Source organism: Myxocyprinus asiaticus, chromosome 13 (assembly GCF_019703515.2).
Source record: "Myxocyprinus asiaticus isolate MX2 ecotype Aquarium Trade chromosome 13, UBuf_Myxa_2, whole genome shotgun sequence".
In the NCBI taxonomy this organism is placed as follows: Eukaryota; Metazoa; Chordata; class Actinopteri; order Cypriniformes; family Catostomidae; genus Myxocyprinus; species Myxocyprinus asiaticus.
This window is the reverse complement of record NC_059356.1, coordinates 40,347,512-40,635,869: the sequence shown is the minus strand read 5'-3', so window position 1 is coordinate 40,635,869 and position 288,358 is coordinate 40,347,512. Positions and strand designations below refer to the sequence as shown.

At 37.7% G+C, this 288,358-nt stretch overlaps 12 protein-coding genes across 24 annotated transcripts; 7 read left to right on the top strand and 5 right to left on the bottom strand.

The window, feature by feature from the left end:
- Nucleotides 1-2,874: 2,874 nt before the first annotated feature.
- Nucleotides 2,875-8,169, bottom strand: LOC127450765 (homeobox protein Hox-B9a-like). Its single transcript, XM_051715104.1, has 2 exons — nt 7,362-8,169; nt 2,875-4,848 (listed from the first exon to the last, which is right to left on the bottom strand). Exons 1-2 carry the CDS (start codon nt 7,870-7,872, stop codon nt 4,613-4,615), a joined length of 747 nt encoding a protein of 248 aa, XP_051571064.1. The 5' UTR covers nt 7,873-8,169; the 3' UTR covers nt 2,875-4,612.
- Nucleotides 8,170-12,773: 4,604 nt separating this feature from the next.
- hoxb10a (homeobox B10a) lies at nt 12,774-16,116 on the bottom strand. The gene is given in 3 exon segments (XM_051715103.1): nt 12,774-13,894; nt 15,559-15,933; nt 15,936-16,116. Coding segments are annotated over 3 exon segments (828 nt in total). The 3' UTR covers nt 12,774-13,622.
- A 13,069-nt stretch (nt 16,117-29,185) lies between these two features.
- hoxb13a (homeobox B13a) lies at nt 29,186-30,496 on the bottom strand. Its single transcript, XM_051714844.1, has 2 exons — nt 29,833-30,496; nt 29,186-29,433 (listed from the first exon to the last, which is right to left on the bottom strand). Exons 1-2 carry the CDS (start codon nt 30,494-30,496, stop codon nt 29,186-29,188), a joined length of 912 nt encoding a protein of 303 aa, XP_051570804.1.
- Nucleotides 30,497-44,100: 13,604 nt separating this feature from the next.
- On the top strand, nt 44,101-45,202 carry eve1 (even-skipped-like1). Its single transcript, XM_051715467.1, is given in 3 exon segments — nt 44,101-44,364; nt 44,769-45,149; nt 45,152-45,202. Coding segments are annotated over 3 exon segments (696 nt in total).
- A 45,172-nt stretch (nt 45,203-90,374) lies between these two features.
- Nucleotides 90,375-96,004, top strand: LOC127450132 (ATP synthase F(0) complex subunit C3, mitochondrial-like). The gene is made up of 5 exons (XM_051713937.1): nt 90,375-90,483; nt 92,641-92,688; nt 94,848-94,925; nt 95,042-95,226; nt 95,690-96,004. Exons 2-5 carry the CDS (start codon nt 92,650-92,652, stop codon nt 95,802-95,804), a joined length of 417 nt encoding a protein of 138 aa, XP_051569897.1. The 5' UTR covers nt 90,375-90,483; nt 92,641-92,649; the 3' UTR covers nt 95,805-96,004.
- A 4,538-nt stretch (nt 96,005-100,542) lies between these two features.
- On the top strand, nt 100,543-116,432 carry ube2z (ubiquitin-conjugating enzyme E2Z). Its single transcript, XM_051713934.1, has 7 exons — nt 100,543-101,229; nt 101,834-101,906; nt 103,772-103,959; nt 104,232-104,343; nt 104,533-104,645; nt 105,057-105,147; nt 114,000-116,432. The coding sequence occupies exons 1-7, from the start codon at nt 100,835-100,837 to the stop codon at nt 114,174-114,176; spliced, it is 1,149 nt and encodes a 382-aa protein (XP_051569894.1). The 5' UTR covers nt 100,543-100,834; the 3' UTR covers nt 114,177-116,432.
- Nucleotides 116,433-134,273: 17,841 nt separating this feature from the next.
- Nucleotides 134,274-191,381, top strand: igf2bp1 (insulin-like growth factor 2 mRNA binding protein 1). The gene is made up of 15 exons (XM_051713932.1): nt 134,274-134,901; nt 136,046-136,106; nt 165,787-165,835; nt 167,740-167,791; nt 168,671-168,734; nt 169,536-169,826; nt 170,087-170,221; nt 174,220-174,342; nt 174,507-174,642; nt 175,640-175,762; nt 175,928-176,044; nt 179,214-179,288; nt 179,475-179,606; nt 183,109-183,222; nt 183,467-191,381. The coding sequence occupies exons 1-15, from the start codon at nt 134,727-134,729 to the stop codon at nt 183,611-183,613; spliced, it is 1,794 nt and encodes a 597-aa protein (XP_051569892.1). The 5' UTR covers nt 134,274-134,726; the 3' UTR covers nt 183,614-191,381.
- Nucleotides 191,382-192,711: 1,330 nt separating this feature from the next.
- Nucleotides 192,712-205,316, top strand: si:dkey-225f5.4 (ZW10 interactor). 2 transcript variants are annotated; one of them, XM_051713935.1, is made up of 10 exons: nt 192,712-192,897; nt 194,393-194,489; nt 194,606-194,729; nt 194,830-194,987; nt 196,766-196,822; nt 197,112-197,254; nt 198,451-198,613; nt 200,321-200,460; nt 204,093-204,255; nt 204,524-205,316. In XM_051713935.1, the coding sequence occupies exons 1-10, from the start codon at nt 192,875-192,877 to the stop codon at nt 204,587-204,589; spliced, it is 1,134 nt and encodes a 377-aa protein (XP_051569895.1). In that variant the 5' UTR covers nt 192,712-192,874; the 3' UTR covers nt 204,590-205,316. The 2 variants fall into 2 exon arrangements, with proteins under 2 accessions (XP_051569895.1, XP_051569896.1); XM_051713936.1 differs by having other exon boundaries at nt 192,715-192,856.
- A 3,252-nt stretch (nt 205,317-208,568) lies between these two features.
- nr1d1 (nuclear receptor subfamily 1, group d, member 1) lies at nt 208,569-217,213 on the bottom strand. The gene is given in 9 exon segments (XM_051713931.1): nt 208,569-209,790; nt 210,172-210,382; nt 210,512-210,697; nt 210,855-211,361; nt 211,364-211,587; nt 211,710-211,854; nt 212,450-212,538; nt 212,635-212,943; nt 216,712-217,213. Coding segments are annotated over 9 exon segments (1,920 nt in total). The 5' UTR covers nt 216,764-217,213; the 3' UTR covers nt 208,569-209,593.
- Nucleotides 217,214-226,310: 9,097 nt separating this feature from the next.
- LOC127450594 (uncharacterized) lies at nt 226,311-237,325 on the bottom strand. 9 transcript variants are annotated; one of them, XR_007899008.1, is made up of 8 exons: nt 237,112-237,325; nt 236,462-236,553; nt 232,692-232,856; nt 231,741-231,980; nt 228,276-228,672; nt 227,413-227,501; nt 227,068-227,283; nt 226,311-226,986 (listed from the first exon to the last, which is right to left on the bottom strand). XR_007899008.1 is itself a non-coding variant. In XM_051714828.1 (7 exons), the coding sequence occupies exons 3-6, from the start codon at nt 232,801-232,803 to the stop codon at nt 227,414-227,416; spliced, it is 837 nt and encodes a 278-aa protein (XP_051570788.1). In that variant the 5' UTR covers nt 232,804-233,960; nt 236,462-236,553; nt 237,112-237,325; the 3' UTR covers nt 226,311-227,283; nt 227,413. The 9 variants fall into 9 exon arrangements, 8 of the variants coding, with proteins under 8 accessions (XP_051570788.1, XP_051570794.1, XP_051570789.1 ...); XM_051714828.1 differs by having other exon boundaries at nt 226,311-227,283; nt 232,692-233,960; XM_051714834.1 differs by having other exon boundaries at nt 226,311-227,283; nt 231,691-231,980.
- Nucleotides 237,326-237,370: 45 nt separating this feature from the next.
- On the top strand, nt 237,371-244,983 carry msl1a (MSL complex subunit 1a). 2 transcript variants are annotated; one of them, XM_051715120.1, is made up of 9 exons: nt 237,371-237,462; nt 239,277-240,035; nt 240,350-240,549; nt 240,662-240,903; nt 242,669-242,733; nt 242,827-242,894; nt 243,794-243,921; nt 244,062-244,134; nt 244,286-244,983. In XM_051715120.1, exons 2-9 carry the CDS (start codon nt 239,388-239,390, stop codon nt 244,374-244,376), a joined length of 1,515 nt encoding a protein of 504 aa, XP_051571080.1. In that variant the 5' UTR covers nt 237,371-237,462; nt 239,277-239,387; the 3' UTR covers nt 244,377-244,983. The 2 variants fall into 2 exon arrangements, with proteins under 2 accessions (XP_051571080.1, XP_051571078.1); XM_051715118.1 differs by lacking the exon at nt 237,371-237,462 and adding an exon at nt 237,485-237,793.
- A 3,405-nt stretch (nt 244,984-248,388) lies between these two features.
- Nucleotides 248,389-278,012, top strand: casc3 (casc3 exon junction complex subunit). 3 transcript variants are annotated; one of them, XM_051714868.1, is made up of 13 exons: nt 248,389-248,584; nt 254,044-254,068; nt 254,208-254,263; nt 257,953-258,144; nt 261,273-261,421; nt 262,105-262,281; nt 265,266-266,098; nt 267,931-267,992; nt 270,399-270,507; nt 270,705-270,821; nt 271,153-271,358; nt 273,069-273,191; nt 276,196-278,012. In XM_051714868.1, exons 1-13 carry the CDS (start codon nt 248,399-248,401, stop codon nt 276,232-276,234), a joined length of 2,274 nt encoding a protein of 757 aa, XP_051570828.1. In that variant the 5' UTR covers nt 248,389-248,398; the 3' UTR covers nt 276,235-278,012. The 3 variants fall into 3 exon arrangements, with proteins under 3 accessions (XP_051570828.1, XP_051570829.1, XP_051570827.1); XM_051714869.1 differs by lacking the exon at nt 276,196-278,012 and adding an exon at nt 274,998-276,187; XM_051714867.1 differs by lacking the exon at nt 276,196-278,012 and adding an exon at nt 274,458-274,985.
- Nucleotides 278,013-288,358: the final 10,346 nt, after the last annotated feature.

The following is a 288,358-nucleotide window of genomic DNA, read 5'->3' as shown; positions in this document are numbered from 1 at the left end:
CAAATTCAGCTGTTATGAGACGGAAGTTCAAAAGCTAATGGTTCTATAAACAACAGACATAAAAGCAGAATGAGCGAATTAATCGCTCAGTAAGTGCAAATTCAATGTTGCAAAGAACTTATTTTAATTATCTATAACAAGCAATCAATTTAAACTGATCCTTATAGGATCTGGTCTTGAGTAGATTTTCGAATTATTTTTCCTTCTTTCTCTTGAAAGTCTTCCTTTAATATTCCATTCACAAACTGCATTATTTCAATATCTGAGATACAGCTAATGTATTCTGTCCGCGCATGAATCGTTACTTTATTGGGTTGCACTCTTTTAATTCCTTTTATGAACAACTACTAATATTACTATTAAATATCTACAATTATTACTATTAGACACCACTAAAATACTACTACTACTACTACTACTACTACTACTACTAGGCCTACTAGTCCTACTTTCCTTTGTAAAGTGACCTTGAGGTCTTGAAAGGCGCGATAGAAATACAATTTATTATTATTATTATTATTATTATTATTATTATTATTATTACAAAGAAAGAAAGAAATGTAATGCTCGTGCGGTTTAAAATTGAAAGTTATTTAATTTCTAATTGGTTACAAATGTTAAGTTGTTAAATGTTTATCTTTGTTTTGTCATTTTACTTTTATAAATGTGTAATTTAGATTTCTGTTTGTCATTTCGAAAGCTTTTTATTATTATTATTATTATTATTATTATTATTATTATTATTATTATTATTAATGCAAGTATTAGCAGCAGACCTGTGCGTTTCCACACATCATGATATTACAATTTTTTTATGTTGATACTTGAACGACTCGGATCTACAGTTCAGCAACTATAACTATGTATTTTCTGTGTTGACATTTAAAACTGAACACCTCGCTGTGTTTTTAGGGAATGCGGTAGGAGAAAGACCCTTTCTAATGGAAAGAACCGGTATTTTGTGGAATGAAATATTGTTCTTTAGCAACCGGCCATTGTATTAGATATCACCAAAACACAATCGGATGTGTGCCCACAGAATGCAAAAACTGAGCCTGGTCCCAAAGGTTGTAAACAAGTTAAATCAGAAATCCTTTTTTGTGGCATTTTATGGCCTGCTATAAGGGCTGTAGTGCGTTCGGAAATGGAACAAAGGGTGGGTGTCGAAAGAATTGGACTCAGGGCTCACATGTGTGGTTGTCCAGATCTCACCAATCTCGACCCCCTACTCTGCAAGGAATCTGGACGACTAAAGAGCAAACGTTGCGCACAATAAAACGACAAACGTAAGAAAAGGGGGCGAAAAAAACATGCTAATGTGATTTACCTGATGCCAGCACAGTGTATATGCCTAAGCAAAATTCTCTGCCTTACTGGTATTAGATTGAAACTAATTTAAACGTTTTTACTTTCTCTTTTCGTAGTGTTTGCTTTACAGCCATTTAGTTCTTAACCTTCAGAAATGTATACCATATAGTTTTATTACAGTCATATTATTTTATTGCGGCACACCACATTGAATTTCTTTCACTTTTTTTATGACAGTCGACTTCCCATTTCCTCTGAACATAGAGCGTACATCCTTTCTGCAGTTTGTTTCCTTTCAAAACACCCAAATAAAGGGCGTTAATGAGTGATGTGGCTAGACTCAAAAAATCTCCTCAACCTTAGAATTACCAGACATAGTTATGCTGAATTAATAAGTATAGATAGTCATTCGTGAACACATCTGTGAGCCAGGACAACTGGCAGTGTCTTCAAAAAATTTTAATCGTAACAGCCTGTTGTATGCAGATCTTATAAAGCTGTCTCCACTGATCTTTCAATGACTGCAAAAAATGCACAATAGCTTGGATCTTAGCTGCCTAACTCTTACGGGAAAATCTTTTTATTTGCCTTTATGGGCAAAAATGAGCATATAGGCTTACAATTTTACAACAAAATTATCGAAGAAGTTGACGCTAGTTTGAAACAAGAACGCAAATCCCAATATGACTATATTTAGCCTACCATCACATTTTTGAATATCTGTTCTTGACTCTTTTCACAGATTTTAGCCTGCAAGAGTTATTGAGGATGTTCGGTGCAAACAGTAGGCTTCGGGTTTTAAATCTTCTTTGAAAGTCTAAAACTTAAACCCACAGACTGAAACACAGACCTTCCCTTATCCCTTTTAGTTTGCATAATTTATCATGCATGGCCTCTGAAGGCTATATAACTTTCTTGGCTATTTGATAAACAGTTTGCATCTGGAGAATGCGGTAGAGCCAGATATAACATAGATATAACTAATATCACGGGGTAATATAAAAAAAAAAATGCGATAAAGCAGCGACTCAAAGCAAATATGAGTCATTGTTATTACAGTAATGCTTTTATCCACATATATCGGCACGTTCTTTATTTCTGATTCAATATGAATGCTGGAGCGCACGATAGCATATTTACAACACATGACTTTCTTAATCAAATGTAGCTAATAAACATGGAACTAGAGTACTGCAGCGTAAAAACAAAGCAAAAGTGCATTAAGAGGACGAGATAAAGATTATAACAGAAACATTCAGGGCATCTGTTGACGAGGATGCGATTTGGCCTTTCTTGTCAACATTTGTAATATCTTTGAAACACCAAACTTTATAAGAAACACAAGAACACAGATAAGAAATCCAGAACATCTTCAAGACAATTTAGCATTGACCTTCATTTCAGCAGAATACATGTGTGTCTTATATGTATCTTGCTAATAGTAATAATAATAATAACAATAATAGCATATTCAAAGATAACACTGCACATAAAACGGGCTGTGCACTAATTTCGAAAGATGACAGAAGCTGTTTATTTGTATTGTGTTAGTGTATCGTTCACCAACCTGCCTTGGAATTGTGTGTCCATAGAAATGACAAGACCCGAGTGTGTGGTCTGTGTAAACTTTTAATTTCAGTCCAGCATCAGCCGTGCAATAGCACAGGTTAACAACAACAAACTAGTGCCCAAAACTATTTAGATGTTGTGTTGACTCGAGTTAAAACAGCTGCATGATCTTCATAATCTTGCGATGCTATTTTGTGACTTACATGAAATGTACAGAGACAATAAGACAATAAAGCGTTGTGTTTTGTGTGCGTGCGTGCGCGTCTTAGAGTGAGAGAGAGAGAGAGAGAGAGAGAGAGAGAGAGAGAGAGAGAGAGGAAGGCAGGGGTAGGATATGTCAAAGGTGGGAAAGAGTTAGGTTAATAGCCACTTACAATTAAGAGTGTTTGCAATTTTAAGATCAACGCGCTCGACATCAGAGTCAAGTCAAACCACAGCGTTACAATTTCTCTGAACAAACCAATCAATATGGAGGAACGAGACAATTAAAAAAGAAAACATCATTGACAATACCAAACAACATAATGAATTCTGGACATACATGGAAAGTGAAAACAAAATGCGAACTTTAAAAGATTACTTCGATCTCCTCTTTCAAGTATATGAAAAAAATGTTTGACACAAAACACATTACGTTTAAAGAAACAAAGCTATTAAAGTATTTACAATAAATTAAAATTACAATCCTAATACCACACATAAAACAGCTTTGAATTAATACTATCTTTTTTCAAAAACACGTTCATAAGAAAACTACACTATAACGAGGCATGCGCAAATTTATGTAAACAACTGAATTCATAATTGCTGCCGAATCTGAATTAAAGGTTGTTATACATTTAATTCTATGGTTACTGGCACATTACAAATATAGTAGGCTACATTCCGAACCAGAAGTCTAATACAAGTTGTTGCTTTTCCTTATGTATTAGTCAGAGAAACAGTTTTTTAAACCATATTTTAAGCAAGCATTATTTCGAGATATTTACCATGAACGCAGAAATGCTCAGGCAATACAACATAGTTCAGCGTTTAAATAATTCATTATTTAAAAGCAGAAGAGCAGAAAATAGAGCAGACTTTGCTTTAAAAAAACAAAAAAAAAACAAAAACAAAACGACAATCGCACAAAGTAAATGTCAAATACATCAAATTGTTTTACTTGTCTCTTACAATAAAAATAATAATCATTATAATTTTGTAAACAGACCTCAGGTTGATACATTTCCACGTGAACGATTGTAGGCCTACAGATAAGCAAATTATTTTATTTTAATTTTTGTTAAAGATGTTTGTTAAATACATTTTCTATAAGCGTTTATAAAAGGAATGATAAACAAGGAATGCAAAACCAGAGAGACCATCTTTACAAAGCATAATATATTCAGTTCCTAGTAACCTTGTTGAACCAGTTCCTTATCACCAGTTTTTATCCCGGTGAAGTGTTTGTTTCTTTCACAAGTCATAAAAAGTAGCTTTCAAGGGAGATATGGCAAGACGTTTTCGCCTCAGTGACGTTTTCGCCTCACCTCTTCCTTACAGTCTGTTAAATGCTGTCAGTTCATACGCATAGTGGTGTATGTGTTTGTGTGTGTGTGTGTGTGTGTGTGAGTGTGTGTGTGAGAGTGTGTGTGTATGTGTTTCTTATTGATGCAGTAAAAACACTATTGCATCAGCTTCCAGGTTTAACAGACACCTTGTAAAAGGCTTGAAATCCAGGCACGAGTCTGCGTTATCATTCTTTCGGCTGGTCCTTATTCATTTTCTTCATTTTCATCCTTCTGTTTTGGAACCAAATTTTTACTTGTCGCTCTGTCAAGTTCAGCAGGCGAGCTACTTCGTGTCTCCGGTCCCGGGTGAGGTACATATTGAACAAAAATTCCTTCTCAAGCTCCAGGGTCTGATATTTAGTGTATGGACATCGTTTTTTCCGGGATGATCGAGCGTGTAACCAGTTGGCCGATGGGTCGTCTGCAAATAAAGTAAAAAACAAGCAATATAAATCATAACGTTAATACAGATTGTAGATTTTAACATGAAACACGTGTTCACAATGCACTCAAAGTCCCAGCCTTATGAATGCCACAAAAATGAAAGAAACGGGCCTAAATGTGCACTCACTTCTAAATGACAGAATACAACACATAGTGAAAATACACAGAAAGCAATGTAATTTCAAAGCATTATTTTAAGATAAGTAATAATATTAATTTAAACTATTATGCTGTTCCACGACCCTTCCGGTTAATAGTGACTTCCTGTAGTAGCATTTGTTTGATTCTATATTTCTCTTTCAATTAAATTAGCAAAGGACTGGTAGAAGAAGAAAAAAGATTGCATTTTCCAACTGAAAGAAGAGTTTAACCATACTGCAACCCAATGTAAAATGTGGTCACGTGAAATATGATTATCTCCTTTTAAGGGATAAATGCGGAGTGAATTATGGAGGAAGAGCATCTCTAACGAGGCGTCTTCTCCCTTTGGTGGTTTGGTCGGGAATGCAGATGGGAATCTAAACATTTTCATTGTGCTACTTTGGGATTATGCACATTGAGAAGTTGAATTTTAAAGCAGCTCGAGATGCATGGTGTATCATGAGGAAATTGATGCCACATGTGAATACCTCCATACCTGTGTCGTGTTTGAAGGTGAAGCATTTCCTTTAAGGATTTCTAAATATCTAAAATATTTTTAATTATTTGTAAATTTCACGTCCCATGCGTAGACACTCTTGCTTCATGCTCCAGACATATACTTGAGTTGCACATCAACTAAGATAGGCTACTCCAAATCTTTTGACGCAACTCAGTTTTAATCAAGATGGAGTGACACGCATCTACAATGATAAATAAGCGCGTCATATCAACTATAGGCCTCGCAGAAACGTCTGGAAGGAATGTATACACTGTGAGACAGGACAGAGACATGATCCCTAACGATGAAACACTAAGAGGATCAGGCTATATGATGAAAATAAGAAAGTGACGTGTGCTTCCATAAGGAAAAATTAATTTAAAAAATGCCCAAATTACACAGAATTTGTACAGTCTAATTTATGGAAATTAATGTGGCCAGGTAATATGAAAGAAATGTTTTCTAAAAATGTGCCTCTCACACTAGGAATGTTAAGATGTCCCAATGAGCTCACATGTGATTAATGGGGATTTTGGTTCCTCTGACAACTTAATAAACTTGGGAGCTGTAACTTTTTTCTTTTCATGGGCAGCAATGAGCACAAAGCGGGACGTGTAACTCCCAACATGCAGTGCCTTTGCCTACAGTTTATTCTGGAATGCCGCCCGGGGTACTACACTGGGTATTTCTATTGCGCACAATTCCATTAGTTCCCATTGCTTCAGTCTACTTCGAGGATTAAAATCAATTTTCGTTTCCAATTCATTCCGGCAGGGTCGAAAACGATGGTTTGTATAAGAACGAACCCCGGGCGTTTAAGATTTTAACTGAACTTGAGGCAATACACAAGCTGTCTTTCTCTGCATCGTTGGAGAAGTACTGGCTCTGGACAGCCTGATGAATCATCCATGGCTCATACTATGGGTCTCCGTTGGTTGTGAGCTAAAATGATTTGATATCATAATATATATTCTATGCACCGACACAAACCTACTCTCTCGCGGCAGTGTTGGAAGTGCTGAGAGAGATCGAAGGCCAGGGAACATAAAGCAAACTCCCAACCAGCCATTTGTCCATTTTCTACACCTATGCATAACTAAGATTTATTTTGTAGTAGTTTAAGTTTTACCCGGCCTTAGCGGTCATATTATGTCATTAGAACACATCTTTATTTCCGAATCTGTAGATAATAAAACAATAGGCTAATAAAATAGGCTTTTAATAGGCTAATAAAACAATTCGCCTATTAAAAACAAATTATTAACGAAAAATTCGTCTATAAAAATGATCATCTGAAAACCGATGAAACGTTAAAATACTACACCTAGCCAAAAGAACTCATGTTAAACATTAGAAGAATATTTTACCCAAAGTGTAATTAAAGGACACTTTGGGGAGCTATTGGGAAAAAAAACTATTTACTGCCGACCTAAAACTGGCGAGTGCACTAAAGTGCAATCATGCACACATAACCGACTCTTTAACGGAGATAGAAAGGGGGGAAAAGACTAAACCAAAAGTGACTTCACCTCAAGAACAAAATAAAGAAGTAACATTGAAGGAAGAGCCTATTCGATAAAGTATATGAAACATATGCATGGCTCGGTAACTATAGGCAAAGCATAATATAAAAAGAGAATGGCTACAAGATCAAAGGATTACCAATATATGGGGGGAAATCGGATTCCATGGCAACATAAAGAAAAACCTACATTTTTGCGAACATTTCGGAATGCAACAAGATCATACTTGGCTTCGTGAGGTGCTTGTGGCTCTCCGTTGCTTTGTTTCAGTTTTATGACAGTATTAAACGCTTTACAGAGTGTTCACTTCCTAGTTTTATAACTTACTTTGATCCGGTCCCTCTTTGTCCTCGCTATCGCACATGTCCTTATTGTCTTCGAATCCGGCGCTGTGACCAGAATTCATCTCCCGTGCTGTAGAGGATTCCAAGATGTATTCATGCTGCCCACCGAGTTTCGGTGGTTCTCCAAGATGTCCCAGGAGCGGCTCCATCTTGACCTGTCCTTGCCCAGGCAGTGGCTCTGCTCTCGGGGCACAGTCGAGCCATGTGCGGAGGTATCGGGTATCCGTGGAAGGCACGGGCTGCGTCGGTATGTAGGGATGGTAGACCGCTGGTAAGCCATTGGACGCGTGGGAACTGAATGGACTCCATGAAGAACTAAACACAGGAGGCTTGGGCTGGAAGCTACAAGAGGGAAACTCGGGATGCTCGACGGATCCCGGCTGTCTAGCGCTGGAGTACTGTACATTGGAGAAGCGAGATGCGTTCGGGTCTTCTCCTTCATGACTTATGATAGAATCGACATAATAGTTGCTTAGAGTTCCAGAAATGGACATTCTCGGACATTATATAACGTACTGTTCATTGAACGAAAAACATGTACCATAAAAATGTGTTTTACTTCCCTCTTCACGGTACTTCTTTCTACTCGCTCGCCAACAAAGTAGAGCCGGGCTGCTATGGTGTGCGCTCCGAGCGAAGTGATTGGTCAGACTTTTTTCGCGAGCCTGATAAAGAGTCAATGGGGTGTAAATCAATCCGCCAACAGGCTGTACGGACCTCTCCTCCTCTTGTGCTCTCTGTATTTCCCCTAGTCTAAATAAATGGTCTTGTTTATGCAATATGCAAAATGGGAGTGTGTCCATATATCTTCAGATATCTACAAGCAGTCGGGAAAATGGCAACTTTAATTATGAAACGTTTTGGCATGTATTAAAATGCATATGCGGGGCAATGAGCTACAAATAAATGAGAGAACATTTTTCTGTGAATGTATGCATTATTCCGTGTTATACAGCGTAAGTGCTGAAGGGGAGCTTGATCATATTTACTTGATAAAACAATTATTGTCAAACATATGACAACTATTATTATATTATCATATGGACGCTTTATCGAGATATTTAACAAGACTACAAATAACTTCACAAATGAAGACAGTGACATGCGCTTGCAAAGTTCACCAAACCATAATTTGTTTATTTTTATTTATTTATTTATTTATTTATTTTCTAAATTATTTTATACTCTCATGTGTTTAAACTTCCAAATCTCCAAGCAGGCAAACCTCTTCCTTCATGGAGTAAGAGGAGTATGTTGAGATAATGAACAGCTTTATTGGAAAATTAACAGTATTTATTTTTTTTCTTAACGAGGGTATTAAACACCACCGTGCGGCAATCCCCTTGTATTTATGGAAGAAACTACTTGAACTTTTTTGGTCCTTTAATACTATAATAAAATACTACATCAGGCAGCTTTGATTTTTATTGGCCTGATATACTGCCTCTGGCGAGGACCGTGAACGACTCCGCTGTAATATTCCAACCAGGCGCTTACTTCACACTCACACACACACATAAAATAAACAAGATTAGTTCTTTTTCACTCTGTTGCTTTATTAAAGTACACAATAGTCCATTCTACGTGCAGCTCATTGCGCTAGAAATTTTAAATTACGATTGGAATAAGGTATCATCTCAGCATTCACTGTCCATCTTGGTCAAACTCAATAAATATTTGACCCCTTCAGAATTTGAATTGAATCAGGGTTATGGTGCCGTTGTGCTTCAGCAACAGGGCCGATAACAACATATATAAACACACAACACATAACAGTGTTCTTGTCACCATTATATTTTTCTGCAATTCATTTGGGGGAATTTTTTTTTAATTTTTATTTTTTTTTATTTTTTTGCGAACCACTCCTACTACTATGCATAAACAGAGCTACATTTGTGCAATAAATTGTACTATAGAGGGAGATAGCTCAGGAAAACCACAAAAAATAATCAGGACATCAAGACAATTACATCAGGAAAAAGCTACAGTTAATTCAACCCTCAACCTAATTTAACAATAAACTGAATTTAAGTTAAAACGTCGGCAGCGCAATGCTACACGTTATGAATATATATATATATATATATATATATATATATATATATATATATATATATATATATGTAATGTGAGAGAGACTGAAAAAATATCTCTGAAAATGTGCATTGAATGCTACATTGTAATTCATTTGGGGGAATGTTTTATCACATAACATGGGCCTATATTCTATGCTGAATAACATACTACGAAAGATATGCCACATACTATCAATAGCTAGTGAAAGTGTATGACGTGACGTACAACAATGCGTATATTGCCTTTATATATAAGCAGTTTCATTAATTTACAGGCGTGTTGTTTGGCATCTGTGGCCACACCTGACCTCAGCAAAGAAATTTTTCATCTATTCCAGTTTAAAGTGAAACATCAACTCGCTATGATTATTTTAGGGCCGGTCACTAAAATACGTCTCAGCACATTAAAACGGTTCTCCCTCATATTTGGCAAACACCAGACTTGTCCTCTGTTGAGCAGGCTCAGTACCATCCTTGTCCACACTCTCTGTGTTTACCTTTTTTTTTTTTTTTTTTTTCTTCCTTGAATGTCTGCAGTTTCTCAACATATCAGCAACAAGGAGATTATCATATCTTTTAACTTTCAGATGTATTGTTAATCACCACGGACGTGATAACTACTAAAGGCCATATGATCACTTAAAGTTCATCAAAAGTGGCCCTTTCGGGAGCCATAATTAATACACAGGTATAGAGACAGTGCACAGTGTCATTCACTCAAACACAAAACACTGCAGTGTAACAAAAGTAGCACTAAAATACTGCAATAAATATTACCTAAACTATATAAAATATTACACAGAACGCCCCAATGTAATTACTGATCTTACAAAATAAGAAGAAACATAACTATCCCTATAAAATACTTATGGGAACGCCCGATTATTGTTTTTCACCATAATTTTCCACAATAGTTTACTGTCAAAAAAGCACATGTATTCACTTGTTAAACATAATATACATTTTTACGTTATGCAGTAACATCATACTTTTTACATAATTTTTTTTAATTTATTTTTTTACAATATTTTACAGTATGCGCCATGTATTGTTAAATATATTATCTTTAAGGTATATGTGGTAACTACCCCTTAACCAGTTAACCAATGTTTTACTGTAGCATTTTTACATTCTTTTACCGTAAAAATTACGGATTTTTTTTTAACTTGTAGCTAAGATTTTATTGACTGGCATTAATGAGATATTGACTGTAGTTAATTGTCGTTGCTCACCATTTTGATCAGCCACAAGCATGCAGGCTGCAAATATTACCAAGCAACATTTGATTTAAATCAACATCAAATGCAACTTCCTTAAGTACTGCACATCAAAACACATTGAAAAGGCCTATGTTTGTAGGACGTTGCTCCAATCAGTTATTCTACAAGGTTAATGCATACTTTTGACCGTGCTGTTTTGTACATTACACTTCTTCTTATATGAAAATGTCTATGATAGAAAATTCTAGTCATTAATAGTGAACGTCTTAACACCACAGGTCCGGGAACGACTGCTTTTTCTCAAATTATCGATCTGTCATTATGTGTATTATGTTTAACAAGAAAATCTAAACGTTACCTTTATAAATACATCGTCCGTTCCTAAATATTAGGAGGTTTGTTTTCATAGGTCGACCTAGGTTGTGATGTTAATTTAGCCTATTATTAATTTAATAAAAATTTCGTCCCTGTGCATTGAAGAGGTAGATTTAAAAAATAATGCTTGGATTGTTGACGACATGTTGAAAATTTCACAATGCAGATTACAGTGATGTATGTTAAAGCCTTAATTAAACTATGGAAATACATAGTATAGACTGTACTGCACACGAGCAATGGTTTTTCCACCCTGTGTTAACTGATGAACTTGTCAGGTAAACATATTTCAATTATCATTAAATGGACAAGAAGAATCGCTTATATGGCCAAGCGTTCATTAAAAATATCTGATATGAAGGGAATACATATATGCTAGCTATGAAGTTAGAAAGCAGTATGTTAAGCTGTAACAGGATGCCAAAAAGACATTTAAAACAAACAGTATTGACTAAAGTAATAAACTAAAACATTGTCTGTACAGAATCGATGATTTTACAGGTTATCAATACTGTGAATGAAGTCGCCACTGTATCCTCAGTGCTTTTTACTGGAGCAATTCAGGCAGTTTCAGGTTCCTGTGATATTTAACCTCCAGCCCAACAACTTGAAACTACCTAAATCACACACCAGCTTGGCCGTATCCGTGTTCAAAGACAAGATCCTGAATGGCTGCCAGTAGTCGAGCGTCCAAGAGTACTGAACCGGATGAACACTCATATTTCAGTGCTGTGTCCTTTCAGATAGGAACCTTATCAGGGTCAATCTAGTGTATAGTGCTGAAATCTCAAGAAATCAAGTGGATCATTTTTGACCCATTGTGGGGGAAAATATATTGAAATACCAAGAATTGCTGGGCATTGTTTAAAGTAATTTAAGTTCACAAGTATATCCGCTTCTCTCCAGCCTGACGGCAATAAAAGGCGAGTCTATTGCCCCCGTCATAAGGCCTAACCAGTGACGTTGGGGATTATCCGATCTCAACATGGCGGCTCACCAAAGCAAAGACTCGCCTCAGACAAAAGAGCAACCGTGTCAAGTAAGCGTGGAAAGCTCTCAGACAGTGTGTAAAAAAGTATAAAAAATAAAATAAAAATGCATTTTAATATCACTGAAATGAAACCTAAATTACAGCACATCTCAGACTCATAATGTAGGCCTAATCTAAATTTCATAATATAAACCTATTACAGTGCAGATGAGCATACTTTCCCATACTTTTGTATGGTTCACATTTTCACAGGCACATGCTCACGTATTTAAGAACGCTCTTACAAATTATGTTTATTTTTACTTCTGTCCAAATATAACGTGGAATAGTAATAATAATAAACAATAATTTAAGTATCACACGAATATAAATCTGTGCAGCTGAATGCAAAATACAAAATCCAGATACGGAAATTTGATTGTAGCATAATTTTTACATTTCGAATAATTTTACATTTACAAGAATTTAATCACAGAGACCATATAATTTGCATCCTTTATGCACTTCCGTTGTTATTCCTGTTATTTACAGGCTAATCATAAATGACTAAATATCATATCATAATCATTTATGGCTATGTGTCTTCTTTTCATTTGACAGAGTTTAATTTATTGTTATTCAGTTCAGACAACCACAGTCGTATTGTTTTGTAGTTAAAATTGTATTTCAAATTCCAAGTTAATAGTTTACTTCATAAACAAATCTACATCCAAGTATTTGTATGTATTGAACAATATTTAGAAGATAAGTAGGTCTAATGATCCAATGCAAACCTCAAATGCTCACAACGTCCTTTTATACTAAAAAACGTTTCTCATACAACCAAAACATTGCAGATCTAAGCCATAATTATAGTAATTCAGGTAGTTCTGACAGATTTTCAAGGTCGTAATGCTCTTATTATACCGAATAAACTTGAAATTATTACGTAAAGCAATCTTTTATTTAAAATGCACACATTTTCAAACACAGTAATTAGTCAGAGAAAGTCTGTTAGTATATTAAACCATGCATCATCAGAAAATCTGTGCCTCTTCGCCAATATCAAGACCAGACAAAAAACACAACCGCCTTATTTCATATGTAAAATTCGTTCCTCTGATAATGGATTCACTTAAAGATATTTTATTTACTTGGGATGTTAGACTGTCAGACAAAATTATATGTTACTTAAAATATAAAATTAGGCACTATGTGATAAACCCAAACCATAGTAACACTCATATGCTGTAAACAATCATCCTCAAAAATCTGGGTCAGATATCGAAAATTAAAAAAATGTTAAGTCTTTAAAAAAGGTTCGCCAGAACTTAAATAAAGTGCTCCTGGACTTGTAGCTTACACTGAGCGACCAAACAGGCTTATCTTCTTATGACGTTATTCTGTTCTTCATGCGATGTACTGGCTAATTTATCTCCGTTACATTAGCCTTATAAAGCACAGATTGTGAACCGTCGTAGTCAAATTTGACTGAATGTTTCTTCCTGTTAATCCAACAGAGGCATTATTCCACTTGCAACTGATGATGGCTGCAATGATTTGTGCGCATAGTTCGATCTTCTTTCTCCGTCTTACAGAACTGACTAGAGAGTGAAATTGTTGCCAGGGTCCCTTGTGCTATGCTCTCTCGTCATTTTTTTCAGTTTCATCCTGCGATTCTGAAACCAGATTTTAACCTGGCGGTCGGTGAGATTTAGGCTCCGGTATATCTCCAGGCGGCGCTCGCGAGTCAGGTACATGTTGAATAGGAATTCTTTTTCCAGCTCTAAGATTTGGTGTTTGCTGTAAGGACATCGCTTCTTCCTTCCAACTTTCGTCGACAGCCAGCCACTTGCAGCGTCTTCTAAAGTTACGTCTTCAGACAAAAAAAAAGACAAAGAGAGACAAGGCTTTTACAGTCGCCCTTCATGGTGAGCACATAACCACTGAGCCAGGCGCACGCGGCCATTACCTGGTTGTGTCCGACATTTTATGACAGGAAATAATGTCATCACAGACAACCCTATGCAGTGTGTCTGTGTTTGTGAGAAGAAAAAAAAGTCTATATTGGTGGGTGAGAGAAAAAAACGAAGAAAAACAAATGAGAAAGAAAATGATTAACTGAACACGATTTTAGAACACTAAAAAAAGTATTGACTGCTACTTTCCAGTGAGTGAAGCTCACAATTTGATAAATGAAAAGCATTTACTTTTTACGCTAACATTTCCACTTTGTGATGTTACTTTCAATCTTACGTTTAAATGTGTTGGGTTTGGCCTACCAAAAAAGAAAAGGGTTTTCTCACCGGCAGGTTAAACAAATCGAATAAGGCAGTAATTCAAGATGAGTTTGCTTAAATTTGGGAGATTACGAAAGAAAACAACTGTCAAACGAATGTAGGCCTAAGACACTCAGAAACTATACGGAGAAACACACTTTGGCTTGGCCTATCTTTCATAGACCTTTCAGAACTCTGCAACATTTACTAGAATCCTTAAAATCATTAAAGCGTAAGTAAATGACTAGCCTACTCCCAATCTTCAAAGGTCTCTCTCATTTCCCTCGTTATTTGTAAGATTCACATTATTGACACTACACTTGGTATCCTCAGTCACTGTATAGGCCTACTAAACCACCAGAAAAGAATCCAAAATTTGTCCTTTAGACGTGAGTTTCTTCGTTTCTCAACTATAAAATCATGTCTTAAACTACACACTCTCACGGCGAAATCGTAAGGATTCATATGGCTTTGGCTAAATTTGGTATGAATTTGTATGACTTTCACTGCAGCCAATGAGGTCGCTGGACATCGTTTCCATCTAATAATTACTTGCTTCTGTCACACACAACAGCTTCCTATCATGTTTACACACTCTACTGATCTGTTAGGTTTAGATAAGGGGTTTGGGAAAGGGCATAATATTAATAAGCATGTCCTTAACACCTTGTGCGCCAAAATCGTACTTACTTCCGCATTAGCCAGCCGGGCATTTGCACGTGATGAAATCGTACAAATTTATACCAACGAACTCGTACGAAATCATACGAAATAGCCAACTGGTAAAATATGTACTAATTTTAACGAGACTGGGTTGTCTTAAAGCCATGGGCGTAGATTCCAGGGGGGATTGGGGGGGGAGGTAACCCCCCAATAATCAAAACAAGTACAACCCCCTCAATATTTATACAAAGATCAATGGAAACATGTAAATTCATCACACTGTAAACCCCCCAATGTTCAAGCCAAATCTATGCCCTTTCTTAAAGCAATACCACACCAGGCTCATTCTATGGCTTCAAGATGACAATGGAGCCTTCCGCTGTTTTTTGATGTTCTGAGAAACAACATGCAATTTAGTCTAGGTTAATTTCGTGCAATAAATTAATTTTCAGCCTTGGTTCCCTTTGAGTTTTCGTGGCTACGGCCTTCAATGGCCTTGGGTAAGAAAAAATAAAATCTTGTCTTGGTCTTCGAAGAGCTTGCTTTTGTCCACTTTTATCTCATTAAAAAAAAAAAAAAAAAAAACTTTTTATTAAACTTTTATCTTTTGTCACTTGTCTACCCACTTTCTGAGAGTTTTACCGCTACCGGTAAAGTCTCCGAGAATTATTTGGCTCTGTGTCATCTCTGTTTTTCTGACTGATGCTCAGTGTGGTAATGAGGCTTCTGTCGGTGCTGCTTTCACTCCACTGGCTTGGGCATTTACTGCTGTCAAGAGCCAAGTAATGGGTGAGATGCTTATTGTCAGATTCTGAGCAGGAGGGTGCGGATAAAGACAAACTGTGCAAATGTTGCGAGTATGAGTGGGAAGATTGCAGAGGACTGTCAGGATTGCCGTCCGTGTCAGGGGTTTGAACACTGGTTTTCTGTATTTGGACCTGTGCCTTTCAGAGAGCCCATATATGAGTCTGAGGGCTGAGATTTCGAGAGATTGCCTGACTTGCCCTGTCGAGTCCAACGTAAAATAGGATGGATCCTCTTTTCCACCTGAAGCGTTGAAGGGGCACACGCTGACCTGAGGAACCTGGAAGGATCTCAAGTGTGCTCCATCCAAGTTCACAGCTCCATGGAGAAACTGGTAACGCAATAGAGCCATAGCTTCTTGGAGCGGAGATGTCTGAATCTGGTTTACTGACTGGAACGTGGCCTAATCTGCTGTGGTGGTCCTGCTATTTTGGACTTGATAGTCCAGGACAATACCTGAGCCTCTGTATGCCCCATGCAGACCTTGGCTATCAAATAAGTTTACCGCAGACAATTTGAAAATGGATCTCTCAAAGAATGACATTACTGTAGCATATTTTGGGCCAAGGCAATAGTTTCCTTACAATTGGCTTTTGGCTTTTGAACCAGAAAGACGAACATACGTTTCTTTCCGTTTCGAACTCAACTGCTTAATTCCTCGTTCCATTCCAAATCGTGTTTTTAATCAATACTGAATGAGATAATGGGACATTTAAGGGGGGGGGGCTAGATACAATCTTATTGAAAAACGAAATATTATAGTAAAGCCGAACACCTTCTCAAATGTTCTCGCTGTCATTTCAAGTTATATCCTACTCAAATGTTAAGCTGATGCAATCTAGTTTGCATGATGCATTTGACAGAGAATTTCAAGTTAATAAATATTTGCAAAAAATAAGAGCATATTGCTGTGCCAAAATTAAAAATAAAATGGCACACACTTGTATGTATGGACATAATATGTTATTGTTACAGGAAACCAAAGTGAATTTCATTATTAGTTGAAGCTATATCAGAAAGAGGGAAAATTTGTTAACACACTCAAAACCTTATTGTTAGTAATGCCATAAATAAACATTATGTCGTGTAAGATATATATTAATATGACTATAGGCTACTAGACATGTAACTTTATAATTATCATCAGCTATTTATATTGTTATTAATATTATATTGTTAATATTAATATTATTACTATAGATCGTCTTAATTTAAATGTTTATTAATTCCTGTAACATCGGCAAAGAATTACGTTTAGTTATTGTTCGTGTCTAAATTAATAAAAAGAGAAATAACTTTGTCATATTGTCACATTTTTTGAATTAGCAAACATGTTGGTAACGTTTCAATGTGTTCAAGTACTTTCTCAAAAAACATTTAAACATATTGTCTTGTTATTGCATCTTGTTGAATATCTTTATAATAAAGGGACAGGAAACGCCGGTGTTCAATTGTCTTCAACAACAACAAACAATTATCAAAAAGTCTGATTCTGTCCCAATGAACACATTTTAGATTGTTTAGATAAATTATGATTCACTTGTAAAGGACTACTAGTACAGTAGTAGTAATAAAGTGTTTGTTGAATATCGAATTAAGGCATCAATTAAATTAAATGAAAATTAATGGTAAGCCACACAGTTTCTTCCATTTACCAAAAAATAAATAAAATTAACTTCACACTTTTAAATTGCAATCAAAATCTGTATCCTAACCTCTAAGGACTCGATCTTCCTTAGTTTTTGTTCAGAGCTCTCATTGCACGTTTCATAACAGCTTTTATCAAGAGCACGTGGCATGTGGACCTCAGGCCCAAATTACGTACTACATAAATTGCATGATTGGATTTTGAGACAAAATAAGCCGTTTGCTTATGGAAAAAAAATTTACAATAGTCCTTATATGGCAAAATAAACATTCTACAATATTTTTGGTGTGATGCAAACCATTGGATAATCGGTGTACTGCAGCTCGCTCAGTATTCAGTTTATGCGTATTATGACTTGTTATTCTCTTAAATATAAATCTCTAAAGTAGACATTATGTTTGCCAATATGCTCACTTATAGCTTTGTGGAAAAAAATGTCGTAGGCCTGTAGTCTAACATTGATTCTCCAAAAAACATTGCGAAGCAGACTAATCTTAAGGTATATTGGCCAACTTTTGATATGACTCTCAAGTTGTCTAATTTATCTGGATTTAACCACAGTTTAGAACAAATCTAGGTGAGCATTCGTATTTTAGAGTAGTTGTTTAAAAAAGTTGACGAAGAAAAGGGGAAGCTATTATAATAAACATTTATCTCAGTGTCTAAAGTTGCTAATTTTGTACATACTTTTTCGTGCATTTTAGTTATTCATTTACATTTCACTTGTAATGTAATATACACTTACTTTGTTCTCCAGTAAATCCCACAGTCCCAAGTGAAAAACATCTAATGAAAAAGGCAATACGTCTGTTTCTCTAAATCCCAATAGATTCGACGGCTCCAGGCCTTTGGCCTTCGATATCCAACAAGCCTTGCAATAGAGGTTTGACGTTGACATCACCTGTCTCAGGCAGTTGTTTACTTTATGTCTGGCGTACAGCACTAAACCCATTAAGCATTTACTGACAGTCATGCCTAACGCTTTTGAGAACATCCCGGGTTCCGGGAACCGCCTTCCCGCCTTGATTTCTTTTTCTAATTATAAAAAGCGAGTAAGATGTTGAATTCGTATATTCTTCACATTCCAGTATTATTTTCACAAACTAAATCGCTGGCCCCTTCCAAATGGTGAGAGTATCTTCGGTCAAACTCGTATAACTGTAGCCATGACAACTGAGCCTCCCCATTTGCTGTAAAGTTTTACTGCCAAGCTGCCCCTAAATAGCATGTGCCTGTGCAGAGGAAAGGGGAGTGAGCCGATTCTACTTTTTCTTTTAAAACTTCAAGACTCAAGACTGTGATTGAATAACTATCATTAAGTGTCTTTCCATAGGTTACATCTTGACCTGATGTCATTTATAAAAATTGTTTAAAGTATGGAAAGAATTGGGAAGATCCACAAATCTGAAAAACTTATTTTTTTAACAAATTAATATGCTTTGTGTGCCGAGACAGAGATGTTGAACATGCATCAGGCTATACGTTTTGTGCCTTTATAGATATATAAATAGCCTCTATTGATGCAAGTAAGTGCAAGATTAGTGCTTTACAACGAATTTTCTAGCTGAGGTGTAGTAATGTAGTGTCGGCCACTGCCTCAACGATATATATTTTAAAAAATCAATAAAATAATAATAATAATAATAATAATAATAATAATAATAATAATTTTTAAATAAATTAAATTTGTTTTAACAATAATTGAGAATGTATGAGGATTTGATTAGATAAAACCTACCAACAGCTGTCGTATTTATCTAGGGTAAATACTGAGACAAAAGGTCATCCACCTTCTTTTATGCCACAGATGAATTGGCTAAATGAGGAAGGATATCTGTTTATGTGAAACACACATCATTTCTCTCTACCATCTGTGCAGACTCTGCAGACAAACCGTTCACCATTCACGCTTTGCATGTAATCCCTAAAAGATGCATGGCGAATATCTTGGCGATGAGACAAACTAAAAACTGTGCGAGGCTCAAATGGCAGTTCTGCAAACAATTAGAAGTTCAAATGCATTAGGCTACATTGCTGATTAGAGCAGCATGTATTCAGCTATGAAGGTCAGATGTGCGTTTTAGTGTCTCCAGTCAAGTTTGAAAATATCTAAACTGTGAGCTTCATTGGGTTATCAACTGTAATACAATGTGTGGGAATTTTTTAATATAATTTGCTCATTCTTGAATTTGAGGCACTGGATATAAATTATAGCACAAAAAATACACTGAGTCACGTAGGGTTGCAACGAAGCACACTAATACAAACATGTATAAATCTATTAAAAGAATAGATTAATGTCATGGATGTATTTAACATGACAAGGTCCAGTCCCATACTGAAGAAAATACTTAAAACCTTTCTAAAAGACCAGCATTTCAGAGACTCAACTGAATATATGTGCTTTATAAATGCAAGATTGCGTTGAAAAAACAAAAACAAAAAAAAAAAAACAGAACATATATGGCGCTAATTATAATCAAATGGTGCTGCTGTTGATTAGTGTTCGTATATGCACTGTGGGATTATGATTTTTCCAATAACATTGGGGATATTGTAATACAGTTCTGTGATTTAAGCATTGTTCTTTTAATTCAAAATTATCACAACACTGCAGAACTTATATGTGTGTCTCTTATACATCTTACTCCTTTCATCTGCCAATCTTTTTGACCTTTGGAATAAGTCATCTTACAGTTCGAGTTTACAATACCACGCTCCAAAGCCGCCCTACTTTATTGCACTTTATCTCGCCTGTAGGAGGCAGTGTAGAACCGACAAGATTGTGCTCAAGAGTAAATATGAATGCTTAATAATCAAGCACAGACCTCGTTCATGTGTACGCTGTGATATGTAAAGATAATCTTAAACTAACACTTTAAATGTCTTAAGTAAACAGAATAAAGACAGTCATTACAGTGTGATATGGACATTTGCACCACTCCGCTGCTGAGATTACGAATGGTAGGCTACTAAAAGAGTTTTGGTAAACGCACGTTAAGACAGTCAAGATTGTCAGTTGACACATATGGGGGGAAATGCACGAGTAGATTGCCTCTGCTAGGTCCACATGACAAAAATCTAAACACTGCTCCATATTAACACCACATGTGACCAATGCAGATATATCTCAGCCATCACTCATGTGCTGAGCTCCTGGCCAGATAACACCTCTCCTTTGGCTTTTTTTTTTCTTTTTCTTTTATTTTTTCTTAAAAGTGGGAATGATGATTCTTCAGAACAAGCTCACAGATCCTTTCTGTCTAAATGCAATGCTCCAGTTTAACTAAAACTAATTGTCTTATCCATAACTGCTATGTCTTTGTGCTCTTGTCAAAGATCAACATACGCAAGTTTTGCACTTACCACAAATATGTTTGGCACCCTGATTTGGATATGAGGGGGTGGTTCTATGACTACACAAGGAATATTAGATTAAATCTTCAAGTCAAGTCATTTTTATTTGCATAGCACTTTTTGTAATACACATAGTTTCAAAGCAGCTTTACAGAAAAATTATGCTTATTATGTCTTTAAGTCTGACTTAAAATGTTCCGAAATATAATTGCCCTGTATTCACACAAACAGTCACCAAATGTACTTAAATACATTATAAACTGAGTGTTTGATGGTAAATGCGTGTACTTTGCTTAATTATTTGTAAAGTTGCAATTATTGGGCAAGCTACTGACATTCATATTCAAAGCTTTTAACATTTATACTTTAGGAATGGTAAAGCCATTCATATTTGAGATGTTTCAAGCAATACATATAAAAACAATTAATACTGGGTTTAGATGGGGTCCTTGGATGCAGTTTACATGCAACCATTTCAACTTATTTGACAAATGCGTTGCTTAACCATGTGTAGAAGTTTCAAAACAGACATACCGAAAAGACAAACAATGCGTCTATGATAATAATGACTCTCATCACTATCCAGAAAAAAGTAATGTCGATCCATATGACCACAAGGTGGAGATATTGCACTGCTCAAGCTTTGGGTCTTTATGACGTTTTAACCATCCCAATATCTCATAAGGATCGATTAATTATTGAATTTAGAACTATCGAAGATGATGGTGTGTGTGTGTGTGTGTGTGTGTGTGTGTGTGTGTGTGTGTGTGTGTGTGTGTGTGTGTGTGTGTCAACACTATCGTCTGAACTGTTGAGTTAAAAAGAAAAATTTAAAATGCTGTTCAAATACAAATTTGAATTTAAGATTTCATTTCAATGGAAACTGCAAAGACAATGTCTATCACTGGACATAGGTGAAGTCTTTTATAGCTGTGTATTTCAGTGACGCTTTATAGCCACCAACAGACAATTAATTAAGTCAAAGAACACACGTCCAATGTCCTGGATGCCTATCAGTGCGAGAACAATTCAATAAAGAGTCTTCCTGTAAATCCCGCAGTGGGTGTCGTCACCGAGAGACTGGCCGCCTTTTTTCAGAATCGTTAAAAATCCAAGTCGTGTTCAAATAAGAGCCTCCACAATGAAATCTGCTGTGACCTTGCTTGACTGTGAAAGACTTACCACTTGTTGTAGAAGTGCCTTTCTCTCTTATTCCCTGGCACATGCCTCTTGCTAGACAAGAGTTACTTTCAAAAGTAACTAATGAACTATCATAGCATTCCACATATTATATCAAAAGCAAAGCTAGTTCATCTCGCAACGTCATCTCGTCCTTGGAGCTGTACAAGTTGCAGTAAACGCCTATCGCCAGTAGATGTCAGGAACAGACAAACAGACCCGTCAATAATGCCCTCCTGTAGTAGCTAATACCAAAGGTTCTCGTAATAAATTAAAATAGCTTATATCAACCTCCGCACCTGTATCATTGGAGAAAGCTTAGTGGTCGACCTTAATCACGTGAGTCTTGTAAGCCAATCAAATAATGGCCCTGACGTCAAGGACCTTCTTTCAGAGTTTTACGACAGTAAAGCACTGTTTGCGGATGGCGTAGAAATGGATGGGGAGTACAACTGTATTTTCGAATACAGTGTTGCTTTTTTGACGTTATTCTCGTACCTTAAATTAAGTAGTGAAACGACATACACACCACATACACACCACATATCCTTTTTATTTATTTATTTATTTTTTTACAACAAACACGTCACCTTAATCATAATCAATTAATACATTACTATTATTATTAATAATTATTATTACCATTATTACCATTATTATTAGTAGTAGTAGTAGTAGGCTAGTAGTAGGCCTAAGAGTGGTAATTTTTTCACATAGACCGACCAGATTTACGGAGATTCGGCTGGAGACTCCATATTTTCAGCATATCATTGGAAAGCATTTTCATCGCATCACGCATAATTTTGCTCTATATAACGGACACATATTTTAATGTAACTGCTCTTACACTTCTCTTCTGCAAATCTCGATCCTTAATTCTAAATACCTTAGTAATATTCATCTGAGCATCATCTTTTATTTGGATTCGGCGTACTCTGTTTAATTTCAACAATTCATAATATTTGTTGTCTTATTTTACCATTTGTTAAATTTTCACGGTATTTTAGAATTGGCTTCCACTACACGAAGCATCGCCATTTATGTAACATTTGCTGCATAGTGCATGTGACACAACACCCACATTTTGCCAACACCCTTCTATCCTAATAATAGGTTGGACTGGGTATAGTGGTCTCCGAATTTCAGGACAAAAAAAAGTCCAATCGAGGTCAGTTGGGCATTCAGTTTCAGAGGCCACTTCTACCTAAAAGCATGCGGATTGTCACATCTGGATCGCATCCTCGGAGTGCCAGTGGGCTCATAGCTGCTGTTTAACTACATTTGCAGCGCCCACAAAGCTCCGCACAATCCATCCAGATGTTCAAAAGTTTGAAGCCCGAGCTGAGAACAGTTATATATAAGGTATGTGTATATGTGTGGAATTAGCGTGATGAATGTACTGGATCCCAGGTCCCCAGGCCTCACAACCATATAGTTGGAATAAAATTACTAAAAGGGACGTTTTTAAGTTGATTACACAATCAATTATGAACGAACGAAAGTTCACCAAAGCTCTCAAAGCAATTGTTCGACATAAGCGTGTAAATGAGAGTATCAAAGAAACACAGTTCCTTTCAAATCACTTGAATTTATAAGGTTAGTATAATTGTAGTGCCTAGTAAAATTTCACACATGAGTTGCATGTTGCATGGCAATACATTTAGTTATTTTATTGACATACAGTTATGTTAATGTCTGTTTAGGCGGGTTGACATTCCTCTCCACCTAAAGAGGAGCTACAATGAAATTCTACCGCGTGAGTGTGGCGAATTATCATTAGCGCGTCTCAGAGTTTGTTACCAACAATCTCTTTTACCACTTAAAATCCCTTTCTAACCTTAACATGGAGAAGACAATCCTGAATGTTTAAATAAGCTAATTCAGTGTAATGAATAGTTATCTTTCTATGTCTGAAGAATGACTGATGAACGTTGAAGAGGTTTAAAAACAATGCAAACGCATCAAGGTTCACCTGATTATTAATCAGTGTGTTTTAGAGTGAGATTAAAACTAAATGTATACATAGAAAATAAATCTAACATTTAAGACATAGGGAGATGTATTTACATTATTAGGGCATCGCCTGCATCAGCTTCCTAGAGCGAACATACAAATATGTCTTGATAGGATTACCTGTCCACCTTTTTCTCCCGATAGAAGCAAGGTCAACGCAGGGCCGATAGGACAGGACAAGATAGGATAGGATAGGATAGGAGAAATCCTTGAATGGATACATCCTTGGGTAGGAGCACTGTGCTCAGAATTTTCGGATTAGTAAATATTAATTTTAACAACTGTAAAACGAGAGAAGTATTTAGATATTAGATGTTATTTTCGAGAACAATAATTTTTCTTTCATTTCGTTGGGAATGAATGTCAAAGAACAGTTTCTACACCAAACTTGAAATTATGAGATTTATCGGAGTTGATTATAGTGAAAGAGCATTTCTTGGCAATATTTAATGCTCTAGCCTTAATTGGCTGAATGTACATCCAGCTGCACAGATGACGAATGAATGGAAAATGAGGCTTGTAAATGGCTCTGTTGTTGACATCACTTCAAGACTGAGAGAATTATGTCACATATTAAATGGGAAAGTTGGCAATATTTAAGAGTGCACAATAAAGCAACCACATATCCAATAGATTTCTCTTAGTTTTGACCGATGGATCAATTCAAGCCTTACATTATGGAAATAAAGCATATCTGGGGACTTTAATTTGCACAGCATAATGAAATTTTTCTATAATAGTGCAGTATAAAGGAGCATCAGTGGAATGGCTGCAATAGATGTCGAACATGAAGATTTACATTTACCCATGTTCGTCTGTTACTTACTATGATTTCATCAACTTAATTTGTACAGGTAATTTGAAAATCTGGCATACACACCTCGTTGTCTGTTTCTAAATCATTCATCCAAATGTTTAACCACGGCAAATAATAATCAAACCATTCATTATCATTGAAAATCGTTCATATACGAATTCCGTTTACGGGCTTATCTCGTATATTCTCCTCAATAGTAAATAAAAAAATGTGAACATTAAATACAATTAAATACATTTCATTAGAACGTTATTTACAGAAAAGCAAAATATAGGTTCCTCACATTGCACTATAAAAAAAAAAAAAATAGGCTAACATGCAGTTGTTGCCCTGAGGATCTATTTCTACCTGATCTTACCTAAAACATTGGTTGGTGTAACCAAATGTATTCAGGTTTATTCAGTCATATTAAATTAAAAACATATTAAACATACTAAATTATAAGGAACAAACATTGCAGTGAATTTTGTGTGTGTTTGTGTTTGTGTTTGTGTTTGTGTGTGTGTGTGTGTGTGTGTGTGTGTGTGTGTGTGTGTGATATATATATATAGTATTTTATTTCAGTTTAATTTTCATTTGAAAAAAAAAACGTTATAAGTGATATCGTTTGAGACAAAAAAAAATAAAAAATAGGTATATGCTAAAATATCTTTAATAACTATTAATGTGCCAGATTGGACAGCAATTCCTTTTATTTAAATCCATTTTTGTTCTGTTACATTGAAAATATAATATCCTATTCATTCATCAACAAGGTCTCCTTGTTGGTAAAGGATATCAATTTCCTTTCACAATTTACGACCATTTTTGAACGTTAGATTATTAGGAAAACCTTTCAATACGTTACGTTTTTAAATTGCATTAAAATAGTCAAACATTTATTTGGCTGAGTGCTGCCCAACTATCATGACAACACAATACATGAATCATTTTCCAGAATGTCAACTTGGACTGTGATGTTTCTCCATCGTTGGGGGCCTTTCGTGTTAAGTCGTTTCCTCTCCCCTGTGCGGGGGCCTCAAGTTCCTCTACAAGTCTATTGACAACCTCTGTCCAGACAAGGGCCAGACTACTTATTGTTTACAAGATGTCTCAAGTTCAACTGTGAAGTCTGTGCTGTTAAACAAAAGGGGTGGGGGGTGTTTCAGGGCTGGGGGCCATAGATTACGTGGGGGATGGGAGCTGGACGTGAACTTGAAAATGCAGCTGATCAGGTTATCCTGATCGTGCGATACAGATAAGAAAAATAGTCGATATATATATATATATATATATAAATTGAGAGAACTGTCTTGCTATTGAGTTGAAAATGGTAGAGCGAATTAATAAAGTGCGGAAATCACCAAACATGTACTTTTTCAGTGTGGTTTTAGGTTGCTGGAGTATTGGGCACTCTTGCATCTGAAGTCCAAATTTGGTTTCAAAAAGGGTCAAAAAGAACATTCTCTAGGAAACCATCAGTCTGTGGTTCTGTTGAGATGAAGGCTAAACCATGTATATGTGTGCAGACTGCAGTAATGCTTTGAAACCAAAGGAAGAAATCAAACTGGATCTAACCAGGACAGAGAGAGAAGTGGACAGCCCAGATGCACAAGAACAAGAGGGCAAAAACACTAGACAGTTTGAGAAACAGACCCTCAGTGGTGCTCAAGTGGCAGCTTCAAAATGTTTCATCTGCAAACCTGCAAATCTGAAACTAAACAAATATAAATTTGAAAAAAAGAACTTAAAGATTGGATGGAACACAATTATAAAAGAGTATTATAGGTGGATGAATCTATGTTTGAGGTGTTGAGCTGTTGGTGAGTGAGAAGTGCCCGACAAGCCAAACTATTTTGTGCAGCTAAAGAAAGCATGGGATGAAATTTCACCTGAATATCTTAAAAACTGACTGGAATGCCTAAACGGCTGGAGGATTCTTTTTAACTGTAAAATATAATGTGTTACAGGACAAAACTACCACATCTTAATGTTTATAAAGACATGTGTGTTAAGCTGTGTTCTGTTATTTCTTTACTTTTCTCAGATAATAATACAATGACTCTTTGTCAGTCATTACCTCTCAGGAAAGGTCCAGCAATTTAACTTGTTTTGCTCAATCTTTACATTTTCATCGACCCTAGAGAGCACAAAGCTTATTTAGACCAAAGACAAGACCCAAGGAATTTTAGTTCTAAACAAATGTGGCACTTTTATTGTGAAGTGTTGAAACTGGGCAAACTCAGGGTCTGATCTGCGCATTGTGTATTTTCAAAAGAGAGAAAAGAGCCGCCATTAAATCACAATGTAAACTCAAAGCAGACGCACCGTTTGTTTGAATGCTTTTGTCAAGTTCAATGTTAACTAGACGTGGAAGGAAGAACCAGGACATTTTATTACCCCCTGTGTTGTCTGGGTCAGGTAAAAGTTACATCGAGGCTTACAATTTTGTGTGAAGAATAATGTTAGAATTGCTATAGCGCTTTCTTCCTTTTGCAAGATCATAATTAGCCGCTAGATCAGGAACTGATTATTTTAGATATACACAAAAATTATGATGCACAATTTATAACTGGATGAGATACGGAGATTATAAACATTGTGGCCGATTTCAATTTTGCGTCGTGAGTCGTGAACATAGGCGCTCACCAATGCGAAACGTAGGCTACTTTACCAATCTTCCATTCCAGAATTTACATTGGATGAACATCCAGTATTACGTGCAAATCACTTATACAATCTTTCAATTCTTAAAAGAGCATGCACTGAATAAAATAAAAAAAGAGAAGGAAAAGCATAACTTGAAAGTGAAGTGTAGCCAACCGAAGGTAGCAACGTGAAGATGCATGAGTAACGATGAACCTTTAACACTCTCACTAATCTAGAACGATATTAAGTGCAGGTTGCAAAGACAGTAGGGCTGTGGATCTGTTCACTGTCCGACAGTTAAACTGCTCGGACTTGGACAGAAACGTAAATTATGCCTACTGGAGACTATAAACGAAATCATCGTGCGTAAATCTGCTTAAGCCAAGGGTTACTTTAAGGAAATAGATGACTTTATATATCCGCGCTCAAGATTTAACCTAACCTATTGAGAGACGCTGTAACACAAGACGGAACCGAGACTATATTTTCATTCTTCTTCAGAAACCTGCAGGCAAGACAAAATTATTAGCGTTTAATTTGGTATAATTGAAATTGCTGTCAAACAAGAAGAGCACTCCGACTGGGAGAACAAGCAGTGTTGCATTTTGAATCGCAGTATGCTTGATTATTCACAGTTCCGCTAAGACCAAAGTCATTTCTTATCTTTAAGCTTGTGACTTTCAAGGTCAAGGTTAAGGGCTGATACAGTGGATCCTCTGCAAGTCGAGCGCCCCCTCCCTCACAACCAACATCAAAACACTCCCGACTCTTGCTTTATCTGCATGAGGAGATTTAAGCATACGTGGGTATAGAAAAAGATTAGGATAGAAATATCGATTGTTAATAGCACAAGTCTGTTATCAAAATTATCTTTCTTTTTTTAGAACTAAAATGACCTATTTCTAAGACGCAACAAAGCTAATACTTCTAAGAGTGTGTTAGGTTTTTTGACGCCACGCATTGAAAACAATTAAGGCCTTAACTTACCAAAAAGTCCAAAAGGAAGCGCAAATCTTTGCTGAATCATTAAATCATACATCTTACGTTAATTATAAGGAATCTATGCGATTATATATTGACCCAAAGTAGTGCAAAGCCTATGACTACAACGTTTTCGAAATAAAACAAAGTATAAACAGCAGCCTATTTAAGAATTATAGCTTGAAACCTTTTAAAAATAAGACACTATGAACTGTATCAACAATTATCTTGATTTCTTTCACACTGTCATGTGACAGGAAATTTTGTTTTTGGTAACAAGAGTAAAAAAAAAAAAAAAAAAGATGATCTCAGTACGCGACGCTCGATGGAAGTAATGCAAAAAACTCTTGATTCAGAGCTTAAAACCTCTAAGCTATGTATGTAGTCAGAAAACACTGAATAGAGTTAATACATTTATTAAGTTTTGTAATATGCGCTATATATATAGATTTACAAGCGATAATAAACAGAGTATATAAGTACGTACTGACATGTATTGAGTAATGAGCGGTACGAACAAGGCTGACATACTTAACATTTAAATGCACTTTTTTAATACGACTAAAACACCTGAAACGAACACAATTACATATAGGCAGGCACGTGCGATATTTACAAGCTATGTTGTCCTTTCCTGTTTTCTCTTTTATTCAGATTATCCTTTTTAAAGTTCATCCATTTATTCTTTTTTATGTAAATAAGCAGGCAAAGGGAGCACATTCAGACCCAGTCCAAGAAAAGTCCTCGCGACGACTTGCTGTTTTCCTTAATTTGAAGTCATCAGCGTTCAAGACTGCACTATGGCGCGCTGTTCTTAACTTTGGCAATGAATTTCTTTTCCTTTACCCTTCTGTTTTGAAACCAAATAGTGATCTGCCGCTCGGATAGGTTGGTTACTGCTGAAATCTTTCTCCTCTTGTCTTTTGTGATGAATTTGTTGGCTGCATATTCTTTCTCCAGTTCCTTTAGTTGCACTTTTGTGTACGGTATCCGCTTCTTCCTACCTCGACGGAATGAGCCCCCGTCATGTTGGTGGGCCACAACATCTGGAATGAATAACAAACAGGTTTATTACTGAAGGTCTCATTAATTGTCTTCCTAATGAACATTTCAACAAAGTTTCCTTTCGCTCAGCACTCGTTGACTTTCGGATCTTTCGGATTTTAAGTAAACGTGTGGTGTTTTTGTACTGCATAAAATAAAATCCCACTGTTTCTCTTGCTTCTGAAATAATACTAATTTATAATCATTTCAAATATTACTTTTTAAAATTTCAATAAAAGAAGATATCTGAGGAGAAAAGCTAAATGTATAACTGTTTCTTTGGTAATTTGTGGTACAGACAGACAAGTGCAACTTACATCTTTTACGCTTTTTTCGAAGATGGTGCCGTTTTATTTTGTGCATTCTCGTTTTATTTGAGTTGCGGACAGCTTAAAACTAACCTGCTAGTGCAGACTTCCAGAGATGGCCTGCCTGGCTCTGGTCCTTGGAGCAATACATTTGACTTCCCCATCCGTTAGCCAGAGCCCAAGGCTGGTAGCTGTCCATTTGCAGGAGACTCTCGTGCCGCGGCTCTCCTGTTCCAAGCGTCTGCACCACTGACACGTCCAAATAACTGGCCATGGACTGATAGGGACTGGGGTAGCCGTGGTAAAAGGCAAACTCTTTGGCCCTGCTGGGATATTCTTCAGATGTGACTGGAGTGTCCATGTATTTATCTGCGGAGTAGCTGAGTGCACTCGGCTGTGTGCAGGACTTGAGGGAACCCCGCCCCATTCTACAAGGATAATAGCTGTTGCCAAAGTAGCCATACGGTATAGGACCGGTGGACGAGGCCTGGGGAACCGTTTGGCAAGGAGTGCATTGTTTGCCCGACTCTGCAGAACTCGAAGTCGATACGTCCACAGTGGAATAGCTGGAGCCGTGAACGAGGCTAGAAGGGTGACCACTCAAAGCCGAGTGGGCCATTAGATTCCTGCACTGGTTGGCCGCAAAATTGCTGCTTCCAACCAGACCCTCCATGTTCTTCAGCTCATCCAAGTTGTTTTCATACACAAACATAACCGTATCCGCCCAGCGAGGATTCAGGACCAGGGAGGTGGTCATAGCACGCTCACCATTCGGACGGAGAATTATGTTGCAAAGACTCAAGACAGAAGCAGGACACTCATTACATTCGCACAGCTGCATTGACGTAATGGACCAGTACGCATTGCCGTGCCTTCATTGGATAAGAGGTGTACCACGTGACGCATAAACTAAACAGTGACAAGAGAATGTCAAAGTTTTTTTTTTTTTTTTTTTTTTTTTTGGTAAATCCCCAGATAAATGCGCTTCAAATGCTGCCTTGTTGGTGCATTGCGTTTATGCATTAACAGGGCTAATATAAGCCATGATTTTCTGTAAAGCTGTTTTAAAACACTATGAATTCTGAAAGGCGCAATACAAATAAATTTGATGTGGCATATGACACCTTCATTCTTTTAGTGCATAATTCATCATGTAATCTTTTGCGTCTTTATTTTTTTTTTAATTTATTTTTTTTTTTTAGTAAAAACTAAAAGGACAGATCTTATTGGCCTTCCTCTATTTGCTAGTTTAGTGGTAATTTACTGCAATAATATATACGTCTTGCTTAAGGTTTGGTTTGCCAAACCGTTAAAAGAATTTGTTAAAAAATAGAAAGTGTAAAATTTTTATCAATATATGTAATATCAGTCAATATGCATATACGTTATGTTGTTTTTTTATTATTATTATTATTATTTCTTATTAATGTTCTTATGTCAAGCTAAATGTGTCGAGCCGCGTATTTCCTATAGCAACACGAATGAATAATTATAACTCAGCTCCCTTGCTGATCATCAAATGCTCTAACATTTCCTCCCAACATCTCATTGCAAGTAGCAATATAAATGTTTTAATATGTAATTTTCATTTATGATTTTATTATATACATTGGCCATGAACACGTTGGAAGGCATTTAAATCGTTACAGTTTAAAGGCCTATAATCAGCAGCGCCAAATGTATAAATTATTTATCATTGCCATTAAAAAAAATAAAAATCATAACTCGTTTCATACATATATTTGAACATCGCCTAGTAGCCTTTCATAAATCGTCCTACTAAAACAATATGTTAATATAAAGAGGGCGAAATAATTTTAAAATGGTTTTAAAATTATTTTAAATGTTTCCTATAAAATCTCAGCTTTAGTGTTTGTTCAAAAACGTGGACTGGAAATTTCAGCTGTATAAATAGCAAATTATGAACATTATTATTAATAATATTATTATTAAAAAAGAGAGAGATATCAACGGTTTATGCGACAAATTTAGAGTCAGTGTTTCAGTGTTTCACTAAAACAGTTTAAAATGGCAGTGAAATGACCACAACCCTCAAGATTTCTTTTCAAACAAGAAATGTGCGATCAGTATTTAATTATTTGTTGATGTGATCCAGAGAACAAGATCTAACAACATTACTAAAACACTATTAAGACCAAATACTTCCAGAAGAGCAAGAAAGGAAGTATGCTTTGAGAGAATTTGAGAGGTTTAAGATATTTATTCTAAATGTACTTGGAAATTCAAAAAAAAGTATATGTAAATAAATACACGTAAATGCATTTTAAACGTGTAAACTGTTTTTCTCAGAAATACTGTTAGAGACGTTCACCCAGTTTAATTACGTTAATAAATGTGGTGATACTTTAAATTTTTTTTCAAGGAAACACCTTAAAGGACAGGTCCCTGTTCTTTGTTTTGAAAAAGATATTGAAAATGTTTAGAGGGAATAGCAAGAGGCTTCCCATTTATTTGTCCGTCCTACACACACCTCCCCAGACAGTCGTCTTTGTATAAAGGTCAGGCAAGGCCTTCAAGGTCAAGGCCATGTTTAAAGGGACTATAGTACAGCCCTCCCTGAAGGGCTTGTTTAGGAGATAGTGATAGACGCAGTCCCTCCTTAGGTAAACTATCCAAGTTCAAGGTCTCTGAATTGAGCTTGGTATCAAAAGCGCACACATGTAAAGGATAAAAGCGTCCTACAGTCAAACAAAACTACCCTTTAAGAGAAATGTCTCAAGCTGACAAGTTGCGGAAGAATTAAGTCACTTTCAACAGAAATTCAAAGTCCTGAATTAAGACAAAAACTAGTGTCGGATTTTCAGGCTCTTTAAATACTATGGACCATCAATAGTGATGTGAATGAATGTATACCCATGCTGCCATGCGCCATTCTATGCCTGGTCAGTGCTGAGCAGCAGCCTCACAACACGTTATGCTTGCGTGAGGCAGCAATTGTAAATGCATGCCTTAATGCTTTAATTGTCAAAGGTCCTGTCCACATGTAAGAAACCACAATGGATCTTATAACAGCTGTGTGGTCAGTCTTTTCAGAATAATTTATCTTCAGACACATCAAAGTTAATATACAAGTATGGCGCTACACAAGTTTACCTTGTACTGATGTAGGAGTTCATAATCTCAAAATCTATTTCTTGAAAGGAAAACGGAAGGTACAAAGTGAAATGTCAAAGTTTTTAAACCCAACTATTTAAGTTTACACAAAGGAAAACGTGCGCAGACTAAATTAGCTCTTTGTCCATGCACAAGAACAACAAGAACGTTCGGTGTCGTTTACCAAATGCATTGGCAAGTATTACACAGTTTGTTTTCTTTCTTTCTAGTAAATCGTTGTGTTTACAGTGTTCACAAAGCCCGGTTTGAGACGTTTCTCATACTATAATAAATGGTTTGGAATAAACATTATTATTGGCGATGATATTTATGCCATATAAATTTTAGATTTAGTAGATAATCTTATTTAATATTTTTCTTTCTTTCTTTTTTTTTTTTTTTTTTTTAACTGATGTGTAGCCAGGTTTAATATTGCGACATTACAGCGTGATCTCATGAATAGACCTGTAAAGCTGGGTGCAATTTGACGTCATGCATTTGGTGAGTTTAATCTTATTTTAAAAGGGAACAGACAGACAACAATTAGCTACTCTCATGATAGGTTCGTGTTTTTTAATTTTTTAATTTTAATTTTTATTATTTATTTATGGTTTCTTTTTTTAAATGCTAATGGTGAGAGGGGTTTAACATAATGAAACGGGATGGGTTTCCCGACGTTAGTAATAGTAACACCTAACTTGTACTTCATCCGTACCGCAAAACAATTAAAAAATTAGTAAAAATGAGTGTCAGACTCGGACCACTCGTCTACTGTGTGTGACTTAAATTAATCTTTCTCATTACTTTAACAGTTCATCAGGGACACAAAATAAACTGTAACGCACTTTGATTAGCACATGCCAGTGTACACCTTATCTGGGGAAAAAAAAAAAAAGTGTTGGTACCGTTTTAAACTATAGTCCGCAGTATTCATGCCACATGAACGCATTTACATTACAGAAAATAAATAAACTTTAAGGCCTACTTTGATGACATAGCGTAACTAAATTGAAGCATAAATATGATACATTGTTAAAAATGATGTTCATTTCACAAAAAATAGGTGATCCCGCATTATATACAGCTCTGGAAAAAATTAAGAGACCACTGCAAAATTATCAGTTTCTCTGGATTTACTATTTATAGGTATGTATTTGAGTAAAATGAACATTTTTGTTTTATTCTATAAAGTACTGACAACATTTCTCCCAAATTCCAAATAAAAATATTGTCATTTAGAGCATTTATTTGATTAAATGACAACTGGTCAAAATAACAAAAAAAGATGCAGTGTTTTCAGACCTCAAATAATGCAAAGAAAACAAGTTCATATTCAGTTTTAAACAACACAATGCTAATGTTTTAACTTAGGAAGAGTTCTGTGTGGCATGGAGCATTGTCCTGCTGGAAAAACCAATCCTCAGAGTTGGGGAACATTGTCAGAGCAGAAGGAAGCAAGTTTTCTTCCAGGATAACCTTGTATGTGGCTTGATTCATGCGTCCTTCACAAAGATGAACCTGCCCGATTCCAGCCTTGCTGAAGCACCCCCAGATCATCACTGATCCTCCACCTGGTCTAACCTAATGTTAGACGGAGACCTGGAGAGGCCTTCAAGCCACAGTGTCTCGCACCCATTGCGAAATTTGGTGGAGGATCGGTGATGATCTGGGGGTGCTTCAGCAAGGCTGGAATTGGGCAGATTCGTCTTTGTGAAGGACGCATGAATCAAGCCAATTACAAGATTATCCTGGAAGAAAACTGGCTTCCTTCTGCTCTGAAAATGTTCCCCAACTCTGAGGATTGGTTTTTCCAGCAGGACAATGCTCCATGCCACACAACCAGGTCAATCAAGGTGTGGATGGAGGACCACAGGATCAAGACCCTGTCATGGCCAGCCCAATCTCCAGACCTGAACCACATTGAAAACCTCTAGAATGTGATCAAGAGGAAGATGGATGGCCACAAGCCATCAAACAAACCCGAGCTGCTTGAATGTCTGCGCCAGGAGTGGCATAAAGTCACCCAACAACAATGTGAAAGACTGGTGGAGAGCATACCAAGACGCATGAAAGCTGTGAGGGTTATTCCACCAAATATTGATTTCTGAACTCTTCCTAAGTTAAAACATTAGTATTGTGTTGTTTAAAAATGAATATGAACTTGTTTTCTTTGTCTGAAAACACTGCATCTTTTTTGTTTTTTGACCAGTTGTCATTTTCTGCAAAACAATGCTCTAAATGACAATATTTTTATTTGGAATTTGGGAGAAATGTTGTCAGTACTTTATAGAATAAAACAAAAAAAATCATTTTACTCAAACACACTATAAATAGTAAATCTATAGAAACTGATAATTATGCAGTGGTCTCATAATTTATTCCAGAGCTGTACACACACACACACACACACACACACACACACTTATGCATGCATACCCTCTGTCCCCAAGCAACCTCATTTAGGGCTACTAGTTACTGTTCATGTATGCAATATCATCAGAGGCAATGGCATTACTATAACCTACCTATTGCAGTTCTACAGTCGTTTGTTCTTTATAGGCCAGCAGATGATTGATCAGGCCATTGAATCACTAATAAAATAACAAAATTAAAAATGTGTAATATTAATTGAGTGCGGAAGTTGACCCACACGTAGAACAAATTAGGTCTCACACAGAATTCCAACCATGTAAAATCATCTTCCTACACACCTTGAATGTTTTCCGAAGCGACCTTGTACTTAATGAGTGACTTCAGGGTCTGTCCTCGTGAGGGTGCGTAAGGAGAAAAGATGAAAAAGCTACAAATAAAGGTACAAACATCCCTCTTTTTCTTATGTGAAAGTTTGATTTATAAAGCGATGGCTAACGTGTGCCGTTTGAAAATATTTACACGTATACATTGCACAGGGGTGGTTTAATGGACGTCAGATTACTGTATAGCAAGGGGAAAATGAGACTGATTCTAAGGTGAGTATAGGCCTTGGACTCTGGTGGAGAATGCATATGTGTCCATACACATGCTGTGCCCCTCATCTCCCATAGAGAAGAGCACGGATTTTCAATGGTCTTGGCAACGTCAACGACATTGAATACTCACGGAGTAATTTATTACAGTAACTGATTTCAGAGTTGGAAGTACTATAAGAGCGCACGATAGGGAGATGGAAGCTGCGCATATAGGGGACATTTGCCAATTAAGCGGAGGAGTGCCCAAGCACACTTGAAATCGCACAAGGATAATAGCCCAATGTCAGCTTGGATAAACCCCACCAAGCTCAAACCTGGCTGAAGGATTTGTGAAGTCCTGCCATGAGAAAATGGCAACCAGTTGGACAGAACCACCAAGCAGAAATAAAAAGGAAAAAAAGGAAAATAACAAACATTGTGCAAAAGGTATAAAATGCCTAGAAACATCTGGGTAAGTGCAAAATATAAACCCCTTTTATTTGTAATATTATTTAACCATTTTATTCCCTGCTATTCCAGATATTTTATTTTAATTCAAATTGTGTGTATGTGTATGCATGTGTTTGTATGTATACATATGCTTGGCAATGTAAAACTGTTTTATGGCAATAAATCAACTTGAATCGGAATCTGGTGTGCAGCTCTTTGTTCCTCTAAAGTGCTGTGCAATTGAAACGGTGACAGTAATGCTGTATAACATTGCGGCTGGACCAAGAACGCCCATGGGTGCCAGAGAGGGAGAGGATGTGATTTGAGAGGGAGGAGAAAGATGGTGACATGGTGATGTGATGAGGGCATGAGCAATATAAGGCCGGTTTTAAGGCTATGCCAGCATATTATTTGTTATAGGCTACAACTTCTTTCTTTCTTTTGTATTCCTTAAAAATAATTTTTCCACTAAGAATATTATTTGTGCAGTTATCTGCAGAAATCATATCACCACTTCGTAGATATCAACTACGTAGTCGTCCCCAAAAATCTTGTCTTTTTACTTATTTACTTTTTTTTTTTTTTTTTTTTTTTACTTATCTATTTTGTTTAATTTATGAATTCATTTAAAGTAATAAGAATGCAAAATACATTTTAACATTCAGAAAAATTCTGATCAGACTTCATACTATCAATACATGTTCTCTTTAGGAAAACCCAGAAGACTAAAGTTTTGCAGATTAAAGCAGGCTGTCTGTTTTGACTTGCATCTCTTGGACACGTTTGCCTACTTTATTTATTACATTAGGGGAAACAAATAAACCAGTTTACCAAGTACAATTCGTATTTCTGACGCTCTGGGTTCAAGAGAGAAGAGATGCGTAATGCATAGATGAGTTAAACGCTTAAAACATAAACATATATAATACAGCATAAACAGTATTAACTAGATTAAATTATGTGTTACAGTCTCAGGCAAGAAAGTTTCTCAAATGTCTCAATGAGCTGGAACAATTATGATCATCGCATTTAAATCGTGAATAGCCTAAAACAAAGGTCGTGTTCATATACTGATAGGAAATGTAATAATGACATACTGGCAAAAAGACAATTCCGACTGGCATTTATTTCTTGTTTTGTAACAATGGAAAACGTGCAATTAATATTTTTTAATCCAATATACTGGCAAAAATATTTCCAAGAACTTGCGTTCAAATGTCAGTGTTCAAAACGTTACAGGTATCGCAGACCTATAGCCTAATATTAACGAAACGAGACTCATTTCAATGTATCGCTGTTTGTTATAGGTAAAATATTGGCTTGCATGTTTTATACCAAGTTTTATAACCTTCGAATATTTTATATTCGTCATATTTTATAACTGTCATTAGTTATCCCTAATTTAATGCTATGACATATGCTACATATAAAAGGTTTTCTTGCAACTGCTGTAGACTTCTCACTGGATTTTAGAGTAATTCTGGAGTACTTTACAATGTAATTCCACAAACTATGTGCTCCTTGAGATCCACATTCCCATAGAGTTCAGTTTCTTTAATCAAGCGAAAACTTCTAATCAAACACACCCTAAAGACACCAGCTCTAACACACACACATACCCGAATTACTTAAGAAATTATAGCCGGGTGTACTGGAGCAGGGTTGGAACTAAACTCTGAGGATTGAGGAATATCCCCAGAGTATCACTGAGTAGGTTACCAATGTAATCGAATTTCCACGTGAGCGTTAATGTTGTAATGTGTAAGGCTGTCTGCGTTCTGCCGGCAATGAGCATTAAAGGATACAGTACCCCTCTAAAGCAGGCAGGTGAAGCTTATAAGCCCTGTTTTTAATACCAGGTAGAACGTACCGTTCTTCTAAAAGCATCGTTGCCAGAGTGAAACGTTAAACATTAGATTAGAACCATTTCTAAGATCGTCAGGCACGAGGAAAATGTTCTCTGTCTTTTGGGTAAGTTATTCATCTGCAGAAAAGGTTATGAAAAACGTATGCGCTACAACATTGGTGTTGCAGGCTTCCGCAACGCTCATAATGTTTTTTAACTGAGCATATTCAAGGGAGGTGAATATTGACCGAGTATCAGGCAAGACTGTAGTCTATCTGTCAAAATAATGGCTAATGACGGCCACATCCACACTGGACACTTCATTTCAGGTGCATTTATAACTCATTTGGATGACTGAGTCTGCCCCATTTAGAAGCCTATTATGCAGTATTCCAGTCTGTGTAATTGGAAAATAGTGAATATATTATCTGGGGGGGGGGGGGGGGTATTTGTTATTGGGGCATTTGTGGACACAGTCATGTATTTAGATTAGTGGAGAGAAAATGTTTGTTTTTATTTTGAAGTGAAAAGGTAAAGTTACACCCTTGGTGTAAGATAACCCTATTTTCTATCATTAATGGTGTAATTGTAAAATAATTCCACGAATTAGATGTACATTTCAAACATCTTCACTATTCATTATACCTATAGGCTAAATGAGTGGAAATCAATCTCAGTTTATTGTATTGCTATTAGGACGTCCCTTCAATTAAATTATTTTTTATTTTTTTTATGTATATATTCATAGGTCTGTACTGTTTATAATTCATAGAATAAAGTTACTTTTCAGATGGATATCTTTGACTGTTACAGTTAACTCAATTATTGTGGAAACACAATTACATAGAATATTTTATTTAATATTTTACAATGAAATGACAAATAAATCATTAAAAATTATGTCAGATGTACTGTAAAAAAAAATAATCGTTGAGCAAACTTAAAAATTCAACACAACATGATGCAGTAAGTTTTTTGTATTCTCTCAACGATGTTTGAATAATGGTCCTCAGTAACATTACTTTGTTTAGTCAATGTGCATTTGTTTGTTCAAAAATTCTTGTTGAGAGAACTATTCATTTCTAGTTCAGCCAACTGACAATTCACAATGTGAGAACTTTCATTTTGTCATCATTTAAAGTACTTTTATATGAAGTTACCAGCAATCTTTGCCTCTGAAGAGAGAGGTATGTCTTGTGAGGCAAGGCTTTATGAATAATTGTTTGAGGTAAACACATAATAAACCTCAGTCCTTAACACACAAACCTCAATAACGGTGACAATCAACAAACCTCATTAAGTTAAAAGATGAGCTCCTAACATCACCACACAACTATTAACTAACAGTGCCAACAGTGCCAAAAAAGAAACAAAACAACAACAACAACAAAAAGCATAAATAAAGTCAGCAAACAGCAAGAAACATGCTTAAAACACTAACCACATAATTTATTCATGTTGCAATGCACGCTTGAAACTCAAACATCAGCAAAACTGTTCAACATGAAATTGTTCATTCAGACAACTCTGTTTGACTAGTTGGGACAACATTTGGGGTACTATTGTAAATCTAACATGTGTTTTTATATAGATGCAAAGTAATTTACATTTTTAGTTTCTATGACTCAAAAAACCCCATAAGCTGGATAAAATGCAGTTTAATTTTTTACAGTGTGGGACAAGTTAACACTGGGGGCTTCTTGTCCCAGGTAGGTGGTCATCTCACCCCAGTAAAAATTATGGGGTATACTTTAAAATGTTGTGCTTTGACAACCTTCTTAGCAAATGTTTCTATTTATTTCCAATGAAAATATATTGGATGATGCATCATCATCCTATTAAGACTAAACTTATATCTAAATATGATACAATTTAAAAAGTAAATGCACATTGTTCTTAAGAGGAGTATTTCCACATATCTTCCCCTGCTAACTGCATTGCTGTGCAAGGAACAGGGCGAGGAGGAAGTAAAGCATAAGGATGCACACAAGGCATGTAAATTTAAGCACAAACATAACATTCCAACAGAATTCAACACTATTTTATTGGAGTGAATATGTGTATTACCCATTGGCAAGAGTGGGAAAGTTAAAGCTTGATCCCCAATTGATATGTATATTTCCATAGATAGTTAAAAATCATTACTAAACTAATCTTTGGGAAGTTATCATTTAACATTTTGAGGTATTAAGTTGATGATACATCGGTATGTGTGGCAGAGCTCATTTCAGGACCACCGGTGGGAAATAATTAAAAGAGCAAGGAAAAGTACAATTTCCAAAAGTGCCCCACATTGCCCATATTCACACTACCTGTATTAACTGAGCTTCAGCTCTGTGTGCTTCTCATCTGTCACTACATGTTGATATCAGGCACAAGAAGTTCCTTGGTCTTTTGCAAATAAATAGCCTATACACTGTCCGATTGGACAGTTATTTCCTTTTAAAACTGTGCAGTTTAAAACTGTTGATTTAGCTCACTAGTAGATTGACAGGCTTTTGTGTGGTCAAATGCATTTTTGCCCCATCTGCACCTGGTGTAAGATCGGTTTTGTGGGACCAGCTAAAATTTAGGTGTAAATGGGATCCAAAACTATATTTGTCAACTTCAACCACATTCGGAGGGGATCGAAAACGCACATCAGGCTTGTAGTCTACACACTCTCACGGAGAAATGTAAGAAGTCATACGACTTTTCTAAATTTGGCTAATTCGTATGATATTGTATGACTGCACTGTGTGAATTTGTACGGCTTTCACTACAACCAGTGACATCGCTGGACATCATTTCCATCTAATATGCAACAATTACTTGCTTCTGTCACACACAACAGCTTCCTATCATGTTTACACACTTTATTGATCGGTTAGGTTAAGATAAGGGGTTTGGGTAAGGGTATAATATTAAGAAGCATGTCCTTAAAGCCTTGTGCTGGAAACTTGCGCTTACTTTCGCATTAGACATCCGGGCATTTGCACGTGATGAAATCGTACAAATTTGTACAAATTTTCATGCATTTGTTTGAATGCAGTTGAACAGCAGCGAAGCACCACCTAACCACTTATCAATCAACTGCTGAGCTAAAACAAGACTGTACCGGTAATGTGCAGTTTGGGAAGGAAATAAACCTCCAATCTGAAAGCACATATACACAAAAACTTCACAGTACTTTTTCAGTATGACCGATATCAACATGCAGCGACATAGATGAGAAGCACGCACAGCTCAGTTAATAATCCACTAACATAACTGAGAATTCTGTTAAAAACACCATATTTGTTATAGATTAAATGTAAGTGTAACTGGATTAACCAGTGCACCGATTTCCGAGAATTTCTTTCATGCCTTTTCTTTAACTTTTTTGCCATTAGCAGTAGCAGTAACAGGGTGATTGATGTATGCCATCATTAAATCAGGGACCCTCCCCTCCAAATCTCAACACACCTGGTTGCATATTACAACCAGGTGTAAATGGTGATGATGTGTCCAGCCTGATCTCATGAACATTATGTGACCATGATGACAACATTTGGGGGAGGGGCGCGCCAAACGCGAGTGAAATGGAGTAGTAATCACAGGAGATGTTTAAATTTAATATTAGAGGTTTTAATGAGTAAAATGTACCTCCTAACCTAAACCAACTAATAGTGTCCTAAAAGCAAATGAGAGGTGAGCAAAACAGACACATGCTACCCTTAACAAACACATAAACCTAATACTCTCTTGTTGCATCTATGACAGTGTCGGTTTCCGTGTCAGCTTGCGTGGATGGCTGGGCTCCAGTCATGGTCTACCGATTCTGAAATCCAACACTCTCTCAGGCATGGAAGCATTGGAATAAGTGTGTACAGTAAATGTAGGTGCGTTAAAACGTAGGCTACAGTTTTTCAAATACCTTATAGTAAAATTGCTTCAATACCATAGTGCCAAAAAAATAAGTGTTTATAAAGTCATAATCAGCCAATGTTGTCGTGGTTTGTGTGGAATAAAATCCTAAAACGCATGACTAACTATCAAATCAGATAATGTGAGGTTTAGTAAAATCATCATATACCCTCAAATTCACAGAGCAGACAAAAAAAGTTTCCCGTAGTTTTTAACAGTGCCTTACAGGCGACAGAATTTGGTCTGTACATAAAAGTGCAATTTCTGTCACCTATATGCGATAAATGCGCCAGGCTACAGGTATAGCTTACAGCCTTGGCGGAGCCTTTCCCCAACAGACAAATGATCAAAGCAGTGATGTATAACAATACAACCATCGGTCAGTTTGATATTTGGAGAGCCAGGGATGGAAGCATTTATTCTGGGATAGGCTATGCCACAGCCTCTTTTTTTTAAATCTATGCTGGCAGCTGTTATAGGTGACAGTCCATGGTGATATGTATTGGAAATAGAGAGCGAATGAGGTGCAGACTTACATATGTGGTCAAGTAAGTTTAAACACCTCTTATTTATAAAGTATGAAAGTTTACATTTAAAATGTTGTGTAGTTGAATAGTTTGTTTTAATGCTAGTTCATCTCACTGTTCTGCAGTGACTTGGAAAGCATAACACTGTCAAACTAACCTTGAATGTTACTTTCCATTTCATTTGATTCGAGGTACATATAATTTAATATTTATGGGGAAAATAAAAGGCTGAAAAACGAATCTAGGAATTATCTTCCTATATTGCGGTCAGGCAATCAAACCGATTCCTCAAACAGCGAAATTTTTTTCTCCTTTGCTATATTAAATGGAAGGTGAAACCACAAGTATAGCTACAATAAGTCGCAAGCTTTTATTAATATGCTTTGATCCGTTTCACTCGTTAGTGATCTCTATAGATTATACATGTGTTCAAAACTGATTACTGACGGATCGATTTATACAAGTTGTATCTGCAGTGAATTGGAACATTTGACATGCTAATTTAATTGCACAGTTTGTTTTGCCCATATCCCAGACAGAAGTTAAAAGACAAATTTGATTGTTTGTGTAAGAAAGTGCAAGCAATGCCAGCATTCTGTCTGGAAACGGGATTACTTCTATAATAAATGTTCGATTGCTCAGGGAATTTTTTTTTACATTTTTAAAACTTAATCTCACGTGCCAACGTCATAGGTGACATAAGCCTTTGTACTGCTTCTGAAAAGCTTTCATCTCTTTTATAAAATGTGGACCTCTGCAATTTAAAGACATTAGGATTCTAATGATTGACTTCCAAAAATACAAACATCAAACGCCACGGAACAATCAGGGTTGGCCTATCTCAACAGGGAAGCCACTGTGACAGTACGCAAAGGGAGGTCGATCTTAATACTCCATAACAAAAGTACAAAGGCCAGTCGGAGACCAAAGACAATTTGACACCTCCCTTTGTACGCGCGCCCAGGCGGCGCCTCTGCGGATAGAGCGCGTCTCTCATTAGTACAAGATGGGACGACCTGAAAGATGCAGACCGGGGGAGGGGGGTGGACAGCGACTACAAAAACAAGTCATCTTTCCCCTCATAAACGAACTTGGCTCGGAAGACAGGCGGTATAAAGAGATAATTCTTTCCTTTTTGGGGGGCCTGGTCCTGGACCATTTCGTGGATAATGAGAAGCCTGTGAAAATCCACTTGGGAAATATTTGGATTACTATCGGTGGATATCAACGGTAAAATGTGTGAGTACAAGATCCATATTTTAACAGCAGTTTGTGGAGAGTAAAGTCGATCGAAAACGCGGCCTTCATGCCACCATCTGTCGTGTCACACCGACACCCATTTAAGTAATATTTGTCTTGGTATGGCTCACTATATAGCCTAGACAATATCAACCTACCAATGTTATCAGTGTAACATATGATTTTTGATGAATTTAAGGTTTTGTGTCATCTATTAGTTTGGGAAACGCCTGCAAAATGTATGACTCTGACAATCTTATTGAACTTTTACGATTTAAAACTGCTTAACTCGGGAGACCCTGAAATATCGTTCACATTTTAAATGGTATAGACATCTGTGCAAAGTCAACGAATGCCTAATGTTCACTTTTCAGTAGCAGAGGGCAGGGAGTCGCCAGTGTCTACTGTTGCTCATGCTGACAGTGACCAAGGAGAAGAAGAATGTGCTCGTGTTTCACTACTGAACGGGATAGACCAGAGTCGTCGGCACAGGACTGCTTTCACACGGGAGCAGCTGAGCCGTCTTGAGCAAGAATACTGCAAAGAAAGTTACGTGTCTCGACCTAGACGATGTGAACTGGCGGCAGCGCTCAAGTTGCCCGAGACCACTATAAAGGTAGGCTAATTCATGATGTAGACCTTTTTATCACGTGTAGAATTGGCCTAACAAAAGTTTCTCAAGACCATCAAGCAACATTTTAAGTGCATTTAAATATGCGTTTTCCTGTAAAAGTGGCAATAAAATAATTAATATCTTAAAGACTGACTACTACTATTAAGAGTTTCTACTATTTATGAAAGACAGCACTATATTTATATACAGTATATATTTGTGAGGGTTGGTTGTTTTATGTGTTTTGTGTGAGGGTTACAGACAAAAAAAAAAGTAGACCTACTCAACTCACTGGGTCTAAAAATCAGAGACCTGATCTCTGTCCCTGCTGAAATGGAAAACTTCTACACACCTAAGCCCACCAACATGCATTGTCCGTCACTGAACTCCTTACCATTACATTGTAGGTCTGGTTCCAGAACCGAAGGATGAAGGACAAGCGGCAGCGTCACAGTCTGCACTGGCCTAATTCACTGGATCCAAACCTATGTGCCTTCATGGTGAGTCAGGCGGCGGCGGGACTGCCCTACCCCATGCTACCTCACATACCTCTTCATCTTTACTCTCATCTGGGCATGGGCAGAATCTCCAGTTTCTCAAGCCCTTACAATGCTACCACAAGGCCAATGGACACTTTGCCGCTCCCTCCCTCGTCCTGGCTAGGTGGACTTCCACAGCCGGCTCTCTACTCCCCTGTCCAGACAATGCACCATGCTGCAGGATGCCCCTGTCCCCACTGCTTTCACTGGAGACCAGATCAACTGTTTAAAGCTAGAGGGGGATCCAGCCTGGGGCTAGGACAGGCACGCAGCCCAAAACCTTTGGCAGTGCTTCAGGATAATAGGGAAAAGGTGACTTTGTCTCAGTGAAGAGGATGACATGTTAAAGTCTAAATTAAATAAAAAAGGACTTTCTTAAAGCACGTCCCTGGGCTCATTGCGAATGGTTCATTGGTGCATGTTATTCCAAAGAAAAATATGTATGTCTTCATGATCTTCTGATCAAAATGTAATAACTTGTTCTTCCTCTGAAACAACCTCCCTTTTCTGCTGACAACCTTGCAGGTTATTGGATAATGTTAACCAATAGCCAAATAACTACTGAATTGTTTCAGCATCCTAGTAATGTAATGCCCACTTTTCACATTCCAATCAATCCTGACAGATAAAATAAAACCCTAAATTTTTTATATTCTAGTATATCCTGTTTCACTCAGAAATGCATTACATTGCAAAAGTAAAATAGGCTGCAAATGGCATTTTTTATTGACTTTATGGCAACTGTAATAGTGCATCTGTATTTGTACAGTAGGAATTCAGAATCTAGATAGTCAGTTGAGAGGTGTAGGTTACCTACAATTCTTTCTGTGGTTTTGATATTTTTCGTACTGTAATATTTAATGGTTTTGCTTATTTCCTTAAAATATATATATGACAAATCTATTAAAATATTTATGGAAACATTAAATTTTTAAAAAATATTATTTGACAGATAAACTAAAAATTAACAATGGGGCAATGTGGAAGGACTGAAAACAATAAAAAAATGTCCTGCCTATTACTGGCCTCAAGCCTTGACAGTCTCCCATTAATTTAAACCAAGACTTTTGTTATCCATTTAAAACAACCTGTTGACCAACCAGCACTGTAATCTAAAAGACCACTTATTAAATTACAGACACAAAGCTCCTGTCATTATACTCAATCCTAGACACAACCTGCTGAATTATGATCTTGAAAATCTAAAAACAAATAGCCTGTGACCAGACAAAACATCAACAGGTGGATGGAGCATTGTCTAAGACTCCAAAGCTTCACAGACCTTGATCAAACTCTATGGGGCTCACAAAGAATGTCTAAAATTTTGTATGTGAAATTTAAAAAACATAGGCAGAGAAATACATAGCATGGCCTATGTTGTACAGTATGTTGTCTTAATTAACTTGCCTCCCCTGTGTATATACAAAAAGGCTAATGAGTTATAGCTTCTGTTTTCCATGACATGAAGACTCATTGCACTAGAAATTAATAGCTGTTGAGAAGGTGAACTTGGTAAAGGCACTGGTTATGTGAATATGGGCACCTGCTGAGTATGCAGGTGTGGTGGCTTATCTCACCTCCACCTGCTACAGGTAATTTTAATAATTAAAAGTTGAAAGACTGCTGAATCTGTATCTCAACATAAATCAACATGTCCTGTGTTGTCATGATAACCTTGACATTAAAAAGAGCAGAATGAATGTTTTCTTATTGTCATGTCATATCGTCACTGTCTGATAAAAACACGTATCTCCAAAAAACAAATCTTTCAAGAGCATGGAAAAACTCTCTCATAAACAATCTTACTAGATACTTGTTAAACAGACAGCTTGATTAAACATCTTTTCATTGGTCATTTCGATGCACAATTCAAACAGTAGGAAAGGTCATTCAGCACATTCTGTCTATGGTAAAAAGTCAAAATGACCAAAAGTGGAGATACATGTTTTTAATTGGACAACGACAATATATTGTATTTTAAAAGTTTTGCTCTAAATTCTGATTTATGTGGGTCCCGAAACTATTTCTGTGGTGTAAAAACTACCATCCAAAGGAGAAAAGGGTTGCTGTTTTATAAGGACAGATTAAATAAATAATTCAAATTTTTTCTAGTATTTGTAAGCAATGTCATAGCAGTACTTTAAACATAATGATTAATTAATATGGGTGCATGTAAAGTTATCGCATATCTCTATGTTCAGAGGTGTAAAATACTCCTACACCTCTGATGCTTAGATCATTTAACAGTCAGAATCCTTGTCTGTTTTTGACAATAACTCAATGGGTGATGTCTGGGCAATAGGTGGGAAATGACAGTAAAAATAACAACATATCCTGTGAATTGTGAGTGATGTGGTGAACTGGGACAGACTGTAAAGGTGACTGTGGGAACACAGAGTGAGCACACAGTAGTGGATCCTCTTTTGTCTGGAGAGCACTACCGTGTGATTTTTACAATTTCCTGCTCTTAAGCCTGCCTTGGCCCTGAGGAAGTGGACAGGTTGTCATTAAGTTCTCTATGAATTCCCCTCGTCCAGCCACAATCTGCAGAGATAATATGAACATGTTTTATATATATACACACACACTGATCAGCCACAACATTAAACCACCTGCCTAATATTGTGTAGGTCCCCCTTGTGCCACCAAAACAGTGCGGAATCTCAGCATCTCAGAATAGCATTAATAAAAAAGAACTTGCATTATATGACAAAGGTGTAAATTATTTTTTTTAGGACATAGATGACCCAGACCCCTAATGACACATTCCAGAGTTCTGCAGATGTATGTTTATGAAATCCAAAAACTAGATTATTGCAATAAATGCAGAGCCACATGTGTGGCATCAACATTTAGTTTCGATACTTGAAAAGTAAAATTGAATTTTCAAATGGAGCCACATTGAAAAGCACGATTTAACCATATAGGGCCTTAAAAATTCAGATGAAAAAAGGAAAGTTTGAGCTGAACCAGAATCTAAAAGGATATTAAGATATTTGTAATCATTCTAGAGTTATAGGTACAGAAACTTTGGAAAAACAACACAAAAAACATCTTTCTAATGTTGTCAAAAAGTGAGAATTTATATTTACAGGACAATTTTATACCTCTCAAATCCTTAGAAATGAACAGGCCATTTTTTGCTACTCTACCTTCAAGCTCCTGTGAAAACACCCTTTTCGCATGTTTCTGTTTTGTCATCATAGACATCATCAATCCCAAATTAAAGCCATAGTAACCACAGTATGTTTACCTTAAGAGTCCCAGTGCAACAAGGAAGGGAATAAAGAGATTTTTTAGAGAATATTTTGTTACCTTCTTTACATCCAACACTAGAGCCTGTAAGTCACCTCCACACACTTCAGCACTAAAGAGAGTAACATGGTAGGGAAATAAAAACACAGAAATGAAGGCTAAAAAGTTGAAGTATTAGTTATCAGAGGCATGAGGAAATCCACAGATGTACAGGTGCATCTCAATAAATTAGAATGTCGTGGAAAAGTTCATTTATTTCAGTAATTCAACTCAAATTGTGAAACTCGTGTATTAAATAAATTCAATGCACACAGACTGAAGTAGTTTAAGTCTTTGGTTCTTTTAATTGTGATGATTTTGGCTCACATTTAACAAAAACCCACCAATTCACTCTCTCAAAAAATTAGAACATGGTGACATGCCAATCAGCTAATCAACTCAAAACACCTGCAAAGGTTTCCTGAGCCTTCAAAATGGTCAAAATGGAGCCTTCAAAATGGATTGTGTTTTTTGAAAACCAAAGTCACTGCACCCGTTTACCAAGAAATTTTGGAGCACTTCATGCTTCCTTCTGCTGACCAGCTTTTTAAAGATGCTGATTTCATTTTCCAGCAGGATTTGGCACCTGCCCACACTGCCAAAAGCACCAAAAGTTGGTTAAATGACCATGGCGTTGGTGTGCTTGACTGGCCAGCAAACTCACCAGACTATTGTCAAGAGGAAAATGAGAAACAAGAGACCAAAAAATGCAGATGAGCTGAAGGCCACTGTCAAAGAAACCTGGGCTTCCATACCACCTCAGCAGTGCCACAAACTGATCACCTCCATGCCACGCCGAATTGAGGCAGTAATTAAAGCAAAAGGAGCCCCTACCAAGTATTGAGTACATATACAGTAAATGAACATACTTTCCAGAAGGCCAACAATTCACTAAAAATGTTTTTTTTTTTATTGGTCTTATGATGTATTCTAATTTTTTGAGATAGTGAATTGGTGGGTTTTTGTTAAATGTGAGCCAAAATCATCACAATTAAAAGAACCAAAGACTTAAACTACTTCAGTCTATGTGCATTGAATTTATTTAATACACGAGTTTCACAATTTGAGTTGAATTACTGAAATAAATGAACTTTTCCACGACATTCTAATTTATTGAGATGCACCTGTATTTGTGGCAGTGGGGGCGTGGTCAAGCATCTCTCCGGAGAGAGAGAAAGCGGTAAGGGCGCTTACACCTGAGCTAAATTATGTCTAACACCTGTCTCTAATTTCAGTGAACATGGGGAGAGCGGCATAAATAGAGACACACTTCAAATAGAAGAGAGAGAGCCTGAGCTCCACAGACGCAAACAAGAAGCAAAGAGTTTTTATTACAAAGGATGAGAGTTTATTTTATGAAACGGTGTGTGGTTGTAGATTAACTTGGTGCATAATGCAAAGACTGTGAGACTGTAATTTGTGCTGCAGAGAGAGAGAAAATAAATCCTTACCTGAACCAGGAAAGCTGCTTCTCGTCTCCTTACAGTATTGTTCACAATTTTAATATACAGAAAAAAATATAACTGCACAACTCAAAATGCAACTTACTGTATTTATTCAATTATATAAGCTTGCATTTTGAGTTGAGCGGTTATATATATATATATTATGTATATATTTATGTCGTAACATGCACCTGAAAGGTGTACGTTTACTTTAGTGTCTTTTCAAAACAATTGTAAGAGCCAAAATATTTTGTATGTGTTTCATTTCCATAACTCTCAAACAATAAGCTTACGCACTGAGCTTCACATATACAGTACGCTACAGTTGAAAGTAAAATTAGTAATTAACAATAGGTTCAGAGAGTTTTGTCTGGTTCATGAAGCAGCAGCAGGCCTATATGTCTGAGAGCCTAAAGTCATGACAATCGCTTTTAATTAACAAAATTGTACAATATTTATACATTTTTACTGTAAAGCTGACAACAGCAACTTACTGCACACTCACAGGGACAGACATTCTGAATGAACCAAAATGACTCTCAAAATATAGTGAGAATTCATGGAGAATGACACTTATGGGGTTTGAACCATCAACCTTCCAGTTACCAGAACAAATCCTTAAAGAAACATTTTGGGTTAAATTCAGGTAAAGGTCAATTGACAGCATTTGTGGCATAATGCTGATTACCACAAAAATTTATTTCAACTCGTCCCTCCTTTAAAAAAAAAAAAAAAGAAGAAAAAGAAGAGAAAATCTAGGTTACACGTAGGCACTCACAATGGAAGTGAATGGGGCCAATTTTTGGAGGTTTTAAAGGCAGATATGTGAAGCATTCAATTTGATAAAAGCACTTACATAAATTTTTCTGTTGAAACATGGGTAATATTTGAGCTGTAAACTAGCTTGAATCTACATTTTTAGGTTGTTTTTAGGGTTTACGGCATTACGTCATCATGGCAAAGAAGCTAAAAAACTGGACATAACTTTAAACAGAAAAGGTTAGAAAGTGATTTTATGCCACTAAAATCATGTTAACATGCATGTTGCTTATGTCTTGTGGCTATATTTTTTAAATAGTCAGCATTTTGATGTTTAAAGATTGGCCCCATTCACTTCCCTTGTAATTCCCATCACAATCTTCATTTGTAAGATTTTGATTCTTAAATCCCAAGATCTATGCGACAACCATCTACAATGCTAGTAAATCACTCCCATATGCAACAAAATTTCACACTATGTGAATAGAAATGTCTGTGATTAGCCAACTGGCTCGTAAATGTTCAAATTTCACTCACCACTGATTGAGTAGTATAGTGGTGAAGAAGTTCAGAATGGAGACCTTTTCATTGCGTGTTGAGAGTAAAAGTTTAGTTTGACTCCTGTGTAATGTGTCCAAAGATGAGATTCAAGCAACCCATTTTACCAAATTCATTTTAATCTCACACAGCACAGATGCAGTAAAGAAGCCATTCAACATTCTCCTTAATAAGCGCTCAACCAATACATGTCCAGACTGCTGCTATTCTTAAAGAGACAGTTACGTTTTAGCACCTGTTCAACAAATCAATGTAAATATTTGTAAACAGTACAAATTGTGCATGTAAACAATAAACATGTAGCAAAATACAGTGTATATATTAAATATAATGAAAAGTTAAAATATGACCAAACCAATGAAAAAGTAATAAAATACAATTTGTAAAATTTCTATTTTTGTAATGTACTTAGTGTATATTTGGCATACTTGTATAATTAACCGCATTAGCAGAGAGACAATTTCTTTCATATTCAAAATGGAATCGAATGAAGAGCTTGCGAATCGGTATCAAATCAAATCAAGAAATCTGTATCAATACCCAGCCCTCCTTTTTTTAGCACTTTGCTTGTGCTAAAAAAAAGCACAAGCAAAGTGCCCCAATGATCCTGGAACTCTGGGTAGGGCATCAATTTGGCCAGCGAGGCCCTGGGTCAACTGAGTCATTTCTCAAAAACCTTAGAGGCAGTTGTCCCTCTAAAATCTCTATGGGTACTGTAGTGTATATGCATCATCACTGAATCCCGATCAATCACTATTGCTCCCTTCACTGAATACCCTATTAAGTTGACTTAACTGATTGAGTAAACTCTTTCCCACAACTGAATTGAGTAACGGAGTCTCCAAAACTTGTGTGGTTAAGTTCACTTAACTTGGTGTTCATATAGATGAACTTAACTGTGTAAGGTACGGTTGAAGTCAGAAGTACATACACCTTAGCCGAATACATTTAAACTCAGTTTTTCACAATTCTTAATCGTAGAAAACATTCCCTGTCTTAGGTCAGTTAGGATCTCTACTTTATTTTAAGAATGTGAAATGTTGGGGGCCTGGGTAGCTCAGCGAGTAAAGAAGCTGACTACCACCCCTGGAGTCACGAGTTTGAATCCAGGGCATGCTGAGTGACTCCAGCCAGGTTTCCTAAGAAACCAAATTGGCCCTGTTGCTAGGGAGGGTCGAGTCACATGTGGCAACCTCCTCGTGGTCACTATAATGTGGTTCTCGCTCTCGGTGGGGCGCGTGGTGAGTTGTGCATGGATTTCCACGGAGAATAGCATGAAGCCTCCACATGCGCTATGTCTCCGCGGTAACACGCTCAACAAGCCATGTGATAAGATGCACAGATTGACTGTCGCGGAGGCAGACAGCAGAGATTCGTCCTCCGCCACCCAGATTGAAGCGAGTCACTATGCCACCACAAGGACTTAGAGCGCTTTGGGAATTGGGCATAAAAGGGGAGGAAAAAAAAAAGAATGTGAAATGTCAGAATAATAGTAGAGAGAATTATTATTTCAGCTTTTATTTCTTTCATCACATTCCCAGTGGGTCAGAAGTTTACATACACTTTGTTAGTATTTGGTAGCATTGCCTTGAAACTTGGGTCAAACGTTTTGGGTAGCCTTCCACAAGCTTCTCACAATAAGTTGCTGGAATTCTGGCCCATTCCTCCAGACAGAACTGGTGTAACTGAGTCAGGTTTGTAGGACTCCTTGCTCGTACACGCTTTTTCAGTTCTACCCACAAATTTTCTTTCGGACTGAGGTCAAGACTTTGTTTTTTGATTTCGTTGTTCTTAAGCCATTTTGCCACAACTTTGGAGGTATGCTTGGGGTCATTGTCCATTTGGAAGACCCATTTGAGACCGAGCTTTAACTTCCTGGCTGATGTCTTGAAATGTTGCTTCTATATATCCACATAATTTTCCTTCCTCGTGATGCCATCTATTTAGTGCACCAGTCCCTCCTGCAACAAAGCACCCCCACAACATGATGCTGCCACCCCCATGCTTCACGGCTGGGATGCTGTTCTTCGGCTTGCAAGCCTCACCCTTTTTTCTCCAAACATAACAATGGTCATTATGGCCAAACAGTTCAATTTTTGTTTCATTTGACCAGAGGACATTTCTTCAGAAAGTAAGATCTTTGTTGTTCTGGGTTTGATTTTTCACTTTTCGCACCAAATTACATGAATCTCTAGGAGACAGAATGTGTCTCCTTCCTGAGCGGTATGATGGCTGTGTGGTCCCATGGTGTTTATACTTGCATACTATTGTTTGTACAGATGAACGTGGTACCTTCAGGCATTTGGAAATTGCTCCCAAGGATGAACCAGACTTGTAGAGGTCCTCAATTTTTTTTTTTTTTTTCTGAGGTCTTGGCTGATTTCTTTTGATTTTCCCATGATGTCAAGCAAAGAGGCTCTGAGTTTGAAGGTAGGCCTTAAAATACATCCACAGGTACACCTGCTATCATAAGATAATTGGCTAGTTGTCTAAAGGCTTGACATTTTCTAAGTTGCTTAAAGGCAAAGTTAACTTAGTGCATCACACTTCTGATCCATTGGAATTGTGATATAGTCAATTAAAAGTTGAACAATCTGTCTGTAAACAATTGTTGGAAAAATTACTCATGTCATGCACAAAGTAAATGTCCTAAATGACTTGCAAAAACTATAGTTTGCTAATATTAAATCTGTGGAGTGATCCAAAAATTAGTTTTAATGACTTCAACCTAAGTGTATATAAACTTCTGATTTCAACTGTAACTACATGCAAGTAGACTTAAAGGTGCTGTAAGCTATTTTAACCTTCTGAAGCTTTCACGTGACTGAGCCGTTGAATTGGCCACACCCCCTCTTTCCAAAAACCCTTGAAAAAGGAGTTACATTTTGGTCTTTTCTCACCCAAATCTACAGCTGTCACAAAGACTAGTGAGATATCTCAGGCCACTTAATTCACTAATATCTTTAAGGAAGTAGGAACATTTTGCATACTTTTCCATGAAAAAAATCACGAATTACTTTTTTATCTCAGATTTGCTATTTAGATACATAAGACTCCAATCAATGTCTTCCGAAGTGATCCAATAGTTTTTGGATGAGAACAGACCAAAATGTAACTCCTATTTCAATGTACAACTTGACATTACAGTCTCTAAGCATGATCATGATTTCAATCTCGATTACACTTCCTAGTGCTTGACACATGCCCAGAGCGCAAGATGGCGCTATAGGAAGTGTAATTGAGCTTGAAATCATGCCTAGAGACTGCAATGTCAAGATGTACAGTGAAAAAGGAGTTCCATTTTGGTCTGTTTTCACCCAAAACCAACTGGATCAGTTCAGAAGACATTGATTTAAACACTGGAGTTTGATGGATTATGTTTATGCTGACTTGATCTGCTTTTTGGAGCTTCAAAGTTCTGGCCACTGTTCACTTGCATTGTATGACCCTACAGAGCTAAGATATTCTTCTAAAAATCATAATTTGTGTTCTGCAGAAGAAAGAAAGTCATACAGATCTGGGATGACATGTGGATGAGTAATTGATGAGAATCTTCATTTTTGGGTGAACTAACCCTTTAACGACAACTATTTAAATGCTACCATTAGTTCCCTTTGACTAAGGAAACATTATTAAATAATTCAAGGGCAAGGTATTATGGGTATTCCCCATAGCTTCAATTTTGTACTCAATCATTTGAGTTATTAACACATAAAATCTTACGCCTATAGGTTTTTAAGATAAATAAGTTCAAGGAACATAGATATTTGAGTTATGAACTTGACATTTCAAGTAATGTTTAATTAAGGCAACTTGATTTTTCCAGTAATGACAATATTAGGGTTTACAGTGCTGAACAAATAAAAATCTGTCCATCTCTCTATTCATGTAATACTTCACAATAACCTCACATTATGATCACATTTTTGTAATCTCTAACAAAGTTTGTTAACAATATAATTAGTCATGCACATGCAGACAAAAAGAGCAAGGGCGAGAGAGAGTTATGAGTACGTATGATGTACAGTATCTATATTGTTGCTAGGACAGCGCTTTATGGCAGCAGTAAAATCTACAGGCTTGGCCTGTGTCAGCTGAAGCTATTTAAATACTGTAAAACTCAGATATAGAGACAGAGTGATGAAATCTGATTCATCTGAGTCTGTTCAGAGTGAGTAAAGTTAAATTGTTATGACTTAGACCATTTATGTCTCCTTGGAGATTTGGACAGAAGCCCTATTGCATCTTACTAAAGACTAATGCCTTGCGGTAAATTAAAAGACAAAAACTGAAGCCTGTATGGTTTTGAGAGAACAAAATTGATCAAAAGACACTGTATTTGATGTAAGACATCCCATTTATACTGTAATTGTGATTCAAATTACAGCAGCAAATATAATCAGACAACTTATCAGCATTAAATGCATTGTGTCTATTTCTGCTATGATCAATAACGCAAGCAGAATTCTAAATTAAAATCTTGTCAGAGGGGAATTTAAAAGTGCAAAGGGTAAATAAGTAAAAAGACTAAAACCTCAGAGAAGGAACAAGGATATCATGTGGTAAAAGGAAACAACAAAGTCTCAAAACCATTTTAGCCTTAAATGAAAACTTTAGCCCCACTAAATATCTGTGATAAACTCAGTTGTCAGCACCCTTAAAATCTGATTATGGGATCTCTTTTCACGTTTGCAGAAAACACTGGCTGCAGTACAATATTTTAGATCTTGTGAAAGTCTAAAAGTCTAAAAAGACTATGTGACACCATGCAAGGAGCAGACGTGTGAGTGACGAGCTCTGCGCACTTTGCTGAATTTTCGATTATTCTCATGTTATAGTCTGGTGAAATATGATACACCCAGTTACACATTTGCCCTTTGTTGCAAAACATGGCAAAGAAGTCAAAATCCTCGGGCTCTGGAGACATTAAAAGACACTTACGTGTTCAGGATGAAAGCCCCGACAGGCCTACAGACCGGGGACTCGATTTGGATGGCGCGGCGGGAGAGGAGATCCAGCGTCAGTTGTCCAACATGTCGGTGATGTTGACGAAGATTCTTGCTGACTTGGAGGATCTCGCTGTAATACGTCGATCGATTACGCCAATGGAAACAAAATTCTCTGAGTTAGCTACAAGAGTGACTGATGTTGAAAAACAAATCGATTTTCTGGAATCTTCAGAGAGGGAATTAACCGCTAATCCGCCCGCGACCAAAGTTGATTTGGACCATCTCCTTGAAAAGCTTGAGAATAGAAGCCGCAGAATAACCTTTGAATTGTTGGAATTCCTGAGCATGAGGAGGGCAGAGACATGGTGAAATTCCTAGACGAGTTTTTCCCGAGTCTGCTCGACATAACAGGCCACAAGCTGGAAATCGAGCAAGCTCACAGAGTCCCAGCTCACAGATCTGCTGAGGGAGATAGGCCCCGATCGATTCTGGCCAGATTTCTGAGATCATCCGATAAAGATCTTGTGTTGTGCCAGGCGAGGAGCAAAGGGGAGCTTTCTTGGAAGAACCATAATATTTACTTGTTCCCAGACTTTGCGAGTTCGACAAGAGAGAAACGTGATCGGTTCAAGGAATGCAAGAAACTCTTACATCAGAAAAAGATCTCGTTTGCTCTAATGTTTCCTGCCAAACTGAGAATAGAAACGAAGGTCAGTCGCAAAGTATTCACATGTCCAAATCAGGCAATATCTTTTATAGAATCTATGTCTGAGTAAACCATTTGATGTTTCTCATGTGAGTGGGCCTGACTCGCTGCACTTACTCTTGAGGAAGCTGGGCCACATTTTACGTTTTTTGCGTTGGCTCCGCCGTGCGGCTGGAGCTTGTTTTGTGAATAACACTTTCCTTAAAGAAACTTTTGCATTTAAGTTCCCGGACAGATTGAGAGTGGACACTATGGATGACCGCAAAATATCTACATGCTCACACAAAGGATGTCTTTTATAAAGCTGACGGAATTGTGTAAGTCATGGTATATACTTTTATGCAGCCTCTGAGTGAATTGACTCGATCATCCGGGGAACCGGGATGCCGGTTTTGTTTCTTTTTGTATTGGTTCCGCCTAGCGGCTGGAGCTTGTTCTGTTGAATAACACTCCTTTGGAACAGCTATTGATTAATCTGTTCGTTCTTCGTGCTTACTCCTCCTGCTGGCTGTGGTTTGTAATGTTGAGTTTTTTTTTTTTTGTTTTTGTTTTTTACGAGACATTGGAATGATTACGTCATTCGTTGAACTCAGAACAGCCAACTCACTGAACATTCGTTTGTCTGTCAGAGGATTCTGAACAGTTTTATATCAGCTGGAATTTGTTTTGTGGAAGATCACATCTTTGAGATAGTTCTGTAAATGAATCTACAAATTCTTTGTGTTCATTCTTCCTATTGACTGGGTTTATTTCACAAAGTATTTTCTGTTATGTAATTTTGCCTCACAAATTTGTGAGGCAAAATTGAGCAATCCGATGGCAAAGTTGTCGTGGGGGCTCGTTGGCGTTCATGGACCTTTTGAGTTTAGAGGGATTGTCGCCGGTTGGCGCTGTCATGCGCGGGGTTAATGCGCACAATTTTCTTTTTTCTGTTTGTTTTGTTCGGGGGGATGTTCGGGGGTTGATTGTTTCACTAATGGGGAACGTGGTCTTCATAATTTTGTTTTTGGCACACAATTTATTTTTTCTATTATATCAGTACCTCAGTTGTTAATATAAGTGTACTATCTCTCTCCACATTGAATGTGAATGGGTTGGGGCAACCCATAAAAAGAAAAAAGGTTATTTCTTTTCTTAAACATAACAAATATGATATAGTATTTCTTCAAGAAAAACATCTCTCCCCGCAGGAAGCTGAAAAATTTGGGAAGATATGGGGTGGACATGTTTTCTTTAGTTCTGGCACAAGGGAGTCATTATATTGGTAAATAAACATCTACAATTCAAATGTCTCAAACAGATTAAAGATAAATTAGGAAGAGCAATTATTGTTTTAGCTGAAATTCAAGGGCAAAGGTTGATTTTGGCTAATATTTACGCACCTAATGCTGATGATCAGGGCTTTTTTATAGATCTTGAAGGGATGTTGCAAACCGCTGGCACCCCTCTTGATATAATTTTGGGAGGAGACTTCAGTCTTTTAATGGATTCAGTCCTTGATCATAGTGAAGCAAAAGTGTGCAAGCCCCCTAGAGCAACACTGACGCTTCACAGGATGTGTAAAAATCTTGGTCTTTTGGATATTTGAACCCATCCGGTAGGGACTAAACATTTTTTTCATCAGTCCATAAGATTTATTCTAGAATAGATTTTTTTCTTGATATCCAAATCCCTAATTTCATCTGTTGTTGATTGCTCAATTGGAAACATTTTAGTCTCAGATCACGCCCTGGTGAGTTTAGAGGTGATTCCACATATAGAGAAAAAGAAATCATATAGTTGGCACCTTAATGTATCCCTTCTGCAAAATCCTGATTTCCAACAAATGTTAAAGACTGAAATCAATGTTTATATGGAGACCAGCTGGTCCTCAGTATGGGAGGCACTTAAAGCGGTTCTTAGGGGTCGGATCATACAGTATGCCTCATTCATCAAAAAATCCAAAGCACGAGAACTTGTGGAGTTGGAAGGAAATATTAAAAGTGTAGAGGCAGAGCTGAAGCACCGTATGTCAGCTGATGGCCTCAGAGAATTGACCCGATTGAAATATAGATATAATACTATTTTGTCACATAAAGTGGAGTTTTGGTTATTCAGGGCAAGACAGTCATACTTTGAGTCGGGTGTCAAAGCAGGGAAGCTTTTGGCTAGATATATAAAGCAGAGAGAGTCTTTTTCTACCATTCCCTCAGTGAAATCTGCTGGTGGTGAAATATTTACCTCAGCCATTGATAATAATAATGATTTTAAAGAATTCTATCTTGATCTCTATAGTTCCACGTCTTCGTCTACTGATGAAGATATTAGAAACTTTGTGGAACCATTAGAACTCCCTAAACTGACGATTGAGCAAAAAAACTCTCTTGATTCTGAGATAACCTTGGAGGAGCTTGACGAGATAATTAAGTCCCTACCTACTAGCAAGGTTCCGGGGCCAGATGGTTTTGCCGCAGAATTTTTTAGATCCTATGCTACAGAACTGGCTCCACTTTTGTTAGAAGTTTATACTGAATCATTAAAGAACGGAAAACTTCCTCCAACCATGACACAAGCCCGGATCAGTCTGATTCTTAAAAAGGACAAAGATCCAAGCGAGTGTAAAAGTTACCATCCAGTTTCCCTGATCCAACTAGATGTAAAATATTGTCAAAAATTTTGGCTAATCAATTAAGTAAAGTTATGACATCACTTATACATATAGATCAGGTGGGGTTTATTTGGGGCCGCAGCTCTTCTGATAACATCAGGCGTCTCATTACATATCATGTGGTCAGTAGCGAATGATCAATCTCCAATCGCTGCCATCTCACTTGATTCCGAAAAGGCGTTTGATATGGTAGAATGGGATTATCTTTTTAAGATTTTGGAAATGTACAGGTTCGGGAGTACATTTATTGGTTGGATTAAGTTACTTTATAGACACCCTGTAGCAGCGGTACAAACAAATGGATTAATCTCAGATTATTTTACTTTGAATAGGGGCACTCGGCAGGGTTGCCCTCTTTCCCCATTATTGTTCTGTCTTGCCCTGGAACCATTAGCAGCTGTGATAAGAAAGGAGGATGATTTTCCAGGGGTGGTGGTGGGAGGTGTGCTGCATAAGCTTCTGTTTTACGCAGATGATATTTTATTATTTGTCTCTGAACCTACTAGATCTTTGCCTTGCCTCCACAGAATTATTAATTCCTTTTCCAAGTTCTCAGGATACAAAGTCAATTGGGCTAAATCCGAAGCTTTGGCTTTGACAGCGTACTGCCCAGTAACGGCTTTTCAGCCGGGCACCTTCCAGTGGCCCAAACAGGGCATTAAGTATTTGGGGATTTTATTCCCGGCAAATTTGTCTGATTTAGTTAGTGTTAATTTTGACCCTTTAATAAAAAGGTTTTTGAGTGATGTGGGCAGATGGGCTTCATTACATTTATCGATGATTGGGAAGGTTAATGTTATTAAAATGAATTGTATTCCAAAATTTAACTACCTGCTACAATCTCTCCCTGTAGATGTCCCCCTCTCTTATTTCAAGGAATTTGATAGCATAGCGAAGTCCTTCATTTGGAACGGTAAACGTCCCAGATTGCATTTTAATAAGTTACATAGGCCGATAGACAAAGGAGGGCTAGGCCTACCCAAGATTTTGTTTTATTACTATGCGTTCAGTCTCAGACATTTGGCTCATTGGTCACTTCCACCTGAGAGAGCCCCTCCCTGGTTTGTTATTGAACAGGCAGTTCTTGCCCCTATTTCGCCATTACAAAGCATCTCTATCAAACTAATCGGAAAAGTTAAGTTACATCCCGTTATTTCGCATTTACACTCGGTATGGACAAAAGTGTCCAGATTGTTTAAATTGGACACTTATTTAAATGCTGCCTCGAGCATATGGCAGAACCCAAAACTGTGTATTGGCAAGTCTCCTTTCTGCTGGCCGGAGTGCATTGTGAGGGGGGTTGCTACACTAGGTGACCTGTATGAAAGCGTTGTGTTGAGATCGTTTGAAAACTTGGTCCAACATTTTGGGATTCCTAGACCTCAGTTTTATAGGTATTTACAACTGCGCCACCTGCTTTGCACTATTTTTGGGAGTAGCACACATCCCCCTAAGGAGGCAGATGCTTTGGGAGAGGTGATTGCGGCTTTTGGAAAAGGTCATGAGGCATCATTGTACTACTCCCTGTTAATTCAGAGTATGGGGGACGGAGCCTTAACTTCTCTCAAGAGAGTATGGGAGAAAGATTTCAACTTGGCATTGGAGGAAGGAGTGTGGGCTAAGATTCTTAAAAACATTAAGTCTGCATCTAGTGATGCAAGGGTGCATCTTAAACAATTCAAAATTTTGCATAGATTTTATTGGACCCCCACTAGACTGTATAGGCTTGGTCTTAAAGACACACCCACCTGCTGGAGATGCCAATCGGAGGATGGAGACATGGCCCATATTTTTTGGTGGTGTGTCGAGATCCAGAAATTCTGGTCGAAGGTTCAGAATTTTGTGTGCGACGTGGTGGGCACTCAGGTTTCATTTTGCCCCAGACTTTGTGTTCTGGGCAATGGGGCGGTCATCGATGTGGGGGATGGCCATATAGGGAACTGGGTTCTGACATGTGTGATGATTGCCAGGCAGGTTATTTTGAGGGGTTGGAGGTCAGCTGGTGTGCCCCCATATCCGGAGTGGTGCACAGAGGTGGGGAGGGTGGCAGCTTATGAGGAGGTGTCATCTGGAAGACGGGGTGGCTTGGATAAGTTTGTTCGGAAATGGGGCAGGTATTTGGAGTTTTTGGAGGGCTCTTGGGTGGGGTGTGGAGAGAGTAGTGTATTATAGTTTGTATGATTATTATGTGTGTGTATGTATGTATATATATATATATATATATATATATATATATATATATATATATATATATATGTATATGTATTTATGTTTGTATATGTATGTATGTATATTGACCACAGGGTTGTTTTTTTGGGGGGGTGGGGTCGGGGAGGGGGGGCTTTGGGGTTTAAATGTTGATTTTATATATATATATATAAATATAAACATTTACATTTCATTGTAAAAAATTTTAAATAAAAAAAATAAATAAAATAAAAATTAAAAAAAGTCTAAAAAGACTTTCAGTTTTTAAATACATTAGGAATTAGTCATCCCACTAGACACCGGACCGATCATTGGCAACATAGGCTGCCCTGCACATGCCTGTCATCATGATGCGTGATGCATCTATTTCTCTCTCATCTAAACCATATATATATATATATCTGTATATATATATATATGCACTTTTGATATACAGTGCATTCAGAAAGTATTCAGACCCTTTCATATTTTTCACATTTTGTTATGTTATGCCTTGTGCTAAAATGCTTTAAATTATTATTTTCTTCACATCAATCTACACTCCATACCCCATAATGACAATGCAAAAAACAGATTTTTTGCAAATGTATTAAAAATAAAAAACTTAAATTACATAGACATAAGTATTCAGTCCCTTTGCTATGACACGTGAAATTTTGCTAAGGTGCATCCCATTTCTCTGTATCATTTTTTAAATGTTTCTATACTTTGACTGGAGTCTACCTGTGGCAAATTAAACTGATTGGACATGATTTGGAAAGGCACACACCTGTCTATATAAGGTCTCGCAGCTGAAAATGCATATCAGAGCAAAAACCAAGCCATGTGGTCAAAGGAACTGCCTGCAGAGCTCAGAGACAGGATTTTCTCAAGGCACAGATCTGGGGAAGGCTACAAATTTTTTTTTCGGCTGCATTGAAAGTTCCCAAGTGCGCAGTGGCCTCCATAATTCTTAAATGGAAGAAGTTTGGAACAACGAGTACTCTTCCTAGAGCTGGCCGCCTGGCCTAACTGAGCAATCGGGTGAGAAGGGCCTTGGTAGGAGAGGTGACCAAGAATCCGATGGTCACCCTAGTTGAGCTCCAGAGATCATGTGTGGAGATGGGAGAAACTTGCAGAAGGACAACCATCATTGCAACACTCCACCGATCTGGGCTTTATGGCAGAGTGGCCAGACAGAAGCCTCTCCTCAGTGCAAAACACAAAAAAACACCTAAAGTACTCTCAGACTGTCAGAAACAAGATTCTCTGGTCTGTTGAAATGAAAATTGAACTGTTTGGCCTCAATTCCAAGCATCATGTCTGGAGGAAACCAGGCACCGCTCATCACCTGCACAATACCATTCCAATGGTGAAGCATGGTGGTGGTAGCATTATGCTGTGGGGGTGTTTTTTTAGCAGCAGGGACTGGGGGACTGGTCAGGGTTGAAGGAAAGCTGAACACAGCAAAATACAGAGATATCCTTAATGAAAACCTGGTCCAGAGCACTCAGGCCTCAGACTGGGCTGAAGGTTCACCTTCCAACAGGACAATGACAACGCAAGAGTGGCTTAGGGACAACTCTGTGAATGTCCTTGAGTGGCCCAGCCAGAGCCCGGACTTGAACCCAATCAAACATCTCTGGAGAGACCTGAAAATGGCTGTCCACAGACGGTCCCCATCTAACCTGACAGAGCTTGAGAGCATCTGCAGAGAAGAATGGCAGAAAATCCCCAAATCCAGGTGTGCAAAGCTTGTCGCATCATACCCAAAAAGACTTGAGGCTGTAATCGCTGCCAAAGGTGCTTCAACTAAGTACTAAGTTAAGGGTCTGAATATTATGTCAATGTTAATGTTGTCAAAAGTACTGGTACTTCATTACCAAGTCAATACTAAAATAAAAAAGATGTAACAATACCCGTGTTTCTGCAATACTGAGCACTGACTCTATCCGTTACCATCGCGCAGTATGATTGACACACGTCAGCTTTAAAATGCTCACAGACTTATTTTGAACGTGTGCTCTGTTACTGCTTATACACTGAAATTGACAATTAATCAAATTAAAATAGTGACATGTTCTAGTGTGATTTATTAAACCGCTAAAGGCTGCAATCTTAGTGTGGAAGAGCTTTGTACTGTGAATGAATGTATACATCCGACTGCTCATACACTGGAAACTCCACAGACATTATTAAAATAATTATTAAATAACTAAAATAACTAAACTGGTGTGTTCAATAGCACATTATGATATTAGAATATTTTTGCTGTGGTATCGAAATTGGTATTGAGAACCGTGAAATTTCACTTGTATCGGTACCGTCTACTGAAATTTTGGTACCGTGACAACACTAGTCAATGTGATATTTCAGTTTTTTCTTTTTAATAAATTTGCAAAGTTGTCAAAAATCTGGTTTTTGCTTTGTCATTATGGGGTATGGAGTGTAGATTGATGTGAAAAATAAATTAATAATTTAAAGCATTTTAGCATAAGGCTGCAACATAAAATGTGAAAATAATTAAGGGGTCTGAATACTTTCTGAATGCACTGTATATTCAGTTGATAAAGTCAAGCTATCGCTGTCAATTGGCTGTGGGTTTTGCACTGCAACTCACCCTGATGATCATGTGTGGGCCTGAAGGAATGTCTTCACTTGGACTTGTAAGGAAAAACTTGACTTTCCTGCCAGTTTGTTTCGTTTTTGCAGATTTAAGTTTTACATTTCTTGACTCTGATTGATGTAGACCTTAAAGTTCTGTAAAAACAGTTCAAGAGTTTTGCACACTTAAGCCAGCACCACACTAGCTGATTTTTTCAGTGATTTTCAGATGTGAGCTTCATTAACATAATCACCAGTAAGACGGAGGGAGATGAAGCGTGCATTAGCATCTGTCAGCGGGAGGTCTTTAATCACTTGACCATCGGGACACCCTGTTGAGTTAATGGCTTCAAAAACTGAAAAAGAACATCAGGTTTGCTTGAAAAAAAATTCTGGTGCAGGCTTTTTGTGTTGTCTTCAAGTGACCAATGAGCTTTTCTTTTACTGAAGAACTGACAAGACATCAAGCTGATTTGAACATTTTCATCGCACTCAGCTGCATATCATCACAAACGCTGATTGTAATCCAGAGTGATTCTGTCACCAAGCGTTTTTCTTGTATCTTTTTACTGCACTAAAATTACATCAGAAAGCAGAGCCACACCAGTCTGTTTTTATTGAACGTAATTTCTTTAATCACTGAAAGCTGATTATGGACATACATGTTCTATGGCATGCCTGGAGGGGATAATTACAAAATCATGCACTTTCACAAGGTAAATTTACTCCATGAATAGCATCCTATGAGCGTTTTCACACCTGGCTCGTTTGGTGCATTTGTTTCGGAACCTGGTGCATTTTCTCCCTTGATTCGGCTCGTATGAGAATATATGAACACGGCAATCGCACCCGAATCCGCCACAAAAACAATCAGTCCGAAACCACCTGGATGGAGAAGACCTCTGTAGGTCAGCTCGTCACAGTAATTCATCATCAAAATGCGGATATAGCCTTTTGGTGGCTATATTATATAATGTAGGTCAATTATCATGATCGCTTCTCTCTTTTGGATAGCGGCAGAACAGCCAAAGGTAGGACGGCATCAGCAACTTTATGTCAGAAATAAACCTGGCTTCACTCCTTCTGTGTGTATGTGTGCGTGCAAGTGTGTGTGTCTGTGTTCAGGTGCGCGAGAGAGAGAGCTCCCTGAACCTGAGAACAGGTACTTTTAATGACTTCAACCTGAGTGTATGTAAACTTCTGACTTCAACTGTGACACACTTGCGGATACAAAATTGTGGAGTGGGGTCAAACATACCAACTCACCGCAACTCTCTCTCGCCACGTGGAGCTCGCCGAAATAACAACAGGAGTACTGTGTGAGCATAAACAATTGTAATAGAGTGATTTAGGGCATTTTCAGACCTGTAGCTTGCATGATTTGTTCCGAAACAGGGGCTAAAATAGTTACAATGATGCATTTTCATCATTTAGAAGATTTTGCTCATATACCGATACACCAGATAAAATGATGTACTTGAAAAAATGTGTCAATGGGTACAAATATTATAGTATTGATTATGTCACGGTTACGCAAAATGTCTCCGCATAGTACAGAATGTGCATTCGAGTCAGAGGTTGCACTGCAAATAAACATTATCCGACACAGGGATGGGTACGAGTTGTGAAATTTGTGTTGTGGTTATTTTTGTGTCATTAGTGAATACTAAAGTTTTGGCAAGTCATTTAGAGCATTTTTGCATGACACAAATAATTTTTCCAACAATTGTTTACAGATTTTCACTTTTAATTGACTATATCACAATTTCAGTGGGTCAGAAGTTTTCATGCACTAAGTTAACTGTGCCTTCAAGCAGCTTGGAAAATTCCAGAAAACGATGTCACCCTTTAGACAATTAGCCAATTAGCTTCTGATAGGAGGTGTACCTGTGGATGTATTTTAAGGCCTACCTTCAAACTCAGTGCCTCTTTGCTTGACATCATGGGAAAATCAAAAGAAATCAGCCAAGACCTCAGAAAAAAAAATGTGTGGACCTCCACAAGTCTGGTTCATCCTTGGAAGCAATTTCCAAATGCATTAAGGTACCACATTCATTTGTACAAACAACAGTATGCAAGAATAAACACCATGGGACCATGCAGCCATCATACCGCTCAGTAAGGAGATGCATTCTGTCTCCTAGAAATGAACATAGTTTGGTGCGAAAAGGACCTTGTGAAGATGCTGGAGGAAACAGGTAGACAAGTATCTATATCCACAGTAAAACGAGTCCTATATCACCATAACCTGAAAGGTTTCTCAGCAAGGAAGAAGCCACTGCTCCAAAACCACCATAAAAAAGCGAAACTACAGTTTGCAAGTGCACATGGGATAAAGATCTTACTTTCTGGAGAAATGTCCTCTGGTCTAATGAAACAAAATGTGAACTGTTTGGCCAAAATGACCATCGTTATGTTTGGAGGAAAAAGGGTGAGGCTTGCAAGGCAAAGAACACCACGTGTGGGTGGCAGCATCATGTTGTAGGGGTGCTTTGTGGCAGGAGGGACTGGTGCACTTCACAAAATAGATGGCATCATGAAGAAGGAAAATTATGTGGATATATTGAAGCAAAATCTCAAGACATCAGCCAGGAAGTTAAAGCTTGGTCACAAATTGGTTCTCCAAATGGACAATGACCCCGAGCATACCTCCAAAGTTGTGGCAAAATGGCTTAAGGACAGCAAAGTCAAGGTATTGGAGTGGCCATCACAAAGCCCTGACCTCAGTCCGACAGAAAATTTGTGGACAGAACTGAAATGCATGTGCAAGCGAGGAGGTCTACAAACCTGACTTAGTTACACCAGTTCTGTCTAGAGGAATGGGCAAAAATTCCAGCAACTTATTGTGAGAAGCTTGTGGAAGGCTATCCAAAACATTTGACTCAAGTTAAACAATTTCAAGGCAATGCTACCAAATACTAGCAAAGTGTATGTAAACATCTGACCCACTGGGATGTGATGAAAGAAATAAAAGCTGAAATAAATCATTCTCTCTTCTATTATTCTGACATTTCACATACTTAAAATAAATTTAGTGATCCTAACTGACCTAAGACAGGGAATGTTTTCTACGATTAAATTTCAGCAATTGTGAAAAACTGAGTTTAAATGTAGTTGGCTAAGGTGTATGTAAACTTCTGAGTTCAGCTGTACCTCTTTCTCATTAGAGTGAGATCTCAGGAAAACAGTCTGCATGTGTGACTACCTTGTCCAAAATTTTTTTGAGTGCCAGTGTGCTGCCGGGTTACCTGCAACACAACTAAAACTGCTGAATCAAACCTCAAATTACTTGCATATCTGGTTTGAAGTGGATTCTGCTGACAAGGAATGACCAGTAACATGTTTACAGAGATAAACATTAACTAAATGAAACTCATAACATAGTGAACTTTGGTAATGGCTACAAATAGTTTTACATTGGGAAAAATCTCCTCATTAAACAAGGCCAGAAGAGGTAGAAAAGCATGTGGTGGGTATAAACAATAAGCTTACATAATACTACACTCATAGATCACTCACTCTGGGTGATACCAAGTCTTGGGGAAGACATTATATTCTTTAGGGAAATTTTGCAACAAAAAAAATATATATATATATTTTCATTTAAAGGGCCAGCATTTATGTGCAATGGATCATTCCAGGGAAATGCTTTAAATTCTCTTGGTGTAGACACAACATTAAAGGGATAGTTCACCCAGAAATGATAATTCTCTCATCATTTACCCACCCTCATGCCATCCCAAATGTGTATGACTTTCTTTGTTTTTCAGAACACAAATGAAGATTTTTAGAAGAATATTTCTGCTCTGTAGGCCACACAATGCAAGTGAATAGTGACCAGAACTCAGAAGGTCCAAAAAGAACATAAAGGCAGCATAAAGGTAACCCATAAGACTCCAGTGGTTAAATCCATGTCTTTAGAAGCAATATAATAGTTGTGGGTGAGAAACAGATCAATATTTAAGTTTTTTTTACTATAAATCTAAACTTTCACTCTCACATTTAGCCACCTTCTGGTCGGGGCTGGCCAAAGATGGACATTTTTAGTAAAAAAGTACTTAAATATTGTTTCTCACCCACACCTATCATCTAGCTTCTGAAGACATGGATTTAACCACTGGGGTGGTATTGATTACTTTTATGCTGCCTTTATGAGATTTCTGGTCTGAGCTCTGGTCACCATTCACTTGCATTGTATAGACCAAAAGAGCTGAGATATTCTTCCAAATCTTTGTTTGTGTTCAGCAGAAGAAAGAAAGTCATGTACATCTGGGATGGCATGCGGATGAGTAAATGATGAGAGAATTCTCATTTTTGGGTGAACTATCCCTTCAATAAACATCTGCCACTAGTTTAATTTCTGCTGGAAACTAGAACCACTTGTAACAATTCCACATGTTGGAGGAAGGGAAGGTTTGTTCAGCTTTCAGGGTAATAGAAAAACTGAAGAACAAACATGTAAACAGTCACATAAAAATCTGTAAAAAAAAAAAAAAAAGCAGAGCTGTATTACACAGCTTAGGGAAATGTACTGTGTCTAAAACTGGCACAGTAGAGGATCCGTTGACTAACCTGATACATCTATGCTAAATTGGTTTTCTAGGAAGAGGACAGGTTGGTCCAGAATCCTTAACTGGTCCAGTTATTTCCTTTTAGTGCCCCCTTCATGCCATATCTCTTTGGCACACGGTTAACAAAAGGCATTCCTTTAAAGTTGAATGTTGTCAATGTTGTCAGGTTCATGTGCTCATGCATGAGAAGTAGGGATAATAATAATAATAATAATAATAATAATAATACATTTTATTTATAATGCGCTTTTCTAGTACCCAAAGTGCTACAAACAGATGCAAATAAGACAAATAAAATACAAAAGTTCTGTAATACAGTACAAAACAATAAATCATTCTAAACAATACAATAGAACTAATCAATACAATAAAATACTAGTGATCTCAATCTATTTAAGCAATTTTAAAAAGATGGGTTTTAACAACTTCTTAAAACTGTCTAATGTGGGAGCATCTCTAACAGCAAGAGGAAGTGCATTCCATAATCTAGGTGCAGCAACTGAAAAAGCTCTCTCACCCATAGATTTTAGTCTACAAAGAGGCTGCTGAAGAGTAAAAGAATCAGCAGAACGAAGAGAACGAGAGGGCATGTAAAGGGTAACTAAGTCACAGATATAAGAAGGGGCCGTTCCATGCACAGCATTGTAAGTTGGGTTGGGACTAGAGTCCTGTTTTTCTGGGCAGGACCTGATAATTACATGAGCTAAAAGTCTTCTGCATTGAAATAAAACTGCTTTGAATCATGTGAAATAATACTTGCATGAAAATCGTAGCTTGGTCATTGTTTTGAAAACTGTCAATCTACCAATTCATCCATTAATACATTTACTTTACAAGTAAAACTGAATCTGCAATATGAACCATCAATTTTGCATTAATCAATCAGGTTTAGTCATAGTGACTCTGTAATGTAGGAAGTAAATAATTAGCAACATAGAGTCCCAAATTGTGTGTTCATGTGTGTCTATAATTTAACAGTTGGTAAACCGTTAAATGGCCATTTTAATGTAGCTGCTTGCACATTGATTTTTTTATTTTATTTATTTTTTATAATAAATCTGTGGGTTAATGTGCATACAGAGTTGTAGTTATGTCTTGTGGTTGATAGCATATGCCTCACAGCCATGTATGACCTTAGTGTTTCAGCCTGACTAGAACCAGTTAAGTCCTGCCACAACCTTATCCATGTCTGTTAAACTTTCAATGGTTGCTTATAAATGGTAACAGGCATGTCTGTGGTATTTGTTTTTTATTTTTTTATTCTTTATTTTGCAGTCTGAAATGTTGCAGAAACACACAAACAAACCAGTAACTAAGCTTCCTGCTTGTGCCTGCCAATGACATATGCCACGATTAAACATGGGTCCTTGCATCTGAAACTTTCGCCATGCATACTCTCTTCTCTCTGCTCTAACACTTATCTTTTTAAAATAAATGCTACAATAAGAAAACACCATTCTATCAAAACAACATCTTGATAAACCTTGTCAGCCTTCTTTTTTTTAATCATTGGATGTTGAAAATATGCAACTCTGTCTTTAGGTTAAGCATAAGATGAATGTGGAAACAAATTCATGATCATGCTTTATTTAATGATCTTCTACGATCTGTTTTTAATAGTATTATTTTTTGTCATAAAGGGAACCTGACATTAGCCTCATAGCCTATTTGAGTGACATTTAAACAATAAAACAATTATGAAACAGATTGTTATTCAAATAAATAAATAAATAGCTTAAAATACAACATAAAACGTTTGACAACCTGCCGCAACTTGACATTTATGAAAAATACCCTTGTCCTGAGAACACCATTATGTAGATGAAGTAGGTGTTTGAACCTAACATACGAAACTAGAGAAAACGAGCAATTATGTAATATATTATTTGGATTCTGTTAAAGCCGTATTACTTAGATACAGCCCTTGTGACAACTCCTCCAAAAACTAGCCCAAGTCTGTTGACATTATTCAGAATTATTTTTCTTTGGGGTATTTAAGATATTTTTCTGAATAATGTATTGAAAGTAGTTTCTGCAATTAAATATATATATATATATATATATATATATATATATATATATATATATATATATATATATATATATTTTTTTTTTTTTTTTTTTTTTTAAATTTTTTTTTAATTTTTTTTTTTTTAAATGCTGAAGTTTTGCAATTTTCTTACTTTAAGAATTCACATGAGGCCCGCAGCTTGTATTACCCAGTGTGACTGATTAGGGAGAGTCGATTCATTTGGGCCACGTTTTGTACATTGGTTTGTACACCTAAAATAGGATAAACTAGTACAAGTTTATAACAAAATATTCAAACATATGCAAATCAAGCCAAGTAAATCGAGCGAGAGTGTAGGCCTGCTGATTCGCAATGCGTTATGGGACAAGTCGTTTTTCGTCTCAAAAAGATGTCAAGCGCACAGTCTTTCACCTTTATTTTTTTTCCGATTTCCAAATACTTTTTTAAATTTATTATTTATTTATTTATTTATTTATTTATTTATTTATTTATTTATTTCAAATGTTGCAATGCTGTGATTAATATTGAGCTCGTTAGCTTGGTTCAGTGCATAAAACTCTTTATCAGTTTGTTTTATTTATTTATTTTTTTGTCGATTTTTATTTTTTATTTTTTTAATTCCCGTTTCTTTTGCAGCGACTTCTTTTCTTATTGGTAAATCTCTAATTTATTATACATTTAAATTTAATTTGATCAGGCTATTTGTATTTAATTAGTTATATGCATTTACATTTCATAACAAAATTATATCATATTGAACTGAATAATCTTTAACAAAATAAGTTTAATTAATTACGTTTTATTGAAACCCGCACAATTCAACTTTATTGAATTGTGTTACAAAAACTGATTTGCGTAAATCTTAAAAATGGGATAAAATATTTGTTTGATTGTAGTTTGATTATGGAAGTTAGATATGTTTTTTTATGAATCTGAATCATTATTATGATTATTATTATTATCGTTTAATTACCTTGAACTCGTGATAGGTATGTCTTGAAAGGTTTGGTTATCGCAAAAAAGTAATTCCTCCATGCAGATTTTAAATGGATTTATTTATTTCACTTTTTTTACTTGAAGAAAACTACTGTTGCGCTATTGATCTTTTAGTTATGCGAGAGCAAGCCAACACACATTTATATGCGGGGCTGTGTGAAGCTGATACATTTTGATTTGTATTAGACTATTATTATCAGCCTGATTTTGTTAATTTTAGAGTCTGTCGGTCTGTAAACCCAAAAGAGTTAAAATAAGATGTAAACACAATGGTCACTGTTGGCAAAAACTTAGAAATAGAGTTCCACTCCGGTCTTGACTCTATGGCACATCTGGTGTGTTAGTCTGTGTAATATAAACAGTAACATGTAAACATATAGACATATAGAGTACAGCAAAAAAATAAATAATAATAATAATCAAACTAAAAAAATAAGTTGAGTTAGAGGCCTACTCGGCTATGCAAAGCTTTTGTTTTTCAGCTGCATCCCAGTATTGAAATCACATTTTATGGTGCTGTATACCTGCTTAAAGATCCTGGGAAAGTCAGAAGTCCATGCACTGTCTCTCATGCCACCTACTGGTCAGCAACACACAGCCCAAGACCTTTCTTCTGCACTGCTGAATTTTTAACCATGACACGAATTCAGCTCACAAGAAAAAACACTATATTCTGAAGCTCTGAAAATCCAGCCACCTTTTATTTAAGAGAAATAAAAAAATTAATTAAAAAAAAAGGATTAATTAATGAGGAAACAGAAGCAATGCCTAATTGGGATAGTTCACCCAAAAATGAAAATTCTGGCGTCATTTACTCTTCCTCGTGTTGTTCGAAACCCATATGAATTTATTTCTTGCATGGAGCACAAAATGAGATGTTAGGCAGAATGTGTTAGCCTCTGTCACCATTCACATTCATTGCATCTTTTCCCTACAATGAAAGTGAATTGTTACTGAAGCTCACATTTTTATCATCCCATTTTGTGTCATCCCATAGTTTAGGATTAACTAAATGCTGATTTTTAGTACTGGAAGAATATATACACAATGACAAATATTATCTAACTGAAGTGTCCTACTTTACCAGCTGTCCCACTTTGCCTGCATGTATTCACCCTAATTACTAAAAACAGCATTGTTTTCAGGTATTTAGTATTTTTGTTTAGCATAGGCTATAGTTAGGGACTGATTAATTGTGTGTATTGAATTGTTAACAGACTTGTTATGTGGAATTGGAACCGAAAGCACAATGTTTAAATTCCCATCCCTAGTACTGAGTGAGCAATAACTGGTTTAAACATAAACTGATCCAGTGATGATTATGATTTTCTAAAGGTCAAACTGACACTGACAGAATGATTGTATTAATAAATTCAAAACAAAGTAATCAAATTAATAAATATCCCAGGTATGCTGTCCTAAAACAGGAAGAATTAAAACCGTGAAGTGAACTGAATTGTGACTGGCCTCCCTGTAAAAACAATACAACCTGACAGTAATTAAGCAAGGGGGCAATCTGACTTTCTGCGGTTGGGGAAGAGTCTTAAAAAGTCTCAGCTCTTGTAAACAGCATCAGAGGGAGCTCATTCAGGCGGACCTGCATCATTCACATGCCACTTATTACTCATTCCCCAACCGTTAAGCCTTCTCTCTGCCCTGTAAAAAAGGAGAAAAAAAGGTGTGCACCAGCGTGCAGTAAAGAAATCTGCAATAAACCGCCTTCACTAGAACTGTACACAAGCCAGAGGTTTAACTCCACTTTCCCGGAGTCCTTCAGCAGCCTCTTGAATGTCAAAGGGAATGTGAGATATTTTAATGGCACGAGAGGTAGTGCTGTCGGTGCAAAGGGATGATCTTAACCCTTAGCCATCAAACCACTGTTATCACAGAGCACAGCTTTGTCGGTGTTAAAGAACTGTTTATGCACCAGTTGTTGTTAGTATGACAGCTGATACATAGAATTTGGATTACCAGGAGTCCAGAATCATTTCTGAAATTAAGACTGTATATCCATAATTGAGCTACTGTCCAAACATTGCATATCAAATACATTAAAACAGAAAAAAATGGTAAAGACTGCTTTGCTTATGTACCGCTGAGCGATATGTTCAAAATACTCTTCTGTGAGCTGAAGTTTCTCTGTGCAAACTTCCATGCCAACCCTGTCTCATGAAAATTTGTACATATCCAACACACTATTTGGGTGAGTGCACCCTTAAGCAGGCACAGACATCAAACAAGAGCTCATAAACAGGCTGAGTTTGTGGGGACTGCAACCCAAGACATGGCTTTCATCGTTGATGCTATTCGGGAATAACCCTGGGGGGTCTGGAAGGAGAAGGATGCTGGACACGGGAGTGGTTTTTATGGACAGTTACTGTAACCAGAGAGCAGTGCTCCAGCCTGGTTAAGCGTCGCCTACTTTCTTTACAGACAAACAGCTGGCAATAACCAGTATCTGCCTCCAGGCATCAGGTCCCACCACCTTCTGCTCTCAACCTCCATTGTGGGCACATGCACTGTCCCTCAGACTGGGAAAGGCTGGAATATCAGGAGATGTATTTAGGGTGATTTTAGCCAAAAGACCGATACACAGTTTATGCATTTGAGTGTGTTTTACAGCATTTCTTCAACACAAACACTGGGAATGCACACCATCTAGTGAGTTATCAGAGGCACACTGACAATACAAATAACAAATGACCTCTCAGTCCTTAAAGGGGTCATGACATGCCTTTTTTATTATTTTAATGTTACATGAGACTCACTTTTAATATTAGTAAAGTTTTTCACACAAAAAACAGTCATATATTTGTAAAACATAATCATTTTCCAACCTTATTCTGACCATCTGTCAGAAACACTCTGTTTTGGTGTCACTTCTCCTTTAAGACTTGACAGTAAACACCCACTTTTTAAAATTTGCTCTCTGCTCTTGACTGACCTGTTCTCTCCTTGCCATCTCACTGCTCACTGCCACTGGGTGGGGCTATGGAAGTGATAAGGTAAAGCAGGCCTTGATGTGTTGTTGTGGAGGCAGTCAGATGCAAATGTCCAACACAGTGTGTCATCACAATGTGGAGGAAGTAGAGAAAAAGTCCTTTTGGCAGCTTGGTTTCAACAAATGCTCTTTTTGCTGTGAGGAGAAAGTTTTGAGTTCTGAAAATTACAGTATGTTTTTATAGTACAATGACCTTTTATATGTCAAAAGATCAATAAAATTTCAACACTTTCACGGCAAAATCGTCAGGATTCAAACAACTTTTCTAAATTTGGCTAATTCATATGATATTGTGTGACTACACTTGTTTAATTCTCACAACTTTCACTATGGCCAATGACGTCGCTGGACATCATTTACATCTAATACGTGACAGTTACTTGCTTCTGTCACACACAACAGCTTCCTATCATGTTTACACACTCTACTGATTGGATAAGTTTAGATAAGGGGTTTGGGTAAGGGCATAATATTAATAAGCATGTCCTTAACGCTTCGTGCGCGAAATTTGCATGTGATCAAATCGTACGAGTTTATGTGAACACCTCGAGGCCACCTCGTAAATTGTGTACTACCTTTCATGAGATCAGGTTAGAAAAGTCATGACCCCTTTAAGGTTTTCAATTCAGCTTAAGACAATGTGACACAAAACAATTACCTTGCCTTACCTTCATTTCATGTCTTTTATCTTAGATTTTGTTAGAACAATGTGGCTTGTGTTCAACATAACCCTCAGACATGCTTACTTCTCAGCTCTGAGTCAGCTGAAACCCGTGAGGATGAGACCTCACCTGAGACATCTCCAGCAGAAATACAGCAGAACTGTCATTTGCAGTATGTAAGTCTAGAACAATATTTCACACTGTACATCCTACATTTAAAAAACAGTCATGCATCACTCTTGGATAATCTGTGTATTCCTAAAAGTTGTTTAATGTTGGTTTATTTTGGGAGGCAATGCTGCCTGCTTGTTCAAGAGGCCTCTAATTTAAAAAAACTCAGGAATGTAAGGAAGCAACGCAACAAAAACTATATCCGTACAACATCTACATCTGTATATCTATAAAAAGCTATCTGTCTGATGTTTGTTGATTTTCATGACTGTGTGGTAATGGAGCGTTCTTATCTCCAAAGTAACAAGATAACAACAGATCCTATTTTGTGTTCAACTTAGTGAACAGACATTAGACACATTTAGTAACAAAAGCTGGTGCCACTGTAGTTTACTCTTTAACCTGCCTCATCACTTTGTCTGTGAGTAGTGTGCTAAAGATGGCAATAAAGATTCACTCATGTTTACTATATAGAGTGGAAGTAACTGTTATCAGCAGATCAAGACCTTTATGCATGTGAACCTAAACAAGAGGGAAGTGTTTTCTGAAAGAACAATACAAAACAGTGTATTATCAGTTGACATTTATCTGTTCCCTATTTGGCTGATTTAATTTTGGTCGAATAATTTGAATATTTAATTCAGATTGACTGATGTCTGAATTTTCTTTAAAAAAAACAACAACAAAACAACACGTTTTTAAACAAACTTCTTTGACATAGGGATCATCTTGTACAGGTCAGAATCAGAATCAGAATCAGAATGAGCTTTATTGCCAAGTGTTCTCACGTACACAAGGATTTATGTTTTATTTTTTGGTGACAGGAGAAACAAGTGCAGACAGAACATTACAGTAAGACACATAATATAAAACAAGGTAAGAGTATAAATAGACATAAAAATAATAGGAAATATAACAGAATGGCAAATGTACTTATGCAAGTAGTAATGTATGAGCAAGGTAGGGGTACGTACAGTTATTTAATTAAATATGTGTATTTATGTACATGAGATATGTATTTACATTATTGCACTATGGGGGAGTCCTGAGGGAGTTTAATTGTTCATATAGACAATGGCCTGAGGTAAGTCATGAAGCTATATTTGATTCTAAAAGGGATGGTTCTCCCAAAAATGAAAATTCTCTCATCATTTACTCGCCCTAATGCCATCCCAGATGTGTATGACTTTCTTTCTTCTGCAGAACACAAACGAAGATTTTTAGAAGAATATCTCAGCTCTGTAGGTTCATACAATTGCAAGTGAATGGTTATCAGGACTTTGAAGCTCCAAATAGCAGATCAAGTCAGCATAAACATAATCCATCACACTCCAGTGGTTAAATCAATGTCTTCTGAAGTGATCCAGATGGTTTTGGGTGAGAACTGTCTAAAATATAATTCCTTTTTCACTGTTCATCTTGTCAGCAGTCTCCTTGGCGATCGTGATTTCAAATTGCGATTGTGCCTATAGAGACTGCAATGGCAAGATGTACAGTGAAAAAGGAGTTACATTTAGGTCTGTTCTCACCCAAAACCAACCAACTGCAGATGAAGGAAAGTCATACACATCTGGGATGGTATGAGGGTGAGTAAATGATGAGAGAACTTTCATTTTTGAGTGAATTATCCCTTTAAGGGAAAAAGACAATTTTACTCTCTCCATTTGTCTACTTTAGGACTTAGGCCTATTTTACTAAAAAAGAAGGGGGAAAAAAACTTTTTGCCTGGTCTTTATTAAAGAAAAAAAATGATACAAAAAGCACAGCCAATTTTATCAAATTCTGTATAGTGGTTTTACAGAATTAATGTTAGATAATTCAGATATTATTGAGGTTAAATAGCTTCACTGTTATCATGTCTGAATGTTGCAGTGGGACTTTAACTGTATGTTCGTTTTAAGCACAGATTGCCACAATAAATAATGCTCAATATTTGAAGAAAATTTTTAAAATGAATTCCTGCTGCTAACACTGAAGTGCTTTCTTGAAATTAGAAAATACATATTTTTAAGAATCAAAGGAAATTTGGAGAATAATAATAAAAAGGCTGTCTAAACTGTCAAAGCTAGTCACACATTCATTCCAGCACATTTTTAAGTCCATGACAGGTAACAGGCACACAAACTGGTCAACGTTATTTATTGAGTGGTTAAATCATTGAATCATTTTCAGTGTAAGACTCACCTCACAAATCCTCTAAGGTGCAGAGACAACCACTTGAGACTTGAAAGAGTTGTTACACAAGTTCCTTGCTTACAAAACTATGGGGTGTACTGTATCAGTTATGCATGCAATTAGATTTATCCTCTTTTTTAAAAAAGTGTCATAGTTTTGAGTCCTAAGATAAATGTTCATATGTGGCCTGAATTTTATTTAGTAATCCTTGTTTGCCTATTTTAGGAATGCCAATAATGCTGCTTTGATCCAGCTTGATCCCACAGGTTTAATTCCTATCCCAAAGCAAGATATTTCATAGCATACATGGAGCATTTATGTTTGTGTTTTAGGTCCTTTGTTCTTTAAATATGTAATCCTTTGTTTGCTAGATATAATCTGAAATTGCATATTTTTTTTTCTAAAAACTGCCAAGCATATACAGTTGCAATCAAAATTATTCAGCCCCCCTGACCAGCAATACATTCTCGTTATGTGAATTAAAACACATCAACTAAAACCTCAGTAAACAGTCAAAGTGAGTTTTTAATACACATTTGAGTGATTTTGAGAACAAAGAGTTCAGTTTACCCAAATTTTAAAATAAAAAATAACTAATTCTCTCCACAAATGTCATGTCAAAAATATTCAACCCCTAAAGTCAATCATTTGTGGAGCATCCTTTAGCCTTAATAACAGCAAATAAATGTTTCAGGTTAGTGTTCTCAGGCTTCGGACACCTCTCTATTAGAATTTGTACACATTTCTCATGAGCAAAAGCTTCCAGCTCATTGACATTCTTTGGTTTCTGTGCTGCCACTGCTTCCTTGAAATCCCAACAAAGGTTTGCAGTGAGATTTTAATGATGGACTGAAAGGGCCATTTAAGGACATTCCACAACCTATCCCTGAACCAGATTTTGGACAACTTGGATGTATCCTTGGTGTTATAAGTCCAGTGATCACCGAGCTTCAATTTACACACTGAAGGCATCAAATTTTTCATGCCAAAATGGCCTGATGCCTGAAAGAATCCATGGTGTCAGTCACATAGTCAGGATAGCCGTTTCCTGCAGCTGCAAAACACCCCCATAACAGGACTGACCCACCTCCATGCTTGAATGTGGAGATGGTGTCATTCTTGTCATCACCTTGTGATCTTACTCCAGATGTACTGCTGTCCCATGGGTCTAAAACTCATTTTCAGTTTAGTGTCATAAGTCTATAAAACCTTCTTCCAGGACTCCACAGGTCTTTCCTAATTACATCTTGAATATTCAGTCAACTGGAGTCAACATTTCCCTTGGTGAAGTTTTGCTTTCTTCCACACCCCAAGAAGGTTGCTGTTGTACCATATTTAAAAAATGTATGAATGGTTCTGCCAACTTTTACTTAATTTTGTTTTAAAACAACTTGTGTAGCCTTACATATTTAAGAAACAGCTACATGCAATAGGGGTTGAATAATTATGATATGGCTGTATTTTAAAAAGATCCTGCTATTTAGAAATATTAGGTTATATTTCATATTATGACTTTGAATGTGTCACTCAACTGATATAGATGTAAAGTTTAAAAATTCTGGGTCATCAGAAAAGCTTACCTTTGTAAATCCTTACTGTCTTGGGGGTTGAATAATTTTGATTGCAACTATATATATATATATATATATATATATATATATATATATATATATATATATATATATATATATATATATATACACACACACACACACACACAAATGAGAGATATAAGCAATTCACCATACAAAAGCCAAGAATATCTGCATTATTGCACTGCCAAGTTCCAATATCAGTAAAGCTAGACCAGAAGAATATTATAAAGAATATTATAAAATGCAAACAGAGATGGTGAGATGAGGTATTATGGACAGAAGCCCATGTCACTCTTTGTCTTCGCGTTCCTGGTATACTTAAAAGCTCAGTCAATGTAGTATTGAATGACTAAATGTTTTTTTTCTTTTTTTTTTTTTTTTTTATTCAGTAAGCTACCTTGTGTTTTCAGAAAGTACATCTTTGAATAAATCCACAATATAGGTAGCCTAAATATGCAATATAAAGTATAACATTGGTCAGTTGCACTGTTTGAAAACAAAGTGTAAACTTTGTGAATGCAAACACAATGCAAATGCGACTGCAATGAAGGGAACTATAAACGGAGGACGACGATGAGACATTGTGAACAGTGAAAGAGTAAATGAGGTGTTTTATGAAAGGTATTTGAATAGAACATCCTTATATATTTCCTCTCCAAGCAATCATGATTTGGACATATTTTTGTCCCCACTGACTCTGCCTTGACTGTACCCAGTGGCCATGGATGGCTTTTACTTGTCCATATTATCAATGCTTAGCCAATATGTATGTTTGAGTGGCAACCAGCTTGAAGCCATGTCTCCAACAGTGAGGAGGCTATTTTCTCTTCTTCTTCTGAGTGAGGCCTATAAATCAATATGCTTCCCCACTATCCCTCCCTCTTCGCTGTGCTTTCAATTAATCCAAATGATTTCTACAGGAAATCCGATGGGCCAATCAATTCACCTGCACATTTCAATACTCCGCCCAATCAGTCCATGGCTTGCACACGCCTCCATTGCTCTTGTAAAAACATTATTAATTGCTGCTCTAGCAAGCCATCCATCTTCCATGACCTCAGCAAAGGGGGCCGAGCAGGCAATGTGCAGCCCAGGAATGTAATAATACTTTGAATGACTGCTCAAGCTCCTCACATCACTCTCAGCCCATTAAAAAAACAGCAGCTCCTCTGGAAAGCACTTGCTCACTACGCCGACAGGGAGTTGATGTCTGTAAGAAAGGGGTTGTGGGGGATGGTTGTGAAGAAAAGGAGAGGCCTTTATTCAATTGATTGTGTGGTTTTTGTGTGTTGTTACTGTGCTATTATGGAGTGGCTGAATATTTCCTCGAAGCTGTGGGTGGGTGGTTTTAAGCTTCAGCATCCCCAGCAAACCTGTCACAAGTCGTGTATCTAATGTTCATGTGTCTAAAGTGTGTGTGTGTGTGTGTGTGTGTGTGTGTGTGTGTGTGTGTGTGTGTGCGTGTCAACATCAAAAGGATGGCATGAGCCTATATTTACAGGAAGCTGTAAACAAGTCTTTCCCTCCCCCATCTCTTTTTCTCTCCCTGTCTGCCCAGAATGAGCAGCTGGTCAGTGGACTCAAAGGTTTTCTTTTCCAGAGTAAAAAAAAAACAGACAGACAGACACACACACAGACACACACACACACACACTATGCCCTCCCACTACATCACCCCCTGTACAGAGCTGGTTATTGTCTGGCTGCACTGTTATCTATCAGGAGAGGAGGTGAGTACAACAACAGAACAACAGATATCAAAAATCTGATGTATTAAGTCAAACCTGTGTGTTTGAAAAATGAAAATTCTCTCATAATTTACTCACCCTCATGCCATCCCAGATGTGTATGACTTTCTTTCTTTTGCAGAATACAAACAAAGACTTTTAGAAGAATATCTCAGCTCTTTAGTTTTATACAGTTCAGGTGAATGGTGACCAGAACTCAGAAGGTCCAAAAAAATGACAAAGTAGGCATAAAAGTAATCCATATGAATCCATAGGTTAAATCCATGTCTTCTGAAGAAATGTGATAGGAGTGGGTGAAAAACAGATCAATATTTAAGTCCTTTTTTACTATCAGTCTCCACCTATGACCAGCCCCAACCAGTAGGTGACTGAATGTGGAAGTGAAAGTGTAGATTTACAATTAAAAAGAACTTAAAAATTGATCTGTTTCTTGCCTATCATATTGCTTAAGAACATATGGATTTAACTATTGGAGTCTTATGGATTACTTTTATACTGCCATTTTGACCTTCAAAGTTCTGGTCAATATTCACTTGCATTGTGAGGACCAACAGAGCTGAAATTTTCTTTTAAAAATCTTCATTTGCATTCTGCAGAAGAAAGAAAGTCATACACATCTGGGATGGCATGAGTGTGAGTAAATTATGAGAGAATTTTAATTTTTCTGCGTGAACTATCCCTTTAAGTAACTTACCCGATACTGCTGTTTTTATAAAAAGTAAATTGATTGTACTGTATATACAGAGTGCAGAACTGAAACATGTTCTATTTAATTTACTTGTAATGCCAGCTCTGGGTGTAAATAACTCTTAATAATGTCTTAATATGACAATTTCTAAACAAAACATTTGTAACTCCACATAGATCCCATACACTCAGTTACAGTTTGTCACATGGCATGGTTGCATTGCAGTGGATTCATGCAATGAGCAGAGACTTGTGCTTGAATTAGCTTCTGTATTCTCCTTCGCCATCAATTCTGTCATAATGATCTCCCCCATATACTCTCTTGAGTATCGACAGTTTGCCCCATGAAGATGATTCATGGGTAGACCTATGATTCTATGTGCTAAGAGCTGGATCAATACAGCAGATGTAGTGATCAACATGCTCACGGTCCGTGTTAAAGAACGGTTTGCGTATAGTACCACAGAGAGAACATCATGAAGGCTGTGGTGATCAATTAGCACACAGCCTCGTTTGTCAAGGTTGAGGCAGGGAAATAAGCCTTGCTGGCCTGTTAAGAGCCCTATCGATTTTACACTTGCTACAGTTAGAATATATTGTGCATAGTGCAAGAACAGGTGAAAGAGGCAGAATATAGGGTCGGCTGCAGACCGGACAGAGTTCTGTGTTCTATTGCGCATGCGTAACTTGGAACTTGCTATTTTCTGACTGAAGAATCACTACTTTGCCATAGTAAATACAACATGATAGATTAGGTAAATAAATGTTTTATAAGAGATGATGCGACGTTAGCAGACTAAAAATCATATTCTCGAAACTCATATATTAAATGTATATATAAAATACAGCATAACAGTTCTGTGCAAAAGCGCTATATTTTTTCCCCACAGAAACATTTGTCTTAAAATGGTTATTTTATATATTCTGCTTTTAGTGTATCAGTAGGAAATATCGATTTTAGATTTCAATATTCCCTTTGCAAATGAAATAGAAGTAGAACAAGGAGTCCTGCAACAGATGGTATGGTCCCCATATAGCCCGGATTTCAACATCATTGAGTCAGACTGGGATTACATGAAGAGACAGAGGCAATAGAGACAGCCTAAATACATAGAAGAAATGTGGCACATTCTCCAAGAAGCTCGGAACATCCTGTCTGCCAACAACCAAGAAATGACATTAATTAATTATTTAATTAATAATGATTTTATGATTTATGAATTTTATTTTAAATTTCATGGCATGGCAACTTGTGCACAGTACTGTATATATTTCTCAGTGCCCGAGTCATTTTTATGTTTCTTGATTAAGTTGTAGAGCAGAACAAAGAACACATGTTTGCAGAAGTGTGGACCAATACACTATACAAATCTTAAAAGAGTCCAGTGTGCGATTAAATATTTCCGGTGTAGACCTGATTCAGATTGGCACCAAATTAGTTTTTGTCTGGAATGAAATTGAGGCTGTAAAGCATAGACAGTGCTGGTTAGTAATGGATTACATGTAATCTGGATTACATAATCAGATTACTAAATTTACTACATGTAATTATATTCAATTAAATACTCATAATCAGATAACAGTTTTTTTTCATAATTTACTGAGCCCACTAATTCTTCTTAAATGTTTTACATTTTTAATTCTAAATCAGCCTACCTATGATATGCATTAGAGTCTAGACCATGCCTTCTCATGACGATTATTTATGCCAGTTACAAAACACTGCTGATGAAATATCTATGCCTGCATCATTTTCAGTGAACTTTACAAATACACACAAATCATATCAGTTATCATATTTTGATCATGAATTATACATTTAAGCAATATTATGTCCAAATAGATTTGATTATCCTATACTCAAATGCATGTGACATCAAATAAACAAGAGTTAGGTTAGACGTAATCCAAAACTAATCCCAAAATAATCAGATTAGGTTACCTAAACAATGTAATCCAAGAGATTATGTTACTGATTACAATTTTAGTCATATAATTTGTAATCAGTACCGGATTGCATTTCAGAGATAATATGCCCAGCACTACGGATAGATTTACACTCTTTAATGGCATGCTGCATGCATAAAGCTTCTAAATCACACCTAATTTTGCCTATATTTTATTTTTATTTTTATTTTTTTAAAGGTGTCTTTCTAATGTTTCGCTAGCTGTATGTATTTGAAGAGACTGTCGGCCTACTTTTATTACTCACAGCCTCGTTTTCATTCCAGTCCAAATTTAATATGGTGCTTCTCTGAATAAAGTCCATTGTTGTACAGCTGCACAGGACTTTTAGAAAACACAAAGTGGAAGCTTTGAGTGGAAATTGGCCCTCTCATTTTTCTCAATAATATGGATACTAGTATGGAGTGAGTTGTTTTCTCACTAACAACTCACGTAGCCTAAAGTGGCTACCACACCACTTGCTGCAATAATTCATCTGTAACCATTATTTAATCCAGGCCACCTGGGAGTTTTCTTCTTGTGTGTTTTCAATAGGCCTACAGATGATGACGTTGACATGAATTGTTTGAAGAACACATTTCAGTTCACCCAATGTACCACTATTTAACCCAGTACTGTATTTTCTCTGTTTGATAAATAAATATCCTTTTCATATATAGGCTTAATGATAGACTACTTTATATATACGATATTGTTTTGTTTTGTTTTTTTATGTCAGACATTCAATCATTAAAAGGCACTTATTTCAAAGGAATAAAGGGAGAGAATTACAAACTGATACTAAATGGGTGATTAGTTCTTGCATTATTGTGATGCATGGGCTCATTTTATATTACATAGTCTAATATAATAATATTACAAAAATAAGAAAGCCCTTTAAAATCTTATTGCAAAGAACCACACACTGTCAATGCACTTTACAGATGTATGCTGTCTGGTATGTATCTCATGCTGCTCAGCTTGTGTGCTGCTCCAGTTGCTTTTCAGTAAAGGTGTTCAGCAAGGGCCTCATTAGCTCAGTAGTTCCACATGAGTCACTGTCAGGGTGGGCTGAAGGGAACTTGACACCAGTTAACAAAGCTGGCACACCTTTTCCCCTCTTGGTTTATCAGAATGTCCAGCTAGTGTCAGCTGTCATTCATTTCAGATCCACAAGAACACACACATATTTAAACTCATTAATATTAGCATGCCTTAGTGTGCACTGTATAACGAGTAGGCTAATACAGTGCTTGATTAATGCAACCAATAATCTTATAAAATGAGCACCAAACCTGATGGGAAATGTTCCTCATCATTTAGATGACACTTTTTCATCCAAAGTGATTTAGAGTCTTATAAATCCAGGAAAAAGCAGACAGGGGGATTGGGTACCTTCCTCAAGGACACAATGGTGATAGACACTTTGATCTCAGTAACTCCCCATTCTCAGATCAGTCCTGCAATATTTGTGTTAGCAGATCATATACTGCAAAACTAGGCTTTTTCCATCCACATAATTCTAATAATCCACATGTGCATCCTAATATCTGCTGCATCCTAAATGTTTTCTGAGCATATACTGTAACAATCATGGAGTATCATGAAGGCGCCCCTTACTGGCAGAAATAGGGAATTGATCTCGTAATACATTTTATTATCAGCACCTGTTTCTCACAAAATTAGACCAAATACTAATATCACTATACTGATACATATAATCAGTACATGATAATATTTTGTTGATTTAGAATGTGTGTGTGTGCATTTGTGGGCATTCACATGTTCCTAAAGCAAACCAACACTGACCTATATATATATATACTATAGTGGGTCATTTTTAATCTCTGAAGAGTTGTTTAACATGTGTACAATATATGTAAAAGCATTGTATGTTTGTTGCTGGAGCTCTTGAAGTGTGAAGCGTGTAATTGCAATCACTATGGATGTCATTCTGAATATGCCCAGTGGCAGATCATGAACATAACTCCACGCCTGTGCCTCAGTTGCAGCTCTTCATGGAAAATCTTGCCAGCTTTAGCTTGTAAAGTGCTTATAATTTATTGCCCCTGTCATCTGTAAAACTTATCAAATCTACCTCCTGCTGAGAGAGAGAGAGAGAGAGAGAGAGAGAGAGAGAGTCTCTCTCTGAGTGTCTAAACTCTTAGAAAGGCCTGTTTCTGTAGAAGTGTGGTATGAGGTGTAGGCCTATTTCTACTTTTTTATTACTTATTTGATCAAATAATCAATTTAAGCTCTTTAAAGACTAACTCTAGAGATGTTTCCCTGTTATCCTCTATGGCTTACATAGTTTTTTCAAATTCATTGATTCCACAAGCTCTCAGCATACTACCACAATCTATATATACTGCATATACAGTTTATGCATAAATACACTGTAAACATTTCTGTAATTTTAACAGTAAAAGACTGTAAAAATTATACAGTAAAAAAAAAAAACGTAAATTGGTTAATGAGTAGTTACTGTAAAATATACGTAAATTGTTTACATATATTTAAAAAGGCAGTACATGTAGTTTTACGGTAAAATGTTGTAAAAATGACATTTTTAGATGTAAAAAGTATGATTTTCCCATATAATTAACAGTTAAAATTTATATTATGTTTAACAAGAGAGTACATGTACTTTTTATAGTAAATTATTGTTAAAATTACAGTATAAAACAGTAATCTGGCGTTCCCAGATTTTCCTGTGTGACCCATCACATTTCATTATATTTTATGAGAATAGTTATGTTTCTTCTTATTTTTAATATGTTATGTACTTTGGGGTGTTCTGTGTTATATCTGATGTAGTTTAGTTAATGTTTATTGCATTATTTTAATTTCACATGTGTTATGGTGTTTAGTGTTTGTGTGAGTGACACTGAGCACTGTCTCTACATGTTTATTGGTCATTGCTCATGGAAGAGCCACTATTGGTGAACTTCATGTCATCGCGTGCTCTTCTGTATTACTATGGTGATTACCATACATTATAAAGTGAAAAGCAGATTTCTATAGAAGGTTAATATATTAAATGTATCATTTAATAATATATTCTGTAAAAACAACAGATTTAAACTGTACAATGTTCATTACAATTTTATTGTATTTTTAACATAATTATTCTGGCAACCACAGCTGCCAGTTTTTTTTTAAACAAGAGGATTTTTTTTTCAGTGTATATATTGTAAATATATGTATATATAAAATCATTGCTCAGTTACTACGATAACAGAGGATACATTTTTGTGTTTATACTATGAGCACTGCAGTGCATTAAGGCTTTTATGAAAAAAAAAAATGAAATGTGTCCTGTTTGAATGCTCAGAGGAAATCCTTCTAGAATCATTTTTTATCTCAAGCTACATTTGATGAATTGTGAACTGTATCTAATGTCTTCAAAGCATACTAAAAAGTTTTGGAAGCTTTAGATGAATTATAGTGTGCAACGCAACACATTTAATTTAAATAAATGCTTAATCAATCACACAAGGGCTATACATGTTGTGATTCTAAGACTATTTCACTTTTTAAAATATATACAATTTTCACAAAAACACACAAGCTCATAATGGAACAAGAATGGTAAAGAAAATGCACTCTAATGTGATATGAACTTATCACCAGAGCTGAAATTAATGAGAGCCGTGATGATAACAATTATATATTTAGATATTCATTATCAGTCATTCATTTATCATCATAAAACAGCTCTATATCATGTTATTGTGTGCTATAAACATATTTCTGATGGCAGGTTTCCAAGGAAACACAATTTAGCCTTTGGTGGTGTTCCATACTGTGGGTACATAGGCACCAGACATTTTTTGTTTTCTTTTCCAGCTTTGAGATGGGATTTAGGAGCTGAGAGGAAAGATTTGAATTTGATTTATCATGCTCATAATCCATAAAGGGTCTTGCTCAGACAGGCAGTTAAAATGATATAGACACACCGATAGAGAGTAAAAGAAACTTATAGAGAGAAAGGTGAAGTTCACACCAGCCAAAGCGGGGCAATTCTTAACCACAAAAAGTAGCTTTTAGATATACTGCACATCAAATGAATAGAGAAAGACTCACACACATGGCACATTCAGGGGGCATGACCAGGTCATATTCATATACAGGTAGTGAATATGTGTCTATAAATTTTAGATTTCTTCAAAAAAAAAATAAATAAATAAATAAATAAAATAACCCTAAGTAGTTATTTTAGCTAACATCATGATAAATGATTGCACTGGCTTATAACCAATAGCCTACTCTATCATTATGCATCAATGTCCTGCTTAAAAAGTAATTATATTCGGCTCTTGCAAGTTATTAACTAGGTGTTGATTGATTGTATATTGGGGGGGGTCTTGTGCCCCATCATGCAGAAACTGCAGAAATATTCACAGTGTTACAACTGTACTCGGTCTACCCTACAAAATGCTTGCCTCAAAAATGAAATGATAAGGATAAAGTAATGAATGACTACATCATTTAAAGTAAACTAAATTAAGGTATATTTGTACTGTCTGTATAAAGTATCACCACCTCAGGTGCAAGCTAGGGCTCTTTGGGAAAGAGAGCCCATGTCGCCCTCTAGAGATATAAAACAGCTATCGCAATTCAGTGGCATTTTAGATGTCTTCCATTGAAGTTAATTCACGGGAATAAAGTTATATTTATTTATATTTTATATTATTTTATTTATAGATATTTTACAATTATTATTTTTTAGATTTGTGCTATTAATATAGTTAATGTTTTGCTATTTTAAAAATTATTAATTGTGTAATATAACACAATGTACGGTGATAAAAACAAATCTATATTAAAGTTGCACTCAGTAACTTTTTGTTTGTATCACCTTGGACTTACAGTGACACCTAGTGGTGTGGATGCAGCATTATTCAAAATCAATAGTTTTCAGTTACAGATGCCATTGTAGAAATTCACTATTCAGAATCAGCCATGATTAATTTAATCCAAGAGTGAGTGTCCAATAACAAGATGATTACTGAGATTAAGCGAGTAGTATTCAGCTGGTCATGTGATTCTAAAATGGCAGCCCCCATGAGGGCGCCCCTGCCCCATGCAGAATAAAACAGCTTTTATAAGGTTACTGATATGAATAGAGTCCTCATCTCATGTGAGTGGTCATGATTTTATACATACGATTCTAAATTACTATTCATTTCTTTAGGGGTAAAACATTTTTAATAGGGAAAAAATACTGAGTGCACCTTTAAATAATGTACAAGTCAAGTCATTTTTATTTGTATAGTGCTTTTCCCAACACTCATCGTTTCAAAGCAGCTTTACAGAAAATTAAGACGTAACAAAAATGATTCTGCACTGTCTGTAACGTCTTACAGGGATACTTCACCCAAAAATTACATTATTTACTCACCGTCGTGCCATCTCAGCTTTGTAGGTCCTCACAATGTAAGTGAATGGTGACCAAAATATTGAAGCTCCAAAATGCACATAAAGGGAGCTTAAAAGTAATCCATACGACTCCAGTGGTTAAACATATATATATATATATATATATATATATATATATATATATATATATATATATATATATATATATACAGAAGTTAATGACAAGTGTGGGTGAGAAACAGATCAATATTTAAGTTATTTTTTTACTATAAATTCTCCTTTCTGCAGTAGGTGGCAAAATGCACAAAGAATGTGAACAAAAGAAGAAGAATATAAAAGTGAATGTGAGGATTGATAGTTAAAAAGGACTTAAATATTGATCTGTTTCACACCCACACCTATCATATTGCTTCTGAAGATATGGATTAAAGTACTGAAGTTGTATGGATTACTTTTATGCTGCCTTTATGTGCTTTTGGAGCTTTCAAGTTCTGGTCACCATTCACTTACATTGTATAGACCGACAGAGCTGAAATATTCTTCTAAAAATATTCGTTTGTGTTCTGCAGAAGAAATAAAGTCATACACATCTGGGATGGCATGAGGGTGATTAATGATTAGAGAATTTTCCTTTTTGGGTGAACTGTCCCTTTAAAGTCCACATTGAAGAGTGAAAATGAAAAACCTGGTTGAAAAATCATGCTTCAAAAATTAAATGCCTTTAACACAAAACTCTTTAATATGTTAATGGAGAGAAGATAAAAAAAACTTGGGAGAAACCATGCTCAGCTGGGGGAGCCAGTTTCCCTCTGGTTATACTATATAGCCATTATACATAGATAACTAATATTTTCATTATAGTTATGCTGTATAGCCAATATACATCATTAATATAATAAAACGATATTAGTAATGTATGTGCATTCCAAGTCATACAGTATATTACATTTACATTTCTATTACATAGTATTTACATGTACATTATTAGGAGAAAAAAAGAAACGATACCAGCAATAAAAATATCAAAAATAAGGTATCAGCAAGTTAAAATAATAATAATAATAATAATAATAATAATAATAATACATTTAAAATACATGTTTTTAAGTCTCTTCTTGTAACCGTTTCCTAATTTAGGCGGGATTTCCACCTAGATCAACCAATAGGCACCAGGGACATGGGATGTGCTTCGTGACTTTCCAGGGATTTGGAAAAACCTTCTTCCTCAAATCCTTTTCACCAATCAATGAGCTGCCGCCTTCTTGACAAAGCGCACGATTGGGTATGTTTCATTTCTTGACATACCTTATAGCCAATCAGAGAAGGACAACGTGACCCCATGTCCAATCAGCATTGAGGACGTAGTTCTAAAGCTTATAAATGGTAAAGGAACAGTTTTCCACAGCGTACTCATTGCCTGCTGCAAGTTTGCTCCTGTTACCCCGGGCCCTTGTGAGCTGTGTCCAATAGGTAAGTGAGGGTTTTTCCTGCATTCACGTTTAGAAACATATGTGGATGAAAAAAAATCTTCTTTGAAACTATGTGCGAATGTTTCTGATCCGGCTCAGCTCTCGGCTGACATTCAGAGAAGCGCATTGCTAAATCTCCGCTAGCCGCTTGTCAAAGTCATTTCAAATGAATGAATGAATGATTCAGTCCACAAGCACGTCTCAGCACCCTGAACAGTTGAGTTACTGGTAAACAACGCAAACGGGTTTATAACTTTGATTTTACTATTGTATTTTATATGTACGGTAGTTTTAATCTCGTCTTGCTCGCAACCCGTCTTGGGTGACACTTGCAAAATGTCTGACACGCGCTGGGCCCAAAGCTGTCTGGACGCTCGCGCTGCGCCTGAACCCGTCTAGTGCATGTGTTTTAATGTTGCCAATGACACGCAAGTGCAACCCGTGTCATTGCTAGATATGCTGTTAGACCGTTCATACGTTGGGTTTCAATAAAGCACCATTAGGTGCCATTGGTGACCTTCACTCTCGATCATGTCTACGTGAGGAAAGACCACACATTAGGCATTGGGCTCAGGTCGACCATTCAGCAGGTAAGTTTTTTTTTTTTCTGAATGACTTCTGGTGCTCCATTTAAGATTTTTGAAGCAAGCAACATGGAGATCTTTAAACCCTGCCTGTTCAAAAAGTTGTGCAAAGGGCGACCTGACATAGGATGTCTACATGCACCGGTCACTTAAAGGGATAGTTCACCCCAAAATGAAAATGCTCATCTTTTACTCACCCTCATGCCATCCCAGATGTGTATGACTTCCTTTATTCTGCTGTAGGTTCTGTAGGTTTGTTCAGTGCAAGTGAATGGTGACCAAAACTTTTGAAGCTAAAAAAAAAAAGCACTTAAAGGCAGTTTAAAAGTAACCCATACAACTCCAGTGGTTAAATCAGTGTATTCAGAACTAATATGATAGGTGTCTGTGAGAACCAAATCAATATTTAAGTCCTTTTTAACTATCAATCTTGACATTCACTTACATCTTGTTTTTGGCGATTTGAATTCTTCGTGCATATCGCCACCTACTGGGCTGGGAGGATAATTTACAGTAAAAAAACTTATTTTTCTAAATTCTCCTCCCTGCCCTGTAGGTGGCGATTTGCAAAAAAAAAAAAAAACATTGAATTGACAAAAACAAAATCTCTTAAGAGAGAAGAGTGTTTAGGAGGGCTGTTTGAAAGTGGAGATTTATAGTAAAAAAAAAAAAAATGACTTGAATATTGATCTCTTTCTCATCCACACCCATCATATCACTTCTGAAGACATGGATTTAACCACTGTAGTCTTATGGATTACTTTTATGCTGCCTTTTATGTCCTTTTTGGAGCTTCACATTTTGGTCATTAACTTGAATTGACCTACAGAGCTGATATATATTAAAAAAAAATCAACGTTTATGTTCTGCAAAAGAAAGTGATGCACATCTGGGATGACATGGGGGTGAGGAAATGAGAGGATTTTTATTAATGGGTGAATTATTCCTTTTAAGTGAAGTGCTGAAGTTTATTCAGTTAAGTGTCACTGTGAATATTTGTATGATTTTCCTCTTGTCCTGTAAAATCTCCTACAAAGATGGACAGCGTCTCACTGTCTAATTGTCTTGGTCTTGCTGGCTGAAATGATGAATTTGGCAAATTCTGTATAGGCTATATCCTGTTTCGGGGATAAATTTGGATGAACGCATCTAACACTTCCATCTCTAATGTTAAAGTGACCTTTATGCTGCCGTGTGTTTGACCGCTGACCTGAAGGGGCTAATTGCTCTTCCTAAAGCAGTTGTGCATCATTAGAGGCTCACTTGCTAAAGATTGATACTAGCCTCTTATGTACCTGGAGTGTAAATAAAAAATAAATAAATAAATAAATAAATGCATGCTGAACAATAAAACAAAATATAGGCAGTTTATTTACTTGAAGACTCTTCAGTTGTTGCAAATCTTTTCCCCCATCAATAAAGTCCTGATGGCACAAACCTCCCAGAGTTTTGTCCTTGCCATGCTTATTGTCACTATGCACATTAATGCCTGGGAGCAAGATGCATGCATGCATAGCATTGGTGACATTGGTGATCTTTGCCTTTCATCTGTCTAATATCTTTCTACTCCACAGGCTACAAACATGTACGCATGTGCTAAGTTTGTCACCTCACCTGCTGTGGTATGTATTCAGACTCTAATACTGTCACACTCCATTGGGGTTAAAGTACTTTTCAGGACGGGCATTCTTCTTAGAGTTCCTTGTTGCCATGACCGTTCTTAATTTTAAGTTTTAATTCCCGTGGTCCACATCCATTATAAGGTCCTTTTCGACACTTGGGCCCAGTTTCCACATGGTATTAAGATGCGTCTCGGGTGATCCGATCACATGTGGTCAAGTGAGACACCGCTGTTTACATCTGGTCGTTTTAATGCATCTTCTCTGACCACTTGTGATCGGAATTGGAGGGACTCTGTTTCATGACGACATGCATCGATCAGTGTGTTTTCCTGCATGATGATAAACCGCAACAAAGTCAGAAAAGATAAAGTGCAAAAAAAAAAAAAAAAAAAACAGCAAGCTATTTCTCCCTGATGCAGCTGAAATTTAATCTAAGCACAAAAGCAACATTTTGAGCAGAATTATCCGTTATTTTAGTGGAGCACTTGTATTAACAAGTGGTCGACCGATATATTGGGAGGCCGATAAATCGGCTAATATTCAGAATTTAATTACCACTATCGGCTGATTGGTTTAAGGCCACGAGGGTGCAGAGAATCGCCTGCTTGAATATGGAGGAACGTCTGAGACATGTTAATGACCAATCACAGTTTGTTTTGTTGTTACGTGCCATCGTGTTACTACAGTAACAGCATGCAACACTGTGTCATTGAAATGGTCCGCATATCAGAGCCACAGCAGACTCGTTTGAGCTCCATGTTAAAGTGCTCATCTGTTTCATTCTCCATCTCTCTCTCTCTCTCTCTCTCTCCTCTCTCTCTCTCTCCCCTCAACAGTTCCCTGTATCTCTTATCTGTCTTGTCTAATGATAAAAAGGCAAATATCAATAAAACTATCATATACTGTGTGCAAATATGCAGATATCTCATTTAAACAGATGTAATTCACAAACCTCATGAAAATCTAGTGTTTTCTTCCCGTCCAGCACTCTTCTAATATCTTCCTCTGAAGCGCGTATTCCATCAGCCAGAATCAAAACTTCAGGATAAGGATCAAATGTTCCTCTAATAATTCCAAAATCATGATGGTCAGTCCGTGTCAATCCAAGCAAACTCTCAGTAGATTGCTGCTGATCTTGCTGGATCTGCACGAGCACGTGAGTGCAACTTGCAAGTAAAGCGCCTCACGTGAACGGAGTGTGTATATATGTGTGTGTGTGTGTGTGTGTGTATATATATATATATATATATATATATAGTACAGTAATATATAAAATTTTGTGATATAATGGCATTGTATTGGCCTATCAGCCACCCTGCTCTCTGGATATTGGCATCGGCCATTTAAAAAAAAAAAAACATATCTGTCGACTACTAGTATTAACCTGAGCTGCAGATGTTTGTGTTTCTCATAAGTGTCCGTGGATGTTGACACCAGACACACTAAAGATGATCCGTGAAGTTCTCACACTTGTATCAGCTTTTTAAATTTTTCCGATCAGGCGGTTATTTTCTTCAAAAACTACTCGTAACTGACAACGTTTAAACTCTTGTTTTAGCGCAGCGGGTGATTGACAGGCAAGGGGTGGTGCTTCGCTGCTGCCGGGACGCATTCAGGACGGATTAGCATTTACACATCAAATGTGATGTGTTTTTGACCACATTCGAATGTGTTTTGTGTTTTTTGTGATTCAATCACAAAACGTTTTAGACCCCGTTTAGAGCTGACCATGTGATCCGATCACGAAAAACGCATCTTAATACCAGGTGGAAACAGGGTCTTGGAGTATTTTTAACAGCTGACCTTTTTTATAGATGTGCATTTAAATGCTTGTATTATGTTTTTAAGTTAATAATTCTAAACCTGCGCCACGTGCTTCGCTGCATCACTTTGACTTATGCAATGCAAAATGCATGCAAGATGCTTCTGTTTTAATCAGAAGCTTCAACTGAAGATTTAAAATGTATATCTAATTATGGGGAAGATCTTGAATAGTTTTTATTGCAGTGTTGTAAGACATTTGTTTTTGTTTTCTTAAACTTCTTTGATCTTGCCATGAAAATAGACTTTGACACTTGTCATAAAAATTATAATAAATAAATAAAATCTCATTATGGACAGGCAGTGGTTGTATTCTGAAATTTGTTCTTTTTCCTCAGCTCCGTGGAGGCTCCAGGGTTTTGGCCCGGCCTGTCTCAGTGTCTGTGTTCAGCAGACCTGAAGCAAGAAGTGAACAGGTAAAAATGTCATTTTCTGTCATTTCATATGTATACATTAGAGATGTATACATTATACATTAGCATTGGTGCTACACTTGCATATATACTTGACACATTTTTCCTTTCCCTTTCAGGCAGCCCTGTTGCCAGTCAGTCAAGCATCCCTTAATGTAACCCGGGCGTTCCAGACCAGCGCTGTATCCAGAGATATTGACACAGCAGCCAAGTTCATTGGTGCTGGTGCAGCCACAGTGGGTGTGGCCGGATCAGGTGCTGGAATCGGGACAGTGTTCGGCAGCCTCATTATTGGCTATGCAAGGTAATTAAGGTTTTTGAGATAAAAATCAGGCATAAGGGAAATGCTGACCACAATGGCAGATGATCCAGATGCCAGACAATAATAAGAGTGTAAAATACAATGCAAAGGGAGATGCCCAAGTATTTGCATTGGTACAGCAGTTCTGTGTAGAAATTGCTCGTGGTCGACATGAACTTTTTTTATTAAGTGTTGTTAAAGGAAACAAGTACTGTTGGGTCACAGAGTCCCCTGCAGTTTTAAATGTATTTAAAGTCATTTCACATAAGTTGAACTCCGTTTTACACTGATCTAAAATAAGCTTTTTGATTGTAAGGAAAATGGCTTTGTTGTACAATCCCAATGGCTGTTTCTTTGTCACTATTGATTTTTGTGCAGTAGGATGCAAGGAATACTTGGTTTCTTTGTTATACAAACATACAGTACATACTTTGTAGCTAATTGTTCTTTCTCTTTTCATTAACAGGAACCCCTCCCTGAAACAGCAGCTCTTCTCTTATGCCATTTTAGGCTTTGCTTTGTCTGAGGCCATGGGTCTGTTCTGTCTGATGGTGGCGTTCCTCATCCTGTTCGCCATGTAATTTAGACGTCTGTTGTTCTCCCACACTGTCAACTCCCTTGATCTGGAGATCAGAACTGTAACACGCAGCTTAGGCCATGACATCACCATTTCAACAAGATACTCCCTTTTTATGTTCCCCAGTACCATTTTTCTCTTTCCGAAAGTTTTATGTAAGAACTTGCTTCATTTAAGACCATCTAAATAAATGGTAGAAATCTGTCTTTTTGGCTCATGTTTTCCTACTATGAGGATGCAGGGGGAGGGGAGGTATGAGGGTAGATGAGGCTGATGTTACTGTGTTGGCATCCAAAAACAAACCTGCCCAAGTTATTCAGTGAGTTACACTCGTTACTCAACTTGTTTAGATTTTTAAATTTTTTACGAAGAAGGGCAGTTCTCTTTGTAGGATATGGTCTTGTTTTAAAAAAAAAAAAATTAACATGCTGACTTGTTTTACTCTTAATAGAAATTTTCCCCAATTTTGTTTAGTCCAACAGGTGCTTGCTTATCAAGTGCACAATACACTCGCAAGAAGTGTCCCTTTTGGGTAACCAGTGTGCCTTACTCGAGCATACAATGATGATGGAGACACCAGTGGCCTGTTTCGGGGTTTGGAACTTCTGACCTTAAAATAATCAGCCCATATGAACCACCAAGATACTGTGAACACAACTTGATAGTAATTGGGTAATAACATTTATGACTTTTGGGAAGTTGGTAAATCCTACGTTGTGACATGCTATATTCAATCTAAAACTATTCACTAATTATTTTTATTATTCACACATTGGGAACTCCAGTTCTCGCAAATTTTTTATTTTTTTTGTCTTTTAAATCTCCCACTCTCTGGGTTAAAGGGTGTTCCTCAATCAGCCACCTGAGTTCACCATGAAGCTACAGATTGTATGTTGAACTGGACCACCAAAGTAATTTTAATGCCATGGACACATTTCTGAACTCATAAGGTGAATATGGGTACACTTAAAAACATATATACACACACACACAGAGTAGTGGCCAAAAATATTGGCACCCTTGGTAAATATGTGCAAAGTAGTATCTTTCTTTCATTCAGAAAATTCACAAAAATCTAACCTTTAATTGAAAACAATTGAAATGGGGGAAATATCTTTGGCCATAATTATTGGCCCCCTTTAATTCAATACTTTTTGCAACCCCCCTTTGCCAAGATAACAGTTCTGAGTCTTCTCTTGTAATGCCTAATGAGGTTGGAGAACACTTGGCAAGGGATCTGAGACATTCGTCCATACAGAATCTCTACAGATCCTTCAAATTCAGAGGTCTATGTTGGTGGACTCTCCTCTTCAGTTCACCCCACAAATTTTCTGTTGGGTTCAGGTCAGGGGACTGGGATGGCCATGCCAGAACCTTGATTTTGTGGTCAGTGAACCATTTTTGTGTTGATTTTTATGTTTGTTTTGTATCATTGTCCTGCTGGAAGATCCAACCAGGGCTCATTTTAAGCTTTCTGGCAGAGGCAGTTAATTTTTGATTTTATCTGTTGGTATTTGATAGAGTCCATGATGCAGAAAAACAGCCCCACAACATTCAAAATGCAGCACCACATTTAACCGTGGGCATTGGGTACTTCATCTCTGTGTAAGCCAAACCCATCTCTGGTGTTTGCTGGCAAAAAGCTCTTTTTTTTTTTTTTTTTTTTTGTTTTGTTTTGTTTCATCTGACCAAAGAACCCGGTCGCATTTGAAGTTCCAGTAGTGTCTGGCAAACTGAAGACGCTTGATTAGAGCAGAGGCTTTTTTCTTGAAACCCTCCCAAACAACTTGTGATGTCTGATATTTTATTTTTTTATGCTTACCCCAAAACCCAACTAATTTCTGCAATTCTCCAGCTGTGATCCTTGGAGATTCTTTGGCCACTTGAACCATCCTCCTCACTGTGCGTGGAGACAGTATAGACACACGTCCTTTTCCAGGCCGATTCTTAAGATCTCCAGTTGATTGGAACTTCTTAATTATTGCCCTGATGGTGGAAATGGGTATTTTCATTTCTTTGGCTATTTTCTTATAGCCACTTCCCATTTTGTGAAGCTCAACAACTTTTTGCACATCAGAACTATATTCTTCAGTCTAACCCACTGTGACTGATGATTAAGAGAATTTGGCCTGTGTGTTACCTCATATTTATACCTCTGTGAAACAGGCAGTCATGGCTGAACAATTTCATGTTCCTTGTCACCCAGGTGCAGTAAAATATGAACGGGAGTATACTTCAGATATATTTTACTCATAAGAATTTCTAGGGGTGGCAAACGTGTTTTGGAGAAAAATATTTATTTAATAATGAGATTAAATTTTTTTAAAGTTTTTTTTTTTTGTTTGTTTGTTTTTTTTCCCAGCCTCCTTTGCTCATATTTACCAAGGGTGCCAATATTTTTGGCCACTACTCTGTGTATGTGTATGCGTGTATGTATATGTATGTGTGTGTGTGTGTGTGTGTGTGTGTGTGTGTGTGTGTGTGTATATATATATATATATATATATATATATATATATATATATATATATATATACACACACACACACACACACAGTTGTGCTCAAAAGTTTGCATACCCTTGGAGAATTGATAATATATGTACCATTTTTAAAGAAAACATGAGTGAGCAGGCAAAACACTTATTTCTTATGGGATTCATATTCAGCTGTAGGTTATAACAGAATGGCACAATCATAAAATGACCCATTCAAAAGTCTGCATACCCTTAGTTCTTAATACTGTGAATTGCCCCCTTTAGCATCAATGACAGCATGCAGTCATTTGTAATAGTTGTCTATGAGGCCCCAAATTCTTGCAGGTGGTATAACTGCCCATTCGTCTTGGCAAAATGCCTCCAGGTCATGCAAAGTCTTTGGTCGTCTTGCATGAACCGTACGTTTGAGATCTCCCCAGAGTGGCTCGATGATATTAAGGTCAGGAGACTGTGATGGCCACTCCAGAACCTTCACCTTTTTCTGCTGTAACCACTGGAGGGTCAACTTAGCCTTGTGCTTAGGGTCATTATCATGCTGGAAAGTCCAAGAGCATCCCATGCGCAGCTTTCGTGCAGAAGAATGCAAAATGTCTGCCAGTATTTTGTGATAACATGCTGCATTCATCTTGCCATGAATTTTCACGAGATTCCCCGTGCCTTTAGAGCTCACACACCCCCAAAACATCAGTGAGCCACCACCATGCTTCACAGTGGGGATGGTATTCTTTTCACTATAAGCCTTGTTGACCCCTCTCCAAACATAGTGCTTATGGTTGTGACCATAAAGCTCTATTTTGGTCTCGTCACTCCAAATAACAGTGTGCCAGAAGCTGTGAGGCGTGTCAAGGTGTTGTCGGGCATATTGCAGCCGGGCTTTTTTGTGGCATTGGCACAGTAAAAGCTTCTTTCTGGCAACTCAACCATGCAGCACATTTTTGTTCAAGTATCATCGTATTGTGTTCCTTGAAACAACCACACTGTCTTTTTCCAGAGCAGCCTGTATTTCTCCTGAGGTAACCTGTGGGCTTTTCTTTGTATCCCGAACAATGCTTCTGGCAGCTGAAATCTTTCTTTGTCTACCTGACCTTGGCTTGGTATCAAGAAATCCCCGAATTTTCCACTTCTTAATAAGTGATTGAACAGTACTGACTGGCATTTTCAAGGCTTTGGATATCTTTTTAAATCCTTTTCCATCTTTATATAGTTCCATTACCTTGTTACGCAGGTCTTTTGACAGTTCTTTTCTGCTCCTCGTGGCTCAGTATCTAGCCTGCTCAGTGCATCCACGTGAGAGCTAACAAACTCATTGACTATTTATACACAGGCACTAATTGCAATTTAAAAAGCCACAGGTGTGGGAAATTAACCTTTAATTGCCATTTAAACCTGTGTGTGTCACCTTGTGTGTCTGCAACAAGGCCAAACATTCAAGGGTATGTAAACTTTTGATCAGGGCCATTTGGGAGATTTCTGTTATCATTATGATTTAAAAAGGAGCCAAACAACTATGTGATAATAAATGGCTTCATATGATCACTACCCTTAAATAAAATACTTTTTATCCGCGCGTTACCTTGCCAACGTGTTTGTCATGCGAGAGGTCCAAGCCAACCCTCACCCCTCCCAGAGCTGCACAGAAGTGAAAATCTGTAGTTAAAAAGTATATAAGTATTGTTTTGCTTCTGAAAATAATCAATCGTTTTGGTTCAGAAGAAGTTTATTTATCGACTGGAATCGTGTGGATTATTTTGATGCACCCTAAATATGCATTTTGGTGGCCGTTTACTTGCATTGGTTGGAGACAGAAGCCTGGAATACTTTCCTAAAAATCTTAAATTCTGTTCTGATGAAGAAAGAAACCCAGATACATCTTGGATGGCCTGAGGGTGAGAAAATTATCAGCAAATTTTCATTTTTGGGTGAACCATTCCTTTAATTTCATTGTGCTGTGATTTCATTGTGTTTTCAGCTTTTGTTTGGTCACCGTAGTAGATACATATTTAAACAGCTTCTTATGCTGTTTGAAGCACTGTATGATTTTTACAATAACAATAATCGTAGTATCCTAATTATTTTGTCAGATGCTATGGTCACCATGGAAAAATGTTGTAAGGGCCCTCAGTGTTGCAGTTACTCAGTGTTGTGAGGGACTTTCCAAGCCAACCTGACCATCAACAAACTCCCTTTGGCTGACTTTCCTCCAGGAGTGCACTGCTAGATGGCAGTATTTCCTCCTAAACGAGGAGGAAGTGAAGAGAAATTAAACAACGTTTATAAACAGGCTAGGCCGAACAGGGGGAGAAACTACGTTTATGTCTTCTACTGAGTGAAATGCAATTTAAGTTCAGTGTATACTCCGGTTAATACGTTAATATTGGCACTGCTTTTGACATAGGTTGTCCAGCTGAGGTCGGAAGAGGGAAAAGGGAGAATATGTAGGAGTCATTTCTCTCTCCCTGTCCTCCTCCAGTTGCCTCCGTGAAAGGAGAACCAGAAACTGCGAAAAGAAATTGATTGATCGTTCAGCTTGATCGACGATGGCGGACAGCGTTGGAAATGAAGCCAACGGTCAGGACCACGGGACGCAGTTGTCCGCGAGTTTGGCTCATTCTATGCCGGGGCACTCATCAGTCTCGCCGCCTCCGGCAGCAGCCGCAGAGACCGGCCTGGCTGTGGTCGCTCCCTGGGTCGCGCATACCATCACTCCCGCCGTGGAGAGCGGGTTCGGTGTGATGAGCCATGTGGCGGATTCCACCGTCCCCGCGGCCCTACCTCTGCCGCCCGGAATGGGCTCGGTGGTCCCGGGCGGTGCGCCGAATCTGGCAGGAGCGGGCCTCCTGTCCCAAATTCACGTCACCTCATGGGACCCCACGTTAAGCACCGACTGGGATAACGAAAAGGCGTCTCAGCAATGCATTCTCCGGATAAAAAGGTAATGTTGTTTCTGTATTTGGTTTCAGAAACGTAAGTCATCTTGTCACGTTGTCACGTTATGCGTGCTATCTGTATTTTTAATCAACTTTCATGCCCAAACACATGATGTATATGTGTGCCAGTGTGCTGAAGCTGAAGAGTAGCCTATATCTGCATGGACATGAGAATAATTTGACTTGATCATAGACAACCGCATAGACAAGTTTCAGTATAGCACTAATAATGGAACTGTGGATATTTGGGTCAGTTATCCCCAAAAGTATTCAGCTTTGGGTCAGTTATGTTTCTCTCCAGTTATATCTCAGCTCCATGGTATGTATGTGATTGCCATTTCCTCCTCGGGGCAGGCCCGGCTCCAATCATGAACTTGGCCCACCTTGAGAACTTCACCTACACCCACCTCTCCAACTGTTCGGCCCACCCGGAGGGTCCTATGGCCCACCTTGCATCTTAGAGCTGGAGCCAGGCCTGCCTCTGGGTTTTTTATTTTTTATTTTAAATATGCATTATGTGATTATAATTTCTTCTGAGTGATGTCTTTGTGTGTGTGTGTGTTTTAACTAATTATATACTGTTACTCTCCTCTCTTATCGACTATTCAGGGACATCATGTCCATCTATAAAGAACCTCCTCCGGGTATGTTTGTGGTTCCCGATCCTCACGATATGACAAAGGTAAGCATTGGGAGATTTTTCCTGAAGCATGGTGATATTTCAGTATATCCCCCTTCTATTCTGTGTTCCCTTCATCCTTTCTTCTATTGCGATATTCCTACAAAACAATGAAGGTTTTACGTGCACAGCAGTAAATTGATCAATTTGGATAATATTGCCACCAAAACACAAGTCAAATTAAAGGGAATTTTTTTATATTTTATTGGTATAGGCTAATATAGTCAGTAGCACCACAGATGGATTTTTACTTTGCTTGCTACACTAGTTGTTTTGACTCATCCCTAGTGTCTTGTCTTTTGACAGAGTATATTCAATTATCATTGCATTTTTGTATCATGTTCTTGATGATCATAGGGGCTTATGAGGCCGAGCATGTGACTTGTTCTTTATTATAAGATGCTCTGGTAATTGTTTTTATTCAGTATGTGCACTTTCTAGGTACCGGTAGTCGCTTTAGGGAGAAAGTGTATGTTAAAGGAATAGTTCACCCAAAAATGAAAATTCTCTCATCGTTTACTCACCCTCATGCCATCCCAGATGTCTACAACTTCTGCTGAAAACAAAGATTTTTAGAAGAATATCTCAGCTCTGTAAGTCCATACAATACAAGAAGTGAATGGTGGCCAGAACTTTTAAGCTCCAAAAAGCACATAAAGGCAGCATAAATGTAATCCATACAACTCCAGTGGTTATATCCATGTTTTTAGAAGCGATGTGATAGGTGTGGGTGTGAAACAGATCAATATTTAAGTCCTTTTTTAAACTATAAATTCTCCTTCCTGCCCAGAAGGGGGCGATATGCACAAAGAATGTGAATTGCCAAAAACGCAATTAGAAGAATGTGAAAGTGGTTTATAGTAAAAAAGGACTTCAATATCGATCTGTTCCTCAACCACACTTATGTATTGCTTCTAAAGACATGGATTAAATCACTGGAGTTTTATGCTGACTTTATGTGCTTTTTGGACCTTCAAAGTTCTTGCCACCATTCACTTGCATTGTGAGGACCTACAGAGCTGAAATATTCTTCTAAAAATCTTTGTGTTCAGCAGAACAAAAAAGTCATACACATCTGGGATGGCATGAGGGTGAGTAAATTATGAGAGAATTTTCATTTTTGGGTGAACTATCCCTTTAAAGGTAAATGTACTTGTTTTATTTTGACTTTTTTGAGAGTTATAGTGACAATAGTTATGTTGTCACAGTATAACCACACTCTCTTTATAATGTGCCACATGGTATCTTGCTTAAACATTGTATTCTGCCAATTGAGCACGTTTCACAATTCTAAGACTGCGACTTCATATTATACCATCTCTTAATGCCTGTGATGATTCAGTAACTAGTAATATTTTGCTCCTCTTGGGTGCACTGACTCATGATCCTTATCTAGAACAGATGTAAATGTATAATTTCACATATGTAGCAACACTAAAGCAATGGTTCTCAACCAGGGGGCTTAGGCCAGCTTCCAAGAGGGCTCAAAATAATTTAAAATAACTTGTATTAAAATAATCTAACTTAATTCCAATCAAGACAGAGGCCTACAACTTATAAAATGACCATGCCTGAAACGTCTGGAATCACGAAATTAATTGTAATACATTGTTTTAATCTATTAACACTCCTAGTTTCCAGAGGGAGGGGGCCTTTAAATATTTTATTTTGAAAAGCTGGGCATTGGAGTCAAAAAGGTTAAGATCCACTGCTCTAGAGGTTGTCTGATTTATCCATATTGCAAGTCATCTCGCAGTATCCTTACCACCACAAACTCCTAACAATCAAACCTTGCTGATGGAGTAGTCCGGTTGAGTGAAAGATTTCTGGCATTGAGAAATAAAATCCTCCTCCTCCTGCCTCCACAGATTCACGCCCTCATCACCGGCCCCTTCGACACACCATATGAGGGTGGCTTCTTCCTCTTCCTGTTCCGTTGTCCCCCTGACTATCCCATCCACCCTCCACGAGTCAAACTAATCACTACAGGGCACAACACTGTTCGTTTCAACCCCAACTTCTACCGCAATGGCAAAGTGTGCCTCAGCATCCTTGGGTAAGTGTTGAAGCAAACAGTGGGGTGACGTGTCTCTGCGAACTGATTTTGATTTGTTTCTGTTTAATGCTGTAACTGGACTCTCACATGTTGCCAAGTTTGAAAAGAGAATTTTAGTTTCTTTGTTACTTAATGAGCAGCAGTCACAGTCATTTTGTGTTTTGGAAACTGGCCCTACAACTTGCAAACTATTTGTCATGAGAATTTTATTCTGTCTATTCAAATAGCATTCCTTTATGATCTGAATTTTGGTTGTTGTTTTTTTTCTACAGCACTTGGACTGGGCCAGCATGGAGTCCTGCGCAAAGCATCTCTTCCGTTCTTATATCTATACAGTCCCTGATGACAGAAAATCCTTACCACAATGAGCCAGGCTTTGAGCAGGTACCGCAACCTCTGAAATGCCTTTTTTTATTATTATTATTATTAATATTAAATCATTGAAGTAAAAAGTAAGTTAAATAATCTTCACGGTTTTTCCTTGTCCTGCTGAACAGTATGCTCTCCTGTAAACATTTAAAGTTTTTTCACAGTGAATACTGTATTTATTTTGCACTTTCATCTGTTTGCTAGGAAAGGCATCCAGGTGACAGCAAAAACTATAATGAGTGCATCCGCCACGAGACCATGCGAGTTGCTGTTTGTGATATGCTAGAGGGTAAAGTGCCATGTCCTGAGGCCTTGTGGTGAGTGACCGCTTCCCCTCCAAAAAGCACCCTATTGCAGCATCTTGGTCCTTTTTAAAGGACGTTAGCCTGTAGTGTGAAAGTCTCTTTGCTAAAGAAATATAATCCTGAATGTACTTCGTATTGGAGATATTCTTGACAAACTCATTTACAAACCGAATCCACATAACGAGGTTCTGCTGTTATAGTCTTAAAGGTATAGTTCACCTATAAATTAAAATTCTGTTATCGTTTACTCACTCATGTTGTTCCAAATCTTTCTTTCCTCTGCGGATCACAAAACAGATGTAAGGCAGAATGACAGTCATAGCCACCATTCACTTTCTTTCTATGGAAACTGATGCATTAGGCTCCCAATTTTCTTTTTTGGTTGAACTGTCCCTTTAAGAGCCTTGTTTTTTTGGTTCCTAGGAGTGTGATGGAGAAATCCTTCCTGGAGTACTATGATTTCTATGAGGGGGTTTGCAAAGAACGTCTGCATCTCCAAGGGCAAAACATGCAGGTAATGTTTGTTTGTGAGTGTGGTTACTTTTCACAATGCCTTCTGCTTCATTTCACATTGACTTTGCGATTGTCATTTCAGTTGTCATCATAACACTATGAACACAAACTTATGCAACCTTTTATTTATCATTGTAACATTACAAATATACATATTAGCTGTGGTGAGTCATTCATTTTAGTATTTGCAGAATACCAATAAGTACAAAGAATCTGACGTACTACCACGCCTCTAAAGAGAAAAGAGATCTTCAGTTGAATCATTCAGGACAGCTTCCGTTTGCCTGGAGCTATAGAGTTATTGTCAAGCCACAGTATGAATTAGTATTCAGGCATTTTGTAGTTGTGACGCACATGGTTATAGGGAGCTGCTGTACAGATTGTGGTGAATTTTATTTTATTTATTTTTTTGGTCTCTGTTTGGTTTGTTCTTTGATAGTACTTGAATAGTATGTTGTGATCTTGTGTTAGAGTTGGAAGTAGAAAGGAAAAATATAACTGAACAACTCAAAATGCAAGTTGGAAGTGTGGCATATATGTTATAATTAAGGTTGCCGATTTAATACGTTAATTCTGAGCGATTAATTATTTAAAATAACGTGTTTAAAGTAACTCAATTAATCACGCCCCTTGACCTTACGCACATTTTTTTATAAGGAGTTTTCCTACCATCGGAGTAATTCAAGCTTTAAGAACCACCTTCATGTTTTTGCAGTCAGTGCAACTCCACAAAAAACTTCAGAACAAAATGAGTTAAGAAGCCTTAAAGGGATAGTTCACCCAAAAATGAAAATTCTCTCATGATTTACTCACCTTCCCAGCATGCCAGGGGTGTATGACTTTCTTTTTTTCTGCAGAACACAAATTAAGAATCTTTCAGCTCTGTAGGTCCTCACAATGCAAGTGAATGGATGCCAAACTTTTGAAGCTCTTAAATCCACATAAAGGCATCATAAAAGTAAGCCACAGAGTGAATGAGTTGGTTGGTTGTTTCAAGAAGGCGCCGGTGTGTGTGGCGAGCCGTCTGTTACCTGGTCTGTTTGTTTGTGTTTTCGTTCTGTTTACGTCTCTTTTCGTTCAAAATGTATCCGCTCTGTTGGTTTATGACCACCAAACACTACTTAACATTAAAATCTCTGTTGAAGAGCTTTTTAAACATGCCCCGAGAGGACCGTGTACCTACCTTCCTCCCATTCTGTCAGCTATTCTGGCATGACTGCGCCGGTTGCCCTGTGTTCTACCCCGGAGAAAACATAGTTGAAGATGTGGAAAGCGAGACGGATTATCCGTTAAGGTTAAGTCCTGTCTAGCACCGTCTTCTGTGATCCATCCTCTCCTTTTCCTACATGAACACGAACCGGACCATGGCCTCTTCATCTCCTGGCACTGTCTTGAACCGCGGTATCAATGGATTCAGCCTATTGCTCCTGAATCCTTCGTTGAGCGCCCTCAGCACTTGTCTCCGCATCTTCGTAGAGGTGGAGTGGAACTGCGAAATCTACACCCGCTGTGTCGTGTATTACAGATGGAATGCGACCCCTTCGTTGCCAGGTTGGCTTTGGTTATCGTGAGATCGCTACTAAATAAAACATTCATTTTGAATGAATTTTTTTTACTTCACAATGCTTGGATTTTTTATTTGTAACTGAAACTTGTTTGAACACTGGTGATTTGACCCCTTTTTCTGAAGTTGTTCCTCCGGATTGTAATTTCTTTAGCTCTCCTCGGACAACGGGTAGGGGTGGAGGACTTGCATCTATTTTTACAAATATTTTTCATTGCCGGATTTTAACAACTGATGTTTTTTCCAGTTTTGAATTACAACTGTTCCAAATAGATTTGCCTGAGTCTGTGTTGTGTGCTGTGGTTTATCGCCCACCTAAATCCAACAAGGACTTTATTAAAGAGTTTTCATGTCCAAGTATGACAGACTTTTAATTCATGGGGATTTTAATATTCATGTGTGTTGCCCATCTAACTCTCTGGCTAAAGACTTCTTAAATCTTATCTTTAAAACCTTGTTCCGTCTGTGAGAGTTTCAACACATGAACACGGTTAAAAATCTTCAATTACTTCCATTCTTGAAAGCCCTCCTCCTCACATGAGCGCAGAGGCTCTTCTCAATCTGTTTAACACTTCTTGCTTCAATATTTTAAACTCTGTCGCTCCTTTAAAGGTTAAGCTTGATAAACCCAAATCGGAGCCTTGGTTATATGATGTTACTTGTGGTCTCAGACAGACTTGCTGGAGGGCTGAGCGTAAATGGAAAAAGATCAGCACCAGGTGTCTTTTGAAACTAAGGGATTCTCTGTCAAATTACCAGAAGAAAGTTAAAGTGAAGTCAAAGTATTTTTCAGACATAATTGCTAAAAAGTGTCATAGGCCCAGAGTTTAATTTAACACTATAAATGCTGTTATTAATCCTATTGATACTGCCAGTCTCAATGTGTCTCAAGATACCTGTGAAAACTTTCTTTGCTTTTTTTGTTAATAGGATTAATAATATTAGATCGCTTATCTCCAGCTCAGGATCCTTCGGTTCCTTTTATATGTTTTGCTGCTTTTAACCAGTTTGTGCCTGTTACTACTACTTTTCTGGCTGAAATAATAGATGATTTAAATCCTTCAAACTGTCCAAATGACATTATTCCATATAGGTTTCTCAAATAAGTTTTTGATACTGTTGACCCTAGTATCCTGACTATAATTAATAGTTGTCTTCTAACTGGGTCTGTGCCCGCGTGTTTTAAACATGCTGTGGTACAGCCTACTCTTAAAAAAAATAAAAAATAATAATAATATGGACCCATATTAGTTTACATTAACTTTAGTCCGATTTCGAAACTGCCTTTCCTTTCTAAGGTTTTTTAGAAAATTGTTCTCAGTCAATTGCAGAGTTTTTTGGATATAAACGCTGTTTTTGAAGTCTTCCAGTCTGGGTTTCGAGCACAGCACAGAGTCTGCATTTTAAAAGTTCTAAATGACATTTTTTTTTTTTTATCTGTTGATTCTGGAGACTCTGTGATTCTTGTATTATTGGACCTCAGTGCAGCATTTGATACCATAGATCATGATACCCTTCTATCCTGCCTCGAGCAGTCAGAAGGTATCTAAGGAACTGCTCTGAAATGGTTTAAATCTTATTTGTCCAATAGAAGATTTTCAGTTAACTTTGGTCAAGTCTCATCCTCTTCTGCCTCCCTCACTTGTGGGGTTCCCCAAGGGTCCATCCTTGGTCACACTTTGTTTTCACTGTATATGCTGCCCTTAGGGTCCATTTTTAATAAAAATGACATCTCTTTTCATTGTTATGCGGATGACATGCAAATGTATCTGCCACTGAGAAAAAAATATTAAGAGTGCTGTAGGATCCTTACTGGCCTGCTTGGATGATATTAAAATTTGTATATCTATGAACTTCCAAAATCAGAATCAGCTTTAATGCCAGGTATGCTTACACATACAAGGAATTTTCTTGGTGACAGGAGCTTCCAGTGCACAACATACAAAACAGCAACAAGACATAGACAATAATAAAAAAATAATTAAAAATCGAATAGAAATAAATTAAAAATGTAATAGAAAATAAAGTATATATAGAATACACAATAAGACAGTATATATGCATATACATACTCACATACTTACACATACATATACTCATACACACACAGACACAAACGTAGTGCAAAACTGAATACAAATCTGTTATATACAGTGCAAGGGAATGTAACGGCAGAAGAAGTTGGATGTGTTGGATAAATATAAAAAGACTAGACTGTGAATTGCACATAATTATTGCTCAATGGGGCAGTTTTAACTGTTCATGAGATGGATAGCCTGAGGGGAAAAAACTGTTCCTGTGCCTGATGGTTCTGGTGCTCAGAGCTCTGAAGCGTCGGCCAGAAGGCAACAGTTCAAAAAGGTAGTGGGCAGGGTGAGTGGGGTCCAGAGTGATTTTTCCAGCCTTTTTCCTCACTCTGGAAGTGTATAGTTCTTGAAGGGAGGGCAGGGGGCAACCAATAATCCTCTCAGCAGTCCAAACTGTCCTTTTGTAGTCTTCTGATATCCGATTTCATAGCTGAACCAAACCAGACAGTTATTGAAGTGCAGAGGACAGACTCAATGACTGCTGAGTAGAACTGGATCAGCAGCGCCTGTGGCAGGTTGAACTTCCTCAACTGGCAAAGGAAGTACAAACTCTGCTGGGCCTTTTTCACAATGGAGTCAATGTGGGTCTCCCACTTAAGATCCTGTGAGATGGTAGTGCCCAGGAACCTGAATGACTCCACTGCTGCCACAGTGCTGTTTAGAATGGTGAGGGGGTGTACCTCCTAAAGTCCACAATCATCTCCTCCGTTTTGAGCGTGTTCAGCTCCAGGTTGTTTTCACTGCACCGGACAGCTAGCTGTTTAACCTCCATTCTGTATGCAGACTCATTTTCATCTCGGATGAGGCCGATGACAGTGGTGTCGTCTGCAAACCTGAGGAGCTTGACAGAGGGATCCTTGGCAATGCAGTCATTGGTGTAGAGGGAGAATAGTAGTGGGTAGAGCACACATCCCTGGGGGGCACCAGTGCTGATTGTACATGTGCTGGAAGTGAATTTCCCCTGTCTCACAAGCTGCTGCGTGTCTGCCAGAAAGCTGGTAATCCACTGACAGTTAGACGTGGGAACAAAGAGCTGGTGTAGTTTAGTCTGGAGTATAGCTGGGATGATGGGAAAGCCGAACTGAAGTCCACAAAAAGGATCCTTGCATATGTCCCTGGTCTGTCCAGATGTTGCAGAACATGATGCAATCCCATGTTGACTGCATCATCCACAGACCTGTTTGCTTGATAAGCAAATTGAAGGGGATCTAGAAAGGGTCCAGTGATGTCCTTCAGGTGGGCCAACACCAGTCTCTCAAATGATTTCATGACAACAGACGTCAGGGCGACAGGTCTGTAGTCATTAAGTCCTGTGATTTTTTTTTTTTTTTTTGATTGATCGTTTGAAGCAGCATGGGACTTCACACTGCTTCAGTGATCTATTGAAGATCTGTGTGAAGATGGAGGCCAGCTGGTTAGCACAGGATCTAAGACACGCGGGTGAAACACCATCTGGGCCTGAAGCTTTCCTAGTCTTTTGTTTCCGAAAGACATGGCACACCTCCTCTTCACAGATCTTAAGTGAAGGTTGAGTAGCAGGAGGGGAGAGGAGGGGGGGTTGCAGGAGGTGTTGGTGTTTGTGTGAAGTGAAGGTCAGGGCTGGTGTGGGGTGTGAGATTGGGCCTTTCAAATCTACAGTAGAACTCATTCAGGTCGTCAGCCAGTTGTTGGTCCACCACAGAGTTGGGGGTAGGAGTCCTGTAATTCGTAAGTTGTTTCATGCCACTCCACACTGATGCAGGGTCGTTAGCTGAAAACTTGTTTTTCAGCTTCTCAGAGTATCTTCTTTTAGCCACTCTGATTTCCTTATTCAGTGTCTTCCTGGCCTGATTCTACAAGACTTTATTCCCACCTCTGTAAGCATCCTCTTTGGCCTGATGAAGCTGCCGGGTTTCTGCTGTAAACCACGTTTTGTCGTTGTTGATCGTTAAATAAGTCCTAGTAGGAATGCACATATCCTCAAAGAAACTGATATATGATGTAACAGTATCTGTGAGCTCATCCAGGTCGGTGGCTGCAGCTTCAAAAACACTCCAATCAGTGCAGTCAAAGCAGGCTTGTAGTTCCAAATCTGCTTCATTGGTCCATCTCTTTACAATCTCTCTACAGGCTTAGCAGATTTTAGTTTCTGTCTGTAGGTTGGAAGAAGATGAACCAGACAGTGATCAGAGAGTCCCAAAGCTGCTCTAGGGACAGAGCGATTATGCATCCTTTATTGTTGTGTAGCAATGATCCAGTATGTTCCTGTCTCTGGTTGGGCATGTAATGTGCTGTTTGTATTTGGGAAGGTAACATGTGAGGTTTGCTTTGTTAAAATCCCCAAGAATAATAATAACTGAATCCGGGTATTGTTGTTCCGTGTCTGTGATTTGATCAGCCAGCTGTTGCAGCGCGGCATTCACGCACTCGTTTGGCGCGATATACACACTCACCAAAATAAACGAAGGAAAATCCTGCGGCAAGTAGAGGCTTTCAGTTAATAAAGAGTGCTTCCAAATTAGGACAGAACATCTTTAAAGTTGTTACATCTGTACACCAACTTTCATTGATGTAAAAGCATGTTCCATCGCCTCTCGTTTTTCCGGTTAACTCTGCGGTGCGATCTGCTCTGAACAACTGAAAGCCCGGCAGATGTAACGCGCTGTCCGGAATGGCTTCGCTCAGCCAGGTTTCTGTGAAGCACAAGGCAGCAGAGATTGAAAAGTCCTTGTTTGTACAGGTGAGGAGATGTAGTTCGTCCGTTTTGTTAGGAAGAGAGCGGAGGTTCGCTAGATGAATGCTCGGCAGCGCTGTTCGAAAGCCGCACTGACGGAGCTTGACCAGCACGCCGGCTCGTCTCCCTCGCCTGTGTCTCTTGAACAGCAGAGCTGCGCCTCCGACTAAAATGTCCAGCAAAGCATCCAAATATTCAAAAACCGGGAAAAGATTGTCTGGTATATGTTGTCGAATGTTGAGCAGTTCGTCCCTGGTAAAACTGACTGGAAAAAGATTACTAAACACAGGACAAACAAACAAAAACAACAAAAGAATAGGAGCGCTCCACACCGAGGCAGCCATCCACGGCGCCATCATGATCTAAATGAAAGTAAAACAGAGATTGTTTGTTTTGGGGGCTTGGACTTCCTAGATTCCTCAAACCTGGGCCCTTTCGCCCCTTTTTGTAACCTAGGTGTACTGTTTGATAACACTCTAAAATTTGACAAACAGATTAACTCAGTTGTCAAATTGAGCTTTTTTCATTTATGATTACTGGCCAAAGTTAAGCCTTTTCTGATTTCTATTGATTTTGAGAAAGTGATTCACGCCTTTGTTTCCACACGACTGGACTACTGTAATTCTGTTTATGTAGGAGTCAGTCAGTCATCACTGTCTTGTCTGCAAATGATTCAGAATGCTGCTGCTAGGCTCTGACGGGTACACGCAAGCGAGATCATATCTCCCCCATCTTGGTCTCTCTCCATTGGCTGCCGGTGCGCTACAGAATTGATTTTAAGATCGTATTATTTGTTTTTAAATCGCTGAATGGTTTAGCCCCATTTTACCTTACTAATCTACTGCAGCTACATAATCCCACAAGGTCTCTTAGGTCCTTTGAACAGAGAACTTTGATTGTTCCCAGGTCCAGATTAAAGCAAAAGGGTGACAGGGCTTTTGCAGTAGCCACCCCAAAACCCTGGAACAGCTTACCCTTGTACATAAGAAATGCCCCTTCTTTATACATTTTTAAATCACTGCTGAAATCTCATCTTTTTTCTGTGGCATTTGGTCCAACAGAGTTTGGTTAATTATTAGTATTTTACATGTTTTATTGTTGTATGTTCATTGGTATTATCCTTATACAGTGTTTTATACTTGATTATTGTACAGCACACTGGTCAACAGTCTGTTGTTTTTAATCGTGTTTTATAAATAAATTGACATTGACATGTAACTCCAGTGGTTAAATCCATGTGTTCAGACACTATATGATAGGTGTGGGTGAGAAAAAGATCAGTATTTAAGTAATGTTTTTATATAAATTCTCCTTCCTGCCCAGTAGGGGGCAATATGCATAAAGAATGTGAATCGCCTAAAACAGGAGGAGAATGTGAAAGTGGAGATTGACTGAGCAGGGAGGAGAATAAAAAAGGACTTAAATATTTATCTGTTTCTCACCCACACCTATCATATAACTTTATAAGACATGGATTTAACCACCAGAGTTGTCTGGAATACTTTTATGTTGCCCTTATGTGGATTTTGGCACCCATTCACTTTCATTGTATGGACCTACAGAACTGAGAAATTCTTCTCAATTGTGAGTGTTGCCACCTTGTGGACCCACTAATTAGTGCAAATAATTTGAGGCTCGTGCGCATTCTGCGGTTTAAGGCCAAAGTGATTGTCCGCTTTGCTGATTGCTCTGTGCGCAGTATGCGTGACGCAAATTTCGGCATGTCTGCAAATTTCGGCATGTTTGACTGTCTGCAAGTGGCCTAGATTTTCTCGAGACGTGGACAAACCTCGTCTGTGCACAACGTTGGCACATGTGGCTGCTGTTGACTGTACTAAAAGTGTATCGCATAGTAGTTGTAGTGCACATGGGTCGAACGCATTCGAATTCGTTCACAGTCAGAAGAGAATACTTGAAAGGCAACGTGGTTGATTGGGTGCAATCTGATCTGGAACACATAAAAACGAAATATACCCAGGCCTTTAGATTAAGCATGTTAGAAAAACTGGGCCACACGTGTTCAGTGTTTGAGCACTCTGCTGATGACGAAATTTGCGTCATGCATCCTGTGCGCAGACGCATAGCGTTTGTGTCTAACCGAAGTATACTTTTAACATGAGAATGCATGCTGCTCTGTGTTAAGTTCAAAGACAGCTGTAGGCCAGTGATGGTTTTATGTTTAACGATGTGGAAATAAATCAAGTAATACATTGACTTCTAAAGCCACTTTTTGTATTGTCTAATCAATGCTTTACTTGAATGCCACAATAATATAATGTTTTTGAATTATCTGAATAATCTCATGTAATTAATTGGCAGTTTTAGTTAAAATTAAATATGTATTTTCTGTTCATGGGAAAGCAACTGATTTTGCTTTTTAACTGTGGTGGTGTCTTTTACTAGACCCAAGTTCAGCATAATATTCCGAAAAGTTTTGTTCCTCCTTTTTGTGAACTGTCAAATAGTGATATTTTATCCATTTCTTTCAGGATCCTTTTGGAGAGAAGAGAGGTCGTTTTGACTACCAGGGTTTGTTGACCCGTCTCAGAGCCATCCAGAGGCGATTGCGGGAAAAGTGCCCAACAGAGGAGAATGACGGCGACTCTGACTCGGACACCAGCTCTTCCGGTACTGATCCAGACAGTCAGGGCAGCTCACAGCCTTAGAGCACCCTCTAGCGGTGCAAAGAGAGCAAGGTTATATCGTTTCCCTTTACCTGCATTTCTGGACTCTCAAGCGGGCACAAATGCGAGGAGAGCCGAGTAAGCCTAGAGAATCTGCTCATGGAGAACAGGTGTTCTCTGAGTTTCTGTCTCTTCTGATTGGTTCAAATTTTCCCCCTTGTTCCTTGTGTGCTGGCCAATGACTGCCTTTTTGTTTTGCCGTATTTCTTCCCTAATGAAGAAGAGTTTCAGAGTTTCAAAAGGAGAATGAAGGCCTTGAAAATGGTGTGTATGTGTGCATTTATAAGAGAGCAATGTAGTTTCTCAGTAGGTCGACACAGCCTCTGCCTTTCAACTCCGTGCTTCTTCACCCCCTGCCTCATCCGGTAGAGCTCCACAGAAAGAAGAAATATTCATACTAGTCAAAAAAATGAATAACGATAATAAAATCTCTCTTGAAAACAACCCAGTCTGCTTGCAAATACACAAATCTCACCTATAGTTTGCGAGTTTCCTGGTCTTTTTGTTCCACTGTTTCCTTGATGTCTAATAATTATCGAAACATGTATCTTGTTACCTTATTGAATAATTTAAAGGGATAGTTCACCCAAAAATTCTCATATAATTTACTAAACGTCATGCTGTCCCAGATGTGTTGACTTTCTTTTTTCAGCAGAACACAAATTAAGATTTTTAGAAGAATTTCTCAGCTCTGTAGGTCCATACAATGCTAGTGAATGGTGATCAGACATTTTATAGCTCCAAAAATCACTTAACAGAAACATAAACATAATTAATATGACTCCAGTGGTTAACTCATTATCTTCAGAAGCGGTATGATAGGTGTGGGTGAGAAACAGATCAATATTTATAGCATTTTTTTTCTTTTTTCTTTACTCTAAACCTCCACTTTCACATCTGAAAGTGAAAGTTAATGTGGAGATGTAGAGTAAAAAAAGGACTTAATATTGTTCTGTTTCTCACCCACACCTATTGTATAGCTTCTGAAGATATGGATTAAACATCTGGAGACATATGGATTACTTTTTTTGCTGCCTTTGTGCTTTATGGAGCTTCAAAGTTTTGGTCACCATTCACATGCATTGAATGGACCAACAGAGCTGAGATATTTTTCTAAAAATCTTTGTGTTCTGCTGAAGAAAGAAAGTCATACACATCTGGGATGGCATGAGGGTGTGTAAATTATGAGGGCATTTTTCATTTTGGGTGAACCATCCCTTTAAAGAAATGAATATGATTATAAATTGTGTTGAATGAATTGAATACTACACTTTAAGAGAAAGACTAACAGATGCAACTTTAAAAAAATGTACATAGAATTGTCCATAGAGATTTATTTTAATGTTCAATGTACTTGACATGGTATTGAACAGTAAAGTGAAAGTATCAGCAGCCTGCCGACTGATTCCCAAAGCACTTATGGGAAAGGTTGCCTTTTGAGTGTTGATTCGTTAAAATTACAGTTTAGTTGGTTGAATTTAATTATATCTCTTAATTGTAAAGCTGTTGGTCATGTGTGAAAAGATAAATGTGTTCTGTTATTGTTCTGGCAATAACCTTGTGGAACTGAAAAGGCAGAAACATTTGTAGTGTTTGATAATTCCAGTCCTAATGCTTAGACATCAGTTCCACACCTGCTTCAGCACAGAATTCCCCTTAAACATTGCTACAGATTTTCTATTTTGTTCTCTTTACCGGGGATACTGTGGTCACTGGTGTCCTCATATGCAACAGGATGAAGAGAGTGCACCAACAATCTATTGCAATCCATCCCTTTAAAGAGTAGGTAGTTCCCCACAGCATGCTAAACATAAACTTGTAAACATGTACCTTTTATCCAAGGAAAAGCAGATGACTTGTCGGTTTAGAGCACTTGATTCTTACCAAGCTTATTCCTGGACTGAATGACAGTTGATGGTGAACCTCCATTAAAAAAAACAAAAAACATCTTCAACAAAGTTCTACTGTCTCAGATGGACCATCACAAGTACAGTTCTAAGATTTTTTTTGCATGTGTTATGTCTAGGACTTCACATTTTGACAAAACAACACTGTTGGATTTCTTGATTGGTTGATCTGAATAAAAATTTCACTCTAAACATATGCTTCTCTCATAGAATGCTCTGAAACAGGAAAGAGTTCCCTAGTTTGACTTTGTGATGTACTAATGCTTTTTCCTTGTTTGGAAAATAATTGAGAATGAATTATGTAAATAATAAATGTATCAATGAATTGCAACTAAGAAGAAAAAAAAATATATATATATATATATACAGGTGCATCTCAATAAATTAGAATGTCGTGGAAAAGTTCATTTATTTCAGTAATTCAACTCAAATTGTGAAACTTGTGTATTAAATAAATTCAGTGCACACAGACTGAAGTATTTTAAGTCTTTGGTTCTTTTAATTGTGATGATTTTGGCTCACATTTAACAAAAACCCACCAATTCACTATCTCAAAAAATTAGAATACATCATAAGACCAATAAAAAAAACATTTTTAGTGAATTGTTGGCCTTCTGGAAAGTATGTTCATTTACTGTATATGTACTCAATACTTGGTAGGGGCTCCTTTTGCTTTAATTACTGCCTCAATTCGGCATGGCATGGAGGTGATCAGTTTGTGGCACTGCTGAGGTGGTATGGAAGCCCAGGTTTCTTTGACAGTGGCCTTCAGCTCATCTGCATTTTTTGGTCTCTTGTTTCTCATTTTCCTCTTGACAATACCCCATAGATTCTCTATGGGGTTCAGGTCTGGTGAGTTTGCTGGCCAGTCAAGCACACCAACACCATGGTCATTTAACCAACTTTTGGTGTTTTTGGCAGTGTGGGCAGGTGCCAAATCCTGCTGGAAAATGAAATCAGCATCTTTAAAAAGCTGGTCAGCAGAAGGAAGCATGAAGTGCTCCAAAATGTCTTGGTAAACGGGTGCAGTGACTTTGGTTTTCAAAAAACACAATGGACCAACACCAGCAGATGACATTGCTCCCCAAATCATCACAGACTGTGGAAACTTAACACTGGACTTCAAGCAACTTGGGCTATGAGCTTCTCCACCCTTCCTCCAGACTCTAGGACCTTGGTTTCCAAATGAAATACAAAACTTGCTCTCATCTGAAAAGAGGACTTTGGACCACTGGGCAACAGTCCAGTTCTTCTTCTCCTTAGCCCAGGTAAGATGCCTCTGACGTTGTCTGTGGTTCAGGAGTGGTTTAACAAGAGGAATATGACAACTGTAGCCAAATTCCTTGACACGTCTGTGTGTGGTGGCACTTGATGCCTTGACCCCAGCCTCAGTCCATTCCTTGTGAAGTTCACCCAAATTCTTGAATCGATTTTGCTTGACAATCATAAGGCTGCGGTTCTCTCGGTTGGTTGTGCATCTTTTTCTTCCACACTTTTTCCTTCCACTCAACTTTCTGTTAACATGCTTGGATACAGCACTCTGTGAACAGCCAGCTTCTTTGGCAATGAATGTTTGTGGCTTACCCTCCTTGTGAAGGGTGTCAATGATTGTCTTCTGGACAACTGTCAGATCAGCAGTCTTCCCCATGATTGTGTAGCCTAGTGAACCAAACTGAGAGACCATTTTGAAGGCTCAGGAAACCTTTGCAGGTGTTTTGAGTTGATTAGCTGATTGGCATGTCACCATATTCTAATTTTTTGAGATAGTGAATTGGTGGGTTTTTGTTAAATGTGAGCCAAAATCATCACAATTAAAAGAACCAAAGACTTAAACTACTTCAGTCTGTGTGCATTGAATTTATTTAATACACGAGTTTCACAATTTGAGTTGAATTACTGAAATAAATGAACTTTTCCATGACATTCTAATTTATTGAGATGCACCTGTATATATTACACAGCTTCAGATTACTTTTGACTGTCTTTGATTTATTCTGTTCAAACAACCCATCGATTTATTTAATACTTTGAAAATTTGTTACATATTTCACACATAATATTTAACCTAATTTCATGTTAAGAGGTGGTCACTTTTTCTTTCTTTTTCTTTTTTTCCATAAGCTCTGGTTCTAGAAGTTATTAGTAATCCATCTTTGAATGCATGAGTTTGAATGGAATTCCGATTAGCAATTTTGAATTAGATTTGGATTACATTTACAAAATAAACTTAGTGTGGTCCAACTGATCCATTGTGATCTATCTTGGACCTTAATTTCAGACCGCAACATTTTATACTTTGGAATTATAATACATTTCTAAGTTTGGTTAAATAGTATTTTATGGGTTCATTTTATGTAAAACTTGAAATGAGGGTTGAATGAGAGGAAAGTTTCGTTTAATCGAAAGTTAGAAGCAGTGATGGGTAAGTTACTCTTAAAAAAAAAAAAAAAAAAAAAAAAAACTAATTACTAACTACTAATTACATCTTCTACAGTGTAATTAGATTACTGTACTAATTACTCTGTCTGGAAAGTAATTGCATTACTTATTATTACTAATTACTTTCTAAAACCCTTGTCAACCTCAACCAGATGAAAAATACAAGGACAGACATGAAATTGTTCTTTTAATTCTTTCAAATAAATCATATAAAATCAAATAAATTATTCATGAACTGGCCAAAGAATTTAAGGGGGCAGCGTTAAATTAGAAAACATACATTTTAACATTAGACATTAAATTTAGATTTTAAATTCATTATTGTTTTATATAAAATTGTTCTATAGTCTATACAGTATTTAACACAATTATATCAGAAGTTACTGTAATTAAATTACTGAAAAATTAAGATCCATTTTTTCAATGAAAAAGTAATTTAATTACTGTAATTAATTACTTATAAATGCATTACACCCAACACTGGTTAGAAGTGTAAATTCTTTTGTATAGAGTTTTAGTTAGACCATAGGTTGAATTGGGCATGAATTTAATATAGAAAAATATACTTAATACATATTTCAATACAAATTTTTGATGTTTAATCTGGTTCAAAACTTCTATGAACTTTACACATTTTTTAAACAAACACTTAAAGACCAAAGACCTTATGACACATTGAAACATTTCTTAAGTTGAGTAACAAAAGGAATACATATGGCTATGAAGGTAAATCAGTTGCAAAACTCGAGAGTTTGCAGATTTGGATTTGAGAACTTGTACAATCAATATTTGTATTGGTAAGTTGAAATTTACACTCACAGCAATGATGTGAAAACTTGTCATATAAAAATCTGAAGTTGAATGTTGCAATCTGCACTCACAGACAATAATCAAAAAACCTGTTTTGAATTCAAAGTTATAGACAAATAGTCACAAATCTGTAAAATGACATTCACATAAATACAACGACAGACACAAACTTGTATTACTTATTTACTTTTGTACTTTAATTCACTTTCGCAGTACAGCCACAAATCGTCACTGACAACCTCTCAAATCTGCCATTGTAACTTCAGATATTCCCGCCATGACTTTTGCAACTACTTTCATGATAAACCTACAGCAAAACTCACTTGTGCACTTGTAAACCCAGATGTGAGAGAAGAGAGCAGATTACCGGTGCTGGGCGGGGCCAACGAAGTTTTGACCAATCACAAGAGTTGGAACAACTGACGGACCAATCAAAACTGATCATCTTAAAACGCGATGATGTCACGCATCTGTGGCAGCACCGTTGTTTGTAGCAAAAAAAGTCCAATGGCTGGTTGATGCAGTAGCAGGATAAGTTAAGTAACTTGACTATTAAATGTTTTAGAGTGAGTTTATCATGTAACAAATCAAATGAGACGATTTTATCAAGTTGATCAACGCAGAATGTAGTGCCAGCAGACCACACGTTATGTCTAAGCAGGGCCATAGCAAGGTAATCTGGGCCCCCTGACTGTATATTGCTTTAGGCCCCTGGACCTCTGGGCCCCTAGAATCGTTACCACCTTTCACTCCACTAGCTACGGCCCTGTGTCTAAGGATGGCAATGAGAAATTCTCTGAAGAAATGTTTCTGCGGGATGTTTGTATTCGGTAAAACTACAGAGGATGTTTCAATCCAGCCAGCTGTCATATGCCACGAGTTCCATATGTCCATGAAAATATTAAATAGAGATTAGGTACCAATAGGTATACGAGTGAAGAAAGAATCTCAATTATCACCAGAGAACTGTTCCTACATTTTTTATCTTTTCCAGATAAAATGAGATGAATTACTGATGACAACAGAGACAGCTGACAAATTGTCAGATTGCAGCATTCTGCTATATTTCAGTAATTTTCTGACATTTATTTATCTTATGTATTATTAAGTTTTGTATTAAAATGTTTAAACTGAACAAAGTCTGGTATTATGTTGTCGCTTATGTCGCTTATTTTTTAAAGTTTTGAAGTGTAAAACACAACAACTTGAGTGTTATTTTTTCCCAAACATTCTCCTTGTTTTCACATGAATGGATATCTATATTAATCACGTTTGCTGAATATCTATAGAAGATTAAAAATCATGCCTTAATTATTTCATTATTATTACTTCAGTTAGTTGTTTCCCTTATACGTATTTCTGCATCAATGCATATTGCATTGTTAAATCTAAATAAGCCATACTGTACTTGCTTAGATTAATTGTAATGGTACTCTAATAATTCTAAGAAACCCACTTGTGAAATAAAGATAGTATTGTACACAGTGTGCATTCTGGTTTGAAATGAGACTCTGTTCGTATATTCATCCACTCAGAATAAAAAACTAGGTAATTTATTAAATGTCTTTTACATGACAGTAATTCATTTAAACTGTTTTATCAACCCGTCCATGCTAATCAGTCCTTAAAATCAAGCAGTAAGAAAGTACACCGTGACGCCTTAAGAATAAGATATATAATTTAGAACTTAAGATATATAATTTCCTGACCGCCATGACTTGCTTTAATCATGATTATTTGAGTTTACCGTTGTCATGTGCACTTTTAATTTAAATCACATATTGACATCTAAATAAAGGAAATTATCTCATACTAAAAACACCAGAAAATGCACATTTATATTTCTTGAGTTCATGTGCAGCGGGAGATTCAGCCATCAAGTAAGTATTATGATCAGTTTTGATTGGTCCGGCATCAGTTGTTCCAGCTCTTGTGATTGGTCAAAACTTCGTTGGCCCCGCCCAGCACCGGTAATCTGCTCTCTTCTCTCACATCTGGGTTTACAAGTGCACAAGTGAGTTTTGCTGCAGGTTTATCATGAAAGTAGTTGCAAAAGTCATGGCGGGAATATCTGAAGTTACAATGGCAGATTTGAGAGGTTGTCAGTGACGATTTGTGGCTGTACTGCGAAAGTGAATTAAAATACAAAAGTAAATAAGTAATACAAGTTTGTGTCTATCGTTGTATTTATGTGAATGTCATTTTACAGATTTGTGACTATTTGTCTATAACTTTGAATTCAAAACAGGTTTTTGATTATTGTCTGTGAGTACAGATTGCAACATTCAACTTCAGATTTTTATATGACAAGTTTTTACATCGTTGCTGTGAGTGTAAATTTCAACTTACCAATGCAAATATTTATTGCACAAGTTCTCATATTCAAATCTACAAGCTCTCGAGTTTTGCAATCGATTTACCTTCATATGAGTTTTATTATATTTTGAAATGTATCTAAGTAAACAGTATAACTTTAGTTATTTTAAAACTGTTTGGGCTTTGAATTTTAATTGGATTTAAATGCCACATGTTAAACACCAGGCGCGTCCTTTGACGCCACGCGCCGCGCCGCAGTGGCTTTAAGCCATCTACACTGGACGCGTCAACACGAAAGTACTAAACCGTTTAATTTGTGCAGTAGCGCCAGCAAAATGGAACGCGACAATCGTTTTTTTGTCGGCGCGATGGACGCTTCCAGTGTTGACAGCATCATTGATTATAATGGGGTTATTACTTCTGACACAACGCTCCGCTCGCGTCCGGTTTAGACAGGGTGTTACAGTGCTGTTAAAAAGTATTTGCCCCCTTCCTGGTTCGTTCTATTTTTGTGTATTTTTTTTTATACTAAATAGTTTTACAAGATATAACATAAACAAAGGCAACCTAAGTAAACAAAAAATTCAGTTTTCAAACATACATATATATACAGGTGCATCTCAATAAATTAGAATGTCGTGGAAAAGTTCATTTATTTCAGTAATTCAACTCAAATTGTGAAACTCCTGTATTAAATAAATTCAATGCACACAGACTGAAGTAGTTTAAGTCTTTGATTCTTTTAATTGTGATGATTTTGGCTCACATTTAACAAAAACCCACCAATTCACTATCTCAAAAAATTAGAATATGGTGACCTGCCAATCAGCTAATCAACTCAAAACACCTGCAAAGGTTTCCTGAGCCTTCAAAATGGTCTCTCAGTTTGGTTCACTAGGCTACACAATCATGGGGAAGACTGCTGATCTGACAGTTGTCCAGAAGACAATCATTGACACCCTTCACAAGGAGGGTAAGCCACAAACATTCATTGCCAAAGAAGCTGGCTGTTCACAGAGTGCTGTATCCAAGCATGTTAACAGAAAGTTGAGTGGAAGGAAAAAGTGTGGAAGAAAAAGATGCACAACCAACCAAGAGAACCGCAGCCTTATGATTGTCAAGCAAAATCGATTCAAGAATTTGGGTGAACTTCACAAGGAATGGACTGAGGCTGGGGTGAAGGCATCAAGAGCCACCACACACAGACGTGTCAAGGGATTTGGCTACAGTTGTCGTATTCCTCTTGTTAAGCCACTCCTGAACCACAGACAACATCAGAGGCGTCTTACCTGGGCTAAGGAGAAGAAGAACTGGACTGTTGCCCAGTGGTCCAAAGTCCTCTTTTCAGATGAGAGCAAGTTTCATATTTCATTTGGAAACCAAGGTCCTAGAGTCTGGAGTAAGGATGGAGAAGCTCATAGCCCAAGTTGCTTGAAGTCCAGTGTTCAGTTTCCACAGTCTGTGATGATTTGGGGTGCAATGTCATCTGCTGGTGTTGGTCCGTTGTGTTTTTTGAAAACCAAAGTCACTGCACCCGTTTACCAAGACATTTTGGAGCACTTCATGCTTCCTTCTGCTGACCAGCTTTTTAAAGATGCTGATTTCATTTTCCAGCAGGATTTGGCACTTGCCCACACTGCCAAAAGCACCAAAAGTTGGTTAAATGACCATGGTGTTGGTGTGCTTGACTGGCCAGCAAACTCACCAGACCTGAACTCCATAGAGAATCTATGGGGTATTGTCAAGAGGAAAATGAGAAACAAGAGACCAAAAAATGCAGATGAGCTGAAGGCCACTGTCAAAGAAACCTGGGCTTCCATACCACCTCAGCAGTGCCACAAACTGATCACCTCCATGCCACGCCGAATTGAGGCAGTAATTAAAGCAAAAGGAGCCCCTACCAAGTATTGAGTACATATACAGTAAATGAACATACTTTCCAGAAGGCCAACAATTCACTAAAAATGTTTTTTTTATTATTGGTCTTATGATGTATTCTAATTTTTTGAGATAGTGAATTGGTGGGTTTTTGTTAAATGTGAGCCAAAATCATCACAATTAAAAGAACCAAAGACTTAAACTACTTCAGTCTGTGTGCATTGAATTTATTTAATACACGAGTTTCACAATTTGAGTTGAATTACTGAAATAAATGAACTTTTCCACAACATTCTAATTTATTGAGATGCACCTGTGTATACTTACATATATATAAGTTACCTAACACCTATATCACCCATGTGGAAAAACTAACTGCCCCCTTAAACTTAATAGCTGGTTGTGCCACCTTTAGCAGCAACAACTGCAACCAAATGCTTCCAATACGTGGAGATCAGTCTTTCACAACACTGTGGTGGAATTTTGGCCCACTCTTCTTTGCAGAACTGCTTAAGTTCAGCCACACTGGAGGGTTTTCAAGAATGAACTGCCCATTTAAGGTCCTGCCACTGCATCTCAGTTGGGTTCAAGTCAAGACTTTGAGTAGGCCACTCCAAAACTTTAATTTAAATTCTTTTGAGCCATTCAGAGGTGGACTTACTCCTATGCTTTGGATTATTGTCTTGCTGCAACTCATGGACTGATGACTGGAGATTCTCCTTTAGGATTTTCTGGTAGAGAGCAGAATTCATGTTTCCCTCAATTATTGCTAGTCGCTCTGCAAAGCATCCCCACACCATCACACAACCACCACCATGCTTGACCGTAGGTATGATGCTCTTTTTGTGGAATTCTCTGTTTGATTTGTGCCAGATGTAATGGGACCCCTGTCTTCCATTTTCGACTCATCAGTCCACAGAACATCCTCCAAACAGCTTTGAGGATCATTAAAGTGTGTTTTGGCAAAATTCAGACGAGACTTAATGTTCTTCTGGGTTACCAATAGTTTTCGCCTCACCACTCTTCCATGGACTCCATTTCTGGCCAGTGTCTTTCTGGAGTCATGAACAGTGACCTTTATTGATGCGAGAGAGGCCTGCAGTTCCTTGGATGTTGTCCTTGGCTTTTTTGTGACTTCCTGGATGAGTCTTCGCTGTGCTCTTGGAGGAATTTTGGAAGGTCGGACACTTCTGGGAAGGTTCACTACTGTGCCAAGTTTTCTACATTTGAATATAATGGCTCTCATTGTGGTTCTTTGGAGTCCCAGAGTTTTTGAAATAGCTTTGTAACCCTTCCCAGACTGATGCATTTCAGTCACCTTTTTCCTCATCATTTCTGGAATTTCTTTCAACCTTGGAATAATTTGCTACTGAGTGAGACCTTTTAGCCAGCTTCATGCTTCTGAAATATTTATATTTAGGTTTTGATTTGATTGAACAGGGCTGGCAGTAATCAGGCCTGGATGTGTCTAGTCCAGCTGAACCCTATTATGAATACAGTTTCATAGATTTGGGGATTTGGAGGGGAGGGATACTTTTTCACACAGGCCCAGTTGGTATTGGATAACTTTATTGCCTCACTAAATAACATTATCATTTAAAAACTGTATTTTATGTTTACTCAGATTGCCTTTGTTTTATGTTAGATTTTGTTTGAATTTTTGAAACAATTTAGTATGAGATATACACAAAAACAGAAGAAATCAAGATGGTGCGAATACTTTTTCATAGCACTGTATATGCACAAAAGATAAATACAGAACATTTTTCATTTTAGTTTCAGGGCTCAAGCATTCTAAAAAATAAAAATAAAAACAAAAAATGTGTTAACCTGTCTTTCATTGGTCTAACACAAACTAAACACATTCATAAGAATGTACATTCATCTCTGAGCGCTTAGGATAATTCACCAAATAAATACAGTCACTGTGTTTGTGATTCTTGTGGTGAGGGGTACTGCGAAGACGTGGAATGGTCCATAGGGGGCAGTAATTTGTAGATTATGTTACCAGAAAGCATGAGCCATCAATCTCGTAATGAATGACCTGTGTTAATCGAAGTAGAATATTGGGATTGCACCCCAGAAAAAAAAGTTTTGAACTACCACCGTCATCAGTGCCCGACAATTTATATATGGACACACTCTAATCTTTAAACACTCAGAAACTTGCATAAAAATATTAATTATATTTCATCACCTTCAAGCACATATCCACCTCAGTTTATATTTTTCTTGCCAGCTCCTTATAGGAAAATGGGAATTCAATCTTAACTGTGAAATTACAAATATTAAATAGTTAAATATAGTGAATACATTCACAGTTTAACAGAACTTATACTTTTCAAATTCTATGATAGGATGATACTGGGATACATTTTTAGTAGTTTCTTTATACTGTAGATACAGGTTTTTAGAAGTTAGTTTCTGTATATGCATAATGTTCAAAAGTTGTAGCACTGTATTGAAACATTTGTACAACATACACATGACAACAAGCAGTAAATGATTGTTACACAAATCATTTAGAAAGGACCATATCTCTCTTGCAAACATTCAAGTTCTGTTCAATATGCTGCTCAATTATATTCTCTGCTAATTATATGTAACTTATTATAACTGAGCAATTCAAAATGATCAGCAACCATTAAAACAAGATCAGTGGCAGATTTAAAAGTGCAAATAGATCCATGATTGTCACTGTGGCCATTAAATTATTTACTAGTCAAAACAAACAAATACTTCAGCACCATGGCATGACATTTATCATGCTACTATGATATTTATATGACTAAATTACATAACTTTTTAATTTACTAACCTTTTTTTGGTATCTGTTGTGATCTGTGAACTTGTTTGCTTCACTTGTTTAAAAATGAAGCTGATAAAATTGTCATCAAACATAAAGCCTGAAAGTTGTAAATGAAATGAATATAACTGAACACAAAAACAGTAACATTTACTCCCCTTTTTTTATGTGGTATCTAATTGTGGTACAAAAATTCCCCAAAGAAAGTTAGCTCTTTTTGAGAAATTGCCATAAATGTTCTCCGTTATTTCAGGGACCATTTTAGTATGGGATATACAGAAATGATCTCCTTTGATAAGATTCAGTGGTCAGACCATTGTAAATCTTTAAACTGACAATTTAACTGAATTCATTCGGATTTAAACAATTAATTCGAATTCAGTTTAAATTGGGTTCCCCTATAAAAGCAGAACCACGTCGGCTTTCATAATGACGTCACTCTGTGCTCATTTTAAAATATTTATTTGCCTACATCTCAACACAAAATCTAATGGATCTGATGCATATTTTGACACATTACTGCCGTGTGAATCGTGATTAACTGCGGATTGTGCAGGAATTCGTTGATGACAACAGCACAACCATGACAACATTTGAATTCCAGGACAGGGGCGGTGAAAGTTAACGTCCCCTGACGTCACTATAACCATCCTGTATAATTAAGTTTAAATTCGAACACGCCAAACTAACCAACAGAATATGGATACAACGACTGAACCTGCAGCAACACAAACATTTAAATAACAACAAATCAACACAAAGGGCGGATAAAGCACCAATTTATTACATACAGCATAAGTTCCGTTTAAAAGGAAGTTGTCAGAGGAAGAGTGAAAATTACATACAGAAAGAAAACTGCACATTTAAAAAATAATAATATTTAGAAAATTGATATCGAGCATGGTTTAATGATTTTTATTTTCATACATTAAAATAAGTGGGATTTTAATAGATTGTGCGATAAAAATACGTTCATATCAGACATTGAAAACAGTAATTGTTCTGAAAACGATTCATTGAGTACTGTTTGAGTTTCGCACCTAATTCATTTATGAAAACGAATTATTGTCTCGGACAATTTGTTCACTTCAGAACACTTATTGATTCGAATTCGTTAGTCTTTCGTTAAAGCAAATTATTTATCGAATTCATAGAATCATTTCGAAGAGGTTCATGTTTTGGTTGTTATAAGTAACAGATCGAGATTGTATTTAACATTTTAATCTAACTATTTTCAATAACTCGTTAAATATCCGAAGAGCAATAATGAAACAATTTTGATCCACCTTTTTTTTTTTATTTATTTATTTTTATTTTTATTTTATTTTTTAACAATCTGGACTAACATTGTCAATACAACTTCTATTTAGCGTGCAACATCTATAATTAAAAGTGACATTTTAAGATTTATTTATTTTATTTTTTCTGAAACGTAATTGAAGTAAATAACAATTGCAATAACAGGGGAAAGGTTCGGATCAGTTGTGTCGCTTTGCTGAGAATTTCACCGCGAATTAACGACACGGCTGTAACAATAATTCGTTAAAAAAAATTAAAAAAAATAAATAAAAAAAATTAGTTCGTTTATTTTTCTGTTTTTCGCTTTGGAAATCGTCAACAACAAAAAATAGACCACACAACATATTTCAGGGATATGTCTTTGTCAATTAACATTTGTACACAGGACTATCCACGGAAGTTGTTTCGAAAACGTATTAAGATACACGAAGTTTGAGCAACAACTAGCCCAACAGACCTCACTGTCAAACCAATTGCATATTATGAATGAATCCGGTAAACAACAAAGTTTCCATATCGCACATCTGATCACCTTGGCCAAACATTTAAGTCAACGGAATTCATTATGATATGTGACAATAGACCGGTACAAACTTAATCAGACGTTTTGGGATCTGTTTCCAGAGTATGAAGAAATCGTCACTAGTTCTCATTAAATCGAAAGGTGTAAATTGTCTAATCGTAAATTAATCACCACAAAGACGCTTTGTACTGTAGGCTACATGTAAAGGGTTAAAATAAATATATGATAACTATATGATCACTTAAAAACAAACATTTCTCTGTGCATCTCAGTTCTTGGGACATGCATTATCTCAAAATGCCCGCTTGGTGGAAGCAGCCACGTGCAAGTCAATGCACTCACTGATTGCCAATAGCTTCCTTCAGATGCCAACAGCATAACTATCGGTCTTTTGATTATGACGGTCTTTTGTGTACGGAAAGTTTTCCTCACAGTCTTTACGTTCGATTGCCGTGTAGTTTCCCTTGATTGGTGAGCCAACCGGTACACGCTGGTTTTTCAATGCTTTTCTGTGGATTCACGGGTAATTCAGTGGCATTGCATTTGACATGGTTAAAAGGACAGAAATGTCTCGACACAATACGGATATATTCAACAAATGGTGAGGATAATTGTTCGCAGTGTACGCGCGGGGGTGTGTTATATACGTCACTAGCTTTAGAGGCAAAAAGCTTTTCTGATTGGACACCCCTCCCCTCTCCATTTTGTGAGAAATCGCATAGTGGCCTCAAGTTGGAGCTGGACATTAAAACTGTTGCTTTGTTGTTTCACAACGGACAGCGAATATTTAATGTAATATCTCCGAGAAGTTCAAAATATAGAGGACTTGCTGATATGAATCAGTCAGGTAGTTCAACTACAGCGTGTGCATTGAATATAATTCCCTTTCTTTCTTTCTTTCTTTCTTTCTTTCTTCTTTCGCTAATTTAGCTTATTTTATCTTTCTTTTTACGCTTGTAAGTCACATTCTTTCATTCTGTGAACAAAACATTTGCTCGAAAATCTTGCATGATTAAAGCTTGCAGTGATATTTCTTAATTGTTAGTGCCGATTATTTCTTTTATTAAAATTGTATAACGCGTGTAAATGGCATATTCCAAAAATGTCCACATTTGCTTTTATGTTACGTGCTATAATACTTCGTTCAGATTAGTTGAAAATGACCATGTTCTCATATACTTCGAATATGTTACACATAACTTGTAGTCTGAACTACAGATGTATTTGTTAAGAGAGAGAGAAAAAAACATGTTCTAGTAACAAACTTTAGTGACTTGATTTATTGGAAGATTGTCTAGAATATTTTTATTAGATACTTGATTTTTTATTTTGATTTTTTTACCATATAAATGTAATGTAAAATTAAAAATTGCATGTAATGACAATGTAAATAAAGTCTTCATCTATCACACATAATTTCAACCAAACATTATTGTTTTTGTAAATCTACCCACATGTCACTTTTTGGGTTGAGTTTGACATCTGGTGTAAAACTGCCAACATTTTTAGATATGCATTTAACAATCTATATTTTGTAAATAGTTTGAAACCATTAACTGTTTCCATATACTGCTGGGTTTTTCCATGTCTTACATATTCTCATCTTGGCTGATTGCATAGATTAATAAAGCTGGATTTAGAGGGAGGGTTTTTACAAACCCAGATTATATTATGTTATTGCTAAAACAGCAGAGAGGGGCTCACATCATTTGAGTGGAATTATGGGAAATGACAAAGAACTGCCAATCATTCTCAACTTTCTTCAAGAGGCCAGGGATGACATCACTCTCGACCAGTACTTAAATATTTCAAATATAGGCAAAGGTCAGAACTGCCTTCCACTTAACTTAATGCCCAATACTGTCTGTGAGAAATTTAACATGTTGTTAAAATTGAGAAAATATTAATTCAAATGCTTTGCATCAAATCAAATAAAATCAAATCACTTTATTGTCACACAGCCATATACACAAGTGCAATGGTGTGTGAAATTCTTGGGTGCAGTTCCGATCAACATAGCAGTCGTGACAGTGATGAGACATATACCAATTTACAATAACATCAAATTAACACAACACAATTTAAACATCTGATATACACATAATTACACTCAACAATATACAAATAATAACATACACTGTACAGTATACAATACGCTGTTTTTGTTTTTTGTTTTGTTTTGGTTTTTTTTACTATATAGATACACATTCAATAAAAATTAAAAATAAAAATATTTTGGCTTGGTTGTAATTTCATTAAATACAGAGAAGGCACTAAACAGTGGAATTGTATTCCTTTTCCCAAGGTAATCAGAATAGCAAGATAATTATGGTTGCTTAAAAACTTATAATCAGATCTGATGCTTTTTTTTTGTGCTACAGATGACTATATAAACTAAGGCTAAGATCAAGAGGCTTTTGTAGCATTTGTGAACTCAAATTCAATTGCCAGTTTGCACAAATTATATCCAGAGTTGAAGGGGATACAACTGTCTATTTTTAACTGATTAACTTAAATATATTTAAAAATGCAGATTAACTTTTTGCACCAGTTCAAGAATTTACATTATTCACCACTATGTGGTAATTTTTTAGACTACACAATTCTATTCACAATTGTTCTGAGCCAGGTAAAAAAAAAAAGTTATATATATATATATATATTCAGTTAAGTTTAAAACTTATTGTCATATCTGAACCACAGTATGGTAGCTTTCAACCCAAATCATTATAGTGCAGGTCAGATCATTAGCCATAATACATTTTTTTTTTTTTTTTTTTTAGATCCGGCCAGTAACTTGTTGAATTTATTATCGACAAAGAAAGCAAAAAAGTTAATAACCATTAGAAATAAAACAAAATATGAAAACATTCAGTATAAGGCAGGAGGAAACCACAAGAACAATGAAATCTTCACCTCTTTTACTTTCTTCTGCAAAAGCCTTGAGGCGATCATGTGGGTTGTGCCCTTCCACATCTGCCCTTCCTGTGACAGAATAAATCATGATTTCACCCCAAGGAAAACTAAAAAAAATGTTGAGACAAATTTGATTCTAGAGTTATAATTCCAATATGAAATGCAGGTAATTTATGCATCAGTTTTGGTGTTACTATCACTAATGCATTTCATGACAAGCTGTTGTCATGGTTATAACTATATCTTAACTGGTTATGTAACTTTTTCTCACTTTTTCCTTTTTATGTAAAAAGGCTGATTAAAAGTATTTCCACTTTTTACATAAATAGTGATTAACTGTGTAAAATTTTTCAGCTAGTTTTTCACTTCCATTTTTAAGACTGACTTTGCCTCTGGTCTCTTGTATTGAAATGGCTGTTGCTTTGGAAATATTCACTGTTTGAAAATAGTTAAAAATGCCTTGCAATAGTGCAATTACATACATAAGAATGTAAGTCAATAATCAGTCCTATGGTCAGACCCTTACCTCACTTACCTCATTTTTTAAGCACTGGCTTTTCCTCACATTGAGCTTTATTTCTATTAGGGGTTTTACATTTTTATTTTGTGTCTTTCTGAAATTTTGTTCGACATATCGAAATCAATTGAATAAGATGCTACATTTCCACACCATTCTCCGAGTCATGCTTGCTTCTTTTCAGAACTTGTTCCCCAGACCAAGATCCTGAGTCTTTCTGGCTAACTTCCAGTACATGCAACATGGAACAAATTTAATTGGAAAACAAAGCTGTAGCTCATACCTTATAGTGTCTAAAACACCTGCTATCAACAAAATAATTATTTAATATAATAAGCACAGTCATATTCCAAGGAATACCAAGGGACGATTTTCTCTGAATCACCATTAAAGTCTCAATTCCTTGTTTTCCTGGACAAGTTCCATTCCTGTGGTCCCCCCTCACCCAGATGATATGCCCTACCCCCATACCAGCTATTACCCATCCCCCTCACAGTGTGTGGTCAGGTCCCAATCTCAAATCTGAGTTCCTCTTAAACTCACAGGGGGTTGTACTGACATGCCAATTCCTTCATAGGACCACAAAGTGCACCCTGTTGCAACACTGTCTGTATATTGAGAGTAATAGGACTATGAAAAGAAATGAATATCCCATGCAATGCAATACATGAAAACTTTGTGCATTCATGCCCTTATGTTTGCCAATGTGAAGTTTATTGTTGCAATTAATATAATGTACATAGGCAACATGTTTGGCCCGGTACCTTCAAAGCTGCCCCTAAAACACCACTCAAACAAAGTACAACTTTTAGGCAGTTGAGTTTAGGCACATGCCATCAAACCAGTGACCCCTCAGTGCTTTATAGTTTTAGCCTGTGTCAATGATGACATCGACATGTAAAAGCTGAGCAGCAGTAATATGCAATGCTCAGTCTGATCAAATTCACATTTCAAACAAGTTAAATGGCATTATGCTTTAAAGCTATTATGCACTAACACGTGTGGACTGAATCCCCAGGAATGGCCCTGAGACACGTCAACGATTAATGGTTTGTGAATACTTGAATATAAGCATTTTTTAAGGACACTTTTGCAATAACTTCTTTACCCTTCTGGACCAATCTACATGAGCACAGATCAGTATTTATTTACACAAGCTAGACGAAATCTTGCGAGAGAATCGCTACGCTTGTGAGCTTACAGTCTATTAGGGCACAAGTGAACATCCTTTGTATTTGTTCACAAATCTAATAAAAGCTAGTGACAAGACATGTATACAATAAATAGCGCCACGTTTGACAACTCATCGTAATCATTCTTGAAACAAGACATCCTTGCGCCCAAGTTGTGCGCGTCTTTAGAGCGTGATATAAAACTCAAAGACCACGCGGATGAAATGTATTTCCTACAACGTCTGCTCCTTATTTAAATCAGTATGTTGAACTATATTTCATCAAGCAACAATTTTAGAGTTCCTTGGATCTACGTGGCTGGTGCTGGGAGATCAACCCCCACTCTTACTACAATGTAAGGGAAGCCATTTTCTGACGGTCGCCACGTGTACACTTTGAAGCTATGTAACAACATAACCGCTATAAATCTGCGATCAGACTTGCGTTGGACTGATCTGAATAGAATTTTAAGATTGTATATTTCGAGAGCGGAAAGAAATCCTTTGCAATAAAACATCCAAACACAGTGTGCACACACAAAAGGCAATGCAACAGTTGCTCGCTTCCTGTTGGTAGGCGGTATCCTTTATGCTAGGCCCTACTATCTCAACACCCCATTTTGATTTAGTTGTTGAATCTTCTCGTGACTCAGGTTCACGCGACATGGAGGTGAGCTTGAGAACTTCCGAGATGTCAGTGGAATTACAAATCCCCCCCCCTCTCTCTCTCTCTCTCTCTCTCTCTCTCTCTCTCTCTCTCTCTCTCTAGGATAACGTGCGGCCAAGTTCCCAAGAGCCGAATAAAAAAAGAGAACAGATACAGTAAACAGTTTAGATACACTAAAACCAGGCATTGGATAAAAGTGTTGCTACTTAGGATTCACTCCACCTCAGAAAATATGCCATATACTTAGTTGGCTGTAAAACTACACTAATGTAATATATTTTGCTACACCGCCCTGGTCGTGACCCACAGCTGACGATATCATGCACACAAAGGCGATTGGTTTGAATGCTCGAAATACGTGATTCATTAGCAACTTTGGCCATTTGCGTAACTGGCTGCAGGCGAACAAACGTTAAACCAGGCTATAGAGATACTTTTATCAGAGGGGGGTTGTTTACAAATATATAATAATATAAAATGTCAAATGACACCAATAAACGGCCTTTTTTTGTCAATTTCGCCTCATTGGAATCCGAAACACTGTTGCCACTGTGGAAACAAAGGGCTGAAAGAAATTTTTGCAAACGTGACACGAGTAAAACTGAAGCATGTGTGTGTGCCTGTATGTATGCATGCATGAAGAGTAGCCTATATACGTCGCAATATATAGAAAATGTTCACGTCTTTCCAAGCACAACCTTCAAACGCTGAGAGAGAGAGAGAGAGAGAGAGAGAGGACCGGCCCCTTCTCTAGCTACTCTGATACCACGTGGTTTCTTCTTTGCAAACACATTTTTTTTGTAAATTCGACTCGGTTTTAGAGGCGGTGCCATCGCCCAGCGGTAGGATCTGTGTGACAGTGCAGGGTACAGCTTTAGGTTGAGGGGCAGCGCGAGGAAATAATTTCTCCCGATCCCGCTATTTACTCGTACCACTATTCCATCGTAACAAACACCAGATTAAAGTGATATCATTTCAACACCGTACTGGGAATTCGCGAGGGTCGCTACAGTGAAGAATATTTGCCACTCGTCTGCAGGACTTATTCAGACTACAACGTAACAGTTAGTCGAACTTTCCCTTTTTATTTTGCAGTGTCTTGCTATTTGATTTCCCCCCCGTTTTTTTTTTTTTTTATTATTGTTTTTTTTTATTCCAACCGACTGGCATCAGATGATTTTGTAATCTGCGGGTGTTTTAGTCCCCTTTTGAGATTAACAACGTTTTGACGAAAAGTTTTGTTTTCATTTCTATTTTGGGGGGGATCATTAGAGTTTTCCGCGATGAACAAGCTATATATTGGAAATTTGAATGAAAACGTGACCGCAGAGGACTTGGTTAAAACCTTTGAAGATTACAAGATTCCATACTCCGGGCAGTTTCTCATGAAAACTGGCTATGCGTTTGTTGATTGCCCGGACGACCAATGGGCAATGAAAGCGATTGAAACATTTTCTGGTGAGTAAATTGGTTGTAATGGGCCTTTCGTAACCGGTTTACATCTTAGCCGGCTTTTCTTAAATAACGTACTTTTATTGACCTCCCATAACCGTTCTGCTCGTTTAGAATTCAATTAGCACTTTTTTAACTTCCTCAAAAAATGTGAGGTGTAAAGGGAAAGTGAATCAATGTTTCTACTTCTCGCCATTTCATTCAGGGCAATGTAAAGGTCTAGTGCAAAGGTGCTTGAGATAGTGAACTTTTAAGAACAAGCACTGTAAGCATTCATGCACACATCACTCACGACTTTACTTTCTTTGCCCTGGCAGGTTTAAAACGCGCAGTGTATTTGTGATTAATAACTATATAAATGTACCGTCATTCTGGCGACATGAGACTGTAGGACGTGGTTCTCTAAGCTCAGTCTTTAGGTTTAGTCCAACCTACCCTACACAGCTATAGAATCAGGTCCCACCCCTCCCCCTTTTGGATAATAGGCCAGTACAGCTAAAATGAAACACTTTTCATGTAGCCCCATTGAGTTAACAGGCATACTACAGGGGAATGTCTTTTTGTTTTTAATATATCTGGCCCAGTAGCATTCTGAAATACTGACTTAATCTGTCTTGCTGACCACAAAATATGTCTCCTCGGTTCTCCACATATGTAGCATGTGACGTGTGCTCTACATAGCACGAAGGTCGCCATGCCGAAAAGGACCATGTTAAAACTATCCACCTCATGAAGTCACGGTCAAGATTAATTCATCTTCAGCTGTTCATTTGATCGCTGTTAGGTCTCAAGTGGACAGGCACAACACATAATGCCCTACACGTATAGATTCTGTCATACAGTTGACTAAAATAGTTTGTAGCCCTAATCAGTGAACCTTGAGATTGTGCTAGGAATTTTGCTGTTTTTAAAAAGACAGGCCGTTTGTAAAGCAAGTTTTTGGGATGCATTAAACACACGGTCACTTTTTACACAGGAAAGTAGCCAATATGTAACAAAGCATAGCCTATATATAATTTCTGAGGGGTCAATTTGAAACATATATTAATCTATTAAGCGTGCTTAAGTTATGAGGGCCAGTTAATGTAAGTTGGTGGTCATATTTGTGAGTGGGGAGAGAAAAAAACAAACATTTGTTTCCTTTTTCCAGGTAAAGTGGAACTTCACGGCAAACGAATTGAGGTCGAACATTCTGTCCCTAAGAAGCAGAGGTATTTGGCTTTATCTTGAATAGTTGAACAATTGTTTGCTTTCTGCATATAAAAGCTGAATGTATGTCATGGCGGTGGTACAAATATTTATACTGTCACCAAACCCTCGCTGTGTGTTCGTTGTGGTTCTGTTTGATTGAAAGAGTTGTGTAATTGTTACCTTTTCAGACGTTCTTTGTATATGTACACGGATATTCTAGATTTCTCTAAATGTGGGATTCTAATGGGTGTTTTAGTTCTGGATGTTCAAGTGGCATAAGCCCTAATCATTCCACCACGTGCTGTTACTTTTATAGTTAGGCTTCTGCTACGCTTTATGACCAGCTCTATTCTCATATGTTCGAAATATTCTTGCGTATTTGTTTAAACATGTAACAACGATGGTCTCCATGTCATTTCAATCACTTGTCCTCTGTTGGTCAGGCTTTGGCCTACTGCGAGGCCTAGGCCTCGATGCTTGGTCCGTTTGAATGATTCATGCAATACCGAGTTTGTTTTCTAGTCCGATGGTTAAAGCTGCTATTGCGTTGGAATATTATCGATTTTCGTACTTTTGTAGGGTATTGGGAGTTTTCGACTCTGTAAACAAAACGTGCATATATAGGTTGTATGCTGTAAAATTTTAAGAATTGTCTGCATTTCTAAATTGCTTCGTTTCTGGCGACAGCATTGTTTAAAACGATACATCAGAATACAACTTTGGCTTTGAAATGAAAATTAGCGCCAGAAATGCATTTGTGCGTGCGTGCATGCATGCATTTGGGGGGCTATTCTCAGTTTGCATTGCGCGCAGCAGGCTGTTTGTGTGTCACAAAAAAATCCATCACCCAACTCAAACTACTTTCTTACCTCTTTACACCATAAACAATTTTTGAACAACCACCAGAGTTTCACCTGATTTGTGAATCGCTGACGTAGTGTTTTAAAATGTTGCACCCTACGAAAAATCTGTTTGACGGGAGGTGAGCCTTTGTGTGCGCAGATACATTTGTGCGCAATAATTGAAATTATGCCTATCATATGTGGTTGAATAAATCTGTGTCAGGTACTGTTTTTAAATTTACCAGTACTGAGGGCCCATTCATTGACTGGTTGAACCAGTGCTTTGTGTTTGACCCGGTTTACGCGCTTTATCCATTTGTGTGGTGCTGACGGGTGTTGAGGAAAAATGTTAGAAAAACTGTATCTTTTGCACACCTCTCGACGTAAATCTTAATATTTGACTAGGCCTACGTACAATAAAAGTTTGCAATTCAGATACATAACGTGTCAGTATTCAGTGCATGCCACATTTACTTGTGTAGCGCACTATTTTCAGTGTTATTATTATTATTTGTTGTTATTGCAGATACGCATTTTAAATTGACCACAATTAAATTGTATACATTGGGATTCGTATTGGGAGGCCAGTGTTACACTGATAGTGTGACACGTGGTCGCCATCAGTGTGAAGAGCAACCAACGTCAGCAATTGAGAAAATGGCGCACAATGTCGACCTCTGTCGAAGGCTCCATTTGAAAGCACTGGGGCATTAACATGAATAGGAGGAGATACATTTTTACACACCCTTTTGATAACGTTGTAACGCCATGTACACATTTCACAATCCGTGAGCTAATCCTCAGTATAATGATTAGGTGAGGTATTATACTTGAATATAGAAATATAGACGTTTTGCACTTTAACTCTAAAATGTTTGCCATTTATATGTTTATGCTGCAAACACTTACTTGAGGGACTTCTTTTTCTCCCTGTGTGCCTATGATTATTTTAGAAGTCCACTTTGGTGAGACGCTCTGTGGTTCTTTTGATTTGAAAATTCCATGTAACCAGCCTACATACACAAAACACAAACAGAATTGTGGAAAATGCATTAGAAATGTTAATTAGAGTGAAACTGTTTCTCGTAGCCATTTTGATAAATGTCTTTGCGGGGCTGGCCTCTGAGGTGCAGGATGTTTAAAAGCAATGCACGCCTCCCAGATTCTGCGTAAATGTTGTTTTGGCCCTTTGTTACACTGAATGCTTTGGAGCTGCCAGAGTCACCCAGACAAAATCAGACTTTTTTTTTTTTAAACAACACATATGTATGCCAGTAAGAAACACATTTTGCAATTGCTTTAAATTTGCATTAGTTCTTTTGGGAAAAAAATATGAATGCATGAGGAGTTAGCAGTGGTCAATAGATTTGGAGGGTGTGGAGGAATCAGAGCAGCTACTGTGCACACCCCTTGCATTTGGTAACATGGATCTGCCTTATGTAAGTGCTCCTAACTAAAATCAGAAATGTGTTTTGATGAAGACATCTCATTGTTGAAAGTCTTTGAAGGACACACAAAAAAATTTGGTCAAAAAATCCAGGCTACCAATATCTAGGGTTTAAGCATTTATTTACTTGGTCGTTTGTAGTAAAAGGTAGTTATTTGTAAAAACTGAACTTATACATGTGCAAGGAATACAGTGAAAACCATATAGGGTGTAGTGAGTAAGCCATAATGTTTTGAGCATAGAACTGTTGGGCTGGCTTTGTGTCTCATGCTTTGAGTTTCTCTCTGCTTTATGTAATTTTGCATTTGTATGACAAGACCATTTGCGATGGCTTGATTGGCCTCTTTTGAAGTTGTGAGGCAGGAGACAAGGGGAAGGGCCGCACCTTTATGACAACACTGAGTGATAAAGTGTAACAATGGCCCTTCCCCCCCTTCCTTCAGATGCTAATCTGCACGCTCCCTTTCCCTTGTTAGCACCTATCAAAATCCAAATGCAACAGGGTCTTCGCTGCTTATACAAAATTCTTGTAGACAGTATGACGAATAGTCTCAAAGCAAAGTAATTGCGAACTAGCTTAAATAATACAGCAGAGAAAATGAGAAAAGCTTGCGAGTATGCAAAAGGCTAGTGCTGTGCCATTTCAAAAATAGTTGATTGGTGTAGAACCACAACAGAAATGTATTTATTTTAGATGTAGGCTATTTGTGATTCTAGCCAATTAAATACTTAAACTAGAGTAACAGTTACCTAACAGAAATATCGTACTCCAACGTTGAGGCGAACAGTATCATATTAGTGGGATTGGGATTATTATTTCAATCCAAAATGATAGCCGTTCATCTGAATGCTTGTGTGTGGTCATGGATAGAAGAAAAAAAAATGGTGTTACTGTGCAAATTGAGAAACAGTAACTTTCTCTAAGTTTACTGATGTATGGAAAACCTGTTTATTGAGTGTGTTGGTGGGCTTTCCCTCTTGGTATGTTCTCATGATATACCTTAATGTTACTGATCAGTAAAGCTGCCTCATAATTGCACATATTCTTTTATTGCTAATTTTTGAGAAGGTGAGAGTAGAAGATCTTTAAAGAACTCTATTACTGATTAAAAAAAAAAAATCCCTATTTTTGTCTTGCAGTTAGGAAGTGTGTGACTGCTTTATTATAATACTGCTTTAAAAAAACAAAAAAAAAACAGGCTATTTAAAAGACATGGAAAGTACTGCAGACAGTGTCCACCAAATAAAAGGGTTGCTTTGGCTGAAGGAAAAACTTGCACGCTTATAACAGGGTATCTTTTCTTTTTTAAATAACTGCAATTTTGATGTTGACATTTAGTAAGGATCTGTGCGTTCAAAGAAGCTAGTAATAATAAAGATCTTTTCATAGTGGATTCTGTGAGAAATGGGGGGAAAAAAAGTGCTTGGGTTTTTATTTAAATGAATCATAGCATTTTACTGGGTAAATAATTGTTGCGATTGCGTGCTTAGGCACTCTGAAACCACACATGCTTCCTCTGTCTTCTCTCCCATGGTATTTCTCTTGCTGGCTCCCTCCCTTTTCTCTGTCCTTTTCTCTCCATCTCCACTTGTGATCATAGTACTACAGAAGGCAGGGGGAGGGGTCTTTACGAAGGAGGTGCGACCAATCAGAAGGCCAGGAACACCTGTGTGCAGTTTCTCAGAAGCTGTTGACGGTGCCGCACAAGAGGCCACCTCGTTCTCATTCTTTCTCTCTTGTTCTCTCTCTTTCACTAGCACGCTTGTATGCTTGCTGTCACCCCCGGCTTGCAATTTTACTCAATCGCTGTGTTTTTCTCATCGCTTATCTCTTATCTCTTTTCTATTCGCTTTTTCTACCTTTGTCCCCCTGTATTGCATTTGCTGTCCTTCTTTCATTTGCAGTAAGACACATGCATTTTTATTCATTTCCACATACACAGGATTTTTTGGCAGGCTAGCAGAACATACAGGCAGACAGTCATGTCAATTTGGTCATATGATGTTCTGCTCACTAGGCTTGCCTGAGCAGGAAGAGGGAGGAGAGTAGGGAAGAGGAGAGGGGGGGGTGTGGGGATTGAGGGGGATCGCACAGCAGCACTTCCTTGTGGGCTTCCCTTTTCTCCCGTTATGGAGGCAGATTCTCTCAAAACGATTCTTGTTTTGAAAAAGGCAAAAACAGATGGAAAAAGAGGGACAGAGTGAGTGAGGTACAAAGAAAAATCGGTATGTCACGTAGAGATGCTGAAAATGTGACGGTTAAATGTGCATTGTGCCTTTAAGAGCACCCCTCCCATTTGAACCCCCTACCAATGTGCCGCCTTCTCTCCCCCTTCCCTATTTTGAACCATCTGTGCTGTTTTTTTTAAAAGATCGAAGGCCCTTTACCTCTACAAAGGAGGCGGCTTTAAGTACCACAAACACCCATATGTACATGCAGTTGTATCTTTCCAAGGCTTTTAATATAAAATGAGTTAATTTTGCATAAACTGATGGGAAAATATAGGCTCTGATAAGATAGAAGTGTGTGTTGTATGTTGTACATTTGATTAAGGGGTTTCTCCTGCTAAGATTCTTTGATGTAGAGAGTGCCCGTGTTTGGGGAATTAATGGAGTTAGTGAGAGCTGGTTCTTGTTCACTGGAAGGTCAAAGAACTTGTAATAATTTAAGACCATTCTCTCTGTTACCATCCATTGAGAGCTTTCAGAAACCCTCTTTCAAAGATGAATGTTGATGTCAATGGACAGGAGAATGACAGAGTCTTGCTACCACAAGGCATTGTGTGTGTGCATCATGAACAGGTTGGCATGGGACTTTGCTTGAAGTTCAGACCAACGGTTGGCCACATTTTGTAGCGTGGCTGCCCAAGTAGTGGGACAGGGCTCAGGGTTTTCAGTCCAGGAAATCATGCCAAATTCAGATTCATTCTATTAATCTTTGACAGCATATCTCTTAAATGGAAAATACTGCATTGCTTTGGAAAGCTTATATAATTGTTATAACCTCTTGTTTCCCATAATTCTTTTAAAATGTTCTTGTGATCTAATCAATAGAAGTTATTGAAGCTTTAACCCTCTGGTGTATCGCAAAGTAGGCATGCACTTGGTGACTGGCATCCATTTTTAGTAAAGGGGGTCAATTTGTCATGTATGAAAAATACTGAAAATCAAAAGAAACAACTGATAGGAGTGTACTTTTACTGGGTGTACACCAGGGTTCCCATAGTCATGGAAAACCTGAAAATATCAGGGAATTTTGAAAGTTTGGTTACCAGGTTTGGAAACGTCATGGAAATTTCTGTAGTGAAATATATATATATATATATATATATATTCTTTTTCTTCTGCCTGAAAATATCAGCTAGTTATATGAGATACATTTTTCTCATATGTAGATTAAAAAACGTACTCACTAGACATTGAGACTTCTGATTCGTGATAGGTCAAAATGATTCACAAATTAGTCTGAACAATTCATTAGCACATTGGTCTGAATCAACTTAATTAAAAAAAAATCCGTATCCAAATGGCTGGAAAGGTTATGGAAAAGTCATAGAATTTCATTGGTCAAAAAAGAGTGGAAACCCAGGTACATGATTTTCATGTTACTATAGCGTACAGTTGGGTGCACACGAAGATTTTTAGGATCCTTTACTATTGTTGCTTGTTAGACTGTACAATATAATCCCAGTGAGATCTTGTGTAAAAGTCATGTACAACATTATTTCAGACTGCATCTGTTTCATCACATCTGGCCGTCTTATGAGCAGTCACACTGCATGACAGCTAAGCAAAATGTCTGACACTGCCAGAGCTGGTGTAGAATTGGGGGAGACAGGTGGGCACACATCCCCTCAAATGCTGTGAAGGGGTTACCCCCCCAATCATGCATCTGTCCTTGTTTATATTTTTTTTATCAACGCTGAAAATAATGTCGTATGAGATATCTTGCAATTGCCTGGTTGTGAGTCTGTCATATTGAGACAAAAATCTGAAGTACCCCCTCTGTTGTACCAGTTGGTATCTTCCAACTAGATGGCTGTGTCACGTGGTACCTGTTACTTTTCTCAGCGCTGGCCAGGATGCATGAACTCAGTCGTTTATTATTACTAGATGAGAATTTAAAAAAATGCTTTTATAGATAATGCTGAGTTGGATTTTCATTCGCAGGTATGAATTCTTGCAATTATCAGTTTTTATTAAAAATAACTATCATGGGGACCTGGGTAGCTCAGCGAGTAAAGACGCTGACTACCACCCCTGGAGTCATGAGATCGAACCCAGGGCATGCTGAGTGACTCCAACCAGGTCTCCTAAGCAACCAAATTGGCCCAGTTGCTAGGGAGGGTAGAGTCACATGGGGTAACCTCCTCGTGGTCACTATAACGTGGTTCTCGCTCACGGTGGGGCGTGTGGTGAGTCGTGCGTGGATGCGACAGTCAATCCACACATTTTATCACATGGCTTGTTGAGCGCGTTACTGCAGAGACATAGCACGTGTGGAGGCTTCACGCTATTCTCCACGGTAACGCACTTAACAAGCCACGTGATAAAATGAGCAGATTGACTGTCTCAGACGCGGAGGCAACTGAGATTCGTCCTCCGCCACCCCGGATTGAGGCGAGTCACTACGCCACCATGTGGACTTAGAGAGCATTGGGAATTGGGCATTCCAAATTGGGGAGAAAAGGAGAGAAAATCAGAAAAGAAAAAAAAAAACTATCCAGTGTAAAATGTCTCCAAATGGATATAAAGCATTCTTAGATTTAAATGCGGATGAATGTTGAATTCGGTTTTGAAGCGTCAAGCGCCTCCTGCAGGAATAAAACTCACAAGACAGTCAGTGGCTGACAACCTGCAATTTTGGTCTGAAGGTCTGTAACCCACACAAAACTTTCATACAAATTTAAAAAACATGAAATACATCACATGAGTCATATGTGGAGTCAGTGAAGATGTTAAAGGTGTCCATAGTAATGATCGGTTGTTTTTCATGGTGAGGAAAGCAGACAGGCATTTCAGATGATCAGGAAATAATTGTAATTTTGTGAAACATTAATCCTAATGCTTTTTCTGAATGTTTGATATGATACAGTTTAAGAGTATGCATTGAATTAGGGATGACAGGATTATACAGTTTTACTATTTACCGTGATTAAAAATATCAGAATCAGAAAATATCACGGTTGATTCAACCATAAGTATTTAGAATCAGAAAAACCATGAAATGTTTTATTTACACGTGGCAAAAATGTTATATATAATTTATAAATATATAATAGAGTTTTTCGTAAGATTTTGTAAGCCTAAATGGAAAAACTCTTGTGCCTGAGTGGGTACTGGAGCTGTTGCTATGGTTATGGACGGTGGCGGTGTGGTGCTTTAATGGCCAGGTGTCCTGAACTGAACATGAACTTTCAATTCACGTGAAACTGAAACTTAAACACACAAATTCCAAAATATAACAGAGGAATCCGATCCACCAGATTCATATCCATCAAAAAGCTACTTAAATTGGCTGTTTGGCAGCATTTAAATGACTGACTGAAGACGACGGATGTAAAACAAGCAGACAGAAGTCCTAGAAAGACACACATTCTACAAATGGGACAGGATGCTCTACTAGTCATCCAACAACAAACTAGTAAGTTTAATATTTTTAGCTGTGGTGATTTGAAAGTGATAAATTAAAGATGGCACTTTTTGTAATGTTTAAGCATGCTGACAGCGTGCGGTCGCTTAAATCGTCCTCATTATTTAAAGCATTGCTTCTCTACAAATTCACCACATTCAACAATAAATGTCCATTTTAGTCATGATCGGACTTTAAATTGCCTGTTGTAAGCAATGTTCCCATTATTATGCATAGTCCAAAGGTTTATTTGTAAGGTGCTGTGGACAGTATTTAGAGTCTGTTTCCGATTCTTTATGTTGGGGTGTCTGACAGAACAACAGATTGCTTTAATAAACTGATGCAGAAGAAAAAACAGTTTAATGGTGTGAACTACATGTGGTGCACCCACAATAATCTTACATTTATGCACTTTTGAAGCACTCTGTTTACACTTAAGCACATCACTGAGCTCAGGATGCGCATAAGCGGTGTTGTGCCCCAGATTGGAACGTCTCTTATTACCTCCTTTGTGTGTGTGTTTGTGTTGATCAGTTTTCTTATTATAGGGCTTCCCTTAGCGTTCACATATCCCCCAGAAATACGTCCACTTAGACGTTTAGACAGTTGTTATATGATGTGCTTTTTTTTGCATCAGTGCTGTTGTATAATAAGAAAATGTGCATATAATTGAAAAACCGGTTAACCACGATTTGTATTTTTTCTCAGACGGTAATCTAGCCGTCAAACTCACACCACGGCATCCCTACATTGAATATACTTTTTATTTTATTTATCTGCGCATTAATTTGAACTGTTATTATGCATTGTGTAATGTGTTGTAATGAAACATTACGACCCCACTAAAACCCACATTTGTTCCCTCTCAGTGTTCAAACCAAATCTATGCCATTGGTCAGAAGCTAAAATTCATCAATGACCAATCAGAACATGGCACGCTTAAGCGATCAAAGGCTAGTAAAATCTCTGAAATTGTTTCAGATGGCAAAATCATGAAAATCTGACAAAATTGTGCAGTCTGAACCCAGTTTAACGTGAAGATTCATTGCATTTATTCATGTTTTATACCTGAATCTTGTATACCTAAAACTTAAAACAAGAAAAGAAAAAGAAAACAAAAAACAGTTGAAGCATGTTAATTTTTTTTTTTTTTATTATTAAAATGGCTTTTGTCTCTCGAACCCCAAACAGAATATAAGGGGAAATAGCGAATAAGTTAAGGTATTCACATTGGAAAGCTTAATGTTCTGGACGAACTGAAGTCCTTGAGTGATTTTTGAATGTTTAACTTAATATTGAATTAGTATTTCATTTTGGCATTAAAGATGAGGCGCAAGACACATGTGGGTATGTTTTTTTTGTTTTTTTTTTGCTTGTGTGGAAGAGATGGGAAACACCCCACAGTTCACTGTGGTTTACCCATCTAATGTATGGGCCCCTGTCTGCCCCATGCACCCCCCATGAAGGAAGGGGAAGGTGCCCTTTGAACTTAAAATTCTTTACATTTCTCTACCTCTTTTTTTTTTTTTTTCTCCTTTTTCCCCCAAATGGGCTAATGAAAATATATGGAGTGCCGAGGTCATGGCATTTAAGATGATGACACAAAGTGAGCATCGTTAGCAGCCCATCACAAGCAACATCTTGTTCTGAATAATATTAATTTATATTCATTACATATTTAACTATATATGCTGCATGCATTTACAAAGAGTGATTTAAAATGTGTTTTGTGGCACTGTAAATAATAACGCTGCTTTGTACATAGTCCTTCCTCTGGATGTGTGTTCAAATGCTGCTGGCTTAGATACCTGTACTCCTGATAGTACTTGGGAGAAAAGAACTCCAGCAGAGCAATTAAAAAACTATTAATTTATAGGCTATATTTTTATATATACTCTACATATAGATAAACTGTTAATCTTTTGTGGGTTTTTTCCTTTCAATTTTGATTTTGAAAAGCTAGCACTAGTTCAACAACGCATCCAATTCACTTATTTTTGTCATTTAATTTCTGTCTCTCTACTTGTTGACTCATTCATTCCTCTTTTGCTTCTTTGCAAACAGATCCGCCCACCAGATCCAAGTCCCTAGGTGTCACCCAAAGCAATCCCATTTTCCAGAGTATTTTTTTTCTCTCTCTCCTACTGTAACTCAGACATGACCAGTAGCTAACAGAATTATTTCAATGATTTGTGGAATTAAGTTACACTAGAATGAAACTGGTCGTAGGAATGTAAAACAAATAAATAAAATAGGGATTTTGGGTTGTTTTAAACAGTTTTGGTGTCATCTTCCACCACTAGAAAAAAAGCTTTAAACCTAGTATCTTCAGGAATTTCCCACAAGCTTTTCCCTATTTGTGAATTGACATCATACAGCAAATAATTGTTCCTTGCAGGTGGAATTAATTAATTAAATGAATTAACAGATTCGTTTTTGTACATTGTTATATTTTAAAAGCTCTTTCACTTTTGCATTTATCATTTAAAACAAGAAAAATCTTTAAAATTGTTAAAATGAGGATGAGTTAAGTCCTACAGATTCAGATTACTTCTCTGTATTTATCATCACAAGAAAGTTAGTGCACATATTAGAACAGAGAAAATATAGCTGATTTTTTTAGCAACTTTTTGTATGTCCTGTATAAAATGTGACCTCGTTTTGGGAAGATGTTTTGATCCCTTTTGAACAAAGTTTTAGTGTGTGTGTGACTAACTATATCAATCTGAAATCATCTCACAGTTGCTGGCTGAATTAATTTTTGGGAACTGAAATCTTTCTCTGCATCATTGTTTGCATTGAGATGGATTTTGATTTTTTTTTTTTTTTTTTTTAGCTGAGGAAGGGTGACTGATTGTCCAAACATTTTCTTAGTGAGGTCCACATGCCCTTTGTTACTTCTCTTCTTATTCCGTAGTTCTCCTGTGCAGACATAAGTGCCATCAGCAGTAGAGAGGAAGTCATTTGTCCATATAAAGAAACAAAAGCCCACGGTTTTGCCACAATTATGTGCCTAGATTTAATTTTATGGTCACTCACGAAAATGTACCCCTTTACATATTCACCATAGGTATGGATGCAATGAAAGTGACAGAGAATCTCTACGTTGCTTGTTCATTTCCTTACCCATTTCCCCTTCATGGGGCCACATAACCCCAGTAGAGATCATTCAACACTGTTCTTCTCTCTTATGCTATTTTCTCTCATTTTCTCTCTCTATCCGTCTTCCTCCCTCCTCCTTCTCTTCCTCCACATTGCAACTCCCTCCTTCTGAGTCCAAATCACTTAAAATGGAGCCTCTAGATCACATGATCTCATAACAGGCATGTGCTGGTATGGTCATGCTAGCCCTCTTACACACACATTCTAAAAGCATAGAGAGGGGGAAGGGGCTGCCAAACCCCTTAGACCTACATGGAGTCATTCCACCTTCCCCTTAGCACACAGACTCCGTCACATGCGAGGAGCATGTAGGCCTTCTCAGGAGGAGGAGGGTCATGTGCATATACATACAGCATACATAGGCAATTTTGGTTATGCCCATGATATTTTGGTTTTACACTACTCTCTGTACTGAAGTGACATTGCTTGTCATTTAAAAAATTGATGTGATGGTATTTGTTTTTTTGCTGAAGCAGCATTTTTTGTGGAAAATGTAGCATAATCGAACAGCGCACCCAAATATTGAGATACTTTATACATTTCTAAGAATGTGAGCTCAACAGGTTCTAGTTTCAGATTTAAAGATTATATATAAAAATCTGTGTGATGAAAAATGGCATTTACTTTAGTCTCCGAAAGAAAATTCACGTTTTGTCTTGTTTGTGCATGATGGTATTCTAGTTTCATTTTTTATTCTCTCTACAGAAAGGGTTGTTTAAAGATTTTTTGGTTCTAGTTTCTGGATTTCTTATGTAATATTGTTTTATAAACAGTATTATTTGCCTTAGTATTTAGGAAATTCATGCAATCCCATTGTGACTTTAAAGACTTTTGTAGCTCATTGTTTTGACTTATTACAACTTCTTTTTGACTTCCCAGCAGTATTATCTGTGTTTACTCATGAGGCCCGTGTTCTGTGGACTACTGAGCATTTAAACTTAATTTTTAACTCTTTTGGCAGACAGAAGAACTCTTTTTATATTCCAAATCTGCTGTTTCTTTTAAAGACAAATCACAGAATTTGTCTTGGTCAAACATCAAAGGGTGATTTCTGATCATTAATGATTTTAAGCGGGAAAAGGTAAAGACAACGACATGAAGAGGTGGGAGGGTTGTTGTCAGCAGTCATTTACAGTCAGCAGCAGTGCTTCACATCTTTAACATTCTTTAGGTTCTCAGAGTTAGGTGATCAAAAAGAAGTCTGAGGCTGACATCACGTTCTGGAAGAAAGAAGAGCCCTTGTTTTTTAACAAAAGAAGAAACTTTGGCCTGGGTCTTCTTTCCCTTAAATGGGAGATACTATGGAATCAAGAGACATTTGCTGGATTGTCTTCAGAATTTTTGAAGGACACCAAAGTGTTTCATGGTAGTGACTTTGTGACTATAGGAAAAACAAAACAAAACAAGGGACCAGTTATAGGCATTCACAAAGTAATTTACAAGGGTTCCAAGTGGTAAATACAAAAACACTGCTTTTTCCCCACTCAAAAAAAGTAATTTGAAGATTTATGCATTTCAATTTTATTACAAAATTCCATCAAATTTAATTGGGAGTAATTTTTAATAAAACAATCTTTATTAAGTGTTATTAATTTTGTTAAACATTACACAATTAAATTTGATGGAATTTTGTTATGAAATTGAAATTAGTAAATCTTAAAAATCGGCTAAAAGAGTTTTTTTTTTTTTTTGTTTTTTTTAACACACATAACTGTCTATTTAAAGTGAATGATGAAAATATAAGATCAATTATTCAGAGAGAAAATGGGATCTTTCAGCTCTTAAATCCATGTGTTAAAACTGTTAAAATAACCTTTTCAGGCTAGAAAAGAGACCTTCATTTGTTGTTTTGTTTAAAATGGGTTAATGTCAAAAGTATTGCTTAAAGTTTAATTAATTACTTTGTTTTCATTTAATGAGTCTCTTACATTCCTTTTAACTAAAAACAAAACTGGTGTAATACTAAGTTTGCAGTATACTCAAGGTCTTTCCATTTTATATGATTATTTAAGTTTAGTAAAAATAAAAATACATTTATTTATATAAATATGTACAATGAATATTCTCATGAATCAAAAGATTTCATTTGTTGGAAAATGTCAGAATATGTGAATTGAACTGGAACCTTTTAATCAATTCAAAATGTATAAATAATTTTTGAAAGACCCAAAAAGTAATTTCACAGTCAAAATAACTGTCTGAAATCAAACACTGTAAGGTTGACCTAATGCTAGAGTGGTTTTTAAATGTTTGGTCTTTTATTTTAATGGTTTATAAAACCAGATCATTTGAATTCAAGTAAATATAAATGTGCAAGAAGTTTTTCTGTATTCATGATTTGTTTGTTCAGCTGTATCTGTGCATGCCAACGCTTAATCAGTTTTTTAAAAGATTAAAATTGTAAAATAATGAAGTTTTTATTTTATATAGACATGATGACGTTGGCCTCATGATTTTGGACGTATGGTGTTGTACACTGCGTTCAGTGTAGATGTCAGCTGAACACAAAGTTTACTTTTTACTTGAGGTCATTTTTATAATACAATTCTTTGGGAGCAAGAAATTAAAACTACTAGTGATTTGAAACAGTCAAAAAAAATCTGTAAACCTTGCATTATGTTGCTCGAAAATGAGTGTCTTCACAAAGTGCATTTACTAAATACTTGTAGTTAAAATGCACAAGATTCTATCAGACTTTCGAAGAAGAAAAGGAACGTGTTGATTTTTAGGATTTTCAATGCAATCCCAATGAAAGGATATTGCTGAAGTCAGTCTGTGCTTCAAATCTGACTTTTTAGTTCTCAAGAATGCGAGCCATATATGATTGTTGAAAGATTAAGATACTTTAAGGGTGACAAATGCTGTGTTTGGCCATAACAGTTTTAGTAGACCTGTTCTTTGAGGCAGCGCATTATTTACGGTCGAATTTAATATTCATGATCAGGTCAGAATGGAACGAAATAATTTATTTGAATCATTTTATAACGCGTTGTATGACCAGAACATGTCGTAACACGATGAAAACTATTCATTTGGCCATGTCTTTGCTTGAACAAAAATGCAAAGGTAAACCCATAGCCTACTTTCATTATCCACCCGGTTTGCTCCTCAGCTAGACAGCAATTTGAATCGAAAGCAGAGCTAAATGACACAATCATTAAATAATTAACCCGGTAAGTATATGTAAAGTGTGTGCAGCCTGAGTCAGTGCACTGCATTGTAGCACTTACAGTGTGGATGCTCGGTTGTGTATCTGAGACCGTTTCGGTTCCGTCCCACACCCCCCATTTCCTCGTCAACTTGCAAACCTCCTCTTCTCAACCAACCCCCTCCGCTTCTCCGGTGTGGGCGGTGCAGTGACTGCGCGCACCGCCTCTTTCACGGCGCTGTAGTACTCTCGATTAGCCCGGTGACTTTATGAATGAAGGCAGGTCTCCCCTCTCTGCCTGCGAGAAGCTGAAGCCACAGCGCCGCGTGCGTAAAGGGGAGTGATCCAGAGAAGCACGAGAATGTGCTCGAGAGCATTTGCCTCTGCTGCACTGCAGGCATTCATCTAAAGGCAAATCCTCACATTCGACATCATTTGCTCGATATGACTCAAACAAACGTGACGGTTGCCGTTTACAGTGGAATACAGTAGGCTACTGAGCAAGTGCAATGCAAATCGCATTATGCACATTGGATCTCATTGCATTTACAAAAAATATGATTGTACAAAACAAATATAGCCTAGTGTAAATAGGGGGAGATGTTATTAGCACTGTGCACTACATCAAGCCACTGTGGCTTGTTTTCGGAAGCGCGTGCCTTGAAAATAGGATTTTCTCTTTTGTGCATTTTTGCAACAGCCTTATGAAATAACCGCTCCACGTTTCATCACACTTCGCTCTATGCTGACATGAATGCTTATCCAGCTCCTATATGTTACCTATAGTTTTCTAGCACGTTCTGCGCCTGCCCATGTGGCTGAGATTCATTGTGGTAATTGGGCGTTGTCTGTTGAAGATGACTGAGCGTATACTGGCCCACATGGTTGAGACGTATAGGCCCATTTTACTCACACAGGACAAGAATTTCCGGCTGGTTTTGTATTTTGACGGAATAATCGAAATATGTTCAGTCTGCAAGTGTTGGCACATTTGCCTCATAAAAGAAAACGTCCTGTGCGCAACTGCGCATTACAAATAATGCTATTACAACTTGGCGAACTTAAATATGTAACCTAAAACAAAAGTGGTAATATAGATACAGGGCGGGCAAGTACGTTTGAGTGTATTTTGTGCTTTTGTACCCATACTTATTGGGCGGCTTCATGACACAAATTTAAGCTTTAATTGGGTCCCTTTTATAAAGTTTACTTTGTTTTAGTGAGGATTTGGTGACACCCTCCGGAAAAAACAACTAATACTTGGGCCTAATTTGCGTATGATTCTCTTGTACACTATAACTGTTATACACTCAATAGGGAAGACTTTTTTTATTATTATTATTATTATTATTAATAATAATAATTTAAAACTTTACTCAGGGTTGGGAGGGTTACTTTTGAAATGTATTCCACTACAGATTACAGAATACATGCTGTAAAATGTAATTTGTAATGTATTTCGTTAGATTACTCAAGGTCAGTAACGTATTCTAAATACTTTGGATTACTTCTTCAGCACTGGTAGATTTTTTTTCACTTGTTTTGACTATAAAAACTCTGCAAGTACAGTAAGATAAAATACACGTTAAAAATACATTCTCTGAAAAACCCTAAATATGTTATGCAGTGTTGCTTCTAAAACAAGATAGATCAAATTGATCTTGTTTTGAGTATTTTTAGATATTTTTACAGGAAAACAATACAAAAATTATTATCTTTTTAGCATAGATGAATTTCTATATCATTGAACAAGATATGCATTATATAAACTTTTGATATCAGTGAGTGCACTGTCTAGAAATGTGTAGTATTATACTGGAATAAAAAGGAAGTTTTAAATAGTACAGCACAAGCAATATTATGTGTATTATATATATACCTATATCTATATAGGCCTGTTTCAAAAATGCTTTAAATAAAGGTCTGGAGTATTTATTTTGCAAACTAATCAATACGATTCAAAATTAGGCAACACTTACATTACAGTGTTAAGAGGTTTCTAGTAAGCATTTTGATAGTAGGGCAAAAATCATATTCTTGATATATATATATATATATTAGCACAATGCATAAATACGAACCATTACACAAATAGCCTAAATTAAGAGTAAGATGCATTACATTTATTTTCCGCCACTGCAAGTCAGTGCCAGTAAATAAAAACGCATTGACAGACACATTTTTTAAAAATTAAATAACATGTGTCAATTAAATCCAATGAACACGTATGCTAATTTTTTTTTTTTAATGTCCTTGAAGCATCTTAGGAGAAATCTTGACTTTTGTGGCTGAACAAGTGCAAAGTGCCATTTTATTTCTTTACCCTTGGCTCTCGTGAAATGGCGAACATGCGAGACGGCTGGAAGGGGGCATCATTTTATAGAGATTTATTACATGCTTGTAGTCAGAAACTTCTTAACACATTAGTCATTCGTTAGTCTACAAAATAAGTACTCCAGACTTTTATTTAAAGCATGTTTGACTGACTTCAGTGTATCGCCAGTTGTCTTAATATAGCCTACCGCTCTTGATTGTTCTTTGTAATGGAACTTTAAAGTGTGTGTGTCTGTGTCAAGTGATAAGTTTCATTATGTCCCTTGTTTTACTACTCAAAATGGAGGCGCACGAGCGCTTCCATGTTCTCCACGTTGAGTAGGGCAAAGCAGAGTGAAGGGTGAACTTTAACCCAAACTAAGGGCATATCGCCTTTGTAAACTAAATGCATCCCGGGGTCGATACTCTCTCACATACCACCCACCAAACCAACCCCACCCGAGGGGAAAATGACACATATGGAATTTGAAGAGAGACGCAAACACGCTTGAGCGGCCTCTTACATAGACCCGCACTGCGTTTAGTACGTAACGTCCGACCTGACGATAAATTGGCGCGATAATGTTAGTGTGTGATGCTAATAAAACATTTAGACACTACTGCCAGCTATTGCTGATAAATTATAATTCAGACAACGCCCCTTTTTCCGCAAACGTCATCACTTGCCTGAGGTCCTGTTTAGATGAACGATTGAGCTCCATTTTTTTTATTTATTTTTATGTTGTGCCCTCAAAGATTTAGTCTATTGCATTGCACTTCAAAAATTGAAGAATTTGTTGCATTTTGATGCAATCCCTTCCCCCTTTTAACTCAGTTGGCATAATCTGCGGCCTCTTTGAAAAGTTCAATTGTTTGCTAGCAACCCCTTGCAGTCCCTTGCCCTGTCCTATGGCTCTTTTAAAAATCCCTGCCAAAGCCTCCCCATCCACAGTGGGGTCAAAGGTTGAGATGCAGGGTTGAGAACTACTTGCAGACAAAACTCTTTGTCCATGTGATGAAATGTCTCTCTCTCCCCATTCCCCATGGCTCCCTGTCTCACTCAAATGGTCAAGGAAGAGAGAAAGGGAGGATGATGGATGAGAGGGAGGGGTATTTCACATGATAATGCAGGAAGGGACCTCAGGTTCTCTTCACCCACACATGGGGTTTCAGAGGCTTTGCATTCGCTCCATGCACACTTTGACATGCTTAAAAATTAGCAGTCAGAAGCAAAGTTTTCCCCACACCATATTTTAACAGATTTAATTGTGTATATATATATATATATATATATATATATATATATATATATATATATATATATATATATTTTTAACTCTTCATAAAGATTTTTTTTACATCTGTTTTTCCAGTAACCTGGCCTACCAGTTCTTTGCTTAATGTGGTATTGAGTACATGCTTTTCCAGATAACAAACTTAAGTTTCTTTTAATTGCAACTCTATGCTTTGCAGGCAAAAAATAAATACATAAAACTTAGTATAATTTTTGTAAAACTTTGTAGAACATTCCCCATAAACTGTTAATCTTCAGTTCAGTTTCATTCGAGAATCCTAGCTTAAGACTAAACTGTAAAACAAAAGTATTACATTGTTTACCTTCTGTATGTGTGTGTGTGTGTATGTATATATATATATCTATATATATAGATATATATATATATATATATATATATATATATATATATATATATAAATATATATATAAAACAACTGGCCACACTTCTACATCCTGTTCAAATGTAAAACTGTTTTAATGTATGTGAATGTTTGAGCTTGTTGCACAAATCTTTTTTAGAAAGACTTTTTTGCAGTCACTGGCCACTTTTGCATGGACTATGAAATATTTACTCTGATTTTCCTGCTTGCCAGTGTCATAAAAAATTTTAACGTGGCTCTATAGCACTGGCAGTCTATGAGCGTCAAAATTTTTTCTCAGTGTCAATTTATCACAACTCCAACTGCCTGTTCTCTAATGTTACATTTGAATGGTGACAGAGACATTTCTACTCTTTAATATGTCACCAAACTGTACCATTGTAGTGCTGTCATTTTATCCACGAAGAATGGTGATGTTGTTATTAAGTGTAATAAAAAAATATGATTTTGCTTGTGTGAATGTTTAGTGTTTTTTTTTAAGAGTTATTGTACTTTTCTGCAGCAGTTCTAAAGAACCAGACATGTTCAGTTCCTTGTTTGAGGGCTCATCTTTTGATTTTAGAATGTCCTGGTTACAAAAACTGTTACAGGACATTTTTCATACTTTTTAAACCGTTGTGACACTGAGAAGCAGAATAATGTGACATTTTACACACACACACACACACACACACACACACACACACTAATAATAATTGACTATAAAGGTTGTCACCCTTAAATGATTTTATCCAAACCTGTATGACTTATATTTTCTTCTGTGAAATACAAAAAGAGATGTTAAGCAGATTAGTCACCATTCACTTTTATTGAATGGAGAAAAAAAAAAAAAAGATGTTATGAAAGTGAACGGTGACTGAGCTAACATCTGACTAACATCATCTTTTCTGTTCCACAGAAGAAAGAAAGTCATGCAGGTTTGAAACAAGCGGGTAAGAGTAAATGATGACAATTTTTAATTTTGTATGAACAATCACTATTAAAAAAATAAAAATAATAATAATAATCTCTTTCTCAAAGTTTCTGAGGCTCAGTTCAGTTCAGTTGTGAATATCGCTGCCATCAGTGTTCAGAGGCAAGAAGAAGCTTTTAGACATAGTAGATTTTTATTTTTTATTGGTTTCATTGTTGCACAATTGTACGACCAGGCAAGCAAAAAGCAATATATTGCCCCATTTCTCTCACAATTTTTCTGATATGTTAAGCGTTGCATCAACGTGTGTTGATTGCTGAGCTTGGGGAGTGACCTTTCACCTCTCGGAGGAATAGGGCAAGGAGAAAAAAGCTGAGAGGGGGAGGGAAGGCCTATCAGGTAATGCAGAGCAGAAAACTCCGCAGGGAGGAGTGTAGAAAGAGGGAGCGAGAAAAAGAGAGTGAGAAGAAAGCAGGAAAGAAGGGGGATGGGACATCTGTTATTTCTGGTAAAGTTGTCTCAACATTGCTGCTACTCTCTGTACCAATTTGATTTATGGTTTAACCCTTGCTGTTCCATTCAGTGCCTGGAATCGTCGCCTCTGATCCCATAGGGCGAGAGGGTATCTCACGGCCACCAAACTGAACTGTGGCATTTGGGTGTGTTTTCATTGACTTGAGGAACCTCCACATCCATCTAGATCTAAGCAGCTTACAAGTTCTCTCCGTGAACTTGTTACGCAAAGAGCGGGAAAGGGAGGTGTGTGGAACTTAGGATCCACCCCTTTCCCCTCCCAGACGTACCCGCCATTTTCAGTGTTGACTCCACAGGCCTTGCTGTACGAAACTCCACTGTGCATCACCACTGACAGTTTGAAGTTGTTTCATGTTTCTATCTCTGTTTTAACACAGTTTGTCATGTTGAAAAGAAGCATTTTGTTGATGTGATTTCATCCCTTAAATTAATGAATTTAGTGTTATTGAATATTATTTTGTGTTGTCAGGAGATTTATGGAAATAAATATGCTTTATCTATTTATAATAGTTTTTATATATACAGTATGTAAGTTACTGAAAATATTTGCCCAGTGAAAAAATGCTACTCAGAAAAAGCAAGCATTTTTGTTTAGCTGTAAAAAATGATATTTTATGTAGTAACTACCATTTAAATTATTAGTCAGTCAGTATAATAGTTGAAAAAAAGAGACCAGCACTTGGTTCTTTTTATTTTCTTTTTTTTTTTTTTGTGCGATGTGTGTGGCAAAAATTGTTGAGCTTTGAAACAATTGTGGAACTCTATATATAAGTTTTTCTGTGCTGAATAATTCCTGCTGCTTCACTTTGTCCTTTTTGATTCATGTAGAAAAATTGCTAACTGTACTGAATTTTTTTTATTTATTTTTTTTATACAAAATGCACAAAGAATATATTTTTGAAATGCTCCTGGTTTATTTAAGAAAGCAAATGCCCCACTTCTTTAAAAACAGGGTTATCACGGTCATGGAAAACCTGAAAAAAAAAAATAAAATGGTGATTTTCTGGCCTGGGAAAGTTGTGGAAAATATTTCAATCTTAAAAGTCACGGAAAAGTGAATAAACATTTTTCTAGTTGCACTGTAAAATATTTAATGTGCTAGAAACTACTCTTTGTGAGGACAAGCACTATAAAATTATTTTAAAATGACTGGAAAAATAATGGAAATATCATGAAAATGAATTGGTCAAAAAGTGTGGGAACCCTGTAAAAAAGTTTAGCTAAGTTACTAGCTTAAAAAGGTAGCTAGGAAATATAAATTTCAGTGCAGTGTGGTTATAGGGACTGACCCTTGTGTTTGTTGGTCTAGTGACGCAAGTCTATTCATTTTGCTGTTGCTGTCCTCAAATACATTTTTGTTGTCAGTCAGACCAGTGACAGTCCATTTAGCCCAATTAAGAGGTTCCAAGTCTTTCATAAGTAATAAATAAATTTGTGTGTACTGTAAATATTGCAAAACTGGTGGAACAGAATCCGTAACTCAGCATGCATTAGATTTGCTCTTGCAGGTCACGCTTGGTTCATTTAGAGGATTTATAGTTTCTCCCAAACGTTTTTAGTAAGAATCATGGAACCTGGTTCTTTTTAGATGCCTCTTTTACCCACGTGTTAAAACAAATGCATTTTAACAATCATGCAAGTTGACTATTTAAATATATCACTATTTGAAGATTTTACAAGATAATAATATGCTGATATGTAACTTATACTATGCTCATAGTTCTAACAAGCTTCAAAAGTGAAAGGTCTTTCATTTAAATCAGGACCCAATCAAGGTGGGAATGGTTTTCTCTTGATCTGTACAAAAGGGCAGAGTGTAGACCCGCTCTGCTAATCAAAGTCAGAAATGAGATCTCTAAAGATATGTTACAATCTGTTTGCCATCAGCCTGTGATTAACGTTGTTATTCAAGAACTTCATATAAGTAGGTAGGCTACCATGATCAGCTGGAGTCTGTGTGTAATGGCGCTTTCTCTGCAAAGAAGGGGCACCACCTAAAGTCCATGCTACTTAAGGAGGTAAATCAGAGATTGTATTAGGAGGGGTTGTGAATGCTCTTTTCTGAGCTTTCTTTTTCTATACCCTCACAAAATACAAATAAATAACTTTCACTATCATTAGGTGTACTGAATTATTCCTTGTTCATATTACATTTAACCAAGTGAACTGAATTTAACTGAGTGGTTTCAATGAAAAAGTTTACTTGAAACCATTTGTGTTGGGACAATATAAAACATTTTTGTTTGGTTAACTGAAACTGGGCAGAGGATGTCTAGTTCCTAGCATGCTTTGCATGAGACTTGATAGAGTAAATGTTTAAATTAAGTGTTATTTTATTTGTTTTTGTGCAAGATGAATATAAAGAGGGAGAGTTGGTGTTTAATGTTCATGTTGAGATGTAGAAGAGTTTCTGTAATGTTGGAGTTTTGGGGGTTATCATTATGGTGAGGAGTGAAGCTTGAGCTTAGGATGAGGACAGGAACGTGTGATCCGTGATATTTATTGTTCTCTTTATTTAGCAATTGCTGTGCAAACTGTAGCATAGTTACCAAGCTGCTCTCTGTAGTGCTTCACTTCATCATGTAGTCTATTTAGCATGTTAACATTCACCATCACTAGCTAGTATATAATGAAATAAAAGATTCATTTGAGTTACTTTGGTATGTCTAATTTTGTTGGGTTTACCCAATTCAATTAGGTTCCCTCTTCACAAAGTATTTGAGTTGAGATTACATAGTAATTTTATGTTAAGAAAACGCTTTTAAACATGTGGAACCACTGTCCACAATTGAATCAAATTCAGCTAAAGAGTTATTTTTTTTGAGCGATATTGTCGGCATATTGTTTTACTTTTTCCTTCATCTACTTATCCTCCCTTTGTTTTATAATTTCACCTCTGATTGGCTGAGGCAGAAATGGCTGCAAACAAGACAGGAAGATACTCAATGAGGGTTGATTCTAAGAGGTGATTTCTGACTTCCTGTGTGCCTAGATTCCTGTTGGATCTTTCATTTACACTGTGGGTCTCAAATAGTTAATTAGGTTTAGGCAGTTACTGCATGTGGGATATATTTTAGTTTCTGTATTTCCTGATCATTTAAGACTGTCTTTGTAGTGGCATTGATGTCTTTATTCTTTCCCTCTTTTTTTATCCAAGGTTATTCCATCAAGTTGTCTGCCAGCGAAAATTGACTTGAGCAATGACATACTGTCCACCGAAGTGATTTGAAATCACTTTGACTTAATCTACGAATCACATAAACCTTATGATCTTTATTATGACATAACAATTATTTGTATCATTTAACTGTTTAAAAATTATTTTAGAAGGTCTCTGCACTGCAATCATACTCTTAACAAGTATATATTTGTCTTTGTTTTCCAGTAATATATACAGTATATAAAGCCTGAAAACATAATGAATTCTCCAGAGAAGTGAAACTGCACAGGATATAAAGACCTTTTTTTTTTTTCAGAGAATGCATCTTGAATGTAGGTGTACTTTGTTTTGTAGCACTGTCATTTTTTTGTCATTTTTTTTTATTTTAAGCATAAACAATTAAAAAACAAAAAGCAAGTCCCACAGGACAAATATACACTTATATTCAAGATATTTTATCTGAAAATGAGTCTTAATGTCTTACAGTTTTGCCTATCAGGTAAATTTGTTTTTTCTAGAAAAAAAAATCTCCAATTATCGCTAAAAAAGATTATTTTTCAGGGTATTTTTTTCCACACATATAAACATGCAATTGACAGAAAAGGATTCCCAGCTTCTAATGCTTTTAAGATGATTAGATTGTAACACTTGTAAAACAGAAGTCATTTCTTTTTTCTTTCTTATTACAGTGTATCCTTTGAGAATAAATGGAGAGATTTGGGAAGCACGTTTAATATACTCGACAACTCACACTTGTCTTCCAGATACGTGTCTTTTCTTCTTATTTGACAGCCTCCATGTAAAACTCATGAGAAGAGGTCGGGTGGATTTTTTTTCATAGAGACGTACATTTGGATGCACCTGTGTGATGCTGGCAGTGCGGTTTGACTGTGCATTTAATTTTGTCACACGTTTGTGCCCTGCATTCTTGAGACTGTTTTAAATGTGAACATTGTGGGTGTGTGTTTGTGTATGTGCACGGCAGGAGCAGTTTTGCTGATATGACTTGATTTATTCTACAGTGCATTTAAAGACCTTCCAGATGTCTAGTTAAATTGTTCATATTCATTTTGTTGATCTTTCAGACCGTGGCCCCATAACACTTTACTTAAATCCAAATACGTTTTGGGGCCACTGTCTCAGTATAACACAAACTAGCATCACAAAAGACATGTTCAATGTCCCAACACTACAAACACTGTCTGTCTATTAGTGTTAATCTTTATATTATGTTAAGAGATAGAAATCAAAGTTCAGTGTTTGCTTTTGATGAAGTGGAAGTGTTTCTGTGTGTTTATGAATGTAAGATATGGAATGTGTGTCATTATGTCTCAGATAGATGGAGTCCTGCTGGTTCTTCTAGACCAGCTAAGACTATTCCATCTTGCATCTGGAAATGCTGGAGGTCTTGCAAAGAGGTTAGGGGTGCACCTGCTTTATATATGTGTGTGTGAGTGAGAGAGAGAGAGAGAGAGATTGTGCTTGTTTGTGAGTGGAGTGTGTGTATGCATGGTGTGGAGGAACTGAATGTTCTTTTCTATGTCAAGACGTATAGTTCTTTTTTGCTTATGTGATGTTAGCTGCTGTGTGGAACTGATAGGGTTTCGCTAGATGTTTCAGCAAGTTTAGGATGAGATCTCTTTACTGAGAAATTTACAAATGTGTTTTATTGATTAACGCTTAAATGGGTGTTTCGCCAAACATTATTACATACTTGGGTCTTTAGCGACTCGGCACACATATCTATCACAAATGGATCTAGAAAATGCCCAGTTCGTGTCAAATTTTCTAAACATTTTCAAGACAATTAGAAAATAATAGAATAGATAACATTTATTTTTCATATATCAAAGTGATGATATAATAGAACAAATATAGAACACGATTCATTACTTTCACACTGAAATTTCATGAGACGCAACTGGCTGTCAAACATATTGAGCTACACAGAACACATAAGCTACACAAATGTATTTTCTCAGGCACTTATTGAGTCTAAATAGAAGCACAATTTACATAATTTCAGTAATACACCCAAATGACAATAGCCATACTGTTCATGTGTTACACTTGCTATAGTTTACTTCCACATTGCTGCTTCCTCAAATAACAATATCAAATGTAAATCAAGTCAATCACTGAAACAACAGTGCCACCTTGAGGAACAAATAGCATGTATAATATGTATGTGTACATGCATATGGAATACTGATAATTTACCATTGTCACACAGAAAGTCAACGTGATTTTGCAGTCATTTGTATGACTGTAGTACACATTTGTCTTGTAATAAACAAAGAAATATATATCCAGTGATTGTAAACGTATAGATATGAAATAATTATAAAATTATGATTTATGAAAGCTTAAAGTGACACTATTACATATCTCGTGTCTTTAAGGAAAAAAAAATGTGTGCAATTTTGGCTCTTTATTTGTGTGGACATAGAAAAAAAAGGATGATGTACAAGGGGTGGAATGAGGTTCTGGGTCACTAAAGACCCGAGGTATGCATTAAAGGGCTAGAGGGATCCCAAAATGAAAATTCTGTATTCATTCATTTGAACCCTTTTGTCGTTCCAAACCCGTATGTATTTCTTTCTTCCATGGAACACAAAAGGAGATGTGAAGCAGAATGTTAGCCTCAGTCACCATTCGCTTTCATTGCATATTTTTTCCATACAGTGAAAGTGAATGGTAACTTGAGGCTAACAATGTGCCTAACATCTCCTTTTGTGTTTCCTGGAAGAAAAGTAATAAGGGTTTGGAACAACATGAGGGTGAGAAAAGGACGACAAAACCCTACTATAGTCACTGATGTATCTTATCTCAACTTATGTAGGCCTAGTCATATCTATGCGTTTCTTTCACATTCACAATTTCAAGATAGGAGTGAACTTTATTAATGCACCGGCTAACCTTTACCTCTCCTATAGGACAATACTGCATGCCAACCCTCACCCTAACACACACACACCCTCCCCCTAATGCTATTTGTCCTTTGAGCTTGCCTATAGAGTCCACACCTTTGACCTTTTAGGAGATGAATCTGCACTCTTTTTTCCCCCACTCTTTTCTGGTCATGTTGTCTGTATTGAGATTTCTGTTTTTACATTGATTTTATTTGCTAAGCCAAAAAATATGGCATGTTAGCAGATTTTAACTCATCCTGTGTTCCATTAGCCAATAATACTGAATAACTGGACATGTGGCCTGCTACACAAGAGGTCAGTTCAGATATTTAAATTTGAGAATGTTTTTCCGCCATCATCCCCAAACAATAGAGGAAGAAAGCCCGAAAGGGATGTCAGTCCTCTTTTCTAAAGTCCATTCTTTCATCTTGCCACGATTTCCATGGCGTTGACCAATCAGAGTGGTCAGGGCCTTGGTGGGACGTGACATGGTGGGTTCAAACGGGTTCAAAGGTGCCAAACAAGAGGGATGTTTTTCAGCTCTGTGGGGTGGGGATGAACCCTGTTGAGGTTGTGTGTTGAATATGGGTGGGATGCAGAAGCGTCAGGTTGGGGGATGGGTTTGGGACTGAGGTGACTGATCAGTGGGAGAGTGGACAGATTGGTGGTCTCGCCCAGCATGAATGAGGCAGTCATGTGTTTGTGAAGCATTTTTCTGTTTGTAATGGTTTGTTGTAACTTTTGGTCCATTGGTGGTGTTAATTTACAAGGTAGACATTTTAAAGGGATAGTTCACCCAATAAGGAAAATTCTGTCATCATTAGTACACACCCTCATGTTATTCCAAACCCATATGACTGACTTTCTTCACCTAAAGGAGATGTTAGGAGGACTATCTCAGTAGTCTTAGTCACCCTTTACCTTTTATTGAATGGAAAAAAATATGCAAATGAAGTTAACCGAGACTAAAATTCTGCCTAATATCTCCTTTTGTCTTCAATAGAAGAAAGTAAGTCATATGGGTTTGGAACAACATGAAGTTGAGTAAATGACAGAAGTTTAATTTTTGGGTGAACTATCACTTTAAATTACTTTAAACTGTACCATGACATGGTAGACATGCCAAGTTTCTCATTAATTTTGACCGGATCTCCAACATTTAGAGTCCTCAAATGCAACTTCATATAACTGTGTTCCAACGGCCTCCATATCAGCACAGTCATTTTCTAAATCTGACAATCTTATCACACTGCATGATTTCAGGTGGGTTATTTTCACCTATCCATGTGTGTATTGCTGACCTCTGTAGTGTGAAACACCCTTGCGGTACTCTTTGATGCCTGATTGGCCGTTTGGTCCGCCATTTGCAAGTCTGGGTGGTTGAAAGCGGCCAAATGGCGCCATTTTCTCTACTAATCAGCCAGTGGGCGTTAACCTTCCGGAGTTCAGAGGTCTTTAGGATTTCTTGTTTGAACCCTTTCTCAACCACCAGAGAAGGGTTTCAGACCCCTCTCACATGACCCCTGCATCCATTTCCCTCCTTGATCCTAAATAGATGCTCCTCATTGCATTAGATGTTTGCTGATATGCCCTCTAGAGGTTCCAAGGTGCTACAGCTTTGTCTAGGTTTTTCAGGCTTGTGATTGTCATTTTTGATGACTGTCAATTTCTTTTGGTTTCCTTATTACAGTGTCATCATTATGTTGATGGAGCAACTTCATTTCTCTCTCTCTCTCTCTCTCTCTCTCTCTCTCTCTCTCTCTCTCTCTCTCTCTCTCTTTCTCTTTCTCTCTCCATGAATTTGGAAGGTTCTAGGGCAGCTGGCTTTAAAATACATCAGTGTTCAGTTTCAATATACCCATTCAGTCTCTTCTCTCTCTCTCTCTCTCTCTCCTCTGCCCATTCCTCTCCGCTTCCACCAACAGCGTGTAGAATTGGTGCTCCACAGCATCTTTACAATGTTTAATCGACTTAACTATAAATCTTAAGTGAATCCAGAACTCTTTAAGATGTTAGAAAATTAACATATTCAGACTTCTTTCTTTTTTTCTCTCTCTCCCTTCATAAAGATGATTGTGAGGGGTGGAATTGTGCACTTACTGTGAGGGTAGATCTTCACAACTAAATAATACAAATAGGTTTTGCCATTCTAGAATTATTTGAGTGATTTTGGAATGAATGGATTCTTTATTGAAGTTTTAAGTCTTCATTTACCTACATAGTTTGCATGTGTACATATCAAATTTTGGACAGACCCAGGGCCAGTATTTCAATCTCAGAAGCATCATGTCTATACAAACTGATTTTGATCCAAGTTGAACTTCCCCCCAAATGTTTTGTTTTAAATGCATCTTTAAAAAATTAATTTACACAATTATTGTTGGTCAAAAATGGTCTAAAATGCTATGGCAAAAATAGTCCATTAACAAATCCGTCATCAATCAGGCACTCAAAACTTGAGTAAATTTTGATTATGACTGTTTTCCCAAAGAAGACAAAAGTAGTTCTCAAAATGTCAAAGTTGCTCTTTTCCATACAATGAACATGCTTGGTGATTACTGGCTGCTTCAATTTCAGATTTTCTTTGTTTATTTAAAAAAAAAAGTATGTATTAGGTCAGGATTTGAAGTCTCTTGCATGCTAAATGAAAGTTGTACCATTAAGACTAACACTTCTATAAAAGTACTAAGGGTGTGTTCGCACTTGGCAGGTTTGGTTCGATTAAAACGAACTCTGGTGCGATTGTTCTATTAGAGCAGTTCATTTGAACTAGTGTGAACGCTGCCACCCGAACCTTGGTGCACACCAAACAAGCGGGCCGAGACCGCCTGAATAATGGGTCTCGGTCCGCTTCCAAACAAACTCTGGTGTGGTTCGATTTATATATGAGCACAACATGGATCAAAGACGTCTAAACGGACCAAAAACAGGAAGTAATTTGCCTAATACTGATCTCAAGCATACCTGGTTCTTCACATCATAGGAGCTATGTTGCCCATTACAGTTCGGTACAGGCGTCGGAACCGCTGTCAGCCATCCTTGCAGCATATTTTCGTTTGTGTGTGCAACGGAGGAATTCCTGGCGCTGTTTTGACTCCTTTACACATTTTATTAGCTCTTCGTTTGTTCTCAGCTGGTAAAAATACCACCATATATACATATATAAATCTAACGAGCACATTTCACCCAGCAGCCAGCATTGTTTTGGATGTTCGGCAAGTTCCGTCACAAAGTAAACGTCATAAAATCTGTCCAATCAGGTTGTGAATTTTTCCTGATGCCTTTTGTTTTGTAGCTTTAGGTTTGGTGTTAAAAATCCCAGTGTGAACGCTAAGCGAACCAGGACTACATGTATCATTTTCTTGTTTGGTCTGGACCAAGAGGACCAAGAAAACCGAACTACAAGTGTGAACACACCCTAAGAGTTCTGGTCTTTAGTTTTAAGTGGTCGTTGTTTTTACTTCTTCATTTATTAAATGAGAATTGCATACTGAGGCATCAGTGGAAATGTATCTGAAGAATTTGATTTGTATCTCCTCACGTCATGTGAAAACACAAGAGTTTTAACGTCAGCGCTAAAATGAATTAACTGTTGTCATGAAAGTCAGCTGTTCTAGGATTTATCCCTGTTCCGGCCTTGACTTTCACCTTTTGTCTGCATCATTTTGACATAGCCTTTCTTAACACCTAGCTGTCAGCATACTTAAAAATCACCATCTGGATGACATTGACTCACCATAAGTCATTAGTGTATTTAGTTTCTGTGTGATTGTGGTTGAGACATTGTGAGTAGATTTTGATGATTCGAAGATGTCTGTTTCTATAAGCACACTATACAGTAAGCATGAGTTTTGTATGCATATTTTGCCATACATAACACCTTTTTTCTTTTTTTTTTTTATACAGTTGGTGAGGTAACCCTCTCTAAATCTAGTTTCTCTTTATTTCTTCCATCTACAGGACCAGAAAACTCCAGATCAGAAACATTCCGCCACACCTACAGTGGGAGGTGAGTCTGGGTGTGTCCAAATCTGCTCTGACACAAAGTCTTCGATCATTGCTCAGCAACACAATTATGCAGTTTCACTCAAATGGTATGCCCAAGAGGCAGAACTCTAAAGGATGTTTTCCAGACATAGATTAAGGCTAATCCTGGAAAACTACTTTATACTTGATGATTCTGCTGCTAGACTCATAGTTTCGGACTAGATGTATAGTTTGAGTTAACAGCTCATACCTAAAGATTTATAGTTTTTTTTTTTTCAACCACATCTTTAAAGAAACCTGACAACAAAAAAGTGCTAAAATTGTAGTCCAAACGGAAATGGAAAATAGTGACTGTTTTCAAACAGGTTTCTTGAACACTCCCAACATCTGCCATTGGGTGGACAAATAGGTAGTCCCGACCCAAACTTGAGCATTTATTTGAGCCAGTGTTGCTTTGTCAGGCTGTTCTGGATGCTCAAACAAACAGTGCAATGTTTTGTAGGGAAGTCAATTTAAAGATGGCTTACTTCTAGTTCTTCTAGCATCAAAAAATACACAAATGACCTATAAAAATAAATAATTACACACGTGTTGGAGCATCATAATAATTTAAAAGCACGGTCACATTTACCTTTGCATGGCGAAATTCCACGGGCGAAGAGGGCTTGGGTGGACAATGAGCGTGTGTGAAACCATTAAAAAAACGAAGTGCCAAACAGCCTCTTTTTAACGGGGTCATGCCATGCCTTCTTTAAATCATTTTATTATTTTTGGTGCTGCTTGTCCTTTAAGACTTGACAGTAAACGCTCACTGAAGTCCATCTCGCAAAATTCACAATCTCATGGATTCCCACTGAGATGACTGAATTTTGCAGTGTGAAGGTAAATGTGACCGCACCTTTAGTCAGTTCTGTGCAGCTGTCAATTTTGTGCAGAATTTTTGCAATGCGTCCAGCATTGAATCTGACTCATAATAGCAAAGATTGATCTTTACATGTCCTGGCAAGAGTAGTGTCCTGTGTTGATTTGAAACTTGTATTGATAGTTTTGTCAGTGTCAATCAGATCAGGTGATCTGTGTGTGTTTATGAGATTACACCATCAACATACAGTATCTGAATGTGCGGGCGTGGCACAGTGCGTGCTCTCCTATGGTTGTTATACTGTCTGACTGTTGTTCTTGTGGGGCGGGGTGTCTCTTGGCACATTTCCAGCATGTCCATCCCACATCTGCCAACATCTGTTTTAACCTCAGCCATTAGGAGGCAACAGTGGCTTGACCGCTGACACCAACCCCACCAAACATTTTTCTCTAAGAATACTTTTGAAATGATTAAATTCTTATAATTTTTTTATAATTATCACTGTGCATGCAGCTTTTAGTATCTCATATTAATTCAGAGATTACATGGAATATTTGTACTTTTAAAGTTGTTTTTACACTGCAGGACCATTGAACTAGCGAAGGCAAAATGGTGAAATTCTTTAAGGATATGGTGACCAGTTACAGGTCACCTTGAGATATACACATTTCCTTATACTTTCATATACATTTTTAATCTATCATCTTGATGTTGGTTTAGAAAAACTCCATGGACATGCATCAACGACCCCAATTTCTACCTCACTCTTGGCCTCTAAATAAAACCAAAGCCGATGACAGGAATTAAGGTCTCATGTTTGAAACTGATTAAAAATTAAGTAAGTATTAAACTGAACTAGGCTCAGCTGGATTCGTTTCTTTGGGGTATGATAGAGAAAAATCCACCCCTTCTTTTCCGTATTAGCTTCCTGATGTTAGACACAATGGGTCCATTAAAGCTTTCACACAGAGCATTATTTCAGTGGAGCTAAGAATATGTCCTGAAGCTCTTATAATTACAATTTCTGTTTCTTTACTTTCATTCTCTCTTTTATTCATTGTTAGGTTCTTGATGGTCTACTCGCCCAGTATGGAACTGTTGAAAACTGTGAACAAGGTAAATGACCACGAGTGCCGTTTTTGTTTTGAATTGCCTCATGTGCCTCATGTGCACTAATGTGACAGGATTGTGTCCAAATAAATAATAATAATAATAATAATAATTTTTTAAAGTTTTATGTTACTTGCAATTACTTTTATTGGTTTGATTGTTTAGCATACAATATTTCCAAATATTTATACAGATTTTTTTATTTTTGTCTGTTGTTTTAAAGTTTTACGTTAATTGCAGTTACTTTTATTGGCATGATTAAGCAAACGAAATGTCAAAATGCTATTTTTTTTCCCGTCAGTTGTTTTACAGTTTTAAAGTTTTTAGTTAATTTCACTTACTTAATTGGCATGAGTGTTTATCATACATTACTTTCAAATATTTATGATTTTTTTTTTGTCAGTTGCTTTACAGTTTTAATGTTTCAAGTAAATTGCAATTACTTTTATTGGCATGATTGATTAGCATACAATATTTCCAAATATTTATACAGATTTTTTTCTTTTTGTCTGTTGTTTTAAAGTTTTAAGTTAATTGCAGTTACTTTTATTGGCATGGTTGTTAAGCAAACAAAATGTCAAAATGCTATTTTTTTTTTCATCAGTTGTTTTACAGTTTTAAAGTTATGAGTTAATTGCAAGTACTTTATTGGCATGATTGTTTAGCTTACAATATTACCAAAGCATCAATTCATATACACACACACACACACACACACAAAAAAACAAAAACAGAAAAGAGGAAATAAAACATGGTGTCATGTTCATAATAAAAGTGATAGCAATAAAATATATATTAAATAAAACACAATATAATAATAATAATAAACTTTCAGCAACATATAAATGGACATTGTCTCTCACGCTCTTTCTCTCGTTTTCATAGTGAACACAGACAGTGAGACTGCAGTTGTGAACGTCACATATGGGACCCGGGAACAGGCTAGACAGTGAGTGAACTTTACCCTCCGACCTTAATTAAAAATAGCTTCTTATTTTGTCTTTCTTTTATATCAAACCAAACCTTCATCACAGAATCATCTTCTGGTTAGAAATGCAAAGAATCTCTTGAATCAGATCTGTGTTTTTCATTGCTCACTCCTGACACCTACTGGTGATTCAGCTGCACTGCAAGCCCAATACACCAGTTTTTTGCTGCTTGACTAAATTTGAGATGTAACTGCTCATTTATCATCAGATTAGTCGGTAATGTTGCTTAATAACCATTTAGGTACATCACTTTTGTTGAACTGTGAAATTATCCATATAATTTTGACTTTGTAGAAATAATTAGTTGGCATTCATTGACACTGCAGTGACATTTCCTCACAAGATATTTTAGAGATCCTTATATTCAGAGTTCCAAAGGCCTGGAAAATTAATGGCAATTATTAAAATCTTAAAAGTCATGGAAGTTTCTATGGTGAATATGCATTTTACAAGTTAAGCTGTAATCTGGAATATTTAATCAGCAAGATGTTGATTAGCTTGTGAGGCGTAAAACTTGTTCGCAAGCCATAGTATTGTTCAAGTTGTGGGTGAATCATTCTTTTGGGTCTCAATGAATTGTTCAAATTCATTCACAAATTGGTCTGAATGATACATTAGCAATTCAGTCTGATTTTTTTTTGTAATCTGTATTCAGTAATCATAAATGACTGGGAAGGTAATGAAAAAGTAATGGACGTTAATTAGCCATAAAGTGTGGAAGCCCTGTATAAACCACATCATTTTAATGTTTCCTCCCAAAGAGCTGTCCAGAAACTCAATGGCTACCAGTTTGAGAACAATGCTCTGCGCGTGTCATACATCCCCGATGAGAACTCTGAGGTCGACTCTCAACGAGGCCCAGACAACGGCCGTCGCCCCGGATATGGTCCACGAGGCAACTCTCGTCAGATGTCGCCCGGTTCTGGAATTCCCGCCAAACACCAGCACGCAGACATCCCTCTCAGACTGCTGGTGCCAACGCAGTACGTGGGTGCCATCATCGGCAAAGAGGGTGCCACCATCCGCAACATCACCAAGCAAACTCAGAGCAAGTATGTGACTGACTGCAAGTTTGAAATGAATGGTAAAAATTATGTAATAATAAAAACAAATTTAATCAGAGAGTTCACCCAAATATTATAATTCTGTCATCATTTACTCGTGCTCATTGTATTCAAATTATTTGTCTTTTTCCATGGAACACAAAAGAAGTCCAAGCTGATCAGTAATTGTTTTTCATTTTTAAATCATTGTATCTTTTATTCTTTGATCATCCTTTACAATACCTCCTTCTCATTCTCTCCTCGCTTAGGATTGATGTGCATCGCAAAGAGAACGCCGGTGCCGCAGAAAAGCCCATCAGTATCCATTCGACCCCAGAGGGCTGTTCAGCTGCCTGCCGTATGATCTTGGAAATCATGATCCAGGAGGCAAAGGACACCAAAACGTAAGAAACAGTCGATCTGTTTGTCTGACTGACTGTCTGTCTGTCTGACTATCTGTCTGTCTGTTTGTCTATCTGTCTGTCTATTCATCTGACTGTCTGTCTGTCTAACTATCCACCTGTCTGTCTATTCATCTGAAAAATACATAGAACATGAAGGTAGTGCGTTAGTATGAATGGGTGAGGTGTTCACGAAAAAGATGTTTCTTTAGCTGTTTTTTGAAAGAGGCTAAAGACACAGCCGCTCAGGTGGAATTAGGCAGGTCATTCCACCAGTTGGGAACAGTTAAGGTAAAGGTCCGGGACAGTGATTTTATGCCTCTATGAGATGGCACCACAGAATGCAGGCTTCTGGAGGGCACATACATAGTGAGTAGTGGAAGTAGTGAGTTTAGATAGTGGGGTGCGGAGCTAGTGGTTGTTCTGTAAGCAAGCATCAATGCCTTGAACTTGACGCGAGTAACCATTGGCAGACAGTGCAATTTGATGAAGAGAGGCGTGACGTGTGCTCTCTTGGGCTCGTTGAAGACCAGTATCACTGCTGCATTCTGGATCAATTGCAGAGGTTTGACAGTACATGCTGGAAGGCCTGCCAGAAGAACATTGCAATAGTCCAGCCTGGATAGAACAAGTGCTTGGACGAGGAGTTGTGTAGCATGCTCTGATAGGAAGAGCCTGATCTTCCTAATGATGTACAAGGCAAATCTGCACAATCTGGCAGTCCTTGCGATGTGGTCTATGAAGTTCAACTGATCGTCAAACACAACTCAAAGATTTCTGGCTGTCCTGAATGGTGTAATCATTGACGAGTCTAGCTGAATGGTGAAGTTGTGATGAATTTCTGGGCTCGCTGGAAGCACGAGTAGCTTTGTCTAAGCAAGGTTGAGTTGGAGGTGGTGATCTTTAATCCAACACTAAATGCCTGCTAGGCAGGCTGAGATCTGGGCCACTACTGTCAGATCATCAGACTGGAATGAGAGGTAAAGTTGTGTGTCATCAGCATAGCAGTGATAGGAAAAGTCATGTGCCTGAATGATGGATCCTAGAGATGTGTATGGAGACGAGGAGTGGTCCAAGCACTGAACCCTAAGGCACCCCGGTAGCTGGTTGATGAGACTTAGACACCTCTCCCCTCCAAGACACCCTGAAAGACCTACCTGTGAGAGAAGATTTCAACCAGTGGAGTGCGGTTCCTGTGATGCCCTTTGTCTTGAGGGTTGACAGGAGAATCTGGTGGTTTACTGTGTCAAAAGCAGCAGACAGATCCAGCAGGATGAGTACTGATGATTTGGATGCTGTTCTCGCCAGTCTCAGAGCTTCAGTAACTGACAGCAGGGCAGTCTCTCTAGTGTCCGCTTTTGAAGCCAGACTGGTTGCTGTCAAGCAGGTTGTTCTGTGCAAGAAAAGATGAGACTTGTTTGAACACACTCGTTCAAGTGTTTTACCGATGAATGGGAGGAAGGATACTGGTCTGTAGTTTTCTAAAAGTGCAGGGTTTAGGGAGGGTTTCTTAAGCAGTGGGGTTACCTGAGCCTGCTTATATGCAATGGGAATGGTACCAGTGAGAAGAGATGTATTAATGATGTGAGTGAGTGCAGGTAAGATTGAGGGAGAAATGGCTTGAAGGAGGTGGGAGGGGATAGGATCAAGAGGGCACGTAGAAGGATGGCTGGAAAGGAGAAGTTTGGAGACTTCCGCTTCCGAGAGGGGAGAGAATTACGGAAGAGTGAGTGTGTGTGTGTGTGATGTTAACGTGTGTTCGTGGGTTTGTGGTGTGGAGAATTGACCGCTGATGGTTTATCTATGAAAAATGTGGCAATGTCATCAGCTGTTAGAGATGATGTGGGAGGGTACGAGGTGGGCAAAGGAGAAAGGAAAATGTTTTGAAATGTGTGCGAATATCCAAAGAATTGTTCATTTTTGTTGTGATAGTATGATGTTTTTGCAGTGGAGATGTTGGCAGAGAAGGAAGAAAGGAGTGACTGATACATACTTAGGTCAGCAAGATCTTTCAATTTACACAATTTCCTCTCTGCTGCTCTGAGTTTAGAGCAATGTTCATGGAGAACATCTGATAGCCAGGGGGTGTACCTTTGATAATTGAATTAAATAAATATTCCATGTAAAAAAGAATGTATGTGGCAGGAATATTTATTCACATGTTTAAATTTCGTCAGTCCAAATACAATAGAGTCACGTATGTTCCGCTATATGCGACTTCCAGTGGCTGTTTCAGAGATCGCCTTTACGGGAAAGGTCGAGCACCAAGGGAAAGTGCGGTGTTATGGTAATAAGAACAAATTATTGCATCTCTTCAATTCAGTTAACATTTGCCAACTGTGGTATAGTCAATCAGTGTTTTTATATAATCTAATATAGATTATGTTGATGTTTTTGTTTGACTGGTCGCTGTTCATTTACTTCGGTGCTGAAATGCATTTAAAAGGTTTTGCTGCCTCTTTACATTATCTTTTCTTCATGTTCAAAGAAAGCAGCGGCGTATTATCTTATTTCAGTGTAAATCCTCTCCTTTCCAGTTATTAAAAAATTAAGTATCAAAAGGCGGTTTTACACGGTTCCTCTGTAGCCACAGGATCCGTATTTTCCATGGGAAAGAAGTGGCGGGCAGCTAAACAGATCGAAGCACCACTGCTTGTGTTCACAAGAGTTTGTCACTGCTTAGAGCACACACACTGCGCAAGATAAAAATATTTAAAAAAATGTATGGCTGCTGTGTGTCATTGACCATCTCGCAAAGATAACTTTATTCAGCTGGCATTTAGCTTTTATTTATTCAGTTCCCTTAAGCACAGTCTGATCTGATCGATCGCTCCCACTGATCTATAATATATCAGTGATCGCTCCCTATTTCCCATATAGTAGGCTATATGTTTTCACTCTGTTGAGCTGAAGCAGTTGCGTTTATGCTGGCGCATTTTGCACCACCTGTTGTGTTGTGTATGCAAAATGCCTGACAAAAAGGTGACAAGATCGCAAAAAAAATTATGTAAAACCGCCTGAAGTTGTCAGACACCCACTCCACCTCAGAAAATGTAGCCAAATGCAACCATTACTGATACACATTTTTGACAAACAGTTGTTAATTTAATTGTTATATTAAAAAGGTGATACTGTGTCTTGTGATTTATACCGGTGTGGCTGACCTTGGTGCCCCCTCAAAAAAAATAGGTAAGACGTCCCTGGTCTGTCTGTTCATCTGAATATCTGTCTGTCTGTCTGTCTGTCTGTGTCTGTCTATTCATCTGACTATCTGTCTGTCTGTCTATTCAACTGTCTGTCTGTGTGTCTGTCTGTCTATTCATCTGACTATCTGTCTGTCTGTCTATTCAACTGTCTGTCTTGTCTGTCTATTCATCTGTCTGTCTGTCTATTTATCTGACTGTCTGTCTATCTATTTGTCTGTCTGTCTATCTATTCATCTGTCTGTCTTTGTAAATTCATCTGACAATCTCTCTGTCTATTCATCTGATTATCTGTCTGTCTGTCTGTCTCTCTGTCTGATCATCTGACTGTCTGTCTGTTCGTCTCTCTGTCTGTCTATGCATCTATCTGTCTGTCTGTCTATTTATCTGTATGTCTGTCTGACTGTCTATCTAATCATCTGTCTGTCTGTAAATTAATCTGACAATCTCTCTGTCTATTCATCTGAATATCTATCTGTCTTTCTCTGTGTCTATTCATCTGTCTGTCTGTCAAATTTGAAAACACAAATAACAAAACAGACAAAATTTTACAGACACTTACAAAATGTATATTTAATTAATAAAATTAGTGATTTCAAATTAAATGTATAGCACAGAAAACATGGGCAACATGTGCAGCTAATTAGGCTCAAAAGTGTGTGTATAAAGCCCAAGAATATATAAGCAAATGCAGTTGACAATACCCAGAATACTGCTCATTTTTGAGTTGTTCGATTTGTCAGTGCTGGGTCACGTCTATTCTCAGATCAGTATTAATAGATTTTTCATTTCTGGTAGTGCTGATGAGGTGCCTCTGAAGGTTCTTGCTCACAACAACTTTGTCGGCCGTTTGATTGGCAAAGAGGGACGCAACCTGAAGAAAGTGGAGCAAGACACCGATACCAAGATCACCATTTCACCGTAAGCAATGAAGTGCACACACTTCAACACCACAAGATAAATAAGATACTTGACCCAATTTTATTCAGTTTTCCTAATACATAAGTAGCAGTCTACTTGACTTGAATATGTGGTTTTTTTTTTCTGTTGCATGTGTTAATATCATGAATGTCGTTTGAATGCAGACTGCAGGATCTGACCCTTTATAACCCAGAGAGAACCATAACAGTGAAGGGTTCCATTGAAGCGTGCTGCCTGGCAGAACAGGAGATCATGAAGAAAGTGCGAGAGGCATATGACAATGACATCGCTGCCATGAATGTGAGTTTGACTTGTCGAAAGCTGTAAGCACTTAAGTCTTAAGAATATTCTCGATATATCTTAGATAAATTAAATTAATTTAGGGCTGTTTACACGGGACAGTACACAGGGATTTCTTCAATTGTTGGTCCATTTTTACACATGCGTCCCACTGTTTTCCAGCACCTCACCATGAACATTGAGTTTTTTTAAGATGCTGTGTCAAGTTCAAATTAATTCAAGATAAATGAAATGAATTCATCTGAGAATCCCTGTGTTCTGTTCTATTCCATTGTGTGCCATCTAGCTGTTTTTGAACACAAGAATACATACTGTAGCTTGTAGTATAAAAGGTATAAAATCTTATTAGTTTTTTTTTTTTTATATATATATATCCCCTTTTCTCCCAATTTGGAATGCCCAATTCCCACTACTTAGTAGGTCCTCGTGGTGGCATGGTTACTCACCTCAGTCCGGGTAGCAGAGGACAAGTCTCAGTTGCCTCCGCTTCTGAGACAGTCAATCCGCACATCTTATCACATGGCTCGTTGTGCATGACACAGCGGAGACTCCGCACGTGGCAGCTCATGCTACCCTCCGCGATCCACGAACAAATTACCACGTGCCCCATTGAGAGCGAGAACCACTAACGTGACCACGTGGAGGTTACCTGGCTGGAGTCACTCAGCACACCCTGGATTCGAACTCGTGACTCCAGGGGTGGTAGTCCGCATCAATACTCGCTGAGCTACCCAGGCCCCCAAAGCTTAGTAGCTTTAATAGTAGTTTGGGTATAAAAGCTTGGTGTCTTTGTATTTTATATGTGTGGGGTTCGAATGCAGAAAAAAAAATAAACCCATAGAATAAACCGATCTATAAGCAATATTTTCATCTGCTACTTTCCAATTATTCGCAACAGCAGTTTTAACTGTACATTTTAAAATCAAAAGTGAGAATTGCTGTTATCCAAGTATCCAACACTGACCACTGTCACTGTATTCTCTTTTTCCTTATCCAGCAACAGACTCATCTGATCCCTGGACTAAACCTAGGAGCCATTGGCCTCTTCCCGCCAACCTCTGCCATGCCTCCGACCGCCCTCGGAAACTCAGTGCCTGGCCCCCCCTATGGTCCTGTTGGCGTATGTACAATTTCCTTGCTATTCATTGTTTTTAAAAATCGTAGTTACTGCTGTCACATAACTTGCCCTCTGTGGCACCGTTTCCTTTTTATAGTCCGTTAACTGTAGTGAACTAGTGACATTTGTGATGTTCTTAACGGTTATTCATTTTGTGTCTCCCAACAGGCCTCTGAACAGGAAACTGTCCATGTTTACATCCCAGCCCAAGCCGTGGGAGCCATTATTGGCAAGAAGGGACAGCATATCAAGCAGCTGAGCCGTTTTGCTGGGGCTTCTATTAAGGTAATTCTTCTGCTGATATCACACACACTGTGTAATGCCTGTGAACTGGAGGTTAAAGTCAGCACAAATGTATTTTAAATGTGTGTACAAAAGCCTGCAAAGCCGAACATGACAACTACGCCAACACTGAAACTGAGAAAAATGGCTTCTAAGTTTTTTTGATCGTCCAGCCAAATGTGGATTATCAAATAGTCTCACTCCATTTTCTCTGAATCTGATCATAATTGAGTGAAACCTGTCGGTCACAGGACAAATCATAGTCTCAAGGTCCCTGCACACTTCCTACAAAATCGAAGAACGAACAGGTGTGACGTCATTTAGAACAATCTGGCCAAAAAGAAGGTGTTTTTGTGTTCGTTTCGGTGGTTCATAATGAACTTTCAGGAAAACGTCTTACTGGCTGCTAAAGACCTTCTAACTGCCATTGGTCGATGTCATCGGTAAGTGTGACCTGGATCTCCACCTACTTTGAGGCCGACAGCTAATTCCTGTTCAGTCAGTTAAGATCGTTCGCATACAGACATTTTCCAAGAACATGTCATGCATTTTTTATTATTATTATTATTATTATTTTAGACCACAAAAGTAAACAAATCTGTCCAAATACTTCTAAGTGCCCATTCACTCATGTGCCGTCTGCAGCGAAAGCCATTCACACATCTGCCCATTATTGGTTTTTGTCTGTATTCTACCAATTTACACTCTTTTATACACCCATCTTTTGCAGTAGTATCAGTGTCATCATAAATTACAATAACAGAGTGTAATCAGTGCATATTATGGCTGCGTATAGCTTGTTAGTGCTTTAACACCACGATTGCTAAGGATTGAAAAGGTAAACATTACAAATTACACATTATTTAGTGCATATATTATTTTAAATAATCAAGTAGTTAAAACAGCTTCTTTTACTGAGCTTGCGTGAATTCTACTCATAGAATAAGGCATGAAGTCATTGACAACACATTTTAATGTCATATTAGTTGATGTTTTACATGTAGTCATGAGTGTCCTCATATTTAAATGCACCTTTAAGCACCTCCCACAGCGGCTTGGTCAGTGTCTGAATGTTCGCAAACAGTATGTCATTGCTCAGCTGTTTTATTGAGTGAATTTTTAGAGAGCCAATTTAGGCTATGACTTTGACAAAATGTGTTACTGTGTTCTGCATTTGCAGGAGGTGTAGTTTCCTCAAGGAACCACATTTTGTTTGTTGTCCATTGCCCTGCAATGTGTAAAATATAACCATAAACCGGATTTAGAATTTTAAGGTCACCACCTTGAGTTGTTCCTTTGGTACCAGAGGAATTGTGTTTATTATTAAACTGTAAAGTCCTCGAATTCCATTTCCTGCTACTTATTATAAAATCAGCTGAAATAAACAATTTTCTTGTTTTGAGGATTTTTGATTTCAAGATAGACTGTACCAGTATATCCATTGCTGAACTAAACCGATAGGTCATCTTTGATCAAATATTGTGTAATTTCACCAACTACAGGTGCATCTCAATAAATTAGAATGTCATGGAAAAGTTCATTTATTTCAGTAATTCAGCTCAAATTGTGAAACTCGTGTATTAAATAAATTCAATGCACATAGACTGAAGTAGTTTAAGTCTTTGGTTCTTTTAATTGTGATGATTTTGGCTCACATTTAACAAAAACCCACCAATTCACTATCTCAAAAAATTAGAATATGGTGACATGCCAATCAGCTAATCAACTCAAAACACCTGCAAAGGTTTCCTGAGCCTTCAAAATGGTCTCTCAGTTTGGCTCACTAGGCTACACAATCATGGGGAAGACTGCTGATCTGACAGTTGTCCAGAAGACAATCATTGACACCCTTCACAAGGAGGGTAAGCCACAAACATTCATTGCCAAAGAAGCTGGCTGTTCACAGAGTGCTGTATCCAAGCATGTTAACAGAAAGTTGAGTGGAAGGAAAAAGTGTGGAAGAAAAAGATGCACAACCAACCGAGAGAACCGCAGCCTTATGATTGTCAAGCAAAATCGATTCAAGAATTTGGGTGAACTTCACAAGGAATGGACTGAGGCTGGGGTCAAGGCATCAAGAGCCACCACACACAGACATGTCAAGGAATTTGGCTACAGTTGTCGTATTCCTCTTGTTAAGCCACTCCTGAACCACAGACAACGTCAGAGGCGTCTTACCTGGGCTAAGGAGAAGAAGAACTGAACTGTTGCCCAGTGGTCCAAAGTCCTCTTTTCAGATGAGAGCAGGTTTTGTATTTCATTTGGAAACCAAGGTCCTAGAGTCTGGAGGAAGGGTGGAGAAGCTCATAGCCCATGTTGCTTGAAGTCCAGTGTTAAGTTTCCACAGTCTGTGATGATTTGGGGTGCAATGTCATCTGCTGGTGTTGGTCAATTGTGTTTTTTGAAAAACAAAGTTTACTGCACCCGTTTACCAAGAAATTTTGGAGCACTTCATGCTTCCTTCTGCTGACCATCTTTTTAAAGATGCTGATTTCATTTTCCAGCAGGATTTGGCACCTGCCCACACTGCCAAAAGCACCAAAAGTTGGTTAAATGACCATGGTGTTGGTGTGCTTGACTGGCCAGCAAACTCACCAGACCCGAACCCCATAGAGTATCTATTGGGTATTGTCAAGAGGAAAATGAGAAACAAGAGACCAAAAAATGCAGATGAGCTGAAGGCCACTGTCAAAGAAACCTGGGCTTCCATACCACCTCAGCAGTGCCACAAACTGATCACCTCCATGCCACGCCGAATTGAGGCAGTAATTAAAGCAAAAGGAGCCCCTACCAAGTATTGAGTACATATACAGTAAATGAACATACTTTCCAGAAGGCTAACAATTCACTAAAAATGTTTTTTTTATTGGTCTTATGATGTATTCTAATTTGTTGAGATAGTGAATTGGTGGGTTTTTGTTAAATGTGAGCCAAAATCATCACAATTAAAAGAACCAAAGACTTAAACTACTTCAGTCTGTGTGCATTGAATTTATTTAATACACGAGTTTCACAATTTGAGTTGAATTACTGAAATAAATGAACTTTTCCACGACATTCTAATTTATTGAGATGCACCTGTATTATAGAGAGGTTTATGTGCCTCATTGCTGATGGACAATGCTGGTTGTGTCAAAGGCTCACCTGAACATCTCCAATTAATTTTCTTCAGATTGCACCTGCAGAGGCGCCAGACTCAAAAATGCGAATGGTCATTGTTACAGGACCACCTGAGGCCCAGTTCAAGGTTAGATGGTTTCCTAACTGCTCTTTTTCTGCATTTTTATTAATATTATGTACTCTATGTAGTGTAAGATTGATCATCCACAAAGAGAAGCCAATGACAAACTTATAATATGTGACAAGAAATGTCAAAGACTGATAGCCTCAATAGTGAAGCAAGTATTTTAAGAAGCTTTCTCTTGTGTTTTAGGCTCAAGGCAGAATATACGGTAAGCTGAAGGAAGAGAACTTCTTTGGGCCCAAAGAGGAGGTGAAGTTAGAGACGCACATCAAAGTAGCAGCTGCTGCAGCAGGAAGAGTCATCGGAAAGGGTGGGAAAACCGTAAGTCAGGCTGGTTGATATTATTCTCATACTGGTGTTACTAGATGTCACTTTACAGCAACTTAATAGAGTGACAGTTTCTTTAAGTTACTGAATAAAATGTAGGGGACAGATGAGAATGTTACTCACTGTGGAAATACTACACTGTATATCTGGACCTTTTCATTATCAGCTATAATAAACATTTTAATTACCTTTTTTTCTGATTAGGGTGATATTGGAAGCAGATAATATTATAGCTTATTTTTTCCCCCAATTTAAACTGTGTACTCTTGCTTGGTTTCAATCAGACATTAAAATAATGTTTTTTATTTCGATTAGTTCTGAGCAAAAACAATTTTCGTTCCAGTTCCAAAGTTCTGCAGCCTCCTTTCTAAATGGATACTGGTTAGAACAAAATAAAAGAGCAGTTAATGACAGTACTTTGCGCTAAGGGTTCGGTGAAATACCAATTGCAGTGTTGCCAGATCTTGCAAGAGAAACAAGCAACCTGGTCTGGAAAAACAAGCCCAAAATAAGTGAAAATAAGCAATTACATTTTTTCCTGTGTGGTGAATTTATCAGCAGAGAAATCATAACAGCATACAATTTATTAACAGTTTAGTACATTTTTTAATACAGATCTGCTTCTTAGTCAAAACCCGACAGCATCAAATCTGTACTAATGCTTCATATCTAACAACAATTCAGTGAAGACTTGGAAACAACTGAGAAATAGACTTTTTACCTCTAATAATGTTTTCCTTGTATCTGGATTGGACGTGCATGCACAGTATATGTAGTAATTATACATAGTTATTAAAAAGGTCTTCAATTCACAGAATGCAACATCCACAACGGGCAGTTAGGCAAAGAAATGTGTGATGCAGCATTTTTCATTTTTTCAGCCATCATGAAATGGTGTAGTTCAAAAGGTTTACTGTGATAAAACCTTTGGCCTTTTGTTTCATGAAAAAATAATCTGAAATAAATTAAGCAGTTATAACCGGTTACCAGCATTTAAATATAAAGTTTTTACTCCGGAACAATTGAAAATCACTTTGTTCCCGTTTTCGGTTACGTTCTGCAAAACAATTCTTTCTTTTTGGTTTTCGTTCCTTCAACCATTTTAGTCCCTGGTTTCAAAAGCACAAAATAGGTATTTATATTTTCCTCTTTATATTTAGATGATTCAATGCCTAATTTGACTTATTTGACATTTTAGACATTAAAGACGCTACAGTATAACTTTATGTAAAGCTGCTGTTAAGTATTTTGTATAGTTAAAAGCGTTATACAAGTAAAAATGCCTTGAGTTGACTTGTTTATAAACAGGCAAAACAATATAGACAGTGCTGGGTAGATTACTTTTGAATTGTAATCTGGTACTGATTACAAATTACATGATTAAAATTGTAGTCAGTAATTAAATCTCTTGGATTAAATATTTTGGAATCTAATCTGATATCTTTTGCATTACTTTTGGATTACTTCTGACGTGTTTCTTCTTAATTTGATCACAAGCATTTGAGTAGAATAAGCGTGTATCATTTTGACAATGTTATTTAAATGCATGATGTAGAACATAATGGATCAAAATATTTATTTAATTTATATAATGTTTTGTGTGTTTTATTCGCTATTTGTCTGTTACCATGTGAAATGAAAAAAGGCTCTTAAACTCCTGCAATTTTGCCATTACAAACGCCATATATGTGTGGTAACAGATCAGACCAGTAATATTTGTGAATCAATTTCACAGAAAAGTTGTCACAAAAGCACATTCCTATACAATTTTGAAATAGAGTACAAAAGCAATTCGCAAAACTAAAACTAACTTTACTGCACTAATGCAGTCGGTTCAGCATATATGTGTGGACTACCGCTCTAAATTCAGTGTTATTAAAATGATGAACAGTTTACTGCCCTTGCCTGATTAATACGTAATTCATAAAAAGTAACTGTAATCTGATAACAAGTATTTTAAATAGTACTTTAATAACAAGTACTTGATTTTTGTAATCTGATTATGTAATCCAGAGTACATGTAATATGTTACAACCAGTAGCGGTTTTAACCACCACACAAACCATGCAATTGCGTGGGGTCCCGGATGCCGGGGGGGGGGGGGGCACCTCGGTAGGAAAGCTCCGCAAAAAATGCTTGAGGGGTGACATGTTGTTCTGGGTACACGCGCAAATATGCTGTTGTCAGCGCTCTTGGAGCTGTTCGTGTTAGAAGCCGCTGGGTTTGGGACAACTGAGTTTTTTTTTTTAAGTAGGGTTCGGGTTTATGAAAAAATATATAGGCCATCCAAAATTGTTTTGCGCATGTGCTGTCACTCACAGATACGCGCAAACGGATGAGTTAGGGGCTGTTCACACCGAACGTGTTTTTGCCTGCGTCTGTTCTGTTTTGCCATTGCTTTCCTGTGTAAACACGCTGGATGAACGTCCATACCTGCTGCACCGTGTCTCTCTGTTTCTTCAGTGTCTCACAGAGGACTGGCACATTTTTAGACACTGTGTCAAGTTAATAAGAGCTTCAGGTTTCAAAAATGCATGCCGAGACACCTGCGTACTGTTTCAGTCGTTGCACTGTGTCTATAGATTTTGTTTTTTTTAGCACAGGTGTCACAAAGATTTAACATTCTGAACAAGTTCAGGTTGCAAAGAGGGGACTGTTACAATTATTCCAGATTGTTCTGCAAGCAAATTTCAGCGCTTGATAAACAGCAATGTTTTTTTCCTTCTGCCCTAGTGTGCTGAGGGGCTGCCGTGCTTTGTATGTTTATTGTTAGTTACAAATGTTGGCTACAATGCTTACATAAAATACAGCCTCAGCATCAGAATATAAGCTCCAGGTGAAAGTAAAGTAAATAAGACAGGAATATATTACTATTGTATACAACAAATCCTCAAAGTAATAAAAATACTGTATCATATTATAATGACAAACTGGACAACAATAAATAATTGTTGGGTTATAAAATTAATAACAGTGAAGTAGTAGGTTTTGCACACCCTGTTCAAAAAAAATTTGTATAAATTTATGTAGGTAAATATGGCTTTTTTTATCACTGTATTGTGGAAAAACTGGAAAACATGCATTCATTATCTTTAACTCGATTTTTATTCCATTAAACATTTTGAATGTACTTGGCATAATTTAAAATTATGATTTAAAATACATTTTATGTAATTTTTTAAGCAAAAAATTTCAAAATGGGGCCCCAGCTTGGTCGGTTGCTTGGGGCCTCAGAAATCGTAAACCCGCCCTTGGTTACAACACAGCACTGAGTACAGATATATTATATTAGCATCATGTAAGGTGTTCAGTCGATCATAACAATGATTGGCTATCTGTATCAGACTGTCTGTATATTATTTTTCTTTTCACTCACCTTTTGAACTTGAAATCTCCTTTCAAAACCCTTCAAATCAATCACTTGTGGAATGAATTGAGCAAGACTCTCCTGTTGATGTTTAAAGGGTAGCATTGTGCTTCGACCACCCCCTCTTAGGTGAATGAGCTGCAGAACCTCACCGCTGCTGAAGTTGTGGTTCCCAGAGAGCAGACCCCTGATGAACATGACCAGGTTATCGTCAAAATCATCGGCCACTTTTACGCAAGTCAGGTGAGTTGCTTTGGAAAGGAGTGCTTTGATCAACCATAGTCTTTTCCCCCTTACTGCTTTCTTCGGTGTTGCCCACAATTCATCTAAAATGCGCGTGGATAGGAATTTTTTTTGCCTCGCATTGTCATTTTGATTGAAAGTTGTGAAATTATAAATGGAAACAGACTTCATGGCTCAGTAAACTTCACTTAAAACTCTTCCTGAATAACTAAAATGCTGTGTTTTTTTTTGTCCCCTCTTCTAGCTGGCACAGAGGAAGATCAGGGATATTTTGACACAAGTTAAGCAGCAGCAGAAAGGAGGAAGGGAAGGTCCACCAGGACCCCAACCACAGGGCGTGTCTGAGATGGGGCCCCCACAGGGGCTGGAACAAGAACCCAAGAGGAAGTGAGAGACCGGGGCCCTTAGCCAGTCAGACGGACAGACATATTGAGGACAAACGAGAGGACTGACTGAGAGAGTGACACACAGACCCAGCGGTAGAAAGGGAGAAATGAGCATCAAACTGAGAGGGAATTAAAAAGAAAAATGAAAAGGAAAAAAAATGCCTGAGAGAGGACACAAGTCTAGAGAAAATGATAAGGAACAAGAAATTAGAGTGATTTAAAAAAAAAAAAAGAGAGATAACTAGAAAACAGAGACCAGATGCCAGGCCAGGTGGAGTGACTGAGGATGACGAGGAGGTGGGGCGCCCTCTAGTGAGAGCTTTTTAGATAGCAGCTTATTAGGAAAGCGCAGTTCCCTCAGAAGGGATGCGTGCTACTTGGGATCCTCCGCCATCAACAGTCACTTCAAAAATGTTAACTATGTTTTAAGATAGAGATATATGTATAGAAATGTTTATTCAGAGGTATTATTAATGAAATGCAGTTAGGTAGAGATGGGGGGGAGAGAGAGCGGAGAAACCAACAATTCGGTGGGCGGAGTCACCAATCAGGTGACTTTGACCTACCTATCAGAGACAATAGGAGGGGCCAAAGTTGTTAACACTGCTCTTGAAGTCCCTCACAGTAAACTGTGGGGGTTAGATCATGAAAAAAAGATTTTAAAAAAATGAGGTTGTAAATATAATCTTCATGACTTGAGATGCTGCACGTTTAGCTGTCTGCAATCATGCACCTGGCTTGAAAGGATGTTTTGAGTAGGTAATGCCAATTTTTGAGGCTTGCCTTTCAAGCTGGTTGCTGATTGGCTGGCAGGGCGTGCAGTGAGAGTTCAGTAAGTGTGTGGGCTTAAGATGGCCTCTGCAGTTGTATTGCAGTGGCTCAGCTTTGAGATGCGGAAACACACCCATCCCGCCTTAAACCACGCCAGCGATGATCGCTGCAGCGTTGCCTGCAACCAAACGGCATATTTTATATATATTATATATATATGATATGTGAGTTAACCTGGCCCCTCATTGCATTGGAGCAGGCAGGAGGAAAACGATGATGTGGAGTGTGGGACATACCAGTAGGCCCAGGCCATCTTTTTGTAGAAGTTTATTCAATTTTAGGAGTGTGTGATTTACATATTTGCAATTTTTAAATAGCAAGAATTGTCATCTGTAAACCTGGCCTTCAAACTGTTTGCTGTTAAGGGTTTTCCCTGAGAATAACATGTAAAATATGTCGAAACAGTCGGAAAGCCAACTTTGGATTTACTGGGATCCTTGAGGCCAAAGTATACTTCAGTTTTCTGTGTGCTGGTATGTCTCGCGAACAGTGCCTGTGGCGCAAATTTTGTGGGGGACTATGGTAAAGCTAGGGAGGTCTAGGGTAAAGCTTGTGCGTCCCACCCCCCCAGAAACTTCTGACACCCCCCTCTTGGTCCAATAAAGAGACAACCACATGCCCACCCTAAAGAGCAAAATGCTAAGATCCAGACAACTCAGAACTTTGAATTCTCCCACCTCCTACTTGAAGATAATAATTGGAACACCGCTCAAAAAAAACTCGATTTGGGAAATCGGAGTTGAGCGATTGACCCCGTCTTTGGCGTCAAGAAGCGTCATTTGACGCCATTTCCAAGATGGCGGCGACCAATAAGCATAACGCGGTACTGGGTTTTGGGAAACGTAAAAACAAACTATAACGTTTTTTACTGCACGAAATGCATGCACATGCAATATAAAAGAAAGCAAGCATTTTGTGTACGTGACTTATGTTTTTGCTATAATTGGCATAAGAACATGAAATGTTCTTGTTTTGTCATGGCACCATCTTGTGGTATGTAAATGTGACAGTCACTTGTGTTTGACTGGAACATACTGAGGTTGGATGTGAGAAATTTCAACTTGGATATTCACAACTCTGACTTTGCAGCAGTAGATTTTGTGCAGGCAGTCGTAGTGGGCATGTGTTGAATGGGTCCGTATGGGCACACGATTTAAAGAGTATAATTTGAAAGACTAGAGCGCGAGACAGAACGGCATGTGGAAAACCGAAGTATGCTTTGGTCTTTTACAAGATGGGTACAGCCCCCTCCCTCCCAAACCTGCCTTTTAAGTCATTGGTTAAGAACAGTTTGACAGCGAAGTGGTTTCTGTGCTCTCTCTCCCCCGCTTTGTTCGACTTTTGTCGATGAGGTTTCCAGAATGCTGGCCTTTCTCACTGAACCTAGAACAGATTAGATAAAAAATGAAATTAAGAAAAAACTAAAAACCTACCTCAGGGTATTGTTACCTCAGTATTCCTAGTTTCTTTTTTCTTTCTTTTTTCTTTTTTGCTTGCTGGTGTTTTATATGAAAGCTGATAGTCTTGAATATTGTATTTTTTTAAGGAAGAAATATTTGTCATTTTTTTGTCTGGTTGCTTTTTTCCCCTTTATTTTCTTTTCGGTATGAGTGTACGTGTGAGTGTAATTGTGAGGTTTCTTCCTTACCTTAGCTCAAAAGGACCTCCAGAAAAAGCAATGAATTGTTAGGTGGTTTCAGGGCCTTTAGGCCCACCTGGGGGTCCTTAGAGAGCTGCACTTGAAATCAATGGCCAATGGGAAGTAGGACAATTCCTGCCATCTTTTACTGGTGCATGAATGATGTTGTAATACCACAGATTTCTGAGAATGAATTATGATCACGTATGTTTGTCATACAAGCTGTTTCGTCAAACGCCTGACCATAGAAAGCTAAAAATGGTCTATGTGCCATCATTTTTGCACCTGTGGTGTGATCTTGATTATTTGCACAGAAGGTTTAGACTCTGATTCCATAAGCAATTACTTGAACAGCATTGGTTGACTTACTTGAGAGGGATTTATAGATGAGGTCTCCTGGTACCTACCTTGCCAAATAGCTTTTTCCACAACTAAACTGAAAAACTAAAAAATGTTGACCTCATCTGCCCTAAGGCACTGAATGTAAAACATCCAAAAAAAAATTTGGTTGGAGTCTTCTCCTTCCCCATTGTCCTGTGCAAGTGTGCGTGACTGTGTTTTCTAATTGTTAAATCTTTTGTTGGGGAAGTGGTTTGGGTGTTTAAAAAAAGGCAGAAAAAATAGAAAAACTCTCTATGGCCTCAGTCATACTCATTTTTTAAACTGAATGAGAACATAAAAGGTACCATTGGAAAAACGGGAGCCAAAAAAATAAAGAAAAAACCGCTCACACCTCACAAATTTAACCTGTACATAAAAAAAGCAATCAAAAAAGTTTTTTTTTTTTTTTTTTTTAGAATAAAATACTAATTGGATAAAGGATGGAAAGACTTAACTGTTAAAAGATGGATGGACACTGCCAGACTGCATATTTTTCAGGTTCCATTCAGATATCTGTGAAGAGTTTTCCCGAATGTTCACGTGCTTTAAAGTGATAGTTCACCCCAAAATAAAATTCTGTCATTATTTACACATACTCATTTTGTTCCAAACATGTATGACTTTCTTTCTGTCATGGAACACATAAGTTATTCAGATTTTGGAGTAACATGACTGAATTATATGACTGAATCTTCATTTTTGGGTGAACTATCCCCTTAACAGTTTATGGTCTTTGTTTTTTAAGCTTCCCTTTTTCACAATAGATGGCAGGCTTTTTCTGCTTGAGGATTAAAGTTGTCAATGACTCATCAATGGTCTCCAGGGAGATGCTATACATACTACTCTTCAGGCGGGAAAGAAGTATCTGTCCTGTTCCTTCCCATAGATTTCTGTCAGGCACCAAGACACACTCACACACACTTTTGCTCTGTTCAGACTGCAGCAGCCATTTTATTTTAACTTTACCTTTTTGTTTTTCTTGGACAGCAAGCTTTATTTGGACATGACATCTGGTTGTGACCTGTTTCGTCAATAAAAGACAAAAAATATGTGAGAAATATTAACATAAACAGCAGATCTCCAAGAACTTACACAATTGTGGCAAAAATGGAAAAAGTAGATATGTTATTGTAATTGCATTTTTATGTTTTGATCATTTTTTCTGTAATCTAAGGGTGAAAGGTATAAGCAATGAGAGGGAGATGGTCTGGACAGTTTTAATGGGGAAGTGGACATTCTTTCGGAGCTAGTTTGCAAAGAGACCTTAATGTATTTGCTTAAAGTGATAGTTCACCCAAAAATGGAAATTCTCTCGTCATCTACTCACCTTCACGCCATCCCAGATTTGGATGACTTTCTTTCTTCTGTAGAACACTATTTTTCGAAGAATATCTCAGTACGTCCATGCAATGCAAGTTAATGGTGGCCAGAACAATGAATTTCCGAAGAGCACATAAATGCACCATAGAAGTAATCCATATGAATCCAGTGGTTAAATCCATATTGTCAGAAGCAATATAATAGGTGTGCATGAGAAACAGATCGATATTTAAGTCATTTTTTACTATGAATCTCCACTTTAATTTTTACATCCTTTTGTTTTTGGTGATTCAAATTCTTCAAGCATATCGCCACCTACTGGGCAGGGATGAGAATTGATAGTAAAAAAGGACTTAAATATTAATCTGTTTCTCACCCACACTTATCACATCACATTTAAAGACATGGATTTAACCACTGGAGTTGTATGGATTACTTTTAGCTGCCTTTATGTGCTTTTCGGAGCTTCAAAGTTCTGCCCACCATTCCCTTGCATCGCATGGACCAAAAGAGCTGAGATATTCTTCTAAAAATCATCATTTGTGTTCTGCAGAAGAAAGAAAGTCATACACATCTGGGATGGCATGAGAATGCGTAAATGATGAGAGAATGTTAATTTTTGGGTGAACTGTCCCTTTAATTTCTTCTGTTAGTTTGCTGGATTTGGCATTTAGATGTCACCTTCATGATCCCCATCCCCCTTTTCCATGTTCCTTTCTCCATTTAACCTTTCATTACTTTTACACCATTCACGTCCTTCATCTGCATATTTAGCATTTTTGTTTTCCTTAAATTGTGTTATTCGGCATTCGTATCGTTTCAGTTCTGGAGTAAAACATTCTCTCTCACGCTGGCCTTGTTTGTGACCGTTTTCTCAGTTCAGTTCAGTCGTTTGATGTTTAGTTTCTTTTTGTTTTATATGATTTTTTCTCTGGCTTAAATAATTTCCGTTTTATTTAGTTTGGATTATTGCTAGGTTTCTCCTTCTCGACACACACTGCTACTAGTTCATTTAAAATACTAACAAAGAAATCATCCTTCATGTAATACCTGTGCCCAACTGGGGTTCTCTTTTTGTCTTTCCTGTTCTGTGCTCCAGAAAAAGGGACTAAGATTTGTACACAGTCAGGTATTAGGCTGACTGGCTGATACATAGTTCCCTGAGTACTGCAAGTACTGAGCCTCCTGTTTGGCACTTGTTTTCTTTTTTTTTCTTTTTCTTTTTTTCCAAGGTCCTCCACACTCATTGTCTGTGGCAAGGGCTTGAAAAAATAGAACAGTTTCGTTAGCATACTTGAGCTTCAAAAAAAGACAGTATGTTTTTTACTTATGCAAAACTGAGACAAGTCAAATGAATGGCTGTCGTTTGTCACAAGGACTGTTAATTGTCCACTGGGACACCCATAAGGAGGACGTGATCACCCCATCTGTTGCATTGCAGTGCATAGATTTACATGTAGATGGCAGATTGAACCTCAGCTTAGTTGGGTGTGATCATCGTATTGACGTTGCATGCCACTGTTGTATCTCACTGTGCTAGTTTCTGCCCTCTCCTTAAAGAAAAAACATTTGGGTGCTACAAAGATGACTCAAACCTCACATAACTTGGAACGCTACCTCAAGACTTAGCCATAAGATTGTTTTATCAACCAGACGAGAGAAAAAGTGCATGTTACATTACTTTTGACTTTTAATTTATTTTAGCTTTTCTTTAGATGTTTGATTAGAATTTAATACTCCAGCTTAGACTCAAATTAACAGTGACGGCTGAACTTTTGGGGAGGGACGGGGGGCAGGACAGCAAATGGATGTGCTGTGTGATGGTTTGCATGGTGTGAGGAGGAGGAAAGAGTTTTTTAGGTCCACAATTAAAGGGATAGTTCACCCAAAAATGAAAATTCTCTCATCATTTACTCGCCCTCATGCCATCCCAGATATGTATGACTTTCTTTCATCTGCTGAACACAAATGAAGATTTGTAGAAGAATATTTCAGCTCTTTACATCCATACAAAGCACATGAAGCTTCAAAAATCTTATATTTTGGTCTGTTTCCCACCCAAAACCTTTCTGGATTGCTTCAGAAAACCAATGGAGTCTTATGGATTACTTTTATGCTGCCTCTATGTGCTTTTTGGAGCTTCAAAGTTTTGGTCACCATTCACTTGCATTGCATGGACCTACAGAGCTAAGACATTGTTCTACAAACCTTTGTTTGTGTTCAGCAGAAGAAAGAAAGACATACACATCTGGGATGGCATGAGGGTGAGTAAATTATAAGAGAATTAAAAATTTTGGTTGAAGTATTCCTTTAAGATAAAATTCTCCCCACTTGATGAAGTCTTACTCAAACCCTAAATAAGAACCTCTGTCCAGGTGGCTAACTATTATGATACACATGGCACAAATGTAACTAATTGTCGGCATCAGAGTTTTTTCGATACCTCAGTGGACGAAACACACAATTGTGCCTGTTCTGTTGTCCTCTGTGTCTTTTCCCACCTTGATGGCACGACACTACCTCCACGCCTTGCAGCCTTGACCTACCATTACTTAGGTATACCCAAGTACAATTCTCCCATGGAAGCTGCCCTTTTCACGCTGATCTCAAAACCAGTTTCACTATTTCTTTTTCGATAGCTGTGGGTAAGATGAGTGAAACTAGATTTAAATAGGCAATAAAATGGCATGTTCTGCCTAGAGCTTCTACTAACATTCTGTCCTCCACTTGTAATCCCCTTTTATGATTCACACCCTGAATCAAAGGGCACAAAACCTGTAACCATGTATTATTTTTTTTATTTTATTTTTTGTTGATCTACCTCTTAGAAGAAAAGAAATCAAACAAATAGGACGATCATAAAACTTAAAAAAGGACACAAAAATTTCTACAATTTTAAAGCTTAATAAATCAATAATAATAAAAGACTTAAGCAACTGAGTAGCAGCATCTCCATATACTGTAGTGAATAGAAAACCTTTACTTCCAAAGACGAAGTTTTTCTTTTTTCAGTTGTTTTGAAATTGTTCTGGAAGACTTTGGAAATGAAATAAATTGAAACTGGGAGGGGCAATATAAAGAAAATATGTCAATTTCACTATCCAACCCCCCCCCCCCCCCATTATTATGAAACTGACTTTCATTTTTAACTTACAAATTCGTCATCTTTTTATTTGACTTATATTTCTGATGGCTTTTAAAAAATTACATAGGATTGTATCTCTTATGTTTGCAATAGAATTCGCTCTCTTTCTCTGTGAACCGCGACATAGTATCTTTTCAGGCTTCACAGAGCAGCATGATGTTGGAATCATTTTCATTTTTATTGTTTCATTTCACCTGTAATGATAGGACAGGAGAGTGAAGGTCTGTTTAACTGAATAGGGCACATTTTTAGGAGGATGAGAAAGGAAGGAGACTACCTTTATCAGACTACCTTATCCCTTCACCCTTCTTACTGCAAGTGCCACTGACATTATCAGGACTTTCAGCCTCTGCCTGCCTGATTTTCTTTGATTCTCATCCACAGTTGTTTTAAACTCCTTGTAAAGAATACAGAGCATAGATATGAATGTGACAATAAAAGATGAGTAAACCGGTGACCTCTGTTTTGTCTGGGTTGTTTTTGTATGTTTATCTCCATTTAGACCTAATGTATATGCTTTCATCTTTTATTTTATAGTAATCAAACACTTTGAGATGCAATTAAGATAAACTGGCTATGTAACAGGTTTAGAGACATTTTCATCCAATAAGCACCTTAAATTACTTGACACTTAAATTAGAGGAATAAATCAAAATCCAAGTTATAGAAGTTTAATTTGGAAATGTACTGTTAATTCTGATGGGAGAAAATTGGGCTAACGAGACGAGAAAACTGACGGTAGATTTATCTAAATGTATTAATTGTGGGTTTGTTCAAGCCACAATTAATGTAGGCACATAATCTGTTTCATCCAATCATTTCCTATATTATATTTGTAGAAAACAACAAATTGTCCCAAGATAAAATAAAAAGAGAGGTAGGCTGACTGTCAGCATACTAAAAGATTCTTAAAACACACACACACACACACACACACACTATATTCTCTGAAGAATGTTTGGCATCTAAGGAATATAAGAAAACCTAAACTATAGGCAACTCTTCACAATAACAGCACAACAATAGTTTTCTAGCTATGGCCCATAAATATGCTATATAAGGATGTATTTTGTCTTTCCCCTGCATGTTTCATCATAGATTAGCTGGTTTAATAAATAATAAATACAGAGTTACTAGATAGGCTACATGTAAATAATTATACGTCTAAATCATCAGGAATGAATAAATTAATCAACAATGAACAAACTATATATTGATTAGTTCGCTTGTATACTGCTATAGTTTCATTTGAGGATATCTTTTGTTGGAACATTTGTTTTTGTCTGTATGCATGTCTATTCCTACTTAATCTTGTAGTTAAAGTGCTAAACTAAGCACCTGAAATACTGTTTTACTGCTGCGTAGCCTTACAGTCGTACTTTGTATAGGCGACTTAATAGCAACGCATTTTTTTGTAGATTTTATACGTAAAATGATGTCTTTCGTCTAAATTTATGTGTAGCTAATAGGATACAAGTTAAAATATTATTTTTAATAATTATCTTAATATAGTATTAATAAAAATATGTATAGTCTAGTATTAAAAAAAAAAAAAAAAAAAAGACATTATTCACGCGAGCGCCATCTTTGGGCGCCATCATTTTTTAATGGGAATGATAGTGAGGCTGTGAGGGACAGACTTAACATCTCTTCAGTAGGCTGTACTACAGATTAAAGTGTTGCGGATCGTTCCGCGAACAAAACATTGATAAAATATCTGTCCAAGAACATTCAGTATACAAAGCTTTTACAGCTTTTACCGTTCGTGCCACTGAAGACATGGTAAGTCTATCCCTAACAGCCTCGTTCTCATTCGTATTAAAAATCAAAGATGGAACTAGCGTGAATAATGTCAGTGATTGGTTGACGCGTATGACGTAGGCACAGACTTCTGTCTATTGGTCACAGTTCTGACCAATCAGCGACGGGCGGGTAAGTTTCAAAACAGAAATGGCGACGGAGAGAATCGAGGCGTAAGTATTATCTATGAAATCGTGAATAAAATCACACATTTACATTTAAAATACATTTAAGTATATGTTATAGATGTACGCTTAAAATGTTCTGTTACTTTGTTCAATTTTTCCCCTTGCATTTTATTATTTCTATGTTGGCAGTTAGCTTTTAACGTGTCCGCCCTTTGAAAAATTCACCATGGCAACCATAGTTTCCGCGAAAATATAATCGTTAATACAGTTATTGTTACTAGAGTGGTAACTTAGTATGAGTCACCACTGTCATCACATTAAACAAAACGAAAGAAATATTGTGAAGTCCTTTTACTGCGATTAAAGGAGATTCCATAATTTATAATGATTTTTCAGCAGTAACAATAACTTGAAACTGGAATTTCAAGTTCGTGGGAACTGTGGTTGTCGCTGTAATTTTTATGCACATTAATTATACATAATGAGATTTAAAGGTGTACTTAGAAGTTTTTTCTTCATTTTAGAAGTTTTACTTCTAAATAAATTAATTGTAATTTTAAAATGTATGTATGAAATCATGAGCACTTATGTGAGATGAAGAGTTCAGTCATATCAGTGACCTTATAAAAGCTGTTTTATTGTACATGTAGAGGGTCCCCTCATGGGGGCTGCCATGTTAGAATCACATGACCAGCCAAATATTACTGGCTTAATCTCAATAACTGCCCTGTTATTGGATATTTTTAATTTGGGATTAAATTCATTATGGCTGACTGTAATTAATGAATTTCTATAATGGCATCTGAAACTAAAAACAATTGCATTTGAATGATGCTGCATCCATGCCCCTGGGTGTCAGTGTAAGTCCAAAACAACATGCTAAAAAAAAATAATAATAATTATATATATATATACATACACACTACCGGTCAAAAGTTTTGAAACACTTGACTGAAATGTTTCTCGTGATCTTAAAAATCTTTTGATCTGAAGGCGTATGCTTAAATGTTTGAAATTAGTTTTGTTGACAAAAATATAATTGTGCCACCATATTAATTTATTTCATTATAAAACAAAAATGTTATTTAAAAAAAAGTTTTTGAAATTGATGACTTGGACCAAATAATAAAGAAAAGCAGACAATAAGTGCCCAATATATAGATGGGAACTCCTTCAATACTGTTTAAAAAGCATCCCAGGGTGATACCTCAAGAAGTTGGTTGAGAAAATGTCAAGAGTACAATTCTGAAAATTCTAGGCAAAGGGTGACTACTTTAAAGATGCTAAAATATAACACAGTTTTGGTTTATTTTGGATTTTGTTTAGTCACAATATAATTCCCATATTTCCATTTATGTTATTCCATAGTTTTGATGACTTTACTATTATTCTAAAATGTGAAAACAATTATAATAAAGAATGAGTAACTGTTTCAAAACTTTTGACCAGTAGTGTGTGTGTGTATATATATATATGTATGTGTGTGTTTGTTTGTGTGTGTGTGTGTACCTTTAATATACACTGAATTATCACTTTTCAGACTGCTGGAAAGGACTGACCCTTCCTTCTTGAAATCATGCAACACCACCGAACTGCAGGAAACAGGAGAAGGAGAAATTATGGCTCCTTATCTAATGGTAAAATTGAGTTCTGTTTTATGTAACTTTAGTTAATGTCAGGGTCTAAATTGATTCATTGTAAAGAATTGACTTTACTGGTCAATTACATTAATGAAATCTGGGTGTCTGGGTAGGACTGCAGACGCAAACAGAAGCATATATTCAGGCAGCTATGTGTGGTGGATGATATGATAAAGCTGCTGGCAAGTCTGGAGTCAGTGGATCAACTGCTGAATGAGCCATGTCCTCAAAACCCAGGTAAAACATACACGCCATTGATAACTGTGTATCATTGTTTGATGATAAATGTTTGCAAACCAGTGAAACGGTGCATTGATTTGAGTGTGTGGGCACACAGGCAATGAAGCTCGTTCTGCATGGAAGGCTTTAAAAGCAGAATATCAGGACAGAGTTCAGGAGGTGGAGGGATTGATCAGCTCTCTCCAGGTCCGCATGGAGGAGCTTCAGGGCAAACGAAAGAAACTGGAGAATCTGCTTTCTTCTCTGCAGATAAAGGTAGTTCAGACAGACTCTTTTCAACTGTGGGTGAACATATTTTTTATTTTGAAATGACAGACCTCTGTTATGAATAATTTTTATGTAATTTCTTGTTGTGGTCAACATATATGGGTTTTTCTGATTCAGCATCTAAAGTGGCTGATGATATAACATCATTTGATGATGGCAAAATTGCAAAAAAAACAAAACAAAAAAAACACATATTTCTCACTTCTATTTAAAGGGATAGTTCACCCAAAAATGAAAATTCTCATCGTTTACTCACCCTCATGCCATCCAAAATGTGTATGACTTTCTTTCTTCTAGGGAACACAAACAAATATTTTTAGAAATATATTTCAGCTCTGTAGGTCCATTCAATGCAAGAGAATTGTGGTTAGAACTTTGAAGCTCCAAAAAGCACATAAAGACAGCATGGAAGCAATCCATATGACTCCAGTGTCTCAAATCCATGTCTTCAGAAGCGATATGATAGGTGTGGGTGAGAAACAGATCAATATTTAAGTCCTTTCTTACAATAAATTCTCCCCACCCAGTAGGTGGCGATATGCATGACGAACGCAAATCGCCAAAAACAAAAGAATAATGTGGAAATGAAAGTGGAGATTTATAGTAAAAAGGACTTGTAAAAAGGATCTGTTTCTCACCCCCACTATCATATCGCTTCTGAAAACATGGATTTAACAACAGGAGTCTTATGGATTACTTTTATGCTTTTTGGACCTTCAAAATTCTGGCAACCATTACTTGCATTGTGAGGACCTGCAGTGCATAGATATTCTTCTAAAAATCTTAGTTTGTGTTCCGCAGAAGAAAGAGAGTCATAAACATCTGGGTTGGCCTGTGTGTGAGTAAATGAGTTGTTTGGGTGAACTATTCCTTTAACACTTGTAATATTGGAACATTTATGTTAATTGGCCAAGCGACCACAGTTATTGGCCAATGCTGCTAATTTCAAAATGGTCAGATATTGGCCAATTAATTGAGAAGGGTCTGTCTGCATCCTGCAAAACTACTAAAAGGTATGCCCATTACAAGTAACGCCCCCTTCAAATAACCAGTGAAATGCTGAAGTCTTGCAACAGCTGAATGTCACATTCATACACAATATTTGTTGTGTTTATTTGTTGAGTCCCGCAGCACCCCTACACCTATCCCTACCCCTAAACCTAACACTAACCCCCCAAAAAAGAAACATTTGTCAAATTAAATACATAGCAACTTAAAAGTTCTATTGAAAACAGTCATACTGCTGTAACACTAGGTGGTGACAGTGAGGATGAACGTGATGTAAATAAAGAGAAGAGGAAGCTGTAACACTGTGTAGCTAGCAGGCTAATTGGCTAGTGGTATGCTAAGATAATAAGCTAACCGTTTAGCTTGTGAACTAACTGAAGAAAACAGAACAGAGAGATGTTTAATTTCACCTTTTATCTTCGGTTTTATAATATGATATGTGACATTTAATTTAAAAGTTATTCTTTGTCATATTTAGCCTACATGACTACATGAATCACTACGCAATCACTGTTTATCTTTTAATGTTCTTTCAGCCAATAGAATCGCTTTGTAATCCAAGAGGGCGTTACTTGGAGTGGGCGTGTCGTGTAGTGGGTGTTCTTTGTCGTCTTGGAATGCAGACAGATACACTTAGAGAAATCAGCCTCATCAATACATTGGTCTATCACTGGAAGTCCTAGCTTTACAGCGCATCATGGAGCTTTACCATATCTGATTCCTTCTGTTTCACATAAATTTACTAATCTCTTTTTCAGAAGGAAGAGTGTAAAGAGAAAGAGAGAATCGCAGCTAAACAAAATCAGAGAGCTGAGGTAAGATGTCCACTCACCCAAGACTTCCTCCTGGTTTGGCCAGTTAGCTGCAAAAATGCTCCCTTTCCCTAACCCTAACTGTGTGTGGATGTTTCGCCCCCTTTTGGAGTTGGCCTAACCTCTAATGTAGTAACCCTGCCCCATTCTGGATTTACCCCACATTCTTTTGTAGTTTCCACCCCCCTTTGGAGATCTCTGTGCTGCAACAATACCTACTTGAAAACTTCCACCTTTTTCAGCTGTGGGACAAACTTATAGTTTGAATTTTCACTTTTCGTACGACACACAGAAACAAATCAGCTTTCAGCTGGAAGACTCCCTGCAGGCAGCCCAGAACACCTTGAATGTGTGTGATTTGCGTCTGTCTAAACTCAAGGATGAGGTTAATAAGCAAAGGGCCCGTATCAGCGACTGGACACTATTAAGGGAGGGGTGAGTCTGTACATAAACACACATACACATATAACCCAGCCAATGTTAAGGAATCTGGCAGTGTTTGTTTTTGTGGAGCTGTTAATACATTAACATTTATTCATTTGGCAGATGCTTTTATCCAAAGCGACTTACAAAAGAGGAATAATACATCTCAAGTGATTCATCTTAAGGAGACAGTGGTACGAAAAGTGCTGCATTACAAAGATTCACTAGCATCAGATTAGAGTGCAACAAGAATATATATAATTTTTTTAATTTTTTTATGTATGAGTGAATCATTAAGTGCTCATGGAAAAGATGTGTTTTAGCTGTTTTTTAAAAACAGACAGTGAGTCTGCTTCACGGATGGAGTTGGGAAGGTAATTCGTGGTACAGTGAAAACGAAAGTCCAGGAAAGTGTTTTGGTGCCTCTTTGTGTTGGTACAACAAGACGCCGCTCATTAGCCGACCGCAGGCTTCTGGCGGGAACGTAGCTCTGCAGAAATGATTTAAGGTATGCTGGAGCAGACCCAGTGAATGTTCTGTATGCCAGCATCAGAGCCTTGAATTTGATACGTGCATCGACCAGCAGTCAGTGAAGAGAGACATGGAGTGGTGTAACGTGCTCTCTTTGGTTCATTAAAGACCAGACGTGCTGCTGCATTCTGATCATTTGCAGAGGTCTAACTGCGCATGCAGGAGGCCTGCAGTGAGAGTGTTGCAGTAATCCAGTCTAGTTATGACAAGTGACTGAACAAGAAGTTTTGTGGCATGTTAAGAGAGGAAGGGTCTTATCTTCCTGATATTGTAGAGTGTAAATCTACATGATCTTGCGGTCTTTGAGACGTGGTCTGTGAAACTGAGTTGGTTATCGATGGTTACCCCTAGATTTCTGACCATTTTGGAAGGTGTTATTGTAGTTGAACCCAGCTGCACGGTGATGTTGTGTTCAACAGCAGGGTTTGCTGGAAAGACAAAGAGCTCAGTCTTCACTAATATGTGTGCAAAAATAAATCTTTGCTGCCTACATGTGCCGTGTGAAACAGCCCTTTATATTTTGGCTTTATACTTTAGATTTGTAGATATGGTAGCAATGATATTAGATTTCTCTGATTAAAAACTAATCAAATGTTTTCAAAGTTGTAAAACACTTGGAATTTGCAGAGAACACTAAACTCTCCTCTTTTTTTCATCTGCATTTCTTTGTCTCTCAGACTAGAGACCATGGTCACAGTGACTCAGAAGAGTATGCAGTACAGACTGTTGTCAGTCAGTCCCTCTGAGCTGTGCCTTGAGCTCTTGCCTCGTGCTGCTGAAAAATCTCTTGAACCACTGCGTGTCTCCATCACCATGACAAACGATCACTTCCATCTTCAGGTACTATGTCCCAGTGTATATATTTCTTTGTAGTGGTTCTTAGTGATGTTGAGAGAAAATAATTCCCTGATTTTAATGAGGACAATGCATGGAAGGAACTGACACAGCAACAGCACATACATAGCATGGACATTGACTATAAATACCCCTTTACCTCTATTTCATGCACACATATACAGTAAGATTTAGGCACTTGGGAAAAATGTTGCATAGTGAGGATGTCTTCAAAAATAAAGCCATAATTAGTTTTCAATTATCAGTTAACGTCATACAAAGTCCAGTAAACTTAAAAAAGCTAAATCAGTATTTGGTGTGACCACCTTTGCCTTTAAAACAGCACCAATTCTCCTAGGTACACCTGTATACAGTTTTTCTTGGTTGTTGGCAGATAGGATGTTCCAAGCTACTTGGAGAATTTGCCACAGTTCTTCTATCTATTTTGGCTGCCTCAATTGCTTCTGTCTCTTGTAATCTCAGACTGACTCAATGTTCAGTGGGGGGCTTTGTGGGGGCCATGACATCTGTTGCAGGGCTCCCTGTTCTTCTATTCTATTTGCAAAAGAAATGTTTGGGAGTCTAAAATGTATATTTCTTATTGACACACTAAAGCTGAAAATATAAATAACCATCTTAACACAAATGTTTTTGTGAAGCATCTTATGTGCCTAAGACTTTTGCACAGTACTGTACATATTTACAATTTATTCATGCTGCTATACAACCCCTATTCTGAAAAAGTTTGGACACTAAAGAAAATGCTAATAAAAACTAATATATATATAGAGAGAGAGAGAGAGAGAGAGAGAGAGATAGATAGATAGATAGATATACCAGTCAGTCACAACATTAAAACCACCTGCCTAAAATTGTGTAGGTCCCCCTCGTGCCGCCAAAACAGTGCCAACCCGCATCTCAGAATAACATTCTGAGATGATATTCTCACCACAATTGTACAGAGCGGTTATCTGAGTTACCATAGATTTTGTCAGTTCGAACCAGTCTGGCCATTCTCTGTTGACCTCTATCATCAACAAGATATTTCCATCCGCAGAACTGCCACTCACTGGATGTTTTTTGATTTGGCAATATTCTGAGTAATTTCTAGAGAATGTTGTGCGTGAAAATCCCAGGAGATCAGCAGTTACAGAAATACTCAAATCAGCCCGTCTGGCACCAACAATCATCCATGCGATTATATAATCAGCCAATCATGTGACAGCAGTGCATAAAATCACGCAGATATGGGTCAGGAGCTTCAGTTAATGTTCACATCAACCATCAGAATGGGGAAAAAATGTGATCTCAGTGATTTAGAGCGTGGCATGATTGTTGGTGCCAGATGGGCTGGTTTGCGTATTTCTGTAACTGCTGATCTCATTTACTTTAGTGTCCAAACTTTCCAAATCTCAGTATAAATGTCACTTTGTACATATATATATAAAACATATGCATTTACTTCCACTGTTGCGTTATATACACATCAGAATTATTATGATGCGTACCTACCTTCTGCATAATCACGCTACCTTGTCTCATATTTCCTATTTGCTTTCTGTCACTGAGTCTGTCTGGATGGAAGATGGGTTAGTTACAAACGTGGCACAAAAAGTTGATATGTAAACTTTTCTTATTATGTCTGTCACCTCTCTACATTTCTCCATATGACTTCTGTCTGTCACTCTGTCCCTTTCTTTCTCTCCTCTGCAGGTGTTTCAGGGAACCGCAGGCCTTGTAGAGGAGGCTGTGGATGGTCCTCTTAGGCAAGTGAGCGCCGCCCTGGTGGAGGTGATGGAGCGATACATTAGTCAAGGAGAGATGCTTTCTGAGATTCAGACCCTGCACTCCAGGTAGATTTTCTAAACATATAAGCAACATACAATTGAAAATGTAACATATATTTTACACTTAAAGGAATAGTTCACCCAGAAAGGAAAGTTCTGTCATAATGTTGTACCAGACCCGTAAGACTTTCTTCTGCTGAACAGAAAAGGTGGAACTTCAGTGAATATTCTGAACAATTAATTCAAATAATTTGTTGATCAAAAACTACAACAACATTTAATTCTAATTATGCATAGCACGGATGTGGTCAAGAAATCATTAAACTCCACTCTCATTCATGTGCGATCTTAAAGAGACAGTACCGGTTTCTGGCACTTGTTCTAGAAATCAATGTAAATACTTGTAAATAAATAGCATAAATTATAAATGTAAACAATTAAAATGTAACAAAATATATATGCATTATTACAGTGTATATGCAATTTCAAGATATCATTCATTGATGTAAAACATGGATTTGTAAATTTTTAAAAAGCTACGATGAAAAACTAATGATAAATGTATTTTTTTTAAAATAATATTTTCATAATGTACCTAGTTAGAAGGTCCCCTGTATAATTAACAGCATTAGCTGATAGAGAATTGCTTTCATATGTAAGCACAATGGACATTATAACTGAAATAAACACATGTGAATCGATATCGCATAGGGATCTTGTGAATCGGAATCAGATCAAATCGGGAAATCTGTTTCAATACACAGCCCTATTAAAAAATTACCCAAAAGTATTCTAAAAGCAGTATGTGCCGCAAGTTTCATATTCCAAGTTTTCTGGGTGTGTATTACCAAAAAAAAGTGTCCGACCGATAGATATTAGCCTTTCACCGATATATCGGTATTGCCGTATATTTTACCGATATGTGCCGATATGAAAACTTTTTTCAGAACATATAATGCAGAAAACAATGCTTTAGAATTGGTGTCATAGCGTAGTTTGTCCAGCAGAGCACGCTCCGACTCCATTGTTTACAGAGCTGACTCTGAACTGACAGTGGCTCTGCAGACAGGGCGGAGTTAAGCTGTGTGTCGGTAAGTTAACTAGTTTGTGAAATACATATTGGAAACTTAATAAACAATGACCCCATCATTTTCCATTTTCAATATAACTAATATAACATTAACCTTGTCCCTGACAACCATGTCACTCATGTCTGTTTGCTGTTAGCCAGCTATAGTTTGTCAGTGCAGTCAGTAATTTAGCAGATTGAAAGGTAAACATCAGAGTATCTTTTTGCAGCTCAACAGACAACAGTGCGGTGGTGGATTGTGTCTGTTGAGTGTTGATTTCACGCTATGTTATTACCTAGTTGGTGAGACACAATGCTGGAAAGTAAAATAAACAACGTCTGTCTTTTACTCTCTGTGACAAAGAGCTTATAGCTAACTAGCTAACCATGTAGCTACTTTCATTGTTGTCAGCTGAGTGGGAGCTAATGTGTAAACGTATTCACCAAACTGTTTTGTTCAGGATTCACAGTTTGGTACCCCCTTCAACCGAACAATTCCAGTCATTGCATTTATATAATGTAATATTTAAAAGTCTGGTTTTCCACCGTTGAAAGTTTCCCCTGAACTTGTATAGCAGAATACGGTGTAACACCGCTGCTTATCTGTTTATCTTGACTCGGCAGTATTAATATAGTCAGCATTTGACTGATACTGAACAGTACTGATATTTATTTAGCTATTTATTGTATTTTTATTTATTCTTTATTTTAATGGTCAGCATTTGACTATTACTAAACAGTACTGATGTTTATTTAGCTATTTATTTTATTTTTATTTATTCTTTATTTAAATGGTCAGCATTTGACTGATACTAAACAGTACTGATGTTTATTTAGCTATTTATTTTATTTTTATTTATTCTTCATTTTAATGGTCAGCATTTGACTGATACTAAACAGTACTGATGTTTATTTAGCTATTTATTTTATTTTTATTTATTCTTCATTTTAATGGTCAGCATTTGGCTGATACTAAACAGTACTGATGTTTATTTAGCTATTTATTTTATTCTTATTTATTCTTTATTTTCTCAGTGTTCATTTCTAGATTTTGTTGACAATGTATAATAATAATGTCAAATGTTCATTGATAAAAATGTTTGTTTAAGAAAGCAGCCATCTGAGTACCTTTGCATAGTCATATCGGTGCAAAATCGATGAACAATCCACATAGAAAAGGTCTGTTTTCACTCTAGCTCAAAAATTAAATATATCGGCCACCATATCGGTAATCGGTGAATTTTCCCTCTCAAAAATCCCATATCGGTCGGGCTCTAGAAAAAACGTTCCTATCTAAAGTCTATCTTAAGTTAAATCCTAACTTAACTGATCAGATCTTTTTACAAATTCATATTACAGAAGCAAATCCTAACTGTAGTTAAGATAATGCACTTGGGAAATGTTATTCTGTAACAGCTTTTGTCCTAAAGGAGATATTACCTGAAATTGCCATGATTACCAAGCAGATAAGATAGGATTCTAAAGTTAGGATCTGAACTATACGATAACATTTTGTTGTATGCTTATGAGTGCTGTGAGAAAGCCTCATTCACAGTGTCTCACATAAGGAGCACCAGTAATCTTCTGGTTGGCAGCACTGAGCTTTCGCCACTACACCCATATATGCATCCATTTATAATGAGTAATGTTCTGGAGTATCATTAAGATATCTAAAGTGTGCAGTTACATTTTGACTACTTATTTATTGCTTTATTGTGCCTCAGCAGCTGAGGACAATTCTTTAGGTTATATTGACAACATTGTAACTGACCTACCTTTTTTTTTTTTTTTTTAATACATGAAAGGGGTTTTGAAAATGGCCCACCAGGGAATACATGTTCACCCATGTTACATGTCTTAAAGAGATAGTTCACCCAAAATTAAAATTCTTTCATTATTTACTCACCCTCATGCCATCCCAGATGTATATGACTTTCTTTCTTCAGCAGAACACAAATTAAGATATCTAGAAGAATATCTCAGCTCTGTAGATCCTCACAATGCAAGTGAATGTGTGCCAAAACATTTTAAACTCCAAAATCCACATAAAGGCAGCATAAAAGTAATCTATGTGATTCCAGTAGTTAAATACATGTGTTCAGACACTATATGATAGGTGTGGGTGAGAAACAAATCAATATTCAAGTCATTTTTTGTCACAAATTCTCCTCCATGCCCATTAGGGGGCGATATGCAAGAAGGATGTGAATCACCAAAAACAGAAGAAGGAGAATGAGACTGAATGAGCAGGGAGGAGAATTTATATTTTTTTAAAAAAAGGACTTAAATATTGATCTATTTCTCACCCACACCTATCATATCGCTTCAGAATATATGGATTTAACCATCAGAGTCGTCTGGGTTACTTTTATTTTGCCCTTATGTGAATTTTGGAGCTTCAAAATTTTGCCACCCATTCACTCGCATTGTATGGACCTAAAGAGATGAGAAATACTTTTAAAAATCTTTGATTGTGTTCAGCCGATGAAAGAAAGTCATACACATCTGGGATGGCATGAGGGTGCGTAAATAATAAGAGAATTTTCATTTTTGGGTGAACTATCCCTTTAAGATATGATGGAATGTGCACCCTGAGTCACTATTTTTGGTTTGAAATTCTTTCTTTCAGGTTTGCAATTGACTGGTGTCCAGCTGAAAGGCTTCTGATCTTTCTGAAGACTGCGACCACAGTGTGTCACCTCAGGGTTGAAGAGGGTTATCCATCACACGGCCGAGCTACTCTTTTGTCTGTACGAAAAGACGGCAATCTGCTTGATATTACCGATCTGCAGGTGAGCAGGGTTTTTCCCCCGGGTTTTTGTTTTTGTTTTTTTCTTCATTATTGGTGAAGTCAGGCTAGTTACTAGCTATTTACAGTATCTGATGCTTTTTAATCTAAACTATTAACATCAAACTTGTCTTCCACAATGGTGATTATCCTTGCATTCAGATCATCCAGGGATCAAAATAGATCACCCTCAATTTCTGTTTTTACCATCCCAGATTTTTACACTTTTGAATGCCAAATACATTTATTCATTCATAAATCACTGCTTTCAGCCCACAGTAAAACATCCTGTCCTGACAGAGTGGCTTGAATTTCTTTCCACCAATCCCAACGTCTGATGATTGTCACAAAATATACTCCAGAGTCAGAGGAAAATCAGGAGTGTCCACTGCATTTGTCATGAACTGAATGAGAGTATTACATATTAGGCATCTGGATTGTACAGTAGTAGATGCTGATTTATGAATAAATGTTTGTATTGTGTCTGTTTATTATTTGAGTCAACATATTTTCTCAGTTGAGTGATAAATTCAGACTTTATCTTACCAAAATTAGTGTATCATTACTATTGTTGTTAATATTATTTGAATAAAATGCATCACCTGTCACAAAGGTTTAGGCAAATTAGCATTTTTTCATTTCAATTTTAGGCTCATTAAAGGTATAGTTTACCCAAAAATGAAAATTCTGCCATCATATACTCCTGTTTGACTTTTCTTTTCTTTTTTTTTTCGTGGAACAAAATGTTGGGCAGAATGTTTGCCTCAGTCACAATTTAATGGAAAAAGATGCAATGAAAGTGAATGGTGACTGAGGCTAACATTCTTCCTAACTACTCATTTTGTATTCCACTGAAGAAAGAAAGTCATGCGGGTTTGGAACAACAGGAGAGTAAGTAAATGATGAGAGAATTTTCATTTTTGGGTGAACTGTCCCTTTAAATGTTTTCAAACGTAAAGAGCTCTGCATTGTTCATTCAGTGATTGCAGGAAGATCAATATTCTTTTTTGTAAATGTCATGTTTGTGTCTTCAAACAAAAATAAATAAAAGTTATCTAAAATCTGCTTTGCACATGCCACTTACTGTATACTTTTACCGTCAACTCTTTTTTCCACTCTAGAGGGCAGCACTTATTCCTGTCAGTAGCGGCACATGCATTTTGTTGCATCTGCTCTAGTACATAACATGTTAGGTAACATTTAAACTCGACTGTGTTTGCAGCATCAGGCTAGCTCATATGCAGCCTAGATATTAAGCCTCCTTTATCCCCACACCAAACTTATGAAACAAGAAGAAAAAAAATTCTTACAATGGTTGAACTAACACTTTACTTGGCACTTGGAGCATGACTCTATTTTCTGTACCACTTATCCACCCTCTAGTGCTGCACGGCAGTGTGCTCTTATTGGCCAAAAGAGATGTGAGGTTTGTTCTGTACTTGGCCAATAGGATGCTGTAAAGCACTGATTATGCGAGCACAATGACCCAGTTCTTGGTCCATGTGTGTAGAGAGCTCTTCACATATTGTCCATGGCTGCTTCTGATCTCTGCAATGAGGCATTTGGAGTTTATGTGGCATGCTTTGAGAATTGTTTTCATAGTTCAGACTTCATGTCCAGGGGAAGGGGAGTCTTGGCAAATGATGGCTTTTTATTTTTTGAGTAAATCTATTGCTTACTGTGCCTCAGCTTATACTGATAAAAATGTTTTATATTTATGACAAGCCTTAAATGACTTGTACAAAATGTTTATTTTTCATGCATTGATGATTGAACTTGTCAATGTTGATATTTCCTTTTTCTTTCTTTCCACATCGCTGCGTCCTATATATGCTAAAATATGCAATTTTTTCAAGACAGCATAATGAGTTGATGTATAATGAATCATCAATTTTGATAACTTGTTGAGGTATGGATTTTTTTGTCTTATTTTTTATTTAATTTATTTTTTTGCCATTTGTTCTCATAGTTTTCTGCATGCTTATATTTAGTTTTGTAAGAAGCTGAGCATTAATAAGCATTTTTATATGTTTTTTGTATGGTATTTCATTTATTTTATTCCTTAGTGAGTTCCTTTAGAGTTGCAGTAACATTTGTGGTTGTGGGAAACTTAGCACATTTGTTGTTGCAAATTTCCATTATGTAGGTATATCTGTATTTAATTTAATTTTACTTTTTTTGTGTGTATATGGCATGCAATACTCTGCAGTCATATTTAACAGCAGAGCTTATAATATACTGTATATGCCATAATTTCCTTTCTTAGCAGACATATAGTAAATATGAGCTCCCACTAGAGGACACAACTTTGACTTACGAGAGATAACACATTTCACTAGTACAGGGGTCTTCAACCATTTTCAGGCCAAGGACCTCTTGGTGGGTAGAGAGCTGGAGCCAGGACCCCTGTTAAATATTGCATAAAATTGAGTGTTGCATTTTATGCCTATAAAAACATGAATGGTAGGCTACCATATTATTGTATGTACATACTTCATGATATTTACATTGCAAAGACACTGAAATAATCATTAAATGCTGCCCTGCTGAAAAGACCAGCTAAAAGAAGCATAAACTGGTTTTAGCTGGTCATGCTGATCTTAGCTGGTAAGGGTGGTCTTAGTTGGTCAGGCTGGTCTTAGCTAGTAAGGGTGGTCTTAGTTGGTCAGGCTGGTCTTAGCTGGTAAGTGTGGTCTTAGTTGGTCAGGCTGGTCTTAGCTAGTAAGGGTGGTCTTAGTTGGTCAGGCTAGTCTTGGCTGGTCTTAGCTGGTAAGTGTGGTCTTAGCTGGTCAGGCTGGTCTTAGCTGGTAAGTGTGGTCTTAGTTGGTCAGGCTGGTCTTAGCTAGTAAGGGTGGTCTTAGTTGGTCAGGCTAGTCTTGGCTGGTCTTAGCTAGTAAGGGTGGTCTTAGTTGGTCAGGCTGGTCTTAGCTAGTAAGGGTGGTCTTAGTTGGTCAGGCTAGTCTTGGCTGGTCTTAGCTAGTAAGGGTGGTCTTAGTTGGTCAGGCTAGTCTTAGCTGGGCAGGCTGGTCTTAGCTAGTAAGGGTGGTCTTAGTTGGTCAGGCTGGTCTTAGCTGGTAAGGGTGGTCTTAGTTGGTCAGGCTGGTCTTAGCTAGTAAGGGTGGTCTTAGTTGGTCAGGCTAGTCTTAGTTGGTCAGGGTGGTCTTAGTAAGGGTGGTCTTAGTTGGTCAGGCTGGTCTTAGCTGGTAAGGGTGGTCTTAGTTGGTCAGGCTGGTCTTAGCTGGTAAGGGTGGTCTTAGTTGGTCAGGCTGGTCTTAGCTAGTAAGGGTGGTCTTAGTTGGTCAGGCTGGTCTTAGTTGGTCAGGGTGGTCTTAGCTGGTAAGGGTGGTCTTAGTTGGTCAGGCTGGTCTTAGTTGGTCAGGGTGGTCTTAGCTGGTCTCCCAGCCTGACCAGCTAAAAAAGTGTTCAAACTCCCTCTGAAACCTGCTAACTGACCAGCCTGGGCGTTTTTCTGTCTGTCTGTCTTTTTCTTTCTTTTTGGAGGAGGTTTGGCACAGGGATTTACAGGGGAATTTAAAAATGTCACTTCGTGTCAAAACTGTTGCAGACCCCTGCTGAAAAGACCAGCTGGTTGGCTGGTTTTAGCTGGTCTTTTTAGCAGGGGTCTGCAACAGTTTTGGACAGACCCTGTCCATGCAGACCTTTTATTTACTAAAATGGAGTCTTCCTCTCATGTGAGTGATCGATTTTATACATATATTTTAAAATGACTGTTGATTTCATTGAGTTCACATTTGTAATGAGGAAAACAATGACTGAGTGCACCTTTAATGTTGATTTTAGAGTCACCGTCTTGTGTGTGTGGAACGTCAAGGACCCTGTATGCCAGTTTGATAATCTCAGCGGGAACTGTTTATTTACACCAGGCAAGTACGCTATTGTTCCGAAAGCAGGCTATCATCTGCTCAACCGCACAGCTCGACCAGCGCAAAGCAGACGCGTTTACGCGACACTCCACTACAGAGCTGCTGAACCTGATGTGTGTCGCGCTTTGAGCGGCTCGTGATGAACGGTGGGCGCGTGAAGATTTTGTCCGGGCTACGCGGTTCTGCTGAATGCCTCAGTGTGACTAAAAGATTTGGCATGCAGCTGCGAAGGACTAATAATAGTCCTTCGATAATTCATACTCATGTCTCTCGCTGTTGCTCGCTTGCGAGTGAGTGATTAATACAAATGCCACCAAGGCTGTTGAAGACCCTTGCACTAGTACATACTTGAAATTGCTAAATTAATTTTTTTCAGTATACACTTCAATTTTGTTCATTCCACTCATGTTTGTTTTAATACATTTTTGCTGCTTTTACAGTACACTTGGGAAGTACATAGATAAACCTTGAATTTATTCAAGACAAACACAGAACTGAAAAATGTTGATTTTTATCATCTACACAAAAAAAAAACACACACACTTCATACGCTTCGTAGAATGCCTTTATGAAGTAAAAGTAATTTGAAATACATGGTTGCATGTTGTTCTATAATATTCATACACTCTACTTATGTTTGTGACCGTACTTTCATATATATATAGATATAGATATATATATATATATATATATATATATATATATATATATATATATAATTTGCATTGAGCATGTGAACTTTACAAAAAAAAATATATATATATATATATATATATATTATACATTTTAAAACAGTTTAAGTATATTTATATATCATATTTACACTTATTTTACAAAGTCACAGGGATGTGAATATGTCCGGAGGATAATACCACATATACTGTAACTTGTCATTTGCATTCTAGTTTAAATTATCATTTAATCTCTGAGCGTGTGTGTAGCAGGATCCCAGGCCTGACTGGGTATGAGGAGACATCTGGTGTATTCTGCATATTCTGCAGCTGGTGTCTTCTGTCCCCTCTGGAAGTGGCCTGGAGATCCTTGCAAGAGGCATTTTGCACTTGTTCCCTATGGCTTGCCCTCTCTGACCGAGGGTCCCATACTGTATATTTACAGTTCTCGATGTCAGAATCTGAGTTTTTGTCTCTGCTATGAAGGAATTGTGCTGTAGATTTGTTCTTCTTTTTGTATTAACCTAATCTTGCCACCCATTTCAAGTAAGTCTGATAAAAAAGTGGTACAAGAACCCTTTTAATTGCCCTGACCATGAAGGCTATTAAGTGGCCATTAGAGCCTTTTTTCACTTCGTTCTAAAGTGTCCCTTCAAATGTGTCATCAAGTGCTTTGAAGTCATCAGTTTTCTTTCTGATGGGTTCTTTTTGAAAGAGTACCAATGTTGGTATCCTTTTTGTCTTTCAGCCCAATTTATGGTGCTTCTCGTGGCAGCAGTCTTTGAGCTCATGCATCAATGCGGAAGGAAAGCAACTTCTCAGAGTGCATGTTATTCAGTGTGCGCAGGTCGGGAAGTTTGAGCAGCAGCTTTGTGAATCGGGAGGCATCTTCAGGGGCATTCTTGCTGATGAGGGATCGAAGGGCCCGGATTAGACTTTCCTGAAGCATCTCCACGGAATTCACATTTTCAATACCAGAGCGATCTGGACAGAAATGGACAAAGAGTAGGAATTACAAAATGGATAAAACATTTTTTTTTAAAAGATGGAAAAAGTAACTGAGCACACTTTTTTGGATTTTAAAAGGATAATTCACCCAAAAATGAACATTCTGTCATAATTTACTCCCCCTTATTCTTCAACACATAAGGAGATGTTAGGAAGTATGGCAGTCTTTGACACCATTCACTATCATTGAATGTAAAAATGCAATGAAAATAAATGGTGATATGAGGCTAACATTCAGCATAACATCTTTTTTTGTGTGTGTTCCAGAGAGGAAAGAATGTCTTGCAGGTTGAACTATCCTTTTAAGTTACTGGGAAATGATGATACTCAAGTCACTGATGCTTATTTGTTACTCACCTGCAGATACAAGCACCACAGCAGTGAAGAGTCCCAGCTCTTCTGATGAGAGTTCTAATGCATTGAGTTTTTCACTGAAGTCGAACATGGTGCCTAGCAGAATTCCCATGCCCATGCTTTTTAGGGCATCCAGGCTGTAGGTGGTGCCAGAGATGAACGTTACAGTTCTCTCTTTTACGTTGAAAAGAGAACAGAAGCGTACCATGAGGACCTGCAGGGAATATTCAAAGATAAAAAACTGTTACTCCATCCAACATGTACAATACGGTGAGGCAGGAGATTAAAGGGATAGTTCAATAAAGCCAAGTGTGATTTTTAAAGTAAGGTACCATTCTCTTACCTCAAATGTTCCGGCCTTCAGCAAAGTGACCTGGTCATTCTGAGATAATGTGCTGAACCCTGGGATGTGTTTGGCAAACTCCACCACCTCTCGAACTGCTGGTGTGAAGCTCAGAGAGAAGTCTTCCCAAATTTCCTGGGGTGTTTTGTTGAGGTCTGCATAAGGATGCATATTCATTGGACAAGCCTGGGAAAAAAGGCATCAGAAAAAGTTGAGTTTGCTTCCTTCAGATCACTTCCAAGAACTTTGATTTTTAAGAATATACTGAGACTACTTGAGATTCTAGCCTAACTATGAATTCTGAGCTTTACCAAAGTCTGTAAATATCAATATATCTTCTTACCAACAAAATCTCTTTGCGTGTTTTCCATGGACAATTTTGACCCTGGGAGCTGCTGTTTATCTCCTGACCACTGTGGACTCCATAGAGATTACTGTTTGGAGGCCGCTGCTCATTGTTATTTTGCACTATTCCATGCTGATGCTGTCCAGGTGCTGGGGAGGCCTGAAAATGGTGGCCATTTTCTGGTGGTGCCTCAAAGTTATTATGATGATGAGCGACATTATTATCATGGTGGTAGATGGTGTTATGGCCATTAAGGTGGTAACCAGCCATGCAGCGATTGCTGCTTCGGTTGTCTAGCTCAGTATTGTGAGGCAGCAGTGCTGGACCTAATTTATCATGGGCATAGACGAAGGTCTCACGGTGTGCCCTGGTTATGGCAGCAATGGTTGTGTCAACATCTGGGCTGGTGCACAAAGGTGGAGAATAGGAAAGGGGTGGAGGACTCTGAACTGGCTGCACTGATGGGGAGGCTGGTGCAGGGGGGAAGGGGATGTTGCTACGAGCACTGCAGGGGGCTGGGGTTGGGGCCCCACTGTAAGACCTGGGCATGGAGATGAAGAAGAGGAGGAAGTGGATGGAGAATCAGAGGAAGAACAGGGGGTGTTGGATGTGATGCTCGCCAGTTGAAATTCGTTCTGTAGCTGGTTGTTCACCATGTTATTCATGGCATTCTGCATCTCGGCCAGCATGCGCTGCTTCTCACGTTTTGGGATACGGCCAAAACGAACAGCTGGGGATAAAGAAAGGACATACAATTTATCACATGTCCATTTCCAGGTCAATATTATGTTTTAAAACTTTTCTATTAACATTTCAATGTATTTCTCAATGCTTGGTTGAAGAGACGCTTACCATCACGGGACATGCCCACAGACAGACACTTCTTGAAACGGCACTGTTGGCACCTGTTCCGGTTGATCCTCATAATAGTACAAGTTTCATTCTTTAGGCACTTTTTGTACTGGATGTTCTGCTGGATGCTGCGTCGAAAGAAACCCTGTGGACAATGGTGAAAATGTAAACGATGGCAATTTTAAAACTGATGTCCTACAATCAAGATTTTGTTTGACGGTGCATGTACTCTGTAAAAAAAAATATAATTCGGTGCTTTTCCTCCATCGGGCCTCATTGCGGTTTCTTTTTCCACTGTGGTGCTGCGAAATTAGGGTTAGAATGCACTGACAGCAATTGACTAATCGTGAGTCGCCACGTCAGAACAGTTCTCTGTCCTGAGTACAGTTAGCTAACCACGTAGAGAATTCCGGTCCAGTTTGTAATCGTACCATACCAAACTAAGTGGAAATGCTACCGGAACCATTCCTCATTGAGCTCAGAACTGTTTGGCCCAGTGGTGGAAAAGCGCTTTTTATTTCCATCCATTTAACTTGTGACAATACTTTATGCCACTTCTACTCAATTGAAGTGGTCAAAAAAGTCCATTGAACTTATCACTACATGTTATAATTTTGGTACCGCTTTGAGTTTTTTTATTTCAAAATGTGAGCCAGCAATTAAACTTGCATTTTAAATTTTAGTTGGTTGAATTTTTTTTTTTTTTACAGAGCACATGTAAGAAGATGCAACTGTCATACCTTGCAGCCCTCACAGGCATGGACACCATAGTGAAATCCAGATGCCACATCCCCACACACCTTGCACAGCAACACCATTCCATTCAGCTCTGAATGGAGATAAAGACAAGCATTGTAGTCATTCCAAAGGCTACTTTCCTATACAGATCAGACTACTCAAGCGAACTATGGATCTTTGTACTTACTAGTAAGGGTGGCAACTGATTTGTTGGGTGAATTGCGTGCGCTTCCACCATCATCACGACCTCTTGGGGATCCACCGGAGCATGACGAGTTTCCATCCTCACCTGATCCTGAACTTGAGCTGCTGCTACTGCTGCTGGTGTACATACATGAGGAATCTTGGGATCCATTGGGGGAAGGTGGGAATGAAGAGCCGAAGCAGGGTTGGGTAAGGGAGTGCAGACTGCTGTTGGAATTTTCACTGTACATGGACACGGGACTGGTGCGGTTGGGAGAGCCCCCACATGATCCAATGTATGATATTACCCCACCTAGTGATACGAAAGAAATGCATAGGGAAAGTAGGTTTAGAGAAAATTTTTACAAAAAAAAATAAAGATACTTTATATAACAGCAGCTGGATTCTTTCCTCTGTGATGCACTGGGGGAACACTTGAAAACAGAAAGTGAGGCCCACTGAGTGGGAGTTAAAAATGTACTATGATATTTTTATCCTCCCTAAAACAGTCTGTGGGTACATCCTCATTAAAATTTTCCCATAAATACTTCTCTCAGTTACACAAGGAGTTTCAGTCAAACAGATGGCACCATAGCAACAGGGAAAGTGTGGAAACTAAGGAATGTATTTGGGTGGAAAAAGGGCTACTTTCTAGGAACTGTTTTTGCTTTGTTGTAAAATGGGGACATTAAAAACAGCTACAGCGACCACTCCTTTTTTTCCTGAGCAGGTGCCCTAATGGGCTCTAGTTCTTTGGTTTAGAGTTTCACTATGGTACTGTGGTAAGCCATGTGAGCAAGGAACATCTGCCTCATGTTATTTATGCTAGCTCACAGTGTGCGAAACACTCAGCTCTGCTCATATCCGTCTGCATAACGTGATGGTAGCACATGCACAGGCATGTGCCATTTACAACTGTGTTTGTTTTGATTAGATCCTGTTTATTAGTGCCTGTACACTCAAACCAGATAAGATCAGTTAACTTTGCTCTTGAGGAACTACATTGTGTGCTACAGTTTACACCTGGGCATTGACTGTGGCACGTATTCTGTTCCCTAGTGTCCAGTACTTCCTTCGCTCTCTTCTTACCATTTCCTGCAACATGCTTCATTGAGTTTGATGGAAACCACAGATTTATGATTATTTTGTCCTCTATACTGATTCCATCTTTCGAGTTATAAAAGTGAGATCTGTTTGAAGATATTTATAGATGTCTTCTGCGGTTTATTATTTAATTCTTAATTGCCTTTTAAAATTTTCAGAATTATGTTTTGCAGCAATACTCTATACACCATTCCAAATGCCAGAGGCAAAGTACCCTAGAGATTACATAACTACTGTTCACTAGTACACAAGTTCAAAAAGTCACTGTGTCAGGTGGAGCCACAACAGGGAAACGTGCAGTTGCTTTGCCTCCCCACATTCTGCCTCAAATGCCCCTGAACAACTTACATTTATCAAACCTTTTCTATATAAAAAGTTCTAAATGCACGGAGGATCCTCAACAAGTTATTGGAAAATTGCATAAACTGCATCAAACAGTGAGTTCTCAGTGAGTTTTTTTTATTATTTATTAACCACTTAGACTTCCCCTGAGTCCATTAATAAACATTCTGTCAAAAGCAAATACTTGTGTAAGCACAACAGGGGTGCGTGAGCTGTTCAAGAGTATCATTGGGAGAGCACGCCTCTCTTCCACGTGCGCCACACACAGACAGCCCTTCAACGAGACTCACTGCATTAGACCCGCCTTTCAAAACATATTTGATTTTTGTTTTAAAATTTTCCACCATTCATTCTCATTTACACGCAAACCCTTACACTACATATTAATTAATACTATCAACTTTTACCTAGTGGAATATAAACAGTTACATTTATTTATTTATTTTAAATAATAAGAATAAACATTTCTTCTGCCAAGCAATATTGGCTATTTCATTAACTGTAGCTGTAGACTGCAGATGGTTGTCAAGCAACTAATATAGAACACTAATGCAGTAATGTGTGGTCACAAAATCTGAATTTTTACAGTGCTAATATGGTTGCATTAATGTAGTGTGTGCGTTCTCAAAATTTGCCATTTTGACAATGCTAATCTAGTCGCATTAATATAGTATGTGTGATCGCAAAATCACATGTTTACCACGCTAAAATAATTGCAATGTAGTGTGTGCGGTAACAAAATTGAATTTTTTTTACAATGCTAATATAATCACATTAATAAAGTGTATGTGGTCACAAAATCGCATTTTTACAACGCTAATATAGTCGCATTAATACAGCGTGTGCGGTCACAAAATCGTATTTTTACAATGTTAATATAGTCGCATTAATATAGCGTGTGCAGTCACAAAACTGCATTTTTATAACGTTAATATAGTCGCATTAATATAGCGTGTGCAGTCACAAAACTGCATTTTTACAACGTTAATATAGTCGCATTAATATAGCGTGTGCAGTCACAAAACTGCATTTTTACAATGTTAATATAGTCGCATTAATATAGCGTGTGCGGTCACAAAATCGTATTTTTACAACGCTAATATAGTCGCATTAATATAGCGTGTGCGGTCACAAAATCGCATTTTTACAACACTAACATTGTCGCATTAATATAGCGTGTGCGGTCACAAAATCGCATTTTTACAATGCTAATATAGTCTCAATTATATAGTAGCCAATATGTACTTTCACAAATTACCCTAATAACGCTAATATTGTCGCATTAACATTGGGTGTGCGCAAGGGCGTAGCCAGGAAATTTATTTTGGGTGGGCCTCAATACAACTTTATGGGCCAAGTTTTCACCCAAATGTTTTTACATTTTATAAAGATGTATTTGAAATATGTATCAAAGAATAATCTCTAAGGTGTGCCAGGGTCTAATATGGGTGGACGCCACTAGTGTGTGGTCACAAAATCGCATTTTTACTTTTTTAATTTTTTATTATATACAAAGGCTTCGAACTCGGCACATTGAACTTTTATAATGACAAATAAATCAGTGATTAACGTGTAAATTCTGAAATGTAGGCTGCCAGTTTCTTCCCTCTTCTTTGTGTCATAAATTCAAGTTTGCCACCATATTCGGTTCAAAATCGAAGACAACTCTGCATGTTTGATAACAATAACTTAAAAAGACAGAAGCTGGAGTGAGGATATTTGGTGACGCAGTATTCATGCCAAAAAAAGAAAAAACCTGTTACGTTAAACTGGATCAGTGTCATGTCCCACTTTTAAAGTGAACACGGGTTAACGTGATGTTCAGCCCCGAGTCTCTATATTCGGTCCAATCGCAGCGCGCACATGGCTCAGCCTGCATCGTCACACACGGGTTCGCGCTGGGAGGGCAGACACGGAACGAGGCGGTATTATGTAATGAGCGCCTGTGCTTACCAATAGATGTAGGCGGAGAGGGGAGAATGAAAACAAAAAGCACATGGCTAGGCTCGGCGGTCCATGTGAAACAAGCGAGGATCTACGACGCTCTCCTGCATCATAGGGATGTCCGTACACCTGACTTTTCCATTATGACCTAGTTCCCCTAAATTCATGGGAACAGTGTGCCTTAACCCGTGATGTCCTTGCCCTCGTCCGGCATCCAAATTATATCTATAACTGTAACTTTTCTCATGGGAAATAAGCTACAATATGAAATTGCAAATTAAACGCTGTTCTTCCTCATTGACTTTGTCGCAATTCATCGTGCCGATAGTCACACACACATATAGGTCTACGGATGTTATAAAGCATTTACACATGAAAATGTAATTTACACACCATTATACAATAACGAGACAATTCGACAAGCATCAACGCGTCTTGATAGGCTACTACAAAATGTCATTTTTACCATGTAATGTTTGATAGGATACATAAGAACGTACGTCCTATTTGACTACACCAATCAGTGGTTTTAAATCAACTTTGCGGATCCGTTAATTCAACACACAGTAGCGCGCAATGCAAACAACTCAATGACATGTCAACGCAACTGATTCTGTTAAAGCAAGCAAACGACAGAAATAGCTAGTAACACTGATAAACAAGACTGATCTAAAATGATCTTGTGTCTTACCTGTGTTGTTCGTGTCTACTGCTGTCGTCATATTGAGTCCCAGTAAAGTCATGCAGATATTGATAAGAGAATCTCTAATGCAACACCAAGAGGAGATGTTTTCTCTCTAGATGCACTGCTGTTTTTTTTTCTCACAGATCGATTCTTCTTTAGTATATAGTCATAACTGTAAAGTAATGACCCTCCTAAAAACGCAAAAAGTAATTGCGCATCTGATAGATGCAGAAATAAAATGATGAAGGCTGCGCAAGGAGGCAGCTCACAGAGTTACGCGTAATGTCTCAGTGAAATGTGGTTCATTCAATGAGAGTGTATCATAAGCCGGTGCGCCTGTCCTTTCGCTCGCCCAATCTGTTTCGATCTGAACTGTTCTGTCAAGTCGGCCCGGTTTTGCTTATGCTGCCTCGTTCCAAGGAGCACGCATGGATGAGATGAGCGCAGGCGCACCGGCTCCGCCGCCGCTGCACGAGGCTAGAAATGTGTCCATGTGACCCCGGCGACAGCCTCGTGGCCCAGTGACACAGTTTCTCCCGAACACATTTTCGGTCCGAATTTTAAACCCCACCCCCCGCGCACGTGGCTGCCTCAGCACTAGGAAATATAGCCTAGTTTATATCGAAAAGTTTGAAATAGTCTGATTGGAAGATTAAGTGTTTATACGACTGTACCTGGTTTCTGTGCTTGAGTACACGCGTAAATGTGCTTTTGGATAAGGGGAAAGTTATAAGTCAGGGCAGCACATGTGAAACTATTCAGCCCACATTACATTCTCAGAATGTGTTAGTTTCTATGTAAGATCTTTACTGTAACTAGCCTTCAGTAATTGTCAATGTGGTAACACATTACAAATGAGCGTTGATATTTTTATTAATATAGCACATACTGGGTATTCCATACTGTATTTAACTGGCGTTATTATATGATTACCCTCGTAATTAAACTAGGAACTTAGTAAAGTGGGCAGTTGTTCACCTGTGGCCTTCTTGGATACCACCAGTGTTGGGTGTAATGCATTACTAAGTAATTAATTACTGTAATTAAATTACTTTTTCATTGAAAAACTAAAGTAAGGGATTACTCTTAATTTTTCAGTAATTTAATTACAGTTACTTCTGATGCAATTGTGTTAAATACTGTATAGACTATAGAACAATTTTATACAAAACAATAGTGAATTTAAAATCTAAATTTAACATCTAATGTTAAAATGTATGTTTTCTAATTTAACGCTGCCTCCTTAAATCCTTTGGCCAGTTCATGAAATAATTTATTTGATTTTATATGATTTATTTGAAAGAATTAAAAGAACAATTTCATGTCTATCCTTGTATTTTTCATCTGGTCGAGGTTGATATGGGTTTTAGAAAGTAATTAGTAATAATAAGTAATGCAATTACTTTTCAGACAGAGTAATTAGTACAGTAATCTAATTACACTGTAGAAGATGTAATTAGTAGTTAGTAATGAATTACTTTTTAATCACTGGATACCACCACTTTTTTGTCTGTCACAGAAGCATCAAGAAAATGAAACTAATGTTATCACATCACATGTTTATTCATATGTATTAACAAATGACATTTGTGGCTATTTGACTGCTTGATGATAGCTTCAGTCGTGCATAAATGGGTGCCATTCGGATGTGAGCAAAAGATGCTTTTATACGTGCCTGTTTTTCTTTTCGAACAGTTCTTAAAGCTGACGTTGGTAAAGAGGAATCAGATCAGTGTCTCATTGGGGATGGCACTGGAGATATGACAGGGAAAAAAAAGTTTTCACTGTGCCCCAAATACAGCGTCGCCCTTGGAGAAAACTGTCCAGCTCCAAAGCAGGCACGTGCCTGAGAACAAAACCGTGCTACTCCAAAAGATAGACCATGTCGCAGTGAAATGTCTAGGCAATAAGTATTGGCACAGCAGTAACATCACTTAAATTGACACCGGCACTGCAGCCGCACTAGCCACTTGTTGTTTACGTGAAGCATTCAGGCGCCTTATGGCAAGTATTACTAATCATTCTCAACTGTACAACAACAGTGCGTGCCAATGCACGTGAGAGGGGTGGGTAAAAAATCTAAATATATACATGGATTATTCTTTGGTGTGGCGAGAAGATGGTTGCCCGAAGTGTTGCCTGATGTTGTGAATGGACAACGCCTTTTTTCTAACCGTCTCGTTTATGGCGCTGACACGTTTCAGCAGCCAATGCATCTTTGTGCCAATTGTTTAGACTATCAAGGACGTGGGATAATAACAGAGCCTCTGCATAAGTGAGGCGAAAAAGTTTTCATCACGTTTGAACGTCACGTTACCTGGACCATGAGACCGGGCGAGTGGTCTTAAAGCTGCACGCCTCGCGATTTGTAGCAAAGGCAGTGTGTGTGCACGCCTGTATTTGTCACATGCAAAACATCTCCGCCCGCGTTACGAGGACCGTGCCCATTCTGTGACGGCGCTGCACATGTCGCGCGCACCGGCGTGTACTGTAATCTCACCAGCAGGTTTCTGAGCGTCTTGTTAACACCAGACGCACTCCCTGTATCTTGGTCAGTGTTAGGATACAGAGGCAAAGCAAACTGACCTGATAATCTGAAAATCATTAACGCGTGAAACTTAAATTAAAACGGATGTTCAGGGTATAGCCAATAGCGATTTGAACAGTATATATATATATGTATTTTTTTTTTTTTTTTTTTGCAGTAATGATTTTCAAATCACAAGTTACAGCATGAGCATGCGGTTTACGGAGACAAAACCCTGAACATCCGAACTTATATTACTGGAGTTTTATCCCTGTGCTGTTTTCCCCCGCTTTGTGTTGTCTGGCGCAACAGCGCCCGTGCTCGACAACGTGAGGAACTATTTCCATGGTCTCTCACTGCTGCTTTCTTCTCTATAGCAACACCAAAGATGACAGAAGAGCCAAGATCATCCAAATGTATTGGTGAAATATTGACTACACTCTTTTATGGTCAACATTGTTAAAAAGAGCTTTGAGCCACTATTGTAGGAATGAAAGACAACAACAATGCAAATACAGAACGTTCTCTTAACGTTAGTGTATGGTTCGCATTTGGTTATTTTTTGGGGAACCAAGCACTAACGTTCTAGGAACGTTGTTTTTAGGTTTCCTATAGGCTAACCATAAACTAATCTTCCCAGAACATTGCAGTGAGTTTGTGTGAAAACCTAATAAGAACGTATAAAGAACATTATTTAATGGTTATTGTTAGGTTTTATGTTGCAGAATTATGTTATTTTATTATTTTTAGGGTCATATTTTCCACAAATGTTGCTGAGATGTGTTTGATAGACAACAATGACTGACATTAGTAAAGCATTTTATTAAAAGTAGAAATTGAAATCAAAGTGATTTGCAGTCAAAACACATTATAACGATACTTTTCACAGCTGAAAATATTAAACCAGGGTTGAGCATTGTGTGAAAAGCATGCAATAATCATACATGCTTTTCCTTTTCGGAATGACTATTTGAACCAGCACCGAAATCGTCAGGATTCGTATGACTTTTCTAAATTTGGCTAATTCGTATGATATCGTGTGTCTGCACTCGTTTGAATTCCTACGACTTTCACTACAGCCAATGACGTCGCTGGACATCGTTTCCATCTAATACGGGACTATTACTTGCTTCTGTCACACACAACAGCTTCCATGTTTACACACACTACTGATTGGTTAAGTTTAGATAAGGGGTTTGGGTTAAGGCATAACATTAATAAGTATGTCCTTAACGCCTAATGTGCGGAACTCGCGCTTACTTCCGCATTAGACATCCGGGAATTTGAATGTGATGAAGTCGTACGAGTTTATGCGAACAATATTGTGCGAGACCATATGAAATAGCCAACTCGTAAATTATGTATGAATTTTCATGAGATCGGGTTGATTTGCACTGGTTGTAAATAGCACCTGCCACACAGTGTGGCTATTTGCACTCCAATAGTCAGGTGGAAACAAAACTGCACCCATTGTGTCGCTGCACCTGCGGACGACCCGGATTCAAATCTGCCTTTTTGTCCCACTTTTTTCCATCCTGTTTCCTGTCACCACTCTTAATATTTCTTGAAATACAACTTATAATAATAAATACAATTTAATGTAAAGGTCGATTTCCTTGCAGTGATTTGGTCACGGTGAATGTCAGGGAGTTGAGAGAAACATTTGATCCGGGTAAAATTAACCATGGTTTTACTACAGTAGGCCTAATATTGTAGTAACCATGTTTTTTGGTGGAAGCCATAATTTTAATGGAATTAACCATGTTGTTACTACAGTGTAACACAACATAAAAATAAACAAACAGACACACATGCAGTGCGAACCGGCGTCTGCAGCTGCCCTTTATTTCGCTCTCCCGCTGATCAGCTGATTCAGCGTCGGCCATGCTCCATCACAGCCTGGCCACGCCCTCCTCCTCATCACATACAGTAATATGGTGTTAAAGTAACCATGTTTTATTTTGTGGTTACTATGATTACTACAAATAACATGGCGATACTACGGTTACTGTAGTAAAACCATGGTTAATTTTGAAGATAGGTTAGGGTTAGGTGTAGGGTGTCTTTGGGACTCTAAATACAGTTGCAATCAAAATTATTCAACCCCCCTGACCAGCAATACATTCTGGTGATGTGAATTAAAACACATCAACTAAAACCTCAGTCAAAGTAAGTTTTTAATACACATTTGAGTGATTTTGAGAACAAAGAGTTCAGTTTACCCAAATTTTAAAATAAAAAATAACTAATTCTCTCCACAAATGTCATGTCAAAAATATTCAACCCCTAAAGTCAATCATTTGTGGAGCATCCTTTATCCTTAATAACAGCAAATAAATGTTTCAGGTTAGTGTTCTCAGGCTTCGGACACCTCTCTATTAGAATTTGTACACATTTCTCATGAGCAAAAGCTTCCAGCTCATTGACATTCTTTGGTTTCTGTGCTGCCACTGCTTCCTTGAAATCCCAACAAAGGTTTGCAATGGGACTTTAATGATGGACTGAAAGGGCCATTTAAGGACATTCCACAACCTATCCCTGAACCAGATTTTGGACAACTTGGATGTATCCTTGGTGTTATAAGTCCAGTGATCACAAAGCTTCAATTTACACACTGAAGGCATCACATTTTTCATGCCAAAATGGCCTGATACCTGAAAGAATCCATGGTGTCAGTCACATAGTCAGGATAGCCGTTTCCTGCAGCTGCAAAACACCCCCATAACCTGACTGACCCACCTCCATGCTTGACTGTGGAGATGGTGTCATTCTTGTCATCACCTTGTCATCTTACTCCAGACGTACTGCTGATCCATGGGTCTAAAACTCATTTCCAGTTTAGTGTCATACATCTATAAAACTTCTTCCAGGACTCCACAGGTCTTTCCTAATTACATCTTGAATATTCAAGTCAACATTTCCCTTGGGGAAGTTTTGCTTTCTTCCACACCCCAAAAAGGTTGCTGTTGTACCATATTTAAAAAAATATATGAATGGTGCTGCCAACTTTGTCTATTGGAAATTGAAGTGCCTTGGAAAAGTACTTTTAGCCATGACCTTTCTTGTGTAATGAAATAATCTCCTCTATTAGCTTTTGAGACAGTTTATTTTTAATTGCATATTTTGCACAGAAATTCATTTTTGCTTACAATGCTAAACTTAAATTTTAAAACTTAAGTGCCATTGCAGATTGATGACTTAATTTTATTTTAAAACAATTACATGTGTAGCCTTACATATTTAAGAAACAGCTACATGCAATAGGGGTTGAATAATTATGATATGGCTGTATATTAAAAAATCCTGCTATTTAGAAATATTAGGTTATATTTCATATTATGACTTTGAATGTGTCACTCAACTGATATAGATGTAAAGTTTAAAAATTCTGGGTCATCAGAAAAGCTTACCTTTGTAAATCCTTACTGTCTTGGGGGGGTTGAATAATTTTGGTTGCAACTGTAAACACAATAAACATGCTGCAGTAGCCTAATGTTCTTATATTGTCATTTTAAACAGGGGTGCAAATAGTCTCTGCCATTATTTTCACCGGGGTACTAATAGCATGTAACATTTGCACTTAGTGCAAAGAAGATGCTTTTTTGCTATTTACACTTTTAGTGCAAATAGCCTCTGCTTTTGCTTTATATTGCTTTCTTTCTCGATGCGTCTGACGTAGGTTATGCACGCGCATTTGAAACGTACCCGCTCTCCACGGTATCCGCTCTCCACGACTCTTTAATGAATTAAATAGCCAATAATACTTATTGGTGGTGAAAAGGGATCCTTACATTACCCCTCTTGTTCTATATTCCTGTCACATTAGCAAGCAAACACGCCATAATTAGCAAATCAGCGAAAGGAAAAGTATTAAAGTTTATTTAACAGGAATTATCAACACAGAGCTGTTTCATCAATAAGAACTAAAGCGCTATCACTATAACGAGGCTCTTTAACTGTTATAATTAAACGTTTTAATATACGAAGACTCAACTTCAGCATTGAGAATGTAGGTCACTTGAGCCGCCTCCTAACCCACTGTCCGCGTGACTTCATAAGCCACACTGAATGCAATGAGGCGCTCGGTTTTTCTGCACTGCTGCTGTATTAATCACACATTTATTAAAGAATCATTTCAAACTATCCGGTGATCGGGTTAATCCTTTTCTCACCCAGCTCATTTCAAGACTGAGGTTCTTTGCTTCCATCAAAATGCTACAAAGATTTCGTTTGCAACACTAATATACCCTATATAGTCTGTAATTATGAGAATGTTCCAGCCTTGTTTATTAAATAAACAGCATGCTTCTAATATAGCTATTTTAAGCCCATGTGGCAGTAAACAGCCACGTCTTTTGTCAGTATATCCAATAGCGACCACGCAAATATAACAGGCTGAACGTTAATCGAGACATCTTTAATGCATTGATGCGGTACAGAGATATATGCCTTCCTGTGTTCCTGTTCGCGTCTGTCGCAGGGTACCCGTGTGCCATGTGAGCTGTCCCGCACCCAGGACAGTGTGCTGCACGCACAGGAGCGTGATAGGGGTGTGTCGTCAGCGAGTGTGCTGCTGCGGATGCGCGCGGTCACCAGGCTCGTCCACGTGCGGGGGCGCTGTTACGACTTCAGCAGTGAAGTGGAGCAGTGAAGTGGGCGTCGACCCGGCGCTCTATTTTCGTGGAAAGTGGGTAGCCTCGGTCGGCCACTAATGTAAACATCTCCGTCCGGGGGAAACAAAACCCGTGAAATGGGTGGTTGGTTGTCGTTCTAGTTAAACGTGAATCACAGGCACACATGGATCATCAGGTTTTGCAAAAAAGTGTGGAGACCAAATACTAGAATTCTTTACATTTATTAATGTATTGTTGAGTGTTTATTTATTTAATTGTAAATTATTATCATTATTATTATAACCAACACTGGCACATCATTTTATTTTATCATTCTTATTGTTTTACTGTATTATTATTTTTTTTATTTTCTTGTCTGCTTTTGTTGTAGTCTGTTTATTGGTGCTTTGGCAATATTAGGGGAAGATGCCCTGCTTAAAGGAATATTTTAGTTCAAAACAAATTTAAGCTCAATCGACAGCATTGTAGCATAATATTGATTATCACAAAAATGTATTTAGTCTCGTCCCTCCTTTAAAAAAAAGAAAAGAAAAAATCGAGGTTACAGTGAGGCACTTACAATGGAAGTGAATGGGGCCAATATTTGGCGGGTTTAAACACAGAAATGTGAAGCTTATAATTTTATAAAAGCACTTAAATTAATTCTCCTGTTAAAACTTGTGTTTTATTTAAGCTGTAAAGTTGTTTAAATTTGTTGTTTAATTTTTACAGTCGTTTTAAGGTTTTAGTGTTTGTCGACATTACATTGTCATGGCAATGAAGTTGTAAAATTGGCAATAACTTCACAAAAAAGGTTAGTAAGTGATTTTATCACGTTAAAATCACACATATACTGTTGAAAAAGTGAGTATTTTAACGTTAAAAAATTGGCCCCCATTCGCTTCCATTGTATGTGCCTCACTGGAACCCAGATTTTTGCTTGTTTTAAAGAAAAGGAGGGGCAAGTCAAAATAAATTTTTGTGGTAATCAATATTGTGCCACAAATGCTGTCAATTGAGCTTAACTTGTACTGAACCTGGAGCATTCCTTTTAACTCGTTCCTCCTTTTCTTTGAAAAGAGCAAAAATCAAGGTTACAGTGAGGCACTAACAATGGAAGTGAAATGGGGCCAATTTTTGGAGGGATTAAAAAATGTTAAGCTTAAAATTCATAAAATTACTAAGCATTAATTCTTCTGTTTAAACATATGTATTATATGAGCTGTAAAGCTGTCTAAAACATAAACTTTAGAGGTTTTCGACAATACATCGTCATGGCAACGAAGTTGTAAAACTGGCTATAACTTTACACAGAGAAGGTTAGTAAGCGATTTCATCACACTAAAATCATGTTGAAACGCATATTGTTTATGTCTTGTGGTTAGGTATACTTTTGAAATATATATCTTTGAGTATTTTGACGTTTACAGATTGGCCCCATTGACTTCCATTGTAAGTGCCTCACTGTAAACCAGATTTCTTCTTTTTTTAAAGAAAAGGAGGGGCAAGTCAAAATATATTTTTGTGGTAATCAACATTATGCCACAAATGCTGTCGATTGAGCTTAACTTGTATTGAACCCAGAATATTCCTATAAGAACAGTTTTGCCTTTACAGCTAAATTGTAACATATTTAGAGATTAGTTTAGCATGTACAGGACATTTGCTAATTTAGTTTTTAATAGCAACAAATTAAAAATCATGAAAAGCCCATCTTCCCCTATATGTAAGCACAATCAAGCCTATTGGTTACTTTGAAACTGAAATGACAAAGACATTCTGAAATTTATGATAATTAATGAGAGAACTCTTCACTAAAATTGTTACACTGTTCACTAATATACATCCAAAATGGACAGTTTGCCTTCTATTTTTCCTGCTTTATGTTCTCAACATCTATTCTCACATCTAACTGCTGTCTTAGGTATTTCCTTAGCTGATCATATTAGGGCCATGTGTCTGATCATGGAAGCTTCATGTCTCATCCAGGATCATGAAGTTTAGGGGTAGTATACGCACATCTAAAAAGGGTCATGACCATAAAACTTTCTAAGTGCTGTCACCTTTCTTTTACATTTTTATGCAGCTTCTGGATGTTGTACACAGAGTAGTATCATGGTATGCTTCACGCATTGAAATTAATTATTTGGTCTACGTAGATGTCAGCAGGTTCCCTTTCCTTTCTTAGCCAGCATACTATATGGACTGTCCTGGCTACTTCATGACTGGCAGAGTACGTATTTTTTTCTGTAAAGCTGTTTTGGAAATTCTAGGGACTGAAGGACTAAAAGGAATGTGACAACTCAAAACATGGTAGTTCATATAGATGAACCATATAGGAACTACTGATTCACCTCTTAAATCAAAATCGGAATAAAGAAATATAAAAACCCATGACTGCTGTTTCTCATTGTAGTTCACTGAGGTTATTTATGTCACACACTAAGCTCTTACATGCACTGACCTGGCCTGTTCCACGTGATACAATGGTATAAAAGAGTTAAGTCTTATCATGCTATATTATATGACCTAGCTCCTATTACTGGAGGCTCTCATCCCCTCCCATACTGACTTAATTACCCACGTTGCTTGAGAGAAGTTACAAATTAACATGGTCCTACTACTACAAAGCAAAAATACCAAACTTATTTATAAGGCTGCGTGTCAAACTTTAAAAATCTTTATCTTTACCTATCTTTTCACTTTATCTTAAATACCACGAATCATAAGGTCACTATTAACACTTTTCCATGATACAACAGATCTTATTCACAGTAGCGCCATCTTTGATTTTTGACGGGAATTAAAACGAGGCTGCCATCGATAGACTAACCGTCTCTTCAATGACATGCATTAAAGCTATCAAAAACCTCCCAGATCATATGCAATTTTCCACAACTTATGTTGTCTGGAGTTTTTTGTCTACTGGAATTTCTTGGAAAGACATTTTTTTTAATGGTGCATAGCCAGAGGCGCAAAAAACAGATATGCAAGGATACAACGCATAGTTTCTATTATTTAATATGTTGTACTGACTTATCGGTACGTGAGGATGGCAGGAAACATTCTGTGGTGAGCAGTCCAGAATGTCGTAAGCCCACGTGGCCACCTTCTTCTGACACCGCAGGCACTCCAGGCACTCTGTTGCCAGAAAATACCAGCCGTTTAAGTTCAACACCCACCTCAATGTTTTGTAGAGCCCACAAGATGTGAGTCACTGACCAGACTGTCTGCAGTTTGGTGAGCTGCAGAGAAGCCTGTAGGACCATGTCCTGTAGGGCATCCACAAACATAATGGCCAGGTGAAGAACATGTCTTTGAATGCTGGAGGATGATGATAATGCAGACATGGCTGGAGAGCGTACCACCACAACTGCAGGTTATCCGTCAGCACTGCCCTTCCTCCAGGGAGCGCTTCCATGTCTGAGGAAGAACAACCTTAAATGCAGACACACACAAAACAAGATTTCAATACACACTGACATATTTAATGATCAGACATGTATAGAAATAACTTTACAATGCTTTTGCAATATCAATTCAGTACTTTTGATTTGAGAGTCTTACTTCAGAAGCCGCTGATGCCCTTCTTTGAGCGGCATTCTGCTCCAGTCGAGCTGAGCTGAGAGGTGTGGGCAGTGAAGATGATTGAGGAACTGTGAATAAAATAAAAGAAGTTAATATCAACAAATATCTACAGAGGATGATAATAATATCCGCTGTAATGAGCCACAGAACCAGGTCAGACAGCTTAGTGCTATAATTGAACTAAACAAGCCCTCTACAAGAAGCAAGAAACTTGAATAAAAAAAATTAAAAAATCAGAGTTAGGACAGATTTGCTAAATATATGCAATACAATTACAGGGGTGAAATTATGGAATATAGTTGAAAGTGAATGAGCATGTTTAAAACTAATGTGTTTAATAATTGTGGAATAATGTTCTGAAATGTGCACTGTATTTATGTATGCAAACATTACATTTTTAATCAAAAGTTTCAGTAACTGTTGTTGAAATAACTGTTTACTAAGGAGTTGATGATGTATTAATGCTGTATAGCAACTTTATTCTTCTTATGATTTGTGTAATATATATTGTTTTACTCATTTATCAAAAACACATCTCCATTACATTCAAGCAGTGGGATGAGTGTTTTTAGTTTGAAGACTGTTATGCCACTATGAGCGAATGTGTTTGTGATCACATATGATTAGATGAGCCAAAGCAAATGAAAATAAATTAATGCAAAATGTGCACAGATTGTGTATGCATTAGGAAACATGGAAGGCATGGAATAAGCTTGGGATGGACAAGGAAAGGATGTGCAAACTACTCCACAATTTAACACTTACTACACCTACCTGAAATAACCCACAAAAGCAATGCGGTATAAAACAACATATAATATGCCAATTAAAATGCATATTACCTTCTCCTCTCCTTGTCCTTAGTATCATAGAGCTCTTTATATGTGGTCCTTTTGTGAAGCCCAAAGCCCACCAGGCAGTCTCCCTCACAGCCAGGTAAGGTGCCCTCTCTCTGCCTGCGCAATCTGATGTACTCTGCAACCTCAGGGAATGCACAGGCATACTGCAAGAAGGCAACTTTGTTGAACATGAGGACACCTCTGTCCATTCTGCCAGCTTCATGCTCCCTTTGATGACTGGCTAGTACCATGAGGGAGTAACCAAGGTCATTATCAAGCATCCACTTGAAGGTTCTCCCTCTGTGCTGGCCAAACTGGATGGCACTTTGATTTGCCAGCAGTAGGTTGTCAAAGGGGTCTCCTCCACTGCAGATGACTTTGGCCTCCCCAAACACAGCCTCTGTTTTCAGAATAAATGAGCCGTGGTCAATAAAAGTGAATACGGTGTCAATCCATAAACGTTAAAAACACTCAGAAAAAAAGTTAAAAAGTATAGCCACAAGATGTAAACTTCAAACTTCCGGAGTCATATGGATTACTTTTATACTGCCTTTATGTGGATTTTGGAGCTTCAAACATTTGGCACCCATTCATTTGCATTGTATGGACCTACAGAGATGAAATATACTTCTAAAATCTTAAAATGTTCTGCTGAAGAAAGAAAGCCAAACACATCTGGGATGCCAGGAGGGTTAGTAAATTATGAGAGAATTTTCATTTTTTGGTGAATTATCGCTTTGACTTGTATTGAATCTGGAATATTCCTTTAAAATATGCAAGATATTAAACTGAGCCACACTTCTGTTTTGCATTAAAATATCTAGCATACAGACATCTATCTGTATTTTATTGACAACAACATTTGCATTTTAGCAAATGTCGAGGAAATAATGACTTGATATCGTGGAGCTATTTCTAGAACCCGAGCTGAAGGTGTAAATTCTGTAATAAGCCAGTGAGTGACAATGATGCACTTAAGACTCGATCACGTGCAGAGGCTGCACTGTAGCGGCGGCCTTGCGTATTGCATGCATAAATACATGGGATCTGTTGCATTTTTCACTAAATACATACAGTTGGGGAAAAAATTACAGTAAATTAATAATCAAAAGATGGAGCACGCCTCAAATCGCAACATTCACGCCAATCTTCTCTGTAGGCCGGCGCTGGTAAACCGAGGTAGAGATTATCGTCATAGACACCCGGGTTCGAATCCAGCTCTGGACAACAAACATTTATATGATATTATCAGTTCTTTTGATATATCAATAATACTGGAAAATGCTATTTTTAATCTGTACTATAATATGTGATTTTATGTTTTAATATGTGTTGTCTAAGAGCAAACATGTGATTAATTGTTTATATATATATATATATATATATATATATATATATATATATATATATATATATATATATATATATATATATATTTTGTTTGTGGTGTGAAATATTTAATAAATAAAACTGAAAGAAAACAAACAGACTGTGTTTGACTTAAATATGTTTTTTAAGGGTAGAATTGCTATTAAATGAATCAAGGTAAAAAAAAATTATAATAATTTATATATTTAAAAAAATAGGAACATTAAAATGCTAATGAATAAATAGGGCAAAAAATGAGCAATATAAATAAAAGAAATGGGTAAGACCATTTGCTGCATTCTGCTTGTTGCGTCTTGTGTTGTTTTTGTGAACTATACACAAAAACACCACACTGGTGCTCTCAACATGAACAAATGTACACTACCAGTCAAAGTTTGAGTACATCTGCTTGACGCTTGGTTATTCATTAAACAGCTATGAGGAATTAATTTACCAGTCTCAATTAAATGGTGATGCCTCCATGACCAAGTTAAACAAATGAGACTGAGGACAACTATGTACAAGAAAACTCAATGTGGTGAAAAATCCTGCATGTTTTCCCGACAGCTTATTTGTACAGGAATTCTCTCCTTCTCTCCTTCTGAGTGGCAAACTTCTCAATGACTTTCTTATTGAAGTCAGGAATGTCCCTGACAAGTTTCTTCTCCATGGAAAGCATAGCCAGAGCATTAAAGGAATAGTTCACCCAAAAATGAAAATTTGCTGATAATTTACTCACCCTCAGGCCATCCATGATGTATCTGAGTTTCTTTCTTCATCAAAACAGATTTTTAGGATTTCATTTCAGGCCTCCTCCTTTAAACAATGCAAGTGAATGTCCTCCATTTTTTTGACGGTCCAAAATGCATATTTAGGGTGCATCAAAATAATCCACACGACTCCAGTCGACAAATAAAAGTTCTTCTGAACGCAAAAGATTGATTATTTTGAGAAACAAATCAATACTTATATACTTTTAACTACAAATGTTCACTTCCGTACATCTCTGTGACACGCGCTCATGAGAGGGATGACGTAAGCTCATTGGTAAGGTCACGCGTCACGTGGAGGAGGAGTCAGGAAGCTTGTTTACATTGTTTTTTATTATTATTATTTGGAAATTATTTTATATTGTTTTGAAATTGTTTTGGACTGTTTTGGTTTGTGAACAGCGCTTGGTCTGTGGTCTGCAAGTTTCTCTTGTAAACAATGATGCGCCTCCTGACTCCTCCACGTGACACGTGACCTTACCAACGAGCTTACGTCATCCCTCTCATGAGCGCACGTCACAGAGATGTACGGAAGTGAACATTTGTAGTTTAAATGTATATAAGTATTGTTTTGTTTCTCAAAATAATCAATCGTTTGCGTTCAGAAACACTTTTTTTTTTTTTTGTCGACTGAAGTCGTGTGGATTATTTTGATGCACCCTAAATATGCATTTTGGACTGTCAAAAAATGGAGTACATTCACTTGCATTGTTTAGACGAGGAGGCCTGAAATGAAATCCTAAAAGTCTTAAATTCTGTTTTGATGAAGAAAGAAACTCAGATACATCTTGAATGGCCTGACGGTGAGTAAATTATCAGCACATTTTCATTTTTGGGTGAACTATTCCTTTAACCCTGTGAGACCCAAATATAGAAATATTTAAAAAAAAAATCTTTTTCACCTTTTATATGTTGTTGTAGGAGGCCTCTAATGCAGAAATAAATGGGTTTTTACATTTTAGTAAGTTTTAGGGAAAAGTTGTTATATTGCAACGTTGGGCCTGTTGGGTAGCAGAATTTCAGTGATTTTACTCACTGTCTGAACAAATGAAGTGAACATCTAATGGTTCATTTGCAGGGTGTACTGCTTATGTAGCCCCATAACAGTAGCCTATATATCTATACACTAATAATCACACAATAATGATAATCAGACAAGTCATATTTTTATGAAAAATTGTTTATTATAAAAGATATATGTTCAGATTGTATTTACAAAACCTGATGAACTGAATTAAACTTTGGCATTTACTATGTTTAGCTCTGTTCATAGCCCTGACCTGAAAAATCAGTGTTGGTACTGATAAAATCCTTTTTCAGCCAAAGATACCTGTCACGGGGCATGGTCTGTGTTCTTGAATGGCATGGTTTTGTTGGCATGATGTCCACATAATCATCCCATGGACGGTCATTGGGTTTTTTATTTTCCTTTTCCAGTTCACAGGCATCTCCACATTCCTCTTCATCACTTGTATCAGAGTCCTTCTCAAAGTCACTGTTCCTATTTTGGACGGCATCAATGACATCATACACATTGTAGATAAGATGGTCTTTCCTGACTGGTGGCATTCTGAAATGTAAAAAAAAAAAAAAAAAAAAAAAATCACTGATTATTTTCCAGGCTAAATAATCTCAATGCAAATAAATCCCAATCATACTTACACGTTTTAAAGAATTGACCCATTCCACAGAATTCACCCAATACTGTCTGGCTAGCTTATTGTGCCCTCTACTTATCATGCTAATAGCACTTATACCCCACACATTCCAGAACATTATCACCTGTCCCTCATGAAGCAAGCAGATATTTGGGCAAACAAGCAAAGCCCAGAAAAGAAAACAGGACCAGTTAAGTATATTTTATAAATGATAAGCTACAGATAGTTTCAAATATTGCTACACAAATACTTTCAAATTCTCAAAGAAATAATTTATTCTTTAATTAAACTTGAACTTATCATTTAATAATCATTTAATTTTGATTGAAACTCAAAATGGTAACAAAGAAGACATTTTAAACTTGTGAATGATCAAAAATAGTATGTTTCTATTAGTATTTTTTTTTCCACATGTAACAGGTGAGAAGTACAATTCATCCATGTAATGTGCAAGGTGCACAGGCAAATTTCGCTACCCCTTTCACCCAGTGTTGTAAAATTACAACATTGACACAACAAGCTCAAAATCTAATATGATCAAAGCATTCATCAGTACCTTAATATCTGCATGATCTAGACATATTACTAATCACAGAAAAAAATATTTTTGACATTTTACTTACTTGAATGTTGATTTATCCAGTCCAGCAAAACAAGATGATGTGCTTCAAGGCAAGTTTGCAGGTTGTGTGAGTTCATGGCCAGGTGAACAGGCCTATTTACAAAATCTACCATCCAATAGCATTGCAAGGATTAACAATAGGACCTATTAGTTGTGTAAACGTGGTCTTAGAGAGAGAGAGAGAGAGAGAGAGAGAGAAAAAAAAAACATGTGCAGGTTTATTTTAGTAGAGCTAAAATTGATGTTGTAATATTACAACAGTGGGCATCACAGGGTTAAGGTTGTAAACTTAGCAAAGAGTGGACTCTAGTGGAGAATACTGCTAAGTACAGTTCAATATTTTCCTACTTATTTCAAACCCCAGTTTGGGATTTACCCTCCATGCCTAGTATTGAATGTCTTAAAAGTGATGTTTTGTTTGTCACTGATCAATGTTAGGCATGAATAGATGATTTTGTTGCTCTGAATTGTTTCCAGATGAAGCTGACTGCCCAGACGAGAGCAACGTCTCGAAAAAAAGAATGCTTTTAATAAAAGACAACAAAAAAGTATACCTACCCAATGCACTGTCCAAACATAGTCTGTATCTCAATCACTGTTCATAAATGTCTAATGTACCTTCAAAAATACACATTCATTTTTGATGCACTTAATATTTTGACCCCCTAGTGGACAAAAACAAGACGTGTGTTTCTAACCCCACCTTCAATACCGCCTGGTGTGAGTCAAGAGGAAGTTACTACTGTACTGGTCTTGCAGGACTACATAGCAAACCTAGAAAATATAGTAGTCCTATTTCTAATGCTTCTCATTCCATAATAAGGAAGTCTTCTTTTGTTTACACCTAGTTTTTCTTTTCTGATCGTTGCATTGCACACAATACTGTCAGCCCCTGTGTGTTCTGATATAACTTGTGGGAGAACAGTTTAACAGTGCTAACAGTGCAATACTGAAGCACGCATTTTGCTAGTCATGTTTTCCTTATAGTCAAATAATTATTCTCCTGATATAAATGATGATTGCTCTAAAGTGAATGTTGGCATGCCTATTCTAAGAATTACGTATAACAGCTATTCAGCATATTTAAGTTATGCTGGAATTCTCTAATCCAATTTCTTCTCTCTCACAGGGTCACATCTGTTATGGGTCTTTGCCACTTTTTTGGACTGAAGACAGTTCAGCCCCCTTTCCAGAGTTCACTGCAGTTATGATGCTGGATGATCTTGTCATTGGTCACCAGGGCCGTAGCAAGGTAATCTGGGCCCCTTTCCTATAAAAAATACAGTTTAGAATTTGTTGTGGGCTCCCTGGATCTTTGGGCCCACAGAATCATTACCACCTTTCACCCCACTAGCTACGGCCCTGTCGGTCACTATAATTCACATGTGAGAAGTTTGGTCCAGGAGATAGCACAAGAATCGGTTAATGTCACTGAGCAATCAACCATATCAACAGTTTGTAAAGGCATACATGAGGGCATGAAAACTAAAGCATACTATTTAATTGTTTACTTAAACTATACAAAAGGTAAATATTCTCTGTGATCTTCTCTTGAAAGTGCATCTGAAATATTATTTTCACAAACAGGTTTAATCATACTGAAAAAGAGATATTTAAATAATAATAAAAACAAATTCATAGGATTACAGTAGCTTTGCCTTCATTCAGCTTCCCGTTAAATACCAACTAGGGATGGGAATTTAGAGTAGAATTACAAGTCTACTTGAAATTTCCCATTTCGCTTATGAAAAACATTAGCACTGCGCATTAAAGTCTAGATTAAAAAAATGACATGAAAAATATTTGCACACAAACACATAGAAACATACAGTACATTCCAAGTCTTCTGAAGTGATAAAATCACTTTAAATAATTTAAATGTTCTTTTAGGGTGAAGTATTTCTTAAACGTCATGCATCCACAACTCCAACCAATGCACTGAGTTGTAATGGCAAGATTTACAGTGTGCAAGAAGCAGTTTCGTTGTTGTCCACGGCAGGCAAAGTCACAAAGGAAAATCTAATTGCAATATTCAAGAGGTGTTTTACTAGTCAGATATTTAAAGCAGAATGATTACTCGATTAAGCGATTACTTGTGCACATCTCTAATACCAACATTCACACTGGTTATTTGCTTATGTTGCATTCAAATCTGTCCGTTATGCACATAGAGTACCAGTAGAACCTGTATACAGGGTCAGTTATTTTAGCATGTGGGTAGCAAAATTTGGTTTACTTTTTTGCACTCTTTTAACAAGAGGGTACCTGTGACAAGTGTAGCAGGTATAAGCAGGTATTGTGATATAACCTTAAAGCAATAGTTCACCCCAAAATGAAAATTCTCTCATCATTCACTCACCCTCATGCCATCATATGTGTATGACTTTCTTTCTTCTGCTGAACACAAACAAAGATTTTTAGAGGATAGTTTTAGCTCTGTAGGTCGTCACAATGCAAGTGAATGGGTGCTGACATTTTGAAAGTTCCAAAAGCACATAAAAGCAGCATAAAAGTAATCCATATGACTCCAGTGGTTAAATCCAGATCTTTAGAAACGATAAGTGTGAGTGAAAATTAGATCAATATTTTTAAACTTTTTTACTATAAATACTCTTTCCTGCCCAATAGGTGGCAGTATACTTGAAGAATGTGAATCGCAAAAAACAAGAATAATGTGAAAGAGAAAGTGGAGATTTATAGTATAAATTTAGTCAGTCAGTCATATTTATTTATATAGCACATTTAAAAACAACAACTGTTGGCCAAAGTGCTGCACAATTAAACTAGTTAAAAAGTAAGATATGTAGATATGTAGTCATTCACATCTGGGATGGCATGAGGGTGAGTAAATGATGAGAGAATTTTAATTTTTGGGTAAACTATTAAGATGCTATTGTAGTATAGATTATGGTTAGTATACTAGCCCATAAAGAAAATTTGACAAAACAATCACACAAAGACCTCAAACAATGTGTGTGTGTTGCAGAGTCTGGTCCCGACCCTGTTGTTGTAGTTCCCTTTATGCTAGTGCTGCTGTTTGTAATTGGAGCCATGGTTGCTCTTAAAATATGGAGGAAGAGATTTAAACAGACTGATTAGGTACTGACACCAACACTTTGCCCCTAATAACATAAAATGTATAACCTCTGCTGACCAAGCTTCATAATTGTATTTCTGTCTCCATATTGCAGGTCAGCAACATACCTGCCACAGGTTAGTCTTCTAACCTGTTCAGATCTACTCATGCATTTTTATTAATTGAGCTAAAAATATAAATATAGTAATGCAACATGATTTTCTCGTTCCTCAGCTATTGACCAGACAGCAGAAATTGCAGAACACCAACAGATGTGGCCAATTAAAAGTTTATACTTTTTGCTTGCTTTAAACAGGCACAGAATGATTTGTTTACATTTACAGAAATAGTTTAGTATTGACAAACTGACTGAAAGTTAAAGCTGAAATGCTCTTTTCACACTCTGACCACTCAAGAAAACAATATGTTCTTTTTCCATTATAGTACTGAAAGTTTCAGTTGTTTTTTGTTTGTTTTTTTTTACAAAAAAGGTATGTGCAATTTCACATATTACTGTTTTTATACATCTAACACATCTCTTTCAATGCCAAGTGTTTGTAACTGAATACCAAACGTACAGTTATGCATATAACTACGGAATGGGAACAGTGTACATTACCATAAAAGGGATAGTTCCCCAAAAAAGCTCTCAATACTGACTCACCCTCATGTCATCCCAAATGTGTATGACTTACTTTCTTCTGCAGAACCCAAAGATTTGTAGAAGAATGTCTCATCTCTGTAGGTCCATACAATGCAAGTGATTGGTGGCCAGAAATTTGAAGCTCTAAAAAGCACATAAAGACAGCATAAAATAATCCAAAATGTCTCCAAAATGTTAAATCTATGTCTTCAGAAGTGCTATGATAGGTGTGGGCGAGAGCAATATTTAAGTACTTTTTATTATATAAGCTGAAATAAATCATTCTCTCTACTATTATTCTGACATTTCACAGTCTTAAAATAAAGTAGTGATCCTAACTGACCTAAGACAGGGAATGTTTTCTATGATTAAATGTCAGGAATTGTGAAAAACTGAGTTTAAATGTATTTGGCTTAGGTGTATGTAAACTTCTGACTTTACTGTAGCTTGGACCAGCAAAGAACCAGCTTGGACCAGCTACCAGTTTAAGCTACATTTTCCTACAGGCAATTGGCATGAGGGTGAGTAAATGATGAGAGAATTTTCATTTTTGGGTGAACTATTCCTTTAACATTTCCATTGTTTCGGCAGCAAATCAGCCAATAGATCTTCGTAGCAGTTATTTATATATTTATATTTATGTCGTTTTAGACTGTTTGAACTATTAATATTTGAACCAATAAAAACAGATCTTTGTTATACCTGGTTTGTGAATCCGGATTCTTTATCAGTCAATTCTAGGTACATCTCTGCATGCCTCTACTCATATTTGCCGTAATGTTGCAATGCTTTAAAAAAAAAACAAAAAAAAACTGTCTGGTGGTGACATCCCCATATGTTCAGAGATGTTAATAGCGCGCATATCTCCAGTAAATCACTGCATGATGTCATAATGCAAACTTCCACGCGCGCCTGAGAACCGTTGCACAGGTTATGCAGCACGAGTCACGAATCCAGCGTCCAATCAGATGCTGCGCATGCGGAAGTCGCTGCGCATGCGCCTAGGGCGCACATTCCAACAAAACCCGAAAGTGGGCTAAAGGAAGGTGATAGGTAAGTTCGGGTGGGGTACAGGGAAATTTAAATAACATGTTGATGCAAAGTAATGGCGAACGAGTTAGTCGGCAGTTGCAATGTGTTCCCTCCAGTATTTAAATATACAGCATGTTTGCATGAATTAAAATGGCGTCATCGTTCTTCCTGTTCTGTGCAGTAGAAGGGAGCTGCTGGAAATTATTGTCATTGTTTTTGCTGTAGATCTAAAATGGTGGACGCTGTCTGCGGTCAGATAGATTGCATGACTGTGCTGTTTCACTGTAGATCTGAAACACTCTCCGTTGCATGCATATATAGGCAATGACTGGACGATGATCTCCCAGAAAAAGTAAACACGATGCATGCACTGCTGCATAGATAGACTAGCTATGAAGCACTAATGTGCAAGAGATGCAAAAGTGGTTAGCTTAGCCTAATGCATTATTTTGCAGATATGACTACAATGTTTCACTTTCTATAAATGAACTTTCTACTCCTGGCTGTGTGTTTTGTGCATCTAATGGCTGTTAGAATGTAATTGATGCTTGTTCAGGCAGCTTGTGTTAAAGGGATAGTTCACCCGAAAATGAAAAATCTCTCATCATTAACTCACCCTCATGCCATCCCAGATGTGTATGATTTTGTTCTGTAGAACACATATATTTTTAGAAGAATATTTCAGCTCTGTAGGTCCATTCAATGCAAGTGAATGGTGACCAAAATTTGAAGCACAAAAAAGCACATAAAGGGAGCATAAACGTAATCCATATGACTCCAGTAGTTAAATCCACATAATCAGAAGAGATATAATAGGTGTGGTTGAGAAACCGATCAGCATGGGGGTAGCTCAGCGAGTATTGATGCTGACTACCACCCCTGGAGTCGTGAGTTCGAATCCAGGGTGTGCTGAGTGACTCCAGCCAGGTCTCCTAAGCAACCAAACTGGCCCGGTTGCTAGGGAGGGTAGAGTCACATGGGGTAACCTTCTCGAGGTCGCTATAATGTGGTTCTCACTCTCGGTGGGGCGCGTTTTGTGTGGATGCCATGGAGAATAGCGTGCGGAGGCTTCACGCTATTCTCCGCGGTAATACGCTCAACAAGCCACGTGATAAGGTGCGTAGATTGACGCTTGCAGATGCAGAGGCAACTGAGATTTGTCCTTCGCCACCCGGATCGAGGCGAGTCACTACGCCACCATGAGGACTTAGAGTGCATTGGGAATTGGGCATTCCAAAAAAAAAAAAAAAAAAGAGAAACAGATCAACATTTAAGTCCTTTAAATATAAAATCTTCTCCCTGTCCAGTAGGTGGCGATATGCACAAAGAATGCAAATCACCAAAAACAAAAGAAGAACTTAGGAGGGTTGTTTGAGAGTGGAGATTTATAGTAAAAAAAAAAAAAAAAAAAAAAGCAGTAAAATATTTATCTGTTTCTCACCCACACCTATCATAGCACTTCTAAAGACATGGATTTAACCACTGATTTCATATGGATTTTATGCTGCCTTTATGTGCTTTATGAAGCTTCAAAGTTTTGGTCACCATTCACTTGCATAGTATGGACAAACAGAGCTGGGATATTCTTCTAAAAATATTCATTTGTGTTCAGAAGCTGCAGAACAGTCATACACATCTGTGATGGCATGAGGGTGAGTAAAAGATGAGAGAATTTTCATTTTTGGGTAAACTATCCCTTTAAGAGCTGCACTGAACAAATAAATGCCCTGCATTATTGTGCTCCTACCACACCTTTAAGATTTGTTTTTATTTCTTAGCACTAAAAATGCAATAAAATCACATCAATGTCTCCCCCCCACCCCCCCACCCCACAGAATGGCTATAGAAAAGGGGCCTGATAGAGGAATCACATCGAGACTGTCACAGATCCTTCTCATCTACAGAGGTGGGTGTTTGTAAAGCACCTCCAATTGGAACAAGTCGCAATGACTATGCGATCCACTGTGTTCACGAGTGGAGCACACAGACTGGATGCAAGCCTGATAGAGCTCAGCAAAAAACAAGCCGGAGCCCATGAATCCCCGGCTGGCCTGAAGAAGGAAAGCCGTGAGTTCACCACCCATGTGCTGAGCACAATCCATAACAGTGCACATCATCATCACCATCCTAACAGCATAGCAAAGACCAGCTGTCAGAGTTTGTTGTGCAGCCCCGACCAATCTCCAGCAGGGGAGTGCATCGGGCAGGAGGAGAACTGGGAGAAGCTGGAGTCCTTGACACTCCCGTCAGCCAAGCAGATGGGGGCCGAAGGTTTCCCAGTCAAGAGCAAATCACTGTTTTGTCAGGCCAGTCACAACCACGTGGGGAAGATGGATCCCATGGTATCAAATGGCAGCAACCAGCGGAGAGATGGAGGGCCGGTGGGGGGTGTGGCAGTCACGGGGGTCCCCTCACCAGAGAACAGCCCTGATGGGAAACGTCGGAATGTGCGAAAAGGCCCCAGCCTTGTGGACACGCAGACCAGCTGCATTCGACAGATCCTGCTGCTGCAACTGGAACTGATTGAACAGCAGCAGAAACAGCTGCACACCAAGAGCAAAGAGATTGATGACCTCAAAGCTGAAAAAGAGATGGTACGCTAATGGTTTTTATCAAGGCAGAGTTTTATTTTTATTTTAAAATCAAAGCTGTGCTAACATGTTTTGTATTAAAATAGCAAGTGATGGGCCAATTTGAAAACCCATTCTTAGTAGATCCACACTGGCCTACAAAGGCAAAATGCAGTATCTAGCCCAACACTGAAACTTTTTTTAAAAAATTTTTATTTGTTGTCCTGTCAATCTGAGCAGATTTTGTAAAAAAAAAAACATCCTTTATTCGTTTCCATTTGTATTAATCTGAAACAAGAGCTTCATATACAGCCTAACATAGGTTTGTGTGGTTGTAGCTTATGGCTCGGATTGAACGCATGGAACGTCGGCTGCAGATGGTGAGGAAAGACGGAGGAGAATCTCGTCCTTCTCAGACACCTCGCCGTAGGGAACCTGAGGCAGAGAGCACTGCCTCAGATGAGGTCCAGCATGCTGAGGGACAGGTCAACACCCTAAAACAAATGCACTATGGAAGAGGAGGAAAATGCCTGAAAAGGTTTAGATCAAAATGTTTGTACTCTGAAATATGTAAAGAGAGCATTTTATTTTTACAATTTTTTTCAAATAATTGCTCTGTACAGTTGGTAATATTTCCCCTCTCCTTAAAGGAGATTTCTTTTCCAGGACTCCCAGATGGGTAGGGCACGGCGTGGGCAGCCCAAGTCACCACTACCACAGAAGGGCCCATCTCTGAAGGAGGAATGTCAGGAGGAGATGGGGCCTGAATTACAGTCACAATCAGAGGAACTGCCCTACCTGGCTACCACTGAGATGTACCTATGCCGTTGGCATCAGCCACCCCCGTCGCCATGGCGAGACTCCTCCCCTGTGCATGAGGACACAGTTGCAGGTGTGTTTAGTCAATTGAAAATTCTCTGTCATTTACTCATTCTCATGCCATCCTAGATGTGTATGACTTTCTTTCATCTGCTGAATACAAATTAAGATTTGTAAAATATTTTTTTTGGTCCATACAATGCAAGTGAATGGGTGCCAAAATTTTGATGCTCCAAAAATCACATAAGTCAGCATAAAAGTAATCCATAAGACTCCAGTGGTTAAATCAATATCTTCAGAAGTGATATGATAGGTGTGGGTGAGAAACAGATCACTTTCACATTCTTCTTCTTATGTTTTTGGTGATTCACATCCTTCATGCATACTGCCCCCTACTGGGCAAAGAGAAGAATTTCATCTAAAAATCATGATTTGTGTTCAGCAGAAGAAAGAAAGTCATACACATCTGGGATGGCATGAGAGTAAATGATAAGAGAATTTTCATTTTGGGGTGAACTATCCCTTTAAGTGATATTTTATCAGTAAATTTAAGATGCTCTTGATCAGTGGTCGACTGATATAGGTTTTTTTAAATGGTAGATGTCAATACCAATATCTAGTGAGCAAGATGGCCAACTGCCGATATCAATATTTAGTGCTGTCGATAAAAATTTGTAATTGTGATTAATCGCATAATTTGTCATAGTTAATTGCGATTAATTTCAGATTTGGATAGTGCTGAACTTTGACCCTATATGCTTCTTTTCCTGTCAATATGCACTTATTTCCTTCTTTGGAAAGAAAACAAAACAATATTTAACAATAATGCTTTATTAACATTTTCCAAACAAAGCCTTCCACATTATAAAGATAGAAATTCACAAAAATAGCACCAATACAAGTGACAGTAAACGTTTCCCAAAGTCTGATTGGTAGGGTGACTAATTAAAAGAACTAGTCCCTATTAGGGTTGCACGGTATACTAATACTAATGAAATATTGCAATACCAAAAATTAAAAACGGTACGATATCATCTTGTTGCTAATTTCTGTACCATATTATAGTGTGGTGCTATTAGCAAACTTTTATTGGATGAGACATTTTTTTAGATGATATCAGTTACAATTTGACAATTAATCAAATTCAAATCTTTATATGGCCAAGTGTTATCATTAAAGGGATAGTTCACCCAAAAATGAAAATTCTCTCATCATTTACTCACCCTCCTGGCATCCCAGACGTGTATGACTTTCTTTCATCTGCTGAACTCAAATGAAGATTTTTAGAAGAATTTCTAAGCTCTTTTGGTCCATACAATGCAAGTGAATGGGTGCCAAAATTTTGAAGCTCCAAAAATCACATAAAGGCAGCATAAAAGTAATCCATGAGACTCCAGTGGTTAAATCAATGTCTTCAGAAGTGATATGCTGTAAATGCATAAATCGCGATGAAGAAAAATGTACGTGCTAAAGATTTTAAATGAATCGCATGCGTTAACTTTGACAGCTCTATCGATAACACAATTTAACAACAGCAAATCAAATGTGCACAAAACTTCTAAAGTGTAACGAATACTTATTTTATACAATATATACTCAAATTTGCTTAAAGATGAATTAAAAAACTTCTATCCTCTGATAAATCTATTGGTAGATTTTGTAACTGACACAAGATAAAGTTAACACTTCTGTTAATCGGCCAAGTAAACGTGGTTCTCAGCTGATGGCGATAATTGCAAAAGAGCCAAATATCGGCCGAATAATCGGCCTGGTCGATATATCGGCCTGTCACTACTCATGATATTGATGTACTGTATATCTTTTTTCCTTGCATGTAGTTCCTTCCTGGCGAAAGAGCATCATAGAGCCTCTGGATCAGAAAGATGTATCGGACATCCCTGAAGTTAGTAAGACTTGAGAGCACATAGAGATTCATTTCTGTGTGACCCATGTAAATACTCATTCATTTTTCATTCCTTTTTTTTGTCTGGTGCAGAGTCTGGACGATAATGTCTTTCTGAAGCGTCATGCAAAGCTTGAACTGGATGAGAAGAGAAGGAAAAGGTGATAATTTTTTGTCTACAGTATCCAAATAGATAAGTGTAACAGTTCAAGGATGGGCAAGGAGGATGAAGGAACTGGCTGAACAGTCAACGCAAAGTTTAATCAGAAACTTAACATAAACACAGACACACATGCAACGCGGTCGCGTGCGTCTCTCACTTTCAAACCGGCGTCTCTGGCTGCCCCTTATCTCGCTCTCCCGCTGATCAGCTGATTAAGCGCCGGCCATGCTCCATCACGGCCTGGCCACACCCTCCTCCTCGTCACATTCCTCCCCTGCCCGATTCAGGCCAGGGTGCCACCGGGCATTTTTCACTATCTTTTGAATGAATGTTACATTTATATAGCTTTTTCTGACACTACACTCAAAGCGCTTTACACAGTGAACAGGACTCTCCTCAACCACCACCAGTGTGCAGCATCCACCTGGATGATGCAACGGCAGCCATAGTGCGCCAGTATGCTCACCACACTTCAGCTATTGGTGGAGAGGAGAGAGTGGAGTGATAAGAGCCAATTCATGGATGGGGATTATTAGGAGGCCATGATTGATAAGGGCCTATGTGGGAAATTTGGCCAGGACACCGGGGTTATACCCCTACTCTTTACGAGAAGTGCTCTAGGATTTTTAATGACCACAGACAGTGAGGCCTTCGGTTTAAGTCCCCGTCACTATACTGGGGCATTAGGACCCACACAGACCACAGGGTGAGCACCCCCTGCTGGCCTTCCTAATACCTCTTACAGCAGCAACCTTAGTTTCCCCCAGGAGGTCTCCCATCCAGGTGCTGACCAGGCTCAACCTTGCTTAGCTTCAGTGGGAAACCGGTCTTTTCCCTTCCCCCCCTTGTCTTTAGATCACTCCTTCTCTTTTTTAAACCTCATTTTTTCTTTTTTAGGTGGGATATCCAGCGTATTCGTGAGCAGAGGATGTTCCAGCGTTTGCAGCAAAGGATGAACAACAGGAGGAAGGTCATTGCGGAAAGTGAACCAGAGCTGCACTCCTTCTATCCAGATCCTGAAGATGGTATGTCAGTGATTGCTTTTTCCCCACTGTGTTTCAAAGAATTTTAACCTCATAGTTTTGGGGTGAGGTCAGTATTATCATGTCATATTGTTTGGTACCCTTTAGTATTTTAATGTGCTTGTTTCCGAACCTTTCCTCAGTGGAGTCTATTATGATGACACCTTTCCTGCCAGTGGTGGCTTTTGGAAGACCTCTTCCGAACCTGAAGCAGCAGTGAGTTTAATAAAACAATGTTTCTTAACCAGAAAGAACAACCAGGACAGCATAAGACTAATAATATGAACAGCATTTTTATAACAAAATTATTACTTTTTGATTTGTTGTTACAAAATAGGATTTTAAGTGTCTTTGTTCTTTTACACAGAAATTTTGACTTGCCATGGCTGGATGAACGCAGTCGATGCCGGACAGAGGTGACCAAGAAAAAGACACCTCATCGAACGTGTCGCAAATGAAACTTTCACAAAGCAGACAGAAAGGGTTGCCATTGTGGACCTCTTATTGCGGAGTCAACAGGAAACTGCTACATTCATACCATTCTGTGTGCTGAAGCAAAACCTTGGCCTTGTGCTCTCATCTCTTGTACTTGATCACCTAGATTGCACTTTGGATATTTTGAAGCAGATTGTGGGGTGACTTTGGATCTCCCTGCTTAGCATACATAAGGAAACTGTGTCTTGGTTTGTAATGTTTGAGAAACAAGCTCTCACAACCACACATCCATGATCACGATGGCCTCTACACTGCAGAATGTAACGCTTACATGGTCACGTCGCGTCATACTTTGCAGGTTAGCTTGAGCATTATGGACCAAAGCTTCTACTGTAACACATCTGTGAAAGATCTGCCATAAAATATCAAATCTGACTGCAAAACTGTACATGCTGCATTTTTGTTGATTGTGGTGTGTGGGTTCTCTCAGTCACGTAAAGGAAAAAAGAGAAAAACGGTGGAAAGCCATTTGAAAAGTATTTGTTGTAACATAAGACGTATGGAAAATGTTCAAAGTAAATGTGTAAGATAGCAAAAGAAATTATTTCAAATATTAAAACATCAAAAATAGGTATGCCTTGTTTTCCTGCCTGTGTTTTTTAATGAATAGGCTAATGGTTGCATAATTCAAACTGAACTGAGTTAAGTGCTTTTATAAAATTATAAGCTTCAAATTTCTGCCTTTAAATCCTCCAAAAATTGGCTGCGTTCACTTCCATTGTAAGTGCCTCACTGTCAGGGCCGGTCAACCCATTAGGCAACATGGGCGAGCACCTAGGGCGGCGCCGCTTTGGGGGCACCAATAAGTATGTGTCCAATCTGTGTAGAACAAAATGCACCCTGTGCATTCCGATACCATGTCGTGGCGCCCTCCACGGAACATATAGACCGTGTGCTAATTGCCTTACTACCATACTACTCTTACTATTTCTGTTATATCTGTGTTTGGCAAAAACAGTGAGAGTAGTATGAACAGTATGCCGTTGTGAACGCGGCAATAGACTCACGAGCGCAGGGCTAATGAATCGAAGCGATGCATGAAATAAACTCTCTTTTGAGTCAGTTCTTCTCAATGAATTTGTCTAATGTACGGGCTGAATCGTTTGAAGCGTTTTGTCATGCAGTAAAAGAGTAGCGGGATGCTTTAGAACAGTGGTTCTCAACCAGGGGGCCGGGACCCACTAGGGGGCCTCAGCACACTTCCAAGGGGGGCCTCAAGATGTCTTAAAATTAACATAAAATAAGAAATATTAAAATAATCCAACTTAATTAAAATGCTAAAAATACTTTAAGATAAATTATGCCCATAAATTATAAACAGACTCTTTCTGAAACTTCTAGAATCAAAAATGATCCATGATTAATTATTTTAATCAGACATGTCTAGTTTCTAGGGGCCTTCAAATATTGTCTTGGACAGTGGGGGGCCTTGGAGTCAAAAAGGTTGAGAACCACTGCTTTAGAAGACAGAATGATAACAACGCTTCATTGAATCAAAACCTGCAGCTGCATTCAGTCGACATGTGCGAGTGCGTGTGCATTCTGCGAACGATTGTCTACTGCAGGTAAAGACATTTTCTAAATAGAAGTGTATCAAAATACTAACATGAAAGCACTTAAAAGTACCAAAATTACCAAGCCAATACCATGTCTATTGGACACATTCCTTGCCTACCATATAAATACCAAGATAGATTATAAAAATACCAAGGTTTTACCATATTGTACAATCACTGTACCATAATACTGCCACAGCAGGCTTCTGAGAAAGATAACTATGATAAACTTCGTCTTGTACTGTGTAATGTGAAAAGGTGTCGATATGTTTTTAGTCCAGTTTCATTAATGCAACACTATATATGTAGGGTACTAAAGAAAATGTTCAAATAATACTCCTAAAATCACCAAAATTAATGCTTTGGTACAGGTTTTGCAAATAAATAAAATAATTTTAGACCCCTCTACAATGTCATGACTCATGATACAATAGATTGTGTACTTGATGGGCCCCAGACTCCCCACTAATGATTGAAAGCCTATAAATGTGCCTGCTGTGTAACACATTGTACAATGTGCATAGATCTTTAGGGTGGTGCGTATTTGCATTTATTTATTTATTTTTGAACATCTTAGACCACTTTGTTTACGTGCACCTATACAGCAAATGGTGATACCTGTTTATGATGCCTACTTAATTAGCTATTCCTTTACAAACTACTACCATTTTCCATTTTGTCAGGCATGTTCACTCCCGTGTTTGTGGCATTTGTAGTCCTTAAAGGGATAGTTCATCCAAAAATTAAAATTCTCCCATTATTTGCTCACCCCCTTTTGCCATCCCAGATGTGTGTGACTTTCTTCTGCTGATTTTTTTTTATTTATTTTTTTAGAAGAATATCTCTCTCTGCCCATATAATGCAAGTGAATGGTGGTCAGAACTTTGAAGGTCCAAAAAGCACACAAAGGCAGCATGAAACTCCAGTGATTAAATCCAGGTCTTCCGAAGCGATATGATAGATGTAGGCATGAATCAGATCAAAATGTAATTCTTTTTTTTTTTTTTTTTTAACAATAAATCTCCGCTTTCACTTTCACATTTTCTTTGGTTTTTGGCGATTCGCTTTCTCTGTATATATTGTCGCCTACTAGGCAGGGAGGAGAATTTATAGTAAAAAACGACTTAAAGGGGTCATGACATGCCTTTTTGTATTATTTTAATTTGTTCCTTGAGGTTCACTTATAAGTAAAGTTTTTTTGCACAAAATATTCCACCCTCATTCTGACCCTCTGTCAGAAACGCTCTGTTTTGGTGCTGCTTCTCCTTTAAGACTTGACAATAAACGCCCACTGTTAAGATTGGCTCTATCTCATTGTCATCTCCACTATTGGGCGGGGCTACAGAAGTGATAAGGTAAAGTACGTGTTGTTGTGAAGGTTGTCTGATGAAAATGTCTACCAGTGTGACATCACAATGTCGAAGTAGAGAACTAGTTGTTTTGGCAGCTTGGTTTAAAAAAAAATGCTCTCTTTGCGATGAGGAAGTTTTAAGTTCTGAAATGTACAGTATGTTTTATAGTACAATGACCTAGTTTAAAGATCAAGGAAAATGTAATTCCGTATGTTATGTTCCTTTTAATATTGATGTTTTTCACCCACACCTGTAATATTTCGTCAGAAAACGGAATAAACCAGTGGAGACTTATGGATTACTTTTATGCTGCCTTTATGTGCTTTTTGGAGCTTCAAAGTTTTGGCCATAATTCACTTGCATTAAAAAGACGAAAGAAAGTCATACACATCTGGGATGGCATGAGGGCGAGTAAATGATAGAATTTTCATCTTTGGGTGAACTATCCCTTTAAGGGCTGTGTGCTTTAAGCGTGAAAAATTTAAATGGGAGGTCATTCATCCCTTGCAAAAAAAAAAAAAAAAAAAAATGCTGACAGTATAACAGTACACTGATGTTATTAGATGTTAATAACATGGTACTCTGATATATACCTGAATGATTACCTAATTAATGTACCATGTTATTTACATAGTATTTCAAAGAATACAATGGTAACATGCGCTGTACTTTCTTGCGGTGTTTTTTTCATGTACCTACTTATGGTACTGAATGATTACCATATTCCGGTACCTGTGCATGACCAAGGTACTTCAAATAATATCATGGTACTTTCAGTGTTTTTATGTACCTACCTTAAAAGCATTTAATGAAATATTTAATAATGAATGGAAGACCAGTGCTGTAATATGCCTTCATCAGTTCTAATGCACACTGGCCTCACTGCAGCTTTGTATTCAGTCATTCTGCAGTGCATTGTGTTTTGCTCTGATTTCACAGAAAAGAAACCGCACAGAGAAAAAAAATAGTTTCTGTCACTGTGAAACGCCCACGCGCGCGAGAACAGGAGGATATGACGCAGTCCCGAACCCCCACAATCCCGCGCGCAGATCCGCTTTTCTGTGCTCGAGAATTAAGATGGCCGACCGGCGGCGACGGAGACGGCGCGCCTCTCAGGACAGCGAAGAGGAGGACGAGTCCGCATCGGGTTCCGAGAGCGGGAGAGCCTCTTCGGCCGGCAGGAAGCCTCACGGAAAAGATCCCGAGCCGGTGGAAACGCCAGCGGAGCGCGTGGTCGTCAAAAGCGACGATGAGTCTGAGTGTGTGAGTGTGTGGCTATAAATCTGCTTTTATAATCGGGGCCGATGTGAGTGTGTGCACTTTATAATCATTTTAGAACAGAGGTGCCCACACGTTTTTTGCGTGATGATCTACTTTTAAATGACCAACTCAATAAGATCTACCAACTAAAAAACACACACAGTTTCATTAAAAAAAAGCTTGTTGGGACTACTGCATGTATCCCTACATGGAATTCATCTTTTAATTAATAATAATAATAATAATTATATATACAAATTATAATCATGTTCAATGTTGATATCATTCAGTTTTAACATTAAACTCAAAACACCTACAGCACAATAGATTACATTATCCAGGGCATTTACATTATTCTGATGACTTGCATTTAGTGGAATCAGACAGTTTTGCATAATCCAGGCAGTAGCTGCTGGTAGCTAGTCTCAAACAGGCCTCCAAATTGTCATTAGTCATGGTGGACCGGTGTTTTGATTTAATAACCTTCATGTGAGAAATGGCTGATTCTCATAAATAAGTTGAGCCAAACAGTGCAGTCAATGAGGTGGCACATTTTCTGATATTTGGATACTTCTGCAAGAAGTTTCCAAAACTATCCATAAGATGCCCTCGCCTTCACCTGAATGTCAGTCTGCAGTGCTAAAATCTCCTCCAATGCTGATGGGTTCATCTGAAACAGCTTTCCCATTTCTGAGGCCAGGGAATCAACCTCATGCTCATCTCCAAATGGAAAGCACATGAATGTAGCGACGGGCTCAAGTAAAGCAAAGTCTTTGACGTTTGTCGAAGTCTGATCTGACCTTTTCAATTTGCTCAATGTAGCGCTCACTGTCAAGTTGTGCAGGCTCCTTTCCTTGCTTATGCAGCTCAGATGCAATGTTTTGGAAGTTCCCTAATTCGTGGCACTGCAGCTTAGATGTGAGTAACTGCAGTTTTCTTTTGAAAGAATTAACTGAGCTGATCATGTTGACCACCATATTCTCTTTACCTTACAGCTCTAAATTGAGCTCATTCAGCATGTTAGTCAGGTCAGTCAAAAAAGCCAAATCTAAAAGCCATTGCTCATCCTCAAGTTGTTTGTATTCTGTATTTTTGTAGATAGGAGAAACTCTTATCTCAGGCAGCAGCTCGCGAAATCTTTCCAAGAATCTGTATGCAGCAGGAGATCTGTGTGGTTGCAGTCAGCTTCCTCCAAATAAGCACGTAACAGCCGTCTCTGACGAGAGCGTGCACGTATTGAGCAGACGATTTTCATGCACACATCCATGATCTCTTTCATGTTCAGCATTTTCGCACATAGAGCTTGTTGGTGTATAATACAATGATAATTAAGGAAGTCAGTTAAAGCATCCTCCTCCTCGCATTTGGCAATGAATCCGTTCGAACGGCCGACCATCGCAGGTGCACTGTCAGTGGTGACTGACACCAATTTAGACATTGGTAGCTGTGTTTTGTCGACAAAATCCTTAAATGAAAGAAAGATTTCCTCACCCCGAGTGTGTTCTTTCATAGGCAAAAATGTTAGCATTTCCTCTCTCGCTGTCATGTCTTTAAACACCATCCACAATTGTGCTGTATCGCTAATGTCCGTGCCCTCATCTAACTGCAGAGAGAAACATTCACAGTCAGTTATGTCCTTTCTAAGTTGCTGTGTCAAGTCATCAGCCATCATTTCACAACAACGTGTAACTGTATTTCTCTATAGCTGAACAGCTTTGATAGCGGACACAATCTCAGATTTGTTTTTAAAATCCCAAAACAATGAGTCTGCTGCCTCGACAAACGCGTCTTTTATCATTTGTCCATCTTGGAATGATTTTTTCTGTTTAACGATGGTGTGACTCACCCGGAATTATGCCTCCATGGCTGCCTTTGCTTTTAGGCCTGGGCGAGTAAAAAGTGACTGCTGACCAATTAATTGAGATTTCAGTTCTTTCACCTTTGTTCTTCTAAGCTCGCTTCTTGCAGGAAAATCGTTGTCATAGTTTTTATGAAGTGTCCGAAAATGTGTCTCCATGTTTCCTTTCTTCGGAATAGCTATACTTGTTTGGCAGATAAGACAAATGCATTTAGAAAAGGACATAGTGAAAAAAAAGTCTTCCCACTCCGTATGGAAATGGTGAGTTTTTGGCTTTTTGCTTGGTACCGCATTCATTTTCAGATGGTTGGAATTTATTTGAGATTTATGGTTTGCGGATGAAGGCCATTTGTGTAAGCTACCGAAAACTGCTAGCTTCGCAATTTCGCGCTCTGTTCTCAGAAGCCCTTGGAAGGCGCAAACCTAGTTGTCATGGCAACTGAGTAAACAAAAATCTCTCCTGGTCAAAATTGACTCGTCAAGTGCAAGTCAGACAGAAACAAAAAAAAGGAAAGACTTTATATTTATATTAAAATTTAACGAAAGCATATTTAAATTTTGTGCGATCTACCGGCATTGCCTTTGCGATCGACGTATTGGGCACCCCTGTTTTAGAAGATCTAGAAACCAAGTTAGTTTCCTTTAAACGCTTTAAGATGCAATACTACTACTACAATTCGAGATAAACGTTCAGGTGTAGATTCCGACAACAACTAACCAAAACAGGCGCCTTTTCTATAGTTACATGCATACAGATACGACCCCACATCTATCGATGTCGTTGAATCTATATTCATGTAGTGTTTTTCCTTTTTTGGCCATAGGTTTTCATGCTGTACATAATCTAACTCAGTGATTCTCCACCATGGACCTGAAGCCCCCCAGCTTTGCACATTTTGGGTGTCTGTCTGATCTAACACACCTGGTTTTAACTCTTGTTCTCAGTGGTAGAGGCTCCATGACCTCAACTGGGTGTGTCAGAACACTGAGACCCCCCAAAATTGCATTGCTTGGGGGTCTGCTGGATCAGTATTGAGAAACGCTGATCTAACATGAAGGAAATTGTTTGTTATTGACTGTTTGAAATCATGGCTGTAATTATGTAATTTTTCATTTGGCAGATGCTTTTATCCAAAGCTACTTACAAAAGAGGAATACATTATAAGCTAATCATCTTAAGGAGACAGTGGTAAAAAAAAGTGCTGCATTACAAAGTATCACTAGCATCAGAATAGTAGTATTCAAGACTGATTCAGTTATCTGGTTAAGTGCTCATGGAAAAGATGTGTTTTAGCCATTTTTCGAAGACAGAAAGTGAGTCAGCTTCACGGATGGAGTTGGGAAGGTCATTCCACCAATGTGGTATGATGAAACCAAAGTCCTGGAAAGAGTTTTGGTGCCTCTTTGTGTTGGTACAACAAGGCAACGTTCCTTAGCCGACCGCAGGCTTCTGGCGGGAACGTAGCTCTGCAGAAATGTGTTTAGGTATGCTGGATCAGACCCAGTGACTGTTCTGTATGCCAGCATCAGAGCCTTGAATTTGATACATGCATCAACCGGCAGCCAGTGAAGAGAGACGAGGAGTGGTGTAGCTTGCGCACTCTTTGGTTCATTAAAGACCAGACATGCTGCTGCATTCTGATCATTTGCAGGGGTCTAACTGCACATGCAGGGAGGCCTCCAATGAGAGCGTTGCAGTAATCCAGTCTAGTTATGACAAGTGACTGAACAAGAATTTTTGTGGCATGTTAAGAGAGGAAGGGTCTTATCTTCCTGATATTGTAGAGTGTAAATCTACATGATCGTGCTGTCTTTGAGATCTGTGAAATTTAGTTGGTTATCAATGGTTACCCCTAGATTTCTGACCGTTTTGGAGGGCGTTACTGTAGTTGAACCCAGCTGCACGGTGGTGATGTGTTCATCAGCAGGGTTGGCTGGAAAGACAAGGAGCTCAGTCTTGGCTGGGTTAAGTTGCAGGTGGTGTTCCTTCATCCAGGCCGAGATGTCTGCCAAACAGGCAGAGATTCGAGCAGTCACCATGGTGTCGTTGGGCTGGAAAGACAAGTAGAGCTGTGTGTCATCGGCATAGCAGTGGTAAGAGAAACCATGTGCCTGAATGATGGGACCCAGTGATGTTGTGTATATAGAGAAGAGAAGTGGCCCAAGCACTGAACCCTGAGATACCCCAGTAAGTTGCTTATGTGACTTGGACACTTCACCTCTCCACGCTACATTGAAGGACCTACCTGAGAGAGAGAACTTGAACCAGCCAAGCACAGTTCCTGTGATTCCCAGATTAGAGAGGGTGGAGAGTAGGATCTGATGGTTGACTGTGTCAAAGGCTGCTGAAAGGTCCAGTAGAATCAGGACGGATGATCTGGAAGACATTTGTAGAATGGTTTATACCTCTGGTTGGATTAGAACTGTTGTGTGGGCCTTGAATTTAATATTTGAGTCAATATTTGAAGTTAATAAGCTAGTTCAACCAAAAATGAAAATTCTCATCAGTTACTCACCCTCGTGCCATCCCAGATGTGTATGACTTTCTTCAGGAGAACACCAGTTAAGATTTTTAGAAGAATATTTCAGCTCTGTGGGTCCTCACAATGCAAGTGAATGACCAGAAATGTATAGCTCCAAAAAGCACATTAAGGCAGCATATAAGTAATCCTTAAACCATGTCTTCAGATGCGGTATGATAGTTGTGGAGGAGAAACAATATTTAAGTCCTTTTTTTTTCCTTCTTTTTTTTTTTTTCTATAAATCTCCACTTTCACATTCTTCTTGTGTTTTTGGCAATTTGCATTCTTCGTGCATATCGCCACCTACTGGGCAGGGAGGAGAATTTATAGTAAAAAGGACTTTAAATACTGATCTGTTTCTCACCCACACCTATCATATTGCTTAAGACATGGATTTAACCACTGGAGTCTTATGGATTACTTTTATGCTGCCTTTATGTGCTTTTTAGAGCTTCAAAGTTATGACAACCATTCACTTGCATTGAATGGACCTACAGAGCTGAAATATTCTTCTAAAAATCTTCATTTGTGTTCTGCTGAAGAAAGTTGTACACATCTGGGATAATGTGAGGGTGAGTAAATGATGAGAGAATTTTTATTTTTGGGTAAACTATCCCTGGGAGACCTTTAAAATACTCATTATAAAAACTGGTATCCACTGAGGTGACTTCTGTCATTCTGGCGTTTTCAGTTTGAAATTAGAAGGGGAAGGTATACTGACCATTATGAGGAAGTTTGAAAAGCACAGACTGTGCCAAACAATCTTTTAAGGGTGATATGCAGGCAGACACGGAAGGTTGCATTCAGAACTACGCAGAATTGGAACACCCATCATTCACAAAGTTCTACAAACCACCAACACCTTGCATGTTCATTTACTTAATATTTTGGCTAATTTGATCATGCTTTTTGAGCCTACTACTCTCAGCTCCATTTAAAAGGTTTTATTTACCTTAATCCATTTTGCAGTATTCAGATTTCCCCCTCAAATCAGAACATGCAGAAGGTAGCTTTTAGGCTATGTTGATTGACTGTAGTTGTTAAGACAATTTATTTTTATTCTGATCTCCCCTTCTCTTTAGGAAAGTGAAGATGGCGTTGGTGAAGGTATGTGTCTCATCTCTGTCTATTTCAATTGTAATGAAATATCACTCTTGAGATGTCCAGTTCTTAGCTGCATGTTATTGGTCTTGCTAATGGGAACAGAATTGCATTAAAGGCTGATTGATGGCGTTTCTTTCTACAGCAGTGCTATCAGACTATGACAGTGCTGATCTGGAGGAGAATGGATCGCACACTGAGGTAAGTCTCTATGCCAACTTATGTTACATGGTGGGAAATCAATCGGTGCTGTGGAAGACAATGCTCAGCTGAATTCATTAGGATCTAAACGGGGCTGCAAGACTGCTTGGTGGTAAATAAAGGAAGTAATATGTGTCCATGGCAGTCCATAGATGCGATCTGTGCGTTGCTCAGTCATTGTCAGTGTTTAGACTGGAAAATTGAACATTAGCTCTACCTTTATGTACAGTTTTGAATTTGAGGGTGTGATTGATTTAGTTTTATTGTTTTAAACCTTTAGCTAGAGATTGATTGTTTACATGCACAATCTTACTCCAGTTATGCTTGATATAACCTGGTAACGTGTAAGGTCATGTAAATGCCTTAAACAGCATTCTTTTATCAGTGAAAGATCATAAACGGTTTAAGTGAAACCTGGCACCGCTAAATTTTTACCCTTGACCCCGAATTCGCCCTGCATGAATACACTGCTGTTCTGCAACCTTGTTTGGTATGTGCATTTATTATAATGTTTTTTTATTTTATTTATTTTTTTTGTACACGTATTGTTGGGTAACATGCGTTGTTGTGTTTGTACAATCGGCCGCAAAATGTATTTATCTATTTTTTACATTGTAAACTAGAGGTCTTCTGATTTTGACAGGGCTAGTGCTGGGTATTGATACAGATTTCCTGATTCGATTCAGATTCACAAGCTTTCGATTTATGTATTTGTATATTTTTATTTATAATGTTCCTTTTGCTTACATATGAAAGAAATTCTCTCCCAGCTAATGTGGTGAATTATACAGGAGACCTAACTGCTACTTTATGAAAATATTAATTTGACATGTATATATTTTTATAATTTGTCACATTTTAGCTTTTTAAAAAAGAACAAATTCATGTAATCAATCAATAAATATGATATTATAATGAATATATTTTTTGTTGCATGTTTGTTTAATTGCATAATTGTTGAACATGCTAAAAACAGGCATTTCTGTAAAGAGCTTCTGTAAATGAGCGAATATTAACAAGAGACTTAAATGGCTTTACTTCATTCGTGTTATGCGTAGTTTAGAATTAAGTGTTTATTGTTTTCATCAACAACTGACTGTAAAGAACAGAAAGGGTGTTAAGAGACATTATTCAATGACAAATGGGTTGCGTGGATCTTGTCTTTGGACACAAATTACACAGAACAACTTTTACTCTCAACATGTGATGTAAGGATCTCACTGTTGAATACTCCACCACTAGACTACACAATCACTGCTGAGTGAAATCTAAACATTTACCAGCCAGTTGCCCAATATATAAATTTTACTTGCATAGCGTGAAATTGCTTGCAAATGCAAGTGATTTCCTCTCATTGTAGGAGAGGGTTGCACAGAGTAAAAGATTGATCTTGGGATTTAAGAATCCATATCGAGATCGTTCAAATGAAGATCGTGATGCATCGGAAAATTTGTTTTTCTCCACTCCTAGTCGATAGCGATAACTAAGGTGGTGGAAAAGGCAAATAACTGAAAGTGGCTGACTAGTTTTTCATATTGATTTATTGAATGATAAAGCTGATGTATGTAACTTTTTCTGTGTTAAAATACTTTCTCGTTTCCCAATTTAATATGCAGAGACAACTATACAGTAAGTAAGCTATTCATGGGCTAATTTTCTCAGAAAATGGTGAGCATTTTTTCTCTCTGGCACTTTGAAAATTCCTGTTTGTTTAGTGCGACCATCTTAGACCAGCCCCTATGCCATTACTCAACCAATGACATGAGTCGAGGGTGGGACTATCTCTTTGTTTGACTAATGACAGATGGGGCGGGCGGGTTACTGGGTGTATTCAGAAAGCTGTTTTTGAAAAGTTTATTTTTGCAGTACACTGGGCTATGAAATACTGTATGATAAGTTAATCAACAGAAGGTAATTTATCTATAGATTATCAGTGATCGTGGTATTATAAAAATAATTCCTTTTCTTTAGGGCTCTGTCAGTCAAAATCAACATGAGCTCAATCAATAAAGGTTATTTAAACAAACATTTAATAATGTCTATGCTTCAAATGAGTAACAATCGTATATCATATATTCACCAGATGAAGGGTTTTGGCCACAGAGAAATTAAAAACAAAAGTATCAGCAACACTGATTTGTAAGAATTAAAGGTGTTTAACTAAAATTGTCGCACTTTATTTTTTTTGCGCCAATCTCTTGTGCCATTATAAGTACTGCCAATGCTGAGCCCCATGCTGTTGGTGCATCTGTACTCCTTGTCTAATTTTAGTGGACATGATGACTCGCCATCCAGACTTTTGCTGGTCTTCTTATGTAATATGTATTTTGATGATTGCAGGATGATCATCATTAGGTAATTTAGGCATTAGGGTTAGTTGAATGGGGTTTTAGTAGGTGTCCGCTTATCGGGTTTATTCTGTGCCATCTTTGCTGCTGATTTTCCATTTTGTTTGGTGTCCTAGCAACCCTTTGTACACCATCTCTACAGCCCAGACGTATGTAAAGCTGGCTTTAATTCACTGCAGACGAGCACAGACCCCTCAGTTTCATAAGTATGCTGTTTACTGGAATATTCCGGGTTCAATTCAAGTTAAGCTGAATTGACAGCATTGGTGGCATATTGTTGTTTATCACAAATGTATTTGGACTCGGCCCTTTATTTAAAAAAAGCAAAAATCTGTATTACAGTGAGGCACTTACAATGGAAGTGAATGTGGCCAATGCGTAAACATTAAAATACTCTTTCAAAAGTATAGCATCAAGAAGTAAACAACATGATTTTAGTGTGATAAAATCACTTACTAACCTTTTCTGTGTAAAGTTATAGCCAATTTTACAAGTTCATTATTATGACAAAGTAACGCTTTAAATCCTAAAATGCCCATAATAACGATATGGGCATTTAATAAACTTTACAGCTCAAATAAGTAACAATTTTTTACAGAAGAATTAATGTAAGTGCTTTTCTGAAATTATAAGCTTTTACATTTCTGCCTTTTAAACCCTCCAAAAATTGGCCCCATTCACTTCCATTGTAAGTGCCTCACTGTAACCTTGATTTCGGTATTTTGTTTTTTAAGATGTGAAAGAGGAGTTGAAATTACTTTTTGTGTTAACCAACATTATGCCACAACTGCTGTTGATTGAGCTTAACTTGTATTGAACCTGGAATATTCCTTTAAGGATATCTTGACTGCAACAGCCAGTTTATAAAGAAAAAAAAATGTTTATGAATGCAGAAATTTCAGGATGTAGTAAAATGATAAATTGGTTGCAATTGATTTTTAATATGATAAAAATATTTTTATTTTGGATTGGAATATGTTTCCATGTTTGTGGCACCAAACAAATGCAACTTGATTCGAGTTGGCCTGACTGTGCTTTACAAAACAATATTGGCTCCACCAATGGTGTGACAATTGGTTTATCAGACCAATGGCAAGCGGGGGCTTTGAAATTTGGTGAGGCTTGCGGCGCAGAAATTGCACCCTTTAAGTTGTGCTGTTGGTTTTGTTATTAATTGCTTTTAATCCTTAATCGCATGTATGCAATGAAGCACCATCCCTTTGCATTTCTAGGAATTATGTATATTATCCTTCATTATAAGAGTGAAGAAAATCATACAGTTTGAAAAGGTGCTACCTGAGCTAGGCCTTTGGTAAATGGTTTGCCGTCTGTATGTTTCAGGGAGGAGATGATGAAGAGGAGGGTGAGCATTTCAGTGATGAAGAGGCCTCACGACCTGCAGTGGAACAGAAACCCGCCGCAGATGCTCCAACGGAAGAGATAGAGGAGGAAGAGAAAGATGGAGGGACGAAGAAGGTTAAAATGGATGAGAAGGGCAATCTGGCTGGGGAGCGACAGAGTGGAGATGGACAGGTATGAAAGAACAGAAAGCGGCTCTAAGGATCGAAGACTTTAAGTCTTTTCCTAAATAAAATTGCAGTCAGGTTTAGTTTTTGTATAGAATGAAATTTTATTTCAAATTGACATTTTATTAAATGAATATAAACATGTTTTGCCAGAACATTTGGATGAATGCATATAATTAAAACAATCCTTAGACAGATATCAAAGCGATTGGCAATTTTCCACAGCATAGACTAAAGTCCAAAGTATACTTCGGTGCAGGTTACGTGCGGTTAGAAAAATCGTGCCACACGCATTTAGCACTTGAGCTGCTCTGCTGATGACAAAATTTACATCATGCATCGTATACGCAGACACGTAGCCTTTCATGTCTACTGAAGATTACTTTGGGCTTAAGACTATTCTCAATCATTCTGCCTAGGGGTGGGCGATATGACCAACATCCTGTATCACAATATGTGTAATTTTATATCACGATAACGATATATATCACGATATTAGAAGTCGACCGATATATTGGTTTTGCCGCATTAGTAGAGAACAGTAGTATGTTTGCCGACAAGGCTGAGAGGACGCTAACGTTAAAGCTAACCTCAAGCGGTTAGAACAATGTGACAGATACCTGCATGTCATACCCAAATGTTGAAATGTCACGATTGTTACCATCTATTACCATCTATTTGCATTAGTTTATATCCAGCTGGTCACGTTTATGTATTCATTAGCCAGCTAAGTTGCATATTTAAAGCTAGTTACGTGAGAAAGCAAATTAATATCTTCATGCAGCTAAGAGAAACGTATAAACAAATCAGAAACGCATCTGATTTCAATGAAAACATTTTGTCCTTACTGTAATACGATGACTTCAGATCGATCACATTCTTGCGCTAAAAAGTCTAGACACAGCGCAACAAATAGTTTAACAGAAAGCAGGTGTATCAATATGCTTTTAAAGTTCTTTTTAATTAGACATATCATCTAAAAAACAGCGCTCCTGCACGAGATGCTGAATAAACAAAAACAAAGGGAAACAAAGACGTTCGTCTAGTGCACATTTACATAGAAAAACAAATGGATGGTTGCAAAAGCGTTTGGTGTGAACAGCCCCTTACAGTTGATGGAGGTCTTTGGCCGTTGCATCTTGCTCTCTTATAAGCGTTTCTCAGATTAAGCAATGAGTTGTTTAAATGCTTTGTCAGGAAAGATGTTCAACTTGGAAATGTGTCTCGAGATCCTCGCTGTTCAGTTCCAGTCTGTTGTGTTCCATCTGTTTGAACAGCCCCTGGCCTGGGCTCATAGTCTGAGCCACTTCACCACCGAGTTCAGCCGAATACCACTGCTGTCTGTGAATATTGCTACTCTACATACAAATGTACTGAATCTGAAAAACATTGTGGTATTTCGCTGTTATTATGAAGCTTGAGTCAGGGGTAGTAGGAATCAGTGCAAGTGTAACACCATGTGAACTGTCTATTGAAGCGTTTTGCCCCCTCATTTTACTTTTAACTTAACATTTGAGAATATGGACCGACTTATTTATTTAATGCACATTAGTTGAAAATGAAATGCTCTTTATTTTAACAGCCAGTATAGGAATGTTCTATGCAATAATGTAATGGTGCTGAATGGTTTTATGTATTTATTGTGCCCTCTTGTAGACTAAGGAAACGACGTCAATTTAAAAATCAGCTGACTTTAAAATTAGAATATATTTTAATATTTTTGGTTTTTCATTTGAAAAAGTACAATACATTTTCACGGCTCAGTCAGTACTGTTTATTTTTGTAATTAAGTTCAGCAGTATTTTACTTGTTATTTTTTTCATTCAGTATCAATTTTAAAAACTATTTGTTGATTAATCTGTTATCGGCAGGTACTGCCCAACTTAGTTATCGGTATCAGTAAAATCCACTATCGGTCGACCTCTACACGATATAGTTACATTTTTCTGAAAAATCAATACAGTTTTATTTTATATTAAGCCATGTCGCAATGTGTAATTGAGTAATCCAGTCAGTGAATTAAATACTTTATAAATGAAAACTTCATCTTATATAATGTTCTCTTTTTGAACTTGACATAGTCAAAGTAAAAAAAAACAACAAAATAAATGCCACATTTCAGTCTGATGATGTGCACCAATTTTCTTTTTTTATTATTATTATTATGATTGTTTTAACTTTCCTCAAGAAACTTAACATCTTCTCAAAGCAATGCAAAAAGTAAAATAACATAAATAAAAAATTATCCATAAAACACTTTTTAGTAATCTATATAAAGAAAATATAAAATATCTGAAGAAAAATATGGTATGGATGGTTTGTTCCTGATATCAAACATCATTCAAACAGAATTTCAGAAAGGGTTTTCATGTGTATTTTAAAAACCCACTTGACATCGAGAGAAACCAGAAGGAGTAACGGGTGTGATCTGCACTTTTTCTGTCACAGGAGCACAAATGAAAGGACTGGAATGATTTCAAGACTCGCGCACTCTTGTGCGTTTCAGACTGCGTGCGCAAAACTCGCACAAAACACAGCTGCACGTGTTTGGATGGGAGGCATGTTTGGAGTGCAGGATGAATGTCATTGAATTTGCTTTAACGATGGCTCAAATGAAATTTCATGCCACGGAAGCGGATTCAGTGTCATTTTTTTCTCGCGTTCTAGACGAGCTTTGACACGTACAGCTGTCAGTGGAAAAACTGTGTTTCATTATTTCTATCAGTCTCGCGTGAAGCGCTGACCACTGATATATACGCGCACATGGATATATTGACGTACACAATGTAAAAACATTGCAGATCGCTGTTTTCTGCCCTGTATCGCGTTTTCTTAAGCCAAACCAATTTCACACCAGGGAGGACGCACTTTTTCCTTCATAATCAAAATGAATTTGAGGAACGAGCAGTCGCTCCGCCTTCCATTTATCCGGCAGAGTGTGTAATGCGTACGTGTTATGTGCTGTACACATTTCTTGTGTGGCAATTTTGCATTATCACAATAGAGACGACACTCCAAAATGTATACCGGTTTCTACAGGTATGTCGCCCACCCCTAATTCTGCCATTGCTGTTCTTAACTGTAAATCCTTTCTAGGCTGAAACTAAGCTTTAGACTGGCCCTCAATGTTTACAGGAAAGCACAGATGACCCTGAGAATAAATCAGCCAGTATAGGCGGCCAGAAGTTGGACGATGATGAGGACAGAAAGAATCCAGCGTACATCCCCCGAAAAGGCCTTTTCTTTGAGCATGATGTGAGAGGCCAAGCTCAGGAGGAGGAGAGGTGAGATTTTCTGTTGAAAAATGGTGAAAATCACTATCAATTTTAACTACAGATTTTTGATTCACACAAAGCTTAGTGATTTGATGTAGTTGAGTTGTAAAGTAATATTCCGGGTTCAGTACACGTTAAGCTCAATTGACAGCGCTTGTGACATATTGTTGATTATGACAAAATATATTTTCAACTCGTCCGCCCTTTTCTTAAAAAGTGAGACACTTACAATGGAAGTAAATGGGGCTAATTTTTGGACGGTTTAAAGGCAGAAATGTGAAGCTTATATTATAAAAGCACTTCTTGTTTGAGCTGTGAAGTTGTGTAACTTGTCATTTTTACATTTAAAGGTTTTAGGTTTTACAGTGTTATGTTGTCATGGCAACAAAGTTGTAAAATTTGATATAACTTTATACAGAAAAGGTTAAGCAATTTGATCACACTAAAATCATGTTAGCACACATTGTTTACGTCTTGTGGTTATACAATTGAGTATTTTGAAGAAAAGGAGGGATGAGTCAATTTTATTTTTACTGGTAACCGATATTATGCCACAAATGCTGTTGTTTGAGCTTAACTTGTAATGAACCTGGAATATTCCTTTGTGTTGAATCTAACATGACTCAATGGTGTGGATGAAAATTCTTAGCTTGGTGTCTCTCTTCCTCCTGTCTCTATCCATCTGTCATCAGGCCTAAAGGCAGACACAGGAAGCTGTGGAAGGACGAGGGCCGCTGGGAACATGACAAGTTCCGTGAAGAGGAGCAGGCACCAAAATCCCGCGAAGAGCTTATTGCTCTTTATGGTTATGACATCCGCAATGGCACAGGGCCAAGTGAGGAACGATCGTACAGGACACGAAAACCGAGGTGAGGTGGTGTTGCTTTACGCCATAGAATTTTTATCAGTTTGATAGCGAGTGATATTGGTATAATTTTGTTTAATTGTTGACACTGTTTAATGATAATGCTTATAGTTTTGGTTATGAATGTCTACTGGTTATATACTGATATATTGGCCTGAACAATTAATTGGGCCAATATTTGACTATTTGAAATTTATCAGCGTCAGCAGCTGTTTATATCTCTTATTTGTGTCAGATCTGAAATGTTCTGACAGCTTTGTCAATGTTCGAACTATTTTTGTTTCATTGTTTTGTGAATTAAGTAAACATTAAGATAAGAGTTCATTTCAGCATTTTTGTGTATCTCACTTGCTGTTATTAAATTAGGGATGGGCATTTTCAAGTAATTTCATAGATGAGTACTCTAACCCAAAAATAAGAGTAATTGATTACTTGTAAGTTAAAATGCAAGTTCAAAATGAGTATGCTTTGAGCTACATTAATATTTTTTAATTCACAATCGTTGCCAAGAAAGGTTTCAAAATGAGATTATGCCTTTTTGGAAAAAAATTAACAATATGCATTAATAAAAATGCGAGGAAAAAAAGAATTACAGCAAAAACATTTGCACTCACCCGGATCTTACGTAGAAACCAATTCTAAATGCATTAAGGTAATGCACATACTGTATATAGACTTATAAATTACAAGCTTTCACATTTTTATCATTTCAAATGTTGTTATTCAGAAAAACAAATGGTAAAATTTGACTTTTTATCAAATGCGCTCTGCCCGTGTTCAGAGATTGAATGTACATACACACATACTGGTCTGGTAAGCTTCTGAGTTTCTCATACCTCTTTGCATTTTCTTGTCACCTTAAAAGCTGATCCTCGTCCATTGGTAGGCATGACTCCAGCAAGAATCAAATACCAATACAGTAGAATAAAATATGAATCAAAATATTACCATTATTGCCACACTTGACTTCACACTAGGCCAAAAACGGTCAATTCCAATTCCAATGGCCAATTCCTTCTCTTGTTCAACACATCAGTTACAACCATAGCACCCCTCAGTGGACTCAATTGTAACTGCAAGATTTGGAGACAGATTAGGAAGGAAAGTACTGTTTGACCCTGTTTACACCTGGTAAAAAGATGTGTTTTTGGTTATCCAATCACATGTAGTTAGTGCTAAATACAGGTGTAAACAGGGTCTAAAACGTTTTGTGATCGAATCACAAAAACCACATACAAATGTAGTCAAAAACTAATGTGACCACATCGCATTTGAGGAGTAATCCGTCCTGTATGCGAACTGGACAGCAGTGAAGTGCCACCCCTCACCTGTCAATCAACCGCTGCGCTAAAACGAGATTAAACTTTGCCAGTTACGTGCAGCTTTAAAAGGAAATAACAGTCCAATCTGGAAAAAAAACAAAAAACTGCTCTACACAAGAAATACACAAGCAGGAGAACTTCGCTGATCTTCTTCAATGTGTCTGATATCAACATGCAGGGACACCGAAGAGAAGCACACACATCTGAATTTCCTTTAGCCCTGTAAAGCCAGGTATATCAAAGAATTGTCAGAAAATTCTAATTTTTTTTGACAAACTTTTTACTACCAATAGACAAACTATAAAAATAAATCGTAAATTTTTTTTTTCACTTTTATGTGTTATATTTGAATGGGACCTTTTAAAGCCTAATCATAATTTGATTAGGCTTTAAAGGTCATTATCCCGCTAAGGCCCAGCAGTTAATTTTTGTGTAGAACATTTTTTCTTAGCCCATACATGCTACAGTGGTAAATCTTGGGGTATTATCAGAGGACACCTTGGGCTTCTCAGGGATACCAAATGTTTGAGAGTTTGACCATGACAGCTTCCTCTCCTTGGTCTATAAATATGGATTGAAATGTATCACTGTTCAATTCAGCACATCAAATGCAAAATGAATTAAAAAAAAATTAAATACACTTTTTATCATATGTATTTTATGCACACTATTGACTTAAAAAAAAAAAAAAAAAAAAAAGGGAAATTGTAAAACTTTTGTCACTGGGTCTCAGGAACCTATGGTAAGATGACATCATCATAGCTTATAATGTAAAATAATGAGACCTTTATAATGACAGAGCAGGCTGCATATATGAAAATGCACAAATTATTATTTTTTTGTGGTAGGCATGAATGGAATGGTGATCAAGAGAGAGACCTCAAAAGCCTGTTGTATCATATTTGATACATATGGATTTCAACAGGCTTTTTCAATAAAATAATATAAAACAATTTAACCAATCACAAGTTGCTCATATTCAGCATATACTCATTTTAAAATGTCAGTAACAATGTAATTATTACTGTCACTTTTACTTTATTAAAAGCTGTCATTCATCCCAACATAAGTCACTTTTTGTGCAAGTCTGCCACCATTTTAAATAGATCGATATAAACGTTGATCATTTTTCTTTCACAACCACTAGATAGTGCCATAAACATGTGAAACTTACATACCATAGGTAGTTTTTCTGACTACTTTGGGGGGTTTGTTATCCTGAAGTAACACACTGACATAGTGATTGATGTATGTCGTCATGAAATCAGAGACCCTCCCCTTGAAATCCGAACACAAGTGGTCACAGAAGATGCATTTAAGTGACCAGTTGTAAACCACGATGTGTCTTACCCAAGTGTAATCACCCAACATGCATCTTAAAACCAGGTGTAAACGGGGTCTATAATTAAGCATTGCCCATGGCAGACAAATGCGCAAAGGAAAATCAATTTGCAGTATTCTAGTATTTTTTAATAGTCGACTAGCTGGTGCAGAACGATTACTTGATTATTCGATTACTCGTGCACATCCCTAAATAAAATTGTATCATCCTATTGTAATTGTACATATCAGCTTATCAGCCATCTTGCTCTCCTGATATCTGTATCTGCATTAACCATTGAAAAAAATCATATAAGTCCACCACTAATGTCTTGTTGCATTGCAGATATGCTGGTTCACCCAATCGTGAGCCAAGGCGCCACCGTGATGGTGAAAAGTCTGTTCGTACCACGTGGCAGGGTCCCCCTCCTGGCCACCGCAACACCCATCAGTCTGTTACCATACAGTCCGGCCTGCCCTCCGCTGTCCCTGCTGCACCTAAACCTACTGGACGACCCTCAACTCAGCCTCCCCATCGCAGTTTCCAGGGCAGCCGAGCTCCAACAGCCCCACACAGGACAGAAGGTCGAGGACACCCAAAGGCAAACCTGGATGGCCCGCCACCTCGGGGAGTACGGCCGCAGCCTGTGGAGGGTGAGAGGGGTCCGAGGGTAAGGGGCCGTGGCTTTCACGCCACTCACACTGACCGCAGCCCAGCCTTGCTGGTGGAAGACATCCACAGCGAGGAAGAGGATGAAGGTGAGATTCCAACAGCAACAACTACGTACACCGCACACCACTACAAGAATGAGAGAGAGAGGGTTCCATCACCACGTAAACAAGAGCCGGGCCCAACAGTGGAAGGGGGCAGTGCAGCCGGGCAGGTGCGAGAATCGTCTCCACCTCAAGAGAGACCGGTGGAGAAGAAATCGTACTCGCTTGCACGTAGGGCAACGCGAACGCGGCCGTCTGACCTTGGTAAACAGGCGTCATTAGATGACTCTTCGCCGGCAGTGCAGCAAGCCCCCACAGCAGTGAAGAGCGAATCGTGGCAGGAGCAGGGTGATGCAGGCACACAAGGTGGACTGACGGGGCTTGATCAGGACCTCGCCCGCCTCAGCCTAGCAGGGCAGAACTGGGCCCAGAACCCGCCCTCCTACCTGCAGGCTGAGATGAGGGGTAATTAATATTTCTTTCTAAAAAAATAAATAAAAAACTCTCTCGTACAGTGCTGTGAAAAAGTATTTGCCCCCATCCTGATTTCTTCTGTTTTTGTGTATATCTCATACTAAATTGTTTCAAAAATTCTAACTAAAGCTTACATAAAACAAAGGCAATCTGATTAAACACAAACTACAGTTTTTATATGATAATGTTGTTTATTGAAGCAAAAAAGTTATCCTATACCAACTGGTGTGAAAAAGTATTTAGTTATTAAATCACACACCCAGGCCTGATTACTGTCAGCCAATGTCAATCAAATCAACATCTAAATAGAACTTTTTCAGCAGCATGAATCTGGCTAAAAGGTCTCACCCAGTAGCACACTATGCAAGGTCGAAAGAAATTCCAGAAATAATGAGGAAAAAGGTGATTGAAATTCATTGGTCACGGAAGGGTTATAAAGCTATTTCAAAGGCTCTGGGACTCCAAAGAACCACAATGAGAGCCATTATATTCAAATGTAGAAAGCTTGGCACAGTAGTGAACCTTCCCAGAAGTGGCCGACCTTCCAAAATTCCTCTAAGAGCACAGCGAAGACTCATCCAGGAAGTCACAAAAAAGCCAAGGACAACATCCAAGAAACTGCAGGCCTCTCGCATCAGTAAAGGTCATTGTTCATGACTCCACTATCAGAAAGACACTGGCCAAAAATGCCATCAATGGAAGAGTGGCGAAGTGAAAACCACTGCTAACCCAGAAGAACTCTCATCTGAATTTTGCCAAAACACACCTTGATGATCCTCAAACCTTTTGGGAGAATGTTCTGTGGACTGAGTCGAAAGTGGAACTGTTTGGAAGACAGGGGTCCCGTTACATCTGGCGTAAATCAAACACAGCATTCCACAAAAAGAGCATCATACCTACGGTCAAGCATGGTGGTGGTTGTGTGATGGTGTGGGGATGCTTTGTTGCTTCAGGGCCAGGGCGACTTGCAATAATTGAGGGAAACATGAATTCTGCTCTCTACCAGAAAATCCTAAAGGAGAACGTCCAGTTATCAGTCCGTGAGTTGAAGCTCAAGCACAACTGGATTATGCTGCAAGACAATGATCCAAAGCATAGGAGTAAGTCAACCTCTGAATGGCTCAAAAGAAGCAAAATGAAAGTTTTGGAGTGGCCTAGTCAAAGTCCTGACCCCAATTGAGATGCTGTGACAGGACCTTAAATGGGAAGTTCATGCTCGAAAACCCTCCAGTGTGGCTGAACTAAAGCAGTTCTGCAAAGAAGAGGGGGCCAGAAGTCCACCACAGCGTTGTGAAAGACTGATCTCCAGTTATCAGAAGCGTTTGGTTGCAGTTGTTGCTGCTAAAGGGGGCATAACCAGCTATTAAGTTTAAGGGGGCAGTTAGTTTTTCACATGAGTGATATAGGTGTTGGATAACGTTTTTGCTTCAATAAAGTAAATACATATTTGAAAACTGTATTTTGTGTTTACTCAGGTTGCCTTTGTTTTATCTCGGTTGAAGATCTAAAATAATTTAGTATGAAAAGAACACAAAAATAGAAGAAATCAAGGCAAATACTTTTTCACAACACTGTATTTTAAATCAGGGTAGTAGACAATCTACGAGTTCAGGGTTCCTCAGTCCTGCTGCTGGAGAGCCACTTTCCTGAAGAGTTGAGTTTGAACACACCTGGCTGTTGGATTAAGTTAGCCCAGATATCTTGATTAGCTGATTTAGGTCAAACTAGTCTCTGAAATGGTTCTCCAGGAGCAGGAACGAGTAACCTTGCATTGTGTGTTATGGAAAGTGGTTTTACATTTCCTACTGTATTGTCCCTTGCAGGCATCCGTAGTTCTATGCACATGGGAGGAGGCCCTCCACAATATGGAAATATAGAGGATATGGTGAGTCAACAAATCTGCTAGTAATTGCTTATATGCATCCTTAAAATTCCCAAAGACATTTCTGTTTCTCAGCCCATTCATGCCAATGGACCCTTTTCACATTTCTGTGTTTGGAGTGCAGAATTACATTAGCAGGGTAAACTTTTTATTATTATTACCTCAGAAAGACAATTACAATATGGTATAAAGTATGGCTGTCTGGTCACGGACCAGAGTGAAATTTTATGTAATAAACTTTCTGCAAAATAAAAATATTATTTAATAAACGGAACGTGACCATCTTCTGTTATTATACCAAAAATTTGATTATTTCTAGTATATTGAGTTAATAAATCTCCACTTTCACTTTTACATCTGAAAGTGAAAGTAGAGATTTAGAGTAACAAAGGACTTATTTTCTAAATATTGATCTGTTTCTCACCCACACCTATTATTTTGCTTCTGAAGATATGGATTTAAACACTGGAGTCTTATGGATAACTTTTATGCAGACTTATGTGATTTTTGTAGCTATAAAGGTATTTTCTGAGTTACCGTAGATTTTGTCAGTTCGAACCAGTCTGACCATTCTCTTTTGACCTCAAAGTCAACGGTAACTCAGATAACCGCTCTGTACAATTGTGGTGAGAAGAATATCATTTCAGAATGCTATTCTGAGATGCGGGTTGGCGCTGATTTGGTGGCATGAGGGCGACCTACACAATATTTGATTTTCACAGCACCATATTTGATTTTTGATGAGAATGCGGTACTGCAGTTTAAAGTGTTTTTTTGATCGTTCTGTAGACAAAACATTGAAAAGATATCTTTCGAAAAACTCCAGACAACATGAGTTGTGGAAAATCGGATGGGATCTTAAAGAGCACCTATTATGTGCCTCATTTTGTTTTAAAGGTCTCATACAATAGATTTACATGCATCCAAGGTCAAAAAACACTTTAATTTGCTCATAATTTAAATTGCTGCATTACCTTTTTTTCCCCAGTGTCAAAAACGACTCGTTCAATGATCCGTTCTAAAGGATTAATTCTAAACTCCTCCTTTCAGAGAACCTACTCTGCTCTGATTGGTCAGATGTCCCAGTCTGTTGTGATTGGTCTACCGCTTAGTGTAGTGTTTGAGGGTGGGTCAAAGCTGTTCGAGCAGCCAATGAAGACCAGAGGCAGGTTTTTTTGTTACCAAATTACATAGGTTAGTACAGGAAGTCTGGAATTACGACTCGTTTCAGGTGTTCAGAATCGGTTCTTTCTTTTGGGAGTCAATAACTCCATTTGTCGTGCACTTTGATTTTTTTACATACACAAACAGCTATTTAACACACTACATGAAAGGTAATATTTGAAAAACCATAATAGGTGCTCTTTAAAGCTTTTTACATATTTATACCATGCGTGCCATTGAAGAGATGGTAAGTCTATCCCTCACAGCCTCGTTTTCATTCCCATTAAAAATCAAAAATGGCGCTACTGTGAATAAGGTCTATTGCATCATGTCTTGCTGGAAAACAAGTGACTAAAGAGAAGGGTCACAATGTAGGATGAATAAGAGTTTAATGTTGTATTATATTATTTAAAAAAACGCATAAATGCCCAATAAAATATAAAAAACATGTTCAGTGACATCCAAGTAGCCTCAGTGGTTTTGTATTTACCTGCTAATTATTTAATGTGGTGTGTCTTTTTTTTTTTTTTTAAATTGCGAAAGTGGTCTTTAAATTGTTTTTTATTTTACCTTAAAAAATCTTACATTTAATTTCTTCGAACCTGCAGATACCCTGAGTTATTTAAATGTACTTTCATTTAAAAATTTAAAATGGTTGGGGGCCTGGGTTGCTCAGCGAGTATTGACGCTGACTACCAACCCTGCAGTCGCAAGTTCGAATCCAGGGCGTGCTGAGTGACTCCAGCCAGGTCTCCTAAGCAACCAAATTGGCCCAGTTGCTAGGGAGGGTAGAGTCACATGGGGTAACCTCCTCGTGATCGCGATTAGTGGTTCTTGCTCTCAATGGGTTGCGTGGTAAGTTGTGCATGGATCGCAGAGAGTAGCATGAGCCTCCAGTGCTGTGAGTCTCTGTGGTGTCATGCACAACAAGCCACGTGATAAGATGCGCGGACTGACTGTCTCCGAAGCGGAGGCAACTGAAACTTGTCCTCCGCCACCCGGATTGAGGTGAGTAACCACGCCACCACGAGGACCTACTAAGTAGTGGGAATTGAACATTCCAAATCGGGAGAAAAAGGGAATAAAAACAGAAGGAGTTTTTGTGGGTGTGTTTGTGTGCTCCAGAAACATTGCACTAAGATTCTGTTGGAAATTAACTTTGTGCTTAAAACTTAGAGGAAAGTATCACTGCAAAATTATATAAGTCGTTGTTTGATTCAGTACAGTCTTATGTTTTTGTTTTAGGGTGTCGGTGGTGGCAGAGCTAAGCGGTATTCGTCACAGCGTCAGAGGCCAGTTCCTGAGCCTGCACCCATGCACATAGGAGTGATGGAGGGCCATTATTATGAACCTAGTGAGTGCAGTGCTGCTTTTGGCCCATTGGGGGCAGCTCTTTGATAGATGACTGACTCAAGGGACATATGTGCATGTCCTGTTATAGATTATTTCATGTGAACACTCAAAACATGATTGGAAATTTTAGGAAAAAATAAACGCACACTGTTTTGATGGCTTTATACATGCAAGATAATCACTCATTTTTTCATGCAGTGTCTTTCCAAGGACCAATCTACACACATGGGGACAACCCAGCGGCTCTGCCCCCTCAAGGCATGCTCGTTCAGCCTGAGATGCATCTGCCACACCCCACCCACCCTGGACACCCAGGTGAGAGATGGATCATCTCCTTATTTCCTTTTGTTTGTAATTGGTTGCTAATCCATACAAACCTGGAATTATCATTTATTTCCACTGACAAATTAATAAGATACTGTCTAGGCCAAATATCTGGATGAATAAGGTTCAATTCTATAGTCAAAAGATGTTTAGTGTCTACTGATTTGTAAATAGAGATGACATTCCCCATTTATCTACAGAAATGTCAGTTTAATTGAACATAATGTGGTGGTTTTGATGGAAACTAATTTCATCATCAACTTTGGCAATGTATTGGTGAGCAGAATGTAATGACCTGTTAATATTGTGCTTTGTCTTTCAGGCTTGCATCCGCACCAATCAGGAGGGCCCATCCCCAATCCGGCTCTTTACGCTGCTCCGCCTGTTTCTATTTCACCTGGGCAACCACCTCCACAACAGCTGCTACCCCCACCCTTCTATCCACCACCAGGTGTCATGACCTTTGGGAACACCAACTACCCATACCCCGCCGGAGCTACGCTACCTCCAATGTACCCCAATCCCCAGGTGAGCATGTTTTGCTGTAAAGATATTCACATGAAGAACTGCACATGAGTTCCAGGTATCTGTCCGTCTGTACATCCTTAAAGGAAAATTCTCATTTACTCGCCCTCATGCCATCACAGATGTGTATGACTTTCTTCTGCAGAAAACAAAGATTGCAATGTGAATGATTAGTCATCATTCACTTCTGAAGTTCCAAAAAGCACATAAAGGCAGCGTGAAAGTAATCCACTCCAGTGGTTTAATTCATGTCTTCAGAAGCAATTCAATCAATTTTGGGTGAGTACAGACCAAAATATAAATTCTCTTTCGCTATAAATCTTGATGTCAGCAGTTTCCTTGGCGATCATGTGATCTCAAGCTTGATTACACTTCCTAGTGCCATCTTGCGCCCTGTGCAAGCACTAGGACATGTGATCGAGCTTGAAATCATGATGGTGCGTAGAGACTGCAATGGCAAAGATGTACAGTGAAATTATTTTACATTTTGGTCTGTTCTCACCCAATACAGAGTGGATCGCTTCAGAAGACATTAATTAAACCACTGGAGTCTTATGGTGTACTTCTATGCTGCCAAAATTTTGGTCACCATTCATTTGCATTGTATTGACCAACAGAGCTGAAATATTCTTCATTAGTGTTTTGCAGAAGAAAAAGTGATAGACATCTTAGATGGCATGAGGGTGAGTAAATGATGAGAGAATTTTCATTTTTGGGTGAACTTCCTTTAATGGGTTCCTTACAACCGGCACCACAATGAACATCTTAATGGAATATTCTGGCTTTCATACAGGTTAAGCTAAATCAAAAGCATTTGTGGCATAACATTGATTACCACAAAAAAATTATTTCCACTTGTCCCTCCTATTCTTAAAAAACAAATAATAATAATAATAATAATAATAAATTGGGTTACATTTACAATGGAAGTCAATGGGGCCAATCCATAAATGTTAAAATACTCAGTTTTTCAAAAGTATAGCCATAAGACATAATGTGTGTTCACATGATTTGTGTGATTTAAACCACTTACTAATTTCTGTGTAAAGTTGTATCTAATTTTATAACCTCGTTGCCATGACAACATACCTCTGTAAAACCATAAAATGACTTCAAAAATGACTTCACAACTCAACAGTTCAAATAATACATGAGTTTTAACAGACGAGTTACTGGAAGTGTTTTTATTAAATTATAAGCTTCACATATCTGCCTTTTAAACCCTCCAAAAATTGGCCCCTTTCACTTCCATTGCAGGTCCTTCACTGTAACCAAGAGTTTTGTTTGTTTTTAAAGAAAGATAGGGATGAGTCTGTTATTTTTTGTTGTTGTGGTAATCAACATTATGCCACACATTCTGTCAATTGAGCCTTACTTAAGAATATTTTTTAACACAACATACTCAAGTTCTTTCTAGCACTTTTGTCCTTTCCTCAAAAAAACAAAACATTTATTTGTACAACAGGCAAAAGAGATTAGAAATATATGCATCTAAACCACTTGCTGTTATATGTGAAGGCATTTAAAAGTAACTCGAATCCATCAGTCACATATAATTTCAGTCAGTCTGGCTAGGAGACCAGGGATACAGGTTTATTTAGCCAAAAAATGGTCTGTTTAAAACGGCTTTTATAATCGGGTGAACTGGAGAAACAGGAAATTGAAACAACCTGAAAACAGGATCTTGAATGACTGTCTCTGTTCTCTCTCCAGGCACAGTCACAGGTCTATGGGGGCGTAACGTACTATGATACGGTACAGCAACAAGCTCAGCCCAAACGCTCCCCGCCCCGACGTTCCTCTCATCCAGTTACAGTCAGACCTCCCCCTCCTGAGGTAACAGCACATTACACACACACACACACTTACATCTTTACACTCACATTCCAGCACACTCTTGGTTAAGAGATGCTAAGAGTTGCAAGTTTTGCTAATGGGTCTCTGAATTTCTGTATTAACTAAGCGTGAGTTCTGTTCTCAAACCAAGTGAGCGGCCTTGGTGTTTTCTGCCTACATTGACAGCTGCCGCCTTAGGGGTTGTTCACATTGAATGTGTTCTTGCATCAATCTGCACTGTTTTAAAAACAAAATATGTATATGTGTGTAGAAATATATATATATATATATATATGTAAGTGTGTGTGTGTGTGTGTGTAAACATGCTAAATGGACAACTTTTTTGTGATGAATCTTGTTTTTCCAGCATCTTTTTTACAGGACAGCCCATATATGGGAAGCTGGAAGCCTGGTAGTTGAAGTGATCATTCTAGTTTAACACATTCAGCTTCATATCCAGTTTTTACAGAATGCTTTTGAGATGACGTTCTGCAGCTCTCTAGCTCCATCTTTGATAACAATGTTCTCAACAGTATATTGGTGTCTTAATAGGCCTTTATCACAGTCCACGTGTTGTCACATCCGGCTCCGAATAGTAGTGTAAACAAACATCCGCCCATCGATCTGTCTATGAACGATCGCAGTTTTTCTAAATAAATTTAGCCAACTTGGATGCACTTGGCAGTAAACATCAGCCGTTTAAAAGTTTCTTTGGATTAACACAGCACTTCACCATGTGTTTTATATACCACTTTGTGTAATCGTATCTGAGCGAGGCGATTTTCAAGTCGTCATTTTTATTTTTATAGTGCTTTTCACAACACACATTGTTTCAAAGCAGCTTTACAGAAAATCATGCATTAACAGAAAATGAAACTGTATTATCTATAAAGTCTTAGAGTCGTCACTGGGTAGTTTGATTTAAATATGACTGTAAAAAAATTAAATAATTGTATTTAGAACCCATGTGAGCAATCTGAAGGTGACTGTAGCAAGATACACAAAACTCCATAAGATATTGGTTAATGGAGAAAAATAACCTTGAGAGAAACCAGGCTCACTGTGGGGGCCAGTTCCCCTCTGGCTAACATCATGAATATAATGCCAGTATTAGTTATTTTTGTGCAGTGCAAGTCATGGTTTAAGATTAGTAAACCAAGTAAGTGTTAAGGGTCAGTATTTAAACAGATTTTGTAAAACTACATTTTTTTTTGTTGTTGTTGTTTGTTTTTCTCTCCCTTTTTCTCCCCAATTTGGAATGCCCAGTTCCCAATGCGCTCCAAGTCCTTGTGGTGGCGTAGTGACTCGCCTCAATCTGGGTGGCAGAGGACGAATCTCAGTTGCCTCCACGTCTGAGACCGTCAATCCACGCATCTTATTTTGTGGCTTGTTGAGTGCATTACCGCGGAGACATAGTGTGTGTAGGCTTCACGCTATTCTCCACGGCATTCATGCATAACTCACCACGCGACCCACCGAGAGCAAGAACCACATTATAGCAACCACGAGGAGATTAACCCAATGTGACTCTACCCACCCTAGCAACCGGGTCAATTGGTTGCTTAGAAAGCCTGACTGAATTCACTCAGCATGCCCTGGATTTGAACTTGCGACTCCAGGTGTGGTAGTCAGCGTCTTTACTTGCTGAGCTACCCAGGTCCCCTGAACTGTAAGATTAATGACTAATGTCTTGAAGTCCATCCTGGATTAACTGCAGAAGTTCACATAGATGCATTGTCCTTTGTTAGTTGGATGATGAAGGCTTTTGTTGGCAATTAAATGATAGTCTGTGTATTCTATTTCAAGACTGAAGTCCACCAATAGACAAAGGTGATGCAGGCAGAGATCAATGAGGTGCATCGGAGTTCAACCGGCAGGTCATTGTGGTGAGGTTCGGTGGGATCCATCCTAAATCCAAGGTTCAGGCAGTGGCATATGAAGTATCCGATGTCTTACAGTTGGAGTTGGCATCAGACTGAAGCGATGTCTGGATATCACCAGCTGCATTTAGTCGTCATCACTCAGAGACGCATAGCAGTGGAGTCCGACACCAAGCAGGAACGGAGCTGGCACAAAGTTTTCCCAATTCACGAGGAGCTGCGCATGCTATTTAGCTTACTCCCAGAGGATTATTGTGCTCAATTCCGAAGAGACAGCATTTAAGTGTTTTAATGTCATTGTTTTCACAATTGCAAAATGCTCATCTCCTGTTTGTAAATATAATACAGTTGTAGACACTGGGACATTTTCATCTTTGTTTTATTTACATTGCATTTTTCGCGACTCGTGAGTGGACGCTTCCCCAATAATCGTACTCAAACCACAAGGACATAACTCCACGTTTACAACGATTAAACCAGTTATTTTCTGTAAGTGGACTCCGGGATGGAAGTGTTTCTTTATTTGAACATTTTTAAATGGATCTTATGTCATACATGGAGATTATAATAAGTACATGAAAGCAATGTGATAATTATCATCGCAAATACTCTGTATAATCTTTTCTCAGAATAAACTTTTTTTTTTTTTTTTTTGACTTACTGTATACCGTTGTCTTGCTCTCATGCTCTTTAATGTGTAAAGGTACTCTTGTTTGTATATATTCTTGCATTAATCTAATAAAAAAAAAAAGCATACTTGTACTCTATGAAGTGTTCCCTGCTCACATACATCCTGTTTAAAATAATAAAACAAGACATTGTTTTTCTATACTTCATTAACCCTGAGTAATGATTGTAAGGTGAGGTAAGTCTGTTTAGTTTAAGTATTTGAGATGAACTGTACATAAAATTGTCCATAATTCCACGCTGTGGGCACTGCCATTGAAACGGACTGCAGTGGAAGTTGTTTTGCGCTGCTAAGCGAAGCTTCCGCTCTGCAAACGAGGAAGTGTGATAAAGGCCTATGTGGTGGGGTTTTGGAAAGGGGGCATGTCTAATTTAGAAGTGTGGCGGATGTTCCAGAATGGCTAACGTTTGCGGTTTTGACTCTTTCCCTCCATCAGGACCAGAGCAGAAAGGCCAGTGAGGAAATCCGCTCCTAGCTGATGGGATGAGGAGGCCGTGTGTCAGGACCAGCACCATTTTTTTAATAAATTAAATTCGCTTTTTAGGTTCTCACTTCAGTTTCTTTTTATAGTTTTTCATGTGAATTTCGGAATGCCTTGCTTAGGTTCACTGTTTTCATTTAAGGTCCTGTTTTCAGATTGCTCCCATTTGTTGCATTTTCTTGACCGGCATAGTGTTTTTTCCATATCTGCCGTTCAACTGGGAAATAAATAATGCTGTTTTGAGACCAACTAAGCCTGCATCCTTGGACTCTTCTGTCAGACTGATTGAAATTGTAATGTGACGGCTGGACTTAAGCAACTTTTAAATGCCTTCATTCAAGACAGCAAGTGGTTTAGATGGTTTTCCTCGGTTTCGCATCTCCCTTGCTCTGTTGTACAACTAAACATGTTTTCATTGGAAAGGAGAAAAGCAGTGCTAAGAACTTTTGTGTGTTGAATTCAGATGTTCGTCCTGGACATTGTACTTTTAACTCAAACCCAAATCTGTGTTTCTAAGGTGTAGATGAGGTTCAAATTTGTATAATGCTTGGAATGGAATGATGAAACAAGTCAGAATAATTATGAATTATGGATCCAAATACATTTTGTGCAGCAAGCAGCTGTACATGTTAAAGGATAGTTTACCGTAAAATGAAAATTCTGTCATTAGCTCACCTTCATGTTGTTTGATACCTGTATGACTTCTCACAAAAGAGATTCAAACGGGTTTGAAACAACATGAGGGTGAGTCCATGTTTGGGGGAACTGTCCCTTTAAGGACCTACACAAATTTAATGCCAGTTGATGTTTTTGGTCCGGTTTCTTATATTTAGACAAGGAATACTGTCATATGTTGGTGGACCCATCTTAATCTGTGAATATGTATTTTAATATGTTAATTTTCACAATTTTCATTAATAGTGCTGTACATTTTTGGACTGCTCTACCCACCGTAATGGTGCTAGCCCTCCTGATAACTGGGACTGAAACCCTTAAACTCCCTCTTTGTCCAGCTGTCTCTTATATCTTTAACATGTACTGTGTTGAATTCAATACTGTTATTCTATCAAAACAAATCGTTAACTTAGCCAGATACTGACTGACTTGACAGTGTAACTGCTTGAAAGCTATCTATTGTAAATATACATATTAAAGTTTATTGAATCCAGTTGTTTAAGGAGTAATACTAAAAATTAGTCATCTATGAAATACTGTCAATATGAACAAAGTCAGCAGTTAAACCTTGCCTAGGCCTCTGAGTTTTATTTCTAAAGAATTCATTTGCAATTATCCATTGTTTTCCACTTTTGATTAGTAGTTTATGGTTGCAATTATGTTCTTTTAGGCATACTGTACAGGCATGCATGTTTTTATAGATGAATTCCTTTGTAAAGGCAATTCTAGATGGCGACTGTGGCTGTGAGCTGTTATTCTTTGCCCCATTGTGGGAGTGGTATGGATGCATCTATTTCAATTGTTCCCTTTATGATTGTTCTAGAAAAAGAAAAAGAACCCTAACAGTATAACAAATCTTCATTCCCAGCATTGTTTAGACATGGCTCATAAAGACTATTAGAAGATGTTGTATTGCTTTCTATGCCTTAAAGAAATATTTGGTTTGACATATCTGTTTTTGTTTGATTAGACCTGACTACACTGTGAGGGCTTGTATGTGTCATAGGTGTTTGAACAATATTAAAAGTGTTTCTTTTTTGCAATTTTATTTTGTGGAGCAATGTCAGGAGATGAAATTAAACAAGAACTAAATCTAACATTTCTATTGTCTCTGATTGTTGTGTGAAAAAACTCTTCGGCCGCTAGAATTTTTTTGTTTGTTTGTTTTTTTGACTGGTTTTATTGTTGAACTTTTAACGTAGTTTCTGCGCCCCTAGGGGCATCAAACGGTATTACAAGCAGCAACGTTTGATTAACCTATAGTTAAGAGTTTGGGCATGTCTGACTGAACCATGGAAGACAGTTTTGTTTGGAAACTGTTTTTTTGCTATTCTGTTTGCTAGTGGCAAATTACCTGTTACCTAAATTACCAACTGTCATGGTTTTTTGACAATTTTACTAGTTTTTAGGACTGGAAAGGTTATGGATATTCATGTGTGTGTAATATATATATATATAAACATACACTACCAGTCAAAACCTTTGAAACACTTGACTGAAATGTTTCTCATGATCTTAAAAATCTGTTGATCTGAAGGCGTATGCTTAAATGTTTGAAATTAGTTTTGTAGACAAAAATATATTTGTGCCACCATATTAATTTATTTCATTATAAAACTAAAAATTAAAGTTTTTGAAATTGATGACTTGGACCAAACAAAGAAAAGCAGCTAATAAGCGCCCAACATTGATGGGAACTCCTTCAGTACTGTTTAAAAAGCGTCCCAGGGTGACACCTCAAGAAGTTGGTTGAGAAAATGTCAAGAGTACATGTCTGCAAATTCTAGGCAAAGGGTGACTACTTTGAAGATGCTAAAATACAACACAGTTTTGATTTATTTGATTTTGTTTAGTCACAACATTATTCCCATAGTTCCATTTATATTATTCCATAGTTTTGATGACTTTACTATTATTCTGAAATGTGAAGAGAAAAATTATAATAAAGAATGAGTAAGTGTTTCAAAACTTTTGACCGGTAGTGTGTATATATACACACACATTGGTTGCCAAAAGTTTGGAATAATGTACAGATTTGGCTGTTTCGGAAGGAAATTGGTACTTTAATTCACCAAAGTGGCATTCAACTGATCACAAAGTATAGTCAGGACATTACTGATGTGAAAAACAGCACCATCACTATTTGAAAAAAGTAATTTTTGATCAAATCTAGACAGACCCCATTTCCAGCAGCCATCACTCCAACAACTTATCCTTGAGTAATCATGCTAAATTGCTAATTTGGTACTAGAAAATCACATGCCATTATATCAAACACTGCTGAAAGCTATTTGGTTTGTTAAATGAAGCATAACATTGTCTTTGTGTCTGTTTTTAATTTGCCATAGTATGCAATAGACTGGCATGTCTTAAGGTCAATATTAGGTAAAAAAAAAAAATGGCAAAAAAGAAACCGTTCTCTAGAAACTCGTCAGTCATTCATTGTTTTGAGGAATGAAGGCTATACAATGCTTGAAATTGCCAAAAAATGCGCAAGCAAGGAGGCCTACAAAGCTGACTCAGTTACACCAGTTCTGTCTGGAGGAATGGGCCAAAATTCCAGCAACTTATTGTGAGAAGCTTGTGGAAGGCTACACAAAACGATTGACCCAAGTTAAACAATTTAAAGGCAATGCTACCAAATACTAACAAAGTGTGTGTAAACTTATGACCCACTAGGAATGTAAGAAAAAGAAATGAAAGAAATAAAAGCTGAAATAAATAATTCTCTCTACTGTTATTCTGACATTTCACATTCTTGAAATAAAGTAGTGATCCTAACTGACCTAAGACAGGGAATGTTTTCTATGATTAAATGTCAGGAATTTAAATGTATTTTGACTTCAACTGTGTGTGTATATGTGTATATATATATATATATATATAAATACCAACAATCATGCCACGATCCAAATCACTGAGATCAAATTTTTTCCCCCATTCTGATGGTTGATGTGAACATTAACTTTAGCTCCTGACCCGTATCTGCAAGATTTTATGTACTGCACTGCTGCCACATGATTGGCTGATTAGATAATCGCATGGATGATTGTTGGTGCCAGACGGGCTGGTTTGAGTATTTCTGAAACTGCTGATCTCCTGGGATTTTCTCACACAACAGTCTCTAGAATTTACTCAGATTGGTGCCCAAAACACAAAACATCCAGTGAGTGGCAGTTCTTTGGATGGAAATGTCTTGTTGATGAGAGAGGTCAACAGAGAATGGCCAGACTGGTTTGAACTGACAAAGTCTACGGTAACTCGGATAACCGCTCTGTACAATTGAGGTGAGAAGAATAGCATGGAATGGAATATTAATTTTATTGTTTTATCTGATAGATTGCACCCTTAAAGAGCAATGTATAAATAAAATGATCTTTAAAAAAATCCTTATTCAATCATCATAAACAACAGGTGTAAATCATAGTGCAATCTAATTAAATGGTCAAACAGTGTGGAAACCCTGAAATACCACACATATTTTTAAATATATTTTTGTATGTCTTTACAACACTACTGTTTGAGTGCAAATTATTTGTTTCTCCAGTTTGCATAAAATGTTAAAAAGGAGCTGAAAGTCTGTAAATGGAGAATGGTCAGAAAATTTGTCCTTGCCTGGTTGTGCGCTATACTCAGACTTTGCCAAAAGCGAAGCGACGCCTTCTGCCATATGCAACTCTGCCAAGAGTGAGTGACGGTATTGCAAGCACGCCTCAAAATTACACTGTGAATGTCATAGTCAACTGCTGCAGCCATATTTTTGGAAATGTTTTGCTTTTATTTTGCTTTGTCTTTGTGGATTGAATGCATTTAATGAGCCATTTTCTTCTTTTATTTAGAGAAACGCAAAATAAAACATTGTTTTCCACAGACCAAAACGAGGCATGCACAATTCAGACAGTTTTAAGGCCTTGACTACACCCATTTGAGCATCCTGTTAGGTTCACCATCACCACTAAACATGGATAGTAAGGCCTAAATAAATAAGAGCAAACTATGCATAACATCTTAATTATATATTATTTGAACTGAAGAATTTGAAACCAAAGCAATAGAATGTATTGCTTAAAACAAGGTCAGATTTAGCTGTGCTGTAATAGTTTAAAACGCCCACTTGGGTGTGCTCATTTCTTTAGTCTTGGCTGCTGCACTGTGAAACTCCTCTTGAAATCAGCAATGTTCACATAAAATAAAAATTACTGCAGTGGTGGAATAGTAGAGGTTAGTGTCTTAAATGGTATGCTTTCTGCCTAAATTATTGTCATTTTGATGTATTTATGTTTCTTCGGCTACAAATAATCTTTTAGCTTTGTTATGGAACTTTCTCACTTCTATATGAAATGCAAGTTACCGTTCAAACATTTGGACACATGATAGGCCTAAACAATGTATGTTTCTCGTGAACTTGATGACATTTGGGCCTAAATATTTTTACTTAAATGCTAGCAATTCGTTTTGTAGACAAATATCATTTGTGCCCATGTATACATTTCTCTACAAAACTCTTTTAGAGGGGGAGCAAAGAGTGTTTTTTTAAATGGCCCAGTATTCAATAATCTGCAATTATGTTAAGGAGCTATTTCTTCCTGATTTAAACCTTAAAGAGTTAGTTCACCCAAAAATGAAAATTCTCTCATCATTGACTCACCCTCATGCCATCCCAGATGTGTATGACTTTCTGTCTTTGGCTTTACACAAATGAAGATTTTTAGAAGAATATTCCAGCTCTGTAGGTCCATACAATGCAAGTGAATGGGGACCAGAACTTTGAAGCTCCAAAAAGCAAATAAAGGGAGCATAAACGCAATCCATACGACTCCAGTGGTTAATTCAATGTCTTAAGAAGCGATTTGATAGGTGTGGGTGAGAAACAGATCAAAATTTTTGTCCTTTTTTACTAAAAAATTCTACCTTTTACAAGCCCCGACCAGTAGGTGGCAATATGCATGAAGAATGCAAATTAACCAAAAACAAAAGAAGAATGTGGAAGTGAAAGTGAAGATTTATAGTGGAAAAACACTTAAATATTGATGTGTTTCTCACCCACACCTATTATATCTCTTCTGAAGACATGGAGTAAACCACTGGAGTCGTATGGATTGCTTTTATGCCTTTATTACTTTTATTTGATGATCCAAAAGGCATATTTATACAGCAAAAAAGTAATCCACACGACTTCAGTCGATCAATTAATGTCATCTGAAGCAAACCGATAGGCTGGTGTAAGAAACAAATACAGTAGATAATTAAACTATTAATAAAAAAAAATCGCTTCCTGCTAGCATCAGTGAAGTAAGCGCAATGGCATGTTCACGCGAGAAGTCGGAAGCACGCGCTTTGTATACAACAGAGGAACGAATGTCATGCAAGAGTTAGTTAATTTCAAACAGCAGTACAGCGCTGGCCGGAAGCAATTATTTAAAGTAAAATCTTGTTTATTGGTCACTACATGATTCCAATACTTCCATTTGTGTTATTTCATATTCTGATGACGTTTTGATGGCCATTCATGTGTTATTTCATATTTTGATTCTAGGCGATTCGGTGGAAAATAGTAATAATAAAGAATGGGTAAGTTTGTGCAAATTTTTCATTAGTACTGTATGTTTATAAAGTTGTCAACCATTTAATGTCTCAAGAAGTCTAAAAATAGTCTGCTTTCAGAATAAACCCATCACTTGAACCAGAGTGCTAACCCCATCTCTGGGTTCTGTATTCACACTTGGCTTCCTGAAGTCATAGGCTGCCTCACCAAACCAATCAGACTTGCAATGTAACTCAGCAGTTCTAAATTGCCAACTCATCTGTGTACTTACAAGTGATCCTAGTGGAAACAATAGTCGCTGCATGCATATTAATGATCTTGACTGTGTACGAAAACCTGCCTCTGCCTCTTGAATAATCATAATATGATAACTATGCACAGGGGTTTAAAGGAATGGTAGAAATGCTGTGATAGTGTGGCTGACCTACTCATCGAAGTATTTAGCAGGGCGTTCTGGGTTAAGCATGCCTGCAGCGTTGTTTACAGATTCATGTTACAGCACATGTGAACTGGAGAGCGACAGGTCTGTGTCACAGGAATTGTGTTCCCAGATATCTTAGTTTCCTCAGGGGGCATATGTTACCAAAAAAAAAAGAAAAAAGAAAAAGAATTGTGCTAGCATAGCAATGTGCTGGAAACCATCCATAGCAACCAAATTGCAATGCAGTGCCATAGGCTTTTGCAAGGGTTTTGCATTGGCAAACACAGCTCACATTTTTTTTTTTTTTTTAAGAAAATGCCAAAAATCTAGATCATTTCTTTTAAAATTGTTTCCCCTTTTTGTCTGTGACTTGTAGATGACTCAAACTTTCTATATGGTCACGATCAGCTTCTTGTCCTTCCATCTTTCAGCCCTCTCCTGCTGTTTGTCTAACCAGTCCCACCCTTTCATTGACAGCGACCCACATGCATAAACAAACTTTCTCATCTGTTATGTATGGAATCTCTCTCACTCTTTCTCTCCAGACTACCAGTCTCTTTTCGACTTGTACAAACTAGTCAAATGCGAGGGGGCCTTTGGTTTTGAAGGGTTCCCTTTTTAGGCTCTTGTCAATGTTTTTAGCTAGACAATAATCCTTGCTATATGTTTCCAGGCTGACTAATGTAGTGTTGACAAACACACTGCAATGCTTTTCCAAGGCACATGAAGTATGCTGATCACGTGGGTGAGTTTGTTTGTACGTTGTATCTGAGATCACTGAAACGTGACCTGATTTATGGCTTTAGGCTGCAACTGACCTGCTCAAACCTGACGCTCGTGAGAGTCACAAGACAGAACTCATTCTTAGATGCCATGGGCTAAGCAAAAACAAAGGGCCCTATTTTCCAAGACATTCAACATATAAAATTATTATTTTGTCTTTTCTGATCAACATTTCAAGGCCACCATCTCTTTTTTTTTTTTTTTTTTTTTTTTGGTTTGGTAAAAGTTTCTGCATGTACTGCTTGGTACCGTAAATAATTTTTTAAAGGAATGTTCCGGGTTCAGTACAAGTTAAGCTATATAGACAGCATTTGGGACAATGTTGATTACCACAAAAATTAATTTCAACTTGTCCCACCTTTTTATTTATTTAGGCCTTACTCCTTTTGAAACAATGAATATTTTAATGTTCAAAAATTGTCCCCATTCACTTCCATTGTAAGTGCCTCACTGTAACCCAAATTTTTTGCTTTTTTTTTTTAAAGAAAAGGAGGGATGAGTCAAAATACATTTTTGTGGTAATCAATATTCTGCTACAAATGCTGTCGATTGAGCTTAACTTGTATTGAACCTGGAATATTCTTTTAAGGAACAAGTTCTCAGATCCAGATTTAAAAGGAAAGTTCACTCAAAAATGAAAATTCTATCATTTACCCTCATGCTGTCCCGACCCGTAAGACTTCACTTCTTCAAAAGGACCCATAAAATATCTTTTAAGAGTGTTCACATAGATATTTTCCATAAAATGGCAGCCCCAGCAAAAAAAAAAAAAAAAAAAAAAAACACTATAAAAGCACCATAAAAGTAGTCCATGTGCTCTATTCCAAGTCTTCTGAAGCCGCACAAAATTTACATTGCTATTCACTGAAAATCTTGCCCTCTGCTGTGACTTAAATCTCATGCTCACTTCAGCATATGTATATGCGTCCATTGTTGGATGCAATCCAAATACAAAGTATTTCATGTTGATAATTAGTTTTTTTAATTCAAAAAGTAAATGCTTGTAATCGGATTACAGTTACTGACTTTCAATTAATTTAAATACTTTTAAGAAAAGTACTAGGGCTAGACAGTACATATTTCTAAAAGAATATTATTTATGAAAAAAATATTTTCACATGAATTATGTTCATATATAAATCTATTTGCATTTCTTTGACATCTAAAGGGCGTGCACCCCCCTAAAAAGTCATAAGGAAGAAATGTGTAGTGCCGAGTGTATGACTTCTGTGCAACACCGAACGAAGAGGAAGTATAGACATCATTTTGAATTTGAGCAGAAAAGTGTTTTAGAAAATAACTTAAAAGTACAGTAATTAGTAATGTGATTACTTTTTCAACAAAGTAATCAGTAAAGTAATCTGATTACAATTTTCAGAGAAGTAATTGGTAATTTTCAGTGGATTACTTTTTTGAGTACCTTACCCAACACTTTAAGCATCACATTGCAGTGTGTTGAAATCGATTACGAGACACTCTAATCATTCACATTTGATGTCATTAAAATGACCTGGGATAGTGCATGTTTACATGCTGTACTGAATGATTTTTGAGAGTTATGGCTGAGGGAAAGATTTTCAGTGAATAACAACTTAAATTCTGGTCTGTTCCTTGCATAATGCTATCATATGGCTTCAGAAGACATAGAATATAGTGCACAAGTCATATGGACAACAGTTATGGTCTTTTTTTTTTTTTTTTTTGTCCTTTTTGGAGCTTGACAGCCCATGGTCACAATTTGCTTTTGACTTCCAGGTTTGGAAAGAAGGTTTATGACAGAATTTTCATTATGGAGAAAACTAACCCTTTAAGTAGCTTTGAGTCCATGGAAGCATTTAGCCATGAATTAATCTTTATATAACAGAGAAACTGATCCCAAATTGTACTCAAACTTTGAGTCAGATTATGAAATGCTTGTACAATTGAGCAATCCAACCCTTAGCATGATCTCGGCATATATCAGACAGACATTTAAAACTCCTGATGTCTGCACAATAAGCTAGCTATCTTTTGTAGTCCTTGTCACCAATGCATTTTTAATGCTTTATATTGGCGGTTGCTGCATATTTAATGGTGTTCCTTCTCTCATCCATTGTTTTTTGTCAGAGATGCACATCGCTGAGGTTGGGCCTCCCCTCCGACGTCTTTGTGATAGCCTAAGAGTGGGAGTGTGTGTTTGTGTGGGTGCCATTAAACTTTCACATGATTCATGGGAGCTGTTTGAGAGCCTCCATGCAGCGAGACAAATGATGTGCTTGTATAATGAGATGTGTGTGTGTGTATGTTTTTGGTGCTCAAGCAAAAAAGCTCACTCACACAAACTCATCATCAGTGACTCAGGCTTCTGTGGCCCATTTGCTATCATTTCTTTAAATTGCTGGAGTTTCTTCACTGTTTCTTCTTTCCTGTTGTGTTTTTCTCACTCTCTCTTCACAGCTGAGAACAGCATTGAGGTGTGATTTCACAGTCAAGGAAACTGCCTTAACCTCCTTGTATCTCAATGTGAATGCATGGGTGAGCGTGTCTTATGTGCCTTCCAAAATGAAAATTCTCTCATCATTTACTCACCCTCATGCTATCCCAGATGTGTATGACTTTCTTTCTTCTGCAGAACACAAATTATGATTTTTAGAAGAATATCTCGGCTTTGTTGATCTATTCAATGCAAGTGAATGGTGGCCAGAACTTTGAAGCTCCAAAAAACACATAAAAGCAGCATAAAAGTAATCCATACGTCTCCAGTGGTTAAATCCATATCTTCAGGAACGATATGATAAGTCTGGGTGAGAAACAGATCAATATTTAAGTAGTTTTTACTGTAAATTCTCCTCCCTGCCCAGTAGGTGGTGATATGCACGAAGAATGCAAATCAGCAAAAACAAAAGGAGAATGTGAAAGTGGAGATTTATTGTAAAAAAATTAATAAATAAAAAGACTTAAATATTGTTTCTGACCCACACCTATTAAATCACATCTGAAGACATGGACTAAACCGCTGGAGTTGTATGGATTACTTTTATGCTGCATTTATGTGCTTTTTGGAGCTTCAATGTTCAGGCCACCATTTACTTGCATTGAATGGACCAACAGTGCTGAGATATACTTCTAAAAATCTTAGTTTGATTTCATTTTCGGGTGAACTATTCCTTTAACCTCATGTTGTTCTGAACCCATATGATTTTCTTTCTTCTATTGAACATAAAACAGATGTTAGACAAAGTGACCTGAGTACTCTTTTCCATATATATTAAGTGAATAAGTGAATATAAAGTGAATTGTGGGCTGTCAAGCTCCGAAAGGGACAAAAAGGCCAACTTGATCACTCGGAAACTTGACATGTTGTTACATAATGTTCCAGTTCCCTGACATCAACTCCATTTTGCCGAGTTACTGACAAGTGACTTTTCCCAGTCCAATCAGACATTTTAGCATCAGTTCAAATGTGTTCATCTTTGAACGACCTGGCAGCGTTGGAAACTGGGATTCTCTCCCGTATTGAAACCAGGAAGTGATTACATTTGCATAATCAGTAACAAGCACAATTTTCCCTCTAACATTCAAATCCAATATGAAAGAAAAATCCAAAATGAACAAAGGACGTGCACACACACACACACACACACACACACACACACCATTTTTACTCAACTCACGGTTAGGTTTAGGTTTGGGTGTAGAGTTAATAAAATATCCTCTTTACTGTATTACAAAATGTACAACTAAATACAACTTACTTTACGACTCACTTTTGGCGCCCCTCTGTGGACATTTCACCCAGAAAGTGGAACCCACATGTTCCCATATGTACTTATATCTGAGTGTTGCTCAAGAAATGTCAACCTACTGTTGCAGAATTCACTGTGAGATCAGTTGGAAAAGCCACCATAAAAGTAGTCCATACAACTTGTGCACTATACAGACCAAATCATCTGAAGCCATATGATAGCTTTGTGAGAAAAACAGACTGAAATTTAAAGGTGCTGTAAGCTATTTTTTTTTTTTTTCATGGAAAAGTATGCAAAAAATGTTCCTACTCCCTTAAAGATATTAATGAAATAAGTGTCCTGAGATATCTCACCGGTCTCAGAATCAGAATCAGAATGGGCTTTATTGCCAAGTGTTGTCACGTAGACAAGGAATTTGTTTTGGTGATAGGAGAAACAAGTGCACACAGAACATTACAGTGAGACACAGAATATAAAACAAGGTAAGAGTATAAATGGACATACAAATAAAAGGACATATAACAGAAGGCGTATGTACATGTGCAAGTGGTAATGTATGTGCAAGGTAGGGATATGTACAGTTTTTGAATTAAATATTAATTTACATATGTACATGAGATATGTACTGTATTTACATTATTGCACTATGAGGGAGTCCTGAGGCAGTTTAATTGTTCATGTGGAAAATGGCCTGAGGGTAAAAACTGTTCTTGAGCTTGGATGTCCTGGCGCTCAGTGCTCTGTAGCGCTGGCCAGAGGGCAACAGTTCAAAGAGGGAGTGGCCAGGGTGTGTGGGGTCCAGAGTGATTCTGCCTGCACGTTTCCTCACTCTGGAGACGTACAGATCTTGGAGGGTGGGCAGGGGGGATTTCTCCTGAAGTCCACGGTCATCACCACTGTTTTGAGCATGTTTAGCTCAAGGTTGTTGTGACTGCACCAGACAGCCTGCTGTTCAACCTCCCATCTGTA

What these genes read in the sequence shown, in the direction of transcription:
- LOC127450594 (XM_051714828.1), bottom strand. Translation starts at nt 232,803, where the DNA reads ATGGTAGATTTTGTAAATAGGCCTGTTCACCTGGCCATGAACTCACAC. An exon ending in CAGACCATGCCCCGTGACAG is followed by an intron (nt 228,673 to 231,740) that starts GTATCTTTGGCT and finishes TTCTGAAAACAG; the next exon opens with AGGCTGTGTTTGGGGAGGCC. An exon ending in AAGGACAAGGAGAGGAGAAG is followed by an intron (nt 227,502 to 228,275) that starts GTAATATGCATT and finishes TTTTATTCACAG; the next exon opens with TTCCTCAATCATCTTCACTG.
- hoxb13a (XM_051714844.1), bottom strand. Translation starts at nt 30,496, where the DNA reads ATGACCACCTCCCTGGTCCTGAATCCTCGCTGGGCGGATACGGTTATG. An exon ending in CTGGAAGTCTGCACTAGCAG is followed by an intron (nt 29,434 to 29,832) that starts GTTAGTTTTAAG and finishes TATTCATTCCAG; the next exon opens with ATGTTGTGGCCCACCAACAT.
- ube2z (XM_051713934.1), top strand. Translation starts at nt 100,835, where the DNA reads ATGGCGGACAGCGTTGGAAATGAAGCCAACGGTCAGGACCACGGGACG. An exon ending in ATCCTCACGATATGACAAAG is followed by an intron (nt 101,907 to 103,771) that starts GTAAGCATTGGG and finishes CTGCCTCCACAG; the next exon opens with ATTCACGCCCTCATCACCGG. An exon ending in TCCAAGGGCAAAACATGCAG is followed by an intron (nt 105,148 to 113,999) that starts GTAATGTTTGTT and finishes CATTTCTTTCAG; the next exon opens with GATCCTTTTGGAGAGAAGAG.
- igf2bp1 (XM_051713932.1), top strand. Translation starts at nt 134,727, where the DNA reads ATGAACAAGCTATATATTGGAAATTTGAATGAAAACGTGACCGCAGAG. An exon ending in ACCAAGCAAACTCAGAGCAA is followed by an intron (nt 169,827 to 170,086) that starts GTATGTGACTGA and finishes CTCCTCGCTTAG; the next exon opens with GATTGATGTGCATCGCAAAG. An exon ending in GCCACTTTTACGCAAGTCAG is followed by an intron (nt 183,223 to 183,466) that starts GTGAGTTGCTTT and finishes CCCCTCTTCTAG; the next exon opens with CTGGCACAGAGGAAGATCAG.
- casc3 (XM_051714867.1), top strand. Translation starts at nt 248,399, where the DNA reads ATGGCCGACCGGCGGCGACGGAGACGGCGCGCCTCTCAGGACAGCGAA. An exon ending in AGAATGGATCGCACACTGAG is followed by an intron (nt 254,264 to 257,952) that starts GTAAGTCTCTAT and finishes TGTATGTTTCAG; the next exon opens with GGAGGAGATGATGAAGAGGA. An exon ending in GACAGAGTGGAGATGGACAG is followed by an intron (nt 258,145 to 261,272) that starts GTATGAAAGAAC and finishes CAATGTTTACAG; the next exon opens with GAAAGCACAGATGACCCTGA.
- msl1a (XM_051715120.1), top strand. Translation starts at nt 239,388, where the DNA reads ATGACTATGCGATCCACTGTGTTCACGAGTGGAGCACACAGACTGGAT. An exon ending in TCAAAGCTGAAAAAGAGATG is followed by an intron (nt 240,036 to 240,349) that starts GTACGCTAATGG and finishes GTGTGGTTGTAG; the next exon opens with CTTATGGCTCGGATTGAACG. An exon ending in GCATGAGGACACAGTTGCAG is followed by an intron (nt 240,904 to 242,668) that starts GTGTGTTTAGTC and finishes CCTTGCATGTAG; the next exon opens with TTCCTTCCTGGCGAAAGAGC.
- LOC127450765 (XM_051715104.1), bottom strand. Translation starts at nt 7,872, where the DNA reads ATGTCCATTTCTGGAACTCTAAGCAACTATTATGTCGATTCTATCATA. An exon ending in CAAAGAGGGACCGGATCAAA is followed by an intron (nt 4,849 to 7,361) that starts GTAAGTTATAAA and finishes CTTTATTTGCAG; the next exon opens with ACGACCCATCGGCCAACTGG.
- LOC127450132 (XM_051713937.1), top strand. Translation starts at nt 92,650, where the DNA reads ATGTACGCATGTGCTAAGTTTGTCACCTCACCTGCTGTG. An exon ending in TTGTCACCTCACCTGCTGTG is followed by an intron (nt 92,689 to 94,847) that starts GTATGTATTCAG and finishes CTTTTTCCTCAG; the next exon opens with CTCCGTGGAGGCTCCAGGGT. An exon ending in CTCATTATTGGCTATGCAAG is followed by an intron (nt 95,227 to 95,689) that starts GTAATTAAGGTT and finishes TTTCATTAACAG; the next exon opens with GAACCCCTCCCTGAAACAGC.
- si:dkey-225f5.4 (XM_051713935.1), top strand. Translation starts at nt 192,875, where the DNA reads ATGGCGACGGAGAGAATCGAGGC. An exon ending in TTATGGCTCCTTATCTAATG is followed by an intron (nt 194,490 to 194,605) that starts GTAAAATTGAGT and finishes GTGTCTGGGTAG; the next exon opens with GACTGCAGACGCAAACAGAA. An exon ending in TTGATATTACCGATCTGCAG is followed by an intron (nt 204,256 to 204,523) that starts GTGAGCAGGGTT and finishes CACTGCTTTCAG; the next exon opens with CCCACAGTAAAACATCCTGT.